The sequence below is a fragment of the Furipterus horrens genome, unplaced genomic scaffold, assembly GCF_987537825.1.
Source record: "Furipterus horrens unplaced genomic scaffold, mFurHor1.1.pri manual_scaffold_2, whole genome shotgun sequence".
Lineage (NCBI taxonomy): Eukaryota > Metazoa > Chordata > Mammalia > Chiroptera > Furipteridae > Furipterus > Furipterus horrens.
The window spans coordinates 64,376,193-64,664,550 of record NW_028327172.1 but is presented as its reverse complement, the minus strand read 5'-3'; the positions used below and the strand labels follow the sequence as shown (position 1 = coordinate 64,664,550).

The 288,358-nt window shown below is 36.9% G+C and overlaps 2 protein-coding genes and 2 pseudogenes across 3 annotated transcripts; 1 reads left to right on the top strand and 3 right to left on the bottom strand.

Moving 5' to 3' along the window:
* Positions 1-170,898: 170,898 nt before the first annotated feature.
* ANGPTL5 (angiopoietin like 5) lies at positions 170,899-193,161 on the bottom strand. Its single transcript, XM_090267324.1, is given in 10 exon segments — positions 170,899-171,242; positions 181,289-181,474; positions 183,497-183,568; positions 183,571-183,616; positions 185,157-185,257; positions 187,403-187,496; positions 188,371-188,474; positions 190,463-190,579; positions 190,984-191,038; positions 193,081-193,161. Coding segments are annotated over 10 exon segments (1,176 nt in total). The 3' UTR covers positions 170,899-170,922.
* Positions 172,717-176,006, bottom strand: LOC150018729 (FACT complex subunit SPT16 pseudogene; annotated as a pseudogene).
* Positions 193,162-202,061: 8,900 nt separating the features above from the next.
* CEP126 (centrosomal protein 126) lies at positions 202,062-288,042 on the top strand. 2 transcript variants are annotated; one of them, XM_090267827.1, is made up of 11 exons: positions 202,062-202,427; positions 207,291-207,410; positions 224,653-224,798; positions 232,990-233,086; positions 250,992-251,190; positions 254,792-256,937; positions 263,968-264,080; positions 276,454-276,529; positions 278,322-278,531; positions 283,827-283,891; positions 287,711-288,042. In XM_090267827.1, exons 1-11 carry the CDS (start codon positions 202,300-202,302, stop codon positions 287,771-287,773), a joined length of 3,363 nt encoding a protein of 1,120 aa, XP_090123953.1. In that variant the 5' UTR covers positions 202,062-202,299; the 3' UTR covers positions 287,774-288,042. The 2 variants fall into 2 exon arrangements, with proteins under 2 accessions (XP_090123953.1, XP_090123952.1); XM_090267826.1 differs by having other exon boundaries at positions 232,975-233,086.
* LOC150018727 (U6 spliceosomal RNA) lies at positions 219,931-220,031 on the bottom strand (annotated as a pseudogene).
* Positions 288,043-288,358: the final 316 nt, after the last annotated feature.

Sequence of the window (288,358 nt, the reverse complement as noted above, 5' to 3'; positions counted from 1 at the left end):
TTAGGCTAGGGATGGCAAGCAGAAAATCACCTGCTTGGTTGCCCATCCAATGGCAATGCTAGTGGGAAGCTGCCTGCTACATGCTGCTGATGCTCATTGGAAAACCACCCTGTGAACGTCACACATTCTACTGAATGCCTCATGCTGCAGAAGCCAGAATTTATCAATAATAATAACAACAACAACAATAATAATAATAGCAGCACACCAGGACCAGGAGGAGAAGCTCCTTCCTCTTGTACTGCCGTAATTAGTACTTTCTATTAACAAAACCTAACTTTGCCAGTGGGCAAAAAAAAAAAAAAAATGTTTATAGGCTCTAGCTCCAGTATCACAAAGCAAGGCAAATAAAGGTAGAGTTGGAGTTAAGAAACAAATTGATAACCGCCAATTTGAACACAGTTAAAAATGATGCTTTAAAATTCTTGTCTGCTAGGTCCAACATCTATGTCATCTTAGGTTTGATTTCTTTGACTCATTTATCTCTTAACTATGAGTCACATTTTCCTGTTTCTTTGAATTCCTACCAATTTTTAATCTGTGCTAGATGTTGTGGATGATATACTGCAGAGACTAAATTCTGTTATCATCCTCTGGAATGTGTTGATTTTTGTTCTGACAAGCAGTTTAATTATTGATTATCACATTGAAATTGTAGGGGCTTGAACTTTTTGGAGAGGGTTTCATGGGTGGTTTATGCTTAGACTTGGGATGAATCCTTTAAATATGGGAGATAGTCTTTACACCTACAGCATGAAACTTCTAGAGTTTCCATGAATAGAGTTTACAAACAATATTGAAATTCCAAACTCTATTTTCCTTATGGAGGGCAACAACTGAAATCTCTTTCAACCTTTCAGCTGTTGCATTCTGCTGGGCTCCTTGGAGTCTCCACCATGTGTATGCACATCAGAGGTTAACCAAGGATTTAATGGGAATTAATACACAGATTTTTAAGTTTCTTCCTTCTGTGGCTACTTTCTTACCAGGATTTCTCCACTCAATTTCCAGACCTCCCGACAGCCCTCAACTCTCTCCTCTGACATCTCAAGTCAGTAACACAACAGTTTTCAGCTATTTCCAGCTACTCTAGCTTTACAACAGAATTCCTTCAGAGAAAATACCACATTAAAGTATATCCCATCCATTGAAGTTTTCCTTCTTTAAGGATCATATCCTTTCCAGTCTCTACAATGCCTTTTGTGACTTTCAAGTTCCTGAGATAAACTACTCTGCCAGTACTGGAATCAATACTCGTCGTCGTCGTCGGCAGCCGTCCGTCTGGAGAGACGATGGTGTAGCTTCTTAAGAGTCTATCTGCACCGCCGAGAATGGCAGTGCAGTCCAACTCGGGAGTGACACGGTATCTGTCTCCTCCCGTGTTGAATCGACATCTTGTGATGACGCTGGAGTGTCCTCTCCAGTGAAGCTGAAGCTACAGAGCCTGGGCAGGGTGATATGGAGGGTCTGCTGTTGCCCATGCAGCAGACCCCCCCCCCTCTTCGCAGCTGAAGGGTCCAAGGGAAAGACGGAGTCAATACAGCTTGGCTTCAGGTGCGCTGCAGGAGTTGCCGGTGTTGACTACAACGTCGAACCGCCTTAGGGACTCCGGCTCCGGATTTTCTGTCGGGGTTTACTCCCTTAGCCTTTCCCCTGAAGAGGTATGCCGCAAGGCAGCGGAGGTTTTTTGGAGTCAGAGTTTTCCTTCTCTGGAATCAATACTAGACAAGTGATTTCTAGGGACATTTTTACTCTAAGGACTTTGAATCCAACTTCAAGCAATAAGTAAATACCAAAACACATAGAAAAAAATTTTTGTGCTTATTGAAAGAGTTATAAATTTTTATTTTAGTGCAATGTGTATTGTACTTCAATATATACTGATTGCAGGCCTAAACCTGATATTAATTATCCAGGGTTATAATAAAATAGAAATTAGGATGTATGTGACTATAAATAATTCAACTGATTTCCTTTTTCAGAATCAGTATTGAGTGCTATATCTTCATATTAAATAACTTTGTTCAGTCAATTGAGTATACTTATAATACATGTATGTACACAAAAATAGATCAGCCTGTCATAAGGCTTCATATTGTTTTTGAACTTTCCTAATCCTCCTCTTTGGAAACATACAAATGCTTCTGTGTGGGTGAATTATTGCTTCACCACAATCCATTAAACATGGAAGGTCTCTTGGGCAAAGCACCAGTTCACACAGCACAGCTGACAGAAGAGAAGTAATTGGGGGAAAAAATTATAGCTCAGTGACAAGCAGACATCTTCAGGGGCCTGTTTCTTTCTTCTCTCATTAGCTTGTCTGAAGTTCAATTTCCCTGAAACTGTAAGCTGCACATTGCTCCACACTGTAAAAAATTCCAGAACACTCATAAAGAGCAAAGTTTTACAGATCACCCTTAACCTCATTACTCAGTTACTCTAAGCATTTTTCTGTGTAACCTTATACACACATTCAAACATACATTCAGTTCTTTACCAAAATATACATCATAATTAGCTTTATGGACAGCATATTGCATGGAAGTATTAAACATTATGCTTTCAATTCTCTAGATATAGGTATTTTTTAGAACCCAGCAAATAGTTTACTTTTTAACTTTAATTTTTTATTAAGGTATAATTGACAAATAAATTATAATATATTTAAAGTGCAAAATATCATGATTTGATATACATATCCATAGTGATGTGATTCTCACAACAAAGCTAATTAATACATCCATTGCCTCATATAGTTACCCTTTTTATGTGTGTGAGATTGTTTAAAATCTACTTTCAGCAAATTTCAAGTATGCAATTCAGTATTATTAACCATGGTCACCACACTATACATTAGTGTCTAAGAATTTATTCTTTTTATAACTATAAGTTTATACTCTTTGAGCAACCTTTTCTTATTTCTACCCTCTCCTTAACCCAGTCCCAGTTCTGGAAATTGCTTTCTTTCACCTTTGCTCTTCTTGATAAGCCTTGCATTAGGTTAGGTTTATCAATTTCACTAATTTAAAAAAATAAATTTTGTTTGTTTTTAATGTTGAAATACATTTTTATTTTCTACTATTATTATTATTTTTCTGTGAGTTTAACTATTTCTTCTTAACACACATATAAACAATACCCTACAGTATTTTACTTTATCTTTCTCTCTCTGGCCTTTTTCATTTAGCATTATGCTCTCCAGGTTAATCCATGTGGTCACATTTGTTGTCCTTTTAAAGCTTGAATAATGTTCCATCATGTATATACCATGTTTTCTTTCTTTATCTGTCCATGGACACTTAGGTTGTTTCCATATCTAGGCTATCGTGAATAATTCCCAGCACATATTTTAATTCTTCAGAGGTCTTTTTTATTAGTTGAACCTAAGTCACTCACAAATACAATTGCTTATTCTAATTCCATAAAGTGTTTTATCATTACTTGATGTTTTTGTGTTTGTTCATCCATGTACATGGTCATTGTCTGTGTCTTTCTCTAAATTCTAAATGACATGAGATTAAGGACATTTTCTTGTCTGGCCCTGTATCACAACACCAAGAACAGTGTCTTACACAAAGAAAGGTTTCATAAATATTAGTACTGTGAATAAAAACTGAGACTATAATGTCCAAATTGTTTTCAGTGAAGAGGGTGAGAATGTTGGCCAGTATACTTGCAACTTCATATTAGGAAGCTAAGGTCAGTGTAGGCCATACATTAACACAGAAAGATGAGCTTGTAGGGTGGGATAGGCTCCAGCAACCATCTAATAAAAGAAGGGTGATTCCAGGGAAATGTATGTGATCTCCAGCAAGTGTAAGAAGAAGGGAGATTTTAGTTGACAATGGCAAGTATAAAGAGGGCAGCAGAAGCCCCAGGCAGCTCAGCAGACTTCTGATCTACCTTTACATCCCCTAACAATCCCAACCTCAGTAGCCATATCACAAGGGGCTCAAAGCCCTAAAAATTTCCCCAAATATTTAACCACTGATTGAGATTCCTACCCAAATTACTTTTGACATTGACAAAGTTAGGCCTCAAGATGATTGTCTGAGACATAAATGGTCTTAGACCTGTATTAGAATTTTCTTTGAGAAGAAAGTAGCATAACTCAAGTATTTAAGGGAGGCTGGCATCAGTAAAATCAACAAACCTTCTCCTAAAATACACACTCATTAAACCCAGTTCAAACATTCACCAAGTACCTATCATGCACCTACACTATTATTGCCAGCTGTTTGACCTCTGGCATGGCCCGAGTAATTGCTGTGGGTGGCAGACTGAGGCTGCAGGTAGATAAAATGTGAACTAGACAATGAGACCAGAAAGGTACTGGGGTCAGCTCCAACTGTAGGTGACAGAACAGCACAGTAACAAGGAGCATGGGTACAGAGAAAAGGACCTGCCCAAATAAAGGGCAGATCTGTGTCTGAAAATGGAGCTAGAGCACAGTGATGGGGATTCCAGAGCAGGCAATAAATCACCATGTACAAGGGTGCAGGTGCTGGGACAGGACTCTGACCCAAGAGTTTGGGGATCTAACTGGTGGAGATGAAGGGTGAATTAGTCAAAACAAGACACATCTCCAATACTGTTGGTTGATTATTCACTGTATATGTTACCAAATTCAGAAACTCTAGCAAGAATGGGAAAATCAACATACGGGACTTTCCACAGGAAAAACATCTGGACCAGTACAAGTAAGTATCAACATATTTTCTTTGTTTAGCGGTGCCCGGGGGCAGGTAAAAGTGTGTGATTTCCATATTAGGTCAGCACTGGACATGAGATTCTACATTTGGTCAGGATAAGTGTGTAAGGAGCCCTCCATGTCAACATGAAAGAAACAGTAAGTTACAACCTGATAGCTATTCTATCCATATTTTAGTAAAAGAACCCTAATTTTATTTGGGTCAAAAATAGCTCCAGTCAAAAACAACATTTCTCAACCTCACCTTCAGTTATGTGTAAATAAGTTGTATGTATCCCTCAGCTATATGTAAGACTTGGCCAAACTGATGAAGTGGTCTGTGGATATCTAGGAAAAGTATGGGAGCTGCTTCAACTGACTGGAAATTTGATTCTGTCTACCTTTTCTCCTTTGTGTTGGAGATGGTTGTAAGTATTAACTGCCTTTGGACCATGAGATAATCTTGAAACTAGAAACTGTGACTAGAAGACATGCTAAGAATTGCACAGAATGAAGAGAGGGAGTTTAGGCCCCAGGTGAACAGGTGGATCTACCATACCAATCATGATGTGCCTTCCTCTGGACTTACCTTCTTCTTTTTACATGAAAGAGAAATAAAGTTCTGTTATTGCTTTAATCACTGGTAACATGGCTTTTCCATTATATGTAGGTTTCCTTAACCTCAATCAATATACAGGTTAAGGAGTAGTGTGAGCAGACTCTAGGGTGGCCCTCATGATCTCCACTTTCTACTGCCTTTCCTTGAGTGTGGGCAAAACCTGTCACTTGCTTCTATCTAATAGAAAATGGCAAAGGTGTTTATGTTACATTTATAAAACTAAGTCTTGCTAGCAGAGCCATACTACAGACCATGTCTCCCTAGCTAACTTTGAAGAAGTGGCCATGTTGGAAGGCACAGCTGGCAAGGAGCTGAAGGTGGTCTCTAGGATCTGAAAGTGGTCTCCATCCAACAGCTCGCAATAAGCTGAGGTCCTCATTACTACAACCAAAGATAATGAATTCTGCTGACAACCTGACTATGCTTACAAGTGAATTCTTCCCCAGTCAGGATCCAGATGTGAACACAGCACAGCTAACATGTTGATTGCAGTTTCTTTGAGATAGTAAAAAGAGAACTCAGTTAAGCTGTGCCCAGACTTCAGGCCTCCAGAAACTGTGAGATAATAAATATGTGCCATTTTAAGGGCCTGAGTTTGTGGCAATTTGTTATGCAGTAGTAGATCGCTAGCACAAGAAATCTAGACTTAATTTGTGGTTTTCAAAGTTTTTTTATGAATGTAATTCACTTTAGCCTAAAATTTTATTGTTCTGTTATCCTGTAGAATGAGTACATGTGGAGTTCACAGTTACGTGGCCTCACCTATAATGTGAAAAATATTAAATAAATATGAAAAAGTAAAGGTGTGATCTTTACCCTCAAAAAAGTCTGTGAAATGCTTTTGCATTCTTACTAATGCCTTGTCTTGTACCTTCATCAAATGTAGGCAGGAAAGTAGTTAAGTCCCATTCAAGCTCCTTGAGAACAACAGCCAAATGAGACCCTCCTTTGATTTGCCACACAAATTCAATGGTGGACAAAAGTAGGTAGTTTGAACTAATGCACTTTTATAGTTAAAAAAAGAAGGAGAAAAAAATCACAGATTCACATCACCCAGAAGATATGATTATATTAAGTAAACATTGAGATTCTCAGACAAAAGGGTGCCATGAAACTGAAAAACATTTTCATTAATTAACATAGTTGTAAAATTTCAGGTTCCAAGGATAGAAAAATCTTGGAAGCAATTATGAAAGTCATTGTATAATATTTAAATTAAAGAAATACTTCTCTTAAGACAAATAAAACATTAAGTATATCTTTTGATTTTTCCAAATTTGAGTAATCCAATTCACTAGCCCTCACCTATTAGTGGTATTCAAAAAATTGCAGATGACTTAAGAAACATAGATAGCTTCTAACAATGTCACTCCAACCAAATGCATTCTCTTATATCAAATATAATTGTTCTATATGTCATAATAATTGGATAACATAAATGTCATAGAAAGAGAGGCAAAGGAGATGCATTCATGTCCTGTTGAGTTAATAAACAGTGAATAAATTCTAGATGATAAAACAATTTGTGAGCCAGTGTTTTCCTATAATGAATATTTGAGGGGGTGGAGCATGAATGAGAATGATGAGTACATGTATTTAATTTTTTTAATTTTAAAAAGTAAAAGTTCTAAGTATGTCAACTTCTCCTCCTATATCCCACCTAGAGACAAAATATGTGAAGCACTAGTTCAGTCCAATACTTACAACTAAAATAAGCCTTTTGACATGTAACTTAATTATCTGGATTTAAAATATTTTTCCAACTAGGAATTTTATTAACTACAAGCTTGCCTCCAATACTTGACATATAATAGTCTTAGCTCTTTCTTCATCCCCCACCATACCAAAATATTCATCCCCACCCTACTGAAATAAAATATTGAATGGAAAAATTCTGTTCCATAAGCCTTGTGGTTAGTGAAAAATTTCTCCATATTCTAGCAATGAGTTAACCATCATTCTTAGTTGTCAGTGATGGTATGAGTTGTTAACATTTTATATCTTTGTAGAAAATTATGTAATAAGAAGTGGAAGGGAAATAACATGGCAGACTGAATCACGTGTTGTTTACCTCACACCAACATGCCAGTGGGAGGTTAGATTAATAGTATTAATACCAAAACTAAATTTCCACATGCTTCTGAATTTCTTATAAATCAAAACATATAATTCCTATGTATTTTATGCAGATTACTCCTATTTCCTAAGTGATCAATTCGGGGACGATTGTTTATATTAAGTAATTATCAATGTTAATGATAATAATAAGTTATTTCCATAATCAATAAAGAATTTTTTCTTTAAAAAATGTCATGCTGACTCTTCTAGAATAAGTAGAATTGCTCAGGAATTCCAAAGTGACAAAAATGAAAACATGTCAAAAAAAATTCAAAAATGTAGGTTTAAGGGCATGTCCTAATGAGAGAGAAAAGGAGATTAGCTAAGTGGAAGCTGGGGATCAAAAGGGATATTCATGTGGCATACTCATCACATAGATTACCCTGAAGTTGTACACTTTCCATGAAAACCTTTTCTGAAAATTCAGGTAACTTTGATCTGTATATTATTTGATAATTCATATCATTATCTTACATTTGAACATCATTATATTGCTGTGAAGCTGACATTAATTATTCCTAACATAGAGAAGTTTATGGTCATACACTCATAAATGCCCACAAAGAAACTTAAAGCCAAGTGTTCTATTTTACAAAATTGAGTGCTTTTTATTTTGTGCAAATGATACCTTGATAAAATTTATTTTAAAATGCAAAATCATGGAATATTTTTAATGCCATTTTTTAATTGTTTTTGAGGGTGTCCTCTAACATTGTATTTATTTTTACATGTTTCTGGTAGATCTTTTCTCCAGTTATTCTGCAGAGATCCTTAAAAAAAGATACTATGTTATTTATCTTTGAATCTCCCGTAACATTTAACACATAGCATGGCATAGTTAAGGTAATCTATACTATTGCTATTATTTTTTAATTTTTTTTTGTTTTAATTATAGTTGACATACCACATTGTATTAGTTTCAGGTGTACACCCCAGTGATTAGACATTATAAAACACACTAAGTGATAATCCAAATAAATCTTGTACCCATTTGACACCATACATAGTTATTAGAATATTATTGATTATGTCCCTTTGAGGACAATAGAGTCTATCAGGCTCCCTAACACTGGATGCCCAAGCATGGGCTGCTTAGAGATAATAATTAGATTCGCATGTTCAGTGCACTCACAGTTATATAAGCATTGATGCCATATTTTGCCTAGTAGCTGACTTTGTCTATGCATAATATATAAGGGGCAGGAACCCCTACAGCAGGGCAGTGGTGAGCCATGAGGGTTGCAGGGCAAGCAGCAGGAGCGTGGTTGGCGGCCCGCTGGTGGTCCAGCACACACCTATGGTGGGTGCACGAGTGGATGCTGTAATAATATATGCAATAGACTTCCAACCAAAATAGAAGCCTAGACATACACACTGCATCTCCCTCCACAACTAAGAATGAATACAACTACCTCAAAACTAGAGACAACCAGAAGTTCCAGAAAATTTAGCTGCATGGAAGTCCAACAAACAAAGATATAAAGAAGAAATACTCATCCAGACAGGTAGGAGGGGCAGAGCCGGGGCAGGGAGGACTCGGTGTGGTGGTGGCAGCAGAGGAGGCAGTGGTAGGCTGGTGGAAAGCACAGTCACGTATTTTAAAAAGTCAGGAAGGACACCAGGGGAGCCATCCCAGCACCAGACCAGACCGCACAGCTCACGGTCCCAATACATGGGAAAATGAAACCTAATTGCTTTCTACTGTGAAAACCAGTCTGGTCTCTCAGTAAATTCCACTTGTTTAAAGGGCCCCCACAGTCCTATAACATCAGCATACCCACCCACTGGGGGAACGATGGCCAGGGCAGGAGCTAATGAGGCACCAGTCCCATGTGGAAGTGAAAGAAGTGCCTGGAAAAAGGGTGAGTGTAAGCAAGCAGCATTGTTCCCTCTCAGACCCCTTTTCCACATACACGGGTCACCTTGTACTGACAAATACCTAAGGCTCCACCCCTTACAATGTCACAGGTACAACAGCTCTAGCTAAGACACAGAGGCTAACAAACACAGGAGCCTGTCAAGATGCAGAGATAAAGAAGTATGGCCCAAAAGGGAAAATGGATCAAGGTTCCAGTGGGAGAACTAACTGATGAGGAGATAGCTAACCTAACAAATGAGGAGATAGCCAGCCTAACAGACTCAGAGTTCAAAACACTGGTGATAAAGATGCTCACAGACTTGACAGATATGCTTAAATATGGCAAACACATAAGGGAAGAAGTGAAGGCTATACTAAATAAAATGAAGGAAAATTCACACAAAACCATTGGTGAAGGGAAGGAAGCCGTGTTTCAAATCAATGATTTGGAACATAAGGAAGAAAAAAAGTCAACCACTACAGAATGAGGAAGCAAGAATTTTAAAAAAAAGATAGATAGAAGAGGCTTAGGAACCTCTAGAACAACTTTAAACATGTCAACGTCCAAACCATAGGGGTGCCAGAAAGAGAAGAGAAAAAGCAAGAAATCAAAAACTTATGTGAAAAAGTTTAACTCCCCAAATTTGGTGAAGGAAATAGACATACAAGTCCAGGAAGCACAGAGAGTCCCAAACAAGCTAGACCCAAAGAGGACCATGCCAAGACCCATCATCATTAAAATGCAAAAGTTTCAAAATAAACAGAGAATCTTAAAAGCAGCAACAGGAAAGAAGAGAGTCACCTACAAAAGAGTTCCCATAAGACTATCAGCTGATTTCTCAAAAGAAACTTTGCAGGCAAGAAGGGGCTGGCAAGAAGTATTCAGTGGTGGTGAAAAGCAAGGACTTACAACCAAGATTACTTTATCCGGCAAAGCTATTATTTAGAATGGAAGGGCAGAGAAAGTGCTTCACGGACAAGGTAAAGCTAAAGGAGTTCATTATCACCAAGCCATTATTATATAAAATGTCAAAGAGACTTATTTAAGATAAAGAAGATCAAAATTATGAACATTAAAAAGACAACAAACTTATAACTATCAACAACTGAATCTAAAAAATAAAAACAAAATCCAGCTAAGTAAACCAGAATAAGAACAGAATCATAGGTATGGGGGTCACTTGGAGGGTTATCAGCTGGGAGGGGAAATGGGGGGAAATGGAAAAATGGTGCAGGGATTAAGCAGCATAATTGGTTGGTACAAAATAGGGGGAATTTAAGAATAATATAAAAAGGGGTGAAGCCAAAGATTTCTATGCACGACCCATGGACATGAACTAAGAGGAGTGGGATTGCTGGAAGGAGGGGCATACTTGGCAGAGGAGAGCAAAGGGAAAAAATAGGACTATTGTAACAACATAATCAATAAAATATATTTAAAAATAAAACAATAATATCTGCAATAAAGGAATGTCAGAGATTCCAGTTTTACCTCACATATACTTCTGATTGCTGGACAAAAAAGAACCTGCCTTGGGGATTCAACAGTCCCTTATGCTGTACTTCACCACCCTATGACTATTTTGTAACAACCAATTTGTACTTCTGAATCCTTTCACCTTTTCCAACCATCCCCCACCACCAAATCCCACTTCTCATTTTGCAACCATCAAAATGTTCTCTGTATCTATTATTCTCTTCCTGTTATTCTTGTTTGTTTATTTTGTTTTTTATATTCAATTGTTGATAGATATGTATTTCTTCCCAATTTTTTCTTCTCTTCCTCTTTCTCCTCCTTCTCCTTCTCCTCCTCTTCCTCCTCTTCTTCCTCCTCCTCCTCCTCCTCCTCCTCCTCCTCCTTCTTCTTCTTCATTGTCTTCAAGAAGACCCTTTAACATTTCATGCAATGTTAGTTTCATAGTGATGTACTCCTTAACTTTTTTTTTGGTCTGGGAAGCTCTTTATCTGTACTTTGATTCCAAATGATAGCTTTTCTGGGTAGAGAAATCTTGATTGTAGGACCTTGACATTGCTTATCTCCATTTTCTTTAGTTCTTTTTCTAGAGGTTTATTGTTCTTTCATTTGAGATATGTTTCTTTGTTCCCTCATTTTGGCAGCCCCCCTGTGTATGTTTCTACATAATAGACAAAGCTGCTACATCGCCCAGGCTTGGTAGAGTGGCCTAATGTTGTAGATGTCCTATGAGGTCCAGTGGCACAGCTACCCCACTCACCCAAGCTGGAGACTCCAGGTGTGCCCTCCTGTGTGAGATGTGTATACCCTCCTATTGTAATTGAGCCTTGATAGCTGTTGGCACATCAAAGGGAAGAATTTACCCCCAGACTGATTGGCTGCAAGGACTGGCTATGACCACCATGCAGGATAAGCTCTTCAGGGGCCCACCCCATAGAGGAGGACTTACTTCCGTGGGGCTCTGGTCCTTGCTGAGTTCACCTCTAGAGTGTCTTGCTTGGGTATTGCTTTGACATGGTCTGAAGCTGTCCACTGGGTGTGCTGGGTCTGGGGCCTAAGAGGAGGTTTAGGCCAAGGTCAGCTTCTGCCTGTGTTGTGCCCAGGGTCACCTGGCATGAACTGCAAAGCCTTCTGCAGATGGCTGCCTCTTGTGTAGGGCTTTGAGGTACCCAGAAGAAGCCAAGTTGTGAACTAAAGCCAGCTAATGCTAGTTTTGGGCCTGGGGCCACATAGAGAGAGGTACAGGGCACACTGAGGCCAGACGCTACTTGTTTAAGAGATTTTAGGAAAGTCTGGAGCATGAATGAAGACAGGCCATTTGTATGGAAGGGCCACTGGAAACAGCTTGGATAGGTCCACAAGTTGGTAGGATGAGGTCTTAGGGAATCACCAGAGTGAATAGTGTGAGCCAACTTGATGGAGACTCAGATATGGTTCCCATTGCTGGGTCTGTGTGGAAAGGGCTCAGAAAAGAAATAATGACTTCTGCCAGCACTTCTATCTGGGAGAAAGCTGTCCCTCAGCTCTCACCCTCATGTCAAATACTTAAGTTTCTTTTCATATATTCCTGGTGTCTTCTGAGATGCTGCCCCAGCACTGGAGCTCAGAGAAGTGAGTCTGAGTAAGCCTGTGTGTGAGCTTTTTAAGAGGAATGCCTGGGACTCCAGAAGCTCTCCATCTCACTCAGCCACAATCTCCCCTGGTTTTTATAGCCAGAACTGATGAGGATTACTTTTTCTGTCACTAGAACCCTTGACTTGGTGCCTGGCCTAGGGCTGGGACCCTCATTCCTTATTGGGGACCTCCACAGCTGAGACAGCCTTCACATGGGACCAGCCTGCTCTGTATCTTTACCCCTTCTATGAAACTCACGGGGCTTCTTCTTTATATCCATAGTTGTAGGACTTCTGTTCAGCTAGATTTCAGGAGGTTCTGAATGATGATTGTTCTGTAGCTTAGTTGTATTTTTATATCTCTATACTATTGCTTTTAGAAGTGGGACAAAGGGTCCAGAAAATATAGATATACCTCCGTGTGTCTGCGCACATGCATACACATGTGCACATACACATAAAGAGTGAGTGTGAGACTGGGACTGGTCAGCTGCTCCCCCAGTTCTCCCCTTGGGGCCACTGCACCAAACTCTCCAGGAGTGTCTCCAGTCCCCTCTGCCTTCTCTCTGATTGAGCCCAGGAGAGAGAGAAAAATAGAGAAAGAGAGAAGAGCATCAATGTGAGAGAAAAACATGGATGCATTGCCTCCCACGTGTGCCCCGACCAGCGATCAAAGCTGCAACCTACCATTTTCATGGACCAAGTGTTTATGCTTTGCCTGGATTCTCCCTCTATGAATTGTTCAGAATTCAGAAGGTCCCCTTAACATGTTTTCTGGAATTCGAATCATTTCCTCCACATTCTAGACTTCAGAAGGAAGAAAAGTTGGGGATAATGTTACTCTTAAGGAGTTTTCCAAAGATGGAAGTTCCATGTATTTTCCACTAATTTTGGAGAACAGTGTGTGGCATAATGGAAAAAGAACATGTCTGACAAGCTGTGTAACTTAGACAAATGAATACCTGTTGTTTAAGAATATACAGAACATCCTTGGTGGGAAGGTGGAGGTGGATAAAGCAGTTGTTTTCTGAAGCTTCCCATGCAGGTCTTTTGCAAAACATCATAATACAATGCAAAACAGAGCCAAGAAATTCCGGCCAAGATGGAGGCTTAGACGGACACGCTAGAGCTAGGTCTCCCTCTACAACTAGAGAGGAATACAACTACTTCAAAACAAAGGATAACTAGAAATTCCAGAAAATAAAACTACACGGAAGCCCAACATATGAAGTTATAAACCAGCGGTGCCATTTGGGCAGGTAAGAGTTAAAGAGGGCAGCGCTGTTTGTGGTGGCACCTGGGACAGCGGCGGGGCGGCGAAAAATCCCGGCTGCAGTCAAGCCCCTGGCGGTGCGCGACCCCAGCGCTGGGGAAAGCAGCCCCCGCATCGCCTTGAACAGTGAGACCCAGGGGGGCGGGAGGACGGATCCCGGTCTCCTAGCTGAATAACTGTGTGAATCCATATTGGACCCCCGCCCCCAAAGAAAGCACCACAGGGCTGCGAAATAGGTCGCGGACAGGCGCCGGTCGCTGACTTGTGACACGTACACAGGCACTGCCCCCTACAGCCGGCCCAAGAAAACAAAACGCATCTGTCAAAATGAGGCAGACAACTATAGAAATCCCGGTGGCACAGCTCACCAGGCAACAGATAGAGAACCTGACAGATGAACAGATAAGAAACCTGTCAGAGGCTCAGTTCTGGGCCATTGTTATCAGGTGGCTTACAGAATTCACAAAAGAGCAGGAAAAAGATAAGAAAGAAGTGAAAAACTTTCATAACGAAAGGAACAAAACCGCATACGAGACAGAAGGTGAGGAAAACAAATCCAGAGTTCATTTCAACAAACTGGAATATGGAGAAGGAACAAGCAGTCAACCAATGCAGAGAGAGGAAATGGGAAGCAACAATGAGAGGATCAGAAACCTCTGGGACAGCTATAAAAGGCCCAACATAAGAATCATTGGTTTGCCAGAGAGTGAGGAAGATGAACTAGAACTTGAAAAATTGAGTGAAAATATAATAAAGGAGAACTTCCCAGACTTGGGGAAGGGAATAGACTTGCAGGTCCAGGAAGCAAGGAGAGTTCCCAAGAGACTGGACCCAGGGAGAACCACTCCAAGACACATTATAATCAAAATGTCAAAAATTAAAGATAAAGAGAGAATCTTAAAAGCAGCAAGAGAGAAGAAAAGAATTATGTACAAAGGGGTCCCAATTAGACTATCAGCTGACTTCTCAAGGGAGACCCTACAGGCAAGAAGGGACTGGCAAGAAATATTCAAAGTAATGAAAATCCAAAACCTACAACCATGAATACTCTATCCAGCGAAATTGTCATTCAGAATAGAAGGACAGAGAAAGTGTTTCCAGGACAAAATAAAACTGAAAGAGTTCATTAGATCCAAACCACTGTTATATGAGATGTTAAAGGGACTGGTTTAAAAAACAGAAGCTAGGGAGATGAAACAAAGGCAAACTAAACAGGCAATGAGAGTGGAAAAGGAACTGTGGGTACGGGAAGCATATTGGGGGGAGGTCAACAGGGAGGGGGAGTGGGGAGAGGGAGGGAGATGATATAGGAATTGGGGATCATGGTAGGAGGGAATGGAATAGACGGAGAGAGGTTGGGAGGAACTGTATGCAGAACTAATGGACATAATCTAAAAGGGGGGGACAACTGGAGGGAGGGGGGCCACCGGGTGGAGGGGAGCAGAGGGAAGGGAAATTGGCACAAATGTAATATTTTAATCAATAAAACACATTAAATCTGGAAAAAAAAAGATAACTAGAAATTCCAGAAAATAAAACTACACAAAAGCCCAACATACAAAGTTATAAACCAGCGGCACTTGTTGGACAGGGAGGAAGAGAGAAAGTGGGCGGTGCTATTTGCGGTAGCACCAGGGACAGCAGCAGGGAGAGCGATCCCCACTGTAGTCAAGCCCCAGCAGCTCCCGAACCCAAAGCTGGGAAAAGCAGCCACTGCATTGCCTCAAACAATGAGGCCCAGAGGGCAGAAGGATGGATCCTGGTCTCCCAGTGGAGAATAACAGCAGGTATCCATCTTGGACCCCCGCCCCCACACAAAGCGCCACAGCACCACGAAATAGGTTGTGGATCGCCACCGGTCACCAGTTAGTGAAAACCAAGCACCACAGCATGGCGAAAAAGGTTGCAGATCACTGCCGGTAGCCAGGTTGTGACGAGTACACAGGCTCCGCCCCCTACAGCCTGCCCCAGAAGCAAAGCAAAATGCAAATCTGTCAAAATGAGGCAGACAACTATAGAAATCCCGGTGATGCAGTTCACCAGGCAACAGATGAAGAATCTGACAGATGAACAAATAAGAAACGTATCAGAGGCTCAATTCAGAGCTATAGTCATTAGGTTGCTTGCAGAATTAACATAAGATTTGGAACAAGATGAGAAAGAATTGAAAGCCACTCATACTGAAAAGAACAAAAACACATATGAGACAAGTGGTGAGGAAATAAAATCCAGAGATCAAATCAACAAACCAGAACATAGGGAAGAAACAGTCAACTAGTGCGGAAAGAGGAAACAGAAAGCAAGGAAAGTGAGAAGAGAATCAGAAACCTCTGGAACCGCTATAAGCAATCGAACATACAGATTATAGGATTGCCAATGGGTGAAGAAGAAGAACTAGAAATTGAAAAATTAAGTGAAAATATAATAAAGCAGAACTTCCCAAACTTGGAGAAGGAAATAGACTTACAGGTCCAGGAAGCACAGAGAGTTCCAGAAAAACTGGATCCAGGGAGAACCACTCCAAGTCATATTATAGTCAAATTGTCAAAAATTAAAGAAAAAGAGAGAATCTTAAAAGCAGCAAGAAAGAAGAAAAGAATTATGTACAAAGGGGTCCCAATAAGACTATCAGCTGACTTCTCAAGGGAGACCCTACAGGCAAGAAGGGACTGGCAAGAAATATTCAAAGGAATGAAAAGCAAAAACCTACAGCCATGAATACTCTATCCAGCAAAATTGTCATTCAGAATAGAAGGGCAGAGAAAGTGTTTCAAGGACAAAATAAAACTAAAAGAGTTCATTAGATCTAAACAACTATTATATGAAATATTAAAGGGACTGGTTTAGAAAAAGGAGGATCAAAACTATGAACATTAAAATGAAAACTGCATCACAAGAATGGAGCAGACAGGAAGAGGTTGAGAAGAACTATATGCACAACCAATGGACATGGACTAAAAGGTGAGGGCAACTGGAGGGAGGGGGGCCACCGGGTGGAGGGGAGCAGAGGGAAGGGAAATTGGGACAACTGTAACAGTATAATCAATAAAATATATTTTTTTAAAAAAGAAGTGAGCATGAGGCAAAATATAAAATTCAACAAAGGCACCTCTGCATTATTACCAACCTCATTAGCACATCAACATTCATGATCATCCAAGTTAATATATTAAGAAATATAGGAAGGGCTTAGAGAATTCAGAGTTTCACAATTTGGGAGATAAAATGTTATAAACTAAACATGTTAGAAATAAACAATTAGCATATCCTAATCCAAATGTTCTAGAGTGGTGCTTCTCAAAGTTTAATTGAATATTTGTTAAAATGCAGATTCTAGTTGAGTAGGTATAGGGTGTGTCCTGAGAGCCAGTGTTTATAACAAGCTGCCACATGGTGCTGATATTGCTGGTTCATGTGGATCACACTTTCAACAGCAAAGTTTTAGACTATATACAGTGCTCTTTCCATTACATTATACACTTCTCACTCCTGTTCCATAGCTATTGACATTGGTACCAAATATTTTATCATTTAAAGATGTCATGTTCTGTGTGCAAAAATTTCTTATATTTTCTCATATATAAATATATCACTCTTTAACAAAGTACCTGGTAAAGTTTGTTGGATAAATAAGCAAACTATATACTAAGAATCTGAAGGGCATAGTCTACATGATATGAGCATTTGATTTGTCAAATATCTGGGAAAACAGAATACATTGAATCTGAATTTGTAATAAAATTTTTTTTAATTAAAAAGATGAATTTAAAATTGAGGTAATCACTTTGGCTATCCAGACAAAACAATGGATACCTATTCTTCACCATAGTGAAGAAATAAAATGGATTTCAGGGAAATAGAGTCCTGGTCTGAGAAGAGGCTAAGGTTTGAGGTTCAGAGATGTCTAAGCCAAACTCAAGATTCACAAGTCATGTGACGCTGAAACTATCATTCATCAAGCACATGCTATAGTTTGTCACCTTTAATAGTTCTGACAGCTGCAGTAAAGCAGTGAAATAGAAATGTTAACATCAAGGTTTCCATAGGAAACCATGATACACTAAAAGCTACTCGCCTAAGTGAGGAGCCAAAGCACAACAGTTTCCTTACCCCTGACATCTTCACCCAGGGTTCCTGACACCACTTCAAGGTTCCAGAGAAATATGAGGCCTGCCTGAGACAATGATTTCACCAAAGACCAAGAGTAAAATTCACTCTGCTGTCCAGTCATCAGACTAAATAATGAGAGACACAAATAAAATGTTCTTTGCTGTAACCTGTCACTCACATTTGTTTAAGATACCCTTCATGTAGTCTGGTAGTTTGGGTTGACTTTGAGGGCACATTGAACTACTCACAGTGAGGACCAACTGGAAATAAAGTGTGGGACTGTGATGTCACAATCACGGGCACAGAATTTCCTTAGTGAAATCAGGAACCCAGTTCGCACTGCCATCACGTCCCACCACAGGTGTGGAGAACTGGTACAGGAGCCTGTAGCTCTTGCCTCCTGAGACTGAGCTAACACTAATCAGAATTTTGATTTAAAAAACTGTTCTAGGATGTAATAATTTTAAAATTTTTAACACATTTTTCTACTTAGAGTGGAAATCTTACTTGTTTCTGTTATGGAGTAAGTGCGAGAACCAAACGGTTGGAGACAATCAAATTAGAATTTAAAGAGCCTTTATTAGCTGGCCAGCAACTGCCCACCTGTCCACAAGCCGGACTTACGTGGACAGCCCCGACTTTAGGGATTGGGGGGTTTATAAAGCATTTCAGGTGCATTCATGTTCCTGCAGGTGCAAACACTTGGACAGAAATACAGCTTGTATAAGCAAAAAAAAAATTTCCCACTATTCCCCAGGTCATTGCTCAAAGGAATAGGTCACTGCTCAAAGGAGGAACAGTTAGGTCAAGTTCCTTGTTCTGCTTGGTTTAAGCATACAGCCGCGGGGGTCTGGTTCCCGGGACCCAAGTTCAGCTGATTATCCTACTGGCTAGACATCTAAGAAATACCCTTTAACAGTTTCAAGTGAACGTACCCTTCAACTAACAAGATAAATTAGTCTTAGGAAGCTATGTTGCCTAAAATGGAGAAATGCTAAAAATGTTTACATTTTATGCTTCTCTCATCTATTAGGTCCATTGTACAGATAGGCATTTCAAAATATCTTCAAAGAAAAACAATGACAAGTAGTTATTTAATAAGACAATATTGAAAAAAATAAATGAGTCCTTTGTTTCAGATTTTTTTGGACAAACCCAATTGTTCCTTTAAGTGGTTCCAAGGCGCTGCTTGAAATATTTATATATTTATCAACTTGGACTTAGAATTAAATCCAAGTTGATAAATTTTCTCTTAAGCTTCTACTTTAATACAAATGTAACAAAAATGTAAGCATTCAAGCCAAGAAATATGACTTGCCTAAAGAGGATTTCTCCCCTATATTTAAGGTAGCAGCAAAATGATTAAATATAACTAATCAAAATTTCACACTTTAGGTGAAAACTTGACCATTATCAATATTTTTTATAATAGGGAAATTAACTAGAAATAACACTTTTGCTAGTTTTTAATTAGTTGAAATAGTACTATAGTATAAAGAGGTTTCATTGTATGCAATGTTTTATGAATAAGATCAGATAATTGAAGACAACTCTTGTGGATAGTTTTATTTGAAATTGTCTCCTTATGAAATAAAAAGCAAGTTATGTGAGATTTTATTTAACTTTTTTCTTGAAGTTGTTCTTTTGATAAAATTTTAATTCATTTTAGTTAAAATAAGAACTTGTAAATTTACTTATGTCATACACTGCTAGATATTATCAGGCATTCATAAAAAGCATTTGACATATTGATATCAAGATAACTATCTAGAAGAGAAATAAGATTAACATAAGAAACTACAAGCCAAATGCTGACATCCATAATGTAGATTCAATAATTACAGTAATATGGAAAACAAGAAAGAAGAAATACTAGTGTGGGCTGGTTTGATCAAAAAGAACATCCTTACAGACTAGTGCCCAAATCACTGAATTTTTCTACCTCTGATCTGTTCTTTTTAAGCCCCGGCTGGTTTGGCTCAGTGGATTGAGCGTCGGCCTGTGAGCTAAGTGTCGCTGGTTCGATCTTCCAGTCAGGGCACATCAGAGAAGGAAAACTCTGACTCCAAAAAACCTCCGCTGCCTTGCGGCATACCTCTTCAGGGGAAAGGCTAAGGGAGTAAACCCCGACAGAAAATCCAGAGCCGGAGTCCCTAAGGCGGTTGACGTTGTAGTCAACACCAGCAACTCCTGCGGCGCACCTGAAGCCAAGCTGTATTGACTCCGTCTTTCCCTTGGACCCTTCAGCTGCGAAGAGAGGGGGGGTCTGCTGCATGGGCAACAGCAGACCCTCCATATCACCCTGCCCAGGCTCTGTAGCTTCAGCTTCACTGGAGAGGACACCCCAGCGTCATCGCAAGATGTCAATTCAACACGGGAGGAGACAGATACCGTGTCACTCCTGAGTCGGACTGCACAGCCATTCTCGGCGGTGCAGATAGACTCTTAAGAAGCTACACCATCGTCTCTCGAGACGGACGGCTGCCGACGACGACGGATCTGTTCTTTTTAAAGATATGAATAATATATTAAACCTACATTAACTTAACATTATCTTTCAGAACTAAAGCTATTCTACCTTGATCAAAATCATAAAACTGTACAAAGTGAATCTTTTGTACAGGCACTACCTACTTATGCCATACTGCTTTAGAGAGCTTAGACTTAATTAAATTACAGATACCTCTCCAGATGTAGCTCTTCTAATGTATTAATTCAAGCTTCAATATGAGAAAGAAAATTCTGTATTTTATCATCCATTTTAATTTATTTTTTACTTGCTGCTGAGAAATGCAATAAAAGAAAATGTTTATGAAAGAAACATAGAGAACTTCTTGGGTACCACACTTGGCAAAAAACATTTTCAGTCTCCTGACTCAAGTCTCACCAGTTCCTTAATTGTTATCCTTACATTATATTATTAATACCTTCCTACCTTCATTCATTCCTTCTTACTTCCCTTTCTCTTTTTCTTTTGTTCTTCCTTTTCTTCCTTCCTTCCTTCCTTCTTTCCAAATCAAATATATGACTGAACACTTTCAGAAACTTGGTTTTTGAAGTTGGAAGGCAAAGACAAACTCTTATTAAAAAAAATAATTGGATTTGAAAATCAAAAGTAGATACCATTTGCTTCTACCACTTACTAGCTGTGTGACTCTGCCTGGACCTCTGTTTCCTCATCAGTAAAATGAAAAGGATAACTTTTTATAGGCTTGATGTGAATATTAAATGATAAAATGTACCCTCTTCAAACTTTGAAATTTTATGTAAATTAAGGAATTGTTATAAATTGAATATGTCCCCAAATCAGATATTAATTGGTCCTAAATGACTATACTTTTTTTTAGGATGCAGCATTTGCTCAGCAAAATGCCTGGAGTTACTCTTAATGTTTATTTTTAAGTGAAAGCTAGAGGGGAAAATGTTTTTTAAGATTCATAATTAACTCAAATATTTTTAACAATGTTGTCTAGAAAGGTTAACTTATTCACTTACATAATAGAACTATTTTTTTATCAATTTAGAATAAAAAGCAGGACTCTGAAGGCCTAAAATGAAAGCAGGTAAATGTTGATGGAAAAGTGGGATGGATGGAAAAGATAAGTGAGAGAAATTAAACCAAGGAGAGAAAACTGAGAACCATGAGAAGACTCAAGATTAAGGAAACCTGAGGAAGAAAGGGTCCCAAAGACCCAGGCTTTGGGTACATGCCACCTACCACAGTGTTGTGATTTCTTGCTCACTTATCTGTCTCCCTAATTAAAATATAAGCACCTCGCTTTCCAGAACTGTATTTTCTAGCCTTGTTTTACTGTATATAATTAGTGAGGAACAACTGAGTAAATCTGTGAAAAATCTGTTTCAATTTTTTTGACACCTATCCTTTTATCCATCTTTTCATTGTTTCATCCTTCTTCCCTTGTCACCTTGAAGCACTTATTGAGTAAATATTGACAGAAGGCACTACAGGCAGTGCTGTCAATTAAGGGGAAAAGAAAGGCAGTCCTGTATAAATTTGAAATTTCCAAATATCAGATAACACCATTTTATATAAATGTTATTGAACTTGCTAATATGAAATACACTGAGGAATTGTTACCCATTATGTAAAGTTGAAGCTATAGCACACAAGAAAAAATCACTCCCACAAGTCAAATGATTATAGATTAACAGTGAAGATGTTTTGAGAGATGCAGTTTTCTTTTCCAGTTAACAGTTTCAACAGCACTCATCCCAGAGATTACTTCATGAAGCCACTGAGGTGTGTGTTACATTTTGCTTTCTTAGTAGAAGGGGGAGTTGATACATTTGGCTATTTAGTACAGCTCTTTATATGGTTATTTAAGTGTGGTTAGTAGCCTTTTACAGTGAAATTCATTTCCAGTGACTATAATAGATGTGAAAAATGTTCATAGCTTGAACAAATGCCAACAGAGTGTCTTTCCTGGGGACAGCAATGAATGACTCTGGCTCTCACTCAGCCTAACTGGTATGCCTGGGAAAATATGATAAAATCAATTTGCAAAATTTTCTAGAGAACATGGGTCTGTGAAGAACAAAGCCTAGGAAAATTAATCTCTTAAGCCAAAATTCAATGACATGGGTTTAGTAGATTAAGAGGAAGTGTTGAAGTTTAACTTTATAAGAATTTTGATCCTTCCTTTATGAAAAATAAACAACCTACTGGAAAAATAATGGAGGTGAGCCAGGGAAACAAAGGTTTGCCTTCCTACACAGGGCACCAGTGATATAATGCTGTGAACTCACCTAAAACCACATATGGGACATCTTGTAATAAGGAGAATTAGTCCTAATCAGTCCTGACTCTATTGTTGCAGAGGATGCACTAGACTAAAAAGCTACCATCTTAAAGTTAAAAGCCTTCCCTTGACTCCACTTCCTTCTCTGATTGTATTTTCTGATCTAATTTATATAAAATTTCTTGAAAGAATTGTCCATAGTCCCTGACTCCAATTCCTCTTCTTCCATTATAGAACTAATTACATAATTGGCTGGGCCTAGTGCAAAGTAAAAATGTGAGACCCTTTCTCAAAATTATTAATAATTTCATAACAATGATAGCAGAGTGTCTATCCAAGTGTGGGGCTTTTGTAAAAGTGGGGCATTTTGTGACCTGTACAGATCATACACCCCTGAAGCTGACCCCACTCCATTGTCATATGAGCCTACTCATCTGGCTTTCATGCTCCACCAATTCAACAAACACAGTTCTTGTCAATGTCAGCAATGATTTCCATTATCTTAGATCTAACAGTCAATTCTCACCTTCATCTTACTGGATCCGTGAATGGAACTTAACAGAGTGAACACTCCCTTCTTCTTAAAGCACTTGTCATCACCTGGTTCCAGAACACACTTTCTCCATTCACTGTCTACATCACTGGATGTTGATTTTTTTAGTATTATCTTCTGGTTTCTTCTTGTGGTAGACTGAAATTGGTCCCCCAAATGTATCCATGCTACAATAGTGTGAACCTATGACTATATTAGCTTACATTGTAAAAGAGCTTTGTAGATATGATTCAGTAAAGATATGTTGACCATCTTGCCCACTCAAGACAGTCCAATGTAATAACATGGATCCTTATAAGAGGGAGGCAGGAGAATCAGAATCAATAGTAAATGATGTGATGATGGAAGCAAGAGGTTGGAGTAATATGAGGAAGGGGCACGAGCCAAGGAAAACAGGAAACCTCTATAGGATAAAAAAAAAAAAAGAGGAAACAGACCCTTTCCTGAAGCCTCCAAAAGGAACACCATTCTAAAGCTCTGACAGGAACTTGATTTTAGACTTTGACCTCCAGAACTGTAAAAGAATAAATTGGTGTTGTTTTAAGCCACTCGGCGGCGGTGGCAGCCGTCCGTCTCGAGAGACAATGGTGTAGCTTCTCAAGAGTCTATCTGCACCGCCGAGAATGGCTGTGCAGTCCGACTCGGGAGTGACATGGTATCTGTCTCCTCCCGTGTTGAATCGACATCTTGTGATGACGCTGAAGCTACAGAGCCTGGGCAGGGTGATATGGAGGGTCTGCTGTTGCCCATGCAGCAGACCCCCCCTCTCTTCGCAGCTGAAGGGTCCAAGGGAAAGACGGAGTCAATACAGCTTGGCTTCAAGTGCGCCGCAGGAGTTGCCGGTGTTGACTACAACGTCAAACCGCCTTAGGGACTCTGGCTCCAGATTTTCTGTCGGGGTTTACTCCCTTAGCCTTTCCCCTGAAGAGGTATGCCGCAAGGCAGCGGAGGTTTTTTGGAGTCAGAGTTTTCCTTCTCTGATGTGCCCTGACTGGAAGATCGAACGAGCGACACTTAGCTCGCAGGCTACAAGAACTAGACGGAGAACAACAAGCAAAGCCCAGAGCGAGTAGAAGGAAGAAAATTATCAAGATCACAGCAAAATTAAATGACATAGAGAATAAACAAACAATTCAAAAGATCAACAAAAATAGAAGCTGGATCATTGAAAAGATAAACAAAACTGACAAGGCTTTACCAGACTCATCAAGAAAAAAATAGAGGAACCAAATAAACAAAATCAGGAAAGAAAGAGAAAAAAATCAAACCCGATATCACAGAAATACAAAGGATTGTTAAAAATTACTACAAACAACTATATGGCAGGTAAGTTGACAACCTAGATGAAAGGGATAAATTTCTAGATATTTATATTCTTCCAACTGAACCAAAAAAAGCAGAAAGCCTGAACAGACTGATAACAAAGAGTGAAATTGAAACAGTAATCAAAAACTCCTGGCACACAAAAGCCCTGGTCCTGATGACTTCACGAGTAAATTTTACAAAACATTTAGGGAAGAACTAATGCCTACCCTTCTCAAACTTTTCAAAAAAATTCAAGAAGGGGAAAGACTCCCAAATTTGTTCTATGAAGCCAGTATAATCCTAATTCCAAAACTAGTCAAGACACAACAAAGAAAACTACAGGCCAAAATTGCTAATGAACACAGATGCTAAAATCCTCAACAGAATATTGGCAAACCAGATCCAGCAACACATTAAAAAGATCATACACCACTATTAAGTGGGATTCATCCCACGGATGCAAAGATGGTTTAATATTTGCAAATCAATAAATGTAATACACCACATAAACAAAATGAAAGACAAAAATCACATGATCATATCAACAGATGCAGAAAAAGCATTTGATAAAGTTCAACACCCATTTCTGATGAAAACACTCAGCAAAATGGGAATAGAGAGAGCATACATCAACATAATAAAGGCCATATATGAGAAACCTGAAGCCAACATCATACTCAATGGGCAAAAACTGAAAATATTCCCCCTGAGGTCAGAAACAAGACAAAGATGTCCACTCTCTCCACTCCTTTTCAACATAGTCTTGGAAGTTCTAGTCACAGCAATCAGACAAGAAAGAGAAATAAAAAACATCCAATTGGAAAGGAGGAAGAAAAGTGTCATTATTTGCAGATGACATGATAGTGTACATAGAAAACCCTATAGACTCCACAAAAAAAACTACTTGACCTAATAACTGGATTTGGCAAAATAGCAGGGTACAAAGCCAATATTCAGAAGTCAAGGCATTTCTGTACACCAACAATAAAATATCAGAGAGAGAAACTAGGAAAAAAATCCCATTTACCATAGCAACAAGAAAAATAAAGTACCTAGGAATAAACTTAACCAAGGAGGTAAAGACCTATACTCAGAAAACTACATAACACTTAAGAAAGAAATTAAGGAAGATACAAATAAATGGGAGCAGATACCATGCTCATGATGGGAAGAATGACATCCTTAAAATGTCCAGATGACCCAGAAAAATTTATAGATACAATGCAATTCCTGTTAATATACCAACAACATATTTCACAGACCTAGAACAAGTACTTCAAAAATTCATATGGAACCAAGAAAACCCCAAATAGCCACAGAAATCTTGAGGAAGAAGAATACAGTAGGAGGAATCACGACACCTGATACCAAACTATACTACAAGGCCACGGTAACCAAAAGAGTCTGGTACTGGCATAAGAACAGACATATAGATCAAAGGAACAGAATAGAGAGCCCAGAAATAAACCCAGTTCTTTATGGTCAACTAATACTTGACAAAGAGAGAAGGAACGTAAAATGGAGTGAGAAGAGCCTCTTCAACAAATGGTGTTGGGAGAGCTGGACAGGTTCATGCAAAAAAATGAAACTAGAACACCAACTTACACCACACACGAGAATAAACTCAAGGTGGATCAAAGACTTAAATGTAAGCTGTGACATCCTAAAAGTCCTAGAGAAAAACATAGGCAGGAATATTTCAGATATCCCACATAGCAATATTTTCACCAATACATCTCCTAAGGCAAGGGAAATTAAGGAAAAAAAAAATGGGACTACATCAAACTAAAAAGTTTCTGCTCAGCAAAAGAAAACATCAGCTAGATGAAAAGGGAACCAAACTATGGAAAAATATATTTGCCAATGATACCTCAGACAAGGGATTGATCTCCAAAATATATAAAGAACTTATATGACTCAACATCAAGAAGACAGACAACCCAATTTAAAAATGGGCAAAGGACCTGAACAAACATTTCTCCAAAGAGGACATACAGAGGGTCCAAAGGCATATGGAAAAATGCTCAACATCACTAGCCATCAGAGAATGCAAATAAAAACCAAAATGAGATACCACCTCACAACAGTCAGAATGGCATCATCAACAGTTCAACAAACAACAAGTGCTGGCGAGGATGAGGAGAAAAGAAAACCCTAGTGCGCTGTTGGTAGAATGCAGACTGGTGCAGCCACTACTAAAAACAGTATGGAATTTCCTCAAAAAACTAAAAATAAAACTGCCTTTTGGTTCAGCAATTTCATTGCTAGGATTACAGTTGTCCCTCTCTACATTGCGGATCACTTATCGCAGCCTCACTATATCGCGGGATTTTTAAAAAATATTATATTTAATTATTTATCGCGGATTTTTTGCTATACCGCAGGATTTTGTGATACTGTATATGTGTGTTGTTAAAGTTATGTAGGTTTAAGAGTGTAGAATAAATGTAAGGTTCCCACTTCACGGAGCAGGGCCTAGAACATAATACCCGTGATAAGTGAGGAAATAGTGTATATTCGAAGAATCCTGAAACACCAATTTAAAAGAACCTATGCACCCATATTTTCATAGCATCACTATTTACAATAGCCAAGTGCTGGAAACAACCTAAGTGCCCACCTATAGATGCTTGGATCAAAAAACTGTGGTACATTTACACAATGGAGTACTATGTAGCAGAAAGAAAGAAGGAACTTCTACCATTTGCAACACATGGATGGAACTAAGAGAGAATTATGCTTAGTGAATTAAACCAGGCAATGAAAGAAAAATACCATATGATATCACCTAATACAGAAGACTAATGAAAAACACAAACAAACGAGCAAAATTGAACCAGAGGCATGTAAACAAGTAGTAGACTAACAGCGACAAGTGGTGGGGGAGGAGAAGGGAGTAAGAAGGGGAAGTGTCTAGTCAAAGAACATGTATAAATGACCTATGGACATGAACAACAGGTGGGAACTGACTGTGAGAGAAGGGATGGGCAGGGTGCGGGGAAGTAATAGGGAAAAAAGTGGGACAACTGTAATTGAAAAACAGAAATTTTTACTGGGGGAAAAAAATGAAAGCAAAATAAATTAATAAATGAGCCAGCAAATCTCCACACCCTAAAAAGAAAAAGAAAAAAACCTCACATGTAGGAAAGTGAACAAAAGAAAATGTAAAGTATGGAAATGCAATTTTAGTGAATATTAAAAGGACAAGGATTTCCCTTCATACTGTATATTTTTCTCCCTATCTGATCCCTTCAGAATTTGGCATTCTGAAGAAGTAAGTAATGACATAATGTTCTTTGTATAAAACTAGTAAGACTAGTTGTGAATAGAAGTTTTGTTAATCATGGCTTTGACTAGAAGGTCATCCCTAAAGGAGACATGCTTGGGCTCTGGTTGTTACCAAAATGCCCTGAGGAACTGGATTGACTTTCAAAGGTAATAAAAGTCCATGAGAAAAAAGGCCTGGTACCTTGGTTAGTTGTGCAGTCCATGGCAATCTCCAGGTAAGAAATGATGGTTGCTTTCCAGCAAGATTGCTAGAAGGGACCTTGAGGCACAATGGAAAACCCAAAGGACTTGGAAAAGATGGTGTTTACAGGCAAGGCTGAATGGCAGGTATGTTGTTCAGCTCCTGTGCCTTGAAGGACAGACTGAAAATCATCCTAAAGTTTCCCTGTGTAAGTTCCAGCAAAACAGACATAAAGATCATATGATCATTTGTTGCTCTTGTTGTGTTTATGCAAACAAAAAAAATAAATTAAAACTGGACTTAATGCAATCCCTTTAATGACAAGGAGGGTAATCTTAAGGAGAAAAATTGTGATTCAAGGGAAATCACAATGCTCAGTGGTAGACTATAAAGTAGTGCAGCTGTCTTTAAAGTTTATTTTCATTATAAGTTTGTTTTCATTTGAAAGTTAAACTAGGTCTGTGACATCATCATATTTGCTTAATTTACAGGCAAGAAGAATGTCAAATGCCTTACAACTGGATGTCTTTCCAATAATGACAGTCTTGCAGATATAGAGACTGGTTTATGGGTTATGTTGCATAAATTAACATGTGTGTTCTGTTTTCATAGGGCATAAGCCTATGATCTCATTACCTGAGTGATTATATGTATAGGCCTCACTTAATCCTGTCTGCATTGCTGTCTCCTGAGACGCAACGATTTGGCTGAATTAAGTGACTGGGTTGATAAAGTATGGGGTGATTTGTAGGTCTCACTTTAAAATGGTTTCTCTTTTCTATCCTAATGGCTTGGACAGAAAGGGCCCAGAGGTCTGAGATGGGGGGCACTTAAAATATTCCCCTCAGCCCAAACTAATCTAGTGGGCAAAAGCATTTTGGACATGTGTGATGTGCTTTGCACACCTCCCTCCAAAGAACCTTTTTTTTCCCCTAATGTGGGACATTGAAAAATTAATCCCTGCCTTTTGTCATCTAGTGGTTATGGATTGAAAGATGCCTTTTAACTCTGTTGCCAAATCTGTTGTCCCCAGGATACAACAAGAATGCCAGCCTGTTAAACCGAGCATGCCATGGTCCGGGGACCGCCAGCTGACCTGGAGTCTGCACGATCCTTCCCCATGTGGGAAGGCCACCCTCTCCTCCACACCCTCACTCTTGTTAGGGATTTCTGGACCCAAGGGTAGGTAAGATGATGACTATGTCCAGCTTGAAGCAGCTAGAAGAGTATGAGTCCCTCAGACATTGTCCTTTATAAGATTATAAAGAGTCTTAAGTCTGAGAGGGGGGAATTGTTATTTTTTATCGTTATAAAAATTAATTAATTGAATAAAAAAAGAAGATAGGAAAGAGTGAAGCCAAAGAACTTGTATGCACAACTCATGGACATGAATTAAGGGGGGTGGTTCTGCTAGCCTGTTAAACCAAGAAGGCCATTGTCTGGGGACAGACAACTGACCTGGAGTCTGCAAGATCCTTCCCCATGTGGGAAGGCCACCTTCCTCTCTACACCCTCACTCTTATTAGGGATTTCTGGATCCAAGGGTGGGTAGGACGACTACCATGTGCAGCCTGAAGCAGCTAGAGGAGCATGAGACCTTTGCCTATTGTCCTTTATAAGATTATAAAGGGTCTTAAGTCTGAGAGGAGGGGATTTTCCCAGAGTGGGGATCCCCCCAAAAATAAATAATTTTTTTTTAAAGAACATGTGTAAATGACCATGGACATGGACAACCATGTGGGGAATGATGTGGGAGTGAAAAGTGGGCTGGGCTGAAGAAGGCGGGGGGTGGAAATGGGACAAATGTAATATAAAAACAATAAAAAATTTTAAATGCCAAAAACAAAAAACCAAAAACCACCAAACTTCAAAAATAAATATAAAAGAAACTGTGGTACATTTACACAATGGAATACTGCACAGCAGAAAGGAAGAAGGAACTTCTACCTTTTGCAACAGCATAGGTAGACTGGAGAATATTATGCTAAGTGAAATAAGCCAGGTGACAAAAGACAAATACCATGTGATCTCACTATAAGAGTACCCTAATGAACAAAACAAACAAACAAGCAAAGTAGAAACAGAGGCATAGAAACAAGGAATAGCCCTGGCTGCTGTGGCTCAGTGGATTGAGTGTCGGCCTGCAAGCCAACTGTCACTGGTTCGATTCCCAGTCAGGGCACATGACTAGGTTGCACATCAGGTCCCCAGTTGGGAGCATGAGTGAGAGGCAACCACACAGTGATATTTCTCTCCCTCTCTTTCTCCTTTCCCCTGTCTCTAAAAATAAAATAAATAAACAAACAAGTAAATTATTAAAAAAAAAAAAAGAAAGAAAGAAACAAGGAATAGACTGACAATGACCAGAGGAAAAGGGGGCAGGTGATAAGGGTGGAAGGAAGGGGAAACGACTAATCAAGGAAACTGTATGAACAACCCATGGACATGGACTACTGGGTAGGGATTGACTGTGGGAGTGGAGGGATGAGCAGGGCATTGGAGAGCAATGGGGGAAAATTGGAGCAACTGTAATAGAACAACAATAAGATATTCAGTTTAAAAAAAGAGAGAGATGATCATTAAGAGGATCTGAGATTGAAAGCCAGGCAGAATATCCAACCAAGTTGTTGATCTGAAGGGGCTCAACAGAAAGAGCAAATAGGGCAAAAGCTGGAGAAATAAGTGGAAATAACCAATACTGGAGAACATCTTTGACCAGGAGTCCATGATTTTTTAAAATTTTTATTGAATTTATTAGGGTGACATTGGTTAATAAAATTATATAGGTCTCAGGTGTACAATTCTATAATACATCACCCATATATTGCATTGTGTGTTCACCACCCAAAGTCAAGTCTCCTTCCATCACCACTTATCCTCCATTTACTTTCTTCTAACTTCCTCACTCCCCTTTTCCCTCTGGTAATCACCACACTGTTATCTGTGTCTGTGAGGCTTTTTTCTTAATCTCCCCCTTTTTTTTGCTACAGGAAGTGAGGACGTGATTGTCAGAGACCACCTAAAGCTCACATAAGCTGCTTTCTCACTCATCTATCCCACACAAGAATCCTTAGGGAAAAACATTCCTCTTCAAGTCTTGAGACTCTCACACTCCCCAAAACAGGAAAAATAGAAAGTCAGATTTTTTTTCTGTTTGGCTGCCCTACAGGGAAAAGGTAAAAATTATAGCCTGAGAAATGAGGGAGAGTGATTCTCTCAAGATTATTTACTAGAAATATTTAAGGGAACAGCTTGTGAACTCAGCAACACAAGTAATACAGCTATTACTCCTGGGTAAATTTCATGCCCTAAATCTGTCCTCATAACTCCTCACATATTATATCCTTCTCCCTAGTAAACCTGAACTCATCAAGAATGAACTCAAATATTTTGAAGACAATAAACAATTTTATTTGCAATGGTCAATTGGCAGAAGACTTTATTGCATGGCCACCATTCAATTCCAATTTGGGTATTATTGGCCTGAGACCAGCTTCAATTCAAAACAATTTTTGAAACTAGGTCAGATGAGATTTTGTGGTGGTGGGGTTGGTCTCTGCCTGTCTTTTTTAGGTTTTGTGACAAGTTGGTACATGTTTTATGTCTAGTGTATCTGACAGTCACCCTGTTCCTCAATCAGAACAACATGGCACTGTCTTTGTGCTATGCAAGTTACACAACCATTAATATTTTATTTTATTTTATTTTATAAATAAAAATTGTGCTAACATTCCAAGTCAATAAACACATCCATACCCAGTACAAAGAAAATAAAATGTGATGCTATATAGTAGGATTGGAAAAACTTTGATATTGTTTCTCAAGCAAAATCTTTGCCAGCATAGCAATGAATAAAGTTCATAGAATTTGAGTGCTTTTGCCAGGGATGAGAGTTGACAGGTTTAAGAAAATGAAAAGGTAAAACTAAACTGAGAACTTACTATGGCCAGAATTCTATAAATCTTTTTGTTTTATGGTTGTTGTTACTACTCTCATTTAACAATTTCAATAACCTTAAAAGATAGTTAAATTTATAGCTAGTTTAAATATTTAAAAAACGTAACCTAGGAAAAGTTGAGGGTTTTGATCAAAGTCACCTGGAGAGAGCAAAGTTTATATCCAGATCTGCTTGACTCCAAAGCCCAGCGCTTGTTTATGCATGACAAAATGTTACATAGTAACATAGCAGGCACTACTGGTTGCCTACCCAGCATACATCTTCTTTTCTTCTTAATAAAATCCAAATATCATTAAGGTGTCTACCCTCCCCCACATAACCATGCAGTTCATAGACAAACCTCATCCCCCACTCTAGGGATGCCTGATTGAATGGTCATCACTATTCCCCTGGCAATGCCTACGTGTGAGCTGAGACTACAATTCAATTCTGGCCCATGGCACAATTGAGGAAATATCCTGGTAGAAAGGAGATGTTTTGGGAAAAGAAAATTTCATTGCTTTATAGCAAACTAAATAAGAGACAATTGTCTCCATCTTTGAATATGGTTGTGTCTGGAAATGATTACTGGAGTTGCTTCCAATGCTTCACACCAACCTGGGGAAAAGCCTCTGCCAAAGAAGGCAGAGCAGAAGAACAAAGAACCTTGGAACTGGTAGATTAAGTAACCCTAGAGTCTGCTGTATCCCTGGACTTCCCCTTATGACATAAAACATGCTTGCATTTTCCGCAGTTTAAATTCAGTTTCCGTTAATTGGAGACTAAAGCGCCCTAACAAAATAACCGGATGACAAGACTGCATGTAGGAAGAATTGACTCACTCCTTGTAGATTTCCAGGCAAGTGTAACAGCCAGTCCCAAACTGAAAAAATTCATCCAAGTAGGGCAGATGAAGAGGTGTGAGTGTCACTTGGACTTCAGAGGCAGGACCACTTGCAGGAATGAAACCTAGGACTCCTGGCAAAGCAATCTGGCTGGTTTTCATAAGCTGAAGCTGGGCACTGTAACATACATACAGAACAGGTGGTCCGGTCCTGTCAAGCTGAGGTTATTTATGAGGGAAGTAGAAAGAAATTGCCTGGCAAGAGCCAAGTTAATTAAATTGATCTCCTAAGAATTTCTTCTGGGCAGCTATTTTTCCATCTAAATAAAAACTTTGAAAACTAATGACTCCTACAATTACTTTCAATTTATTGACTTAGGGAATTAAATTTAATGTATTAAAATTTGTGAATACTTAAAACATAATAAATTAGCAAAAGTTTTAATATATCTAATAGCTCAATGAATATTCCAAGTATATAAGCTATTTAAGTTCTTAACACAGTATCTGTATTTATCCAAGAGGGTTGAGGAGAGAGCTATTGAGAGAACAGAGAAAAACAGGCTAAAAAATTCTGTGCCTGGGTTATCTTTCTTGTTATTAGTCATATTCCTTGTTTCCTCCTAGTATACATAACAAAGAAAGACACTTGCTGCAACTTCTGAAACTTGTTAGCATTAATGAAAATGTGTCCCAAAGAACCACCTACAAAAGCTGTGAAATAGCTTTCCTAGAGAAATTGAGGATACTAACCACTTATGTATAGAATTACACAAACTAATGAGCACAAAATTACCTCTTTTCTTCCATATTCCTGTTCTGTTTTTCTACTTTTTTTATTTGAGATACAATTGACACAACATGAAACTCACCACGTTAGCCATTTAAAAGTGTATGATACAGTAGTTTTCAGCATATGTGCAATGTTTTGCAACCATCACCACTATCATTTTCCAGAACGTGTGTATCACTCCCAAAAGAACCCCTGTATACTTTAGCAGGTATTCCCAAATCCCTGCCCCCACCATTCCTTATAAAAAATTAATGCACCATCTATCTTTATGAATTTGCATATCTTTGACATTTTATGCAAATAAAATAAGAAATTTTCTGTTTGGATTCTTTGGTGTGATATTTCAAGTTTAGTCCATGTTTACGTGTTTCAATACTTCACTCTTTTTATGAATGCATGATATTATCTTATATGGATATATCAATGTTGTGTATCTATTCAGCAGTTGATGTGGGTATTTGTATTGTTTCCACTTTGGGCTGTTATGTTTTGTTTTGTTTTTTTCCAGTGGAATTGACCATAAAAACAGGCCAGCTTCACAGCAGAACGAAGAGTAATGGGCAGGATGTTCCATCCTGGTGTAAGGCAGTCATCTGACCAAATGTGATTTCCTATTATTTTTAGACATAAAAAAAGTCACACAAATAAATATATTTTACTTCAACATTTCATCAGGTAGTGGACACTGCAGAGGTAGTGGGGTTTCCAACTAATTAAAAAGGTAAAGTCAGGAAGCTTTCACCTGTGCTCTTCTAGAAATCTCATAAACTCAGTAATAAAATTCCTGGTTAAATAAGAAAAGAGGGAAAAAAGAGAAAACAAATAAATAAAACAATGATAGAGGGAAACAGTTGTTTGATAATAAGGTACCAACACAATTATACCATCCATTGTGCTGGATATTGTTTTTAACATATTGTACCTGAAAATTCTTTTTAATAGGACAATTTGACTCAGAGGCAGTGGAAGCTGTTGTGGCTTTGAACTGTGTCAAGTGAGTTGAGTTGAACCATGTTTTCCAGAATTCTTTTCTTTGTTGGGTTCCAGATCAGGATTAGCTTCAAGAGAAATGTTCATGAGATTTGAAAGAAAAAAGTGAAAAAGCAGTGGTTCTGTGCTCTAAAAGTTGGTCTAGGGCCAGGCATGTTGCTGCTCAAATACGTGTTTCTCATCTGTTGGCTCACCGGTTGGCACGGGGCAGCACCTGGGAGCACAGCTTCTCCACATTCCACCAGATTTTCTTTTTCTGTCCAGAGAATGCACAGTCTACCAAAGCAATAAAGAATGCACTAGTGAGCCCTGGCTGCTGTGGCTCAGTGGATTGAGCATCGGCCTGCAAGCCAAGTGTCGCTGGTTCAATTCCCAGTCAGGGCACATGACTAGGTTGCACATCAGGTCCCCATTTGGGGGGCAAGTGAGAGGCAACCACACAGTAATGTTTCTCTCCCTCTCTTTCTCCTTTCCCCTCTCTAAAAATAAATAAATAAACAAACAAATAAATACATTATTTAAAAAAACAAAAGAATGCACTAGTGAGAAGGGCACCAGCATCATAAGAAGTTCAGTGATTGCTCTTCTCTATAGGGCAGGGCTGATGATAGAAAAAGGCCATTAGAGATATAAGCTCACTGATAGCAATGGGGATGATATGATCCAAGACAACAATCACTAGACGATAACACTTAATAAGATAGGCAGATGCAATTATCCTAATGAATGGCAAAGTTAGAAGGGGCATTTAGGGGTGACTGAGCTACAGAGAATTATAGGTGCAGCTAATAAAATATAACATTCCTATGGACAAAATATGCAGCCAAGAAGGGTGATACTTATCTGTAAAATAAAATAAGTTATCAGAATGCTGAGGGAACTCATCACAATTAAAAGTCACATAGCTTCCAGAGCTGAGCTATTTTTTCAGAATCAAAACCTATTGACTGAAAGACAGTCTGCATCTCCAAAAGGAATGATCCATTAATACTATGGCAAGTGTGCAGTTATGTTCCTCACAGTTCTCCCCAAGATATATACAGCCATTTACTTGGGTAACTGTACTTTAAGCCTATTGGAAAGAAAAGGCATTATCCTAAGTCCCACTGTTAGAGTGGCAGCATTTGGTGACAGATAATAAAACAGACCAGATAATAAAACCTCTGGATCTAGGAACCCATACAGTGGTTAGCTGACTGATTACCAAATATATATTGTAATTAAAGCAGTCATACTTGGCAATTGGCACAAACCCTACATTAGTTCCTTGACCTATGTGGTGAGAACTATAAGAAATAGCCAATTAGAAGTTTCTAAAACTACTAGTCCCTCCTCATCCAAGGTAATAAACCATACTTAAAGGTAAGCAATGGTATCCTGGCATGCCTGCAAGCTTCAGAGTACAGGGAAGTTAAATCTTTTAATAATGAGTGAAAGCTTAGATTGTGAATGTTAACATTCCCTTCTTTTCTAATAGAAACACCTAGGCTATAAATTTACTTCTAGGGTGGGTCAAGGATTCAAACTTAGAACAGCTTCAACACCACAAAATAAAACACTTTTCATAAGAAGCATTAATTTAAGACACATTCATGCTAAGAAATCAATAATTACATGACAATTCACTTTCAGATTTCACTTCTATAAAGGCTTATTGACTACCTGCCAAGTGCCAGTACTATGGTAGGTACTAGGTATATAATAACAAGCTACATTAAGCTGATTAAACTTTCAATCTAAGGAAACGCAGTAAGGTATACAGACGAGGGAGCATACAGCTACAATCCAGCAGAATGTGCTATGATGGAGCTCCCAGGGACACGAGCCCCAGAAGTGGATGGAGTAGGAAGTTCACAGTGGGGCCTCAGAGGAAAATTAAGTAGTAGATGTCCCAGAAAAGAAGGCAGAAAAACAAAAAACAGTTACAGGACACAGAGGTAAGAAACAGTGTGGTGGATTCTAGGAACAATTAGAGGCAACTATTTTCCTGTCCTCAAGACTCTGTCTCTTTCTCTCTCTCTCTCTCTCTCTCTCTCTCTCTCTCTCTCTCTCTCTCTCTCTCTCTCTCTCTCTCTCTCTCTCGTGTCTGTCTGTCTATCTCTCTGCCTTTCTCTCTCTCTTTCTCCATATCACCCTCCTTTCAGGAAGGGTTGTCTGCCTTATCTCTGTAGTAAACAAATTAGATCTCAGGCAGGCTTTTTAGAGACAGGTTTAAAGGCTGTCTCTCCCTCTCTCTTTCTGAAAACTGTATCTACTTGCAACCTTAACTCTCCATCAAGTTGGTAATCTCAAAACCAAAACTTGTGTGGAGAAGGTTTTAAGAAGTCTAACAGGGCTTTGATGATGCACTATCTAATCTTGTTTTTTCTAAAATCAAAGAAAATACTTTAATCTATCTCAAACCTTTGTGTTGGTTTTTTTTAACTGAGACTTCACAATGGTGAAAAGGAGTTAAAACTTGGTTAACTGTAACTTCTGCAAAACTTTTTAGGTATCAGTAGAGTGTGAACTCTGAGGGGAGAGTTTTGAGAAATGATATTGCCAAGGTCAGATAGAAACCTGCCTTCACAGATACTAAGAGAATTATTGTTGCCCACTGAGAGGAATAGCTTTAGTCACAGAGTCCTGGCCCCTCATGATAGCCTATGTCTGTTTCACTAACATTGAAATTATCAAATTCTCAGATCCCAACTGATGCTAACTACCTGGTACAGTTTTTTCAAGGTTCCCACTCTCACCTTTGCACAGCTCTCTTCCCAGCACTTTCAAATCCTCCATATTTAGAAAAGTTGATGGTATATCTAAAATATGACCAAAATGGTGACATAGGAAACCCCATCCACATCCCTCCACAAACATCAAACAATTAGACAGAAATTCATGAATAAAACAGCTCTGGTAGAACTCTGAAGTCCACTTAAGAAACTTCAGCAGTGCAGTGAGACAAACGACTTGAGAATAACCACACAGGAAGAAAAGGAAGACAGCTGCCATTTGCCCACATCATCCCAGCACCATTGCTCAGCACAGAGAAGGCAGTCCCCTGGTAGAAAGAGTTCCCCACACCAGCAAAGAGTAGGATAAGTGACCAGCTTCCCCAGCCTTTCAGGGCACCACACAAAAGTCTTGCTTCAGTTTTGGCCCAGAAAAGCAAAGGTGAAACACAGAGAGAAAACTGGGAACAAGAAAGAAAAGCAGAAGCTACCATAGCAAGCACACAGCAGGAACAACAGTGGTTCACAGTGACCTGCAATGCAAAACCAACGGACAGCACAGCCACTCCGTAGTACTGGAAATGCTAACTAGACCATCAAGGCAAAAAAAAAAAAAAAAGGCATCCACATAATAAAATTATCTCTGATGGCAGATGACCTGATTTTACAAATATATATAGCAAATCCTATAGCAAATCCTAAATACGACACCAAAACACTGTTGGAACTGATCAATAAATTCAGTAAAGTTGAAGGATACAAAATCACATACAGAAATCAGTTGCATTTTTATACACTAACAATGAAATAGCTAAAAAAAGAAATAAAGAAAACGATTCCATTCACAATAGCATTAAAAACAATAAAATATATAGGAATACGTTTAACTAAGGAAGCAAAATATATCTACAATGAAAATATAAGACTGATGAAAGAAATGGAAAATAAACACAAGAAAATTGAAAGATATTTCATGTTCATGAACAGAAAGAATAAATACTGTGTGACCCTAGGCCTGAAGCTGGAAGGGAAAGAAATGCCAAGCTCTCTTATAAGACTAACATATGTCCTATTGTTTCTACTTTAAAATCTGTAATTGGTTTCTTTTATTTCCTTTTTTCTTTTTCTCTGTGTACAAACTAATCTGTCACTTATTGAGCTCTAATGTTTATTCTCTTCTCCTCCTGCATTTAATGCTTTTCCATTTCCCTGAGCTTCTTGGGTATGATTTCTGATCTTTCTATTCTCTTAAATTCTTACTAATTTTTTATAACTAAGGGAAAGCATATGACAAATTCATTATAGTTCAGGTCTGCCTAAATATTGAAATAGATATCTTTAAATATATAATAGTCATAAATATAAAATTTTCATTTCAGGACTAAAGATTTTATTTACTATAAAAGAGAGTACTGACATGACAGTGTTCAGATTAAGTGTTATGATCTATCAACAGGTAAATACAATGTGGCTAAAAGATTATGAGGTGATTATGAAAATGTACACAACTTTCAATTACCTAGGAAAATGAACTCCATATAGGCAGGGGTGTCCTATTAAATTTGCCTGGTTTGAACATTTATTTCTTCTGTTTTTTGATGTCTTGTTAGTTCACATACAATTGAAATAACCAATTTTGTTAAATAGGCCATAAAACCAACAAATTAACTAAGAAACTCTTGCCCTGGCTGGTATGGCTCAGTGGATTGAGTGCCAACCTGTGAACCAAAATGTTGCCAGTTCAATTCCCAGTTAGGGTGTATGCCTGGGTTGTAGGCCAGGCACTCAGTTGGAGGCATGTGAGAGGCAACCAGTCAATGTATCTCTCACATATCTATATTTCTCTCCCTTTCTTTCTCCCTCCCTTCCCCTCTCTCTAAAAATAAATAAATAAAATCTTTTTTTACAAAAGAAACTCTTAAAAACTAAGAACAGAGTTCAACAGCTTACAATTTAGCAAATTAGAATTTACTAGTAAAAAACATTTTAACAATAATCATAAGAATATTATACTGACTGAGAACTAACTGTAAGAAGAAATATACATCACCCTTAACAAAGAAATTTAATGTAGTAACCTAAAACAAAACCTAAACAGATGAAAAGATAACATATTCCTTAATGACAAAACTCAACATAGTACATCTGACATTATATTATATCCTGTCAAATAGTATGTTGTTTATATATATAATATGTTGGGCACTTGCTCTATGTGCCATATTATATAATTAGTAGGTGCTGACTATAAAGCCCATGTTTTTTTCACTCTAGTATATTACCTCTCCTTTAAAAGTAAAGGCTTAGAAATCATTTAATACACAATAATGTTTAAGCAGGTAAATAATGTTAGTGAATTCACAATGTGAAATCATTAAAAATGTACAACTTGAAAAATATTTACTGTGAACAATACCCATAGTGTAAATCACTTATAAAAAAATACAAACAGGAAACCATACATCCAGTATGATCCCAAGTCTATAAATAAAAATGTGTATGACCCAAAAAAAGGCTAAAAAGAAGAAAAAGAGAAAGAGAATAGGGAGTAGAGGGAAGGAAGGAATGAAGGAAGGAAGGGAGGGAGGGAAGGAGAAAGAAAGGAAGAAAAGAAATAAGGAAGGAAAAAATTGCCTAAATGTTTGGGAATAACAATTTTTTTTTAATAGGGAGAAAGAAAAATAAAAAAATCTGGAAATACTTAGCACTCAGATTGCTTTGCAAGTATATTTAAGTTCTCTAATGGTTTGAAGAAACAAGAAAGAATAAATGTTGTACTAATAGTGTCATTTATACAGGAAAACCAATAGTAACCAAACCTATCATCCCATACCAAGAGCTATAACCAGAGGCCTGTATCAAAAGATTGATGAGGAATACATATTTAGGGTGTTAATTTAAAATAAAATGTTGAAAATCTATGCATGGATTTGTTTATGAACCTCCTCAGCCAAGTTTTTCATGAATACTGATAGAGTAATAAGACTCTGCCCATGTTGAGTTGTGAAAGTTTTAAATTTAATCTGCATTAGGGCAGAGGGGAAAAAATACACGATGGAGTCTTGTGATCTGGGTTATAATCCTAATTCTGTTGCCAACAAGCTATGGACTTTTGAGTGCGGAGCACATCTCTTAACCACTCAACCCTAGTTTCCTTATTTGTAAATGAAAAGGTCTGGCTAGAAAATGAACTCAAAAATTATTTGTACTTTTTATAACAATTTTATTATTTGTAAGTAAACATTTATAAAGTAACCACTAAGTTTATAACAGTAGAAAAGCAATATATTTCAATGGAATTAGAATTTTTGAGAATATAGGAAAGGAAGTTTAGCTACATCACAATATTTTTTGCAGAGAAGTAGAAAAACACTTTATAAACTTGAATAAATGTAATAAATTCATACATCCAATATTTAAAACAGTTGTTTTGGGAAATGTATCATTTTTATTTTCTAAGTTAAACCTGGCATGAAACTATTTTATTGTTAAAGGGTTTAACATTACTGAACTTTGAATCCAGACACATTACTGAATTGTTCTGGTAGACTAGAAAAGTGCCCATAACATAACTTGCCAAGAAAACAACTACTTTTCATTTAGTCTCCTCCCAACCCTACACCAGATTATATGAATAACTGAAGAGCTTGTAGGAACATGTTCCATAAATTAACAATTAATCATGATAAACCTGGCAAGGAAGCAATAATGCCTGATGTGACCTCTCTGTTCACAGGCCCACTGACCACAAGTGGCCCAGGGGACTGCAATTAAAATTCCCAATTTCCTTTAAAAGTCTCTAGATCCTGCTGAATTGCAGATTCACAACAGAGGATTAAAAAACACTCACCCAAGACTAGTTCCCATCTTCTGAGAAAAATAATGTCTCAAATAACCCTATCACCCAGTCATGCTTTATATAAAAATCCAATCAAAAAGAAGTCAGTCAACCAGATGATTAGTAACTCTATTGAGAGCTAAATTTAGACTTAAAATGGAGGGCACAGAAAAACACGTCACAAGTAAAATCAGCTCCAAACACTTTCCATAATTTCAGCTTATCCAAATTCTTAAAGTAGAAACCAATGAATGAAAGTATTGCATGGGAAGGAGGCACAAAATCACATATATTTAACGTTTTACTTTTTGATCCTCATATAGCATATGTCTTTTTAATTATCTTTCATACTCTGAATTTTGAGAGATGGCAGCTACAATGCAAAGAACCTAGGAATCTAAAGTGAGGGTTTGAGACGAGTGGCTTACTTTTTGGTTGTGTTATTTTGGAAAAGTCACTTAACCTATCAGAATTTCAATTGCTTATCAAGAAAATTAGTGTTATAGTATATATTTTGCCTGCATTACAGCATGAGTAGAGGGTGTGATATGAGATAATATATGTAAAAGTGCTTTGTAAACTCTAAATTTTACTTGATTTTTTACTTAAGAATTAATAAGTATTCAGCTATGTATAATTTGTGTATATTTCTTATTTTCTTTACAAATTTGTAACCTCCATATCTTACAATATATCTATTTGCTTGTTTATTTATTAACATAATGGGTACCATAGACACCATCCAATAGAACTGAAGCATAAACAATTACTCAATCTATCTCTTCTCCCTCCCCACTCAAGCTTACCACTTTCCTGAAACTGAGGATATCCATTCCTTCTTTCTATTCTTAATATCTCATTATCATATACATATTTCTTAAGAGTATATTGTTTAAGTTGCCTTTAATTTTTTAAAGTACATCTTGCCTGTAATATGTAATCTTTTGGATCTTGCTCAAAAAGTAAAAGGACTCGTTTCAATGCTATGGTGACTAAAACAGCACAGGGATAGGGAAATTGACCGATATAGTGGAATAAAAATCTTTCAGCAGATCTATGTAAAATAAAACTTAGTTTCTTCATTTATAAGAGTTCTTAGCAGGGTGATCTCTGATTTCCCAACATATGAAGTGATTAGCCAAGGTTACACAAATACTGGATAGATAGTTCATTTATGAGATTCATGCTTTACATTTACAATTTTCCTAATAAAAATATATCTTTTCCAAAGTCTATTTTGTTGTGGCAATGTGGTTGTTTTAACATCTTCATTGACATACAATTTACATATCATAAAATATACTCATTATAAATTTAGAGCTTAGTAATTTTTAGTAAATTCACAGAATTGCGCAACCCACAATATTGTTTTATTTTATTTTCTTGTTTATTCTACTACAGATGTCCCAATCTTTCCTGCTTTGACGTACTCTGCCCAGCTCACCCACACACACTCCCACAGTCAATCCCCACAACGGGGTCCATGGGTCATTCATACATGTTCTTTTACTAATCCCTTCCCCCTCCTTCCATCATTCACCCCACACCCCCTTTCCTCTGGCAGCTGTCAGTCTGTTCCCTGTTGCCACGTCCCTGGTTCTGTTTCACTCATCAGTTTATTTTGTTCATTATTTTCCTCTTATAAGTGACATCGTATGGTATTTGTCTTTCAATGACTGGGTATCTTACTTAGCATAATATTCTCTAGTTCCATCCTTGCTGTGTCAAAGGGTAATTTCTTCTTCCTTCTTTCTGCCCCATAGTATTCCATTGTGTAAATGTAGCACAGTTTTTTAATCCATTCATCGACTGATGGACACTAGGTTGTTTCCAGCACTTGTTTATTGTAAATAATGCTGCTATGAACATAGGGTTGCATAAGTTCTATTGAACTGATGTTTCGGGATCTTAGGGTCTATTCCTAGCAATGAAATCACTGGGTCAAAAGGGAGTTCCATTTTTATTTTTTTGAGGAAATTCCATACTGTTTTTCACAGTGGCTGCATCAGTCTTCATTCCCACCAACAGTGCACTAGGGTTTCCTTTTCTCCACATCCTCACCAGCACTATTTGTTTATTGGTTTATTCATGATGGCCATTCTGACAGGTGTGAGGTTGTATCTCATTGTGGTTTTAATTTGCATTTCTCTGATAGCTAGTGATGTTGAGCATTTTTTATATATCTATTGTCATCTGCATGTCCTCCTTAGAGAAGTGTCCATTCAGGTCCTTTGTCCATTTTTTAATTGGGTTGTTTGTCTTCCTAGTGTTGAGTTGTATGAGTTTTTCATATATTTTGGAGATCAAACCCCTGTGCTATGTATCATTGGCAAGTATGTTCTCTCATATAATCAGTACCCTTTTTATTTTGTTGATGGTTTCTTTAGCCATGCAGAAGCTTTTTAATTTGATATAGTCCCATTTGTCTTTTTTTCCCTTTATTTCTCTTGCCCTAGGAGATATATCAGCAAAAATACTGCTGTGTAGGATACCTGAAATTTTACTGTCCATGTTTTTCTTCTAAGATTTTTATGGTGTCATGGCTTGTATTTAAATCTTTTATCCATCTTGAGTTTACTCTGGTGTATGGTATAAGTTGGTGGTCTAGTTTCATTTTTTTGCATGTTCCTGTCCAGTTTTCCCAGTGCCATTTATTGAAGAGGCTATCTTTACTCCATTTTATGCTTGTGCCTCCTTTGTCAAAAATTAATTCACCATAGAGACATGGGTTTACTTCTGGGGTATATTTTTCCATTGATCTATGTGTCTGTTCTTATGCCAGTGCTGGACTGTTCTGATTACAGTGGCCTTGTAGTATAGTTTAATATCAGGTATTGTGATCCATCCTACTTTGTTCTTCTCTCTCAAGATTGCTCTGTCTATTTAGGGTTTTGTTTTGTTTTGTTTGTTCATTTGTTTGTTTTTGGTTCCATATAAATTTTTTGAAGTATTTGTTCTAGATCTGTGAGACATGCCATTGGTATTTTAATAAGAATTGTATTGAAACCATAGATTGCTTTGGGTAGTATGGACATTTTAATGATCTTAATTCTAATCCATGAACAGAGTATATACTTCCATTATTTGTATCTTCCTTAATTTCTTTCTTCAGCATTCTGTAGTTTTCCAAATACAAGTTTTTTACCTCCTTAGTTAAATTTATTCCTAGGTGCTTTATTTTTGTTGTTAGTGTTATTGTTGCTACAGTAAATGGGATTTTTTTTTCTTAGTTTATCTTTCTGATATTTCATTGTTGGTTTACAAAAATGTCATTGACTTCTGAATATTGACTTTATATCCCACTACTTTGCCTAATTCACTTATCAGATCAAGTAGTTTTTTGGTGGAACCTATAGGGTTTTCTATATACACTAACATGTCCTTGGCAAATAATGATAGTTTTCCTCCTTTCCAATTTGGAAGCCTTTTATTTCTTCTTCTTGTATGATCACAAGAGTGGTGAAAGTTGGCATCCGTGTCTTGTTCCTGATCTTAGGGGAAACGGTTTTAGTTTGTGCTCATTGAGTATGATGTTGGCAGTAGGTTTTTCACATATGGCCTTTATTATGTTGAGGTATGCTCCCTCTATTCCCACTTTGCTGAGTGTTTTTATCATAAATGGGTGCTGGATATTATCAAATGCTTTTTCTGCATCTACTGATATGATCATGTGACTTTTGTCTTTCATTTTGTTTATGTGATATATCACATCTACTGATATGCAAATATGATCATGGTGTATTAAAGAGAAGCATGGATTGGTTGCCCCTGTCATGTATGTGCCCCAGCCAGGGATTAAACATGCAACCAAACTGTGTGCTGTGACCAGGGAACAGCCTACAACCTTTTCGCGTATAAGGCGAACCAACCGAGTCACCCAACCAAAGTGATCCTTGAAATTTTTGCCAAAGCAAATAAGAAAGTTAAAAAATAAAAAGTACTTCCAGCCAAGATGGAGGTGTAGACAAACATGTTGCATCTCCCTCCACAACTAAGAAGGAATACAACTACCTCTAAATTAGAAACAACGAGAAGTTTCAGAAAACCAAACTGCATGGAAGTCCAGCAAACAAAGATATAAAGAAGAAATACTCATCCAGACAGGTAGGAGGTGCGGAGCCAGAGCAGAGAGGACACAGTGTGGAAGTAACAGCAGGTGGCGGCAACAGGCCATCGGAAAGCACAGTCACACATTTTAAACAGTCAGGAGGGATACCTCGGGAGCTTTCCCAGCTCTTCACTGGACCTTGAAGCTCATGGTCCCAGAACTGGGGAAAATCAAGCCTCATTGCTTCTGACTGTGCAGACCTGTGGGTGTTGGGGTGGAGGCAGAAACTGCTGGTGTCTCAGCAGAGTCTGCTTGTTTAAAGGGTCCCCATGGTCCTAGAACATCCACAGACCCACCTACTCTGGGAACGATAGCCAGGGCAGCAGCTAGAGGGGTGCCAGTCCAGTGCAGAAGTGGGAGAATTGTCTAGAAAAGGGGCGAGTGCTGGGCAGGCAGCATTGTTCCCTCTCAGACCCTTCCCCTACATACAGCGCCACAACGTGGTGAAACAAGTCACCCTCTACTGACGAATGCCTAAGGCTCCACCTCTTACAACATAACAGGAGCGACAGTTCTACATGGGACATGGAGGCAAACAAACACAGGAGCCTGTCAGAATGAGGAGACAGAGAAGTATGGCCCAAAACAGGGAACAGATCAAGATTCTAGAGGGAGATCTAAGTGACAAGGAGATAGCCAACCTAAGAGATGAGGAGATAGCCAACCTCACAGATGAGGAGATAGACAACCTAACAGATGCAGAATTCAAAACACTGGTGACAAAGATGCTCACAGACTTGACAGATATGCTTGAGTATGGCAAACACATAAGAGAAGAAGTAAAGGCTACGCTAAGTGAAACGAAGGAAAATCCACACAAAACCAATTGTGAAGGGAAAGAAACTGGGGTTCAAATTAATGATCTGGAACATAAGGAAGAAAAAAAGTCAACCAGTGCAGAATGAGGAAGCAAGAATTGAAAAAAAATGAGGAAAACTCCCAAAATTTTGTCAAGGAGATGGACATACAGGTCCGGGAAGCACGGAGGGTCCCGGGCGAGCTGGACCCAGAGGGGACCACACCAGGACACATCATGATTAAGATGCCAAAGGTGAAAGATAAAGAGAGAGTCCTAGGGGCAGCAAGAGAGGCAGAGAGTTGCCTACAGGGGAGTGCCTATAGGAATATCAGCTAATTTCTCAGAGGACACTTTGCAGGCAGGAAGAGACTGGCAAGCAGTATTCAGTGTGATGAAAGGTAACCTGCAACCAGGATTACTCTATCCAGCAAAGCTATCATTTGGAATGGAAGGGCAGATGAAGTGCTTCCTAGACAAGGTAAAGCTAAAGGAGTTCATCATCACCAAGTCATTAGTATATGAAATGTCAAAGGGACTTCCTTAAGAAAAAGAAGATCAAAACTATGAACAGTAAAATGACAACAAACTCACAACTATCAACAACTGAATCTAAAAAATAAAAAGAAAATTCAACTAAGCAAACCAGAATAGGAACAGAATCATAGGTATGGGGATCATTTGGAGGGTTATCAGCTGGGAGGGGAAGGGGGAGAAATGAAGAAACAGTGCAGGGATTAAGAAGCATAATTGGTTGGTACAAAATAGACAGTGGAAAGTTAAGAATAATTAGGAAAAGGTGAAGTCAAAGAACTTATATGCATGACCCATAGACATGAACTAAGGGGGGGATGGAATTGCTGGAGGGTATGGGGATACTGGGTGGAGGGGAGCAAAGGGGAAAAAATTGGAACTACTATAAAAATATAATCAGTAAAATATACTAAAAAATAAAAATAAGTAAAATAGAACTTGTAAATATTGAAAAGTAGAAGAAAATAATTTCTGATGTTAATATTACTTGGAAAAAATCAATAAATTTACTTTAAAATAGTTAGAAGTAAAATATTTTTCATTAAATTGGTTAGTTAGAAAATATATAAGCAAACTCTAAATTCCTCACATATTTTCAGTAGCTATATGAAAATTATAAAAAAAATTTAGCCCATTAATAATACCAAAACAACAGTGGGAAAATACATGCATTTCTGCATATATATGTTAACAATTAGAAAGAAAGCTTAGCAAGACACATTTAGAATCTTTATAAAAAATTATAATACTTCACTAAAAGAATAAAGTAGTAAATGTTCAAGAAATGAATAGAAAGTGTGATAAGGAACAAATTACCATATCAGATGTCAAAATTCATGTAAATCTTATGTGATTTATTACTAGGCCACATTTAGTATTTCATTTACTTATTTGAATATAACTAAGACAGAAGTCGTCGTCGTCGGCAGCCATCCATCTCGAGAGACGATGGTGTAGCTTCTCAAGAGTCTATCTGCACCGCCGAGAATGGCTGTGCAGTCCGACTCGGGAGTGACATGGTATCTGTCTCCTCCCGTGTTGAATCGACATCTTGTGATGACGCTGAAGCTACAGAGCCTGGGCAGGGTGATATGGAGGGTCTGCTGTTGCCCATGCAGCAGATCCCCCCTCTCTTCGCAGCTGAAGGGTCCAAGGGAAAGATGGAGTCGATACAGCTTGGGTTCAGGTGCGCCGCAGGAGTTGCCGGTGTTGACTACAACGTCAAACCGCCTTAGGGACTCTGGCTCCGGATTTTCTGTCGGGGTTTACTCCCTTAGCCTTTCCCCTGAAGAGGTATGCCGCAAGGCAGCGGAGGTTTTTTGGAATCAGAGTTTTCCTTCTCTGATGTACCCTGACTGGAAGATCGAACCAGCGACACTTAGCTCGCAGGCCGAAGCTCAATCCACTGAGCTAAACCAGCCAGGGCCACAGCTACATATATATGTAAATTAAATATGTGAAAAAGCTAGTAATCTTAGTAAAGTAAAAATAGATTCTTTATAAATATTGTTGAGCGTCTCTATTTTGACCTTCATATCTCAAAATTCAAATCCTTTGAGACATGAACAGATGCTGCACACAAGAGAAAAAATACTTTTATCAAAATGTATATAGTAAAATATTTTTATGAGTTAACAAAACATGAATTAATAATAAGATACTACTTATCAACTATCAATTTTGCAAAATTAAATACTGTACATGCACAAGCATGTCTGTGTATAAAATATGATAATTGGAGGGAATTAAACATTATACACCCAGTGACTCTTAAATTTTTAAAACTTATTTGAAAAGCAATTTATTTATCAACAATCATTTTAGAAATATCACTAATTGAGAAAACAGGTTATTTATTCTGAACACTGCATGTAGTGTTTTTTTAACAATCACATATTAGAAAATAATATCTAAATTTTTTAAGTTCATGATAGCAACAAACTGCCTAGTTTAGTGCTATATCCTCAACACATTATGAGCGTTTAATAAATATTTGTAAATTAATACAATAAATGATTCATATCTCTTCAATAAAATATTACACATATGTATGGCAATAATTGAAAAACCTAAATAAGAACATGAATGTATATTGTAGTAAGTAAACAGGATGCAAACTTTCATGCAGCTTTTATACATATTATGGTTGCACTAAGTAAAAATATATACACATAGAAGTATTGGAGGAAACAATATTAAGATAAGTTCAACCATAAAAAGAATATGGGAAGTTATTAATAATGAAACCCTGGGGAAGTCATAACCAAACTGAACCTATTTCCTTATTTGTTACACTTGTATGACTTTATAATCATATAGGGAGAAGTGAATGAGAAAATATATATATAAATCATTTCATAAATTACAAAGACCTCTGCAAAGTTATGTAGAAATTTTCATGATTCACCATGAGTTTTGATCTCCACTAATTACTGGAATTTATGTGTTGTGAGTGAGTGACTATTTCTTCTATGGCTTAATGACTTTCCTGGAAAACTATGAACCAACATTTCTAAGTAAAGAAAGATGATAAATAGATAGAGAGATTTATTTATCTTCTCATTTACCACCTTCTATCTTGCTCTTTTTTATTGAGGTATAATTGACATAAAACATTGTAACTGACATATAACATTATATTGATTTTAAGTATATATCACTCAATATTTCTATACATTGAAAAATGAACACCACAGTAAGTCTAGTTAACATCCATCACCACACAGTTATAATTTTTTTCTTGTGATGAGATTTTTTAAAATCTGTCTTAGCAACTTTCAAAAATGCAACACAGTATCATTAATTATACTCACTATGCTATAAATTAGATCCTCATGACATTTATTTTATAACTGGAAATTTCTACCTTTTGACCCCCTTCACCCATATCACCCACACCCTATTTTGCTCTTTTAAGAAATTTAGAATATATTAGGCATGAATGTATACAACAATTAATTTTAAATCTGAGTCAAAGTTTAATCATAACCTTGCTACCAAGTGGAAATATAGCAAATTGTTTTAAGGAAAACCCAATAATAACTCAAATGAACCAATCCAGTGTCATAATCTGCATGTCATTAGATTCTTATCTCCAATATTATTTAGATCCCATAGTTTACAATAAAATATCTTGAGCATGGTTATGTAAAGATATTGTTAAAGGTATTAGACTCTGTCAGCTAAACTCTTGATGATGACATAAGCAATGTTTTTAGACATTAGTTAAGATTATCTCATTTAGTTTGGGCACTAGATATTGACTCTCTTGTATTGGGTTAATATATTTTACAACTGTTTTTATAGCTATTGTTTTTAATAATGGTAGTTCATAGAATTAATATTTTTTAGTTCCATTTTTAATATCTTTTTTACTGTTGTTCTATTACAGTTGTCCCAATTTTCTCCCATTGCTCTCCATTGCCTGACCACCCCCAACAGGGTGGGCATAGAATTAATATTAACTGGGCAGTTACTGTGTGCTTAACACTAAGCAACAAGGAAAAGGTATAAAACAAACAAACAAAAATAAAAATAAAAATAAAACAAACAAACAAAAATGTTTCTACTAATGACAGACCTACATAGGAATAGATTTAATTTTAGCAAATCTAACTCTTCATAACAAGAAACTGCAAAATGAAAGAAGTCATTGAATCTTCTATTTACACTTATAAATACAGAAATAAGTTATTCAACAGATAGCTCTCTCTCCCCCAAATTATTACAGTTTTCACTTAGTGTTTAATGTTCTACCCTATAGAGTTCATTATTTATTGCAATATAAATTTCATCCTCTGCTCCACAGGACAGAGTCAGGCTACATTCCCTTTTGCTAGCTCCTATACTGTCTGGCGCAGAACATGACACATTGGTATGTGCTCCATAACATTACTTTGCAAAATAGATTAATTCTCATTTATTTAGCCCTCTTGCCTTTTTTAAGTAAAGAGGATATAAAACTTAATGACAATTTTGAGTAAAAGGCAATGATTACATCAATTCAAAAGCATAGACACAACACCTCAGGTAGTAATTAATCTCTGCAAATAACCTGTGGTTTCTTACAAAGTAGGTCTATTTTCTAGTAACAGTTACACCATGTTGCTTTTTTGTATGTAAATATGAGCAGTATAGCCAATTTAAGAATCTGGATTACAAATGGAACCCATTAGAAAATAATCTGCCAAATAAATCAGAATACTTTTAGGTCCAATAAAATCTTAGTTAAAATGCATGGATTCTTCTCTAGTCAGAAATTTCAAATATGTAGCAGGTGTATATATTATGTAATTAACTGTATGAATACATTTTTCTTACAGTACATGTGGATAAATACTCTTTTGGTAATCAATTTTCCTAAACTGAGATTTCTTTTACGTTTTCTACAATATAATTATAGAATTACCTACCATTTGAGAAAGATAATTTTTTTTTAATCCTTAGAAATAACTAAATACATTTGATCCATCCTGTATCAAGGTGTTTTCCGTATGAGCAAGAGTGGAACTACTATTGCCATTTTATTTTCTCAGAATACTGCTTCTGCTCTCAAGGGCAATGAAGAGTAGCTTCTCAGGAATTACAAAATCTTTTGGACTATTCTAATTCTAACATTCTATATTTTTGCAACCACCACAGATTTTAGACTTTTAGTTTACAGAGACCTCACTCAAAGACACTACCAAATAAGTATCTTTGGTAGACAGTATACTGTCATTGGAAACACTCAATTCTGAACAGTAAGATATTGTCTTAACTAGAACTTGCTCTTTAACCAGATATATGGGTTTCTGAGACATAACTCTAAATAGAAAATCAGGGGAGTAGTTTGAAATTAATTTTGAATTCTCAGTTATGGTCACCCAAGAAAATAAGGTAATGACCTTCTTACATCATTTGGTGTTATTGTGTAACATTGAACAATCACGGTAATTCATCCCAGTAATTCTAATTATAGGTATATGTCTGAAGGAAATTCTAGCCCTTGTGCAAAAAGACATGTTCAAGAATGTTAATGGCATCACTTTTATTACTAGCAAAAGATGAAAAACCAAACCGCAAAAGTCCATTGACAAGAGAAGAAATAAGTTGTGCTTGGTTTGCACAATGAAATATTATATAGCAGTAAAAATGAATGAAATGCAACTACATGCAGCAACACAGATGAATCTTAGAAGCATAATGTTAGGTGCGGGGGACGCACAATTCTGCAGGCTTCCTGTAAAATGATACTATATTTTATGAAGCTCAAAAACAAGTCAACCAAACAGTATATTCTTTAGGTAATATGTTTGTAATAAAAATAAAAGAATAAAAGTGATGAAATGATAAACCAAAATTTTATTTACAGTCATTATTTATAATGGGGCTAAATGAAGGGAGGAACATATAGGTAGATAAGAGTTACTGATAATGACCTAGGATATAATTGGAATCAAGTGCTGTGATTAGTAATTTTTCAGGCTTTATTTTGTTTTTTCAGTATATATCAAATATTGTATTTTTAAAAACAAAATATAAATATTTTTAAAATATCACTTAAAAATGACTAAATACTAGAGGAGCTTGAGACCTTCGCCCATTGTCCTTTACAAGATTACAAAGGGTCCTAATATTTGAGAGGGGGGGGATAGTTAATTTTTATGAACCAGGGGTATGGACTTGGGGGGAATTGCTGGGGGAGGGGGGTGCTGGGTGGAGGGGAGCAAGGGGGAGAAAATTGGAACTGTTGTAACAATATAATCAATAATAAAAAAAAGAAAAAAATGACTAAGTACTATGAATGAGACAGTAAATATTACTTCCCTCCAACATTTTAAGTAAAGAAAGTATTTACTAAACTTCCGGCCAAGGTGGAGGCTTAGACTGACACGCTCAGTCTCCCTCCACAACTAAGTAGGAATGCAACTACCTCAAAACCAAAGATAACCAGAAATTTCAGAAAATAAAACTACATGGAAGTCCAACGTATGAAGTTATAAACCAGCGGTGTTCATCTGGACAGGTAGGAGGGGTGAAAATTGGAGCTGAAGGCTCAGGCAGTGCTGTCTATGGTGGCAGTGGGGATAGCAGTGGGACTGCGAGAGGTGCCAGAGGAGCAATCCCAGCTGTAGTCGAGACCCGTCAGCTCTCGATTGCAACGCTGGGGAAGGCAGACTCCCATTGCCTCAGATGATGAGGTCCAGAGGGCATGGGGATGAAGGAAGAGAATCCCAGTCTCTCAGCACAGAATAATGGCAGGAATTCATCTTGGACACCCGCCCCCACACAAAGCGCCACAGTTTAGTGGAAAAGGTCACAATCGCCTCCGGTCACCAGGTAGTAAAGCAAGGTAAACAGAAAACTCAGGATGAAGCAGACCACAATTGAAATCCCGGTGACACATCTCACCAGGCAGCAGATGTGGGACATGACCGATGAACAAATAGGAAATCTTTCTGAGGCTCAGTTCAGAGCTCTAGTCATAAGGTTGCTTTTAGAATTAACAAAAGATTTGGAACAAGATGGGTAAGGAATGAAAGCTAGTCATACTGAAATGAACAAAAACGTACAAGACAAGTTGTGAGGAAATGAAAACCAGAGATCAAATCAACAAATCGGAACATAGGGAAGGAACAAACAGTCAACTGGTGCAGAAAGAGGAATCAAAAAGTAAGGAATGTGAGGAGAGGCTCAGAAACCTCTGGGACAGCTATAAGCAAACATTCAAATTATAGGATTGCCAGAGGGCGAAGAAGAAGAACTAATAATTGAAAATTTATGTGAAAAAATAATAAAACAGAACTTCCCAAACTTGGGGAAGGAAATAGACTTACAGGTCCAGGAAGCACAGAGAGTTCCAGAAAAACTGGACCCAGGGAGAACCACTCCAAGACACATTATAATCAAATTGTCAAAAATTGAAGATAAAGAGAGAATCTTAAAAGCAGGAAGAGAGAAGAAAAGAATTATGTACAAAGGGGTCCCAATTAGACTATCAGCTGATTTCTCATAAGAAACTCTGCAAGCAAGAAGGGACTGGCAAGAAATATTCAAAGGAATAAAAAGCAAAAAATTACAGCCATGAATACTCTATCCAGCGAAGCTGTCATTCAGAATAAAAGGGCAGAGAAAGTGCTTCCAGGACAAAGTAAAACTGAAGGAGTTCATTATATCTAAACCACTGTTACATGAGATGTTCAAGGGACTTGTTTAGAATAAGGAGGATCAAAACTATGAACATTAAAATGAAAACTGTATCACAAGAACCAACAACAGAAGCTAGGGGATTGAAACAAAGGCAAACTAAGTAGGCAACAAGAGTGGAAAAAGAACTATAGGTATGGGGAACATATTAAAGGGAGGTCAGCAGGGAGGGGTAAGGGGGAAAGGGAGGGAGATGGTACAGGAATTAAGAAGCATAGTAGGAGGGAATGGAGTAGACAGGAAGAGGTTGAGAAGAACTATATGCACAACCAATGGACATGAACTAAAAGGGGGGACAACTGGAGGAAGGAGGGTCACCAGGTGGAGGGAAGCAAAGGAAAAAGAAATTGGGACAACTGTAACAGCATAATCGATAAAACATATTTAAAAAAAGAAGTTATTTACTTACTTCTTTATTCTCCATTTACTGAAGAAATACAAGAGTCAGGCATTATACTAGTTACTAGGAATTCAGTGTCCTTGAAGATCTTACAATCTGGTAAAAGAACTTTAACAACATGATTGCAGTTCTCCATGAATAGGAAGGATAAAGAAAATGTTGTATAAAAATGCCTAGTACATAGTAAGTGCTTAAAACTATTAACTATAACTATTATCTATTACTATTACTATTGTTATTTGACCTAGAAAAAAATAGCCTTCAGGACATGGACTCTGAGCACTTGATATTCTTCAAGAGGTACATTTTCTTTCTTACTATTCCAACATGTACACAATCATGGATGTTTCTGTTTCATATGGCGCCTCAGAGTAAACAGAATTTGAAAGGTAAGAGACAAAGCAAACCAAATATTATTTAATCTAAGCTCTATGCTACAATGCTTGTTCCTTTAATATTTACTGTCTTTATAAATGTTTACCCTTAGCTTTAGTCTAATAATTTCAAGAATACAATTTCCTCACAGAGTTCTAGTTATCTTTAGAAAATCAAAAGTAGGAATAATTTATTTGCCAAAAAGGAGAACTAAAAAGCAATACATAATAGACTTGCTTCTTACTGAGTCAAATGGCTTTGAAATCTAGCAGCCCACCTCTGAAAGCATTTAGGGTTGAGTGAATTTTGTCAGATGGAGGGACTCATACACATATCAACTGATGATGCTTCAGTTGGGATTAAAACAGGAAGTATAAGTACATTCTATAAACTCGGGAGTATTAAAGTGAACAATAAATTAAATGTTTTGGTACATTCTTCATCAGAATAATCACTATAATTTTAGAGACAAACTTGAAAGTAACTCATGGAATCTTTATTCATGGCCAAAATTATTTTATTCAGCTCTCAGTGGGCAACAACACACAAAGCCTAAAACTGTATAAAACCAGGATCTTAAATGCTAGATGTACCACACAAGTCACATGGGTTTCAAATCAAATTTTAAATCTGATAGTGTTCACCACTGGAAATTCCAAAAATGCCTCCACAGAATGGGTAATTAGAGAAGAGAAACAAACATAGCCGATGGCATAGTCTCCTCATAAACAGAGCTTTGCGGACACACTCCTCCACACCAGGCCATCTGGAGTTTCATGATGGTAAGTGAAAAGCCAGTTGAAACAATGACTAATTTCACTACCAGAGCCAACACATTATTCAAAGCTCCCTCACAGAATAATGTTCTCGTTGAATTAGTGTGCTCTATATTTTGTTGCATTAGAGTCAGGGGAAAGAATGGGCTCCTATTTAATCATTCTAATTTTTTGGTTTTACTTTCTACAATTACCCAAAAACAAAAGTGAAATAATCCTCTTAAAGGTGAAATCAGACCAAGAGCAAAGCACATGCCAAGATGGCCCAGCTAGAGTTGCCTGATTTTGATTTGGAAAGGGTGGAAAACATTCAGAACTGTGAGAAAGACGGACAGAAAATTCACACCAGTATTTGTAGTCCTCAAATAAAATACAGATGTCTGGTCTAGTTTGAAATAATGAGTATCTTTTAGTATAAGTATCACCCATGCAATATTTGGGATATACTCTTACTAACATATTAGTTGTTATTTATCTAAAATTGAAGTTTAACTGGGTATCCTGTATTTTTATCTGCTAAATCTGGCAACATTACAATTAATGGAGTGCAACAATTATGGCAGTAGGGTCTGACTGAGCTCAAAATTAGAAATTCCATGATCACCACATAATACATGACATTGTATTCACTGAAAAATGGTACAATACATGGTATGCAATAAATATGGCCACACTGACATAATCAAAATTCATAGACTATTAGAATTAATTTAGTTTTAAAATATTCTGAAACTTAGAAGTTTACAAAATAGGGTTGTATACTGAAATCTCATCATTTCTATTGCTAAAATATTTAAATTGACTTTTTTTGTTAAAATTTTTATTTTGCAAAGTTAACAGAAAACTACATGTACATTATTGGAAAAGGAAGATATAAAGCAATAGCAACAACAATCCTAGTGTTATTTAGAGATGAGCAGGACCTTTCTAGGAGAGTTGACCAACTTGACTGAAACTGGGGGAAACAAGTAATACTCACACTATTGAAAACCTGGGCCATCTTAACAAGTTTTGTCTAATGATTTCTTCTAAGCAGAAGTAAAATATGTACCAACTACTGACAAAGAGAATAAATGGGCTACAAATTTTCACACAGAGTCATGAGACTTTCTCAACTAAAAACAAAACAAAACATCTTCTGTTTATTCATATTCACATAAATATTTTTTGACACTTCTCATCATGGGAAAGTCTTGGTTATTGTCATCAGTCATGGTAGTAGTGATGTGTTGAAATTTGCATACTAGAGCTCAGATGTTTAATAAAAGCAAGTGTCTTCATTTATCTACAAAGGTGCTAAGGTTCCTGCCAACCACTATTCTGGCATATGGCTGGGGGTTGGATGGGAGAAGAGCATTAAAATGCCAGTTAGAGGTGAATCATTCCTTTCTGGTATAAAACAATCTTTGTTATTTAAAAATCCCTTTCAGGAAAATATTCAGCTAATTCAAAGTCCAAACTACCCATCAGGCTGTCATTGCTCTCTCAGAGGCACTGTCTCTATTCCTCCTTCACAAGACAGCTTCTGGGAACAGAGCAAAGCTCATGTGTGCCCAGAACGTTTGAGGGTTGGGGGCTCTGATCAATCTCTGGTTGAGGTCCAGATGGAGAGGAGGTGTAGAATATAAACCACAGCAACTTAATCTCACCAGGTCTGTCAGCTTCTGTCATTAATACATATGTTTCAAAAATGTTCAGCTTGTGTAACTTGTGGCCTATTCTTTCAGCATCTTAGGTGCTTCACGAACTTTTCCCCCAAATCTCCCAACCTCAGCTGCTGCAGGTGCTTCTGACCTCTAGATCTCTTCTGCTTTCTCGATCTGGCCTCTTCCTCAGCTGGCCATGCTGTGGCCTTTGCTATTTGGCAAACAGTCATTACCACAGCAACGTCATTGATTCTTGATCAGCTACCTTCTGAGTCCTCCATAAGGGCACATGAAAAATACTGGGCCTTCCTCCATGCCACCCAGCTAAGGCAGTTTTTAAGAGGTAGAAGCAATCCCCAGCACTCTGCCTGTCCCAACATGCCCAATCATCACTTCTCCTCTGTTGTGGCCACTCTATGTTGGTCTTGGGGCAATCTCCTTCTTAATGGGAAATGAGAGTTCAAGTTCTCTCTCACATCTTTCCTCAATCCATTTGAGATTTCTCCCATTCTTTAATAATCTCTTCCAGAGCTTTAGTGTGATATAATTTACATGCCATAAACTTAGCCATTTTAAGTGTACAGATCAATGCATTCTAGTAAATGTATAGTTTTATAACCATTGCCAAAATGCAATTTTAGAACACCTGTACTACCCTAAAATATTCCCTTATATAAAATTAGCATTTATAATCAATCCTGGGTTTCAGCAACCACTAGTCTCTTTTCTGTTCTGAAAGAAAGGACTTACACTTCTAGTATGCTGGACCACATAACTAAGACCAACTTTACTGGAAACAGCTAAAAATCAACTTATGTGTATTATGTATGACTTACATATAAACAACAATTTATATGAAATTTACTATATTAAAATGTTAGAAAATGTAGGAACCCAATAAAATAAGAACAGTTCACAAAATTGCTTTTACCCTGAGGGCATTTGCTCATAAAAAAGCTGTGAATAGAACTGGAGTTTTAGTGACCTCTAGAATGAGGATAACAAGAGCAAAAGTCTACCTAAGTAGGAAGCCTGACAAATGCCACCATCCACTCTTTAAAACAGGACCCTCAAGAGAAAGAGTAAGCTGTGAATAAGCTAACACTTTTTCAGATTTCCAGCCTAAGTATTACAAGGAAGCTTAATCTTTGAACTTGGATAACCAGACATATAAGATCACCAACATACAAGGAAATGACAATATAAGCAAAAAACAAGAGGAAAAAAAGACAATTGAAGCACACTCATAAAGACTTTATACATGGAATTATCATACATATACTATGAAACTATGCTAAGTATTTTTAAAGAAATTCTTTATGTTTTGAAAATACTACCAGAAAGAAATTGAAAACTATAAAAAGTGATAAAATAAATTGTAAACAGAACTAGCTAGCACTTCTAGACCTGAAAAGCAGTAACTGAAATTTAAATCCCTATTATTCATTTTATCCACTGTTTTTGGCAACCTTTCAAAAATTCTTATTTTTTCTTTCTCTTTGTTATTCTATCCACTAATTTCTCCCCAACTTGCTAGACTATGAAATCTAGAAACAAAATTAACAGAGTGTTGATATTTCATCAGTAAATTTGTCTGCACATAGCTCTTTGTTCAGTGCTTTGTTAATGCCCTTCTTAGAAATTTACATCCAAATTCTTTATTGGAAAAAATAAATTAACCTACATCAAAACTGGGCAGGGATTCTGCATTCATTAGGATACTTTCTGTTAAATGCCACACAAACACACACACACACACACACACACACAATCTTGAGCTACCTTAACCATAAAAGAAAATCATGCTGATAACACTATGTTATGGACTCCAAGCACAGAATTAGTACATGACTTCTACAACAACACTTGAAAAATTGACTCAAATATTATTCCTTCTCTAAAACTCCCTTCTTACTCACTCATGTTTCTTTCACTCAGCTTCTTAGCTTCACTTTCAGCCACACAGAGAGAATGACCTCATATTCTCCTATTTCAGATCTTATCATCCTTATCCTCAGTGTCCAGAAGGAGGGGACTTTGCTATTCCCAGGAATCATGAGAGTTGGGAAAACAAAATATTAACTAATATCCACTACTGAGACAACAGTGTGTACACTCATATAAGTTTCATCTGTAGGTTCTGTAGGTCTGACAAGAGACAAGATGTATGAATAAAATTGTAATCAGTTCTACAGAAATACATAAAATTATGCAAAAAAAAGTTAGAAAACATTTCTGGTTCTACCTAACTAGCTGATTTGGATTAACCCTTACACTTCAGAAAACTAAAAAAAGCAGGAAGAAATATTTTTAATATTAAAAGACATGTTTTGACCAGAGTAGATAAATGATAGTTTAATAATAGCTTGATATGAATATTTCTATGTGTGATTATAGCATACAACAAGAGGGAAGTTTGAAATATCAAAACAATAAATCAGTCCCTTAATATATAAAGAATTATTATAAAGAACTTCTAAAAATATAAAAATAAATAAAATAAACGATAAATTTTAACAGTAACATGACAGAAGAGAAACAAAGTCAATAAACAGATGAGAGATATTGGAAGCTGGCGGAGAAGTGAGAGGAGGCTGTGCTTTCTGGCTCCCGAGACCTGTCTATAGTTTGGACTGATTGTAGACAGAACATCTCAGTTAACATCTGGACACTGGCAGGAGATGAGCCTTGGCACTGCTGGATCAGAAAAGACCATCTGGGAGCAACCTGTTTGGTGAGGAGAGCGGAGGAGAAAAGGATGAGACGGGATTTCTTACTGGGTTGGCTTCCCCAGCTGCAGCTGAAATTACACAAAGACTTTTCAGTGACCACAGGCTTCCCCAGAGATAAATCAGAAGGAGAGCAAATCTCTGCCCACTGGCAGAGACAGGACTGGACCAGGTGGCATGGGCGCTGAAAGACAAAAAACAGCGCACTGCGGTACATGTGAGAACATGATTTTCCTTTAAATTTTTCTCTTGTGAACTGCGGAGAGGGAAGGAAAGGTTGGGGGTAATAGGATATTCTTGAAGAGCGCAGGCACAGAAGTGCACTTGCCCACTCCTCAACCCTCCCCTTGGGTTGGGCAGGCGCGCACAGGAAAGTGCCCTCATTCACTGGCCCAGGTGCCTGGGGCCTCATGTCCAGGTGCCCCTCGGAAACACCACAACAGACATAAGATCAGTGCCCCAACAGGCGCAGGGAGGGCCTGCTGGGAACACAAAAGACCATGCACAGACACCCCTGGCCAGCCCCAGTGGGCGCCAGGCCAGAGCAAAGACCAGTTGCTCAGGCTCTACTCCTGCCCGCCCAGGCGGGTGTGGGAACAGCGGGCAGCTGCTGTGTGGGAACAGCAGGCAGCAGTGACTCACAGATGCTCACTTCCACCATGTACAAGTGTCCAGGGCCCTGCCACTAGGAGCAAGAGACCAACTCCCCGGGGCGCAGCTCGGCAGACCTGAGGCTAGCGCGCACACAAGATCCCCGGCCGGCTCCAAACAGACGCCAAACGTGCAAAGATCTGGAACCTCTGGCCCACCTCATTAGACCAGCTATGGATCCAGAAAAAAAAGATGACACACAAAGGCTAAACTGAGTAAAAACTTTCCTTTTGTATATATATATTTTTAAATTTTTATTTCTATTTTAGTTTTTTATTTATATTTTATTTTATTTTAATTTTTTAATTTCTTATTTTTTATTTTAATTTTAATTTTTACTTTTATTTTTAAAAAAATTTTTAAACTAATTCTTTAATTTGTTTCATATCATCTCTCCTTCTCATCCTTCCTCTTTAATTTTTGTTTGTTTTGTTTAGCCTCCCTTTCACACTAAATAAATAGAATATAACTACTATATAAATTTAATACTATACAATTCCACTTTCTTACTATATTCTGCATTCTTCCCTCTTTCTCTTTTATTATTTGTAACATACAATGTAAATATTACCTACTGGCTTGCATAGTCTCGACACCACTTGCTACTATTGCTAATCTATCATCCCCTTTCTCAAAATATCATATTATTCCTCTTAAAAACAACTCTTATCTATTCTTCCTATAGTATAAAAGCCCTAACCTCTCTACATTTATATTAATACTGGCTCATTTGCTGACGATAGTGGGAGAGAGGGTGGCGGGTATTTTTGAGGGTGTGGGTTTCCTGTCTGGGCTGTGTGTTTATGTTTTTAACAGCATCTCCACAAAAGAACTCAAGACAAAGTAGACAGACCGACTCTCAATTAACTACCCAGAGGGAAGATCCCACAAAAGACCATCTGAAATATACCCAGATAGCAGAAACAAATGACATAAAAGGTAACCCAAGAACATCAGGCTCAGGATATCAAAGAGACTGCACCACTGACACCCCCAGATCTCCTAGAAAGAATCTTATACCAAAAAGGTGGGAAGTCAAAACAGACAAACCCAAAAAACAAAAACAAACAAGAAGCGTCCAACATGGTAAGACACAGAAACAACCTCTCAATGAAAAGAAAAGAGGAATCCCCAGAAAGAGAGGTAGATGGAATAGACATAGCCCAAATGTCAGACATGGAATTCAAAACAATGATGGTGAAGAAGCTCAATATATTCGACAACCTCAAAAACAACTACGAAAACCTCCAAGGAAGTTACCAACAGCTTCAAGAATATTAAAGGGAACTTACAGAGAACTACACCAGCATAAAAAAGGACATAGAAACTATTAACAAGAACCAGGAATTAATGAAGAATACAATCTCTGAATGGAAAAACACAAGAGAATCAAAAGCAGACTAAACGAAGCAGAGGATTGAATCAGTGAGTTAGAGGACAATGTAGAAATAAATTCCCAGACAATACAACAAAATGAAAAAAGATTGAAAAAGAATGAAGAAGATGTAAGGGAATTACAGGATAGCATGAGAAAGAACAACATCCGAGTCATCGGAATTAAAGAGAAAGAAGAAGAGAAACAAAAAATAGAAAAGCTGATAGGAGAAATAATTACAGAAAGTTTTCCCAACCTGATGAGAGAAAAAGTTATGCAAGTTCAGGAAGCATAGAGAGTGCCAATGAAGAGGAACCCCAAAAAACTACTCCAAAGCACATCATAATTAAAATGGCAAAATTCAAAGATAAAGAGAGAATCCTAAAAGCAGCAAGAGAAATACAGCAAATAACATACAAGGGAGCTTCGATAAGGCTATTAACTGATTTCTCAACAAAAATACTACAAGCCAGAAGGGAATGGTCAAAAATATTTCAAGCAATGAAAAACAAAGGCCTACAACCAAGAATACTCTACTCAACAATGCTCTCATTCAAAATGGAGGGTGAAATAAGGACTTTCTCAGACAAAAGAAGACTAAAAGAATACATCTCCACCAAACCAGCATTGCAAGAGATGCTAAAGGGAATATTTTAAGAAAAAGAAGAAAAAAGAGAGGAGAGAAATACAGGTACAAAGAAAAATAAATAAATACATGTTAATAATAACCTTAAATGTAAATGGATTAAATGCTCCAATTAAAAGACATAGGGTAACGGAATGGATAAGAAAACAGGACCCACATATTTGCTGCCTATAAGAAACACACCTCAAAACAAAAGATTTACACAGACTGAAAGTAAAGTGATACAAAAAAGTATTCCAAGCAAACGGACATGAAAAAAAAGCTGGGGTAGCAGTAATCATATCAGACAAAACGGATTTCAAAGCAAGAGCAATAAAAAGAGACAAAGAAGGACATTTCATAATACTCAAGGGAAAAATCCATCAAGAAGATATAACACTGATAAACATATATGCACCCAACATAGGAGCACCCAAATACATAAAGAAAATACTAGAAGACCACAAGAAGAATATTAACAGTAACACACTCATAGTAGGGGACTTTAACACTCCATTATCAACAATAGACAGATCTTTGAAGCAAAGAAACACCAAGGATATACAGGCATTGAACAACACACTAAATCACATGGACTTAACTGATATATATAGAACTTTTCATGCCAAAGAAGCAAAATATTCATTCTTTTCAAATGCACATGGGACATTTTCAAAGATAGACCACATGATAGGACACAAAACAAGCCTCAACTAATTCAAGAAAATTGAAATCGTATCAAGCATCTTTTCAGACCACAATGCCTTGAAACTAAAAATCAACCTCAGAGAAAACAAATTAAAGACATCCAACTCATGGAGAATGAATAACATGTTATTAAATAATGAATGGGTTAACAATGACATCAAAGAAGAAATCAAGAAATTTCTGGAAACTAACAATAATGAACACACAACAGCCCAAAACCTATGGGACACAGCAAAAGCAGTCCTAAGAGGAGAGGGAAGTTCATAGCAATACAGGCATACCTGAAAAGGATAGAAGAATCTCAAATAAAAAATATAACCCTACAGCTACAAGAACCAGACCAACAACAACAAACAAAGCCTATGGCAAGAAGGAAGGGAATCATCAAGATCAGAGCAGAATTAAATGGCATAGAGACCAAACAAACAATTCAAAAGATCAACAAAACTAGGAGCTGGTTCTTTGAAAAAATAAACAAAATCGACAAGCCTTTAGCCAGGCTCATCAAGAAAAAAAGAGAGAAGACCTAAATAAACAAAATCAGATACGAAAGAGGAGAAATCACAACTGATACAACGGAAATACAAAGGATTGTAAGAAATTACTACAAACAACTGTATGGCAAGAAATTTGACAACCTCGAAGAAATGGACAAATTTCTAGAAACATATAATCTTCCAGACTGAATCAAGAAGTAGAAAGTCTCCTTCGTCCATTGTCCTTTATAAGATTGTAAAGGGTCTTAAGTCTGAGAGGGAGGGATTGTTATTTTTTTATTGTTAAAATATTTAACTAATTAATTAATTATTTTTAAAAAAAGAAGAAGAATATATGAAAGGGTGAGCCATGGGCATGAACTTGGAGAGTGGATTGTCAGGGAAGGGGTGCTGGGCAGAGGGGAGCAAAAGGGAAAAAATTGGAACTATTGTAACAATATAATCAATAAAATATACATTAAAAAAAAGAAGTAGAAAGTCTCAACAGATCAATAACAAAGAAGGAAATTGAAACAGTAATCAAAAATCTCCCAGCACACAAAAGTCCTGGACTGGATGGCTTCACAGATGAGTTTTACAAAACATTTAGGGAAGAACTAACTCCTACCCTCCTCAAACTATTCCAAAAAATCCAAGAAGAGGGAAGACTCCCAAACTCTTTCTATGAAGCCGGTATTACCCTAATTCCAAAACCAGGTCAAGACACAACAAAGAAAGAAAACTACAGGCCAATATCACTGATGAACATAGATGCTAAAATCCTCAACAAAATAATGGCAAACAGGATCCAGCAATACATCAAAAAGATTATACACCATGATCAAGAGGAATTCATCCCAGGGATGCAAGGATAGTTTAATATTCACAAATCAATAAATATAATACATCACCTAAACAAAATGAAAGATAAAAATCATATGATCATATCAATAGATGCAGAAAAAGCATTTGATAAAGTTCAACACCCATTTATGATGGAAACACTCAGCAAAATGGGAATAGAGGGAGCATACCTTAACATAATTGAGGCTATATATGAGAAACCTGAAGCCAACATCATACTCAATGGACAAAAACTGAAAGCATTCCCCCTGAAATTAGAAACAAGACAAGGCTGCCCACTCTCTCCACTCCTATTCAACATAGTGTTGGAAGTCCTAGCCACAGCAATCGGACAAGAAAAAGAAATAAAAGGCATCCATATTGGGAAAGAAGAAGTAAAACTATCATTATATGCAGATGACATGATAGTATACATAGAAAACCCTATAAATTCCACTAAAAGACTACTCGATATAATAAGTGAATTTGGCAAAATAGCAGGGTACAAAATAAATATACAGAAATCTAAGGCATTTCTGTATACCAACAATAAAATATCAGAGACAGAGACAAAAAAGAAAATACCATTTACTATAGCAACAAGAAAAATAAAGTACCTAGGAATAAACTTAACGAAAGAGATAAAAGACCTATACTCTGAAAATTACGTTAACACTGAGGAAAGAAATTAAAAAAGACACAAATAAACGGAAGCAAATACCATGTTCTTGAATGGGAAGAATCAACATCATCAAAATGGCCATACTGCCCAAAGCAATTTACAGATTCAATGCAATCCCTATTAAAATACCAATGACATATTTCACTGACCTAAAACAAATACTCCAAAAATTCATATGGAACCAAAAAAGACCCTGAATAGTAAAAGCAATCTTGAGACAGAAGGACACAGCAGGAGGAATCACAATACCAGACATCAAACAATACTATAAAGTCACTGTGATCAAAATAGTCTGGTACTGGCATAAGAACAGACATATAGATCAGTGGAACAGAATAGAGGGCCCAGAAATAAATCCAGAAATCTATAGTCAACTAATATTTGATAAAGGAGGAAGAGACATAAAATGGAGTGAGAAGAGCCTCCTTAACAAATGGTGCTGTGAGAAATGGACAGGGACGTGCAAAAAAATAAAACTAGACCACGATCTTACACCACACACGAGAATAAACTCAAGATGGATCAAAGACTTAAATGTAAGCTGTGACACCATAAAAGTCCTAGAGGAAAACATAGGCAGGAAAATTTCAGATATCCCACGTAATGATATTTTCATGGATACATCTCTTAAGGCAAGAGAAATAAAGGAAAGAATAAACAAATGGGACTACATCAAACTAAAGAGTTTCTTCTCAGCAAAAGAAAGCATCAGCAAGATGAAAAGGGAACCAAGCATATGGGAAAACATATTTGCCAATGATATCTCAGATAGGGGACTGATCTCCAAAATATATAAAGAGCTTATACGACTCAACATCAAGAAAACAGACAACCCAATTAAAAAGTGGGCAAAGGGACTGAACAAACACTTCTCCGAAGAGGACATTCAGAAGGTCCATAGACACATGAAAACTGCTCAACATCACTAGCCATCAGAGAGATGCAAATAAAAACCACAATGAGATACCACTTTACACCAGTCAGATTGGCCATCATCAATAAATCAACAAACAACAAGTGCTGGCAACGATGTAGAGAAATGGGAACCCTACTGCACTGTTGGTACGAATACAGACTGGTGCAGCCACTATGGAAAACAGTATGGAATTTCCTCAAAAAACTAAAAATGATACTACCTTTTGAACCAGTGATTTCACTACTAGGATTATACCCAAAGAATCTTAAAATCCTAATTCAAAAGAACTTATGCACCCCTATATTCATAGCAGTGCTGTTTACAATAGCCAAGTGCTGGAAACAACCCAAGTGCCCATCTGTAGATGAGTGGATTAAAAAATGTGGTACATTTACACAATGGAATACTATGTAGCAGAGAGAAAGAAGGAACTCCTGCCATTTGTGACAACATAGATGGAACTAGAGAGAATTATGCTTAGCAAAATAAGCCAGGCAATGAAAGAAAAATACCATATGCTATCACCCAATACAGAAGACTAATGAACAACACAAATAAATGAACAAAATTGAACAAGAAACAGAGTAACAGTTTTCAGGGCGGAGGGGAGAGGGAGGGAAGGTGCTAAGTAGGGGAAAGGTTTAACAAAGAAACTAATATAAATAAGCCATGAATGTGGACTACAGGGTTGGGATGGACCATGGTAGAAGATGTGGGCTGGGTCGGGGGTAGCAATGAGGGAAAAAGTAGGACAATTCTAACAGAAAAACAATAAAAATAAAAAATAAATAAATAAAAAACAGATGAAAATATGATCACTTTCACTAATAATCAAAAGACGCAGTTTTTAAAGAGGGTTTTTTTTCCATCACCCAACTTGTAAAAATTAAGAAGACTGATTATATCCAGGGTTGATAAAGATGTTTGAAAACAGACACTCTTAAATAAGGTCGGTAGAATATAAACTAATATAGCCATATTAGTGGACAATTTGGCAGTATTCATTTAAAGTAATTATTATTAAAATTTCAAAAGTATGTACTCTTTGATCCAACAATTCAAACTCATGTCTCCATTTCATAGTATTATATTTTCAACACATGAGCAAAAATGTATGTTTAAGGATTTTTCACTACAGCATTGCTTGTGCTAACAATAAATAGAAACCTGCTATTTATCCACCAGTGGAAGAATAGGTAAATAAATTTTATACCATACTGTGAGACTACTCTGAAGCCATTCAAAATAATGAAATACATTTATATGCATCAGCTGAAAAGTTCAAGAAATCATACTGTTAGGTGTAAAACAAATTGCCAAACAATTTACTTTTCTATTTTTATTGAAAACCAAAACTATATTAAGATAAGACAAGCAGAAAGGGACCCATGAAACAAGAGTTATACTTATCTGATAGTGGGGTATGTGATAAGGTTCTGGGCAAGTATAAGAATTAGCAATATCTCAGTGAGCCACAACCTGTAAAAAGCCAAAAATCAGGAAGCAATTAGAACAAGTCAGTACTGATGGGGTCAGTGGTTGACCATTATCAAGGATATATTGAAGGTCTAGAGCCCAGATAACACAATTAGGAGCATGAAGCTGAGAAAACTAATTGCATCTGAAACTGCATTTGAGGCTGGAGCTCAGAAATAGAAAGCTAAGTCTTGCACAGAAATTTGCAGAAGTTTTTCTAACTGAAGGACTTAGTAATACATTTGTGCTTTGATCCTAGTGAAAACAGGAAAAGGAGAGTAAATACAAAAACAAAAACACTTATTCAAGTGTATTCATGATAAAACAATGCAACTCAACTACATGGGATAATAATATGCTATGTTGTGCTATCTCTCGGACCTCTCATGGAAGACTAAACTCTGAGTTTTGGGCTTTCTCCTGGCTGACCATAATTGCACATGAGGAAAAAAAAAAGTTTTAGTAACCAAATGCCTCAATTTTAAACTTTGAGAAATAAAAGGACTTTCAAAACATACTTAATTCAATGGCTACATCCTCAGAAATCAGATGAAACAGTAACTAAAATGTCCAACAAAAACTGATGTAACAATTTTACTTGAAATAAAGAAAAAAGAATATAGTTCTCACTCCACTTAATCACCATTGCTTTCTCACGTTAGCTGAGTTAGTTATGAATTTTAACTCATCAATGCCAATATCTTATCAACCTATAAAATTGAATCTTTTAGATATTGTGACATAATAGAAAACACATATTGGTCTCTGCTCATAAATCTCTTGTAACTACCTAAGTGATAAAGACACTAGGAGCATCTTTTTTCTAATATTGGTAATGTGCCCTTGTAATTTCCTGGGACTGAGCCCTTAACCTGTGGAACTGAAGCTGTCTACAGGTAGGTTGTGTCAGGATTGAGTTAAGGTGTAGAACACTCAGCTGTGTTACAGAGAATTACTTGGCAAGGGGAAAAACATCCACATATTTGGTGACCAGAAGTAAAGTGTTCTGTGTGAGAAACAAAAGAGACTCACAGGATCAAGACCCACGGTAGGAAAGAACTAGGTTCTCCCCTATACAGAAAAAGGAAAAAATAAAGAAAAGCCTGAGACTTTTCCCTCACATATATAAGAATGTAAGCTATATCAAAATAAAAAATATGAGGAGCCACCTGTAAAATAGTAATTATATTTTTTCACCATTGCATTTTGGTGCAAATGTGCAGAAAAAATATTCTTTTCATTTTTACTAAAAGAATAAATTGCTTCTACCCATGTATCGATGATGCAAAGAACCATCACAGATCTCAATATATTTAAGTGGGTCGTTAAATCCATATAATTACCTATTATTTCTCTATTTTCTTTTTCATTCCCATCTCCTGACACTGAAACCTGGGACAGGGCACTTTTGAAACTATAAGGCAAAAAAAAAATTTATTTTGCACTCTCTCTTGTCTATCCCTGCTCCACCTTCCCATCCTCACCTTCTCTTTAAATAAAAAAATAAAATTCTGCCTGATGAAATTGAGAAGTGCTATTTACAAAATCGTTATATTAGTAGAATGATATTACAAATTATGTAAATATAGAAGTGAGTGTGGTAAGTGTAGCATAACAAACATTGTGTTACAGAAAAAAAAATAGATAAAAATAAGCTCATCGGTAATCTTCATGCCCAAAAACATTGCTATTTTTATTTCATGATATTTTTATCTTTTGTAATTTTCACATATAAAGTGGAAGTGTACTGTAAACATTTTTTAAGCTTTCTATCCTGTAAGACCTGTAAAAGTACACTATTTTAGTCTACTAATTGAAAATATGGCATATTTCATCATATAGATATATCATAATTTTATCAGTACCCTGTTATTGGATTCCAAATTACTTCAATTATATTATATAATAAGTAATGCTAAAGTAAACTCTATTTTAACTAATATTGTATATATTTCTGATTATTTCTTAAACACAGCTTCCTAAAATGAAATTACTATATCAAAGTTATGAATATTTTTAAGATTTTTGAAACTTGTCACCCTATTGCCCTATAGAAGTCATGAAATAATATAAACTGACCCAAACAATTCATAGACTACAAACCTTACTTTATCATCCCAGCACTGGGCATTATAATATTTAAACTTTATACCAATTCAGTTTTTAAAATTTGATGACATTATTTAAAAGTATTGTAGCTTTAATAATTAGTAAATTAGAATTATATTTTTGAATGCTTTTATAGTGAGATGTCAAGGATATTTTTCTTTTTAAGAATATATTATGTATTTGCCTTACTTTTTGTTGTAATTTGTTACTTTCCTAATTGGTGGTTTATATTTTGATTGAACACAGTGTTTTTTATGTACAGAAATATTTAATTTTATGTAGTCAAAAAATGTTTTTAATGTTTTTCTGTTATCTCGAGACCTTCCCCAGCCCATATCAAATTAATATACACTATTATGCAACTTGTATTATTTTAAGCATATGTTAATAATTTTCTTATTTCTCTAAAACCCATAAGAAATGTATTTAGATCAAATGACTTTGGTCCAACTATTACTTGGGCAAAGCCTAAATGGTTTACTGTATCATTTTAATTTCCTTTTAAATAAAATTTTTTATTTATTTTGAATTACACATTGTAGAAAATTTGAAGAAGTACCATTTAGAAAACACAATTATATTCTATCTCAAAAATTGCAGTAAGGTTACTTAAGAGCTTTAGAAAATTTTAGTTATCTCAAAATTTAGCAACTAAGCACTCATCAGTAAAGGAGTGGATAAAAAAACTGATACATTTACACAGTGAAATACTATGCAGCACAAAGAAAGAAGAAATCTCTCCCTTTCAGGACAGCATGGATGGAACTGGAGAAAATCATGCTAAGTAAAATAAGTCAGTCAGTGAAAGACGAAAACCCTATGATCTCACCTTTAAGTGGAACCTAATGAACAAAAGAAACAAGCAAAATAGAACCAGAGGCATGGGAACAAGGAACAGACTGACAGTGACCAGAGGACAGTGGGGAGGGAAATAAGGGGGGAAAGAAGGAGCAGGGTCTAGTCAAGGTACAAGTATGAAGGACCCATGGACATGGACAACAGGGTGGAGATTGACTGTGGGGGCAGGGGCTTGGTAGAGCAGGGGAGTTCAAAGGGGAAAAAAACTGGGACAACTATAACTGAACAATGATAAAATGAAAAAAATAAAAATAAAAAATAAATTAGCAGCATTAAACTCAACTCTTTATCCTTACCAACTACAACTGCCATTTTGTAAGGAGAAACAGTTACAATCAAGTTAATATTAAGAATATTTTATTGTCTGATGATTGCTGGGTATAGACAATGTCAATGAAATATCAGCGAGAAAATATATTTTTACACTGACATTGACAAAGAAGCTCTAAGTGTTACAGAACCCCTGGGCTGTTCCACTTGAAAACAAACCCACGGGCTCTTTAGTTAGGGGTCCGATTGCCCGCCGCCAGAATTATAACTCCGAATATTATAGTTGAGTGAAAAGAAAATTGTTTATTTAACAGTTACACATATCCTTGCCTCCCCTCTACCAAACTTAGCCAGTTTTAGGGAGGTCAGAAACACCGTTTCCCTACTTCCTAGGCACAGTTCAGCTTTACCAGCGGCTGCCAATCACTCAATCTGATTGGGGAGGTCCTTTCTGTGCTGTGGTGCCCTCCAGCTCTCAATGCAGGACCACCTGGATTCTCAGCCTCCTTGCAAATTGTCTTCTTTCTGTAAACCGCGTGGATCTCCTCTCCTTCTCCAGAGCACCTCTGCGAACACCCACCAGCGAGGGAGACAGCCCCAGAGCACGCCCGCCCTAAAGTGTTTGTAGCTGCCTATATATCCCTGACTGCGTCCTCTGACGCAGTGGGTGTTGCCAATAGTTCTGACCATTCACAGAACCCCACGTAGGCTCTGTGTGCTTTCCATACCATCACCTGGTTCAAGACTCCTCCCATCCACCTGAGGCCTTGGACGCATCCAAGCAATTTTACATAATGAAAGACACCAGCCATCAGCCTCAGGCATGTGGAGGCATTCTGAAAGCTGCTTCCTTCTCCCCACCCCCCAGCCTCAAACTTCAGGGATTTTTGGACTCCTCTGTTTCTCTAACATAAGGAGAAATATTCTGGAAAACATTTGAAGAAAAGGCTGAAGCAAAATACAATTACTTTTATTTAATGGAAACTGATATATAAATATCAAGGTCTTCTGGCCAAGATGGAGGCCTAGACAGACACACTGCATCTCCCTCCTCAACTAAGAAGAAATACAACTACCTTAAAACTAGAGACAACCAGAAGTTACAGAAAATCAAGCTGCATGAAAGTCCAAGAAACAAAAATATAAAGAAGAAATACTCATCCAGAAATGTAGGAGGGGCGGAGAGGATGCAGTGTGGTGGCAGTGGCAGCAGCAGCAGCAGCAGCAGCAGCAGTGGCATGACAGTGGAAAGCACAGTCACACGTTTGAAAAAGTCAGGAGAGACACCTGGGGAGTACTCCCAGCACTACACCAGACCTTGCAGCTCATGATCCCAGTGCCAGAAGAAATAAAGCCTCATTGCTTCTGACTATGCAAACCAGTGGGGTTGGAGTGGAGGAAGAAACTGCCAGTCTCTCAGTAGAGTCAGCTTTTTTAAAGGGCCCTCATGGTCCTAGAACATCTGCAGACCCACCCACTCTGGGAACTATGGCCAAGGCAACAGCTAGAGAGGCGCCAGTCCCATACAGGAAGTGGGAGAAGTGCCTGGAAAAGGGGCAAGCGTTGAGCAAGTGGTATTGTTTCCTCTCAGACCCTCCCCCCACATACAGCAACACAACATGGTGAAATGGGTTGCCTGTACTGATGAATACCTAAGGCTCTGCCCCTTACAATGTAACAAGTGTGACAGCTCTATATAAGACACAGAGGCAAACAAACACAGGAGCTTGTCAAGATGAGGAGACTGAGAAGTATGGCCCAAAAGAGGGAGCAGATCAAGGTTCCAGTGGGAGAACTAAGTGACAAGGAGATAACCAACCTAACAGACAAAGAGATAGTCAACCTAAAAGATGTAGAGTTCAAAAGACTGGTGATAAAGATGCTCACAGGCTTGACAGATATGCTTAAGTATGGCAAATATATAATGGAAGTGAAATCTATGCTATGTGAAATGAAGGAAAATCCACACAAAACCAATGATGAAGGGAAAGAAACCGGGGTTCAAATCAATAATTTGGAACATAAGGAAAGAAAAATACAGTCAACTAGTACAGAATGAGGAAACAAGAATTGAAAAAAAATAAGGAGAGGCATAAGAACCTCTGGGACAATTTTAAACATGCTAACATTCGAACCATAGGAGTGCCAGAAAGAGAAGCAGAAGAGCAAGAAATTGAAAGCGTATGTGAAAAAATAATGAAGAAAAACTCCTCAAAATTTGGCAAAAGAAATTGACATAAAAGTCCAGGAAGTACAGAGAGTCCCAAACAAGCTAGACCCAGAAGAGACCACAACCAAGACACATCATAATTAAAATGCCAAATGTTAAAGACAAAGAGAGAATCTTAAAAGCAGAAGAGGAAAACAGAGAGTTACCTACAAATGGGGTGCCTATAGGACTATTAGTTGATTTCTCAAAAGAAACTTTGTAAGCAAGAAGGGACAGGCAAGAGGTATTCAATGTGATGAAAAGCAAGGACCTACAACCACGATTACTCTATCCAGCAAAGCTATCATTTAGAATGGAAGGGCAGAGAAAGTGCTTCCCAGAAAAGGTTAAGTTAAAGGAGGTTATTATCACCAAGACATTATATGAAATGCTAAAGGGACTTACTTAAGAAAAAGAAGATCAAAACTATGAACAGTAAAATGACAACAAACTCACAACTATCAACAACTGCATCTAAAAAATAAAAACAAAATCCATCTAAGCAAACCAGAATAGGAACAGAATCATAGATATGAGGATTATTTGGAGGGTTATCAGCTGGGAGGGGGAAGGGGTAGAAATGTGGAAATGGGGAAATGATACAGGGATTAAGAAGCGTAATTGATTGGTACAAAATAAGGCAGGAGGAAGTTAAGAACAATATAGGAAAGAGTGAAGCCAAAGAACTTATATGCACAACCCATGGACATGAACTAAGGGGAGGGGGATTGCTGGAGGGAAGGGGGGTACTGGGAAGAGGGTAGCAAAGGGGGAAAAAATTGGGACAACTGTAACAACATAATCAATAAAATAAACTTTAAGTAAGTAAATAAATAAATAAATACATATCAAAATATTTACTTTTATTTAATGGAAATATATTCTAGTTATACATCTGCCTCATTCTCATTTTTTATGTTCCTAAAAAATTATCAGGCCAGTTTCCCCAATTGGTGAACAAGATACACCGGCAAACTTTTCCACAATACAACAAAATCCCTGCTGCGCTGGGTGAATTACAACAACATCCTTTAGGATGCATTGCTGAGATCATAAGAAAGTAAGTAAATCTCCAATGGCAAGAGAGAAAAACAAAATAAAAGCGAGATGAAACCCAAAAAACTTACAGGCAATTCTGCATTTTCCTGGACAAATGACAAGTATGAGTATGATCTGTGACCTAAATAGCTCAGTCCCCAAACCAAACACTCCCAAATACGCCCAGGACCCTGCAAAACTCTGCAAAACCCTGCAAGGAGTAAAACAGGTCTCTAGTCAATAGCAGCCCCTGGCTACTGATAACCCAAATACACATTTCACTCTGCTGCCTTTGCCTCGCCTCTCACCGACTCTGGCTTAGACTGCAGGTTTGCAGGGGTTTTTTGTTTTGGTTTGGTTTGGTTTGGTTTTTGGTTTGGGGGTTTTGTTTGTTTCTTCTGGAGTTTTGTTTTGGGTTTTTTTGCCATTTAGAATGAAGACTGGGAAATATTCATGCTTGTCCAGAAGGTTCTGGACATGCCCTTTAAATTCTGTTTCTCATCTTTCAAAATACAGTCCACTTAACCACCAAAGTCTAACTCTTTTCACTGAAATAATTCCATGTTTTGGGGGTATACTTTCGAGTCAGTAGAGCTCCTTGAATAATTTTTCTTTTTTCATCAAACATTTTTTTACTTACTTCATACCCTATTAACCATGATATACCTGAAAGTATTGTTCAGCCTACAGGTGGGAGCACAGCACACAGGACTCTTATTTACATGGAACCTAGTTGTTTTATGATAAGATGCCAAGATTGCACAGCTGTTGAAGGTCAGAAAACTGATACTATGTAATATTTCTTGGAGTTCTTTTAAAAATTGAATAAGTATTTACTGAGCACCTAAAATAAAGTGACATATTCAAAAAATAGGAACATTCAGATGGAAACCAATATAGTCAATCATTAAAATTATGTCTTTACATACTGAAACATCTGTATGGCTGATGTTATGATTTTGTTCTAAATGTTTAGTACTGCACAAAAGTAGCCACATTTCATGTTTATATTCACTTTACATTTTCTGCAAGAGAAGGCCATGTAGTAGTCTATAATTCAGTTTGTATAAGCTTTTTTAATCAATTTCTACTCAACTGCCTCACTGGACTAACCAAAAGTTTGCCTTCCTGCTTTAGAACTAATTGATGCCAGCTGTGATGGTAAGCATTTCCTGACGTGTGCCTTCTCCTTCATCCCACTCAAGCTATATGCCAAACAATAATAAATTGTGTTTTTTCCTAAAACTGTTTATGCCAGTTGTATTTGTTACAATTTGATTAAATATTATGTAAACTGAAGAAATATCAGTGTGAAAAATTATTTCTCTAAACACCTCATTGACTATTTTGGAAAAACATTATAAAACCGAGTATAAAATTGCTCTTGATTTGGTCATGGAAAGACAACTTTAAAAGACGGGGAAAAAGTCATAAAAACCTCAGAAAATTTAGCCTTCAAAATGCATCGCTAAATGTTTACTTCACTGATATGAAAGCAGAAACAGGAGATGCAACTACTTATCTCATGACGGGTAGGATTTGTGCAAGAAATTGCAGAGAGAACTTCAGTCAGCTAAAAACTTGTGTAGTCTCTTCCACTGGACCCGGGAAGAAGCTGGCAACCTTCTCATCACCTCTCCATCATACCAGTAAACTGAAATTCATTACTATCCTTAGGCCATTTTGCCTATCAGAAGGCAACATTAGGCATCCCTAAATGACTACTCCGCTTCTCTGTTGGAAGAATACTGTTAAACATAGAAAGGAAAGGAGGAATAAGAAGCCAAAATTAACTTTCTTTTCTTTTTTGAAAATGAGTGAAGTGTCAGACACTAAATTTTTGGCATCTTTATTCCCATTTAATCCTCACAAGAGTTCTAGCACAGGAGAATTATCCTCATTGTACAAGCAATTAAAAACAAAAAAACAAAACAAAAAAAAAAAACAGGCCAAACAAAGATACATATCATAGGCAAGGATCTCTGGCTAAGAAGTGGCAGGGTCTGGATTTCAGCTTGTGTTTTTCTGACTCCAGAGCCTGTCTCTTTCTATTCTCCCATTTCTTTAACAATTAAAGACTAACTTCTATTACAATATACAAATTTAGAGAAATTTGATTTCTCTCAAACTCAATCCTTGAGTGTGGTATAATGAATTTTATGTAAGTTGATTAGTTCATAAAACATAATAAGAGGTTATAAATCAATTGAAAGGAGTACTTAATAGCATACATGTTCAAAACATCTGTATTTTAAATCTTCAAAATTCACAAGGGTAGTCTTATAAACTACATTTTTACTTTTAAAATTTTAAAGATAAAGATTTTAAATAATACAGACAATAATTTTCATAACTAAAATCTTTTTCAATATCCCATTCCAATAAAAAGACAGCTTTTTAAAAATTCTGTATGCTATATAGTGAATGCACAGCATCACTATAGTTTGTGACTTTCTTCTCCAAATAAGTATACATTTAGGAGGGTCTTCAAAATACCTGACCAAAGGAACATCTGCTCTAGAACTTATGTTTTGCTTTTAAATTTGTCAACATGGACCTTAAATTCACACTGTGGACTTAAGTGCTTGCTACTCCCTGCTTGACATGATTTTTCCTACTATACTAACATGGATTTATTGATTGATTCACTCATTCACACACTCATTAATGCATTAAAGCATTCATTCAGCAAATATTTACTAAGTTCTTACTATATGACTATCACTGTTCTAGTCATTGAAAATGTAGTGCAAGTAAGCCACAGTCTATGCTTTCTTGGGCAGTGTACTTATCTGTATTTTCCAGCTCCCTCCAAATTGCAAGATAGAGGGTGGGTATATATCCAAAGGACAATAAGGCCAAAATATATTTTTCAGTTCAATCTAGCTCCTCTTGAGTTCCTGAACAAAGCTTATTTGTTAAACATGGAGTATTCTAGGTACAGGCTTTGAAATTGTCAACTTAGACTTTGACATGTTTCATTTTATTATTTCTCAACCAAAAAGTTAACATATTTTCTTTAAAATAATGATCCCCATTCTCTTTATCTGTCCATTAAAGAAACATTACTTTCCTCTGGGTGAAGATACATTTTGGGTCACTAAAACCTAAAGCCATAATTAGAGAGAATGTAATTAACTATAGTCACATCTAACTGGAGACCAAATAGCTGAGTGACTCTTGAACCTGTAAACAAGACACATAAATCCCAGAAGTTAGCAAACCCCTTCAATGGCCCTGAATGCAGATAATTACACTTGAGCAAACTAGGTTAGCACTGACTAGAACTATCAACTTTTTTAAATTTTATTTTTTAATTACAGTTTACATTCAATATTATTTTGAATTAATTTTAGATGTACAGCATAGTGGTTAGACAATCATATACTTTACAAAGTGTTCCCCTGGTATTTCCAGTACTACCTAACACTATACATAGTTATTACAATATTATGAACTATATTTCCTATGTTGTACTTTACGTATACATGACTATTTTGTAAATACCAATTTGTACTTCTTCACCCTTTACCTTTTCACCCAATCCCTCAACCCTCTCCCCTCTGGCAACCATCAGTTCTCTGTTCTCTGTATCTATGAGTCTATTTCAAATTGTTCTATCTATGAGTCTGTTTCAATTTTGTTTGTTTGTTTATTCTGTAGAACTATCAATTTAAATAAGAGTAGTACAGAGTATGATTCCTATAGTATACATTTTGCAAATGTCTATTCCAAGTTATATTTCTTGATGTGGAACTTTTGTGCCAAAGGGCCTATATTTTTCTAAAAATGTCAAAATGCCATTAAGAAAAGTAATCCAATTTAAGCTCCAACCAATAGTATGCAAAAGGGGTAGTTTATATAAGCCTTCTCCAATGTTAAGTATTTTGATTTCCTCCTTACCTTTAACAAGATACTGAGTACCATACTATCTAATTTAGGCTTTATTCCAATGATTTTGAGTAGTTTTATAGCCCTGTTATTTTTGTACATTGTGTGTGTGTCTGTACATAAATTGGTGAGAGGTTTCTGTATATAGTATTAAGCTAACAGATGTTATTCATAATATGAGTATTTTCTAAACTTTTCCATTTGCCTTTGAAAATTTTTTATATTGTTGCATACCAAAGATATACAATAATAGAGTCAAGTATATCCACTTTAAAATAATTTTTCAAATTAGTATGTGTTTGAAAATGGGTTCTATTTTATGATTTTAAGTTCAAAAACCCTTCCATCTGTATATCAGAAATACATACTTAGGTTTTATTCTAGATTTTAATGCTTTACATATAATACCTTAGTATGTATAGAACTTATTTTAATATATAGATATGATATTTCAAATTGTTATTCAATTGCCCCTAAAACAGTAGTTTACTCCCTCTTTCTCCCAGCTGCTTGCAATGTATTACTTAATAAAGTCAAATATATGTACATAGGATACTTTTGTAGGTTACTTTTTTTAATTCATCTCTAAATCCTATGTTAATATCACATTGTTTTATTAAATATCTGATTTATTAAAAATTCCCACATTTAGACCCATTTATAAAAGTTTATTAGCTATCTTATTTGCTTATTTTTCAAATGAACTTCAAATTTTTATTAGCTCTTCTTAAATTTAAAGAGAGCTTTAAATTATTACCAGGTTCCAAAAATATTCTAATGAGATTTCTAAGTGTTGCATTATAAATTATTTTTAAATTTATTTTATAAATAATAGTCTTTTTATTCAGTAATGTGGATGCAGCATAATTTAAGTTTCTCATTTTTATGACCCATAATATATTTTTAAATAGATCTTGCTAATATAATATTAAGAAATATAATATAGAAAGCCAATGTACAAGAGCAAATAGGTATGCATAAAAATACACACATAATACACAACATACACACTCCTACATAATAATAAAGATATGCTCATGTATGAAAGATGTCTTTCTGTACCACTTGCTAGTCATTCCTGATATATTGCGAACCTCTTGGTTGATGTATATTTATTTATAACCAGTTTCAATAACTGGGATCATGGCAGAAAAAGATGATGCATTCAAATGAATAACTGATAAGAATTTCAAGAAGTTTATTGACAGAGCCATGAGCAGGGTTAGGAATCCATCAAGGGGTAATGAAGCACCAGGAACTGGCAACGATGTGAAGTTGTTACTTTCCCCAGCCCGCAGGGACAAGGGAAGGGTGTGAGAGCTATAGCTAAGGACCACCTGAACAAATCCATGGCCTAACAGGAAGTAAACAGTAAATCAATACCATGATATCATTCTGCTTCTACACATTGCTCTTCAGTTGGTGCCTCCTATTTGCTGAATCCAACCAAAATGCATAGAGCAGAGGAACTCAATCTCTCTACCAAGAAGAAAGTACAGAAAGGACAAAGAAGAGTTATCAAGAATCAAATAGGTAAGGGGAATAGACAAAGCATGATTTTTTTTATTGATTTAAGAGAAAGAGAGAGAAACATCTATTAGTTGTTCCACTTATTCATGCACTCATTTGTTACTCTTTGTATATGCCTTGACTGGGGATTGAACCCACAACCTTAGCACATCAGGACAACGCTCCAACTAACTGAGCTACCCAACCAAAGAAAAGCATGACTTTTTAGTAGAATTGAAAACTTTGCATCAGTAAAAAGGAAAGATTTACACATGTTGACAAGGATAAATACTGACAATATTGAGTGACTAAAAACAGATTAAAATATACAAGATCAGGATAATTCAAGTCACATATATTTATTGGAAATATACAGCAACAATATGTATTTTATGTACATAAACTGTATTTAAAATAATATCTATCCGTGGCTGCTGCGGGTCAGTGGATTGAGCATTGGCCTGCGAACCAAGTGTCGCTGGATCGATTCCCAGTCAGGGCACATGACTAGGTTGAACGTCAGGTCCCCAGTTGGGGGCACGAGTGAGAGGCAACCACACAGTGATGTTTCTCTCCCTCACTTTCTCCTTTCCCCTCTCTCTAAAAATAAATAAACAAATAAATTATTTTAAAAAATAATAATATCTAGAGTAAAAACATTCAAAGGAAAAATATATACTAATTTCAGAGTTACCTCTGCACAGGAGAATAGTAAAACCTATGGGAATAAGAAGACTTCAACTTCTATTTTATTTTTATTAAATTTAAAAAATGGATACTTCCCAAAATTTAAAGGGTAGGTACATAAATTTCTATTATATTTATTTTTTACTTTTCTATTTGTTTGAAGTATTTTATTTTTTTAAGTATATTTTATTGATTATGTTATTACAGTTGTCCCAGTTTTTTCCCCTTTTCTGCCTTCTGACCGGTATCTTTCTTCACTCCAGCAATCCCCCTCTATCTGAGTTCATGTCCATGGGTCATGCATATAAGTTCTTTGGTTTCCCCATTTCCTATACTATTCTTAATGTCCCCCTGTTTATTGCGTTCCTACCAGTTATGCTTCTTGATCCCTGCACCTTTTCTCCCATCCTTTCCTTTCCCCCTCCCCATTTACAAACCTCCATATGATCCCCATATCTACGGCTCTGTTCCTGTTTAGTTGTTTGCTTTGTTTTGTTTTTAGATTCTGTTGTTGATAATTATGAGTTTGTTGTCATTTTACTGTTCATAGTTTTGATCTTCTTTTTCTTAAGTGTGTCCCTTTAACATTTCATATAATAAGGGCTTGGTGATTATGAACTCCTTTAGCTTTACCTTGTCTGGGAAGCACTTTGTCTGCCAATCCACTCTAAATGATAACTTTGCTACATAGAGTAATCTGGGTTATAGGTCCTTGCTTTTCATCACTTTGTATACTTCTTGCCTACCAAGTTTCTCTTAAGAAGTCAGCTGTCTGATGGGAACTCCTTTGTAGGTAAGTCTCTGCTTTTATCTTGATGTTCTTAAGATTCTTTCTTTATCTTTAACCTCTGGCATTTTAATTATGATGTGTCTTGGTGTGGTCCTCTTTAGGTCTAGCTTGTTTGGTATTCCCTGTGCTTCCTGGACTTGAAGGTCTACTTCCTTCACCAAATTAGGGAAGTTTTCTTTCATTGTTTTCCAACTAAGCTTTCAATTTCTTGCTCTTCCTCTTCTTCTGGCACTCCTATTATTCAGATTTGGTAAGTTTAAAGTTGTCCCAGAGGTTCCTAAGCATTTCCTTTTTTTTTTTTTTTTCAATTATTGTTTCTTCATTCTGTACTGGTTGACTGTTTATTTTTTTCTTTATGTTCCAAATTGTTGACTCGAATCCCAGCTTCCTTCCCTTCACCATTGGTTTCATGTGGATTCTTCTTCGTTTCACTTAGTATAGCCTTCACTTCTCTTATGCATTTGCTGTACTTAGGCATGTCTATCAAGTGTGTGAGCATCATTATCACAAGTGTTTTGAACTCTGCATCTGTTTGGTTGGCTACCTCCTCATCACTTAATTCTCCCAGTGGAGCCTTGATCTCTCATTTTATAATAAAATAAAAAATAAAAATTATATGTTTCCAGTCAGAATGGCAGAGTAGGTAAATGCTTACTTGCATTCTCCCAGGACCTCACGAAATTACTACTAAACTACAGAACAATCATCATTGAGAACCACCTGAAGTCCATCTGAACAGAAGTCCTATAAATAAGAATATACAGAAGAACCCACACTGAAACTGACAGGAGGTTTGGAGATGCATAACAGTCAGTTCCTGTGCCCATGTGGGGCAGTTAAAAATTGGGAGGGATATCTTAGCTACAGAGGAGCCCATGATGAACAAGGGGTCCCAGCCCCACACCAGGCACCCCAGTCCAGAATTCCAGTGCTAGAAATAGAAGTCCCCATAACTTTCAGCTGTGAAAACCAGCAGGACTTGAGGCTGAGTGAGATGGAGGGCTTCTGGAGTCCCAGGAGCAAGTGGTATGTTCCCTCTCTGACTGCTCCCCCACATACAGTGCCACAGACAGTGAAGTAAGTCGCCCCACACTGACAAATACCAAAGGCTCCACCCCTTACTACATATCAGGTGTGGCAGTTCTACCTAGTACACAGAAGCAAACACAGGAATGTTGTCAAACTGAGATAAAGAAGTATGGTCCAAATGAAAGAACAAATCAAAACTCCATAAAAAATAAAAATAAAAAACTAAATGATAAGGAGATAGTCAATCTGTCAGATGCAGAGTTCAAAACACTGGTGGTAAGGATGCTCAGAGAAGTGATTGAGTATGTCAAATGCATGAGAAAAGGCGAAGTAAAGAAAAATCCACAGGAAACCAACAGTAATGGAAAGGAAGCTGGGATTCAAATCAATAATTTGAAGCATAAGGAAGAAATAAACACTAAACAAGAACAAAATGAAGAAACAAGACTTTAAAAGAACAAGGAAAGTTTAAGAAGACTCTGAGACATCTCCAAAAGTGCCAATATCAGAATCATAGGGCTGCCAGAAGGAGAAGAGGGAGAGCAAGAAATTAAAAACTTAGTTGAAAAAATAATTAAAGAGAGCTTCCTTAATTTGTCAAAGGAAATAGATATACAGGTCCAGGAAGCACAGAGAGTCCCAAGCAAGTTGGACACAAAAAGGACCACAGGAAGACACATCATGATTAAAATTCCAAATGTTAAAAATAAAGAAAGAATCTTAAAAGCATCAAGAGAAAGAAAGAGAGTTACCTACAAAGGAGTTCTCATAAGACTATCAGCTGATTTCTCAATAGAAGCTTTACAGGCAAGAAAAGCCTAGCAAGAAGTATTCAAAGTGATGAAAAGCAAGGGCCTACAACCAAGATTACTCTATCCAGTAAAGCTATCACTTAGAATGGAAGGGCAGATAAAGTGCTTCCCAGACAAGGTAAAGCTAAAAGGAGCTCATCATCACCAAGTCATTATTATATGAAATGTTAAAGGGACACTTAATAAAAATAAAAAAAAATCAAAACTATGAACAGTAAAATGACAACAAACTCACAACTATCAACAACAGAATCTAACAAAAACAAAATCAAGCTAAACAAACAAATAGAACAGAAAGAGAATCATAGATACAGAGATAATGTGGGGTTATCAGTGGGGAGGAAGAAGGAGAATAATGGGGAAAAAGGTACAGGGATTAAGAAGCATAAATTGTAGGTACAAAATAGACAGAAGAATGTTAATAATAGTAAAGGAAATGGAGAAGCCAAAGAACTTATATGCGCCTGATACCAATCAAAACAAACAGCTGTGTTCAAGGTATACTAAAAATTTAGAAGTATAGAGCATTGCATACTTAGAAGTAGACTATAGGAAAAGAATTTTGAGAAAGGCCATATCTTATAATGCAATACGTTTACTGCTAATTAGAATAATTTTGACATAACACTTATTTCTCTTTATGGATCAATAATAAGATATAAGTGTTATTCTATAAATCATGCATTATGAAGTTTATAAATTATGTTTTACATAAAGTATATTCTGTCCATTGACATGCCTTTCCCACTGAAGGCATTCTAATTATTACCCTTTACTTGCTTTTATTTCGGTTTCCTCAATTTCCTAAATTTGAAACTGACAGAAAACTTGATAAAAATAATACTTGTGTAACCTTTGCCTAGATAAAGGCTTTTTTATTTTAGTTACAAATTTTACTTGCAAGAGAGTTCAGCATGATAACAAGTTACATAATTAAATCTACAAAATTAATGGGTGTCTTATTTCAAAAAGCTTATAAAGAAAACCCCTATTCTCAGTAAAATAGAAAAAAATACATCTAGATGGAAATAGATGAAATTTAGAAGCTATTTTTATGAAATACACTATAAAATGATACTGCAGGGCATAAACAGAGAAGATTATACGTGGAGACATATTAATCAATGTCATTGAAAAGAAAAACTAAATATTGTAATAGATAATTTTCTTCTCAAATTAATTTAATCAAATTTATTCATTCAAGTCAAAACCAATTTAAAAGGGAATAAATTTTAAAGAATAATTTTAAAACTTTTTATTAACTAAGTTATTTTTAATTAATTAATTCATTTACTTGGGGAGGATACCTCTGCTCTGTAATAATTCCCCCCTGTCAGACTTAAGACCCTTTATAATCTTACAAAGGACAATGGGTGAAGGTCTCATGTTCCACTAGCTGCTTCAAGCTGGACATGGTCATTGTCCTACCTACCCTCAGATCCAGAAATTCCTAATAAGAGTGGGGGTTGGAGGGGAGGGTAGCCTTCCAACATGGGGAAGGATCTTCCAGAATCCAAGTCAGCTGGCTGTCCCTGGATAACAGTATGCTTGGTTTAGCAGTTGGGTATCGTCATTGTATTCTGGGCGGTAACATATTTAGCAAAAAGGTTAAAAGACATCATTCAATCCATAACCACTAGATGACAAAAGGCAGAGATTAATTTTTCAATGTCTCACATTAGGGAAAAAAAAAAGGCTTCTTTGGAGGAAGATGTGCAAGGCACGTCACACCTGTCCAAAACCCTTTTGCCTTCTCAGACCTCTGGGCCCTTTCTGTCCAAGCCTTTAGGACAGAAAAGATAAACCAGTTTTAAAGTGAAGCCCACAGACAACCACATACTTCACCAACCCAGCCACTTAATTCAGCCAAACCATTGAGTCTCAGAAGGCAGCAATGCAGACAGGATTAAGTGAGGCCTATATGTACAGACAATCACTCAGGTAATGGGATCATAGGCTTATGCCCTATGAAAACAACACACATGTTAATTTACTCAACATAACCCACAAACCACTCTCTAGATCTGCAAGACTGTCTTATTGGAAAGATATCCAGCTGCAAGGCATTTGACATTCTTCTAGCCTGTAAATTAAGCATCTTTGATGATATCACAGACCTAGTTTAACTTTCAGATGAAAATAAACTTTAAATGAAAATAAACTTTAAAGACAGTTAGCTGCACTACTTTATAGTCTACCACTGAGCATTGTGATTTTCCTTGAATCGCAATTTTTCTCCTTAAGGTTACCCTCTTTGTCATTAAAGGGACTGCATTAAGTCAAGTTTTAATTTATTCTGTTCATTTGAATAAACACAAGAGCTTCAAATGATCACATTGGATCTTTACATCTGCTTTGCTGGAACTGACACAAAGAACCTTTAGGGTGACTTTCAGTCTGCCCTTCAGGGCACAGAAGCTGAGCCACATACCTGCCATTCAGCCTTGCCTCTAAACACCTGTATTTTCCAAGTTCTTCTGGTTTTCCATTGTGCCTTAAGGTCCCTTCTAGCCATCTTTCAGGAAAGCAACCTTCATTACTTCCCTGAAAGATAGCCATGACCGCACAACCAACCAAGGTACCAGGCCTTTTTTCTTGTGGGCTTTTATTCCCTTTGAAAGTCAATCCCAGTTCCTCAGGGGGTTTTGGTAACAACCAGAGCCCAAGCATGCCTTCTTTAGGCATGACATTCCAGTCAAAGTCTTGGTTAATGAAAATCTATTAACAACTGGACTTATTAGTTTTATGCAAAGAAGGTCACGACATTACTTTCTTCTCAGAATGCCAAATTCTAAAAGGTTCAGATAGGGAGAAAAATAGTGTGAAGGAAAATCCTCGTCCTTCTAATATTTATTAAAATTGCATTTCCATACTTTACACTTTCTTTTGTTCACTTTCCTACATGTGAGGTTTTGTTTTGGGGGTGGGGATTTGCTGGCTTATTTATTAATTTATTTTGTTTTAATTTTCCCCCTCACTAAAAATTTTTTTGTTTGGTTTTATATTAGAGTTGTCCCACATTTCTCTTCATTGCATCCATGACCCTGTCCATCCCTACTCCCACAGTCAGTCCCCACACAGTTGTTCATGTCCATTGGTCATTTATGCATGTTCTTTGACTAGACTTCCCTTTCTTACTTTCCTTCTCTCCCTCTCCCCTCTCTCCTTGTTAGTCTACCCCTTGTTTACATGCCTCTGGTTCAATTTTACTCATTACTTGTGTTGTTCATTAGTCTCCTATATTTGGTGATATCATATGGTATTTAACTTTTATTGCCTGGCTTATTTCGCTAAGCATAATTCTCTCCAGTTCCATCCATGTTGTCACAAATGATAGAAGTTCCTTCTTTCTTTCTGCTACATAGTACTCCATTGTGTAAATGTACCACAATTTTTTGATCCAATCATCTACTGGTGGGCATTTAGGTTGTTTCCAGCACTTGGCTATTGTAAATAATGCTGCTATGAACATAGTGGTGAATAAGTTCTTTTGAATTGGGATTTCAAGATTCTTCATCTATAATCCTAGCAATGGAATTGCTGTTTAAAGGCAATTCCATTTTCAGCTTTTTGAGGAAATTCCATACTGTTTTCCATAGTGGCTGCACCAGTCTGCATTCCCACCATCAGTGCACTAGGGTTCCTTTTTTCTCTGCATCATCACCAGCACATGTTGTTTGTTGTTTTGTTGATGTGGCCATTCTGACTGATGTGAGGCAATATCTCAATGTGGTTTTTCTTTGCATTTCTCTGATGGCTAGTGATGTTGAGCATTCTCTCATATGCCTATGGATCCTCTGTATGTCCTCTTTGAAGAGGTGTTTGTTCAGGTCCTTTGCCCATTTTTTAATTGGGTTGTCTGTCTTTTTGGTGTTGAGTTGTACAAGTTCTTCATATTTTGAAGATCAAACCCTTGTCTGAAGTATCATTGGCAAATATAGTTTCCCTTATGGTTGCTTCACTTTTCATCTTGCTGATGTTTTCTTTTGCTGAGCAGAAACTCTTTACTTTGATGTAGTCCCATTTGTGTATACTTTCCTTTATTTCCCTTGCCTTAGGAGATATATCAGTGAAAATTTTGTTACATGGAATATCTGATATTTTCCTGCCTATATCTTCCTCTAGGACTTTTATGAAATCATGACTTACATTTAAGTCTTTGATCCATCTTGCATTTATTCTGGTGTGTGGTATAAGTTGGTGGTCTAGTTTCACTTTTTTTGCATAACCCTGTCCAGTTCTCCCACACCATTTGTTTAAGAGGCTCTTCTCACTCCATTTTGTGTTCCTTCACCCTTTGTCAAATATTAGTTGACCATATAGACCTGGGTTTATTTCTTGGCTCTCTGTTCTGTTCCATTGATCTACATGTAGTTCTTATGCCAGTACCAGGCCGTTTTGATTACCATGGCCTTGTAGTATACTTTGGTATCAGATATTGTGATTCCTCCGAATGTGTTCTTCTGTCTCAAGATTGTGGGGTCTTTTTTGGTTCCATATAAATTTTTGAAGTATTTGTTCTAAGTCTGTTAAATATGTCATTGGTATTTTAATAACAATTGTATTGAATCTATAAATTTCTTTGGATGGTATGGACATTTTAATGTTGTTGATTCTTCCCATCCGTGAACATGGTATATGCTTCCATTTATTTGTATCTTCCTTAATTTCTTTCTTCAGGGTTATGTAGTTTTCTGAGTACATGTCTTTTACCTCCTTGGTTAAGTTTATTCCTAAGTATTTTATTTTTCTTGTTGATATAGTAAATGGGATTTTTTCCCCTAGTTTCTATCTCCGATATTTTATTGTTGGTATACAGAAATGCCTTCAATTTTTTTAATGTGTTTTATTGATTACAGTGTTACATTTGTTCCAATTTCCCTTCCTTCTGCTCCCCTCCACCCGGTTGACCCCCTCCCTCCTCTTGTCCCCCCCCCTTTTAGTCCATGTCCATTGGTTGTGCATATAGTTCTTCTCAACCTCTCTCTGTCTATTCCATTCCCTCCTACGATGTTCCTTAATTCTTATACCATCTCCCTCAATTTTGAATATGGACTTTGTACCCTCCTATTTTACCAAATTCACTTATTAAGTTGAGTAGTTTTTTCATGGAGTCTATAGAGGTTTCTATGTACACTATCATGTCATCTATAAACAATGACAGTTTTCTTCCTCTTTTCCAATTTGGATGCCTTTTATTTCTCTTTCTTATCTGATTGCTGTGGCTAGAACTTCCAAGACTATGTTGAATAGGAGCGGAGAGAGTGGACATCAGTTTTTGCCAATTGAGTATGATGTTGGCCTCAGGTTTCTCGAACATGGCCTTTATCATGTTGCTGAGAGTTTTCATCATAAATGGATGTTGTAATTTATCAAATGCTTTTTCAGCTTCTATTGATATGATCATGTGATTTTTGTCTTTCATTTTGTTTAGGTGGTGTATTATGTTTATTGATTTGCTAATATTAAACCAACCTTACATCCCTGAGATGAATCCCACTTAATCATGGTGTATGATCTTTATAATGTGTTTCTGTATCCAGTTTGCCAATATTTTGTTGAGGATTTTAGCATCTGTGTTCATCAGCAATATTGGCCTGTAGTTTTCTCTGTTGTGTCTTTACTGATTTTGAAATTATTGTAATATTAGCTTCATAGAAGGAATTTGGGAGTCTTCCCCCTTCCTGAACTTTTTGGAATAGTTTGAGAAGTGTAGGCATTAGTTCTTTCCTAAATGTTTTGTAAAATTCACTTGTGAAGCCATCCGGTCCAGGGCTTTTGTGTGCCAGGAGGTTTTGATTACTGTTTCAATTTCACTCTTTCTAATCGGCCTGTTCAGGCTTTCTGCTTCTTCTTGATTCAGTTTTGGAAGAATATATGTTTCCAGAAATTTATTCATTTCATCCAGGTTGTCAAGTTTCTTGCCATACAGTTGCTTGTAGTAATTTTTTACAATTCTTTGTAATTCTGTGTTATTGGTTTTGATTTCTCATATTTCTTTTCTGATTTTGTTTTTCTGGTCCTGTACTCTCTCTTTTTTTCTTGATGATCCTCGTAAAGCCCTATTTTGTTTATCTTTTCAAAGGACCAGCTCCTACTTTTGTTGATCTTTTGAATTGTTTGTTTAGTCTCTATGTCATTTAATTTCGCTGTAATCTTGATGATTTTCTTCCTTTTACTTGCTCTGGTCTTTGCTTCTTGTTCTTCCTCTAGTTCTTGTAGCTGCACAGTTATATCTTTTTATTTGAGATTCTTCTGTTCTTTTTTAGATAGGCCTGTTTGCTATTAATTTTTCTCTCAGGACTGCTTTCACTGTATCACACAGGTTTTGGGTTGCTTTGTGTTTATTATCATGTTTCCAGAAACTTTTTGATTTCTTCCTTGATGTCATTGCTAACCCATTCATTATTTAATAACATGTTATTCATTCTCTATGAGTTTGAATGCTTTTGAGCTTTTTCCTTGAGGTTGATTTCCAGGTCAATCCATGGTAATTTGAGATGATGCTTAATATAATTTCAATTTCCTTGAATTTTTTGAGGCTTGTTTTGTGTCCCACCATATGGTCTATCTTTGAGAATGTTCCATGTGCACTTGAAAAGAATGTATATTTTGCTTCTTTGGGGTGAAAAGTTCTATATATATCAACTAAGTCCATTTGATCTAGAATGTTGTTCAGTGCCTCAATATTCTTGGTGTTTCTTTGCTTTGAAGATCTGTTCATTGTTGAAAATGGGTTGTTAGGGTCCCCTACTGTGAGTGTGTTGCTTTTTATATCTTTCCTGAAGTCTTTCAAAATTTTACCTACATATTTCGGTGCTCCTATGTTGGGTGCATATATGTTTACAAGGGTCATATCTTCTTGATGGATTGTTCCCTTAAGTATTATGAAATGTCCTTCTTTGTCTTTTTTTATGGCTTTTCCTGTGAAATCTGTTTTGTCTGATATAAGTATTGCTATCCATCTTTATTTTTTCATGTTCATTTGCTTGAAATATTTTTTCCATCCCTTCACTTTCAACCTGTGTAGATCTTTTATTCTAAGGTGGGTCTCTTGTAGACAGCATATATGTGAGTTATGCTTTCTAATCTATTCAGCTACCTTATGTCGTTTCATTGGAGCATTTAACTCATTTACATTTAAGGTTATTATTGATAGGTACTTATTCATTGTCATTTTTTCCTTTTGTACTTCTGTTCCTCTCTGTCTCTCTCTCTGTTTCTTCATCTTCTTAAAGCAGACCCTTTAGCATTCTTTGCAATGCTGGTTGGGTAGAGATGTATTCTTTTAGCCTTCTTTTGTCTTGGAAACTCCTTATTTCACCTTCCATTTTGAATGAGAGTCTTGCTGGGCAGAGTATTCTTGGTTGTAGGCCTTTGTTTTTCATTGCTTGGAATATTTTTTGCCATTCCCTTCTGGCTTGTAGTGTTTCAGTTGAGAAACCTGATGATAGCCTTATTGGAGCTACCTTGTATGTTATTAGCTGTTTCTCTCTTGCTGCTTTTAGGATTCTCTCTTTGTCTTTGAATGTTGCCGTTTTAATTATGATGTGTCTTGAAGTGGGCCTGTTGGTGTTCATCTTCATTGGGACCCTCTGTGCTTTCGGGACTTGTGCGACTTTTCTCCATCAAGTTAGGGAAGTTTCTTCTCATTACTTATTCAAACAGATTTTCTCTCCCTTGCTTCTCTTCTCCTTCTGGTATTCCTATGATACAAATATTATTACATTTCATGTTGTCCTGCAGCTCTCTTAAAACCTCTTCATTCTTGTTCAATCTTCTTTCATTTTGTTGCACGGTCTGAGAATTTTTTCTACATTGTCCTCCAACTCGCTGATTCAATTTTTGCTTCCTGCTTCCTCTAGCCTGCTTTTAATTCCTTCTACTGTGTTCCCCAATTCAGAGATTGTATTCTTCATTTCCTCCTGGCTCTTATTGATAGCTTCTATGTCCTTTTTCATGCTGGTGTAATTCTCAGTAAGTTCCTTGTAGTTTCCCTGGAGTTCTTTGTACTTTTCTTTGATCTCGCTGAGCTCATTGAGCTTCTCTATAATCCATGTTTTGAATTCCATGTATGGTAGTTTGCTTTCCTCTATTTCACTTAGCACTCTTTCTGGGGATTCCTCCTTTCCTTTCGATGGAGGATTGTTTCTCTGTCTCCCCATTTTTGTGACTCTTATTGTTTGTTGCTGCTTCTTAGATTTATCTGTACTTCCTGGATCTGTCCCTAGTGATGTAAGATCGAGTACCAGTTCTGGGCTTAGACAGCCTGCTGGAGACTACCAGAGAGCTACTGCCTTTGTCTATCTCCTTTAGTTGTTAATTTATTCAATCTGTGATCAGCCATCAGGTTTAAGCTCTGAGGGTGGGCAGATTAAGTCTTGCAAGTCGAACTTTTGCTTCCCCTCAGGCTGATGCCACTTGGAGGGGAACAGTCTGCCTGCAGGATGAGGAATGAGTCAACATTGGACCTGGTCAGTTTCTTCCTCAGTTCTCTCCTCAAAGTCACCACCCCAAATTCTCCCCAAGCCATCTCTAGTCCTCTCTGCCCTCCCTCTGCTTGAACCCAGGATAAGTGGGTGCCAAAATATTTTTATAATGATCCATTTAAGAGCTCTTTGTCTCCAGTAAAAACCTGGTTGCTTTTCACTTTTCACAGATGGATGCTAACTTACTTTCTGCTCTGTTGCTATATGCTGGGAAGCCCAGCTGAGGGTTTAGACCCTGCCCTTCTCAGGGGGAACCCCCAGCTGCTGAGCTGTTCTTCAGTCCCTGCAGCTGCCACTTGTTGGAGCCCAGCCAGCCCTTTCGTCTCTACACTTCCTACCAATCACGTTGTGATGAAGTGGCCTTTTCTGTCTCTCTATGGTTATAAGACTTCTCTTCAGCTAGTGTTCACTTGGTTATTCCAGATGATTTCTCCACCATTAAGTTGTAATTCCAGATTGGTCCTGGGGGGTTGTTAGTGTAGCTTCCACTTACTCTTCCATCATCTTGGATTTCTCTTAAGCTGTCTGTGCAAAGTGAGGACTGGAATTACTTCTGGAAATGGAATCTCCAACCCAAATGTAATCGGTTCGCCAATATCAGAGGATGCCTTGTATCCTGCACAGAGGTCTGCCAAAGTATATACTCAATAAATGTTTAACACATTAATGAATGAACCAGATTAGGAAACTTCAGTTAATGGTACAAGGGCAAACTTGCCTCTCAGTGAGGGGGACTTCTGGCCCTTTTATACTTCACTGAGTGAAACTGTTCCAGGGTCATCTCCCATTTTGCAATAGGACATCAGATAAAAACTCTTTATAGTTATTTTTCCCTATTCAGGATTCAATCAATGAATCCTGTATTGTATTTGGTTTTCAAGTCCCTTTAGTCTTCTTTAATCTAGAAGTGACTCCCTTCTCAGCACACTTTTTTTGTGCTTCACGACATCAGCATTTTTGAAGAGTCCAGGTGATTTGTCTTGTAAAATATATCTCCATCTGGTTTGTCAGATGGCTTCCTCACTTTTAAATGCATTTTTTGCAAAAACACTACTTAGGTGGTGTTGTGTGTCCCAAAATATGTGCGCATCACTGCAGAAAGTATATACTGTCAATTTGTTCCAATATTAATGATGCTAAAGTTGATCACTTGGTTAAGGTCAAATTACCAAATCACTCCTATAAAGATATTGTTTTCTCTTTATAATTAAAAAATAATTTAAGAGATGATGTTGAGATTAAATATCCTATTATCCCAATGAACTTAGTATGCATTGATAAATCTTGCTTCAATCATTAAACAGATTTTATAAAATAATGATGCTCTAGCATTCATTCTACATTAGCTGACATCCTTTTGTAAAGAAGAGTTTTCCGCATCACCTGAAAATAGAGTATGTGGACTTTCAGCCAAGATGGAGGCCTAGACAGACATGCTGTGTCTCCTTCCACAACTAAGAAGCTTCAGAAAATCAAGCTGCATTGAAGTCCAACAAACAAAGATATAAAGAAGAAATACTCATCCAGATGGGTAGGCCAGGTAGGAGGGGCAGAGAGGATGCGGTGTGGTGGCAGCATCAATGGTGGCAGCAGCAGGCTGCAGGAAAGCAGAGTCACACATTTTAAAAAGTCAGGAGGGACTCCTGGAAAGCACTCCCAGCACCAGACCAGAGCACACAGCTCATGGTCCAAGCACCGGAGGAAATAAAGCCGCATTGCTTCTGACTGTGCTAACTAGAGAGGATTGGGGCAGAGGAAGAAACTGCCGGTTTCTCAGCAGAGTCCACTTCTTTAAAGGGCCCCCACAGTCCTAGAACTTCTGCAGATCCACCCACTCTGGGAACGACAGCCAGGGCAACAGCTAGAGAGACGCCAGTCCCATACAAAGTGGGAGAGGTGCCTGGAAGAGGGGTGAGTGCTGAGCAAGGGACAGTGTTCCCTCTCAGACCCCTCCCCCACATACAGCACCACAATGTGGTGAAACAGGTCCCCCTCTACTGACAAGAAACCTAAGGCTCTGCCCCTTGCAATATAACAAGAGCAAAAGCTCTACCTAAGACACAGAGGCAAACAACAAAGGAGCCTATCAAGATGAGGAGATAGAGAAGTATGGCCCAAAAAGGGGAATGGATCAAGGATCCAGTGAGAGAACTAAGTGACAAGGAGATAGCCAACATAACAAAAGAGGAGATAGACAACCTTACAAGTGCAGAGTTCAAAACACTGGTGATAAAGATGCTCTCAGGCTTGAGAAATATGCTTAAGTATGGCAAATGTATAAGGAAAGAATTGAAGGCTGTGCTAAATGAAATGAAGGAAAATCCACACAAAACCAATGGTGAATGGAAGGAAACCGGGTTCAAATCAATCATTTGGAACATAAGGAGGAAAAAAACAGTCAGCCAGTACAGAATGAGGAAACAAGAGTTGAAAAAAATGAGAAGAGGCATGGGAACTTCTAGAACAACTTTAAATATGTCAACATCCAAACCATAGGAGTGCCAGAAGGAGAAGAGGAAGAGCAAGAAATTGAAAACTTATGTGAGAAAAATAATGAAGGAAAACTCCTCATATTCGGTGAAGAAAATAGACATACAAGTCCAGGAAGCACAGAGAGTCCCAAACAAGCTATACCCAAAAAGGACCACACCAAGACACATCATAATTAAAATTCCAAAGGTTAAAGATAAAGAGAGAATCTTAAAAGCAGCAAGAGAAAAGCAGAGAATTACCTATAAAGAAGTGCCTATAAGACTATCAGCTGATTTCTCAAAAGAAACTTTGCAGGCAAGAAGGAACTGGCGAGAAGTACTCAAGGTGATGAAAAGCAAGAACTTACAACCAAGATTACTCTATCCAGCAAAACTATCATTTAGAATGGAAAGCAGATAAAGTGTTTCCCAGACAAGGTAAAACTAAAGGAGCTCATCATCACCAAGCCATTATTATATGAAATGTCAAAGGGACTTACTTAAGAAAAAGAAAATCAAAATTATGAACATTAAAATGACAACAAACTCACAACTATCAACAATCTAAAAGATAAGAACAAAATACAACTAAGCAAACCAGAATAGGAACAGAATCATAGGTATGGGGATCACTTGGAGGGTTATCAGCTGGGAAGGGGGAGTGGAAAGAATGGGGAAATGGTGCAGAGATTAAGAAGCATAATTGATTGGTACAAAATAGACAAGGGGAAGTTAATAACAATATAGGAAAGGGTGAAGCCAAAGGGCCTATATGCACGACCCATGGATGTGAACGAAGGATGGTGGGATTGCTGGAGGGCAGAGGGTTACTGTGAAGAGGGGAGCAAAGGGGGAAAAAATTGAAACTACTGTAACAACATAATCAATAAAATATACTTAAAAAAATACAAAGAATAGTTTTCCCTCCACAAATACCTTTATTTTATCACATATACTCACAGATTCTATTTTTGTCTTCGTTGTATTATAATCCATTACCATTATTATTCTTTTGATGCTCAAACTGTCCTTTTTTGGTGTCTGATGAATCATTTTAATGTACATCCTCCATTATTTTTGAGTACTTCTTTGCTTTTTCATCCATCAATATATCACAGGCTCTTCATTTATTTTCCTTTTTCCAGATATGGAAACAGCCTTTACTCTAAAGACTGTGACAGTTTTTACTGGCAATGATGCTCAGATCCTAAGACATGAGTGCAACAGATGTTCTCATTGCTACTGAGCTGTAGTCTAAATAGGTCTCTGACTCATCTCCACTGCCTTCCCTTTAGCACACTGCAATAACCTCCAGTTGGTCTTCTGACAGGCAATTTGTCTTTTCTTCAACCAGTTCTTCCCACTGCAATTAGAGTGATCTTTCTAAAATCTGTCATGCTCAGGGTAAAAAGCACGTGTGTACATTTACACATTCATGCAGTTAATGGCATGCTTAAAAATATTTCGTAGCTGCCCTTTGACTGTAGGATAAACACCAAAATCATTAGTATGATCAAAAAGACTTTACATGGCTTGTAATCTCCCTAGACCCTAATCACATTTTACCCCATCCCCAAAACAATATGACTAATAAGAAGAAATTTAGACACATGCATGTACAGAGGAAAGATAATTTGAAAACAAGTGAGAAGATGACCATGTATAAGTCAAGGAGTAAATTCTAGAGCAGATTCTTCCCTCACAGCCTTCAGAAGAAACCCTGCTGATACTGTGATCCCAGATTTCCAGCCTCCAGAACTGTGAGAAAATAAAGTCCTATTGTTTAAGCCACCTGGTCTGTGGTACTTAGTTACAGCAGCTGTAGCAGACTGGTACACTATCTTTCTGTCTTTTTAGCTCACTAGCATTTAGCACACAGAACTGCACATCACAGATACTCAATAAATGTTTTTGTCATGTGAATTGAATTAATCATTGTAATATAGTGTATGTCCTCCCAACTAGAATGTAAATAACTTCGTCTTTGGAATCAGTACGGAATTCAAATTCTACTGCCTTCTTAGTTGAGTGATTCTGGCAGAAAAAAGAAAACCTTTGATTAAAGATGGGGAAATACTAATCTAACTCCTGGGAGTAGTTTCATCATTAAATGAAACATCTGGCATAAAACACTCAACATAGTACCTGTAAAAATAGTAAGCTCTCAATAAATATTAACCATTATTGCTGCTATAATTGCTGTGTTATGTGTGTAATAAAAATATATAATGAGACAGGATGGAGAAACATACAGAAGTACACTTTAGTGATCCAGTGTAGGGTAGATAACTTAGATACACTGCACACTTCCTTAAGCATCTTAATTATAAGTGAACTGAAGAAAATACTAAGTTCCTCAAAAGAAGAATACCTCCCTTCACTGTGTACAAAAATACTTCGAGGGCATATTCCTGCTTTTTTGCTTTCACAACCAAGAATCATTACAAAGAGAGACAGCCCCAGCATGAGACAAGCCCAATTGCCCAGGCAGTTCCCCAGAAGGACAGGCTACTAAGTTCCAGCTTCAGAAGGAAGTTTATCCAGGGACAGGGCTCTGAGAGACTAACACAGTCCCAGGTAACATTAAGAATGGGATAGGGTTAAAGAAAAGTAGATCTAAGCTCATGAACAACATTGTTACTTCCTTGTAAAGAATGGCATTTTCACACCTGGATCATTTTAGTGTTTGGATATAAAAATGTACACAAAATAAAAGCAATGAAATATGCATGTTAGGATGAGAACATTCAATCAAGAAGAAGATACCGTGGGCTGTTGTTTTTATTGAACATACACATGACAAATCAGGACTCCTCATCTCTTGGACTAAAACAAGAGAATGTAGACTATGTCAGGTAACATGTGAAATCAATAAACCTTACATAAGCAAAGAATCAACAGAGAGGAAAAGCAGGACAAGGAAGGGCCAAGTGTAAACTGAGGTAATGAAGAGAGACTCACTAGCCTCAGCCATGTTCTGTGGCAAGCTAAGATTGAATTTCAAGTTGAAGAAGCACAATCTGTCCTCTTAGCAAATTTCAAGCATACAATACAGTATTGTTAACTAGCTCATCACCATACTGTGCATTAAATGTCCAGAACTCATTTATTTTATATAACTGAAACTCTGTACCCTCTGACCATCTCATCATTCCACTCTTTCCCACCTCTCCACTCCTAGCAACCACCATTCTACTCTCGACTTCTACGGTTTGACTATTTTAGATTTCACACAGAAGTAAAATCATCTCAGTAAAGTTGCTTTTAAAAAAAAGAGGCACAATCTGATCTTATCATCTCGGTTTGAGAAAGCAGACATTGGTAATTGATCATCTCTTTTTCTTTATCCTTTAAGGAAGTATTAGGATGCTTCAGTGTTCCTATGACTCCACCTGGTCCTAACCAGCCAAGTTTTTAATAATTAATCAAGAAAATTTTCTAAATTCAATTAGAATAATATGCATTGTCAAGCTGCTCTCACAACATTCCTGGAGGGATAAGCTCTACTTGAAATACTACAAATAAAAATTATTCTTACTTTTAGAAGTAAGACATGTCCTCATTTCAAGGTAGTCTTCCAGCCTGTATAGTCTATAGGTACAAAATCTGCAGAGACTCCCCAAATCAGCCTCCCAAATTACTTTACTCTCTCAAGATTGCCACATCCTATCCCCAAATTACCTTCATGATTTTTATCCCCAACTAAGACAAGTCCCCACCCACCCCTGTAACCCATGATACATTTACCCCCAGGTGAACCACCCCATGCCTTCCCCCATTATTTCCAATGAAGCTTCTCTGAAACTTGGAAGATTGCAAAAAAGAATGAGAGAGATATTCAGGTTTCTTTCTACTGAAAATTTTATTACTTTCTACTTGTCATATTCAGAGGACAGTATACTGTGATTAAAAATAAATGAAATATGGCTAATGTTTTAAAAATAAAGACAATTTTACATCTGCACTAATGTGCTCTTTGGTGAAGTTGTACATTCATTTTCTCTTAGTAACTCCACATCTTATGGCTGATTTCTGAGAAAATGCTGTATTACAAATGCCAGGTGGGTCACAGGCCCACTAATGATATCAGAGAACAAACCAGTCATAAGCATTCCATTAAAATTTAAGCAATCACAATACCCACTACTGATATTCTGAAAAAAACAAATTTTTTCTAGAGAAGCAAAGACCATTTATAGAAATGTTTGTATTGTTGTTCAGTAAACACAGACACTTGAGAACAGTCAGCCAGAAACAGAAAAGCTGGAGTATGAAAGAGTGGGTAGAAAAGAACAGCAAGTAACAGAAGTTTTTTAACCTAAGGGTAAACAGTTTATATACATTGTGTCTATTAACATAAATATTTCTACAATCCATTGAGGCAATCTCATTTCTGAAAATGAACACTGACTTGTAGATATTTAATGACTCAGTTTGTAATAGCTATAATTGTGCAAATGCACAATTTATGGCATTTCCTTTGATCATCATTTAAAATTTTTTACTAAATTAAAAATTATATTCATTGGGTATAGCAAATACTTTTGCTTGCCTGCCTTTTATCCTCACAGTCCACATCTGCTTCCAGCTTCATTTGTGATGGACTGGTCTGTGCAAGCTGCCAACATCCCATCTTAAGTATGTACATTTCTAACCACGCCTTTTTCAAAGCCAAGGAACTTGTTCAGCCTTGCAAATGTGCAGCCCAAGAGTGTGGGGGGAGTTAAAAGCCCAGAGGCACACAATCAGTGGGGCAAGGGAGCTGGCAGAGGAGTGCCCTGACCTCCTGTCCCTTGGATCAATAGTTCTAAGAGACATTCTGATGTTTCTCAGAGGTTCTTGCAAAATTTCACCAGCCTTAACTTCAATGATTCATCGTAACATGGGTTCATTTTTCCTCAGTCATTCCCTGTGCTCCTTCATTACTTCTTGCTGTGCTCCCACCTTCTAATCTGAGGTTTTGCTTTTAGGAAAACTCAAAGATATAAAATTGCTTAAAATCTAGTGAAACCTAGACAGTGGAAATTTATCCAGCAGTGAGAGCAATTTAGGAAAAGTATTATCTAATCATTAAACAAATACCTATTTAGCAATTGCTAAGTGTCAAGCACTGTTCAAGGCACTGGCTATTAAAAATAGCAATTTACTAAGTTAATATTTGTAATTCAGTCAGGCAAGTGCCTGATATATGTTAAGTGGTGTGTGTACATTAAATAAATAGAAAATACATAAATTTATTAAATCCTAAGTGTCTAGTGATTATATCTCAACATTTAAACCATCTCTCAGTTTTGCAATAAAACCTGATCATTTTTTAATTAAATGTTCTATTTTGAGATAAGTATAGATACAATGCAGTTGTAAGAAATTATAACAGAAAGATCCCATGTACCCTTCATCTGAGTATCTTAATTTTAATTCTAGTGCTAATTAAAATAATTCAAATCAATTTTGATTTTTTTTTTTTACCTATAAAACAGTGTCTAGTGCTTTTTTATTGAGGTGAAACTTTTATAATGTAAAATTAAGAATTTTAAAGTGCACAATAAATGGCCTTTCAGATATTCATAGTATCATATCAAGCTCCAAAACATTTTATTAACCCAAAAGGAAACCCCATACCCATTAAGCAGGCACTCCTCATCTTCCCTTCTTCAATCTAAACATTCTCTATCTCTATGGATTTACCTATCCTGGATATTTCATATAAATGGAATCATACATTATATTACCTTTTATTTCTGCCTTCTTTCACTTAGCAGAACATTTTTGAGATTCATTCATATTTTAGTAGATATAGATACTTCATTCCTCTTTATTGCTGAATAATAATACATTGGATGCATAAACCACATTTGGTTATCCATTCACCCATTAATGGACATTTTGATTGTTTCCACCTTTCAGCTATTGTGAATAGTACTGTGTAAAGATTCCTGTACACATTTGTTTGAGTATTTGTTTTCTATTTTAGGAGGAGTGAGTGGCTATACCTAAGAATGGAATTGCTGGGTCATATGGTAATTCTATTTTTAACTTTTTGAGGAACCACCGAATGATTTTCTACAGTGGCTATACCATGTTACATTCCTATTTGCAATATATAGGGGTTTCAATTTCTCCACATCCTTGTCAACATTTACTAATTTCATTTTTGTGTTATTATTATAGCCATCCTAGTGGGTGCGAAGTGGTATCTAATTATGGTTTTGTTTTGCATTTACCTAGTGATGTTAAGCATATTATCATATGCTGGTTGGCCATTTTATATCTTTTTAGAGATATGTTTACTCAAGTCCTTTGCCCATTTTAAAATTTGTTTGTCTGGGCCTTTTTTCATTGTTGAGTTGTAAGGGCTCTTTATATACTCTGGATAATAGATCCTTATCAGACATATAATTTTCAAATGTTTTCTCACATTCAATAGGTTGTCTTTTCACTTTTTTGATAATGTTCTTTGATGCATAAAAGTTTTTAATTTGGGGGAGGATGACTTTCCATTTATTTGTATCTTTTTTCATTTCTTTTTTAAAAATTATTGTTCTATTACAGTTGTCCCACTTTTTCCCTATTGCTCTCCCCTGTCCTACCCACCCCCCTCCACAGTCAATCCCCACCCTGTTGTCCATGTCCATGGGTCATTTATACTGGTTCTTTAACTAGATCATTCCCCTTCTTCCCTGTTTCTCCTCCTTCCTCCTCCCTTCTGGTCACTGTCAGTCTGTTCCTTGTTCTCATGCCTCTGGTTCTATTTTGCTCATTTCTTTGTTTTATTCATTAGGTTCCTGTATTAGGTGAAATCATATGGTATTTGTCTTTCACCACCTGGCTTATTTCACTAAGCATAATACTCTCTGGTTCCATCCATGCAGTCGCAAAAGGTACAAGGTCTTTCTTTCTTTCTGCTGCATAGTATTCCATTGTGTAAATGTACCACAGTTTTTTTTATTCATTCATCCACTGATGGGCAGCTAGGCTGTTTCCAGCATTTGGCTATTGTAAATAGTGCTGCTATGAACATAGGGGTGCATAGGTTCTTTTGAATTGATGTTTCAGGATTCTTCATATATAATCCCAGTAGTGGAATCACTGGATCAAAAGGCAGTTCCATTTTTAGTTTTTGAGAAAATTCCATACTGTTTTCCACAGCAGCTGCACCAGTTTGCCTTCCCACCAATAGTGCACTAGGGTTCCCTTTACTCCAGATCCTCACCAGCACTTGTTTGTGGATGTGTTAATGGTGGCCATTCTGACTGGTATGAGGTGATATCTCTTTGTGATATTAATTTGTATATCTGATGACTACTGATGTTGGGCATCCTTTCATATGCCTATGAGCCCTCTGTATGTCCTCCTTGGAGAAATGTTTGTTCAGGTCCTTTGCCCATTTATTAATTGGATTGTTTGTCTTGCTGGTGTTGAGTCCAATGAGTTGTTTATATATTTTGGAGATCAAACCCTTGTCTGAGGTATCATTGGCAAATATGTTTCCCATACAGGTGGTTCCCTTTTCATTTTGATGATGTTTCCTTTAGTCATGCAGAATCTTTTTAATTTGATGTAGTCTTATTTTATTCTTTCATTTATTTCTCTTGTCCTAGAGGAAATATTGACAGAAATATTGCTGCATAGGATATCTGAAATTTTACTGCCTATGTTTTCCTCTAGGACATGTGGCCTTTAAAATGACTCACTCACTTGGGTCTGAAAGGGAGAGCAAAGTATAGAACTTACATTTTAGATCAACTATTGTCAAAAGCGTGTGAACCAGATGGCTTTTAACTTCTCACACTTGCTTCTCTAAATAAAACATAATGGAAGTACCAAGGACAAAACAAAAATGAGTTGACATTCTGAAGTATAAAGATTACAGGAGGAATCCTCATGATGTTAATTATTCTTGCCACATTTCAGACTGGATGATAATGCTTCATTCTTGGCCTTGGACCCAGTGCTTAAATATCTACTTGCATTTATTGCAGCAAATAAGAGGAGCTACGCATGATGAAGAACTGTCAATTTGCAAATTTTTGAAATTGAACCAACAGAAGAAAGTGTGAAAATAGGCAGAAGTTCCCAAAGCTAAGAGGCAGAAAATAAGATGTATGGTCATTGTGAACAGTTAGCAATTATAGATGAAAAATGAGAGGGAAACATTTATGTGATGAGCTTGCACTGCTATAAATAACTTTTAGACTTTAAGATAAGGATTTCAGTAAGTAAGAATTAAAATGTCATTGAAAGAGGGTTCATTATCTAAACTTTTTAGTAGCCCCATCACATGTAGACTACTTATGCATTTATATTAATATTAGTTGAATTTCAGTTCTTCAAACTCTCATTTAGTCCCTTTTTTATATCCAGATTTTTGTTGCCTTATCCATCCCAATTTGACTATATTATCAGTTTGCTTTTAAATAATTGTAAACTCCTAAAATAGCACACTCACTTGCCATATAGTTTATCACATCTCATACCTACCAATAGGAAAGACACTTATTGTGGCGTATGGCAGGCAATCAGCAATCTATTATTTTTTAAAGGTCTTTTTCATCTATTTTCCAGAAAATTACCATTATTTTTTATTCAAGAGGGTTGGAGGTATTAAAGCCCTTGAGGCTCTATACTGCAAGCACTTTTACTAGATATAAAAATAAAACATCATTTATCTTTCAGTTTGTGGTTTTAAATCACAGTTTTTATGAGAATCATACATGTATTCTGTGAAACTGGTTCTACCTGTTTTCCTGGATTGTCACCTTCTCCCATTTTGTTGGTTATTTTCTATAAATATAGAATGCTTAAGAATACAATTTCTTAAAACCCCTATATGCATGCACTTGTGCACACACATGCACGCACCTCCCTTGACCCAATTACCAAATTAAAATTGTTTAGGTCATAACTTTTGGGACTTTACAACTTGGCCCAAGTCTGTGTGTGCTCTTTGATTTTGTTTACAAAAGAATCCCAAAGTCCTAACCTTTTCTACATATTAATTTTTTACATATTAATATAAAGAATGTTATAAAATCAAACCGACAAGAATGCATACAAAGAATAGATTGAAGAACTGAAAGGCAATGTAGGACATAAAAGTAACAAGGCTATTGTTTGCAAGCCATTTTAGCTCAACATCATATGTATCCCACAGTCAAACATTAATTGTCTTCAGAAATATTCTGCACAGTTCATAAAATTCAGGAACTAATTTGCCAAATGTATTTTCTCAAAATTATTTATAAACAAGACACAAAGAGTACAAAATAACATATGTTGTGGCATTCTTGGTGTGAAGCTATTGAATACAAAATAATTAAACAGTTGTAAATAATGATATATAATATATTGATGTGTTATATTAATAAATATAACGTTAATCAAAATAATAGACAAAACATAAATCAATTTTAATTAAATCATAAGTCAAATTTCTATTTATTCTAGGACAATCAACTACTACTATATCAAATAGCATTACAAATAGGTAAAAAAATAGTAGGTCTGTTCAGAAAAAGTCCAGTCATTGTTAATATAACAAGAATGGCTTGCACAACATCAATGTAACCTAGCAGCCAAGGAGAGTGGACTGGAATGCACATGCATGAACAATGATGACTTCATTGTACTAGTCAGTGGGGGTGGTAGATGCCATTGAGTCTGCATGTGTCCCATGTGGCCATTGCATTCAAAATGTGATGTAGAGCAACAAATCTGCATCAAATTTTGCACTAAGTTTGAACATTTCTCTGTGATTCAGAAGGTTTTCAGGGACAATGCAATGAGTGATTGGCAGCTTAATCATGACAACATGCCTGCTCATGCATCATGTCTTCTGCAGAGTTTTTGGTAAAACATCAAATCACCCAGGTGACTCAGCCCCCATACAGCCCAGATTTGGTGCCCTGTGACTTACAGCTTTTCCCAAAACTAAACTCACCTTTGAAAGAGAAGAGATTTCAGATCATCGATGAGATTCAGGAAAATAGAATAAGACAGCTGATGATGATTCTAACAAAGTATTTTTCAGAGCATTTTGAACAGTGGAAGAGATGCTGGGAGAACTGTGTGAGGTCCCAAGGTGCCTAATTTGAAGGGGACTGAGGTGTCATTGTCTTATATACAATGTTTCTTGTGTCTTGTATCTTATTTAATAAATGTCTCTATTTTTTATAGTACATGGCTGGATACCTTCGGGACAGACCTCATATATATCACATAATTATTATATAATTTGTAAGCTGCACTACTTATTATTTAATCTCTCTATTCCTTAGTTTTCTCATCTGTGAAACAGGAATAATCATACTACTCTATTCATAGGCTTATGTTTAGGATTCACTGAGTAACATATGTGAACCTCTAAGGACAGCAGCTACCACAAAAGAAGTACACAATAAATGTTAGCTATTATTATTGTTTTCTTGCTAAAAGTAAAGACACATTCAGAGATGCTTGAGGGAAGAGTTGTGACAATTCATCTTCAACATAATATTGTATGTCTCATGGAGAAGCTATGATTTGCCAATAACTAATGTGACTATCATAACTGATTCCTTAAAATAAAACAGTGTCTATGTTTCTGTATTTGTTCTCATGGAAAAAAAGTATGATAAAAAATTCTTCAATCACATTTTTAGTATGATTAGATAAATTTTAGAATAGAGTATTAAATCTTCCAGAATCTTATTACCATTTTAAATTATTTCCTTTTTCTGTTCCCCTTACAGCTACCCAGTTATGAATACCATCTCATCATGAAATCATGAACTCAGATTTTAGAGTTGAAAAGGGCATTCATGGTCATTTATTTCAAGTTCCATTCAGGGCATAATTAACTCTACATTATAGAGTCCATAATATCTATGGCAGGTTCAGCTTTGATTTAAATACCTCCCTTATGATGAACATTTGTTATTTCACCTGCTGAGCATCTATCTTCCCTTGTCTGGCAACAGTACTATCCCAGGGGTTGCATAAATAATTCAGGACTAGCTCATCTGGATTTCAAATACCCCTAGCCACAGTAACAGTAACTGACTTGTTTAGGAATACTGGGAAGAGAGTGCCCTTTTCTATCAACTTTATCTGGAAGGATATAGATCTGGGATGCTGGGGGCTATTTTGTAGCCTTCTTTATATACTATGGAACAAAGAATAAAGCCAATAAATTAAAAAGCAGAAATGACAGAGAAAAACAGATTTTTCAAGGACTTAATTTGAACCCTTGAATTATGCTTTACAGAATTTTAAATTAAATGAGTCCATAAATTTTCTATATTTAATTGTGGTTTTGTTTTTGTTTTGGCTTTAGTCAGTGAGTTTTGGGTTTTCTGTAACTTGTAAATAGACATAAGCTAACTGACATATCAGTCAGATGCCTTTATAAGAGATCCTTACTCTTAGGGAGCCATTGACATGAAGGAAGAACTTTCTATCAATCTCTCTGTATTCTGCACCCATCAACTCATCTTGAAGTTGGGGCAGATTTTACTGTCTATGCTAAATTAACATGATCTCTCTGCTATGCTTAGCACACAGAGAACACTCAGTGAAACTTGATTGATATATTATACACAAAAAGTCATATGTACAAGGTTATATGGATGTTAAAATTAATAATCAGTCAGGAGAAGATGGTGGAGGAGTGAGGGGAGGCTGTGCTTTCTGGCTCCCAAGACCCGTCTGTAGTTTGGACTGATTGCAGACAGAACATCTCGGTGAGCAGCTGGACACTGGCAGGAGTTGAGCCTTGGCAATGCTGGATTAGAGAAAACCATCTAGGAGTGACCTGTTTGGTGAGGATAGTGGAGAAAAAAGGGATGAGATGGGATTTCTGTCTGGGGTGGCTCCCTGAGCTGCAGTTGGAAGTACACAAAGACTTTTTAGTGACCAAATATGAGAAACCTGAAGCCAACATCATACTCAATGGACAAAAACTGAAAGCATTCCCCCTGAACTCAGGAACTAGACAAGGTTGTCCACTCTCTCCACTCCTTTTCAACATAGTGTTGGAAGTCCTAGCCACAGCAATCAGACAAGAAAAAGAAATAAAAGGCATCCAAATCGGGAAAGGAGAAGTAAAACTGTCATTTTATGCAGATGACATGATAGTATGCATAGAAAACCCTATAAATTCCACTAAAAGACTACTCAATATAATAAGTGAATTTGGCAAAATAGCAGGGTACAAAATAAATATACAGAAATCTAAGGCATTTCTGTACACCAACAATAAAATATCAGAGACAGAGACAAAAAAGAAAATACCATTTACTATAGCAACAAGAAAAATAAAGTACCTAGGAATAAACTTAACCAAAGAGATAAAAGACCTGTACTCTGAAAATTACATAGCATTGAAGAAAGAAATTAGGGAAGATACAAATAAATGGAAGCAAATACCATGTTCTTGAATAGGAAGAATCAACATCATCAAAATGGCCATACTACCCAAAGCAATTTACAGATTCAATGCCATCCCTATTAAAATACCAATGACATATTTCACAGACCTAGAAAAAACACTCCAAAAATTCATATGGAATCAAAAGAGACCCTGAATAGCAAAAGCAATCTTGAGACAGAAGAACACAACAGGAGGAATCACAATCAAGCAATACTACAAAGCCACTGTGATCAAAACAGTCTGGTATTGGCATAAGAACAGACATATAGATCAATGGAACAGAATAGAGAGTCCAGAAATTAATCCAGGAATATACGGTCAACTAATATTTGATAAAAGAGTAAGGAACATAAAATGGAGTGAAAAGAGCCTCTTTAACAAATGGTGCTGGGAGAAATGGACAGGGACGTGCAAAAAAATGAAACTAGACCACCAACTTACACCACACATGAGAATAAACTCAAGATGGATCAAATACTTAAATGTAAGTCGTGATACCATAAAAGTCCTAGAGAAAAACATAGGCAGGAAAATTTCAGATATCCCACGTAACAATATTTTCACAGATACCTCTCCTAAGGCACGGGAAATAAAAGAAAAAATAAACAAATGTGACTACATCAAACTAAAGGGTTTCTGCTCAGCAAAAGAAAATATCAGCAAGATGAAAAAGAAACCGACCATGTGGGAAAACATATTTGCCAATGATACTTCAGACAGGGGACTGATCTCCAAAATATATAAAGAGCTTATACAACTCAACAACGAGAAAACAAACAACCCAATTAAAAAATGGGCAAAAGACCTGAACAAACACTTCTCCAAGGAGGACATACAGAAGGTCCGTAGACACATGAAAAACTGCTCAACATCACTAGCCATCAGAGAGACTCAAATAAAAACCACAATGAGATACCAACCACTTCACATCGGTCAGAATGCCCATCATCAACAAATCAACATGTGCTGGCGAGGATGCGAAGAAAAGGGAACCCTGGTGCACTGCTGGTGGGAATGCAGACTGGTGCAGCTGCTATGGAAAACAGTATGGAATTTCCTCAAAAAACTAAAAATAGAACTGCCTTTTGAACCAGTGACTCCACTGTTAGGATTACACCCGAAAAATCCTAAAACCCCAATTCAAAAGAACTTATGCACCCCTATGTTCACAGCAGCACTATTTACAAGAGCCAAGTGCTGGAAACAACCTAAGTGCCCATCTGTAGATGAGTGGATCAAAAAACTGTGGTACATTTACACAATGGAATACTATGCAGCAGAGAGAAATAAGGAACTCCTGCCATTTGGGACAACATGGATGGAACTAGAGAGAATTATGCTTAGTGAAATAAGCCAGGCAAAGAAAGAAAAATACCATATGACATCACCTAATACAGGAAACTAAAGAACACAAACAAAGGAACTAAATAGAACAAAGAGCAGAATAGCAGTCAATAGGGGGGAGGGGAGAGGGAGAGAAGGGGGATAAGTAAGGGAAGGGTCTAGTCAAGGAACGTGTATAAATGACTCATGGACATGGACAACGGGGAGGGATATGATTGTGGGAGAGGGGGTGGGTTGGGTGGGGGAGAGAAATTGGGGGAAAATGGGACAACTGTAATTGAAAAACCAAAAATAAAAAATAATAAAAATAAAAAATAATAAAAAATAAAAAAATTAAAAAAAGAATAATATTATCATCACTAAACATCTATATATGCTTACTAGGCTGTAGGCAGTACGCTAAGTGCTTTACATGCATTACTTTATTTGAGTCTCCTGACAACCTACAGGGTAGATACCAAAAATGATCTCTCTGAGCCTCAATTCCTTCATCTGTAGAATAGAGATAAGCAATTTTCTAAGAGCACATAAGCAATAAATGTTGAAAACCAAGCAGACTGATCTCAAAGTCCATGCTCTTCATCTGAAGCTATTATCAATAAGCCTATAAAATGCAGGCAACTGGCTGGTTTGGCTCAGTGAATTGAGCGTCGGTCTGCGAGCTAAGTGTCGCTGGTTCAATCTTCCAGTCAGGGCACATCAGAGAAGGAAAACTCTGATTCCAAAAAACCTCCGCTGCCTTGCGGCATACCTCTTCAGGGGAAAGGCTAAGGGAGTAAACCCCGGCAGAAAATCCGGAGCCGGAGTCCCTAAGGCGGTTTGACGTTGTAGTCAACACCGGCAACTCCTGCGGCGCACCTGAAGCCAAGCTGTATTGACTCCGTCTTTCCCTTGGACCCTTCAGCTGCGAAGAGAGGGGGTGTCTGCTGCATGGGCAACAGCAGACCCTCCATATCACCCTGCCCAGGCTCTGTAGCTTCAGCTTCACTGGAGAGGACACTCCAGCGTCATCGCAAGATGTCGATTCAACACGGGAGGAGACAGATACCGTGTCACTCCCGAGTCGGACTGCGCAGCCATTCTCGGCGGTGCAGATAGACTCTTAAGAAGCTACACCATCGTCTCTCGAGACGGACGGCTGCCGACAACATTCTCATTTTGCCCAGACATTCAGCTTCCCTTAGAGATATTCGAGTACATTTTCATCCCACAAATATTTTCATGCTCTCTTCAATGCTTAGCATCACTTTAACGTATCATAATGAATACTAAAAGATGTCAAAAAATACTAGAGAGTCCCTCAAAGGTCAAAATAATACAGCAAGAAGCCATGGGAAAAGAATGTTTCTAATGAGTCACCCAACTTTTAACAAACTATTTTAGATTTCTTAGTAAAGCGTGGGTATATTTATATATAGATTTTCTAGCAATGATGACAAATTTAAAAATTTTAATTTATCTTCCCTACAAGAAAAGTTAACCATAATATATGCTTTAAAGTGATAAGTAATGTAAGAAAGGAAGCCTGGACATAGATGTGAGGAATTAGAGTAGACACAGGAATCAAATCATAACTTTTCTTATAGAAAAATAAGAGCTTATGTTTAAAAATTAATGACTTCTATTTTTCTCTCTGAACATCAAGATGTTTTATATTGGGATAGTGAAGAATTTTCTGGCTTCCCTCCATAGGTGTTTCTGTCAGTGCACACCATCCATCAATCCCTAGGGCACAGCTGCTGCCATTAGTGAGTTATCTACTTACACCAGCTTCTGGTGACAGTACCTTCAAATAACTATTCTTGATAATAGGCAGTCTGACAGGGGTCAGGTATATCTCACTGTGGTTTTAGAGATATGGAGGGGAAAACCCTTAGGCATAGTTGGTGGGAGTGTAGCTTGGTGCAGCCTCTATGGAAGATAGTATGGAGGTTCCTCAAAAAACTAAAAACAGAACTGCCTAATGACCCAGCTTTCCACTTCTGGGTCTATAGGCAAAGAAACCCAAAACACTAATCAGAAAAGATATATTCACCACTATGTTTATTGAATGTTGTTTACAATAGCCAAGATATGGAAGCAACCCAAGTACCCATTAAATAGGTATGTTAACAAGTTGTGGAACATATCGTCGGCAGCCGTCCGTCTCGAAAGACGATGGTGTAGCTTCTTAAGAGTCTATCTGCACCGCCGAGAATGGCTGTGCAGTCCGACTCGGGAGTGACATGGTATCTGTCTCCTCCCATGTTGAATCGACATCTTGTGATGACGCTGAAGCTACAGAGCCTGGGCAGGGTAATATGGAGGGTCTGCTGTTGCCCATGCAGCAGACCCTCCCTCTCTTCGCAGCTGAAGGGTCCAAGGGAAAGACGGAGTCGATACAGCTTGGGTTCAGGTGCGCCGCAGGAGTTGCCGGTGTTGACTACAACGTCAAACCACCTTAGGGACTCCGGCTCTGGATTTTCTGTCGGGGTTTACTCCCTTAGCCTTTCCCCTGAAGAGGTATGCCGCAAGGCAGCGGAGGTTTTTTGGAGTCAGAGTTTTCCTTCTCTGATGTGGAACATATATACAATAGAATATTACTTAGCCATAAAAAAAAAGAATGACATCTTAATTTGGCAACAATGTGCCTGAAACTAGAGTAATAGTCTACGTGGCAACATAGATGGAGTTAGAGGGCATTATGCTGAGTGAAATAAGTCAGAGAAAGACAAATACTGCATGAGTTGACTTATATGTAGACTATAAAGAACAAAATAAATGAACAAACAAAACAAAAACAGACTCATAGATACAGAGAACATTTTGATGGTCGCCAGAAGGGAGGGGGTTGTGAAATGGGTGAAAATGTGAAGGAACTGGTAGTTTCAAGGTAGTCATGGGATATAAAGTTCGGCATCAAGGATATAGCCAATAATATTGTAATAACTATGTATGGTGCAAGATGGATACTTGAATTATTAGGGGATCACTTTTTAAATTATATAATTGTCTAACCCTATGCTGTATGCATGAAACTAATATAAAATAAAATTGCATCTCAAAAAATAGCTATTGTTGAAGAGTTTATCCATGATGACAGGAATTTTCATCTTGTTACAGAACCCCTAGGCTGCTCCAATTGAAAACAAACCCACGGGCTCTTTAGTTAGGGGCCCGATTGCCCGCCGCCAAAATCATAACTCTTAATACCAGAGTTTGGTGAAAAGAAAAAGAATAGTTTATTTAACAGTTATATAGATTTAGTTATTTGCGGATTTCTGTTGTTAAGTCTTATGTTCTTTAAAACACCCATAAACACATATCCTTGCCTCCCCCCTACCAAACCAGGCTGGTTTTAGAAAAGTCAGAGAAACCCTTTCCCTACTTTCCAAACACAGTTCAGCTTTACCAGTAGCTACCAATCATTCAATTCTGATTGGGGAGACCTCGTCTGTGTTATGGGGTCCACCAGCTTTTAATTGAGAACCTCGTGGATTCTCAGCCTCCTTGTAAACTGTATAGTTAGTCCTTTTGTAATCCGCACAGTTAGCCTCAGCCTCAGCCTCAGCCTCAGCCTTAATTAAATCCATAGAGTCAAGGCTAAAATGTCTGCCGCTTATTTTTAAATCCCTGACTACATCCTCTGATGCAGTGGGTGCGGTAACCAGTTCTGACCATTCACAGAACCTCACGCAGGCTTTGTGTGCTTTCTCCATAGCATCCCCTGGTCCAAGTCCCCTCCCATCTACCTGAGGCTTTGGATGCCTTAAAGCCATTTTGCATAAAAAAAAGACACTATCCACCAGCCTCAGGCATGTGGAGGCATTCTAAAAGCTGCTTCCTTTTCCCCATCCCCCAGCCACAAACTCTGGAGTTTTTTGGAACACCCCTGTTTCTGTAACAATCTCTCCTTTCCTTGCTTGAATTCTTGTGTCTAAACATTGGCTGGCACAGAGCAGGATTTCAATAAATAGCTTTTGAATAAATTAAATAGCTAGACCTTAGCAACTTGCTATGACTATTTGGCAGCAGTGACTAATGAAAATTACCTTTGGCATCGGCTTGATTCAATCTCTTAAATTTTAGGTATTTCTTGCAGATTTCCAGTAATTGGTTAGCTCCAGGGTAATTTCTGAGCACTATGTACTTCTGTTGAGCAATTCAAGAAATAGTTTCTATTGAGCCCTCAAGGTAAAATCCTGCACAGCTCTTTTAAACAGCTATCATAAGGAACGGATCCAAAGCTCTTCAGAGTTGTAATCTGAGCACAAATCCAACAAACAGTCACAGTCACACAGCTGTCAGTTTCTTTTTCCTGTGTGTCAACTCAGAGCACAATTCCTTTGACTCTCTAAGAAAACCGTTTTAATAATTGAAGTTATCAATAATTCAGTTAATTAAATATGTTCTCAGTACCTACTATGAGGCAAGCACTCTTCCAGATACTTAACATATGACTCATAAATTCCTCCTAAGAACTTCAAATGTGGAAATTAGCCAGATTCCCTGACACATATGGTTTGACTTTATACACTTAGATAGCACTTGATAATGCAAAAAAAACCCTTTACATATATTTCCTAACTTAAAGTTTCTCACAACTTTGTCAGGTATGCATAAAATATTTCCACTTAACAGATGAAAAAATTTAGGCCTAGTGGGAATAAGCATGTTGCCTAAGGTCATTTGTAGCCAGAAAACATTCAAGATTGTTCTCTTACCCAAGTCAGGGACACTTTCTACCGGATCTCTATCTACTCTGAGTAATTCTAAGATTTTTTGCTGTTATTATTCAATGAAGCTATTTATTGATATATTTATGTATTATATTTTTTAAGCACCTCATCTATTCAAGGTACTAAAAATACAGTGTATACAGCACCTTTTCTCAAGGCTGTTTTACATTCTAATAGGAGAAATAAAACACATATAGGTATATAGAAGCTAAAACGAGATGTGAGTTATGCCATAAAAGATCAAAAAAATAAAAGTATATGAAAGATCACTTCCAGCTGGGGAAAGAACAAATTAGATTTTCTGCAAACAAGACATTAGTAATATATGAATAAAATACTTAAAACTTCAAGTTAATGACCTTTTCAAAACATCCCATTATTTTAGTAAATTATCAGCTAAGGAAAAGATGAAATTAAACTGTGCCCATTTAAAGTTCATGACATTATTCTTGCATCACAAAAAATTGAACAACAAATACATATGCATAAATCCCCATGCTAACAAATTGTTGAATGCTGTTGATAAAGGATCACCACCTACCTAACCCCAATGCACTTGCCATTGGAAAAAGTTTAGTCTACACTGATAAAAAATTATAAGCTTTCCACTTTAACTGACTGAAAACCCATCAGAGATAAATCTTAGTGCTGGCAGAATCATCTCCCTCCTGGTAAAACTGCACGTTAATTGGATTTTATATTTTGTTCATTCAGTTAATTATACATAACACAAAAAATGTGATGCAGTCATGTACAATCTAAATTTGAATTGACTATCTGTCAAGGTGAGGAGGGCAGAAGGATATAAGGGGTTTAAATGGTAATGGAATAAAAATATAATTTTTAAAAAATCAATTAAAGTTCCAAAAAGAAAAAAATTAAAATTATTTTAAAAGTTGGAAATGTTTGGGTTTCTGTAGGACAAAAAGGAACTTAAAGCTGGTTTAGGGATATTTTATGACCAAATTGAATAATAAAATAAGGTCTGTTTTCTTAATAGCTAACAATAATGAGGGTTTATTATTAACAAGACACTGTACTAAGCACTTTAAGCACAATACATCACTGAATCTTCACAACTTATGAAGCAGGTACTATTGTGATCTCCGTCTTATAGATGAAGAAATAAAGAAGCAGAGAAGTTGAGGAATTTTCCCAAAGTCATAAAGCTGAAAAGGGGCAGAGGCGGGACTTGCATGCGGGAAGCCACAGTCCAGAGACTAGTCTTTACCACCATACTGCCTCTACTAGCTACTAGTTATTAAATCCAAACTATGTGAAAATGTTGAGTCATTTTGTTACACACAATACTTATTATTCCTGAGTCCTACAACAGATATAATCCTCATATTACACACCTTATACATGAAAAACCGAATTTTAAAGAATAAGTACTAAATAAATAACACCTAAGAATGAACTTCTGTCAAATCAAAAGAGGAACAGTAGAAAATCACCTCACAGGAGCCAAGAAAAGGAGCCTCTTATGAAAGAGAAAGGGAAGTTGGGCATGAAAAGAAACCACTCACCCAGTAAAATAAGATATTCAAATAAAATAAGATATTTATTTAAAAGTTTATCAGTGACTTGGCAAGAGTCTTTTCAGTTAAGCCATTTTGGGGAGGGGAAAGAAATTAGATTCCAATGGGTTAATGAATGAATGTGAGGTGAGGAAGAGTTAAATATAGTGTAAAGGAAAAATAAGAGGGCAGTAGCTAGAAGGGAACATAAGTCAAGAGATTATTTCTAACAGAGACATTTGAGTATGTTTAAATGGAGATAGATGGCAGAGTTTCTATGCAGAGAGAGATTTAAGATACAAAAGGAGGACAAGGTAATCAAAGAAACTAAATTCCTGAAAGGGGAAAGAAAGATGGAATTCACAGTACCCATGGGGGTATTTTCCTTAGACAGGAGGAGGCCACTCATTTCAAGACATCTGCTGTGTCAAGAGGAGAATTGAAGAAGTGGAATGAAATGCAAAATGCTAAAATATTAGTTTATTTTGATAGGTGAAGAGAAGGAATGATGAGTGGTAGAGAGTCATCTGAGCATGCAAGGTCATGGGAAGAATTCGAAGTTCAAAGGATGAGAAAATCTCAACAAAAAACAGATCAAAGCTTAACTTTCAGAACTCTGGGTGTATGTAATAGAATTAGTACTAGTTTTTCATTTGGGGAAGTACAACATGTAAACATTGCCCAATTCCACAAAACATTCATGTATTTTGGGAAATGATTTTATTAATTTTCACCATGTTATTTTAGGAAAGGCAAAATTATTGTGAGTCATTGGTTATGTGGAACTGCTCCCACCGTGAAATTTTAATATTTGTTTCCAAATTGACTTTTCTGCAAATATGCCCTGCCTGGCTTTGTGCTTAGGATTCTTGCCAGTCCAGTTCCATATCCTAGGCAGTCCAGAAAGTCCTGCTGGTCAACTTAGAGGCAGCTCCCAGTGGGTCCACTTAGACCCGTCTTGCCAGGACCGATTTCTCTACTCAGTCCTCTCAGGCTGTAACTCCTCACTACTCAAAGGGTAGTCTGCAAACCAGAAGCTGAGGCAATATCTGGGAGAGTCTCGGATCTTCCCAGACTTAACCAGTCAGAATCTGCATTGTATCATGATCCCCAGGCTAACTGTGTACACATTAGGATTTGAGAAGCAACAGTTTAGACTTTTCTTCACAACGTGTCTTTAAGTTTGCTTGTTTATTTTATCTCTTTCAATTTCCAAAAGAAAAGAGGTAATTTCTTATTCTTGTTTTCTATAGCACGTTTTCATCAGAATATAGTTCCAAACTCCTTTTACTCAATGTAGGCAATTTTTGAATTCTCTTTCAGGTTTATCTTCTGCTGTTAACAATCCTCTCAACCCAAACTACTTTGTTCTACCCACACTTATGCACCTTCCCACCAAAGCAAGCCATGTGCTATCATGCTATTATGATTTTTGTCATACTGTTCCTTTGATTCCTTCCAAATCCTTTTCCTTTTGATGAATCATCCTAAAAGCCAATTGTCACCTGACCTAGAAAGTCTTGTTTTACTGTGTCATATATAAACACTATAATATATATGTATGTGTGTGTATATATATACATATATATGTACTTCACCAAATAAAATATTAACTGCATAAGGGAAAAGAAATAACTATATTTCATTCATTTTATATCCTTAGCATAATTTCTAGCACCTATTCAAGACATTATTATAATTGAGATATAGATATAGTTATAATTATGGACATAGATATTGATATCGTTTACTTTTATATTATATATTTCACTTACTGAGGTATGTTACAGTGTATAGTATAATTCTAAATATTTAATATATGTAGTGTATATTTAGTTTATATATTTAGAATATATAGTTAATTTGTATATCTAGTTTTATATCTAGTTTGTAAATATATTTAACTTATACTTGTGTGTTTGTGTATGTGTGTCTCTAGGGTATGTTGATTCATTTTCTTGGTAGAAAATATGAAGAGAAGATCGTGAGCCTATATTAAAGATAGAGGGGTTGGGGAAAACATTTTATTCCCACAGCCCCCAAAATGACTAATATAACTGCAAAAGTCCCATGAGCTTATGGAATTTGTTTTTGGCCAAAGCCTCAGATGCTGAATAAGTTATCCAAATATCTAAACCATCTAAGTTGCCAAAACTAGACTTGCAATCATTATACTTTAGGTTCTGCATGACTTCAGGCTCTTATGATTCTTTTTTGGACAACTTATAATGCAAAACTCTTTAACAGTTTTGCAATCAATAACAAGTTTTCACAGAATCTCCAAAATGTACAAAAGCAGAGTCCTAGAAGGAGTGGTAAATGTCCCAAGGGAAAGGAAGGAGAGATGTGAGAAAGGAAGAATTCATTGAGCCTCTATTGTATGACAGGCATTATTCTAGACATTTTATATATATACCTTCTCCCTTTTAACCTCATGACAAGTCTAAAAGCAACTTGTGTTATTATCCTCCAAGAATTTTTTTAGTCTATATATTCAAAAATTATTAATTATTTAATAGAAATTGCTGCATCTCAGAAGCACTGAAACCAAAAATGTTCATCTTCATACATATCTTTCAGAAGAAATAACAATTCCCAAATTACTTTAAACAAACAATTTTAATGCATTCTACAAGGCAACTTTCTATACCACCAATAGACATTGACAATACTGGTTTAAGAGCTAAATGTGGTGGAAAAACTTGTTGGGAGGCTTTTTTCTTTTCAATAAATATTCATTTTCTTTCTTTACTCTGGTAAGCTAAATCCCAATAGCTAATTACCCAAATCAATCACAGAGTTTTATATAACTATTACAGATTCTTATTCAGAAAGAATAATATAAAAGGATCAAGCTCTATTTGCATATTTTTACCCTAAAAAATACAAAAGTAAGCAATTTTCCAACAAACAGAAACTATTTAATAAACTAACTGAAAATTTCTAAATTAATTTCACCCAGTCAGTCCCAGTATCAGTGTATCAAGGTCTAGTTTGAGCATTATCTTTAATGTCCTCTCAGAAATATGATTTTTCTCTTAATATCATTTTCAAATATGGTTTTCTATTCTCTTAAGTGTAATGCTTAATGTATCCTTTTCATTATCTGATTTCTGTGAGATTATATCAATGACTTTCCATAATGCAGATTATGCTTAAAATGAAATTCAGTGGTAGCTGCAAGTCAAGTGCTCTTCATGAACTAACTTTACTCGGGACCCTTTACAGTTAGTGGTTTATTACAGTGCAGGTGATTTATGTAACTTGTTTTCAGTCCTTTCCTAACTGGTAAAATGGACTACAAGTTTGGAATTCATAATTTAAGGAAACAGTTGATCTTTCTCTTTTTTCTGTAGCACAAGTAAACAGTGTAAAGAACCCTTAGTTTTAAATTCAGTTCTTTCTCTCTGCATGTTCATGCTCATTATATTCTTTTTGACTGTCAATACATGGCTTCACACTATTGATCTAATTGTAAAAATCAGCTCTAATAATAGAACCCATGCTTGACTCTGATACATTAAATATAAGACAATCTATACTTTTTATGTTTTATTTTCCAAAAGCTTATTGTAGGAGTCCTTTTTAAATAGAATGGATATGATTCCTTATCTAGTTGTTTTCAACTACAATCTAATATGCAATGGGTCCTGTATACAACTCCACCATTTCTATGCTTTCTTTTTGTACACATTTCTCAGAAATTTGTTTTCCTTATTTAAATCTAACATACCCTCTATAATAATTGAGAGGTTATGATAATATTTTTATATAGTTTAAATTATTCTTTACTTGCTTTAAACCAATTCTGACCTTTGGGTATTTGGGCATAGATCATGAGTGAATTTTGCTTGAGAATATTATGCATATATATGAAGAGACAATATACTCACTCATGAGAAAAGTAAAATGATAATGTAATCAATTAAATGGAGTCATTTTATATTTCTCTTCATTCACTTAGAGTTGGTAATCTTAATTATAAGCAACAGAGAAACAGGACATAAGCAGTAAAATACATTTTCTGCATCTCTCAACTTTTCTTTCCTGTGTTCCATTCCCCCTTCCTCTAACAACCATGATCCCTCTTGTTCTTACAAGTTTAGGGAACAGTAGCTCTGACAACACCCAGGAGAACTGCAGAGTATCAAGGCAGCTTGTCAGAACAGTCCCGAAAAACAGTGACGTTCAAGCAACAAGCTGTCTCTCCGACCTTCCTCATTTTAAATGCCTTCATGCACCTGCTGCCTGAAGTCTACACCCTCCCATGTTTTCCTCTGTGGTTATCCTTGGAAAATCCTGATTAGGGAAATTGAACAATGAAGGAGGTTCTTGTCCTCACTGCACATTTGATTTTTCCTGGGACCCCTTCACCTGGTTCAAGAGTAAGGAGCAGAAGCCATATACATTTTATGTTTATATACTTTAACTTTTTTACTTTTACAATATATAAGCTACATAGCAGTAATTTTACTTTTCCAAGAGATTTTTAAAAATTTAAAATATTTAGTAATTCTTGTGTTTCTTACTTAACCCAAGCAAAGATTCTCTCTCTAAAAAAAAAAAAAAATAGACATTGCATTGTCTTACTTGGATAATACTCATGATACTGTATATTTTTGCAAATAAAATCACTTGAATTAATGATGATATTTTTACTCATAGCAACAAAAAATCTGATAGGGAGGTTATATCTAAACCCTTGGGAAAATAAGGACAACTAGCAGGAACCATCTTCCAGCTGTACTCAGCTAAATGAGGAATATCACATCAAAATGTTCCTAAGAAACATGACTTTCCAGACTCAGTAATTTTAAAATGAACAATTTTCCTATTATTTTCCAGGATAAGTGGTTTATCTACATGTAGCTTAAAGTTATCTTTTCAGGTTTTGTATACCAGAACTATAATTCAAATACAGGTTGGTGCAAAAGTAATGTCTGACTTTTTTTTTTAAGTTTTTAATAGTATTTATTAAATTTGTGCCTCCTCTCATAATTTTTTGATGTCACAGTGAATAATTTATACCTTATTTTTTCAGATTATCAAAGTATTGTTCAAAATCATCAGCAATATTTGCACCTATATTTGTCCCATCTAAAGACATTAGAAATGTTTTACTCTATGAGTTTCATAAAGGTGCCAATGCAAGTACAGCAGCAAAGTCTATTCAGAGCTCTTGATACAGTGACTGAAAGAAGTTGCAGGAGGTGGTTTTCCCATTTTTGAAGTGGGGAATTCAGTTTGAAAAACGAACCAAAAGAGGGTTATCCAAAAAAACTTGATTCCGAAGCATTGGAAGCTGTTGTCACAGAAAACCCCACCATTACCTCTAGGGAACTTGCAGAACAATTTAAAGTAGCCCATACAACCATGCTATGCCAACTGAAAAGGATTGCAAAGCTTTCAATAGTTGGAAAATGGGTAGTACATGAATTGTCTCCAGAGAATCTGCAACAGCATGTCGCTTGTTGTGAATCATTGCTTTCGCGAGACCTTCAGACATCATTTTTAGGTAGGCTTGTTACAGGTGCTGAGAAGTGGATCCTTTACCATAACATTAAACACCGCCAATCACAGATTAGTTGAGGAGGAATAGGAGTTCAAGAACCAAGAGGAGGACATCATCCAAAGCTCATGTTGAGTGTATGGTGGGATATGGAAGAAATTGTCCATTGCAAACAGTTAGACAACAAACAATTACTGCTAATCTTTACTGTGAACAACTTCATCATTTGAAAGCATCTTTGAACCAAAAGCGACCCTCCTTAGTCAACAGAAAGGGTGTCATCTTCCATCACAATATTGCTTGGCCTCACATAGCTCGACTCACCAAAAATTTCTTGAAAGACCTTGGTTGGTAAATATTGCTTCATCCTCCATATTCTCCTGACATTGTTCCTTCTGGTTTTTACTTGTTTCAGGGACTACAGAACCATTTTGATGGTCTTAGGTTGGCATCAAGAGAAGAGGCTGAAAATGAGCTGGATTCATATTTTGCTTCAAAACCTAAAGAATTTTACAAGTGTGGCATTCATAAGCTAGTTGACAGATGGAATAAGGTACTAGAAAGCAAAGAGGTTATGTTAATGAATAAATATTTTCATAATCATGGGCTTTTTCATTTTTAAAATAGACCTCAAAATCGGACATTATTTTTGCACCAACATTATACATGGAGAGATGAGGAAGAGGTATTTCCTACTATTAAATTATATTCTTCCAAAATCACCTTGACTTAACAAAGTCACCTGTAAACTCCCAAATGTTGTCTTAGATCAGTGGTTCTCCATCTTTAGCATGCATCAGATTCACCCAGAGAGCTTGTTAAAATGTGGTGTTGGGCCCTACACCCAGAGTTTCTGATTCCATCAGAGGGCAATGGGACCAGAGAATTGACATCCCTAACAAGTGCCCAAGTGACCAGATACTGCTGATTCAAGTATCACACTCTGAGATTATAGGAGGCTTAAGTAATAAGCGACTATATTTATGACATTACTCTCTAAAATTAATAATTTTTTGTCATAAGAAGTTAACAGTTAAGCAGAGAAGAGAAATAGCTCTTATTATGTCCTGATATGGTAAGAAAAAAATTGAATTAGGTTATTTAAAAATTAGTTCTCTGAAAATAGAAGATGATGTCAGAACTCCTATACTTGGTCAGCTAATTGGATAGTGTGATAAAATGTACCATACCAGGTCAGCTTTCAGTGTCCCTGGCCTATCACTTGAACTAGGGCATGAGGTTCATGGTGGACAGATCCATGTTGGACAGCCAGCCAAATGTCACTGGTGGCATTTCCAAGGAAAGAATATCTGAATAAGAGTGACTGGGAGTACAAATTGAAGAAAAGTGGGGGGAAATGAGGACTATTAGAGAATGAGACTTTGAAAAGGCAAAGTCTGTTATTATGACAATTTGCCTAGTTTGCTTAGGAGAATTTATTCCAAACAGTAAGAATAGATCTTGGCTTGATATTGAAAATATTTACTCTTTGCTCTTTGCTCGGTGACCAGTCTTATTCTTTCCAATTCCTGTTAGTGGACAGCTCATGTTGGTGTTTTTAATTAAACAAGACCCCCACCCAGGCCACAAAAATGTTATATCTTTCATATGGTTTTACTTAAAAAGAATTCATGTTATAACATTTCCAGAGTGCAATTTGGTTGTATAAACCAAAAGCTTTCTAAAAAGTATATTGTTTTTGACCCAGCAAATCCATGTCTTAGAATTTATCCTGAGAGAAATCACCATAAATGCATCTTCAAACATTTAGCAACATGTCTATATGTCAGAGCAATATTTATTTTTAAAATACAGAAAAAACCTAAGTGCCTAATAATGTAGAAAAATATTGTAGAAAAAATGTTAATTGGCATAGAAAGATATTCAAAATATAGTATTACATTTTTTTAAAAGTCCAAACAGAATTTTCTAAATTATTATTTTGGAAAAATGTGTATAAGAACATGTGAAAGGCCAGAAATAAACAATTAAATATTAAACTATAATTTCACTATCTAGGAACTAATAATTATTTAATATTTTTTACTTATCCAGATTTTGTATAACTTGTATAAATTTTATAAAACAAAATTTAAATAATTTCAAATTTTTAAATAGTTATAATTTTTTATTTCATAAAATAAAGACATTTGATAACTTAATAAAAGTTCATTTTAACATATAAATAAATTTTTTAGGCCAGATAATCTCAGGATGATAAGATCTCACTCAGTCTATGAACAATAAAAAAAAAATTATCTCAATTGATTGGTAGAAATATTCAACAAAATAATTTAACTCCAGTTCACAAAAAAAATTTTTTCCATGAAAATAACCTATGGTGAAGAGGAACTGACCAATCTGTAAGGAGAGTCACATTATTTCATTGAATGAAACTCTTTGGCTATTAGGGTGCTACTGGATACAATACTTGCTTACTAAAATAAATCAAAAAAAGTATGGGATTTTGTTTGTTTTTATTTGGTACCTAGTAGACAATGCTTCTGTTCATGAAAAGGCCAATATTCCAATACCACTCATTAAAGAATATACATTTAATTCCTTTTAATTACTGTGTCCTAAAAAGTTCTGCATCAAAATATGGCTAGTGCAAATTTTTATAGCATGGAAACTGCAACCTGCTCAGGAACATAAAGATATTTATGGTGACTTTTTATTTTCTTCCTGCTAAAAAATAAGTGGTTAGCTTGCTACACCATGTCAAATTCTGACAGTGCTCTAAATACTAATTGTAGATTCTTCTTGATTTAAAGACTGCCTTAGAACTGGATCCTGCTAGGTGAGTTTGAGTTCCAAATTTTTTACTAGCTGTGGATATGTAATTGTGGTTTAATTACTCAAACAATCCTAGATTCTCAGATACCTCAGCTATTGTTTGAAAAGGGTGATTCAAAAAGAGGTTCAAAAAAGATCTCTAAGGCACAAGATTATTTCTGGCTCTACCATTTTTATTCTAGGTACTTCCTAATCATTAAATATCCATCACTTTGCACAAACTCCAAAGACATAAAATAATTATACAAATAATTCACATTATTCTAGCTGACCCTTTTTAAAATATAAACTGGAAACAATTATAAAGCTATTTACAAAGACTTGCCATTAGAAATGGAATTTTCTATTTGCAGTCAGCAATGAAAGGCAACTTCCTATTGAGAAATCAAAAACTAAGTAAACGGTTACAAAAATGCCCACAGGCATAAGTCACAATTTTTCATCTATTTTTAAATTAAAGTTCATTAGTAACCTGTTTTAAATATTTGATTATAAATTGTATTTAAGTTTTATGTTTGTATGTAATTGAATTTAATTGTCCCTTTTGAGCACTCAAATTACGTTGTATTTTTTACTTGATTTTTTTATAAAGGGGCAGGACATATTTCTGAAAGTTTCTGTGTTCTACTTTTTTAGCTATTTCCTTGAGTGGTTGATATTTGTTCAGCTTTTTTAAGTTTCATAATCCATCCACATAATTTATTATTGTGAGCAAAAAAAACATACTGTTGCACAGACAAAACATTATTTTTATTTTGAAGTAGAAGAATGGAGAAAGAAATTAATATTATAGTTGAGCACCTATTAGTCACTGAGCTTTATTTTAAAAAGTAAAAGTTTTTGTGTGTGTGTGAAATTTAAAACATCCTTTATTCATTTTTTTATTATTAATTATGCTGTTATAGTTGTCCCAATTTTCCTTCCCCCCCTGCTCCCCACCTCCCTCCAGTTGTCTCCCCCCTAGTCCATGCCCACTGGTCCAGCATATAGTTCTTTTCAATATCTTCCTGTCCACTCCACTCCCTCCCACTATGCTTCCCAATTCCTGCACCATCTCCCTCGCTCTCCCCTTCCCCCCTCCCCGCTGACCTCCCCCCAGTATGCTCCCCTTACCTATAATTCTTTTTCCTTTCTCATTGCCTACTTAGTTTGCCCTTGCCTCAGTTCCCTAGCTTCTGATGTTGGTTGTTGCGATGCAGTTTTCATTTTAATGTTCATTGTCCTCATCCTCCTTGTTCTAAACAAGTCCCTTTAACATCTTATATAACAGTGGTTTGTACCTAACAAACTCCTTCAGTCTTACTTTGTCCTGGAAACATTTTCTCTGCCCTTCTATCCTGAAAGAGAGCTTCGCTGGATGGAGTAATTGTGGTTGTAGGTTTTTGATTTTCATTACTTTGAATATTTCTTGCCAGTCCCTTCTTGCCTGTAAAGTCTTTGAGAAATCCGCTGATAGTCTAATTGGGACCCCTTGGTACATGGTTCTTCTTTTCTCTCCTGCTGCTTTTAAGATTTTCTCTTTATCTTTAATTTTTGACATTTTGATGATAATGTGTCTTGGTGTGGTCCTCCCTGGGCCCAGCCTATCCGGAACTCTCTGTGCTTCTTGGACCTGTAAGTTCACCTCCTTCCCCAAGTTAGGGAAGTTCTGCTTCATTATTTTTTCACATACTTTTTCAATTTCTAATTCTTCTTCTTCACCCTCTGGCAATCTGATAACCCGAATGCTCATTCTCTTATAGCTGTCCCAGAGGTTTCTGAGCCTCTTGTCATATTTCTCACTCTTCGTTTCCTCTTTCTGCACCGGTTGACTGTTTGTTCCCTCCCTATGTTCTGATTTGTTATTTGATCCATGGCTTTTCCTTTCATCACCATTTGTCTTGTATGTATTTTTGTTCATTTCAGCAGGGCTAGACTTCATTCCTTCCCAGTCTTGATTCAGCCCTGCTGTTAGGTCTGTAAGCTGTTTTATGACTATGGCTCTAAACTGAGCTTCCGAAAGATTCGCTATTTGTTCCTCGGTCAAGGCTTTTATTTGTTTTTTCATTAGCTGTGTGATTGGTATTTCAATCATTAATTCTGCCATTCTGATCATTTTGTTTATCTTTCCTTCTTGGGCGGGGCACTGTCACACTTCCTACACCTCCTACGCTGTATTGGGTGGAGCCCCGTGTGCTCGTCACAACCTGGTGACCTTTCTCACCACCCTGTGGCACTTTGCATGGGGGCAGGGGGAGGGGGTCCAAGGTGGATTCCCGCTGTTACTCTCTGCTGGCGAACAGGGTCGCCTCCCAACAGGGTCCGCCCCCTCCTCTGTTGTAATCATGAGCTGAAGGATTCGGTCTGCAGCTGGGGCCGGCCCTCAGGCACCTCTCTCCTCCCCCCCCCCGGAACACAGGCATCTGCTCACCAGGTCCTGCCATTCACCGCTGTGGCTGCCGCCTCCAACACAGTTTGATCTTTCTCAGCGGAAGGCTTGCACTTTCTACCCGTCCGGATGAGTACCACTTTTTTAAGACTGCATACATTGGACTTCCATGTAGCTTTATTTTCAGGAACTTATTATTTTTAGTTTTGCATTAGCTGTAATTCTTCTTAGTTGTAGAGGGAGACAAAGTGTGTCAGTCTATGCCTCCATCTTGGCTGGAAGTAAAAGTTCTTATTTAAACCTCACAATGAGTGGAATATATAAATATTCTCTAGGTGAGGGAATGGAGCTCAAGAATATTTAAAAGTTGTTCAAGACAAAACAATAGTGGGTTTGGGGTAATAATTGTTTAAATATATTAAAATGTCTACAATTTATTACTCCATTTATTTGGGTGTTTTCAAATTTCAAGGAAAAAGGTATTATAACTCCTTATTTTAGACATACTTTCCACTTAATATTCTGAAAATAAACATTCTTCTCCTTAAGGTAATTCAAGTATATCTCTGTACTTTGCAACTAAGGAGTCTTAAATAATTTAATACTCATTTAGTCAAAATAAAAAACTGCAATAAGCAAAACATCATATATTGATATATGTATTGAAATAAGGGTCTCCAAAAGTTAATTTTGCTAAGCACATTGTTTTTTCTGTCTCACCTTTCATATTTTTTATTTAGTTATTCATCAATCCTTCCCTGTCTCCACACTACAGGCTGTGACCAAACCAGATGCTGAGATAACTAAGACACTCCCTGTCCCCAGGGGCTCACACATAGGTAGAAAATATTCAGAGAAAAATACCATAACTGAAAAGAAGTATTGGAGAAAGAAAAGACTATAGACATTTATTTATATTTTAAATGTACTTTTGCTAGTCCTTTGTCACTTTTAAATTTGAAGTAATGTTTAAAAGTCTGGACAAAGCACCAACATTTCAATCATGTATTTCAAATAGACAATGCAGTTGTTTTTAGTGTTTTACATAAGTAGACTTTATGTAATATTGTTAAAATGTTTATATGAAGTCATACAATAAATAGAATTAATTAGTATTAAAAATAATATAGTCACACGAAATTTACCCAAATAGGAAACCCAAGGTGATGCAATTTTTCATAACCAATGTTAGAACCAGATACAAGAATGGAATGTTTGCCACAAAAAGTCAAAAATTACACGATATTTTGTGTGACTTGGGCAAGGCACATCATTTTAAGAAAAAGAAAAACATGTTGTGGGCATTGGGCTTTCCAATTTTATATGCTTGTAGAGTTTTTGAGTCACAAGGAGCCTTAATGACACCACCCTCCTCCACTAGTTGTCCACAAAAGTTGGGGACTTAGGTGGAGTCAAAAGAGCATAGAATTTTGAGACTCAAGTTGGAAGTTGCAATGCTAGAGGGAGAAAAGGGAAAATATCAGCATATTGTTGGATATTAGAGAGAGCTCAGATCTAAACAATGTTGGATGACTTAAATTAATGCAGCTCCTATGAGAGAAAACTAAATGGCAGAAAGAAGACTCTTAAGTATCCATTGTTATACTGCCTACATTCATGTAACAGTCTAAGTTCCTTGTGAAATCTGCCCACTATCTTGAGTCACCTGAAAAGTCCCCTATCCCTCACAATCTCTTCTTTTCTGAAGGGTAGCTCAAGTATCAGCACCAGCAAAGAGCTGTGGCAGCCACCTCTGCTCACACTGATCTTGTTTTTAAGAATCAAAGTTGTATTATGGTGAAGAGCACAGACACTAAAGCCCAGCTACCTGAATTCACACCCAGTTCAACCATTTATGAGTTTCATGAGCTCAGAACAAAACACGGTCTGCCTTTATGAGGCAATTCATATACTCACACAATTTAACAAATCAGTACTTTCCACATTACTACATGTGTTAATTTAATCCCCTTAGTTAATGATAGATTCTACATATGACAAAATTCTGGATTAGATTATCCTTTTATGTTATTGAAAAATCCATATGTAAATGAATATTTGAGGTTTCAAAGATATTTTTATGTAATAACATGAAGTCTCCAGTTATGAGTACTTGAACTTGATTTTTTAACATGTCTTCTAGCTTCACAAACCTTTCAATTTACTGACAAGAAATCAAGGCTCAGAAGGGATGATAAGATTTAAAAAAAATAGTTATTTGCAGAATCAATGTATTCTTTCTTCTTTTATTGTATTCTTTCTCTTATACTGCATTGGTAAAGGTTAAAATTTTTTTGAATGGTTCAGGGACAGGCCTCCCTGTATGTTAATGAATTGCTTCTTAAAAACCTTTCAAGTACTATTTTCCAAAATCAAAAATATGTCAGATAGTCTTAAAACTCAAAAAGGGAGACCTATAAATAAAGTTTAGCTATCTGTAAGGTGGCTAAAAGAAATAGATACAAATCCACACACAGCAAAAATGTGAACATATGCATTTTGTCCTGGAGAATAAGATTTTAAATTTTAAGATACACACAATAACCCATAATTCTAAAAAGAGTAAGAACCATTGATATAAATGATCTATTGAGCTCCCTTCATTCTAAAATTTTAGGACTCTATCATTAAATCTGCTAATGTGAATAGCTAGATATTTGTGGTAAATATTTCATAATTAGCATGAATTGAATTGTAATACATTCTGTTTTAAATTTCAAAAAAAATGAGATTAACTTCTATTTTTAAGATAATACTAAAATAAATATTTTCATCCTTTCTAGCTTTATGGCACTGCATTTTGGATCTCAAAAAATGAATAAGCTTTATACTACAACAGGGGGCAGTGCAGCACAGACTACAGATGTGCTTGCATCTTCATCACAGTAAAACACTGTTTTCCAATCATGGGTATCGCAAACTGTGCACCATCATTTACAGAAAAATTATATAAATGACTTAGTTTATACTAGGTCATTTTTATTTTAGAAAACATAAATAAATAAAATTCAAATAGAATAAATTCAATATAAGAACAAGACACAAATCATGAAATATCAAGAGGTATCTCTATCTTCTTTGGGAAAATTGCTTAACCTTGTCCAGGTCTCAATCTCTTATGTTATAAAAATAAGAAAATAAGAAATCAAATCTTCTTTTTCATCCATGTGCCAAAACCTTAGCCTAGAGATGGATTAAGGAAAGTCCCATATCTAAGCAGGAAAAAAAATATAAATGCAAGGAAAGGGAATAAAAGGCACTCAAATTAAAAAGGAAGAAGTAAAACTGTCTCTCTTTCCAGATGACATGTATTATATATAGAAAACCCTAAAGACAATTTAAAAACTATTAGATCTATTAAGGAAATTCAATAAAGTTGCAGCATACAAAATCAACATACAAAAATCTGTTTTATTGCCATACAATAATAACAAGCTATCAGAAAGAGGACAAAATGGTAATGAATAAAAACACAATAAAAATTAAAAAACAAAGGGAAAAAATTAAAACAATCTCATTAATAATTGCATCAAATATGAATAAAATACCTCATATTAACCAAAGAGGTAGAATCCTTACACTCTTAAAACAAGAAGACATTGATAAAAGAAACTAAAGAAGTCACAAATAAATGGAAAGATATTTTGTGCTCTTGGATTAGAACAATTAATATTGTCAAAATGTTTATAATGACCCAAAGCCATTTATAGATTCAGTGCAATCATTATCAAAATTCCAATGCTATTTTTCACAGAAATGGAACAAATAATTCTTAAACTTGTATAGTACCACAAAATACCACCGAATTGTCAAAGCAGTCTTGAAAAAGAACAAAACTAGAGGCATAACACTTTCTGATTTTAAATTATATTACAGAGCTATAGTAATCAAAACAGTAAGAAATTGGCATAAAACAGGCAAGTAGATCAAGGGAACAAAATATAGAGCCCAGAAATAGATGCACAAATATATGAACAATTAATTTAAGACAAAGAAGCCAAGAATATACAATGGGGAAAGGACAATCTCTTCAATGAATCATTTTGGAAAAACTGAACAGCCACATGCCATAGACAGATACTAGACGACTCTATATATCATACACAAAAATTAACTCAAAATGGATTAAAGGTTTGAGAGTGACTAGTTTAAAATCTGAAACCATAAAACTCCTAAAAGAAAACAGTCAGTAAGCATCAGTGTTCATGATGATTTTTTGGATTTTATACCAAAATCAAAGGCAGCAAAAACAAAAATATGCAGCAGGACCTACATTAAACTAAAAAGCTTCTGTACAACAAAGAACACCATAAACAAAATAAAAAGGTAATCTACGGAATAAGAGAAAATACTTGCAAATCCTATGTCTGATAAGGATTTACTTTCCAAAATATATAAAGAAAGCATGCAACTCAATAACAAAAATATTAATTTTAGAGATCCAAGATGGCGGAGGAGTAAGTGGAAGCTACCTCCTCCAAGGACCAGTCTGGATTTACAACTTAATTTTGGAGAAATCATCTGGAATAACCAACTGAACACTAGCTGAAGAGAAGTCTTATAACCACGGACAGACAGAAAGGGCCGCTACACCACGAAGTGACCAGTAGGGAGTGCGGGAACGAGAAAGAGCTGGCCGGGCTCCTATGGGTGGCAGCTGAAGGGACTGAGAAACAGCTCAGAAGCCGGGGGTTCCCTCTGAGAAGGGTAGAGTCTAAACCCCCAACTGGGTTTCCCATCTGGGCTTCCCAGCCTACAGCAACAAAGTGGAAAGTAAAATAGTATCCAGCTGTGAAAACCGAAAAACCACAGGGTTTCTTGCTAGCTGGAAAGAAACAGCTGGAGAAAAAGAGCACTTAAGCAGATCACACACAAAAATATTTTGACCCCCACTTACCCTGGGCTCAAGCAGAGGGAGGGGAGAGAGGACTAGAGATGCTTGGGTAGGGTTTGGTGTGGTTGCATTGAGGGGAGAACTGGGGAGGCGGCCGACCAGGTCCCAGTGCTGACTCATCCCCAGTACTGCAGGCAGACCATTCCCCCACTCCAAGTGGTATCAGCCGGAGGGGAAGCAAAAGCCCTGCCTACAGAAATTAAGCTGCCACACCCATGGACCTTAAGCCTGATGGCAAATCAAAGATTGAATAGATAAACAACTAAAGAAGTCAGACAAAGGCAGAAGATCCCTGGAAGTCTGCAACAGGCCGCCTAGGCCCAGACTGGTACAGGATCTGATGCCACCAGGGGCAGATCCAGGAAGTGCAGATCATTCTAAGAAGCACCAACAAACAATAGGAGTCACAAAAATGGGGAGACAGAGAAACAACCCCCCATTGAAAGGAAAGGTAGAATCCCCAGAAAGAGTGCTAAATGAAATAGAGGGGAGCAAACTATCCAATATGGAATTCAACCCATGGATTATGGGGAAACTCAATGATCTCAGCGAGCTCAATGAAAATTATAAAGAACTCCAGAGAAATTACAAGGAACTTCAGGGAAACTATAAGAAACTTACTGAGAATTACACCAGCATAAAAAAGGACATAGAAGCTATCAATAAAAGCCAGGAGGAAATGAAAAATACAATCTCTGAATTGAAGAACACAGTAAAAGAAATTAAAAGCAGACTAGAGGAAGCAGAAGATTGAATCAGTGAGCTGGAAGACAATGTATACAAAAACTCCCAGACAGTGCAACAAAATGAAAAAGACTGAACAAGAATGAAGAGGTCTTAAGACAGCTGCAGGACTACATGAAACATAATAATATCTGTATCATAGCAATTCCAGAAGGAGAAGAGGAGGAGCAAGGGATAAAAAACCTCTTTGAAAAACTAATGACAGAAAACTTTCCTATCAAGATGAGAGAAAGAGTCACGCAAGTCCAGGAAACACAGAGGGTCCCAATGAGGATGAACCCCAACAGACCCACTTCAAGACACATCATAATTAAAATGGCAACATTCAAAGACAAAGAGAGAATCCTAAAAGCAGCAAGAGAGAAACAACTAATAACATACAAGGGAGCTCCAATAAGGCTATCATCATATTTCTGAACAAAAACACTACAAACCAGATGAAATGGCAAGTAAAATTTCAAGCAATGAAAAACAAAGGCCTACAACCAAGAATACTCTACCCAGAAAGGCTCTCATTCAAAATGGAAGGTGAAATAAGGAGTTTCCAAGACAAAAGAAGGCTAAATGAATACATCTCACCAAATCAGCATTGCAAGAGATGCTAATGGGTCTGCTTTAAGAAGATGAAGAAACAGAGAGAGTCAGAGAGAACACAAGTAAAAAGGGGAAAAATGACAATGAATAAGTACCTATCGATAACAACCTTAAATGTAATGGATTAAATGCTCCAATCAAAAGACATAGAGTAACCGAATGGATTAGAGAGCATGACCCACACATGTGCTGTCTACAAGAGACCCATCTTAGAACAAAAGGTCTACACAGGGTGAAAGTGAAGGGATGGAAAAAGTATTTCCAGCAAATGGACATTTAAAAAAAAAGCAAGGGTAGCAATACTTATATCAGACAAAACAGATTTCACAGCAAAGGCCATAAAAAAGACAAAGAAGGACATTTCATAATACTTAAGGGAAAAATCCATCAAAAAGATATAAACCTGGTAAACATATATGCACCAAACTTAGGAACACTCAAATATGTAAGGAAAATTTTGAAAGACTTCAGGAAAGATATAGACAACAACACACTCATAGTAGGGGACCTAACAACCCATTATCAACAATGAACAAATCTCCAAAGCAAAGAAACACGAAGGATATTGAGGCACTGAACAACACTCTAGTTCAAATGAACTTACTTGATATATATAGAACTTTTCACCCCAAAGAAGCAAAATATACATTCTTTTCAAGTGCACCTGAACATTTTCAAAGATAGACAACATGATAGGACAGAAAACAAGCCTCAACGAATTCAAGAAAATTGAAATTATGTCAAGCATCTTCTCAGATCACAATGGCTTAAAACTGGAAATCAACCTCAAGGAAAAAACTCAAAAGCATTCAAACTCATGGAGAATGAATAACATGGTATTAAATAATGAATGGGTTAACAATGACATCAAGGGAGAAATCAAAAAGTTTCTGTAAATGAATGAATATTAACACACAACAACCCAAACCTTTGAGATACAGTGAAAGCAGCCCTAAGAGGAAAGTTCATAGCAATACAGGCCTACCTAAATAAGATAGAAGAACCTCTAATAAAAAATTTAACCCTACAGCTACAAGAACTAGAGGAAGAAAAACAAACAAAGCCCAGAGCGAGTAGAGGGAAGGAAATCATCAAGATCAGAACAGAATTAAATGACATAGAGACTAAACAAACAATTCAGAAGATCAAAAAAGTAGGAGCTAGTTCTTTGAAAAGATAAACGAAATTGACAAACCTTTAACCAAGTTCATCAAGAAAAAAAGAAAGATGACCCAAATAAATAAAATCAGAATCGAAAGAGGAGAGATCACAACTGATACCACAGAAATACAAATAATTATAAGAAATTATTATGAACAACTCTATGGCAAGAAACTTGACAACCTAGAAGGAATGGACAAATTTCTGGAAACATATAATCTTCCAAAACTGAATCAAGAAGAGGCAGAAACCCTGAACAGACCAATAACAACTAGTGAAATTGAAGCAATAATAAAAAATAAAAAAAACCTGATACACAAAAGCCCTGGATCGGATGGCTTCATAAGTGAATTTTACAAAACATTTAGGGAAGAACTAACTCCGATTTCCTCAGACTATTCCAAAAAATCCAAGAAGAGGGAAGACTCCCAAACTCATTTTATGAAGCTAGTATTACCCTAATTCCAAAACCAGGTCAAGGCACAACAAAGAAAGAAAACTACAGGCCAATATCACTGATGAACATAGATGCTAAAATCCTCAAAAAAATATTGGTAAACCAGATGAAGGAACACATTAGAAAGATTATATACCATAATCAAGTGGGATTCATCCCAGGGATGCAAGGATGGTTTAATATTTGCAAATCAATAAATGTAATACAGCACATAAACAAAATGAAAGACAAGAATCATATGATCATATCAATAGATGCAGAAAAACCACTTGATAAAGTACAACACTCATTTATGATGAAAACTCTCAGCAAAATGGGAATAGAGGGAGAATACCTCAACATAATAAAGGCCATATATGAGAAACCTGAAGCCAACATCATACTCAGTGTGCAAAAAATAAGAGCTTTCCCCCTGAAGTCAGGAACAAGGCAAGGATGTCCACTCTTTCCACTCCTATTCAACATAGTCTTGAAAGGTCTAGCCAAAGCAATCAGAAAACAAAGAGAAATAAAAGGCATCCAAATTGGAAAACAGGAAGTAAGACTGTCATTATTTGCAGATGACATGATAGTGTACATAGAAAACCTTAAAGACTCCACAAAAAAACTACTCGACCTAATAAGTGAATTTGGTAAAATATCAGAGTACAAATTCAATATCCAGAAATCGAAGGCATTTCTGTAAACCACAATAAAATTTCAGAGATAGAAACTACCATAGCAACAAGAAAAATAAAGTACTTAGGAATAACCTTAACCAAAGAGATAAAAGACCTGTACTCAGAAAACTACATAACACTGAAGAAAGAAATTAAGGAAGATACAAATAAATGGAAGCATATATCATGTTCTTGGATGGGAAGAATCAACATCATTAAAATGTCCATACTACCCAAAGCATTTTATAGATTCAATGCAATCCCTATTAAAATACCAATAACATATTTCACACACCTAGAACAAATACTTCAAAAATTTATATGGAACCAAAAAGAGCCTGAATAGCCACAGCAATCTTGAGGAAGAAGAACACAGTAGGAGGAATCATGATACCAGACATCAAACAATACTACAAAGCCACTGTGATCAAAATAGTCTGGTACGGGCAAAAGAACAAACATATAAATCAATGGAACAGAATAGAGAGCCCAGAAATAAACCCAGGTCTATATGGTCAACTAATATTTGACAAAGGGGGAAGGAACATAAAATGGAGTAAGAAGAGCCTCTTCAACAAATTGTGTTGGGAAAATGGACAGGGTCATGCAAAAAAAGTGAAAATAGACCACCAACTTAAACTGTACACCAGAATTAACTCAAGCTGGATCAAAGACTTAAATGTAAGCTGTGGCACCATAAAAGTCCTAGAGGAAAACATAGGCAGGAAAATTTCAGATATCCCATGTAACAACATTTTCACTGATATATCTCCTAAGGCAAGGGAAATAAAGGAAATAATAAACAAATGGGACTACATCAAACTAAAGAGTTTCTGCTCAGCAAAAGAAAACATCAGCAAGATGAAAAGGGAATCAAACATATGGGAAAACATATTTGCCAATGATACCTTAGACAAGGATTGATCTCCAGAGTATATAAAGAACTTATATGTCTCAACACCAAGAAGACAGACAACCCAATTAAAAATGGGCAAAGGACCTGAACAAACACTTCTCCAAAAAGGACATACAGAGGGTCCAAAGACACATGAAAGAATGCTCAACATCACTAGCCATCAGAGAGATGCAAATAAAAACCACAATGAGATACCACTTCACACTGGTCACAACGGCCATCATCAATAAATCAACAAACAACAAGTGCTGGCGAGGATGCGGAGAAAAGAAAACCCTGCTGCACTGTTGGTGGGAATGCAGACTGGTGCAGCCACTATGGAAAACAGTTTGGAATTTTCTCAAAAAACTAAAAATGGAACTGCCTTTTGAACCAGCGATTCCATTGCTAGGATTATATTCGAAAAATCCTGAAACACCAATTCAAAAGAATCTGTGTACCCCTATATTCATAGCAGCACTATGTACAATAGCCAAGTGCTGGAAAAACCTAAGTGCCTGTCTGTAGATGAGTGGATCAAAAAACTGTGGTACATCTACACAATGGAGTATTATGTGACAGAAAGGAAGAAGGAACTTCTACCACTTGCAACAACATGCATGGATCTAGAGAGAATTATGCTTAGTGAAATAAGCCAGGCAACGAAAGAAAGATACCTTATGCTATCACCTATTGCAAGAAACTAATGAACAACACAAACAAATGAGCGAAATTGAACGAGAGGTATGTAAACAAGAAATAAACTAACAGTAACAAGAGGGGAGGGTGGAGGGAGAGAAGTGGGTAAGAAGGGGAAGAGTCTAGTCAAAGAACATGTATAAATGACCCACAGACATGAAAAACTGGGTGTGGACTGACTGGGAGATGGGGTAGGCAGGGTGCTGGGAAGCAAGAGGGAAAAAAAGTGAGACTACTGTAATGGAAAAACAAACAAAAAACTTTTAGTGGTGGAAAAAATGAAAATATAAAGAATGGAAATGCAATTTCTGTGAATATTAGAAGGACAATAATTTTCCTTCACATTGTATATTTTTCTCCCTATCTGATCCCTTCAGAATTTGGCATTCTGAAGAAGTAAGTAATGACATAAGGTTCTTTGCATAAAACTAATAAGACCAGTTGTTGATAGAGGTTTTGCTGACCATAGCTTTGGTTGGAATGTCATGCCTAAAGGAGACATGCTTGGGCTCTGCTTGTTACCAAAAAGCCCTGACGAACTAAGATTGACTTTTGAAGGTAATAAAAGTCCATGAGATAAAAGGCCTGGTACCTTGGTTGGGTGTGCGGTCCATGGTGATCTTTCCAGGGAACAAACGAAAGTTGCTTTCTTGAAAGATGGATAGAAGGGACCTTAAGGCACAATTGAAAACCTGAAGGACTTGGAAAAGACAGGTGTTTACAGGCAAGGCTGAATGCCAGGTATGTGGCTCAGCTTCTGTGCCTTGAAGGGCAGACTGAAGGTCACCCTAAATGTTCCTTGCGTAAGTTCCAGCAAAGCAGAACTAAAGATCATAAGTGATCATTTGCTGCTCTTGTTATGTTTATGCAAATGACCAGGATAAATTAAAAACAGACTTAATGCAGACCCTTTAATGACAAGGAGGGTAATCTTAAGGAGAAAAATTGTGATCCAAGGAAAAGCGCAATGCTCAGTGGTAGACTATAAGTTAGTGCAGCTAACCGTCTTTAAAGTTTCTTGATATTTAAAATTTGTTTTCATTTGAAAGTTAAACTATGTCTGTGGTATCATCAAAGATGTTTAATTTATAGGCAAGAAAAATGTCAAATGCCTAGCAACTGGACATCTTTCCAATAGACAGTCTTACAGATTTAGAAACTTCTTTGTGGGTTATGTTACATAAATTAACATGTTTTTTCTGTTTGCAAAGGGCATAGGCCTATGATCTCATTACCTGAGTGATTGTCTGTACGTATAGGCCTCACTTAATCCTGTCTGCCTCGCTGTCTCCTGAGACTCAATGGTTTTGCTGAACTAAGTGGCTGGGTTGGTGAAGAACGGGGTGGTCAGTGGGCTTCACTTTAAAACAAGTTTCTCTTTTCTATCCTAATGGCTTGGACAGAAAGGACCCAGAGGTCTGAAAGGGGGGGGGGGGGAACCAAAAATATTTCCCTCAGCCTAAACTAAGTATAGTGGGCAAAAGGGTTTTAGACAGGTGAGATGTGCCTGGCACACCTTCCTCCAAAGAAGCCCCTTTTTTCCCTACTGTGGGACATTGAAAAATTAATACCTGCCTTTTGTCATCTAGTTGTTATGGATTGAATGATGTCTTTTAACCCTGTTGCCAAATCTGTTGCCCCCAGAATACAACAAGGATGTCAGCCTGTTAAACCAAGCACACTGACCTGGGGTCTGCAAGATCCTTCACCATCCTCTCCCCCACACCCCCACTGTTATTAGGGATTTCAGGGCCCAAGGGTAGGTAGGATGACGACCATGTCCAGCTTGAAGCAGCTAGAGGAGCGCGAAACCTTTGCCCATTGTCCTTTATAAGATTATAAAGGGTCTTAAGTCCGAGAGGGGGAGATTGTTATTTTTTAATGTTAAAAAAAACAATTAATTAATTAATTTTTAAAAAGAATAATATAGGAAAGGGTGAAGCCAGAGAACTTGTATGTATGACCCATGGGCATGGACTGGGTGGGGGGGGGTATTTCTGGGGGAGGGGTGGTGCTGGGCAGAGGGGAGCAGAGGGGAAAAAATTGGAACTATTTTAACAATATAATCAATAAAATATACTTAAAACAAAAAACATTTAAAAACAATTTTACAGAACAATATCCCTCATTAAGATATAAGCAAAAATCTTTAATAAAATATGACCAAACCAATTCCAGCAATACATATAAAGGATAATGTATCAAAATAAAATGGCATATATATTAGGAACACAAGGCTGGTTTAACATTCAGAAACTATTCAATGTAACTTACCATATTAAGAAAATAAAGGAGAAAAAAACATATAGAATGATAATTTCAACAGATTCAGACAATAAAACCTTCATGATAAAAACTCAGCTCAGCATAATTAAAGGCCTCTATGAAAACCTATAACTAACATCATACTTAAAGGTAAAATATTGAATGTAGTTCCCCAACAATCAGGAACAATACAAGAATGCCTGCTATTACCATTTCTATCCAATACTGTATAGAAGTCCTAGCTGATGCAATAAGGCAGAAGAAAGAAATATAGAAATAAATATTGGAAAAAAAAGTTAAACTCTAATTATTTGTAAAAGATATCATTATTTATGTAATAAATCTAAGGAAACAACAACAAAACCCTGCTAAACTAATGAGTGAATTAAGCGATTTTTTAGGTGTAAGATCAACAAGCAAAAATCAGTTGCATTTCTATATATGTACTAGCAAAAACACTGAAAAATAAATGTAAAACAACACAATTTATAACACATCAAAAAGCATGATGTAGCCCTGGCTGCTGTGGCTCAGTGGATTGAGCGTCAGCCTGCGAGCCAAGTGTCACTGATTCAATTCCCAGTCAGGGCACATGACTAGGTTGCACATCAGGTCCCCAGTTGGGAGCACGAGTGAGAGGCAACCACACAGTGATAAATTAATTACTTTTTTTAAAAGCATGATGTGTATAAAATTTAATGTAACCCCAAAGATGTGCAAAACATCTACTCTAAACCTAGAAACCATTGCAGATAGAAATTAAAGAGAATCTTAAGAAATTAGAGAGTCAAAATAATCTTTAAAAAGAACAAACCTGAGGAGACTTTCAGCCAAGATGGAGGCATAGACAGACACGCTGAGTCTCCCTCCACAACTAAGAAGGAATACAACTACTTACCTCAAAACTAGAAACAACCAGAAGTCCAGCTGCATGGAAGTCCAGCAAACGAAGATATAAAGAAGAAATACTCATCCAGACAGGTAGGAGGGGCAGAGCCGGGGCAGAGAGGACGCGGTGTGGTGGAGGCAGCAGTGGCGGCAGTGGCAGGCCAGCAGAAAGTGCAGTCACGTGTTTTAAAAAGTCAGGAGGGACACCTGGGGAGCTTTCCCAGCTCCTCACTGGACCTCACAGCTCATGGTCCCAGCACCAGGGAAAATCAAACCTCATTGTTTCTGACTGTGCAGTCCAGTGGGGGGTTGGGGTGAGGGCAGAAACTACCAGTCTCTCTGCAGAGTCCACTTGTTTAAAGGGCCCCCACAGTCCTAGAAGGTTCGCACACCCACCCACTCTGGGAATGATGGCCAGGGCAGCAACTAAAGGGGTGCTGCTCCAGTGTGGAGGTGGGAGAGTTGCCTAAAAAGGGGGTGAGTGCTGGGCAAGTGGCATTGTCCCCTCTTGGACCCCTCCTTCACATATAACACCACAAAGCGGTGAAACAGGTCACCCTGTATTGATGAATCCCTAAGGCTCCACCCCTTACAACATAATAGGAACAACAGCTCTACCTGGGATGTGGAGGCAAATAAACACAGGAGCCTGTCAGAATGAGGAGACAGAGAAGTATGGCCCAAAAGGGGAAATGGATCAAGGTTCCAGTGGGAGAACTAAGCAACTAGGAGATAGCCAACCTAACAGATGAGGAGATAGACAACCTAACAGATGCAGAATTCAAAACACTGGTGATAAAGATGCTCACAGGCTTGACAGATATGCTTGAGTACAGCAAACGCATAAGAGAAGAAGTGAAGGCTATGCTAAGTGAAACGAAGGAAAATCCACAAAAAACCAATGGTGAAGGGAAGAAAACCAAGGTTCAGCTCAATTATTTGGAACATAAAGAAGAAAAAAAAACAGTAAACCAGTACAGAATGACAAAGCAAGAATTGGAAAAAAATGAGGAAAACTCCTGAAATTTTGTGAAGGAGATGGACATACAGGTCTGGGAAGAATGGAGGGTCCTGGGCAAGCTGGACCCAGAGGGGACCACACTGGGATGCATCATAATTGAGATGCCAAAAATGAAAGATAAAGAGAGAATCCTGCGGGTAGCAAGAGAGAGTCAGAGAGTTCCCTACAGGAGAGTGTCTATAGGACTATCAGCTGATTTCTCAGAGGACACTTTGCAGGCAGGAAGGGACTGGCAAACAGTATTCAGTGTGATGAAAGGCAACCTGCAACCATGTTTACTCTATCCAGCAAAGCTATCATTTGGAATGGAAGGGCAGATGAAGTGCTTCCCAGACAAGGTAAAGCTAAAGGAATTCATCACCACCAAGTCATTATTATATGAAATGTCAAAAGGACTTACTTAAGAAAAAGATCAAAATTATGAACACTAAAATGACAACAAACTCACAACTATCAACAACTGAATCTAAAAAATGAAAACAAATCCAAATAAGCAAACCAGAATAGAAACAGAATCATAGGTATGAGGATCATTCGGAGGGTTATCTGCTGGGAGGGGGAAGGGGGACAAATAGGGATATGGTGCAGGGATTAAGAAGTATAATCGATTGGTACAAAATAGATAGGGGGAAGTTAAGAATAATATAGTAAAGGGTGAAGCCAAAGAACTTATATGCACCACTCATGGACATGAACTAAAGGGGGTGGGATTGCTGGAGGGAAGGGGAGTACGGGGCAGAGAGGAGCAAAGGGGAAAAAAACTGGAACTACTTTAACAACATCATCAGTGAAATACACACACACAAAAAGAACAAAACTGAAAGACACTACCTGATTTCAAGACTGATTTAAAAACTACAATAATTAAAATAGTGTAGTATTGTCACAAGGATAAAAAGTCTAGAAATAGAATAATCTATATACACTTAATTGGCTTTTTGAAATCTTTTTAACAAATGGTGCTAAAATAGGTGATTATTAATATAAAGAAAGTGAGCCTTAATCCAGGTCTCACACCATATAAAATTAATTTGAGATAAATCATAAAATCTAAATTGAGAGACAGACCCATAAACCTTCTAGAAGAAAACAAAGGGACATATCTTTCCAATCTTGAGAAAGGCATAAAAATCATTAAGCATAAAAGAAAAAAGTGAAAAAATTAGAAATACATCAGCTTTTACAAGAAACCATTAAGAAAACAAAAGCAAAATTATACATATCATATATATATATATGTGTGTATATATATATATCGTCGTCGGCAGCCGTCCGTCTCAAGAGACGATGGTGTAGCTTCTTAAGAGTCTATCTGCACCACCGAGAATGGCTGTGCAGTCCGACTCGGGAGTGACACGGTATCTGTCTCCTCCTGTGTTGAATCGACATCTTGCGATGTCGCTGGAGTGTCCTCTCCAGTGAAGCTGAAGCTACAGAGCCTGGGCAGGGTGATATGGAGGGTCTGCTGCTGCCCATGCAGCAGACCCCCCCTCTCTTCGCAGCTGAAGGGTCCAAGGGAAAGACGGAGTCAATACAGCTTGGCTTCAGGTGCGCCGCAGGAGTTGCCGGTGTTGACTACAACGTCAAACCGCCTTAGGGACTCCGGCTCCGGATTTTCTGTCGGGGTTTACTCCCTTAGCCTTTCCCCTGAAGAGGTATGCCGCAAGGCAGCGGAGGTTTTTGGAATCAGAGTTTTCCTTCTCTGATGTGCCCTGACTGGAAGATCGAACCAGCGACACTTAGCTCGCAGGCCGACGCTCAATCCACTGAGCCAAACCAGCCAGGGTTATATATATATATATATATATATATATATATATATATATATATATATATATATATATATATATATGTGTGTGTGTGTGTATATATATATATATATGTGTGTGTATATATATATATATACATAATACAGCATAAAGTACTTGAATTGACTTTGGTTCTAAATACCAGATTAAAGAAATATTTAAACATGGGCACCATACTTACACAGAAACTTTGCAAAAGAAGATATATGAATAATCAATAAATAAATGATCAACATCAGGAAACACATCTTTAAAACAACCATAAAATAAAATTTCAAATTCATGGGTAAAGTCAAAAGACTAATAGTGTTGATAAGACTGTAGAACAACTAAAACTCAGCCCTGACTGCTGTGACTCAGTGGACTGAGTGTCGGCCTGCAAACCAAGTGTCGCTGGTTCAATTCCCAGTCAGGGCACATGACTTGATTGCACATCAGATCTCCAGTTGGGGGCGTGAGTGAGAGGCATCCACACAGTGATGTTTCTCTCCCTCTCTTTCTCCTTTCCCCTCTCTCTAAAAATAAATAAACAAATAAATAAATAAATTATTTAAAAAAACAAAAACTAGAACTCTTCTACATTGCTGGAAAGAATATCAACTAATACAACAAGCTGAAAACAATTTAGCAATTTCTTTATAAGCTTAAAAATACATTTACCAAATAACACAACATTCCACTCCTAAAAATTTAGCCAATAGAAATAAACATGTACGAGGTTTGTCCAGAAAAGTCCAACCATTGTTAACATAAGGAGAATGGTTTGTGTGACATCGATGGAAACTGGCAGCCAAGGAGAGTAGACTGGAATGCACATGTATGAACAATGATAACTTCACTGTACTAGTCAGTGGGGGTGGTAGACACCAGTTGAGAGAGCATGTGTACTGTGTGGCTATCACATTCAAAATGCCTGAACGAGTAAAGCAACGAATCTGCCATCAAATTTTGAGTTAAGCTTGAACATTCCTCTGTGGAAACTACTGGATGACTCAGAAGGCCGCAGCTATGGGCAACTGGTGATTGGCAGCTTCATCATGACAATGTGCCCGCTCATGCATCACATCTGCTGAGCTGATTAGTGAAATGTCAAATCACTCAGGTGACTCAGCTGCCCTGCAGCTCAGAGTTGGTGCCCTGAGACTTCTGGCTTTTCCCAAAACTAAAATCACCTTTGAAAGGGAAGAGATTTCAGACCATCAGAGGGATTCAGGAAACTATGACGGGGCAGCTGATGGCAATTAGGAGAATTGTGTGAGGTCCCAAGGTGCCTACTTCTTTGAAGGGGACTGAGGTTTCATTGTCCTATGTAAAATGTTTCTTGTATCTTGTATATTCTTCAATAAATGTCTATTTTTTCATATTACATGACTGGATACTTTCTGTACAGACCTTGTATACACGTGCTCACCAGTTCTGTAATAGAGTACATGATATTAAGTATCGTAATTGATAATCTGTAGGAAAGGAGTCATGCTAAAATGGATATGTTTTGTAAGGCTAGAGGACCCAACAGGGAACTATGTTATTTCAATGGAGGACCCATGGGTTGCATTCACCATAAGGAAGGCTTTTCTTCAGGCCAAGGTTGACAGTAGAAAAGTGGTTATACAGCTGGCTTGTTACTTGCAATGGGCCGATGGAGCTACAAAGCAATAGAAGTCAGTGATGCTTAACTTCCAGAAGCCAGGTGGTTACAATTACTGTGAGGGTCAGATAGGTTGGAAAGGCAATAATCAAAGTGGTTTGACCTTGAGGGAATTATGGTACATCTTAAAAGTAGCCCTAGCAGGTGTGGCTCAGTGGATTGAGTGCTGCTTGTGAACCAAAGGGTTGCCAACTTGATTCCCAGTTAGGGCACATGCCTGGTTTGTGGGCCAGGTCCCTGAGTTGGGGTTGTGTGAGAGACAATAAATGTTTCCCTGGTACATTGATGTTTCTCTCTCTCTCTTTCTTCCTCCCTTCCTCTCTCCCTAAAAGTAAATAAATAAAGTTCTTTTTTTGTTTTTTGTAAAACACTGCATTTAATAGGTTTAGAAGAAATGGGGGTGTCATGAGAGATGACTTCTGCACCTACCTCGCACACCAAATATCACCAAAAGGTATTTTTTCCAGCCACTCGTCTTTATTTTGTATGTAAAAGTTACCAGAAAACTGCACTAAGAAAACTAGAAAAAGAACAAGAAGGCCTGGGCTAGAATCATATATAATCACTAACTTCTCTGTGTTTCTCCTGGATCATTCCTTCTAGCAGTTTGTAATCAAGATCTCAAGCAGTCAAACCTTAACACATCAGCCTTCACTGCATAATGACAGTTGTTATCACAGCTGACACCAAGGTACAAACAATTATTTCTTCCAACCTCATCCTGATTTTTAGAAGCCTAAATCAGTAATCCCAGTGAGCCAATTCTCCCCAAAATAAGTGTCTCCAGAACCTGCCCTCTTTGTTCCATCCCTGTCATTAATATTACTGCAGTGTAAGATTTTGGAGCTAGTCTTAGGTTCAAGTTCTAGTTTTCTTGTGTGACGTTGACAAGTTACTTAACCATTTTGAGCCTAGGTTTCATCATCTATAAAATGACAATATCTACTATATGGCATATTTATAAAGATAAAAGATTAGTATAGTAAATACTTTGGAGGACTTCCGGCCAAGATGGAGGCTTAGACGGACACGCTAGGTCTCCCTCTACAACTAGAGAGGAATACAACCACTTCAAAACAAAGGATAACTAGAAATTCCAGAAAATAAAACTACACGGAAGCCCAACATTTGAAGTTATAAACCAGCGGTGCCATTTGGGCAGGTAAGAGTTAAAGAGGACAGAGCTGTTTGCGATCGCACCTGAGACCCGGCGGGGCGGCAAGAAATCCCGGCTGCGGGCGGGCCCCTGGCGGTGCGCGACTCCAGCGCTGGGGAGAGCGGCCACCGCATCGCCTTGAACAGTGAGGCCCAGGGGGGCGGGAGGACGGATCCCGGTCTCCTAGCTGAATAACTGTGTGAATCCATCTTGGACCCCCGCCCCCAAAGAAAGAAAGCGCCACAGGGCTGTGAAATAGGTCGCAGGCAGGCGCCGGTCGCTGATTTGTGACGCCAAACCGGCGCCGGTCGCTGGGTCATTACGAGTACACAGGCACTGCCCCCTACAGCCGGCCCAAGAAAACAAAACGCATCTGTCAAAATGAGGCAGACAACTATAGAAATCCCGGTGGCACAGCTCACCAGGCAACAGATAGAGAACCTGAGAGATGAACAGATAAGAAACCTGTCAGAGGCTCAGTTCTGGGCCATTGTTATCAGGTGGCTTACAGAATTCACAAAAGAGCAGGAAAAAGATAAGAAAGAAGTGAAAAACTTTCATAACGAAAGGAACAAAACCGCATACGAGACAGAAGGTGAGGAAAACAAATCCAGAGTTCATTTCAACAAACTGGAATATGGAGAAGGAACAAGCAGTCAACCAATGCAGCGAGAGGAAATAGGAAGCAACAATGAGAGGATCAGAAACCTCTGGGACAGCTATAAAAGGCCCAACATAAGAATCATTGGTTTGCCAGAGAGTGAGGAGGATGAACTAGAACTTGAAAAATTGAGTGAAAATATAATAAAGGAGAACTTCCCAGACTTGGGGAAGGGAATAGACTTGCAGGTCCAGGAAGCAAGGAGAGTTCCCAAGAGACTGGACCCAGGGAGAACCACTCCAAGACACATTATAATCAAAATGTCAAAAATTAAGGATAAAGAGAGAATCTTAAAAGCAGCAACAGAGAAGAAAAGAATTATGTACAAAGGGGTCCCAATTAGACTATCAGCTGACTTCTCAAGGGAAACCCTACAGGCAAGAAGGGACTGGCAAGAAATATTCAAAGTAATGAAAATCCAAAACCTACAACCACGAATACTCTATCCAGCGAAATTGTCATTCAGAATAGAAGGACAGAGAAAGTGTTTCCAGGACAAAATAAAACTGAAAGAGTTCATTAGATCCAAACCACTGTTATATGAGATGTTAAAGGGACTGGTTTAAAAAACAGAAGCTAGGGAGATGAAACAAAGGCAAACTAAACAGGCAATGAGAGTGGAAAAGGAACTGTGGGTACGGGAAGCATGTTGGGGGGAGGTCAACAGGGAGGGGGAGTGGGGAGAGGGAGGGAGGTGATATAGGAATTGGGGATCAGGGTAGGAGGGAATGGAATAGACGGAGAGAGGTTGGGAGGAACTGTATGCACAACTAATGGACATAATCTAAAAGGGGGGGGAACAACTGGAGGGAGGGGGGCCACCGGGTGGAGGGGAGCAGAGGGAAGGGAAATTGGCACAAATGTAATATTTTAATCAATAAAACACATTAAATCTGAAAAATAAAATAAAATAAATACTTTGCATTAAAAGTAGTACAAAGTAGCTGCTCAAAAATGGAGGTTAACTGTGTGTCTTATTTAAAGTCTAATCTAAACATAATTATATGACATCCTCCTAATGGGACTCTCCACCTTCTGTCACTTCCCTCTTTAGTCCATCTTCCCTGTTTTCATGAAAGCTCCCGTATTCTTAAAAACTAATCACATAATTTCCCTATTGAAACATATCACTATGCTTATAAGATCAACTCTCAAATCCTTGTCTCACCATAAAATGCCTCTGTGACTTGACTCTCATTTCTTTCCACTCCTCTCATTCATTGAGCCAAAGACAGCATTTGAATATTCACTATGTGCCATGTATAGTAGATGTGGTAGTAAGCAAGACTAACATCACCCATATTTACGCAGCATATGTAACAAGCTGCAGTCACTATCAAGCATTAATTCTCTCCTGGACAGAATGTTTATTCATTCCGTCTCTTTACCCCACTTATGGAAGTATAAATAGTCATACCTTTAAGTGAGGCCTACAGTAGAGACAAAGATAAAGAGAACAATTGAATCTTATTAAGGGAGCTTTCAAAGGAAAGTTGGCAAACTCATCCTCTGGTTTTAGTTTTAACACTAGCAGGAGAGGAAAAGTGCTACAGGAGCCACTGGGGGTATGTACTACAGAAGAGCTCAAATACTTTTGAGTTAGTCGTCAGAGACACTTCCAAGACAAAATATCACTAGTGCAAGGCCTTAAAGGTATATTGAATTTCTACAACTAGAGAAGCAGAAGGACATTCCAGACAGTGGAAGAGTGTCAAACAAGGCCAATCACCTTGCCAGCCAACTTTAAAGTAGCTATCAGAGAAACAATTGATCAAATGGTGATCTTTAGGATTGCTCAGCTACAGGAATTCTGTATGTCTGTTTTATTTTTAAAGTATATTTTATTGATTATTTGTTACAGTAGCCCCAACTTATTTCCTTTGTTCCCCTCTGCCCAGTACCCCTTTCCCTCCAGCAATCCTACCTCCTTAGTTCATGTCCATGGGTCGTGCATATAAGTTCTTTGGCTTCACCTTCTCCTATATTATTTTTAACCTCCCCCTGTCTATTTTGTACCAACCAATTATGTTTCTTAATCTCTGTAGCATTTCCCCATTTCTCCCCCTTCCCACTCCCAGCTGATAACTTTACAAATGATCTCCATACCTATGATTCTATTCCTATTCTGGTTTGCTTAGTTGAATTTTGTTTTTATTTTTTAGGTTCAGCGGCTGATAGTTCTGAGTATATTGTCATTTTAATGTTCATAATTTTGATTTTATTTTTCTTAAGTAAGTCCCTTTGACATTTCATATAATAATGGCTTGATGATGATGAACTCCTTTAGCTTTACCTTGTCTGGGAAGCACTTCATCTGCCCTTTCATTCTAAATGATAGCTTTGCTGGATAGAGTAATCTTGGTTGTAGGTCCTTTCTTTTCATCACATTAAATACTTCTTGCCAGTCCCTTCTTGCCTGCAAAGTTTCTTTTGAGAAATCAGCTGATAGTCTTATAGGCACCCCTTTGTAGGTGACTCTGCTTGTCTCTTGCTGCTTTCAAGATTCTCCCTTTATCTTGTACCTTTGGCATATTAATTATGATGTGTCTTGGTGTGGTCCTCCTTGAGTCTAACTTGTTTGGGACTCTCTGTGCTTCCTGAACTGGTGTGTCTATTTCCTTCACCAAATTTGGGAAGTTTTCCTTCATTGTTTTTCACTTAGGCTTTCAATGTCTTGCTCTTCCTCTTCTCCTCTTGGTACTCCTATGATTTGGACATCGGTATGTTTAAAGTTGTCCCAGAGGTTCCCGTGCCTCTCCTCATTGTTTTCAATTCTTGTTTCCTCATTCTGTACTGATTGACTTTTTTTCTTCCTTATGCTCCAAATTATTGATTTGAACCCCAGTTTCCTTCCCTTCACCATTGGTTTTGTGTGAATTTTCCTTCGTTTCATTTAGCATAGTCTTCACTTCTTCCCTTATGTGTTTGCCATACTTAAGCATATCTGTCAAGCCTGTGAGCATCTTTATCACCAGTATTTTGAACTCTGCATATGTTAGGTGGCTATCTCCTCATCACTTAGTTTTCCCACTAGAACCTTGATCCATCCCCTTTTTTGGGCCATACCTCTCTGTCTCCTCATCTTGACAGGCTCCTGTGTTTGTTTGCCTCTGTGCCTTAGATAGAGCTGTCACACATGTTACGTTGTAAGGGGCAGAGCCTTAGGTATTCATCAGTACAGTGTGACTTGTTTCACCACATTCTGTCGCTGTGTGTTGGGGAGGGATCTGAGAGGGAACAATGCCACTTGCTCAGCACTAGCCCCTTTTCTAGGAACTTCTCCCACTTCTGTATGGGACTGGTGCCCCTCTAACTGTTGCCCTGGCCATGGTTCCCAGAGTGGGTGGATCTGCGGACATTCTAGGACTGTGGGGGCCCTTTAAACAAGCAGACTCTGCTGAGAGACCGGCAGTTTCTTTCTCCACCCCAGCCCCCACTGGTTTGCACAGTCAGAAGCAATGAGTCTTTATTTTCCCTGGTGCTGGGAATGTGAGCTGTCCGGTCTGGTCTGGTGCTGGGAGCGCTCCCCAGGTGTCCCACCCTACTTTTTAAAATGTGTGACTGCGCTTTTGCGCCATCCTGCTGCTGCTGCTGCTGCTGTCACCACCATACCGCATCCTCTCTGCCCAGGATTCATCCCTCTACCTCTCTGGATGAGTATTTCTTCTTTATATCTTTGTTTGTTGGCCTTCCATGCAGCTCAATTTTCTGGAACCTCTGGTTGTCTCTAGTTTTGAGGTAGTTGTAGTCCTTCTCAGTTGTGGAGGGAGATGCAGCATCAGAGTTCTGTATGTCTTAAAATAACCATTCTCAAATTTTGGTGTGAGTTAGCATTACCTGGAGAATTAATAATATATACTATGTCCTGGGCACATTGAAGCTTACTAAATCTCTCAGGTAATTATGATACACACTAAATATTGAGAACTACTGCCTTAAAAGAGCTAAGCCAATTGCTTTCAAAGTGTGGTTCATAACCACCCACATCAGCACCTGGGAGCTGGGTCTAAATGCAGGAAATCAGAACCCACACCATATCTATCGAATGAAAATCTTTATATTAATAACATGCCCATGTGATTCATATGGACACTTAATTTTAAGAAAAGCAGATATAAACCAGTTCCTCTTAACCCTACTTTCACATCGAAATCACACTAGGAACTTTAAATATTACTGATACCTAGATCTCAACCTTGGATTCTTATCTAATTTGTATGGTGTGTCCTGGATGTGGAAGTTTTAAACGCTTCCTAGGTAATTATAATATGCAGTAAAGCTTGCAAGTCACTGTTCTAAGCAAATTCCAGGTGTTCCTGATATACCAAAGTAATATTGGCTCCTTGATCATTTTCAATCATACCCAAATTTCTTAAATTCAACTGAAGAAATTTGAGTTAAGGGATATTACAGTAATCTTTTCCCTAATTTACTTCATTTTACATACGTATGCACATGTTTGGTTTATAATATATATTATAAAAAAGGCAATAGAATTTAACAATGTATCATATGTGCAAACTCTTCAAGCAAAAGTGTCCAGATCCAAAATTTAGCAGCTGATTACAGAAGTTTCTGTTGCATAATGACTTAGGGAAAGCATCTGATTTCAGATAGACTTCCCCTAACCAATAAACTCCTGACCCTTAAAAACAGGGTACTTGAACCTTATAAATCAATACCTGCCTACAGACCATATCTGTAGTGCCATAAATTCAAAGCTAGCCTATATAATTTAGTTTGATTTTGTATTCTAATGACAATATATGTTTTATTTTTCTCTTATTTCACAAAGATTTATTGAGTACCTACTATCTGTGAGGCAATGACCTAGATGACGGGCAAACAGTGGTGAATAAGGCCTTGTAATCTTGAAGAGTTTACAATCTAGGAATATTAACACTTGTGCTGTCCAATATGGTAGGCATTTGCTACACATGGTTAGTGCCGAGCAACTGAATTTTTAATTTTATTTAATTTTAATGAATTTAAATATAAGCTTACAAACTGAGATCAGTTTAGTTATTAGAAAACTAATGTTTCTCATTAAGAGTTACATCTGGAACAACTTGAATATGTGAATCTACATTTTCAACTGTACATTTTATGAACTCTAAATATAATAAAATATTTCATTTTCTTAAAAAGTTTTAAAATTAACAACTTGTATATCTTTTAAATTGATAGTAAAAGAAAGGATATAAAAGTCTTGGTGTAGAAAAATTATATGAGTGAAATTGATTTGTATTGATTAGTTTAATATGCTATTTCCATCTTCTGTAAATTGATCTCCTATTACCAGTAATATTTAAGATTATATTGCCACCTGCTGGTGGATATTTTAAGGTTATGATATAATGATGTGATGCTTATTTTGTTTTAAATTATACTTTTATTTTTGTTATTGTTTTCAATGGATGTATGTTTCATGTTAAATTTTTATTTATATTAAAAATTTTAAACTAATAAGAGAAAAACATCGCATCATCATATAAATCTGAAACACAGTTAAGGCATATTACAAAATATTCTTTGGGAAAGTACCCAAATTGAAGAGTTTTGTGATCTATTCATTTAAATACAGCATTTGACGCATTGTTCTCCTCAGTTCTAAGACTACAGGATATTTACCCATGTCACTAAAGCTAAGGTTGTCAGCAGCCACATATAGCAGTATTCTTTGGCAAAGGTATTGAAGAAGAGGAATCAGGCAAGTCAAGGTTTCTTGGGAATCATGCGAATATAATGTTCACATAAAAACAACTAGTAACAGAAAGAAAGAAAGAAAGAAAGAAAGAAAGAAAGAAAGAAAGAAAGAAAGAAAGAAAGAAAGAAAGAAAGAAAGAAAGAAAGAAGGAAAGAGACAAAGAAAGAAACAAAGAAAGAAACAAACAAAGAAAGAAACAAAAAAAGAACAAAGAAAGAAATTTAGTTTATATATATGGTCCACTTGAATGTGGAAGAGAAGACTCGCGCTGCCCGGGAAGGGGACCCGCGAGATAACCACCTGCGGGGACCCGGAGGCCCTCTAGGTGGGCTGGGTGGTGGAATGAGATGCCCTCCCCGTGGATGCATGGTGCAGAAACCAGGATTTGGAGTGGGAAGGGGCATTGCTCCAAGGCAGTGAATTGCTCTTCATTGATTTTCACACAGCAGTACAAACCCCTGTTCCTGCAGAATGGTGAATTTCTTCAACAATCCTTGGTATCTTGCAGTATGACCCTGATCTCTTATAAACTGCTTAATTTTGTACAATTTTACTTTTTGTGTTATGGTGTGTGTACCCTCTCCTCCCTTACCCTCTCTTCACCTTTTAGTTCATCATTTCTAATTTTGTGGAATGATATTTTAGGAAAAATGGATTCTAAAAGAAGAAAAAAAAATACTAAATTCCCTTGCTTTACTTTGCATATATAGACTGGTTTTGTTTTTTTTTTTTAACAGCCATATCCCCAAAGTAATGTGTCTTTCTTATTACTGATATTTTGTATGTTTTATTCATTGGGGTATTTCTTATTTTCTATGTGTTTGAAAGCCTTTGAGAAACACAAGATTTGATAAACATTTTGAAGGCAGGAAAACCCCAGATTGTTCCTTTTTTGGAGAGTCATGACTACCTTCTGGCGTGGAGAAACTGCCTGCAATTGGGAAAATTGACAATTCTGATTTTTGCTGGTATGGTTGAACACTGAATAAAAGGTGTTAGTGAAGTTTTTTTCTTTTGACCTGTGATCACAGAACAATTCTAAAATCCACTGTTTTTACCTTGAAATTTACATTGAAATAGGTTTTAAATGTCTAGAATGTAACTGATATGCTTTTCTTGAATTGTTAGTTTTTTTTAAATAGTTTTTTTCATGTTTAATTTGTATTTGTAAAAACAAGCAAGCAAGCAAATACCAAAACCACCCTCACAATCTGAATAACACAAAACCAGAGCAAAACTGTTGTGCCTTTTGTTTATCTTGATTCCAGCCTTGGCAAGTGTTTAAAGAAAAATAAATAAAAAGTCTAGATTTGATTTTTTTTCCAGGAAAAAATAAAGTCATATGTATATGACTTTATACATATATATATGATTTGTTTCTCTTTGCCTTTCTTTCTGTTTATATAAAAATATAAATATAAATGTGTGTGTACATATATGAAGCTTAGGACCTGTATAGAAAAAGGTAAATCATTATACCGCTCTGGATGTGGTTGGACTCCTGTTCCTAAGGAAATAATTATGTGGAACCCATAGAAGGGGCAGACGTGTGTCCCAGCTTTCAAAAAGTGAGACCACTCTCTTAGAATTCTGACAAGGCACTTAACAGCATTGCTACTGACGCAGAGGTACGCAGACTAGATCACATATTGAATGCCACCAGTATAACTTTATGAGTCATTTATTATCCTTAGAAATAAAGCATGGACAGCTGCTAGTGTTTATGGCCAGCTATTAGGCACATGTTCAGTGATAAAGTTCACAAATATTGATTGATACAAATAGGGGTACTTAATATTTATAAATATTAATGTAAATTAGATAAATACAAAGTCTAAATAAACTTTGAGCTGAGAATACTCTTATTTCATAAACTCTGGATTAGGTTTTATTTTTATGTTTGTAGTAACCACTGTTATCCCATAGAGGAAACTTATTAATACATGTGTGATCAGACTGCAATGGCCAAGCCTTTATACCCTGCCCCATGCAGTTAATGAGTGTGAGTTTCCCCAACAAGGGACTGACCTTGAGTGAAGAATGACCCAAGGAGTGACTTGGGGCACCACTGAGGCAAACACTGAAGGAGCTGGCAGCTAGAAGCTTTCTGTGCGTGGCTGTCCCCACCACTTCCTTACATAAAGAGTGATGGGGGGCAGGGGAGCACAGCTCCATGTTTATCACGTGCTGGCAGTAGAGGAAGAACTGGACTGAGATCAAAGGAAGACTCAGCCGAACAATTGAAGGATATTTCTAGTTGAAGTTGGAAAAATAAGGAAAACATGTATAAGATTGGATTGAAAAATGTGCGGCTACTAGACCAAACAAGTACTAATTTTTATTTCAGGTTTTATGTAGTGATATGGGTATAATTACCAGGTTATGGATTCAACTATAAAAGCCAAAGCAACTAGGCATTGCTTTCTTGTTTCTCAGCTAACTGATACAAATTTGAACTCCAAGATGGCCCCATCTCAGTTCAGGCATCTATGTTATAAACAAAAATGTATTTTAATTAAAGAACTTCTGGGTGGATATATAACAGAAATTAGTGAGTGGATATATAACAGGAATTAGTGATCACTACCTACCCTCAATTATATTCTATTAAAGGATGCAGAAGGCATACTCTCTCCATCAGGACATAGAGGATAAATGTGCCACACTTTTAAAGTACTGGAGTAGTGATTCTCTTTAGATCAGATATGCTGGTTTTAGGTCGTTAAAACAAAATGGCCTCTAGATCCCATGTTTGAATAGGAGTTTCTTACACAGGCCTCTGTCCCTGCCCACAGCTAGAGAAACTGCCTCTTTGTAGAGCTTTTGGCCTGGAGAAGATCAGAGCAACAGGGCACCTGGTGGCTCACAAAAGCTATAATTGACCACTGATCTGCCCACCCTGGATAAGTCATTTCCTTAGAACAAGAGGCAGATATGGCCAAGGTATCTTGACCATCCAGGAGAAGACTACTCATATAAACCACTCTAATGGAAATGCAAGAAGAGTAATAAAGGACATAAAGGAAGGGGAACCTAAGGAGACCTAAAAATAACTGGGGGTCAGAAATATTTTCCCCATCACACCCACACTACAGTACCAGAATATTACTTCAATACAATGAGGCATAGGCTCCAGAGCTCACAAATGTTTAGTGCTTTGTTCTTTAAAAAATTAGATTAAGGTAATGAGACACATGCCAACCATGAGGGAGAAACATGGATTCTGATTTAAACAAGGTTTATAAGTCCCAGGGAAGCTTTTTATTTTTTACATTATTTTTATTGTATTTTTCCATTACCATTTATTCCCCCTATACCCTCTTCCACCTCTCAACACATGGGAAGTTCAAGCAGATGACCGCCTAGCCTGGAGGCTCGCGGTCAGGCAAGGTACGGCACGCGCAGAGGCTGCGCGCAACGAGGAGGTGGTCCAGAAAAGATCGAGGCGGAAGCAGCGTCAACAGCAGCAACAACAGCCATCTGCCTTCACCTGTAACAAGTGCGGCAGGGATTGTCACTCCCGAGTCGGACTGCACAGCCATTCTCGGCGGTGCAGATAGACTCTCAAGAAGCTACGCCATCGTCTCTCGAGACGGACAGCTGCCGATGACCCTCTTCCACCTCCACCCACCCCACTCCCTCCCACAATCCCAGGGAACCTTTTGAAATCAATAATCAATGGCTAAGAATAGCTATTATCAAAAAGATAACAAGTGCTAGAGAAAATGTAGAGAAAGGGGAACCTTTTTGTTAGTGGAAATGTAAATTGGTACAGTCACTATGGAGGTTCCTTAAAAAATTAAAAATAGAACTACCACATGATCCAGCAATCCCAATTTTGGATATATATCTGAAGAGAATGATATCACTATCTCAAAGAGATATCTGTATTTCCATGTTCATTGCAGCAATGTAAGTTCATAAACAGATGACTAGATAAAGAAATTATTATATACAAGGAAGAAGATCCTGCCATTTTCTGAATGAATCTTTTTTTAATATGCTTTATTGATTATGCTGTTACAGTTGTCCCAATTTTTTTCCCTTTGTTCCCCTCCACCCAGTGACCCCCCTCCCTCCAGTTGCCTCCTCTTACTCCGTGCCCATTGGTTGTGCATATAGTTCTTCTCAACATCTTCCTGTCTATTCCACTCCCTCCTACTATGCTTCTTAATTCCTGTACCATCTCCCTCCCTTTCCCCCTCCCCCAATATGTTCCCCATACCTATAATTCTTTTGCCACTCTTGTTGCCTACTTAGTTTGCCTTTGTTTCGATTCCCTAGCTTCTGTTGTTGGTTGTTGTGAGGCAGTTTTCATTTTAATGTTCGTAGTTTTGCTCCTCTTTCTCCTAAACAAGTCGCCTTAACATTTCATATAACAGTGGTTTGGATCTGATGAACTCCTTCAGTTTTACTTGGTCCTGAAAGCACTTTCTCTGCCCTTCTATTGTGAATGATAGCTTTGCTGGGTAGAGTAATCATGGTGTAGGTTTTTGAATATTCTTTTGAATATTTCTTGCCAGTCCCTTCTTGCCTGCAGAGTTTTTTTTTGAGAAGTCAGCTGATAGTCTTATTGGAACCCCTTTGTATGTAATTCTCTTCTCTCTTGCTGATTTTAAGATTCTCTCTTTATTGTTAATTTTTGACATTTTGATTATAATGTGTCTTGGTGTGGTTCTCCCTGGGTCCAGTTGTTTTGGAACTCTCTGTTCTTCCTGGACCTGTAAGTCTATTTCCTTCCCCAAGTTAGGGAAGTTCTGCTTCATTATTTTTTCACATACTTTTTCAATTTCTAGTTCTTCTTCTTCACCTTCTGGCAACCCTATGATTCAGGTGTTGACCCACTTATAGCTGTCCCATAGGTTTCTGAGCCTCTCCTCATTTTCCTCACTTTTTGTTTCCTCTTTCTTCACTGGTTGACTGTTTTTTCCTTCCCTATGTTCTGATTTGTTGATTTGATCCCTGGTTTTCTTTCCCTCACCACTAGTTTCATATGTGTTTTTGTTCATTTCAGCAGGACTAGCCTTCATTCCTTCCCTGTCTTGTTTAAGATCTACTGTTAGGTCTGTAAGCATTTTTATTACCAAAGCTTTGAACTGAGCCTCAGAAAGATTTCCTATCTGCTGCTTCGTTAGATTAGATATTGGCTGTTTTTTCAGCTGCATCACTGGGATCTCTATCATGAACTGTGCCATCCTGACAGTTTTGTGTTTACCTTTGCTTCCTGGGCAGGGCTGTCACACCTCCTATGCTATAGGGGGCGGAGCCCCATACACTCATCACAACCGGGCAACCCTTCTCACCACACTGTGGCATTTTCTGTGGTGGTGGGGGTCCAAAATGAACTCCTGCCGTTCACTCTCCACTGAGAGACTGGGAGCCTCCTCCTCCATCCCCACCTGCTCTGGACCTCACAGTCCAAGGCAATGGGGATCTGCCTTCCCCAGCATTGGAATTGCAAGCTGATGGGTCTGGTCTGGAGATGCTCTCCAGGTGCTTCTTGCCTTTCCTTAAATATGAGTGTCTGTGCTTACCTCTGTCCTGCTTCTATTGCCACTGCTGCCACCGCCAGCACAGCTTGACTTCTCTGCCCCAGCTTCGCCCCTCCTACTCATCCAGACAAGCACCACTTCTTTATAACTTCATACATTGGATTTCCATTTATTTTCTGGAATTTCTGGTTATTTCTTGGTTTGTGGTAGTTGTATTCCTTCTTGGTTGTGGAGGGCCATCTTGGCCAGAAGTCTCAGAATGAATCTCGAAGGCATTATGCTGAGTGAAATAAGAGAGATAAGGATGAATACTGAATGATCTCAATTATATTTGGAATCTAAAGAAAGATCAAACTCATAGAACAGATTATAGCTATATGGTTACCAGGGACTGGGGAGCATGAGAAATGAGGAGATGTTGGTCAAAGTTTCAAACTTCTAGTTATAAATGGAATAAGTTCTGGGGATCTAGTATACAGCATGATGACTACGCTTAACAATACTATATTATGTACTTGAAAGTTGATAAGTGATTAGATCTTAAATGTTCTCACCACAACAACAAAATAAAAAGGTAATTATATAAGGTGAAAAATGTGTTAACTAATCTCACATTGGTAATCAATTCACAATATATATGCATATCAAATTATCACATTGTACACCTTTAATTTACACAGTGTTATACCTCCCAAAATAGCTGGAATTATCTTATGGAGGACAGGCCCCTTGTAGTACAAACTTCCCCAATGAGGTGAGTGTTCTAGGAACCCATCTGTATCAGTGTACCAGTTAGCATTGTTGTGAGAAGCTGTATTTGGCTTCAGTGAGTTTTGTTGGGTTTTTTTTTTTTGAAGACTCAACATGTCTGCCCATTTCATGATGGGTGATCTACAAGCACACCTGCCCACACCGCACTAAGTGTTTAGCAGTTTTTGACCAAAAATGGTATGACCCTCATACCCTACCCTTCCTATTCATCTAATCTTGCCCTGAGCAACTATTTTTTGTTTCCCTGGATGAAAAAAGTCCTCAAAGAGGATTGTTTTGCTTATGTGGAAGAGAGGAAACAATGAAGGCCAGAAACATTAAAAGACATCAAAATCGACACATTCAAAAACTTTTGTGCAGTGGGAAAAAAAGTCTTGATAGGTGTATTGTATCAAATGGAGAGTGCTTTGAAGGTGACTGAAGTTTAATCATGTAAAAATAAATACACAATTTTTAATAAATAAATTCCAGGTTTTTCATGGTCCATTGCAACACTAGTCAGAAAAGCTGGAGTAGCCACCATAATATCTGACAAAGTACCCTTTAGAGAAAAAAAAAAAGTATTTTTCAGAAATAAAGAAAGTAATTTTCTTATAATAAAGTAGTTAACTTATCAATTAATATTCTAGTCATAAATTTTCTCAGCAAAATAGGAAATACTGAAACTTCTTCAACCTTATAAAGGGCATCCACAAAAACGTACAGCAAACATCATACTTAATGGTGAAAGTATTCCATGCATTCCCTGAGATTGAATGTTCCTATGATCAAAAACAAGATAAGGGTGTCTCCTCTTACCACTTCTATTCAATATCATAACAGAGGTTTTTTCCAGTACAATAAGGCAGGAAAAAATAAAAGACTCCAAAATGGAAGAAATAAACTGTCTTTATTCATAAACAATGAAATAATCTATGTAGAAAATTGAATCAAATCTATTTTAAAAGTTACTAGAATTAATAAGTGAGTGTATCAAAGTTAAAGAACATAAAATCATTATACAAAAATCGGTTTTAGAATGGTAAAAAAAAAATGATGGTAGATCCAACCATGAAATACCACTCAACAAAAAAGAGTAAAATATGACTGACACAAACACAATTTGGATGAAACTCAAGGAAATCATGCTGTTTAAAAAGCCAGACAAATTCCTATGATTTAATTTATATAACATTTATTAAATAATATAAGTATAGCTATGGAGGGTAGACCAGTTGTTGAAAAAAGAAAGAGAGAAAAATGGAGAGAGAGAGACAGACTGCTTCAAAGGAGTACAGTCAGTAAACCAACATCCTCCACTGCCAAGGATGGATCCCTCAGTGTTTAAGGCCACACTCTTCTTCAGCAGCTCCAGTCAGTGACTGATCATAGGGGAGATAATAAGACCTGGCCATTGCTGCCCAACATCAGAGAATCCTTGCTCTGGAGCTCCCTAATAAGGTAGCTAATCCTTTCTCAAACTTGTACCACAATCTGAAGCTCTTCTTATCTAAGCTTTCTCTTCTTTTTTTCATTCATAAATGTCAGACTTCTCTCAAATTAATACTCCATTTCTATCCCTACTCTGCTCCCACTCCCTTTACCTTTCACAAGTATTGCCTCAATGAATCTATTACAGAAGATCCCTTTCAGAGGTGATAAATGGGGACTATTGCCCATCAAATGGCAAAAAAAAAAAGGACTGTTCAATAACAGAGCCACAGATTACTGTAAAACTATTAACTTATGTGTTGACTTATAAAGAAATGTATCTAAATATGATAGATAAGTGTATGTTCAATTTGTCATTGTGTCACATGCCCTAATGCCTATAGATGATGTTTTTGTACATGGAGGCCTATAATCAAGGTAAATACTACTAAGCAAATAAATCAATGTCAGTTGAGATGACTTGGTGGGCTTAAAAGCCTACTACTCATACCCCATTTGCCAAGAGCATCTCGGGAAGCTCTTGGAATATTCAAACTATATTTTGGGTCACTGCTACCCATATAGCATTATTCTACAGAACTCAACAGACTGGGGTCCAAACATATATTTAAAACTACCCAAGCACTAAGTACTCTATAAAAACAATTCCTTGGTTGAATAAACTAATATTGGTCAAAACACCTTAGAAGAGCTCTAGGTGAAAATGGCAAAGGTCTGGCCCTGGTCAGTGTGGCTCAATTTGTTGGAGCATTGTCCTGTATTCAAAAGATTGTAGGTTTGATTCCCGGTCCATTCACATACCTAGGTTGTGGGTTCAGTCCTCAGTCCCGACATATGCAACACCCAGTCAGGGTGCATACAGGAAGCAACCAACTGATGTGTCTCTTGCTCCCTTCCTCTCTCTAAAAAACAATGAAAATATTTCCTCAGGTAAGGATTTAAAAAATTAAAAAAAAAAAGAAAGAAAATGACAATGGTCTGGGAGTTCTAGAACAAGCCAAAATTGTCTTTAAAGAGGAGAAGCATACTGAAAAAAATAAAAAACATATTGGCCCATGTTGGATGTTTAGCAAAGATGTTACTCCAGGAGAAAGAGAAAAAGTATCAAGCAGCTTGGACAGAGTGTGTAATCTTGGAGAAGTGAATAAAAGGACTTGAGATAACTAGATACACTGCTAAGGATCAACTGTTCTGATATGGACCAGTAAACATGTTCCTCCAGAACATTTTTAAGGAAATAGTTTAAGGTAAATGGCCTGGGATCTTGGTAGTGGAAGTACATGAAATGAACTTATAAATTTGTGGTTCCCCTAGTCTATGGGAATTCATGAGAGAATAACTTTCATAGATCCTTACTAATTGCAGACACCATGCAGAAACAAAAACTAGATGTGCCAATTTTGTAGTTAGTCAGAATAGGAAGCCTATTAAACTTGGCTAGAATTTTAACATTTAGGAAAAGATGATGATTGCATAAAGATAAAGCCCACCAAAATCTCATGTCAATATAACCTTTAGTATGAAGCACAGCATATGTGTATGCCCACAAAATTTGTAATCCAGAATTATAATAAGACTTGGCCTTTGATTTATTCTCCAATCTGAAACAATATTTAGTATATAGGCAAGGGCCGCTTTTAGTAAAAAATACTAATGTAATTACAATTAGTTAATTTTGTAATGATTTTATTCTAACTCATAATGTAACCATTTGGTTATAATTAACAAGATTTATTCTAATTTTTAGCAAAGTCTGTAATACTAATAATATCAACAATAAAATATACTGAGAGACTTAATTAAAGACATCTACAATGTGTACTTCCATTTGAATCTGATTTTTTCCAAATCAGATTCCTCTCCATAATCTTCCAAAAATCCATGAAAGCAATGAGAACACTGGAGAAAACAATTGTAGAATCTTCTGTTGCAGAACTCTAGAAATTAATCAAAGGCTGACAACAATCTGGGAATAATTTACTTAAGAAAAACTGGTGAATCTTTATAAGAACAGTGAGCTTGTGATTTTATAATTTTATTCATCCCTGCCTCTCACCCTGGGATCAACAATAGCTTTGAAAGCCAATAACCTGCAACACTGTGAAAACTAGCACTCTGAAACACTTGAGCCAGGGTAGAATGGGCCCAGGTATCTACCATGATCTTGCTGAAGTCCTGAGATTTAGGGGCACCCAACTCCACCGTCAACCAGAGTTGGCAGTCTGGTCTTGTAGACCATTTACTTCCTCCTCATGGTTCTCCATGAAGAGCAGCTCCTCCTTGACAGCCTCCATCTCTGTCTCCAGCTGCAGCTGAGTGGTACTGGTGTCATCAATGATTTTTCAGAACGAACTGATGTCACTGTCCACAGACTAAAGCATGGCCAGTTCTATCTCATACTTGACACTGAAGTCATCAGCAGAAAGACAGGCATTGTCCACAAAATTTGCAAAGATCTGAGCCCTCAGGTCCTCAATGGTTTTGGAATAATGCCCCCTGCCTCTGACCTGGGATCCTTCTTCTCCAGGTGTTCCTGGATTTTGCTCTCCAGTCTCCGATTATCAGCCTCCAGGCTTCTCACCCTCTCTGGGTAAGAGACCAGATGGTCACTCAGGCATTGCTTAGTCTCCTTCTTGCCCTGAATGCCCCCTATGCCTGCCAGCCACCCACCCTCCCAGCCAGGCCTCGACCTCTAGCTGCCCTCCACACTGGTGGAGTGGGATTCAGAGATCTGGGAACCCAGCTCCTGCATAGATGCTGGCCATGCTGCTGGCTGGCTCAGCCATGTTCTGGGCAACTGCACAGAGCCCAGAGTCCAGCAATTGATGGAGAAGCTGGAGTGAGTGCTGAGGCTCACGTAGCTTAGGGAGAAAGGCAAGAGGCCAAGGCTCAGGTTCAAGCTGCCAAAGGTTTTAATTAAAAAATCCAACAGTATATTTGAGAAGGCAGAATAAAGAAATCAGCAAATACGAATATATGTCACTTGAAATTACCCAGTCTGGGAATATAAAGAAAATAGAATAATGAAAAATAAATAGAGCCTCAGAGTCCTGTATAATGGGAGTCCAAGAAGGAAAGGAAAAAAGAGCATTAGAAATATGAAGAAATAAGTCCTGGCTAGTGTGGATCAGTGGATTGAGCACCAGCTTGTGAATCAAAAGGTCACCATTTGGATTCCCAGTCAGGGCACATGCCTGGGTTGTGGGCCAGGTTCCAAGGTGGGGGACATGTGAGAGGCAACCACATATTGATGTTTCTTTCCCTCTTTTTCTCCCTCCCTTCCCCTCTCTCTAAAAATAAATTTAAAAAAATATTTTTAATAATAAAATAAATAAATAAATAAAATTTGAAGAAATAATAATCAAAACTTCCCAAATTTGATGAAAAGTATTAATCTACACATCCAAGAAGCTCAAAAACTTTAAATAAAACATATTCAAAGATGGGATCAAAATATTCTAAAATCTATTGTGTTGATGATTGCAGAGCTCTGAATACACTAAACACTATTGAACTGTACTCTTTAAATGTGAGTTGTATAGTATGTGAGTTTAAAGCTGTTTTTTAAAAAGGAGGGAATGAGATACTGATACATGCTACAACATGGAAGAAACTTGAAGACATTATGCTAAGTGCAAGAAGACTGCCGCAAAAAGGAATATATTGTATGAGTCTATTCATATGAAGTGTTCATAATTGGCAGTTCTATACAGACAGAAAGACTTGTGGTTGCAGAAGCTAGAGGGAAAGGCAAATGGGGAATGACTGCTAATGGGTATGGGGTTTCTTTGGGGGATAATGAAACTTTTCTGCAATTACATAATGATAATGGTTATACAATCTTGTGAATATATTGAAAATTACTGAGCTGTATACTTTTAAAGAGTAACTTACGTGGTTTGTAAGTTATATCTCAATTCTTCAAAAAGTAATCCCCTCTTCCACACCCCCCAAATTTTCAGTGGTGGAAGGAGATAAACTATTGTTAAGCTTGTACATGATTAAGAGCATTCTTGTGCTGGAAATTTAGTAAATTGAGTGGTTTAAAAACAATACCTTTTTAAAACAGTACTTAACTAGAAGATAGTTATTACTTTGAAAAATGTTATTTTATTTTGTCTGTTCTATAAATAGCCAAAATTTGGGGGTAAAAAATAATATGAAATATGTAATTAAAAAGACATGACCAAGTGTCAAAGGAAGATGGTACAGGACAATTATCTTGCAGCTGGACCAGGACAGCTTTATGCTTATCTCTGAGAATGCCTGGGATTCTGGGCACTGGCTTTTCACCAAGATAAGGGCAGTGAGCTAATGATTTATAATACGGTGTTTAAAGTTCAAGCTCTCCTGTTGTCAGCCAGGACTAGATTGTTTATTGGTGGCTTATACCTAGTATAACCAGTTGGATAGCCTGGGTTGGCTATGTGAGCAAGAGAGACATAAATGGCCCTGATGGAAACTTTTAAGAACCTCTCCCAAGATAAAGATCTATCATCTCACAATTCTTGGCAATTCAATCTGGAGACAAAGTACATCCTTATATAAATAGGAAAGACACTGGGGAGCTACACTGGAAAGTTTCTTGGGCTCCAGATGCTTCCTTGCACTCTCCTTCTCCTGGTGTGCTATATTCTTTGCATTTATTGATCATGCTCTGTGATGTCTTTTAATTATCCAACCTAATGTACTCTTTGTCCTACTAATACATTCCATGCTGCAAACAATATTTTTAAAATAAAAGTTAAAAAAGGAGCAACCTCAAAAACTTTATCACAGTGAGGATCTCAAAACCCCATGATCAAATATAAGCAGAGGGTAGTCCCATCCCTGGGGCAGTTCGAATGTACCCAGCAGTTGTTCACAAAAAAGAGATGCCAAAGAGAATGTTACCCACCCCAAACCTTGAAACTCAAAGCTGGTTTCCCAATTCAAACCACCAAAATTGGTGCAAGAGTTATAGTTGTGGAAGAGAAACTTATACTGACCAAGAGTTCCTCAGTGAGCCCAGAGAGTAAGGGTCATGCAACAAACCCTTGAATTTAAAAATCTACTGTTATGTACCAACTCACCCCAAATCATCTAGCATCTAGACCACAGAGATCTGCATAATCTTCTATGGCATTTCAGCAAATTTATCATAAATACCCTTTGATTAGGTTTGGATATAGAAAGGTTTGGAGTTTAACTTTATCAGAACAATCCTGGAGCCTGAATATCCAGATCGGAAGGATAAGATTCCCCAAAACCCCCTATTCCCACAACTCACTATCAGGTCCTCCAGAGCCACCGGAGCCTTCCAGACCTACTGCTTTGAAGTAGGTCTTCGATGCTTTCGTCTGTTTTTCCTGAGCTCACATTATCAATAAGATACCCAGAGGAAGACACAATTCCCTGAATGCAATTACTAAATTCACCCCTCCTGCTGGCTATTTAACCATTGTCATTGATTCTATCATAATCACCTACCTGAATATCATCCTTTCCACACATAGTGTAGCCAGTAGACAGCCTGACTTGCCGCCATCCTACAGGATTTAAACAATAGCCTGGTTTTCAGTATACTGGTTTGTATTTGTCACTTACTCTATGGCCATACCCAAACCTCACCATCTGGAATCCTATGGCTCTAAGGTCTTGAGATCCATACATTCAGACAGCACCCTGGCCCCAGCAGCTAGTTTTTCCCCCTTGCTTAAGTGATAAAAAGGACTTCTGTGGCCTGCTGGAGCCCTAATGCAGGGATTCCTCCCAGGGAACACTCAGAGCCAATACAAATCCCATCTGAGCTAAGGGTTTGCTTTTCCTCTTCAAAATACCTTTGAGCGTTTCTCTGAAAGCTCAAGGGAAGAACCAGATTCTCTGAACTTTCAATTCTGTTTGTTAATTTTTGGGTGGAAGGGAAGGCAGTTGATTTTTCTTCATGATCAGCTGTTTCCTAGGGGACTAGGGGAGAGAATGAAAGCTGAGGAACGATTCTCCAAAGACTCTCTCTTCACCCTCACAAAAAAAAAAAAAAAAAAAAAAAAAAAAATGGCTCTGGTCTTAGTCCTAGTCCCCAGGAAGATTACCTGCCTAGGTAAATTGAAGTGAAGCAGGTTAAACATGCATACACACACACAATAAATAAGGTGACTTCATTATTCCTCACACCATTGTTCAGGGCAGACATAAATCCTTTTTCTGCCCAGACTTCTTCCATTTTAAGCTCAGTGTCAGCTGTGTTAGGCCAGTACCTCTCCACCTGAGCACCTACGAGAACAATGCAGCCTAAACCATGATGTCATCTGGCCATTCTTGTAGATGTCTGTTCTCAGTGCCCAGAAACTTGTGAACACCCAGGAGACACAGACACTTAGCAGGAAAATGACTGAATTGAGAACATTTAAACTAAGACAAGACAGTGGTTTGCATATACCACAATTGCATTATAGAGTTATATATATATATGTACATATATATATTCACATATGTTTACATGCATATTCATTTAGAATTAAAAGTTTAATTCACTCACTGTTATCCAGTTGGTAAAAGACTTAATAAAGTATTTAATTTTCAGATTAGCAGCTGCCTTGATATTTTTGATATATGATATTAACTGTTTATTTCCTGTATATCCGGCAGGTTTTAGACATCTTATCTTAAGATACTTATGGCGTTTTACCCAAAGCTTACATCCAAGTGTGAAATTACACTAATGCTAAAGATTTAAATGAAATATTTTCAAGTACATTTTTTGAAATTGTATAATGGACTACATCAAACTAAAGAGTTTCTGCTCAGCAAAAGAAAACATCAGCAAGATTAAAAGGAAATCAACATATGAGAAAACTATTTGCCAATGATACTTCAGACAAGGGATTGATTTCCAAAATATATGAAGAACTTACATGCCTCAACACCAAGAAAACAGACAATCCAATTAAAAATGGACAAAGGACCTGAACAAACACTTCTCAAAACAGGACCTACAGAGGGTCCATAGGCATATGAAAGAATGCTCAACATCACTAGCCATCAGATACATGAAAAAAAAAAAAAAAAAAAACACAATGAGATACCACTTCACACTGGTCAGAATGCCCATCATCAACAAATCAACAACAAGTGCTGGCGAGGATGCGGAGAAATGGGAACCTTAGTGTACTGCTGGTAGGAATGTAGACTGGTGCAGCCGCTATGGAAAACAGTATGGAATTTCCTCAAAAAACTAAAAATGGAACTGTCTTTTGAACCAGCAATTTCATAGCTAGGATTATACCCAAAGAATCCTGAATCCCCAATTCAAAAGAACCTATGCACCCCTATGTTGATAGCAGTGCTATTTACAATAGCCAAGTGCTGGAAACAGCCTAAGTGCCCATCTGTAGATGAGGGGATCAAAATACTATGATACAGAATGGAATACTGTGCAGCAGAAAGAAAGAAGGAACTCCTACCATTTTCAACAACATGGATGGAACTAAAGAGATTTATGCTTAGTAAAATAAGTCAAGCGATGAAAGACAAATACCACCTAATACAGGAAACTAATGAACAACACAAACAAATGAGCAAAATTGAACCAGAGGCATGTAAACAAGGAGCAGACTAACAGTGACCAGGGGGGAGGGGGAAAGGGGAGAAGAAGAGGTAAGAAGGGGAAGAGTCTAGTTAAGGAACTAATATAAATGACCCATGGACATGGACAACGGGGTGGGGATTGACTGTGGAAGGAAGGGTGGGCGGGGTATGGGGGGAGCAATGGTGGAAAAAGTGGGACAACTGTAATAGAAAAACAATAAATAAATCAAAAAATAAAAATAAGTTGTATGACTTACAGGGAATCAAAGTTTTCATCATATCATTTGCTTTAGTTTCAGAAGACTAGCCTTGTTGAAAGATAAAGTGCTTCAGGCATTAGTGGTAGTGGAAAGTGAAATACCTCAAGTCTTATTACCAGCTGTTTAATGCATTAAATTCTTAAGTGCCATGAAACAAGTATGTGACTTTTTAAACTCTGCTTTTTATAGAAAACAAAAAGCATGAATATACTAAATGTCTAATACTAGGAATGATGAAGTGAAAATAGCCTTTTACATGCTTCAATATTACTAATTTTTCTTGTTTTATTTTTTGAAGCTTTTCTAGTTTTGCTTGTTTATTTGAATTGAAAGCACAGGTCCTGTGATACTCGTATTATTATTTGGATAGTAAGCAACCACTAAGAGCCTGATGGCAATCTTGGTTTGAGCCAGCTTCCACAGACTATAAAGTTTTGTTTTTGTTTTCTCCTACTTACCTTTGTATCTCCTATCATATCAACATATGGCTTTCCAAACTCTTTATCACATCACTGAAAACCTATTTCAAACTAGCAGAAGGATTGACTTGTCTTTATAAGAACATTAACTATACAATAGTGTCATGGAAACAAGAAGTAGATTGGGGAAAAGGCCATAAGTACACCCCTACATTATACACCACCCCCAGCTCTTTCAGCATGCTGGAAGGGATTTAGAAGATTTGTGTTCAAAGTCAGTACATCTACATGTAAGTGGTACAGCTGGGGGGGGGGGGTATAGCGGATTCAGTTGTCTTCACAGTTACATAAGAATAATACCTAACTTGTAGCATTTTGCTAAGTGCTAAATCAGATCCATGAATAAATACTAAATATTAGCTATGCTTGAATATTCATAATTATGTGTGTACAGATATGTTATATAAAATTTGGAGAAGCTGTTTTCTTTGAGCTTTTCCTCAGCTCTAGACAAGTTAGCAAATGGACCCTCCAATGAGCTTATACAAATTTACAGTACAACAAAAAGTATGGATAAGCCCATTTCCCAATTTCTGTACAAACCTGACTTGACAAGTCCAATATTAGGTCTTAATTTTCATGATGATTCATGACATAATTTCATGTTTATTGACTATTTATATGTGGTTTATGTCATTTGCTTATTCTTATACACACACCTTCTCCCTTTAATTCAATTAAACACTACTCTATGTACTGTTTTGAAAAGATTTTGCAGATGTGATTAAGGTCCCATATCAATTAACCTCAAACTAGGGAGATTATTCAGGTGGGCCTGACCTTATCACATGAACTCCTTAAAAGCAGCACATTTGTCAGGCTGGTCTGGCTGGCCACAGAGGAGAAAGCTAGAGAAATGTGGTTAAGTTAGCCTGAAAGAAAGTAATGTTCATCTTATAAAATGCTACATGTCAGTGAACAGCAGGGAGCCTCAAAACGCTGAGGGCAGTGCCAGCTCACAGCTAGATGGACCACAGGGACCTCGATACTACAACCACAAAAATAAATAAATAAATAAATAAAAATAAAATCTGCCAACAACCAATGAGCTTGGAAGAAGTCCTTGAACCCACATGAGAGTTCAACCTGGATGACATTTCTTTTTTATTATTTAAGTATAGTTAGTATACAATAACACATTAGTTATATCAGTTTCAGGTATACAATAGTGATACAACATTTTTATACTTTGATTTAAGCATCATAATATCCTGAGCAGAAAACCCACCCACACCTTGCCAAACAACTGATTTACAGAACTGTGAGCTAATAAACGGTGTCATTTAAAACAACTGAGTTTGTGGTAATCTGTCATAGTAATACTTTTTTTAAAGTTATAAACTTATAATACATTTTCATATCAATGCATTGACCTCATCCATTTTTAAACATATTACTTATTCTCATTTATCACACTTTCAGAAGCACTTCAAATTTCTTCAAAATTCAAAAAAAAGAAAATTGTATTGATTTTTTATGCTATCCTTATTTTTTTTTACTATTCTGCCATTACATTTATTACCTTACCAACACAGAGGCCATTCTCTTCAGTGCAACACCATATAGGTATTATTTTGTATCACCCTGTAAGCATGGTGACTGCACTGTTTGAACTAAAAGCGGGACAAATGATCTGGCAAATCACATGCACTTATGCGGCAAAGAAACAGAAGCTTTGAAATACAAACAGTACCAGGTGATTCAGGGTGGGAAATCACTATATCTATAAGTCCTGTGCTCTGCTCTTTTAATAATAGATTGAGTCCTCAAATAAAAGCATAGCAGGTCTATACAACTGACCTAAAGGACTGATTTTCAGGGGGTCGGATTTTGAATTTATGAGCAAGTAAAGACAAGTGTTTTCCTCCCTGCATCAGATGCATAAATATAGACAACTGCATAAATATGGTGTACTCAGTTATGCTCTTAAAGAACACCGTATTTTCACTTCCCATAACTTATTGTATGTAAGGACAATATCAGGAAAAAAAGACTGTAGCACCTGCGTGGAAGGAACCAGCAGGGAGAGGGGACAGGTTGGGGGCTTGGGAATAGACTTACTGTCATGAAAACCAGAGCCAGAGGGTTCCTGTTGATAAAGCTGGAACCCCTGTTGGCAAGGAAAATTGATTAGAAGGAGCATGGTGTCTAACATCTTCAGTAATTGTATCTGAGGACAGACTTGACAATTGCTTTCAAGTCTGTTAACTGAACTGTTTTTGTTCAGCTTAACTCTTAGAATCTCATCTGCTTAGTGTAACTGTCAATATTTTAAATGTGTATTTACAGAATGTAAGGACCAGGAACTTTTGCAACCCTGTCATTAAAGTAATGAGAGAGGGAGAGAAGGAGGAAGGAAGAGAGAGGGAGTGAGAAATGGGGAGAGACAGAGAGAGAGAGAGATGTCACCGAGGTTTGCCGGAATAAGAAAACAGATCCAACAGGGCCTGGCTGTGACAGAATAGCCTTCTTATAGTCTTTAAAGGGAATTACCATAATAGACACACCCCCTAGACAAATGTAAATAACGTACAGCAATATATTCCAAAGCCAAATACAAATGATTTTTTTAAACAATTGTTTATTTTTTAAAATAATTTGTTTGTTTGTTTGTTTATATATTTTTAGAGAGAGGGGAAAGGAGAAAGAGAGGGAGAGAAACATCACTGTGTGGTTGCCTCTCACTTGCGCCCCCAACTGGGGACCGGACATGCAACCTAGTCATGTGCCCTGACTGGGAATCGAACCAGTCACACTTGGCTCTCAGGCCGACGCTCAGTCCACTGAGCCACAGCAGCCAGGGCATGATTTTCTTTTTAGAAATAGTTTTTATTGGTTTTTTCTATTTTATTTTTTTCTTGTATTTTTCCATTACCATTTATCCCCCCTATACTTTCTTCCTCCTCCATCCCCCACCCCCACAATCATGGTGCCCTTATTTTAAATTTATGGATACTTTTGAGAAAGATTTGAATATTCTAAGGGCTCATTGTCTCCTTCTTTTAGTAGCTTTCAAAGAGCAGGCTCAGTGTAATCTGCAGTGGCTCAATGGAAAGAACAAGTACCAGTCACTGAGTTTCAGTGGACTCCCCTTTCAACCAAGGCTACTTTCTCAACCCTGAAGAAAAATTGTTACAAAATTGACCTCCCAGAACATGAAGATAAGTAGGCTCTTCTATCTACCAGCCTATATATTTTTTCTCAATCAAACCTATGTCATATCTGCCATTGAGGCAGTGTATGTCCATGATCCCCTTGACACAACCAAAGTCCTCCTCACAACATTGTTCCTGCAACTCCAAACTGTTCCTGGTTCTCATACCCACTACTCAGCTTCATACATTGGAGGCCCTTTGCCTTAAGCCTTCTAACTGAAAACCATGATTGTGTTGTTATTTAGAGTTGTTTATGTTTCTTAGTAATGCTTTATAGTTATTTTCAAATAGATTATTACTTGCTTTTGGACTAATAAAACCATAGCTCTCAAAGCTGTTAACTTCTTTCTATTTATAACTAATCTATGATGATATAGAGAAAAACTTTCAGATCTGTATATATTTTTTTTGATTTTTAACTGAACACAGTTGCAATGTTTACTGATAATTAAGGTGTACCTTGATTAAAGAACCAAGTATTTCTATTCTTAAATGGAAACATTTATCTAGGAAAGTCCTCAGATCCTGAAAGAATGAATCTAGAATAATGTCATTCAAACCATAAGCCTTTACTGTGACCAAGGCCTTTAACACCTCCTTCTAAGACATGCGTGCATGCTATGAAGGTAGTAGATAGCAAAACAGGGACCAGTTTTCCTGATCCCTTAACTTCTAAGGGGCAGGTCACTTCATTTTTGGGAGTCTGAAGCTCAGGATTATTACCCAAGATATACCTTCTCCTTAGCAGTAAGTTCCTTAGCAGTAAGTGTTGAGGCCTCTTAATACTTTCACAGCTTTTCACAAGTCATCCCAGAGGTTATTGTCCCTTAGCCATTCAAAATCACATCTTTCCACTACCAAGACTAAAAAAATTAAAATTTCTTGCTGCTCTCTAGCTCTTTCTTTACCTTAACATCCCAACACTTATTTCCATTCTGCTTTTACCTTCAAAGTTTCCATTATCTCCATAGTCCTTATGGTGGAATTAAAAATGTGAAGCCCCTGGACCTTGTAATGCAATAAAGGAGATTTTGTGCCTGTGTAAACTCAGCAAGAATTTCAAGGCCTAGAGTCCACACTTCAGATATAGCTCGCTAAGTAGCAACATGATTTCCTTAATTTTAGTTAGATTTCTCTGATGTTCAAATCACTGTAGGTATAAAAGGCTGTGAACCCACAGTTCTGTGCTCCTCTAACCTGAACCTCAGCTGTGGCTCTATGAGTTGACAGGAGGGCATGGGGAAGCATGTTCATGCCCCTGAAACCTTATCTCATCTAAATTCTGTATATGATTTATTCACTGCTTGGAGAGGAGATCAAAGTGAAAGCAATTTGAACGGTGACCATGTAATTTTGCCCTTTCCTAAACTCAGATCAGATTCTGTATTCTGATCTATATTAATCCTATACCAGCTCAGATCTCACTCTGATATCTATATCCTTATATGTATTTTTAATTCAGTCCTTTTCCCACCTCATCTTTCAACTACTTCTACTCTCCTTGGTACATTGTATAATCCTAATTCTGGACAACGTACTTTTCTGTTTAACACTAATTATAACTTGTTTCCCTCATCTTTCTATCAATAACTGACACTTGGCCCAGCATGTGCCCTGCTGTCGTTTCCCATGGAGTCCTTACCACTCCAACTCCTTCCAACTTAGTGCAAAAAGTGGAGGAGACCAGCTTCCCAAAACCACATGTAGACCACTGATTCATCACTCTTTTCCTTCACTTAAAGTTCATACCATTTTTATTGGCTTAAAAGAGAAAGATGTACGTAAATATGTTTTAGAATGCAACTGATCAGGATACAAATGTACAGTAAATTTGTTACAAACAAGAATAAAAATCATTAATTACAATAAAATGTGAAACAAAAAAGACTTTATTTATGCATCAAAATTTTATTACTTGCAAAATATCATGGAATCACCTGGAAATAGTAAGGCTTTTAAATCATGTGAAGTTTAGATATTAATTAGTACAAAGCTATTCCTTATAATTGTCTTCAATAGAAACTATCTAAAGATTATATAGGCACCATTTAGAATAAATATAGAAATAAGTATAATCTTCTCTTCAGTTTTGCTAATAATTTATGATGGTTTAATGCTTTAAAGAAAATGGGAACATCTTCTAAAAAATATGTACTTCAGAAAGCAAATCATAATTTACTTAAAAGAAATTTTAGCATATATTTATATAGTTAGTAATAAAAGCATACATTGAGCCATGTTTTATTTTATTAAAACTCTACAAAAATTGAAGGTTTCTAATTATACTCTTAACCCCTAGATAATATCTATAGTTAAATTTTGGCTAAAATGTTTGAAACACTCAGCAAAAAGAGAAACGATGTAAAATCATTTATATATTATCAAAAATATCTGTGGAACATGCATTACAATTTAAAATGAAATTACTTAAAATATGGATTGTACGTTCTTCTAATTTTCATTGAAACAGATTTAATCTTGACAGGTAAACTGCTTTTGGTCCATGTGCCCCACTGAATTCCAGTTGCAAGCAATTTTCCAGGGGAATGATGAATGCCATTCAGATTTGCTAGATCACATTGGTTGAACCACCAGCCAGTGTTGTTACTGAAGTGTCTACAGCTCTTCAAAGACTGACCATTATCCACACACAAGGGACAACATCCATCATTCTCAACATCTGCTGTGCTGAACGGCATTGCATTTTGATTATCTTCTTGTCTGTAGCCATGGAAGGCATCACCTGGGTAAAACAGATTTGGTAAATGACTAAGTTTAAAGGCACTTTTTGTAATTTTCAGTTGACTTTTACCAGCCTATTATGCATCTAGAAATAAGATTTAAATTATTTTCTGCCAGCTTTCATATTATAAACCCACCTCCAGATTGCAATATGCAGAAATATGGTGCTGAATTTTTCAATATATTAGGGATATTTCAGTGGACATTTGATATAAAATTATAGTCCAAAATGGAAGTTTGCCTGTGTAGATATAATCAGATAATTTAGACCAGAGATGATCATGTCTAGACCTGCCATTCTTCGCGGAAGAGTAATGTGATGATTGTTAATTTAGGAAAAGAAAATAATTTACACATAATAGGTTTACATATCACTACCATTTAAAAAAAACAGTTTATTTATCTTTCTGTTCTTCTAAAATTGAAAATATCAAGTCCTACCGCTAAGGAGAAAAAAACAAACAAACAAACAAAATCTGAGACCCCTCCCCCCTCCTCTCTTAAAGTCACAGAACACAGAATGAACTGCAGTGGAACAGGTGGGTGCAGAGAACCAGGAGGGGGAGGATAGCAAGATAAACTCCCCAAATACTTAAAAAGCTGCTCAACAGAAACTGTGATAAATACAGGACAATGCAAGACAATTAAAAATAAGAAGCAGCAGTGATGAGAGGTCATGTTGTAGATGAGGCCTCCCTTCCTCTTTTCTTTTCTCATCTGGGTATTCAAGGCCCAACGCATGACTCTTGCCCCTTCCAGATCTAAATGTTGCCTCCTTTGAGCCCCCTTCGAAATTTTACTAGAAGCAGTATATAGCATTCTTACTCAAGTATATTAGAAAATAAACAATGGTAATATTGTTTCTACCAATGTACCATGTGTGAATTTGAAAGGAGGATGAAACTAAGCCAGGGAGTGTTACTGCTTCTTATGTTTTCCAAGGCAGCAAAAATACCCTAGAATCTGCAAGAGACAAGAAAGCAGGAAAACTCAGACAGAGGTACCACCGATCTGCCACTAGCTCAAGTTGTATGATTTATCACAATCATTAGCAAATTTGAAGAACCTGTTCTTGAGTTGTGAAAAGATGGAACTTAAAAGAGATCTGAGGAAGGTCATAGCAGTAGGGTAGGATGGAGGATCTAATCTGATGGTCAAGAACCATGGTACAAGTAGTTAAGTCACCTGGTACCAATATCTTGGAAATACAGCTTTGAGACATCAAAGAACAAGATATCAGAAGCCACTGATGTCCTGGCAGAAGGTGAGAGGAGAGAGAGGAATGACACGGTATTTATTAACAGCGGAAGCCTCTGCCCTTCTTCAAGAACACCTCCTGCCTTGCCATCTGGATGGGGCCATTGGCATGTGTCCTGGTGGGCCTGTAATTCCCCTAGTAGATTGGTCCACACAAAGAGCTCCCTAAACCCATAAACACAAATGGCAAAACTTCAAAAGAAAAAAAAGGAAAAAGTACAGTTTCTGTCATGTAAAATTTTCAGGGGTTGGCTGGAGGAAGAATGGAACCGAGGGCCAAAGTTCATAAGTTACTTCCTCTTTTTCTTAGTGGGTGCAGAGCTCTGTCTGGAACCACGGTTAGGACCACGGCCTGAACTGTGCACAGATACCTTCCTCTTCTGGCTCATACTTTGACTCTGTTCTTCTTCTTCCTCATAATGACTTTCACGGTCCGCTTTTTGGGCTTCTTCCTCTTGTTCATCCCAATCCTTTCCACTCTCTTCTTCACTGCCCAATGATTCCTTGGAATAGTCTGATTCTTCAGCTTCTGATGAATAATCTTCATCACTGTCCTCTTCTTCTTCTTCTTCATAGTCATCCTCTGAAGGATTAAAAGTCTCATCTTCAATTTCAGACTCTGAATCCCCTTCCTCAGCATCACTACCCTCACCCTCAGGTTCCAGGAAAGACCAGCCACCTTGTTCAAAGAAGCCCTCGGGGTCATCAACAATAGTCTTCATTATTTTAGTCCATTTGAGGGACTGTACTCCTTCCGTATACTTTATATCACAGGAATTCAACCATTCCTTGATGGGGTCAAGAGAGGCTATAGGAATGGCATTGATCATTGTCACTTTCTTGCTGTAGTCCTTGTAGACAATTACCATATCAAAGTTCTTCAGGTGAAACTGAACCCGCTCGAAGTGTATGAGCTCCACTTCATCCAATGTCACCACAAAGGGTGGCCATTCTCTAGTATTTACTAGCGCACTACTAGTGGGCTGAAGGAGGCAGGTACTCCTATAGGGAGCTCCATTAAATCCCAAGTCCCTAAAAGGCACTTCGAATTCCAGTTCTTCCTTAGTTAGAGCCTCTACTTTCTCAATGAAATTTTTAAAGGCAGTTTTCAGTTTGTGCCTCATTTCTCATTCCACCTGCTCAGCGTAGAGGTCATCTCGGTCATGCATATGCTGATGTCTCTCCAAGTCTGTGGTGATCTCTCCCACTTCTGTGTAAAACTGTACATCTGTGTGCCACTTCTTCCCAAACATGATAGCATTCTTGAGGTGAAAGCGCAAGACAATAATCATCTCTCCGTCACAGGGCTGGAACAATGCATGCTTGATGTTATTGTACAGAATATCCACTTTGTCTCCTCTAACAGAGGTGAAGCGGAAACCATTGACATGGGCCTCCAGGGAGCCTTGCATCCTCTTTTGGGCAATGTTTGGGTGAATGTATAAGTCTTTCAGTTTGGGGTTACTCCGATTTAAGTTGATCACCAGGGAGTCTTGTTTCACAGTGTCCTCCTTCTCTTTCTCTTCTGCTTCTCGAGTCTTATAACACTTCTGTACTTCTTTTACAATTCGGAAAGCATTCTGAAGGTTCAAGGCTGGTACTGTCTGTTCTCCAGGTGCCTTCATACTTGAAGCTCGGTATGTAATTTCCTTGACAAAAGTGGCTTCTGGGTTAGGGAAAATGTTGCCCTCATTCCTGCCTAGAGCACTGCCTGGGCAATAGAAGTTAATTCTCAAGTAAGTATAATCTCCTTCCACCGACATACTTATATTCTTGATTGTGGCAGTGTGAAAGGGTGTTGCTATTGCAAACACAGGCATTATTACAGTCTCATATTTCTTATCAATATAGATTTTCATTTCCCAAATATGTGGTTCCTTAGGCATCAAAGATGGGTTTTTATAGGACACATTAGATTTGCGAGCTTTCTGAATCTGCTGTTCTCCTTTCTGTTTAGTCAATCGCCTCTTTGCTTCCTCATTGAGTTGAGCTGCTAGTTCTTTTTGATGTGCTCTTCGCTTCTCTTCTGCAGTCATCTCATTTCATGTTCTTTCTGTAAGTAATGCTGCCCGAAAACCTCTTTCCAATAGGTCCTCAGCCTCATCTTTCTCCTCTTCCTCTTCTTCTTCATCCTCATTCTTTAGAAAAATGCCCACATTCTTTATTTTCTTCTTCACAGAAGTGAGAACAGTAGCTGGGCCATCCTCATCCACAAGTACTGTGTCACCAATGAATAGGGCATAGGTTTTCTCTTCTGGTTTCTTCCCTTACTTGTTAGTCAAGTCTGAGAATCCCAAATTGATGCTGAAAACCATTCATTTCTTCAGTTTGTACTGATTCTTACTATTAACTACTAAAGAGCCTCACAGAATTCAGTTCCCATTCCAAACCCTAGGTTTTTGGTAATTTTGTTCAGCAGTTCAGGCTTCTGCTTTTTAACCACGTCCATGACAGCATTATACACATCACGTATCTTCACACCATGTCTTAATTTCTTTAGAAGCTCCTCTTGAAGCTGGAGCAAAAAGTTATACTTTTCTTGAGCTTCCTGAGAAGGGTCAACCATCAAAGTGCGAACAAGGTTGGAGCAGTAAGATTTGAAGCGAACACCCATGGCACAAGTGATGGACCCAAAATGCATGTGATCCTTGTCACTCACCACACTGAACTTAAGATTATAGTTGCCACCACTCTGAATGATGGACTCAAAATGCATGTGATTCTTGTCACTCACCACACTGAATTCAAGATTATAGTTGCCACCACTCTGAATGATAGGATAACACATTTCCACAGTAGAGGGGTCTGCCCCAACTAGGTATTTTTTCTCCTCAATGGCTTTTTCCACAGACTCAGCCAGTTTGCTGTGACGAACTTTCTCATCTGCATCAACTATTTCCATTACTCTTTCCTTGAAGAATTTGTTGAAGACCTCAGAGGTGATGCTGGCTGCTTTCTTCATTATGTTGAACTCCCCGTCCTCCTTTACAGCAATGGTATAGGCCACAACTGCACTGATATCTATTTTGTCAAAGCCCTCTTTGTTGAGGCAGTCATTCCAGCTCTTTATGAACTCTCCAGGGAATTTGTCTTTGCTGAACACTCCAATCTTCTTGCCATTCTTGCTTTCTTTAATGGCTTCAATCATTTTGTCAAAGCTGCTCTTATTGCTTTCATTCTTTTCTCGTATCAGCAGTGTGATGGCAGGGGCTTCATTAGCATTCTCATTGCCCTTAGTGTTGGCAATCTGTTTTAAGAACTCCACTTTTTTCTTCCTGGCCATAAAAATGATTTTGTCATCACAGAAGAACATGATAGTATCAGTAAGTTCATCACCAAAGAGCCACGTCTGTAAGGCAGTTGACTTGGCATAGACAATTTCTTCATCAACACCCACTGATACAACAATGGCATCAACGTTAGCATACTCATCTTCTCCTTTCCACCAATTGCTGTACAGTCTCTTCGCTCACCAGTAATAAGCATCTTTGTCCAGAGTCACAGCCATAGCCACAGACACCGCTCCGCCTCGGGTCCCAAGAATCACATGAGGTCCCGGCTCCACCACCCGCTCTGGGCCCCGGAATCCCGCACTCTTCCCCACTACCATTTTACAGCCTTCTAGATAGAAAGAATGAATGTGAAGCATCTGCATTTAAAATTTTTAGGTTTATAACTAAAAATTGTTTGGTTTTATTTATAGGCTACCAAGTTTATATGAAATGCTCCATGCCCTCAAGAAAAAAAAATTAGGTACACTACTGAAATGTGCCTCTTTTTCATGGCTCTCCAGATAATATTTGAATTAACTGGAGAATAGTTAAAAGAATACAATTTTTAAAGGGCTTACATTAGACATTCTATATACAATATCCCTACAGCCCCTGGCTGGTTTGGCTCAGTGGATTGAGCGTCGGCCTGCGAGCTAAGTGTCGCTGGTTCGATCTTCCAGTCAGGGCACATCAGAGAAGGAAAACTCTGACTCCAAAAAACCTCCGCTGCCTTGCGGCATACCTCTTCAGGGGAAAGGCTAAGGGAGTAAACCCCGACAGAAAATCCGGAGCCGGAGTCCCTAAGGCGGTTTGACGTTGTAGTCAACACCGGCAACTCCTGCGGCGCACCTGAAGCCAAGCTGTATTGACTCCGTCTTTCCCTTGGACCCTTCAGCTGCGAAGAGAGGGGGGGTCTGCTGCATGGGCAACAGCAGACCCTCCATATCACCCTGCCCAGGCTCTGTAGCTTCAGCTTCACTGGAGAGGACACTCCAGCGTCATCACAAGATGTCGATTCAACACGGGAGGAGACAGATACCGTGTCACTCCCGAGTCGGACTGCACAGCCATTCTCGGCGGTGCAGATAGACTCTTAAGAAGCTACACCATCGTCTCTCGAGACGGACGGCTGCCGACGATACAATATCCCTGATATTCCCAATGATCTTCAAAAATTAAGTATCTTGGCCAAGGCAAACCAATTAACTAAGTGGAAAGAGTAAGAGTCATGTTTTGTTTTATAAAATTTGTATAAATAAAAGATTCTAATTAGTCTCATTCTACCTAGATTTAAATTGTAAGTAAACTTAGCTAATAAGTTTGAACTAAAAGTGAAGCTATGTAAAATCTTTGAAGAATTCAAAGCCTAAATATATTTCATTATGTTTTCATATGTTTAGCATCTCTTAAGATGTCTTTGAGGAGTCAGAGAACTTGATTAGCAGTGGAGGCCTATCCTATGCCTATACCCAGAGCTTTTGTCTCTGTTCTTCATGGGGGAAAATATGTCCACACTGCAAGTATTTGTAGAGAGAATATATTTTCAACACCCATATAGGACAATACCTTTCAGAAGTTCAGATGAGAGAGACAACATTTATGGAGCACTGCCTAAATTAAATGATCCATCCACAGATACAGTACTTTCCCTAGACTAAGTCTAACCAACCATCAGAAGGATCATACAAGGTCAATCCAGAAGGTATCTAGCCATGTAATATGAAAAATAGAGTCATTTATTGAGGAAGAAAAAAGAAACACTGTACATAGGACAATGATGCCTTGGACCCCTTCTTAAGTAGGCACCTTGAAATGTGATACAGTTCTCCCAATCTCCATCAGCTGCCCTGTCATATTTTCCTGAATCTCATCTATGGTCTGAAATCTCTTCCCTTTCAAAGGTGATTTTAGTTTTGGGAAAATCCAGAAGTCACAGGGTGCCAAATCTGGGCTGTAGGGGGCTAAAGTACTTGGGTGATTTGATGTTTCACAAAAGAAAACTCTGCATAAGATGTGATGCATGAGTGGGCATGTTTGTTGTAATGAAACTGCCAATCATCAGTTGCCCATAGCCGCAGCCGTCTAAATCATCCCAACAGTTTCCACAGAGGAATGTTCAAGCTTAGCACAAGATTTGATTGCAGATTCATTGCTGTACTTGTTCAGTAATTTTGAACGACAGTACACATGCTTATTCAATGGCATTATGGTCTCCACTGACTAGTACAGTGAAGTTGTCATTGTTCATACATGCACATTCCAGCCCACCTCCTTCACTGCCAGGCTATATCGATGTCACACAAACCATTCTCATTATATTATCAAGGGTCTGCTGCATGGGCAACAGCAAACCCTCCATATCACCCTGCCCAGGCTCTGTAGCTTCAGCTTCACTGGAGAGGACACTCCAGCATCATCGCAAGATGTCAATTCAACACGGGAGGAGACAGATACCGTGTCACTCCCGAGTCGGACTGCACAGCCATTCTCGGCGGTGCAGATAGACTCTTAAGAAGCTACACCATCGTCTCGAGACGGACGGGCATGGGCAACAGCAGACCCTCCATATTACCCTGCCCAGGCTCTATAGCTTCAGCTTCACTGGAGAGGACACTCCAGCGTCATCACAAGATGTCGATTCAACACGGGAGGAGACAGATACCGTGTCACTCCCGAGTCGGACTGCACAGCCATTCTCGGTGGTGCAGATAGACTCTTAAGAAGCTACACCATCGTCTCTCGAGATGGACGGCTGCCGACGATATATTATCAATGATTGAACTTTTTCCAGACAGACATCATACATCAAATCAGCTCCTTTCTGGATTATATTTAAGAAGTTATTTCAAAAATATAATGCACTTGTCTATTTTTTAAGAAAGAACACATTAAAACTCACCACCATGTTTTCTGTTAGAGTGTAGTTAAAGAACATAGCACAACATGGCACTTTGTTTTCTCTGAGAACCCAGAGAAATTTCTCTTGAGATTTAGAATCAGGAATGTATGTATTTTTTATGGAAAATTTGTTCAAATGTTCAACTTCCATATTTCTATGTTTGCTTTGAACTCAAAGTCAAATTTGTAGCCCACCTCTACCACATTCATGATCACACTCAAGTCCCTGGTTTCTATCTTTATATGCTTTTGATAACCTTTTTCTTTATTTTGGTTACATTTTATGATCAACAATTAAAAGTTACTTAACAACCTTATTGGAAAAATATAAGAGTATGCCAAAATTTGAGATTTATATAATGAAAAACCTTTTTTGCCATTATAAATTTTATTCTCTACTTAGATCCTAATCATCCTTTAGAGAAACCCCACATAAACTTTTCTTAATATAGTATGTTCCATATTCAGATAGTCTGTTACACTTTTCAAGATGCAACATTAAAAATTGTAAGCTTTTATTTTTTTAAGCTTATTTCTAGCTGCTTTACTGGAAAATTATATTTGTGATAGCCACAGCAATAAAAAAGTCATATTGTAATTATTTTGTGTTAGAAAAACATAGTCAAAATAGCCTACACACTCAACTACCAAAATGCCTTCTCAAGTTGCTTCTATATGTGCTTCAAATTCATTCCTCTTCTCTCCTCCAGCCTCTTCATTCCTGAATGATGTCTTCTCAGCACTTTTAATGTATCTTTTCCATTTACATTTAAAATAGCTTATCTTCCCTATCCTGAAGTGAAACACTATCACACAAAACAAAGCAAAACAGAAAAAAAAATCCATGATTCTTCCAGTTCCAGTACGTATCTCGTTCATATCTGTCTTCAAAAATGATGAACCGGAGTATCCTTGACATTTCATACCATGCTAATCAACCATTAATGTTCACTTATTTGACTGATAGCTCTATCTAGGTGATGTCCTTTCCTCTCCAAGGTTTAGTAGCTCTTTAAAATTCTCTGTCTATATCAAGATTTGAAAGATTTCAGAGTTACATCTAATATCCCAAGGCAAAAACCCCCTCAAAGATGTCAAAGATTCCAACCATACCAGACAACTCTTCATATCCAATAATTTCCCTCCCTCTGTACTTTGACTCAAGCCATTATGTTTGCCAGCATTCATTTGCCAGAAGTCTATCCATTCCTGCAAGTACAGAAGAGTGGTTGTCAACTATAAAGGTACCAAAATATCCATCTATGAATGCCAATACCTCGGTCCACATTTACTGATTCAGATTCTGCAGGACTCTCAAAAGCTTCCCAGGTTGAATCTAATATTAACCCCTTGTTCAAACTACTTTTCCATGATAATTTTATGTGTGCAATCAATTAGAATCATTTTCTCCTTTATTTTTTCATGAGCAAAATGATTTATTTTCATCTGCTGATTTCTATGACACCTGAATTGGTACACATATTGATTTATCTGTTTTTCTTACCTAGATATCTATAAAAATCAGATCATCTTTAAATTAAATTTAGATCTATCTTGAGATTAGTATACTGAACATAAATAAATAGCATTTAATCTACTTTTTCAATACATGCATGTAACTTGATGTTTCTTTTAAATAATCAAGTATAGGAACAATAAACCCGAAAATCAGACAGCATTGTGAAAAACACATTATTTCAAGTAAGTATTTCAATTTAATATATAGGATAGTTAACGCATCCAATTTATTTCTATTTTATTGTAATAAAATTAATTTTCAGTAGTATATTTGATATAATATTTTTAGTAGAGCAGAGTGTTCCTTTAGAGAGTTGCTTAATATGTTCTGTTCAACTTGGTTTTTCTTTCAGTGAGTAGTAACACAAAATAGTAATTTTTTCCTTCCTTTTTTAACCTCCAAAGCTTTATCAGTATTCTATTTACAGTTTTATTTATCTACCCCTCTATACTGTGGTCACTTAAAGACTTAGAAATATATATCATTTATTTTTGGATTTCTAACACTAAAAATACATATTGAACAAGTACCATAATGAGCAACTAGAGAGTTAAATTTAGTAGTTCTTATCTCAAATTTAAACTTTTAATATCAAAATATAAATTTAACATCAAACATCATGTATTCTGACGTTCTAAAAAATTAAGTTTATGTGGAAATGAGTAGGTGCACCAAGACACTGAACTAGTTATTCTGTCGCCATCTTGGGCTCTTGCCAGCTCAGATGTGATAAGCTGGGAATCTTATTCTGTTATATTTCTTAATTTGTAAAGTGAGACGAGTAAAGATCGACTCTAGCATTTTATGACTTCTAAATGCCAGGCTCTCGGAACATGAAAATATAAATAATATCTTCCAAGTCTAATCCACAGGCTCTTTATCTAGAGAATCAGCTGAGATGACATATGACAAATAATGATGTGGTACAATAATCATAACACAGTTGTAAAACTCAAGACCTGGCCAGTTTTCTCATTCTTAATCTTTTCTCTTATTAGTTATGCATCATATACCAAGAGAAATGCATCACTTTTATCTTCACCTAATATTGAGTCAGTTATACTTAAAACTTTGAGGTAAGTTTAGAAATTAAAAACTTACCAGCATTTCCTGAATACCGTCCTAAGTGAATTTTAAAAAATCTTGTTTCATCCTCCAGCCAAAAATTATCATATGATGCATAGGCCAACATGTCATCTTCAGATTCCAATGCCACATACAGCATAAAGCTGGTATTTTTCTGACTTACTACATAAAAAACCTTTTTTAGTCCTAGCCAAAACTCACCTGTAAAACAAAAAGAGCTTTTTAAAATATATTTTAATACAAATCAGAATAACCCTTTATTATTGAGTTTTGGGTGTTGTTTAATATTTCTATAATTCTGAAATCACTCACATAACTCTTTGGAGGGACTGGATGGTCCTCATTTAAATTAACAGTGTTTGCCTAATTTGCAAAATTAAAAAAAAAAATCTTCCCACTTCTACTTCTCTAGACTGGGGATAACTAGACTCTGGTTCATTTTTATTTACCCAAATTAAATTCAAAAATTCATTAAATATTAATTAAGTAAAAAGTCAAGTTTTACCTTAAAATATATCAATAAAAAGCCAGTTGAAATATTACAGCAGGTCATAAAATGATGGCCATTGGTAAATATAACAGGTTTAACCTCCAAATCAACACCTCATAGTGATACATTTCCTGACAATGCTCAGTTGAAATTATTTTTTTCTGTCTTTGAAAATAACGCTTTGTGAACAATTATGTCTTTGTTATAAATGCAGCTTGTGAATTACTTATGAATGAAAACATAATGTAACAACACTGGAGTATCCCCACATTTAGGGTCAATATTTCCAAGACAATTGTAGATCTCGGATGAATTATTAACCCCCTAATTCAGACTGCATACCTCTTGTATGTTCTAGCCAATGGGTTTCTACTTCCCCCACCCACCAGGGCATAGCCTTAATGTGTACACTCCTGCTCTACAATATATTTCTCTACATGAATCATGAAATAAGGAAGTAAGGGTCTAGTCAAAATAAACCTCAAAGAGTTGGGAAGACAGTGTGACAAGTTCAAACTTTTAAAGCTATAGCTAAGAAACTAACTCCCCCTCCAGGGCATACAGGAATATTTTAGCTACACACCCATTTAGAATTGAAAATTATCCTGAAGAAGTACTGGAAGAAAAGGGGTACGGGAAGTAATAAAAAAGTAAAGGAAGTAACATGAGTCCCTAAGGGGTCTGTGTACTGTCTCAAAGTCTATGACTGTCCATTTTCAATGTCCCTGCCATCTTTGCCCTTTACCACAACTCCAAATTTAAGACTTAACAATGTATTTAACTTAATGTCAAGTTTTTTTAAACATATATATGGTACAAAGTAGTCTGTTCATGTTTAAGATACTTGCCTGAAGACCTTTTTGTCAAAATTCATACAATTTCCCTGTAGAAATAAGCATAATGTAAGGAAAATGACAATTCAGAGCCTGAATTCAGGAAAGAAGCACTCACTGGAAATTTGGAGGTTAATGTTGAGAAAACATAGATATTTGGCCTTATACATAACATTTTATTACATTTTATATTTCTTCTAAAATTACTGGCATTCAGTCCTAAATGCTTAGGTGACATTTTTATGAGATGCTAAATATTTAAATTATAATAATAGTAATTTAAAATAGCATAACATGATCAAAATCACCTGCAAACATTCCAATTAATGTAAAATATACAGTTATCAGAAATACTGATATTTCTATACTGTTGTGTGGCAATAATGTAAACAAATTTTACAATCAACCTGAAGTTTACATTTTTCAAATTTTGAACATAGTGATTTTAATTGATATTTTTATAAAACACTACTCCCAGTTCACATTATTTAAATTTGTACAGTCAGATTCCTAAATTCTTTATTATTTACTTGTGTAGACAAAACACATATCTGAACATTTTCAAGATTTATGACAACCATGCCCATTCAATCTTTCAGTCTACAGATAGTTGTTGATCACCTATCAAGCTCTGCTGTGTACACAGCAAATGCTTAATAAACACCCAATTTAGAATTTTCACCCAAGTCACATTCCAACAGGTATCTAAAATTAAAGCTTTTCAAATTCCAACTGAAGATCTATTCATTTTAAATAATTTGGTGTATTAAGAGAGAGTGATTTAGTCATATTTTGATATTCACAGGATTTGCTATTTTTACTAACAATTTGACCAAGAGACAGTCTGTAAGTATAATACCAAAAAGAAGAAAAAAAGAGGAGAAATGGATATAATTTGACCTAAAAGGTCGCCAAATCCATCCAGATAATAACCCCACAACCTTTGGAAATCAGTTATCCCATCAATCCTTTCTGTATCACAGTCCATCCACCTCCTCTGTAATCCATGTCACACATTACCTAAAATAGACCCAGAAAAGACAAAAATAACATACAGTGATTTTCATTCTTTCATATAAAACTTATGTTTCACCCTTAAGCCTAGAGAAAGAGAAGATACTTTTACTGACAATATCAATGCACTTGTATGATATTAATATATTCAGATTTTTTTAATTTCTAGAAATAATTTTATCACAAAAAAACTTGTAGTTAACTCAAGTATATCCCCTGTATCAGTCATGTTTAAATATATAGGTGTTTGTAGCATTTTAAGGTTATTCTCTTATTCCTTAACTCTAAACAGTTTTCAACTGAGTAATAACAGTACCGATAAGATATAGCAGAGTGATGTATTTCTTTACAAATTGAAAATGCTGATTTAACTTTTTAAGTGTTAAATATTCCCATGTGCCTATCTTTGTTCTTTTCTCAAAAAGCCTGGAGGGACTGTGTTTAGACTGAATTTTCAGACAGAAAGGCATAATCTGTGTCCCATCTCAGCAGGCACTCATAGGTTTATCTGTTGGTACTGTGTAAAATGCCCCTAAGAGGACCACTGTAGGGAACCCATAGAAGTAACAGAAGGAGGAAATCAGAGCAAAACTCTACATTAGAAACATCCTACTGCACAGAGGAAGGCAGCATGGAGGAAGTTAGGTATCCAATGCTTTCCCATAGATAAGGTAATTATGTATCCCACTCTTCAAAAATTATAAGTCTTCCCTTTCCACATCTATTCAGGCCCATTTTTGAATCTGTAGGTGAAGTAATTTAAGTAATTTAAAAATTATTTCCTACCTAATTCCTAATTTTTTGACATCTTGTCAATAGATGTCAAAAAATAATGTTAGTAACTCTAAGAAAAGAAATTGGTAGTTCTAGTTAGAAAAAAATACTTTATAGTGTAATAAAGACTATCAAAAAAGTATAAATCTGTGTCATTAAACTTAAAAAAGGGACCTGGGAAAAGTATATATGTAATATACATATAATAACACATAATTTTTAGTAGAAACTTCTAGAAATCCCAGCATAGAACTACTAAGAATAGACATTAGTAATTTATTTTATTCAATCAGCTTCTCAATTTGTCTCACTTTAATGGTTTTTTTAATTATTAATTTTTTATACAATCACATAAAATCACTTGTCATACAAAAAAATATAACCATAAGTAAGAAGGAAAGTCAAAAGTATTTTTAGTAAGCTCTAAGGCAAAGCACACTATAATTTTCTAATATCCATAAATTAATTAAAGCAAGTAAGTATTTATATTGCACAGTTCTGCCTACTATAAGTATGATATAAGATCTTACACCAAAAGCATTTACTTTGAAAAGTATAAGCAAGAAAACTCAAAGAGAAAAGTGAAAGATTACCTAGTTCTTTTACACATTTGTGGTTTGGACAAAAAATTCCAAAAAAACAAAATTTTGAATCTGGAACTTTTACTAATTGATTTAAGTTTTTCAAGAAAAATATAAATATTAAAACAATTAAAGTTTAATATTAATTAAATTAGTTGAATACTTATCCTATTATAAGGGGAAAATTTTACCTCAAATGGGTAGCTAGATCCTTCTGGAGAGATTATATATAAACCACTTGGTGTTTTGATAATAGAGCCAACAGTATCTTTAATATCAGTATAATCTAAACCTAGAAAAGTAAAATTAGTTATTCATGATATTTTCAAGAGTACATTTAAGACAATCATATTATTGTAGATAATTAACAGTGCTCTCTGAAATTATTATAATTTCCATTAATGATGTGATGATTTTAACTCTTGGAAGTGGTAAATGATTTCAATTTTAAAATTAAGGAGAAAATGCATTAAAAAACTAGGATTAAAGAATGTATACTGCAATAAACTTAACATCACTATTAGTTATTAGCATTCAATGTTGTTTAAAAGTTTCACTTGGGATTAACTTATTTAACATATTTTATAATTACACATTTTCCTGACCAATAAATAATGCCCTTTCATGAATTTAGGATTATCTTGGGGGCATAATGTGTAAAGGTAATCTATATGTATGAGGAGGAGAAAACCCAAAGGAATTAAGTAGATTAACTACTATAGTCATATTTTTGACTGCTCTATTCAAAACCTCAGAAACTCTGATGTGTTGGGGACCATTCTTACAAGCAGCAAAGGGAGAGAAGGACAAAATCACTTTCTTCACCAAGAAGAAATTATGCTTGAAGCTAGAGCTTATTCTGTTGATAAAAGAATTATAGCACCCTATAATCATTGTCCCCAAGCATTCTACAGTTGCCAGAGAATTGTAACATTATTTATGTGGCTATGGATATTCCATCTTACTCTAAGATACTTTACTCTGTATTATCTTTAATAAATACAATAAAATAAATTCAACTCTTACAAGTGTCAATTACCCAGAAAAACAACTATATAAAAGCCTAGGACTCCAGAGCCAGGAGCCTGGGTTAGAGTTCTAGTTTCACTCCTTACTAATTGAGAACATTACCTAAATTACTTAAACTCTTTTCTTCAATATCTAATTTGTAGTGTTATTCTGATGATTTACATCATAAGGCTTTATGTAAAGGATTTAGCACAGTGCCTAGCACACAGTAAATATTCAAAAAATGTCATCTACAAAAACTTAGCTATGAAATTATTTGCCTTTCCCTTCATTTACAGGAGACATTTATTTGTTGCCTTTGTTCTGAATTACTGAGGCATTCTTATAATAAATTTATGCTCCAGGATATGATAGAAGTTGCCAATGAAAGACTGATCTGGGTTGGATTATCTACTTTGACATCACCATCCAAATAAGTGTGAACAGATTATTTAGATTTTTCTGGGCTGCATATTTCTCATCTAATAATAATCACCATCACAGCAAACCCTTATATTGCCTTCCTATGCATCAGGCAGTATTTTAGGAGTTTTTCGTATATTTACTCAGTTAATCCTCACAATCACCATGTGAAGTAGATATTGTCAGTTACTGATGAGGAAAACTGATATTAAGGAAACAATGGATAAGGGATTTTAAAAAGGCCTTCTGACATCAGACTGCATGCTCTTCATCACCTTGTAACACTACCCACCTACAGTGGTTATTGGAAATAAATGAGATACAATAAAAAAATAACAAAATAACAGGTGAGTGCTTATATTAATACTTGACACATAGGAGATTCTCAATAAATGTTCATACCCTTCCCTTTGTAAAGAATAAAAGGAGGTCATATACTACTAGGCCCTCAATAATATTTTTATCTGCTTGGAACTTTTTGATATTAATTCATATTTATAAGATTTGTGGGCATTTTTCTTGGAAACCCATGCCTCTGGAAATTACTAGACTGTGTTTTAGTATAAAAAGTGCTAAATTCTAGTTTATTTCTGTCTTCTTTCTTTTTCTTTTCAAATTTTAAGTCCCAACTCTAAACATTTTAAACATGTCAAAAATACTTTTTGTACGTGGGAGGAACTCTTAAACTTTCTTCTAATTGAAGATTAATTATTAATAAAATGTAAAGGGAAGCCCAGAATTCAATTACATAAAAGTATGCTATTTTCAAGACTCAAAATATCTGTGTACAGCCATGGCTTTCAAACGGTCAGAAAAGTTTCCCAATTTAGGAAAGTATACATAGTGTGGGTTGATATATGCTTAATGGTAGGTATTATTCCTCCAGTCTGTTAAGATAATGATGAGCTGTATTTTTTAAACAAAACTTCTAAATGTCCCAACCTGTCCAGGAAAACTTTAAGCAATAACAGAAAAGTATGAAAGGCTGAAACACCAAAGTATGTACCATGTGACTGAACTGGTCTGTGAGGAAAAGAATCCAACAGTTTTCTAAAAACTTCAGTAGTCAAAAGGAGAACTCGATTCATGAGCTCATTAACCTAAATATACATGCACACAAGTAAGCAAATTTATATTTGAACATACCTCCATTAGCTGAATTCTATATAACTAACATCGCTACACCTCTTAGAAATAAATACAGCTCTGAAACATACATAATGGCCATTTTCCTACATTGAATCCTTTACTATTTTAACCAAGCAGGAAAAGCGTAGCAAAATAGCAACCATTAAATTCAACACTGTTTACCTCCTGCTCTTGCTTTTATCTGACCATTTCTGCATTTGACTGCTCTTGCAAATCTATTCTTTATATCTTGCTTGAACCATTGTTGTAGTTTCCTATCCTAAATCCCTGCCCCCTTTTTCTGCTCTTAATCAAGTCACCCTTCACACCAGCTGCCAATCTGGTCATTTCATTTCCCTGCTTAGATATTTAGGTGACTCACTGGTGTGGCATGATTTCTTTCTACATCCTTAATTCAGCAACCACTCCATTCCTGCACCAACTCCAAGTATTTCCACAAAATGCAAGACTCCACCCTTCTTACCCAAGCTTAGTGACCTTTGAAACATTTATTCATCTTTCATGACTCAGCTCAGAAACTCTATCATCTGGGACGGTTTCTCACATCTTGGATCTTGGATATCTCTTTTGTGTCATTCTAACAGCATTTGCAACATTTTCAACATATTATTCTGCTCTTCTAGACTGTATAACCCTCAAGCAAAGGCCTTCTTTTTTGTTGTTGTTATTAGTTTCTGTTTGCCTGAGGCTTGCTATGGTGCCTCCAACATAATAGACACTAATAAGATGTGTGGACATGAATGCATTAAACAATTAATGATTGTACCTCTAGCTAACTATATCACTTTGCAAATACAATAACAACACAATACCCAAAATCCATACCTGGTTAGATAAGTAATCCAAGGAAGCTTGCTGCTCCTCCATTATATTTCTTAGTAATTTTTTGGTACTTTGTGTGTAAGAAACAATAGAATTTTGCAAATGTCCTTAAATCATAATAAAAAGTGTTTGCTAAATATTAAGTTGTTATAGAAACCAATCACAGTGAAAAATAATGAATTTCACATAATTTTAGATAAATATGTAAACAATAATATCTATATCTAAATACTCAAAATTGTATATTCTATTTAGTGTACATTCTGAATAACTCAGGATAAACTAAGAACACAACTGTTTAAACACTTCTTGATGAAACTATGCTTCCTAATAATTTAATTAACCTTAATTTAATCTAATTGAAAGACAACATTTTGAATATCAATTCTCACTTTATAAGGTGAGTGGTATAGAAACAGGAGGTCCAAGGCTCATTGATGCCTAGTATATAAGAAAGTAAAAGGCAATAATTCCCTATTATGCAATTTAATTTTAAAATTAACCTTTTTAAAATGTTTATATTAATGCTGTATTTTTATATAAACAAATGAAACACACATACATGTGCACACATCATAAATAGTCAAAATTTTTGGTTGGTTGGTTTCTTATTTAATTTTCACTATATATTTTCCTTTTTAACAATGTTTTTTATTTTTAAACAATCTCACTGATAGGATAGTTGCAAGAAGAGTACAAAGAACTTTTTCCTAAATTATTTGAGAGCATGCTGCCATGATGTCCCTGGATATTTCAGTGTGTATGTCTTACACCCAGACATGCTCTATAACACACTCATCAAAATCAAAATAAACATTGACTACCATGTATTTATGAGACCTCATGCAAGTTTCTCCAATTATACTGATGATGTCCTTTATAACAAAAGAAACCACACATTATTGCATAAATTATTCTTTTAAAATTTGTTTTATTTCTTTTATGTTCACTCAAGCATAGAATCACATTAATAATTCTTGAAATTTTAAAATCTACCTCACCCAGACTTCATCTTCTTTTTTACTTTGTCTCTTAGTTTCTACTACATTTTCCTGATTTTAGACATGTTTTTTCTTTTTAAAGAACATTTTTATTTTTGTTTTTACTGAATTTATTGGATTGACATTGGTTAATAAAATTATATAAGTTTCAGGTGTACAATTCTATAATACATCATCTGGATATTATATTGTGTGTTCTCCATGCAAAGTCAAGTCTCCTTCCATCACCATTATCTCTCCTTTATCTTCTAGTTTCCCTCACCCCTGTTTCCTTCTGGTAATCATAATACTGTTGTCTGTGAGGGTGTTTTGTTCTGTTTTGCTTTTGCCTAATTCCTTCACCTTTTCCACCCAACCCCACATCCTCCCTTCTCTCTGACAGCTGTCAGTCCCTTCTCTATCTATGTATCTATTACTGTTTAGTTTGTTAGTTTATTTTGTTCGTAATACTTAAAGCTCCACTCCCTGGTTTGAGAAGCCTGACACACTTGTGTCATACATAGAATTAAGCATATTAAAGTAAGCTTTTTATACTTTCTAACTTAGGAATTACAGTAAGAACTGAATCAAATCACTACCTCTTCCATTTCTGGTTCCCCTTCTTCATTTAAGCCCTACATATGTATAATACATCATGAAAATTACTGCATTGTTACTAAATAGTTTTAAATAAGAATTGGGATTTCAAAACTTTTTTTTTTGTTACATAAATTGTTGTGAATTTTTATTATACTTTGTAGTATTTATTCAGTATTAATGAATTACCCCCTCAAAGCTAAAGTGAAATTTCCTATTGTCTCAAATGGAAGTAAGAAAATAGCTCTAGGCAAATTGATACAATGCTACTATCAGTGCCCTCTGGCTTGTCCCTGCCTTCAGTGGTCTCATGATGCTAGGGGGTTATATAGAAGGATTTGATCATTTATCAAATATTTACTAAGCCCATACCATGTGTCAAACACATAAAACCTCTGGCCTAGGATGATCAGGATATATATAAAATAACCCAAACAGAAGTTAAGGCATATTTTTTCTATGTCTAGCCTAGCAATAATAAAATCATAAACCATTATAATAATGGTAATTTGTAATACTACACATGATATATTTTTCTTCTCATGTAATTTTAGTTTTAATATCACATGATTCCTCACAGTCTTCCTTATAAACAGTATCATTATCTTTACTTTCATCTTTTGCGTGAGATACATCTTCACATTAAAAAAGATATAAGAAAAATTATATGAAGTACATTATATGGCCTAATATACAATAAACAAACAGATTAAATAGAAACGATGATATTTCATGACCTAACAAGGATGATCATTTGGGGGAAAAATGAATGGGTTAATTCAAACTTGCATAAATAAACCCTACAGGTAGATTTTGGTGTGAATACTAATTATAAGTTAGTACAACACTTCTGTTTTCCTCCTTTCTTCTTAAATTCACAAAGGACTGATAATCATCCCCTGGTATCCACAGAGATTTGTCCCAGGAACCCTGAAGATATCCAAATCCACAGATGCTCAAGTACCTTATGTAAAATGGCATAGTATTTGCATATAACCTACACATTCTTCCTGTGTACTTTAAATCATATCTAGATTACTTGTAATAGCTAGTACAATGTAAATGCTGTGTAAATAGTTGTTAAACCATATCATCTGGGGAATAATGACCAAGAAAAGGTTTGCACCTGTCCAGTACAGATGCAACTATCATAGGCCTGGCTACATGGTAAATGTCAGCAACAACAAAACTTGTTTTCCAAATATTTTTCAATCTGCAGTTAGTTGACTATGGATGCAGAACCTACAGATGCAGAGAGCCAACTGCATTTAGGCTCAGCTTTCTATAACTGTGGCTCTGTGTGGCTTTAATTTTTGCACATTTGCGTGTGTGGTAAAGTGCTAAGCCATACGTCTTCTGGGAATCTTGCAATTTGAAGTCCCTTGAACATGGACTAAGAAGGTTCCCTGAGATACCTACAACATTGCTATGCCAAAGGGACTTCCTGCCACTAATTATTAGAAATTATGTTCAGGGGTGATGGGGGTGGAGAAATGTGTAGTAGAATTGTTACTTTTGTAGAAGCTAAAGTATTTAGAGATTTAAAAGTAAATTACTCATAGGTTCGAAAGGCATCAGTAATAACAAGGAAAAAAGCATGGAATTTTTCTTTGCAAAATCAATAACAGATGGCATTTTTTACAAAGCCAGCTACAGTTGTTATTCCAACAGTATCTATTCTTGGTGCTACAGTTTCTTCAATGTTAAAATATTCTTTAATAGAAGTTATGTTGATCTAAATAACTCTTATTTTAAAAAATAATAATAACAAGCTTTGTCCTCCCTTGACCTGGATATTGAGAGAAAGGTAAAGAGCTAATCATTTATAAAAGATATCTGACCCAAGAAGATAAATATTTTATTAGATAGATCTACTTTTCACTTCTTGCTCTTTTTCTTCTACTCCTATAATAATTGACATACTAGATGTTTTCAAAAACCTAGGTTACAAGTATATTTTTTCATATTTAAATAAAACTTAAATATTTAGTATTTTAGAGAATTAAGTTATTAATATTTCTTTAGCTTTGCTAGTATTTATTCTTCCTTAACTTTGGAACTTCAGAATTTGGTATCCATACAGTGGTAAATATTTAAATATCGTCGTCGGCAGCCGTCCGTCTCGAGAGACGATGGTGTAGCTTCTTAAGAGTCTATCTGCACCGCCGAGAATGGTTGTGCAGTCCGACTCGGGAGTGACCCGGTATTTGTCTCCTCCCGTGTTGAATCGACATCTTGCGATGACGCTGGAATGTACTCTCCAGTGAAGCTGAAGCTACAGAGCCTGGGCAGGGTGATATGGAGGGTCTGCTGTTGCCCATGCAGCAGACACCCCCTCTCTTCGCAGCTGAAGGGTCCAAGGGAAAGACGGAGTCAATACAGCTTGGTTTCAGGTGCGCCGCAGGAGTTGCCAGTGTTGACTACAACGTCAAACCGCCTTAGGGACTCCGGCTCCGGATTTTCTGTCGGGGTTTACTCCCTTAGCCTTTCCCCTGAAGAGGTATGCCACAAGGCAGCGGAGGTTTTTTGGAGTCAGAGTTTTCCTTCTCTGATGTGCCCTGACTGGAAGATCGAACCAGCAACACTTAGCTCGCAGGCCGACGCTCAATCCACTGAGCCAAACCAGCCAGGACCAAATATTTAAATATATAGCATACAAATCCCCATATACTCATAGCATTGTATACAATATGTTAGCTATTACTCTGACATTGTTTTAAATAAAATTTTCTAATGTCTTAGGTAATCATTCACAAGACTATATTTGAAATATAAAAGTTTATAAGATAGTTTTTTTAAGTGAAGTGATTTTTTAATAACCTAACAGATAATTCATTATCAAAATTAATCAAAGAGTTGCTAGTTATTTTTTAAACTAAACCTGCAATTTCTTTAAAATATTTTCACAAGAAATATATCAAGAGTCAATCCTCAGTTTATGGTTTTCTAAATTTAAAAATAACATCATTTAAGCAAAGTTTCAGCATTTCTAAATAAAAACTTTAATTTTTTCATAAATTATATTGGGTAGTATAATTAATATTTTTAAACATCTAATATAAATCCTTAAAACCATATAATCATGTTTTCCTAGGTAAAATAATATTGCTGAAATGCTTAATAAAGATTGATGTACACAGTTATCTTGTATAGTTTCTCCAAAAATAATAATACATATATTTGTGAACAAGAGTGAGACTTGGGAAAGATACATCATATTTTTCTTGGAGAAATAAAAACTTCTTCAAATATCAGTCAGCTGTCTGTGGAAAGATCTACAGTGCATAGAGTCTTCAATCAAAAACTTCCGGAAGGTGTACAACAAAAACAGAAGCCAATACTTACTGGTTTCCATGCCCTCGTTTGAAACAACACCCTTAATATGAAAAACAAGGTAGCCTCTAGAGATCCTGTCATTTGAAGTTATAAAAAAACCCTCTTTTTACCACTACATGCATTCATTATAAATCCATGCTTTTGGAATATGAGCAATAAATAGTTAGATCATGAATTTATAAATCCATCTAATTTTTATGAGTCAGAATTTTTTGCATTAGAATAATGACTTAGATAAGATGTTTCTCAATAATTATGAACTAGTTTGAATAAAAATAATAAGAAAGTAGAAATAAGAGATGGCATGGGAATAGTATTACATTGGAACTATTTCTACAAAATGCTAAGTAAAAATTTAATGAATGTGGACTTCCACAGCAAATAATTCAGAGTTAAAATATGCTTCAAACTGAATTTAGCTGTCAATGATGGTCATATTAAGCTCATAAACATCAAATTTCTAGTACTCTGATGTATGTTTTATATCTATATTGTTAAAAGTTAATAATTTTTAAACACAAGAGAACTATTGTTATTGAAAATTCTATGAAAGCTGATAGATCAATGTTTGTAACAGGTCTTCATTCTCTGATACAATGGCTCCTTTTCTTCATTATAAATATGCCTAAGTCTTTACTATCTTAAAATTAAGAGGCAAAGCTTTCTGTTCAAGGTATTTTCTCTATTTTCTTTTCTAGTCTGAGAACAACAAGTCAGAGACCATAGTTTTTATGTCTCTAGCATAGTGATTGGTATACAATAGGCACTCAAATATAAATTAGTAAAGTAATATCCTAAGTATTCTCTGACATTATTTCCTCACTGTCTATTATTTAAACCCAAACAACTCTTATCTCTTAACCTAGTGAAACTTATTCAGTTTCTCCAGTGAGGCAGTATGGGGTGATTAGGAATGCTAGCTCTGGGACCAGTTGCATGGGTTTGAGTCTTGATTCCCCCCTCCCTTGCTCTGGAAACTTGGGAAAAGGTACCTAATATCACAGTAGCTTAATTACTTTCTTTGCAGAATGGGGATGATTGTGTGGATTCAATGATTTAATACATGTAAGCACTTAGCATAGTACATGAAAAATAAAAAGCAAATGTTAGATGGTGTCATTATTATTTTACTTGTCTATAATACGACTCTAACATATGACTTTAAAAACTATACTAGTAGATGAGTATATACCTTAATTTTAAATATCTAGTTTAAGTCTTATGAAATTCAAATGAAGATGGCAGATCTTGAGCAATTTTTAACCAGCCAGACATTAAAATTCTTTGTTCTTTCATAGCTTGCCAAGAGACAAATTCAGAAAACTTTTACTTGAGGAAAAACAAAAACTTCAGCAGAAGGTGGAAAAAATAGCCTTAGCCAAGATGAAAGTGAAACTTCAATAAATTGTTCATCACAGGATGCCTTGCGATATAACTCACAAGGTTATAGCAGTATTAAAATTAGATTAAGTTATGGAACTATGCATTGTAACCATAAAGTGGTTATTACTAGTTTCTATTAAATAGAACATATTTAACAATTTATGAGAGCATGCTAATAAAGTTAAGTGTCTGACTTCTGGCCAAGGTGGAGGCATAGGTAGACATGCTACATCTCCCTCACAACTAAGAAGGAATTTACAGCTACCTCAAAAAAAAAAAAAAAAAAAAAACCAGAAGATTCAGAAAATCTAACTACATGGAAGTTCAACAAATGAAGAAATACTCAGCCAGACAGGTAGGGGGGGCGGAGTTGGGGTGGAGAGAACATGGTGTGGTGGCGGCAGTAGCTGTGGCAGCAGCGCAGGGGCTGTAGCAATGGTGAAAAATACAGTCATACATTTTAAAAGTAGGGAAGAAACCTGGGAAGTGATCCCAGCCCCAGACCAGACCATGCAGCTCAAGGTTCCAGAACCGGGAAAAATAGAGCCACATTGCTTCTGACTGTGAAAACCAGTGAGGGTTGGGACAGAGAAAGAAACTGCTGGTCTCTCAGCAGAGTCTGCTTGTTTAGTATGGAAAGTGGAAGAAGTGCCTGAAAAAGAGGCAAGTGCTGAGCAAGCGGCATTGTTCCCTCAGACCCCTCCCTACATACAGTGCCACAATGTGGTAAAAATGGGTTGCCCACACTGACAAGTATTTAAGGTTCCATCCCTTACAACATAACAGGTGAAACAGCTCCACCTAAGGCACAGAGGAAAACAGAGAAAGCTGTCAAGTTGAGGAGACAGAGAAGTATAGCCCAAAAGGGGGGGGAGGGGAATCAAGGTTCCAGTGGGAGAACTCAGCAATGAGGAGGTAGCCAACCAAACATACTCATAGTTCAAAACACTAGCGATAATGGTGCTCACAGACTTGACAAACAAAGGTAAGCATAACAAAGGCATAAGGGAAGAAATGAAGGCTATGCTGAATGAAACAAGGGAACCCACATGAAACCAGTGGTGAAGGGAAGGAAACCAGGATTCAAATCAACAAATTGGAACATAAGGGAGAAATAAATAGTCAACCAGTACAGAAGGAGGAAACAAGAATTTTTTTTTTAAGGAGAGGCTTAGGAACCTCTGTGACAACTTTAAACGTGCCAATATCCAAATCATAGGAGTGCCAGAAGGAGAAGAGGAAGAGCAAGAAACTGAAAACTTATGTGAAAAAATAATGAAGGAAACTTCCCTAATTTGTCAAAGGAAATATACATACAAGTCCAGGAGGCACAGAGAGTCCCAAACAAGCTATACCCAAGGAGGACCACACCAAGACACATCATAATTAAAATGCTAAAAGTTAAAAATAGAGAATTGTAAAAGCAGCAAGAGAAAAGTAGAGAGTTACCTACAAAGGGGTGCCTATAAGAATATCAGCTGAACCATGGGTATGAACTTGGGGGGGATTGCTGGGGGAGGGAGATGCTGGGTGGAGGGTAGTAAAGGGGAGAAAATTGGAACTATTGTAACAATATAATCAATAAAATACATTTTTTAAAAAAAGAATATCAGCTGATTTCTCAAAAGGAACTTTGCAGGCAAGAAGTATTCAAAGTGTTGAAAAGCAAGGACCTACAACCTAGATTATTCTATCCAGCAAAGCTATCATTTAGAACGCAAGGGTAGGTAAAGTGCTTCCCAGACAAGGTCAAGCTAAAGGAGCTCATCATCACCAAACCATTATATATGAAATGTTAAAGGGACTTACTTAAGAAAAAGAAATATCAAAACTGTGAACACTAAAATGACAACAAAATAACAACTATAAACAACAGAATCTAAAAAACCAAAACAAACTAAGCAACCAAAGTGGGAACAGAATCATAGATATGGGGAGCATGTGGAGGAATGTCAGCTGGGAGGGGGAAGGGAGAGAAGGGGGAAATGGTGCAGGGATTAAGAAGCATAGTAGGAGGGTGCAGAATAGATGGGGGGGTGTTAAAAATAGTACAGGAAAGGGCAAAGCTAAAGAACTTATATGCACAATCCACAGACATGAACTAAGTGGGGTGGGATTGCTGGAGAGAGGGGGGACAGTGGGTGGAGGGGGGACAGTGGATGGAGGGGAGCAAAGGGAAAAGAAATTGGGACAACTGTAACAGCTTAATCAATAAAATATACTTTAAAATAAATAAATGGAGACTTCTGGCCAAGATGGAGGCTTAGACTGACACGCTCGGTCTCCCTCTACAACTAGAAAGGAATACAACTACCTCAAAACAAAAGATAACTAGAAATTCCAGAAAATAAAACTACACGGAAGCCCAACATACAAAGTTATAAACCAGCGGTGCTCGTCGAACGGGTAGGAGGGACGAAATCGGGCACTGCTGTTTGCAGTAGCAGCGGGGACAGCAACAGGGGGAGCAATCCCAGCTGCAGTCGAGCCCAGACAGCTCAAAACCCCAACACTTGGAAAGGCAGTCCCCCCATTGCCTCAGACAGTGAGCCGCAGAGGGTGGGAGGACGGATCCCAGTCTCTCAGCGGAGAATAATGGCAGGAATCGATCTTGGACCCCAGCCCCCACTCAAAGTGCCACAGCACAGCAAAAAAGGTTGTGGATCACCGCCGGTAGCCGGGTAGTGATGAGTACACGGGGCTCCGCCCCCTACAGCCTACCGAGAAAGCGAGGCAAAACACAAATCTGTCAAAATGAGGCAGACAACTATAGAAATCCTGATGACGCAGCTCACCAGGCAGCAGATGAAGAATCTGACAGACGAACAAATAAGAAACCTTTCAGAGGCTCAATTCAAAGCTATAGTTAATTGGTGGCTTACAGAATTAACAAAAGATTTGGAACAAGACAAAAAAGGATTGAAAGCCACTCATACTGAAACGAACAAAAACACATACGAGACAAGTGGTGAGGAAATAAAATCCAGAGATCAAATCAAAAAACCAGAACATAGGGAAGAAACAGTCAACTATTGCGGAAAGAGGAAACAGAAAGTAAGGAAAGTGAGGAGAGGCTCAGAAACCTCTGGGACAGCTATAAGAGATTGAACATACGGATTATAGGATTGCCAGAGGGCAAAGAAGAAGAACTAGAAGTTGAAAAATTATGTGAAAATATAATAAAGCAGAACTTCCTGAACTTGGGGAAGGAAATAGACTTACAGATCCAGGAAGCACAGAGAGTTCCAGAAAAACTGGACCCAGGAAAAACCATTCCAAGACACATTATAATCAAATGGTCAAAAATAAAAGATAAAGAGAGAATCTTAAAAGCAGCAAGAGAGAAGAAAAGAATCATGTACAAAAGGGGTCCCAATTAGACTATCAGCTGACTTCTCAAGGGAGACCCTGCAGGCAAGAAGGGACTGGCAAAAAATATTCAAAGTAATGAAAATCCAAAACCTACAACCACGAATACTCTATCCAGCGAAGCTGTCATTCAGAATACAAGGGCAGAGAAAGTGCTTCCAGGACAAAGTGAAACTGAAGGAGTTCATTAGATCCAAACCACTGTTACATGAAATGTTAAAGGGACTTGTTTAGGAGAAAGAGGATCAAAACTATGAACATTAAAATGAAAACTGCATCACAAGAACCAACAACAGAAGCTAGGGAATCGAAACAAAGGCAAACTAAATAGGCAACGAGAGTGGAAAAAGAACTATAGGTATGGGGAACATATTGGGGGGAGGTCAGCAGGGAGGGGGAAGGGGGAAAGGGAGGGAGATGGTACAGGAATTAAGAAGCATAGTAGGAGGGACTGGAATAGACAGGAAGAGGTTGAGAAGAACTATATGCACAACCAATGGACATGGACTAAAAGGGGGGACAACTGGAGGGAGGGGGGCCACCGGCTGGAGGGGAGCAGATGGAAGGGAAATTGGGACAACTGTAACAGTATAATCATAAAACATATTAAAAAAAAGAAAAAATAAAATAAAATAAATAAATGAAGTTGAGTGTTCTAATAAGCATCTCACATTTTGCATTTGAAGCCTAAATCTTATTCCTTCTCCCACCTTCAGCTTAACCCTCCCTATCTTAGTGAAAGGCAATACCTTTTATCCGCTTGTTCCAGTTCCAAATCTGAGTCACATTTGACTTTTATTTCCCTCTCACTTACCACAACCATTCATTAACACATCTTACTGGCTCAAGGTTAAAATTTTGAACACTTCTTGCCACTCCCATTACTACCATAATCTCTCATCTAGCCAACTATAAAAACATTCAAACTAGCCTCGTTATGTCTAGTCTTATCAACTATAGTCTAAATTTCCCCATAGCAGCTAGAGTGATCCTTCTTAAAGGTTAAATTAGATCATACTACTCTCCTACTGAAAATTCTTCAATGGCATTCCCCCCATTGGAAGTTGATTTTATATTAATTTCTTGCATACCCTATACATCCCCACCAAATCTGAAATACATCCCCCATGCACTTCTCCAATCTCATATACTAGTACAATATGCCTACCTTACTCTGTTCTAGATACAGTGGTCTTATTGCTGTTCTTTAAACACATCATTAAAACACTGCCCTCAAAGCCTTTTGCATTTACAGCACCCTATGCCTATAATATTCTTCATTCAGATATTTGAATGGCAACCTCCTTTCTTCATTTAGACCTCTGTCCTAATTTCCCTTTCTCAGAGGACGTCCCTGAGCACACTACCTAAAATAGAAGTGACATCCATCTCTGTCTCCTTACACTACTCCATTTTTCCTGATAATACTTTTCCCTACATGAGTGGAAGGAAATATAAATAAAAGCTTCATGAGCATAGAGACTTGGAAGTTTTGTTCACTACTGTATCCCCAGCACCAAGAAAGTGCTTGGCACATACTTAGGGTGTATTTCCTTAATTAAAGAAACGAATTAATTTATGGTTTTGGAGTGTGAGAGAATTAAGCATTCTATTTAATAGGAACACCTGGCTGGTTTGGCTCAGTGGATTGAGCGTCGGCCTGCGAGCTAAGTGTCGCTGGTTCGATCTTCCAGTCAGGGCACATCAGAGAAGGAAAACTCTGACTCCAAAAAACCTCCGCTGCCTTGCGGCATACCTCTTCAGGGGAAAGGCTAAGGGAGTAAACCCCGACAGAAAATCCGGAGCCGGAGTCCCTAAGGCGGTTTGACGTTGTAGTCAACACCGGCAACTCCTGCGGCGCACCTGAAGCCAAGCTGTATTGACTCCGTCTTTCCCTTGGACCCTTCAGCTGCGAAGAGAGGGGGGGTCTGCTGCATGGGCAACAGCAGACCCTCCATATCACCCTGCCCAGGCTCTGTAGCTTCAGCTTCACTGGAGAGGACACTCCAGCGTCATCGCAAGATGTCGATTCAACACGGGAGGAGACAGATACCGTGTCACTCCCGAGTCGGACTGCACAGCCATTCTCAGCGGTGCAGATAGACTCTTAAGAAGCTACACCATCGTCTCTCGAGATGGACGGCTGCCGATACGACTTAATAGGAATGTCTCTTCTAAGAAAACATAAAGATTTTAGTATATTTTTTATGTTTTAATCATATTTGCCTTTCCTGTCAAGAGATAAATTTATAAATAATTCAAATTATCTTTTTATTATACATGTATCTAATCTTAAAGCCTTTTTTAGAATCTAGGACTATATAACTTAAATAAAATGTGGAAAACCTGCTTAATATTTTGAATAAAGAAATAAGTTAAAGGTCAAAAATCAGTTTCTGTATTTTATTTTAAAAAGTTGGCAACACTGTGTTTAAAATTTATGTTCTTGGTTATTGTAAGGTAACATATGAATGAAGAATGTTTATATGAGGAAATATTTGTAGGCAACCAAATCATGCCTCTTAATGCTAATCTACCATGCAACAAAGCAGTAAGGTTCCTAGGAGTTATGAGATATAAACTAATAATAAAGTAAAAGCTAGGTTTTCAGGAAGGCCAAACATGCATGCCTAAATACTCCAAACAGCAACCACAACCTTCTTTCCTTTTATTTTCACCTTGTTCTCTTTCTCTCTCTCCCTCCGTCCTCTCTCTTTCTCTCTCTCCCTCCATCCTCTCTCTCTCTCTCTCTCTCGCTCTAATTGGCCATAGAGAGACAGACTTGTGATAATACCAATGGGAATAGAATCAAGGTCAATGCCTGTGGCCAGGCCAGGTAAAAACTTGCCAAGGTAGTTAATTCTCCAAGTGTACACATTTAGCCTTTTTTTGCAAAAATTAAATATTATATGCTCTTGGCATTGCTCTGAAGGGGCCTTATGTGTTTTAAATCAAAACTGGATTTGTTCTTGCACTTTAAAATTTCAGTCACCGGAACACATTTCAATTTGGTCATTGCATCCAACTTTGCAAAAACTCCATTTTAAATAGTTTCAACTGGAAAAGTTTATTATTTGAACTCTAAAAATGAACAAATTGGTTCACAAAGGCAGAAACATTTGAATGATGGGTGAATGACCTTTTCTGTACATTCTGCTTCCAATCTGGGAATTTTTTCAACAAAACAAACAAAAACCCCTGGTTGAAATAGTCAGAATTTATATGTACTTTTACAATGGGCTCCAAACGAAAATTTTAGCCTTTTTTTCAAATTTTCACTTACATTGTCATTAAACTGATGGCTCGAAAATCCATTCAATTTTCCATACCCTCTGCAACAATTTCAATATGATCTCTTTTGGCATATCTTCCCCGGAGATTGCTGTGTTAAATCTGGACTTCTTTCCAGGCCACCGATACTGTGATGGTCTATTTCCAGAATCTGGCAGACACCACTAAGAGTCTTTGAAATATAAGACTTTTAAATCGGGGAAATGTCCTGGAAGACGACTGCAGAGGAAATGGTAGAAGTATCATGGAGTCGGTGAGAGAATGCAGAAAGGAAATTTCCACTTCAGAAGCTTTTTTAAAAGAGAAGAGTGATGTCCCAGAAAGACTCACAACTCAGACCCCACAACAGGATTCGGTAAACAACAAATCCTACCCTGAATTGTGCCCAAGACAATCACTTCAGAAACCCCACGTGGGTGTCTCTGAGGATTTCGCAACTCGCTGTTTTTCATCACTCTCAATACGCCCACGAAAACATCCTCATAAAAAGGGAAGTAGGACTGAGTCGGGTTCTAACGCACAACTGAAGTCTCCACTCCTGCAAAGACTCAGGTACCTGGACACGCCAGGGTTCCCACCCGCCGCCAGGAGGGCGCTTGGAGCCAGCAGGGCTGCCGGAGCCTCCAATTGGAGGCCCCGCCCCTCCAGCTCCGCCCTCCCAGCCCAGCCCCGCCCCTCCTCCCTGGTTTCTGTCGCGAAGGACGCGCCGTTGGTTGGTTGTCAAGATGGCGGTGGCAGCGTTGCTGCCGCCACCTGTCCCATTGCCAGGCGAGTACGCGGCCGCAGCTGCCGTTGCCATCCTAGCCGCTAGCGCCGCTGAGTGCGAATCCGAGCTGCCGCGGTCATTCCTTCCGCGCCCGTGAGTGAGGGCGTGAGGGACGGAGTGTAGGGAGGGACAGAGGAGGAAGAGGAGGAAGCAGGAGCTGCTATGAGGGAGGCGCTAGGGGAGAGCCCGGAGGCGGCGCTGAAGTGAAGGATGCTGACAGGGAGGGCCGGAGCCCGGAGCGCTGTCGCGGGACTGGGCACCGACTCCTCGGACACCCGCGACCAAGCCCCCCTCAACCCTCGTTTGAGCGGGAGGCGTCACCGACCTGGCGCTTACCTGTATCCTTCCTTCGCAGCGTGGCTCCCGGGGCAGCGTGTTGGAAGCAGGGCCCATCTTTTTTTTTTTCGTTAGATTCCCTTTACCACGGACGGAAGGTAATAGAAACTAACCGGTCATCTTAGTGCGGGTATTTGCTTTAGCACTGTCGTTGCTCGTCCTTAGAAATGAAGTTACTCCATTTTATCGTATGACCGCTTCCCTCGCCACTTTGTTATCCCACACCCATTCTTCAACTTCGATGTAAATTTTTTGCGAATTTTAAAATACGTAAACTGTGTGTTCTATGGAGATTGTTGTATTGCCTTCGAGAATTATGTCATATGTCCTTTAATTCATGATTGATCATGCTTGGAGAGAAGTCCACAAATAAGTAAAACGTTTATCTTGAAAAAGTACGTTTTAACAGTTAACCTAACACATCGCTAATTCATTTACCAGAACTGCTAAAGCCGTGCACAGTTGAGTATTTTGTTTTGTTTTCCATGCTTTGCCCAGTCTGTTGCCAAAGAGACAGCAGAGAGAAAATGAGAAGCCAAGGGCCTGGCTGCTTCACGCCGGATTCTCTCTGACCTTTCCCACCTTGGATGCAGCTGTTGGTTACATTGTAGAAAATTGAACGACTGGGGGTTTTTATTTTCAAAATTTGTAAATCATGTTTATTCCTCCAGAGAATGTGATTATAATTAGCATTTAACCTTTCTATTCTCAAAGGGCTGGGTTAGCAGGGATGGTGTTGTATAATCACCTTCTTTCATCTTGTCATGCAATGGAGTTATCTTCCTAAGTTAACCCCATTTTATCCACATTTTCTCCGACTTCTTCTGGGACGTTGCAATTTTAAGAGCAAGTTAACAATTTTAATTTAGTGCCTGCTCTTTGGCAGACTCAGTTCTAGGTACTAGGGATAAAAATCTCAGAAGACATATGTACAGAGCTACATATCTTAAAATATTCCTCCTCCGATCATTCTTTCTTCAAGCATCTAGCCCTTCTGTGTTTTCTCTCTATGGCTAAGTTCTCAAAATAGCAGCCTGCAACAGCATCTCTAGTTCTTCTTATCTATTCACTATTAACCCACTCACTTTGGCTTTTGCCTTTGCTTCTTCCCAGAACCAGCCCTCTCAAAGATGTATTCTGAAATAAGCAACATTGTTCTCTGTATGCATCTGATTTTGTCCCCTTGACATTGTATTTTCTTGGATACTAAACTTCTATTACAGTGACCCTGATTTACTGTATCTCTAAATTAGAAAATAGAAAAGCATGTAAATGGCTCACTAACAAAGTGTATATTCCATCATTTTCACTAATGAAATGGTTGTAGACTGAATTCTTTTAGTTTTATGTGGCATAAATGTTGATACAGACATCAAAGAAATTCAGCAGTACCTTGAATGTGCCCAACAAGACAATTCCAGAATTGTAATAATGGCTCCCTATAAAGATGTAAATTACTAAAAATATGATTAAAATTTAAAAAAGCTGTAATTAACCATTTCAATAGATGCCCAAGAGGCTTTGAGAAAATCCAGCAACCTTTGCTAGTATGTGTGTGTATGAAATATCTACATGTATATTTTTGCTAGTATACATAAAATATATAGAGTATATATATTTATATTAGAATAAAGGAATACAGACATTAAATCAAGAAAACCATGTTACAAGTTGAAGAAACATATAAGCACCTTTTATAAATATTAATTTGGACTTTCTTAGTGTCTGTAATGCTTCCCATTGAATACCTGGTACAAAGTAGGTGCTCAAATTTATTTGAATGAATGACTAAATGAGAAAAAAAATGAAAGATCTGTAGTCTTTTTTTAAAAAAAGTCAATTGGCCCTGGCCAGGTAGCTCAGTTGGTTAGAGTGTCGCCTGATATGCCAAGGTTGGGGGTTCTATCCCCAGCTAGGGCACATATAAGAATTAAGCAATGAATGCATAAATAGGTTGAACAACAAATGTCTCTCTCTCTCTCTCTCTCTCTCTCTCTCTCTCTCTCTCTCTCTCTCTCTCTCTCTCTCTCTCTCTCTCTCTCTCTTTCCCCCTCCCTTCTTCCCTCCCTTCCTCCCTCTAAAAACATTTTAAAAATTCAAGTGACTTGGTAAAATTTCTACATGTGACTTTCAAGTATTAATTCAATACTGAGAGACATCCAGTTTTCTATTTCAGTCAGAATTTCTTGACTCTGCTCTAAAAGAACAAAATTTTATAATGTTCACCTAATTAAAATTAGCTAAAGTGAATTGTCTGGTGGCACCCTCACACTATGCCTCTTTTTTCTCATAAATATCTCCAGTCTTTTCCCCTTCCATTTTTATCCCAGCACTCATTTTGTCTCTCTTTCCTACCCAGTTTATAGCCTATTCTTGGTTACCTTCACATATTCCCTCACTAACATTATTGGTCTTTACACTCAAAAAGGATGAGCAGAGTTAGCCAAGCATGTACCAAGAAATAATAGCATGTTCTGTTAATAAATATCTTACTGTGATGGTATAGGATTCATGCAGGGAAATGTTGAGAAATTATGTTGAAAATTATAGAAAGTATTATATTCCAAGAAATTTGGAATTTATCATAAAGATGATAGGAGCTTTTGGAGAACTACAAAGAATGAGAAAACCAATCAGATTTGCAATTAGCTGACTTTATGGAGTTTCAAAGAGGATGACAAGTTTAGAAGTAAAGAGATGAGACTACTGAGGTAGCCCAGGCAAAAGATTTAGAATGCCTGAGCCAAGGCCATGGAACAGGTTACAGAGAAGAAAATCAGGATAGCTCTAATAAATTTGGCATGAATATAGGTTGTATGATACATAATTGTTTGTTATAGTAACATATTTAAAACAACCTAAGTGAGCTCCAATTGGAGAATGACTAAATTGGGAGAGGGAGTGATAAGGACGAGGTGGAATAGATAAGACTATGCTTTTAAATTATAATCATTATGTGCTACTTAATCCTACAACCCATAGTATTCTTGGGTTTGTTTTTTTTATGTTAATTATATAAAAATTACCTTTTTAAATAGGTATTTAACAATGATTCTTATGGAAATATCTTCTACGGTACAGCTTATAGGAAAAAAAATTTAACCAACTATCTAACATTTTTTATACTTGAAGATCATACTTTGAAAAGATGCAAAGGCAGCAGCATTCTTTATAATTCAGCAGGCAAAAGTTGTGTATAATACACATTTTCATATTTGTATATAAACAAATATATATCAGTCAGTCGCCAGTCGGCAGCCGTCCGTCTCGAGAGACGATGGTGTAGCTTCTTAAGAGTCTATCTGCACCGCTGAGAATGGCTGTGCAGTCCGACTCGGGAGTGACATGGTATCTGTCTCCTCCCGTGTTGAATCGACATCTTGCGATGACGCTGGAGTGTCCTCTCCAGTGGAGCTGAAGCTACAGAGCCTGGGCAGGGTGATATGGAGGGTCTGCTGTTGCCCATGCAGCAGACCCCCCCTCTCTTCGCAGCTGAAGGGTCCAAGGGAAAGACGGAGTCAATACAGCTTGGCTTCAGGTACGCCGCAGGAGTTGCCGGTGTTGACTACAACGTCAAACCGCCTTAGGGACTCCGGCTCCGGATTTTCTGTCGGGGTTTACTCCCTTAGCCTTTCCCCTGAAGAGGTATGCCGCAAGGCAGCGGAGGTTTTTTGGAGTCAGAGTTTTCCTTCTCTGATGTGCCCTGACTGGAAGATCGAACCAGCGACACTTAGCTCGCAGGCCGACGCTCAATCCACTGAGCCAAACCAGCCAGGGGTATAAACAAATATATATATACATGTATATATGGAGTGATTCATTTGATTAAATTTTAGACTAATTGTCAGAACATTACGAACACTACATTTGTGATTTTCTTTATGCTCTTATGCTGAGAACTCAAAACTTGTTGAACAGAGAACAACAGAATTGACTCCAGCTGCATCATAGTCCTGTATGCTTCTCAGCTGAACCAAAGCAACTTCTCTCCCTAACGTTCCCCACCCTGCGCCTGTCAGTGTTGCTCTTGTGTGCCCTGAAAGGAGCTAGCACTTAACTCCAACTGCCATGTTGTGATTTTTAGTAGCCAGCCGGCTTGCTGAAGTTTGACTCTTTCTGTATAGTACTATATTAGACAAGAACAGGAAAAGTCTTTAGCTATTTATGTGCTAGCAAAGAACAAGAATTCCTTCCCTTTTTGTTACATTTTTATAAATCCTTCAAAAGAAACTTTAAGTAAAAACATCTGTGTAACTGTGTGTAGGTGTGTTTGTGTTGAGGTACAAAACTTTATAAATGAAGATAAAATAAATTATAGTCAATGATATAAAGATAGTTAAATAACAATATAATTGAAAATGAATAAGCTCCCATTAGAAAAGTTTCAAACACCCAAAAGTTCAAATAAACATGATTGTTTTGAAATATATGATAAAAGCTATTTTATAATATTGATACTGAAAGGATCCTGAAATCTACTGAAAAGTGTAATTCATCTACTATTAGTGAACTATAACCTTCATTTTCCTATATATAGGCCTAAGATAGTAACTTGTTCATCAATACTTAAATATCTGTGCAATGAATGAAATGATATGCAGTCTGCTTATCTGGGCTCATGATGTCTAAAAGTAATTTATTTTTGTCTAGGGAACATGCGATATATCTTTAGTTCTAATACCAAGTCAGAAATTTTTTTACGTAAAACATATGCTGGTCAGGTACTAATACTACTGTTTACACATACTAATTGTTCCACAAAAATTATGTCATTAGTATGAGGATGTAATTTTATTTATCATATAGCACTAACACTCATCCACTAAAGACATAAACCATTGTCCTTAACTTTATGCTATCATTAGAGATATGAAAATCCATCTAGAGAAAAATTTAGAAGAAGAGCGCCAAATATTACTGCAACAACAAAAAATATGTCGAAATCGAGCACGTAAATATTTTGTGGAGTCAAACCAGAGAAAAAAGTAAGTAACTGAATTTTCTTGGAGTGTAGAAATTCAAGGTAAATATAAATTAATAGTTTCTTTACTTTGTAGTATTTTATAAACCTAAGTCATGACAACAGTTTATCTGGTCAAGATTTATGTGACTTTGTACATTTTATAACTTTTTTCTTACTAAAGCACAAATGTAGTAGTGTAGTATCTAGATTATTAACTGTGATCATAATTATCTTTTCATAGAACTTCTGATTACAGTGTCATATACACTTATTAAAATGACTATTAAATGTATTATCTTCTTTATTTTTTTATCATTTCATGATAAATTAAAAGATTACCAATTAGTATTTAGTCTCTAATGGAATATAATTTGATTTTAATTTATTATTCATTTCTCTGTACTTTTCCTGATGTGCTATTCTCATTTATCCAGTCAGAAAAATGGAGGGAAATGTGAATAATGGAAAGAATTTTATAAATGACTGCCATAAAAAAAATATTTTCTAGTATAAGCTGGGAAGTAAAGTAAAAATGCAAACCATCTAATTACTGCTTAACATTTTTCAAGATTTGTTTGAATTATTAGATTTTTTTGTTAAACACAGAGTAGTTCCGCCATTTTTTTATTGTTGTTTTTATCTACCTTGTCCATATTCCTACAACATGCAAATGGCAGAAAAGCCCTAGAGTTTATTAAGTACATCATTAGGCATATGTTGCAAATCCCATTTAGGGAATACAAAATTGTTTGCCTATAATTTTTTTTCTGGCATTATTTTTTGTTTTAGATTAACTCTCCCACTGTCTGGTGTACTTGAAATTGTTTAATAAAACTTGTTTTGTTTTGTATTTGTGAGCTTCTGTTTTTCTCCTACCTTTTGGCTCCTGAAACCTATAGAAGGCAGACAATAAATGTTCAATAAAGAAAAATAATCATATGTTGAAAGAGTTGTTGGCTTGGGGTCAGAGATCTAGGTTAAAGTCCTAGCCTCATGAGTCAGAGCAAGTTATTTAGTCTATTTGAGTCTCAGCTTCTCTCTTATGATTTGAATTAATACTGTCTATTTTATAGGATTGTTATATAGAACAAAAAGTAATTTTAGAGAGGGATAGATGAGAACGTATATAAAAATAATTATTATGGTATTTGTCACATAGTACTTCTCTCCTATTTAGCTTATTTATTTTTTGTTTAATAAATTATTATTTGTCCATTGTGTTTTCTAATAATTGGTAACGGGCTGTATATATGGATTTGACATTTAAATTCCTTACCTGTCTTATCTCATCAATCACTTATATGAACTTTGATGTAAGAAATATAAAAGGGAACTTTTGGTTTAAAATTCTAAAATTCTAAATTGTATTTCTCAATACAATTTCATTTGTTGTATTTTTCTGTTATCCTATAATGCTATGTAAAGACATAAAAATTTCTTTTTTAAACAATCATTTGTCTCTATTTCACCTTTTATTAAGGGGGTCATTACATTACATATACATTAATGAATTTTAAAATATGTATTATTATGGTCTTTTTGGCCTTAGTATACCTATTTATGCTTTACATCAAAGTTTATACTACCTACTCACATTATTGTCATAGATTTCTTGAATTTTTTAAAGTATTTTTTCCTAGAAACATTGTTAGTGATGTCTCTGGTAGTACTCAAAGTGCTTTGTTTACTTCCATTAATTACTGAAAACCACATTTTTATTTTTATTTTTTACTTCTTTTTTGCTTTTCTGTTTGCCAGTATTTTTCTATTATTTTTTACCACATTCTAAAGTGTTCCACATTATGAGTGTTCTCTCATTCAGTGTCTATACAAGGGAGTCCCCTTTGCCTCCAAGACCTCTTCCCTTCATCGGTAGGTACTTGTTACCTTTTAGGCCTAATGCACATTGGCATTCTGGGACTTGCCTCTACTGCTCTTAGGAGTTGGAGCCACAGTTTCTTGCCTCCCATAGCATTCCGTTTTTCATTTTGTCTTATACCATTTGCCAGAGCACATCCTCAAGTAACTTGTCTAATATACTGCTTTGTAGACCATTAATTTTAAGATTCACACACATAAAAGAAATAAACTATTGTATTTCCTACATGTTTTTCAATTTTAGAATTATCTTTTGATAAATAAGTGAACAGGCATTTGTTCATTCAACAAGCATAGTTGATTACCAATGATTAAACACTCTCAGCAGAAAAAAATTATATCATTTTACCATTAAACTTTAGATGTGGTAATAGGTTAAATGTGACTTTATGAAGAAAATAAATTGAAATAAATTTTAAGAGGTAAAAAAATCCCAAAAGGAGCCTTTAGATACTTTTTAAACAATATGATGTAAACATATAGAGATGATTACACAAAATTTCTGTTAAACTAACTTACAGAATAACAGAGAGTAAAGGACAGAATAGGGAAAATTGCCCAAATAAAGATAAGAGGAAACATTACCAAATAACATGAGGGACAAGCACTTTGGAAGAATCACTAAAATCTATAATAAAAGTGACTCCTTTAAATGTTCTAAAGGCAGAAAAAAGTTACCCAGAGAATCATGGGATGAATTATTTGGCGAACATGAAATAGAGGGTAGCTACATTATCTATTAGAATGATAGAGTTTGGAGTTACCCATAAAGCAGAAAAAAAATGTACACTTAGAATAAATAAGAAGGAGTTATACTTTAACCAATGTCATATTTATCAAACCTTCATATATGGAGATATGGTATAAGCTAAAAAATATAAATAGGTACAAATAAATAAATAAATATCAGTATGTTTAAATGTCCATGAGTATATTATCCACAATATTCATATTAGAGGAAAATTAAAGAAATTTAGGATATTTGGAAGTTCTCTTTGACCAGTTAAAGTATTTATTTACTCAACTTTTACTGGGTTTATTTACTATACTGGAGAATAAAAATAAAATGCATGATTTCTGCCTTCACTACTACTAGTGAAGTACTAAAAGGTGGCACTGGTATGCAACAAATACTATGATTGAGGTACCCCCAAGGTACTATGGAATCATATTTTATACACCACAGGACGAGGAAGCATAAAGGTTGTTAGATAACCAAGAGTTAGCCAGGGAACATGAAGAGTAAATGAGTTTTAAGCAAAGGGAAGAATATGTTACGAAATATAAGAGGAAAGTTTCTGTGATTTAGGGACAAAAAAAAATGTAGAAGAGCATCAGGAAGTGAAGCTATAGAGTTGGTAGGAGACATTTCATAAAATAGCTTTTCTGCCAATCTAAACAAATTAAACTCTATCCTTAGGACTCTGAGATACTGTTGTAAAAGTAAAATCATAGAGTGTGATAAGGTTTATATTTTAGCTTATAGCAACGAGGTAGAGGATGAAGTGAAGCACAGGCTGGAGGTAAAGAGAACAGGTAAAAAGCTGTTACACTGATTTGAGGTAGAGTTGGGTTTGAGTAGGTGGGGTCAGTAGGAGTCAAAGATCAATTATGGGTGGTGTGGGAAAAGCATGATCCTAAATGGAATACTTACAGATTATGCAAACTTTATTTCAACATTTTAATATGAATCTTTCTAAATACAATATACAGTCCTATAATCTTTCATACAGATTATGATAAATATAGTTTGATCTTTTCTTCATATCTTAGAATCTTTACTGTGGGAATCAAAAACCCTGATATATTACTTTCTTGCTCTTGAGCTATTAAGCTTACTTAGTTTATAATAGCCTCAGACAGGTAAGATTGGTGAATTCTATTAAAAGTTTTCTTTCACCCTGGCCAGGTAGTTCAGTTGGTGGAGCATAGTTCCCTGCACCAGTAGATTATGGGTTTGATCCCAGGTTGGGACGCGTAGGGCAGGTAACCAATTGATGTGTCTCTCTCACGTTAATTCTCTCTCTCTCTCTCTCTCTCTCTCTCTCCCTCTCCCCCCCCTCCAGCTCTCCAACGCATCTCTCAATCTCTCTAAATATCAATAAATATATCCTCAAGTGAGGATTTTTTTTTAGAAGTATTCTCCCTCGCTGTTAGCTGTTAGCTGTAATTTCTCCTTTTTAAATTAAACTATTTTGAGACAGTTGTAGGTTCACTGCAGTTGTAAAAAATAATATGGTTGGATCTCATAATATACTTTATTCAGTTTTTCAGAGTGGCAGCATCTTCCAGAACTATAATTCAATCTCACAACCAGGATGATGACATTAATACATAGTTAAGATACGGAACATTTCCATCACCACTAAGATTCCTCACGTTGTCCCTTTATAGCCAAACCTACTTCCTTCCACAACCACTCTCCTGGAAATCACTAATCTGTTCTCATTTCTATAATTTTTTTTTTATTTCTAGAGTATTATATAAATGGAATTATACTGTATGTAACCTTTCAGAATTGGATTTCTTCACTCAACACAATTCCCTGGGATTCAGCCAGGTTGTTGTTTGCTACCGTAGTTCATTAATTTTTTATTGTTGAGTTTCATTCCATGATATAGATGCACCAGAGTTTGTTTAACCATTTATCCATGAAGGACATCTGGGTAATTGCCAGTTTGGGATAACTATGAATAAAGCTGCTGTAAATAGTCATGTATAGGTTTTTGTGTGTACATAGTTTTTACTTCTCTGGGATAAATGACCAGGAATACAATTGCTGGGTCATACAGTGGTTATATGTTTACTGTTGTAAGAAAATGTCTAACTGTTCTTCAGTGTGACCAAACCCACCAGCAGTATAAGAGTGATCCAGTTTTCTAGTGTTCACTAGCATCGGTGTCATCACTATTTTTTTATTTTAATCATTCTTATAAGTGTGCAGTAATATTTCATTTTGGTTTTAATGTTCATTTCTGAATGATTAATGAAGCAGAATATCTTTTCATGTACTTATTTGTCATATGCCTATCATCTTTTAATGAAATTTCGTTTAATGTCTTTAATCTATTTTCTACTCAGAGTTCTTGCTTTTTTACTATTGAGTTTTGATAGCTCTATATATTCTAGATACTAGTCCTTTGTCAGATATGTGGTTTGCAGATATTTCTCCTACTCTCGAGCTTATCTTTTCATCTTCTTAATTTGGTCTTTCCCAGAGCAAAAGTTTTTAATTTTTAGGAAGTCATTTATCAATTTTCCTTTTAATGGGTTGTACTTTTGGTGTTAAGTCGAAGAGCTCTTTGGTTAGCTCTGGATACTGAAGATTTTCTCCTATGATTTTTCCTAAAATTTTATAGTTCTGTAAACTTTTTATAGCTAGCTTGTAGGTTTATAAACCATTTAAGTTTATAGTTTTATAGTGATACATTTTAAGTTAACTTTTGTATAAGATATTAGACTTAGGTCAAGGTTTTTTCTTTTTTCTTTTTATCCCTTTGCCTGTGGATATTCAGTTAGTCCAGCATTATGTTTCCTCCATGAATTGTTTTTGCGCCTTTTCAAAAATCAGTTGAGCATATTTATGTGGGTCTGATTCTGGATTCTCTGTTCTATCAATCTTTATGTTGCTCCCTGCACCAGTACTACACAACTTTGATTACACAGATACATAATAAATCTTCAAATACAATAGACTAATTCCTTGAACTTTATTTCTCTTTTTGGAAATTGATTTAGGTATTCTAATTTGTTTTCCTTTACATATAAAATTTAGAATTATCTTACCTGTATTTGCAAAAAGTATTACCTGGATGTTTATAGGAATTCCATTATTACCTGTATATCTTTGTGGAATAGGGAGGACTGACATCTTTTCTGTGTTGTCTCCTAATAAATCTACTGAGTTTTTAATGCCAATCGTATTTTTTAGTTCTAGAATTTCCATTTGAATCTCCTTTATATATGCTACTTATTTTTTAGGACTATTTTTTCATTTTCAAACATGTCCACAGTTGCTTATTGAAGCATTTTTATCATGGCTGCTTTAAAATCCCTGCCAGGTAATTCCAACATCTCTGTCATCTTGGTGTTGGCCTCTTTGGATTATTTTTTCATTCAGTTTCAAATCTTCCTGGTTCTTGGAATAACAGTGATTTTCTTTTGAAATCTGGACACTTTCATATTATGTTATAAGACTCTGAAGCTTATTTCAATCTTCAGCTTTAGATGGCTCTGGCATTGTCAACAGGAGAAGGGGTTATGAGGCTCCACCTCATTACTGACAGATGGAGGCAGAAGTCTAGGTTAACTACTCAGCATCTGTTGACATCGTGTTGGGGGAGGGGCTCTTTATTACTGTTAGTCAGTATTAGGAGTTCCAGCTCTTCACATGGTCTGCATTGACACCCTGGTGGGAGTAGCCTCATTTAAAAATATTATATTTTGGACTTCCGGCCAAGATGGAGGCTTAGACGGACACGCTAGGTCTCCCTCTACAACTAGAGAGGAATACAACTACTTCAAAACAAAGGATAACTAGAAATTCCAGAAAATAAAACTACACGGAAGCCCAACATATGAAGTTATAAACCAGCGGTGCCATTTGGGCAGGTAAGAGTTAAAGAGGGCAGTGCTGTTTGCGGGCGCACCTGAGACAGCGGCGGGGCGGCGAAAAATCCGGCGGCAGTCAAGCCCCTGGCAGTGCGCGACCCCAGCACTGGGGAAAGCAGCCACCGCATCGCCTTGAACAGTGAGGCCCAGGGGGGCGGGAGGACGGATCCCGGTCTCCTAGCTGAATAACTGTGTGAATCCATCTTGGACCCCCGCCCCCAAAGAAAGCACCACAGGGCTGCGAAATAGGTCGCAGACAGGCGCCGGTCGCTGATTTGTGATGCGTACGCAGGCACTGCCCCCTATAGCCAGCCCAAGAAAACAAAACGCATCTGTCAAAATGAGGCAGACAACTATAGAAATCCCGGTGACACAGCTCACCAGGCAACAGATAGAGAACCTGACAGATGAACAGATAAGAAACCTGTCAGAGGCTCAGTTCTGGGCCATTGTTATCAGGTGGCTTACAGAATTCACAAAAGAGCAGGAAAAAGATAAGAAAGAAGCGAAAAACATTCATAACGAAAGGAACAAAACCACATACGAGACAGATGGTGAGGAAAAAAAATCCAGAGTTCATTTCAACAAACTGGAATATGGAGAAGGAACAAGCAGTCAACCAATGCAGCGAGAGGAAATGGGAAGCAACAATGAGAGGATCAGAAACCTCTGGGACAGCTATAAAAGGCCCAACATAAGAATCATTGGTTTGCCAGAGAGTGAGGAAGATGAACTAGAACTTGAAAAATTGAGTGAAAATATAATAAAGGAGAACTTCCCAGACTTGGGGAAGGGAATAGACTTGCAGGTCCAGGAAGCAAGGAGAGTTCCCAAGAGACTGGACCCAGGGAGAACCACTCCAAGACACATTATAATCAAAATGTCAAAAATTAAAGATAAAGAGAGAATCTTAAAAGCAGCAAGAGAGAAGAAAAGAATTATGTACAAAGGGGTCCCAATTAGACTATCAGCTGACTTCTCAAGGGAGACCCTACAGGCAAGAAGAGACTGGCAAGAAATATTCAAAGTAATGAAAATCCAAAACCTACAACCACGAATACTCTATCCAGCGAAATTGTCATTCAGAATAGAAGGACAGAGAAAGTGTTTCCAGGACAAAATAAAACTGAAAGAGTTCATTAGATCCAAACCACTGTTATATGAGATGTTAAAGGGACTGGTTTAAAAAACAGAAGCTAGGGAGATGAAACAAAGGCAAACTAAACAGGCAACGAGAGTGGAAAAGGAACTGTGGGTATGGGAAGCATATTGGGGGGAGGTCAACAGGGAGGGGGAGTGGGGAGAGGGAGAGAGATGATATAGGAAATGGGGATCATGGTAGGAGGGAATGGAATAGACGGAGAGAGGTTGGGAGGAACTGTATGCACAACTAATGGACATAATCTAAAAGGGGGGGACAACTGGAGGGAGGGGGGCCACCGGGTGGAGGGGAGCAGAGGGAAGGGAAATTGGCACAAATGTAATATTTTAATCAATAAAACACATTAAATCTGAAAAAATAAATAAATAAAATAAAAATATTATATTTTATTCTAAAAAACATTTTTCTTCAATTGAATTTTTAATTTGAAAGAGTAATAGTTTATTGTATTTTTAAATTTATTTAACTTCTAAGTATCTCAAAAAAATTTTAATTTTAAACTTAAATATGATCATATGGCCAAAAAGTTGTAACTACTTAAATCTGAAATGTGATTCCATCCACAAAAAAGAAATGCATCACAAAAGGCCAGTTTTCCAGTTCTGCCTGTGTCTCCTGTGACCTCGGATACTCTTAATTCTACTGCTTGCACTCTATTGTTAAAGAAGGTTGTGGCCCTGACGGTTATGTTTGTTCACTTCTTAGGGGTATTTCCAACAGAAGAAAATGATACTCCATAGTTATGGATTCCTGGGAAAACAGAACAAACGCTTTGGCAAGTGACCATTGTTTGATGAGGTGATTTACTTGGAGCCAAGGTGGTTTACATGTTTCATGAGGCAGAATTCAACATGTTAAACAGACCCTTCAAAAGTTGCTAAGGCACATTATTCACAGTACCCAAGATATGTATACAATCTAAATGTCCACAGATGAATAAAGAAAATATAATATATTTAATGGAATATTATTCAGCATTTAAAAAGAAGGAAATCCACCCTGTTTGGTGTGGCTTAGTTGGTTGGAGTGTTATCCCATAAACCAGAATGTCACAGGTTTGATTCCCAGTCAGGGAACATGCCTAAATGGCAGGTTCATCACCAGGCAGGGAGCACATACAGGAGGCAACCAGTCAATGTTTCTCTCCCATCAATGGTTTCTCTCTCTCTCTCTGTCTCTCTGTCTCTCTGTCTCTCTGTCTCTCTCTCTCTCTCTCTCTCTCTCTGGAATAAAAAAAAGGGAAGGAAATCCCTCCATTTGCAACAGCAGGGATGACCCTGGAGGACATTGCACTAGGTGAAAAAAACCAGTCACACAAAGACAAATATCACATGATCTCACTTATACGTGAAACCTAAAAAATAAAAATAAAAACTTATAGTAACAGAGTAAGAACGGTGGTTACCCAGTGGTTACCAGAGGCTGGTGAGGAAAGGATGGGAGAAAAGGAGAGATATTGATCAAAGGGGATAAACTCGATTATAAGATAAGTTCTGGAAACCTAACATACAGCATGGCATAATAATGTTTTATACACTGGAAACTGGCTAAGAAGGTAGAGCCCAGGTATTCTCATCACACACACAAAAAAATAGTAACTGTGGGAGGTGATAGATATGTTAACTAGTTTGGGGTATTCATTTCACAATGTATACAGATATCAAAATAATGTACACCTTAAGTATATACAATTTTTATTTATCAAAATAATTTTTTTTAATTTAAGTTGCTAAGGCAGGCCATGTTTCTTCTAGGAAAAAGACTAATTCCAGGGCTAATGGAAAGCAGCAAAATATTCTTCCAACTCTGATTTCTACACTCACAGAGAAGCTTTCTCATTTTCTCATCGGAACCTTCTATTCCTACAGCACTTACCATAGTGCCTGGCACATAATAGTAACTGATCATTAAGTGAATAAACAAAGAACTATGTTAATCATCACTACAATCACTTATTAAAACTTCTATTGTTGGCCCATCATTGAGATTCAGAGTGAAACTTCTGTTTGTTGGTCACATTCCATCCCTGGCTTAATTTAATTCAATCTAGCACAGGCTTTATTTTTTATGGTCCTGAAAAGTTCTGTGTGAAATTATTGTTACTACTGCATACATTTTAGCCCAGAGAACAGGACCACTATGGAACAATATTAAATACTAGTGATGGTAATTCTGATTATATTGAGGAACATACTACCTTCTAGCATTGGCAATTCATCATTCCTCCTTGGCAAACTTTGCTGAACTGGTGGTATTTTCTCAATTTCTCAAACACACTAATCTTTTTTTCCCCAGCTCAGGGCTTTTGCATGCTGCTTCTCCTGCCTAGAGCACTTCCTCCTCTCCCCTCCATTTTTTTCATGACTGGTCTTCCTATTCTGAAAATGTTAGCTTAAATATTATGTGTCCAGAGAAATAGTCCCTGTTTACTGTTTTTAATGTCAGTTCCCTTGGTTCTCTATCTCAGACTAGAGTTTCTTTACTTCATAAAACTTATGACAATTAGAGATTCCTTGTTTACTTGGTTTTGTTAGCTTGCCTCACTAGGTTATAAATAACTGCATGGACATACCTATTTTATTTATTGTTACAGTGCCAGTAGATAAAGTATTATTTATTCAAAGTAATAGAAAACTACTTTTAAAAGTGCTCTGATCTATTTGAAGTTGACATGTGGTCAAGAATCTATTCAACTGTGGTTTATTAAGCTTCTCTCAGGTGCCAGGCTTTGAGTTAGGCCTAGGAATTCCACAAATTAAAAGTCCCTGCACTCAATGAACTTAAAGTCTGTTGAGGAAGGAGACAGTTAAAATACAATTAATTCTTTCATTCAGCAATTCTGTGGAGTGCCTACTGTGCTCCAAGCACTGTGCTATGTGCTGACACAGACACTGTCCTTCTTATAATACTTAGAGTCTAATAAACAATACAGAAAAGTAAATATATAATTACAATTTAGTGAAATAAGTATTATGATAAAATTAAGTTTATAATAATAAGGTTCCATGGAAGACAAATTTTGTTATGTGTGAATGTTGGGGATAGAAGTGCTTTGTAAAGGAAGAGAAAAATTACAAAAAGGCTGTTACATAGTGTATAGTATAGTGGTTAAAAACCTGGAGGAATCATACTTCCTAGTTTAGATTCCCAGTTCTTCCACTTAGCAGTAAGGAGAGGCAGTGGTGAGTGGTATAAGTGGATGGCATGTGCTTTAATCACAATGAAATATCACCTCACACCTGTCAGAATGGCCATCACCAATAAATTAACAAACACCAAGTGTTGGCAAGGATGTGGAAAAAGGGGAACCCTTTGGCACTGTTAGTGGGAATGCAGACTGGTGGAGCCACTGTGAAAAACAGTATGGAGATAACCTCAAAAAATTAAAAATAGAACTGCCTTATGAACCAGTGCTTCCACTTCTGGGGATTTATCTGAAGAAACCTGAAACATTAATTCAAAAGAACATAAGCACCCCTAAGTTCATTGCAGTGTTATTTACAATCACCAAGATATGGAAGCAGCCCAAGTGTCCATCAGTAGATGAGTGGATAAAACAACTATGGGACATTCACACAATGGAATACTAAAATGGAAAAGAAAAAGAAAGTTTTACCCTTTGCGATAGCATGAGTGGACATGGAGAACACTGGGCTAAGTGAAAAAAGCCAGTCGGAGAAAGACAAATACCATGTGATTTCACTCATATGTGGAATCTAATGAACAAACTGAACCAACAAGTCTTTACTGCCTCTGAAAAGTTTTGTTATGTCATCGTATTGTCAGTCTCATTTGTCTCTAGGTATCTTTTGATCCCACTGTTGTTTTTGTTTATTTTTGGCCCAGTCATTTATTAGTAGAATATTGTTTAATCTCCACATATTTGTGTTTTTTCCTCTTCTTCTTTGCCAGTGATTTCTAATTTCGAAGTGTTGTTGTTGGAAAAATATAAGGCTGATACTTTTTAGTTGATTTTCTGTTTGGATAATCTATCCATAGCTGTCATTGGGGTATTTAGGTCACAGCTATGATTGTGTTTTTGTCCGTTTCTCTCTTTAATTCTGTTAGTAGTTGCTTTATGTTTTTTAGTACTCCCTGATTGGGTGCATATATATTGAGAACTGTTATCTCTTCTTGATGTAATGTCCCCTTTATCATTATAAAATGTCCATCTTTGTCTCTTGTTACCCTTTTAATCTGGAAATCTATTTTGTCAGATATTTGGTGTGGCTACACATGCTTTTCTACTCATGCCATTTGCTTGGAAAATCGTTTTCCACTCACTTTGAGTCTGTCTTTGTCTTTGCAGCTGAGATGTTTCTTCTGAAGGCAGCATGTTGGTTGGGTTTTGTTTTTGATTCAACTTGCTACACTGTGCTTTTTTTTATTGGTGAGTTCAGTTCATTTCCATTTAAGGTGATTGTTGATATATGAGGATTTTCTATAGCCATTTTATTTTTTATTTTCTAATATCTCTGTGTCTTCATTGTTTCTTTTCCCTTGTGTTTCTGTCTGTTGTTTTAGTTTAGGGGGTATTCTATATTTTTTTCTTCTGTTTCTTAAGTTAGGTGTCTTAATTTTGGATCTTTTTGTGTGTAGATACCATTAGTTTTAAGCAAAAGGAAGTTACATATATACAGTAGCCCGTTTTGTTCTGAATGTATCTTATCTGCATACCCCTTTGCAAATTTAGACCTTTACCTCTACATATTTTCTGTTTTTGTTTTCACAAGTTATTCTTATGCTGTTAGTTCATTTCCAAATTACAGTAGCTATTGGCTTCTTCCTCTCTCTTCTTTAATATATTTACCTCCTTTAACCATTATGTGATATTTAAGTGTATAGTAAGTACTCTATTCTGAAAAGGGATTATAATATCCTGCTTCTGAAAAATAATATGGAACGCTTCAGAAGTATGTGTGTCATTGTGGGGGCCGTGCTAATATTCTCTCTGTCATTCCAATTTTAGTATATGTGCTGCGGAACAAGCACAGACCTTTTTGAGTTGACTATCAGCTTCTGCCAAACAAGATGTCTCCCTCCTCCTAACAGACTGGAGAATATTCTGTTAATGCCTCCATTTAACTGCCTCTGTTTTTTTAATTTTTATCTCTTCAAAGGCTGAATTATTTTTTTTAAAGGAAAAAACTAATCTGCCTTATACTTTTCTTCCCCTCAACTCCCAGTTCTCTCTTTATAACTATGCCTAATTTGGGTGTCTTAAGATTCACATGCACCTTGAACCTGTGCATTCTTTTTCCTCAAAGGTTACCTTCCTCTAATCTAGTAGAAATTGGGGATGGAGTAGGGAAGTGTTTCTCTTACCTCCCATCCTAATTGTTCACCTAGTGTTATTTCTCAACTAACCCTAGCCATCCCCAATTCTGGGGGGGCTCACTGCTGGTTGTTTTCAAGAATTTCTGTACCTAGTCCCCTCAATAAAATGCTGTTTAGTCTGCATGTGTGGCAGCAGAAGTATTAATGTCTGGCCGGTACACCATTCTCCAGGATTCCATCACACAAGGCTGTCAGGGGATGTAATACTTTATTGAAAGATTTTTCAGTGTGTAAGCCTTTAGTATTTGGAATAGAATAAATCTTTTTTGAATGGATTTGTTCCATGCATTATATGGCATTTAGTGTCCCTGGTCCTAGGGAACTAAAATCTGGTAGTCCACCCAATTATTGTGAAAATCAAACTCCTCCACCAATTCCCAGCTTCCCTAGGGAAGGAGAAATGTCCCAGGTTGAGAACTACTGGATTAGACTCATAAAAGGAAACTATTTAAAAGCAGAAAAGTTTTATAAAATTAAATAACAACTATGTGCTTCCCTATGGTCTAAAGGAAAACTTACAAAGTTGAATGAATCCCTTTAAAGACCTTCCTAGTTTCTGACCTGGCCTTTTTGTCCTCAAGTCTTTGGCTGTGTATAAAACTCTTTCCTCCAGAGAACCACACCACCCTACCAGAAGAGGTTTCAGCCTATTAAGATAGCCACTAGTCTCATGTGTTTATTGAGCATTGAAAATGTGACTAGTCTAAATTAAGATGTATAAATACATTAGTACAAAAAAATATAAAATATTATAAAATTTTAATATTAATACATGTTGAAATTTTTGATATATTGGGTTATTGAAATTAATTTCTGTTTTTTAATGTGGCTATTATAATATTTAAAATTACATATATAGCTTATCTTTTATTTCTAGTGGACAGTACTGATAAATTATGTCTTAGGGGTTCAGTCCTAGGGATTTAGGAAGCTTAAAACTACATTTGCATTCTACGTTACATAAGATAGGGGAAACATCCTCAAAATCAAAGACCTGGGGGGATTCTTATTATTTTTATTTTGGTAAAATATACATAATATAAAATTTACCATTTTAAGCATTTTTAAGTGTATAGCTGTAGCATTAAGTATATTCATATTATTATTCAGTCGTATCCAGAACTTCCCCAATGGAAATTTTGTACCCATTAAACACTAAATCCCTCTACCCTCACTCACTCCAGCACATGGCAACCACCATTGTACTTTCTGTTTTTATGAATTTGACTACTCCAGAAACCTCCTATAAGTGTAATCATACAATATTTCTCCTTTTGTGATTGACTGATGTTACTAAGCAGAATCTCTTCAAGGTTCATCCGTATCAGAGCATGTGTTAGAATTTCCTTTTTAAGGCTGGATAATATTCTATTGTATGTATATGCCAAATTTTGTTTACCCATTCATCTGTAAACACTTGAGTTGCTTCCACGTTTTAGCTATCATGAACAATATTGCTATGAACATGAATATAGAAACATTTGAGCCTTGCTGTACCTTCTTTTGAGCATATTCCCAGAAGTGGAACTGCTGGCTCATATGGTAAATTCTAAGTAATTTTTAGTAGAATCACCATACCATACCATTTTCTACAGTAACTGCCCGTTTTTCATTCCTACCGGCAATGTATAAGGATTCCAGTAGTTTTCACATTCATTCCAAGTTCTAATTTTCTGTTGTTTTTGTTTCCTTGTTTATTTGTTTTTATAATAGCAATTCTGATGAGTGTGAGTGGTATTTCATTGTGGTTTTGACTCTCATTTGCCTAATGTTTAGTGATGTTGAGCATCTTTTCATGTGCTTGTTGGCATTTGTGTATCTTCTTTGGAGTAATATCTATTTAAGTCCTTTGCCCATTGCTTAATCAGATTATTTTGTTGTAGTTGAATTGTAGGAGTACTTTATATATTCTTGATATCAGTTGCTTACCAGATAATATTGTATGCTTTGAAAATATTTTCTTTTATTCCCTGGGTTGCTTTTCACTGTTGAGAGTGTTCTTTAATGCATAAAACCTCTTAATTTTGATGAAAAGTACAATTTATTCTTTCTTTTGTTGCCTGTGCTTTTGGTGGCATATCCAAGTAATTGTTGCCAAATCCATGGAATCTGTTCTTATACGTTTCTTCTAGCTTTTCCATTTAAATATCTGATCCATTTTGAGTTAATTTTGTATATGCTCTAAGATAAGTGTCCAACTTCATTCTTTTGCATGTGGATACCCAATTTTTCCAACATTATTAGCTGAAAAGATTATTTTTTTCCTCATTGAATGGTTTTGGCACCCTTGTGGAAAATCATTTGACCTTGCAAGGGTTTATTTCTGGACTCTATACTCCAGTGGTCTATGCATCTGTCTTTATGCCAGTACTACATTGTTTTGATTATCATAGATTTTAGTAATTTTTAAATCAGGAAGTATGAGGCTTTTGCCATTGTTATTTTTCAATAATGCTTTTGTTATTTGGGGTCCCTTAAGATTACATACAAATTTTAGGATGGATCTTTCTGTTTCTGAAAAAAAAAATTATTGGGATTTTGATAAGAATCGTCACTTTGGGTAGTACTGACATCTTAACAATATTAACTCTGCCAGTCCATTAACATGGGATGTCTTTTCATTTATTTATTTGTGTGTGTGTGTGTGTGTGTGTGTGTGTGTGTGTGTATGTTTATTTCCTCCAGAAATCTGTTTTAGTTTCAGTGTACAAGTCTTTCACCTCCTTGGTTAAGTTTGTTCCTAAATATTTTATTCTTTTTGATGCTATCGTAAATGGAATTCTTTTTAATTGTCTTTCCAGATTGTTTGCTATTAGTGTACAGACACAACTGATTTTTGTGTTGATTTTGTATTCTGCTGAGTTTTTTATTAATTTGAACATTGTTTATGTGGAATCTTCCAGTACTATGTTGAATCAAGTGGTGAAAGTAAGCTTCTTTGTCTTGACATGTGGGGGATTCTTGAAGGAGTTTGTTTGGCAAGGTAGAAATCTTCTCTCCCATCTATGGCACTACGTTACTTCCCACAGGCATTTGACCATTTGAAGATCTATAGCCCTACTGACCAAATGTATTGTTCTCCAAATCTCAGTTATTTAAACTGGAACAATATCCCAACCAGTGGATATCTTTGAAAAGATAGTGAATAGTAACCTATGACACTAAAAATTTTAAAGAATTCCTACCAACCACACCCAATGCCATGCATTCCAAAGAGATCACTTGGAGATTTTTCCACCAGTGAGTTGCAGGCTTGCTTTTTTATTTTTCTAATTGTCCAGAAATAATTATTGAAACACATGTATTTTCCACAGATAAAATCAATTCTTTGAAACAGTTTAAACTGGTTTAAACTAGATAACATATGCTCAGATGCCTAGGACAATCAGAAAACAATGAAATGGGAATGTTAAGAAAAATAGGGAACAGTAAGTATTACTACAGGTGTTTATAGCCATAAGTGGATAAGAGTCCAGGGTTGTAGAGTCTTCCCCATTTTCCAAAGAGGTTGGAAATCAAGGTTTTTATGTAAATTGTCTGGATTTTTAGCACAATTCAGACTTAAATGACAGCCAATTAAAAATTTTTGGTCTAAAAGAAAAATATACCGTATTTTCTTGATTGGCTTATAATTTGCAAGACTGCTTCTTTCACCAATGAATTAGTTCTTCACATTACAGAAAATAAGGTGGCTTTTTAGAAAAGAATTCTTCCACAGCGGGCTTGGGAGATGGGAAATTAGAGAGAGCCTCATTTCAAAGACTTTTCTTTGACCTGGATAAAGTTCTGAAATTACCACTTATAAAACTGTTAAAGTTTTTTTTTTCTTTTTTTGCAAAGAGCTTTTTTAAATTTAAAATGTGTTATTTCCCCCTGACCAGGTGTCTTAGTTGGTTGGAGTGTCATTCCATACGCCAAAATGTTGTGGGTTTGATCCCCAGTCGGGGCACATATGAGAGACGATGATTGATGTTTCTCTAACATCAATGTTTCTCTTTCTTTATCTCTCTCTCTCCTCCTGTTTCCCCCATCTCTCTCCTTCTCTCTCTCTCCTTCCTCTCTCTAAAATCAGTAAACACAAAAAGAAAAAAAAAAAAGTAAAATCAGTAAACATATCCTTGTGTGAGGGTTAAAATTAATAAATAAATAAATAAGATGTGTCGTTTCTAAGTAAATTTTTAAAATATATAATGAATTGTTTTGAAATTGTCTTCTGTGTTGAGATTTTAAAAACTTATTGCCTAATCCTGTTATCTTCTTTATGTTTTAAATATAGAGCTTTTGAAGAGAAAAGAAAAGAACAAGAAGAAAGAGAACACCAAATTAGAGAACAAATACTTCAACAAAGAAAACAGAAGTTTGAAGAAGTTACTGAAAAATTCCAGCGTGCCCATATTCCTCTTTCACAGAGGAGGAGAGCAGGTATCTTAATTTCTAGAACAATATGGGAACAAAAATGAAAGTTATAACCACATTTAACTTGAGTAGACAATAAAATAATAAATTAAGAAACAAAGTAGAAATTTAAACAAAAAAGACTAGTATCCCTTTTAAAGTAATAGGACTTTAACCAAATGAAAAATCGCAATTTAATTTAGGTTTAATTTGGATAATATCTTTTTGGCTGTATCAGTAAATTTTGAATTTTTACAAGTTTGATTCTACTTTATACTGGCTTACAATGTTTTGTTATTTTTAAATTAATCTAATAAGTAACTTAATAAAAGGAAAACATTTTGGTTTAGTAAATCAGTGTCACATTTATTCTTGCACTTATTCACATTTTACTTCAAATTCTTATTTGAGAAACTAGCAAAATAAAAAGAGAGTCTATAGAGTTATATAATCCAACAATCTAAGACCTTGAACCAATTAAAATTTAAATATGATTATGGTTGATTCTTTGGTATCCATCTACATTTTTTTATAACTTAAAATAGTAACAGAGTTAACAATAAATGTCAAAGCTTCAGAAAGAAAAGGAACAGGGACTACCTTTATTTATTCAACAAACATATTTTGTACTAGGCTATACTTAGCCCTGGGCTATGCAGAGATACAGAGAAATCTAATTGTACTCTACCATTAAAGATTTCATAGCTTATTTAGGAGATAGGATTGATATAAACAATTAATGTCAATAAATATAGTGGTGAATATAGTGGTAGCAGAATGTATAAAGTACTGTGAGAACACAGAGTAATGAACACTAAACCTATACAGAAACACCAAGGATGTCATCCCTGGAAAAATAGCTTAATATCAATCTTGAAGAATGAGCATTTTGCCAGGCAAAGAGAAAGAGAAGAAAAAAAACCTTCCTAGACAGAAGGAATAGTTTTTGCAAATAAATTATGTGTCTCTGTATATCTGGGGCATAAGATTGGGCAAAAAGGAAGAAAAGTGGATTTGAGGCTAGAAAAATAAGTTGGAACCAATTCTCAAAGAGCATTGTATGCCATGTAGGAATTCCATCTTTATCCAAAAAGCAATCAACCTAAAGTTTTTAAACTGGAACACAAGCCATTATTGTATCTGTAAGAAATTACTGTCAGCTACTATTACTATTAAAAATAATAATAGCTTAAATATGATAGAGGCTTATTTTTCTCTTGTATAATATGAAATCCTGAGGTAGGCAGTCAAAAGCCAGTTTGATGACTATGCAGTAGTAACCCAGACTTCAGTCCCTCAATTCAGCCATCCTTAGTATGTAGGTTATAGGTTCACCCTCATGGTTACACAGTAGCTGCTGAAGTTCCAGCCAATGTTGTAGGCAAGGAAGAAGGAAGAAATGTAATGGACAAAAGGCTATACCTCTGAGCTACATTTAAATTGTATGTATCTATCTATTTATATCTAATTGACAGCTATATGTGCAAGAAAGACTGAAAAAAATGTTTATGTGGTTATATCACCATCCCAAACAATATAGAATCTGTTGCTAAGGGATAAAGGAAAAATAAGTATTAGGTAGAAAACTGGTGGTCCCTGCTATAATTAGATTTATTTGTTAGAAAGATAATTATAGTTACTACATGGAGGATGGATTGAAGTAGAGACATACTAAAGTAGTAGGATAGTAGGAGATTATTTTAGTATTTAAGGCAAGCGGTGTTAAGCTGCTAAATTAAAGCAGTTCACTAGATATGATGATAAGAGGTAGTATATTCAGGAAATAGAATTCAGTACTAATTAACAGAGCAGTGGAAGAAAGGCTAGGACAGTGTACCTAGTACTTAATACGGAGCCTCACACATTTCTAGCACTCAGTAAATACTTTTTGAATGAATTAATTATTTTGGTGGATGATAATATTAAGTTTACAAGTACAGGAGAATTGCATTAAAAATGTGAAAGATTATTCATTAAATTTTAAGTGCATTAAATTTGAGCCTCCTATGACTCATCCAAATGGGGAAATCAAATCAGCAACTATAAATATTGGCCTGAAATTTAAGAAAAAGATATGGAACAGAAATTATACTTGATAGTCACTAATTAATAGATATATAGTTGGTAAATGAAGCCATAGGAAAGAGAAGCAAAATAGCAGAGCATAGCTCAAAGACTGAAAATAGGGCCTAAAATAAAACATTTAGGCACACTAGTATTTACTGTAGATAGAGCAAGAAAAACGAAAAATTAATTTTTGAGAAGTAGTTTTCAAGAAAGCATGTGGGAATCAACAGCAAATCAAGAATATAATGTATACAAAAGCAAAAGAGAGGGTCGTTTTAGGAAAGAGGATGTGGTTATTTGTGTTAAGTGCCTCAGAGAAGTAGTTGCCATTCATGAATATTATTTGCCCCCAAAAAGGTACTATCAAAGGGTCTTAAGTACAAAAAGTCAAGAGGTTTAGCAAAAACAAATGACATATGCCCTGGCTGGTGTGGCTCAGTGGATTGAGTGCCAGCCTGTTAACCAAAAGGTTGCTGGTTTGATTCCAGGTCACGGTACATGCCTGGGTTGTGGGCCAGGTCCCCTGTTGGGGGCATGCGAGAGGCGAACGATTGTTTCTCTTGCACATTGATGTTCCTCTCCCTCTCTTTCTCCCTCCTTTCCCCTCTTTCTAAAAATAAATAAATATGTATTTTTTAAAAAACAAAAAACAGATGACATACAAATTCACACAATAGAATATTATGCAGCTAAAAAAATAATAATGGGAAAAGTCTCTATGGGCTGATAAAGAACTATTTTTAGCAGAGACAGATTTACCATGAAGATAAGAAAATTTGAGTTTCAGGAGCCCTTACTGTCATGGCCCCTAAATATAATTTTATATTAGTAATTTTATATTTTATTTTCTTATTGAGGACCTCCAAATTGTATAAGTCTTATACTTTAATAACACTTGGATCTGTCCCTGATTTCCAGGACATTTTAAGTATAAAATCAAGGTCCAGATCAGTATACATAATATTCTGTCTTCTGTGTGAGAAGAGGGGAAAACTACAATATGGATTTATATTTGCATGAAGAAACAGTGGAAGAATATATGAATGACCAATGAGAGCAAGATTGCCAAATGTTTATTCAATATCATATTTTTATTTCTGAATATGAATATATTACCTATACAAAATGTTAAATAATTTAAGAAAATTTAGTATGATTTCAGAAAATTCAGTACTATCAGTGAAGAGCAAGAACAAACCTATGTAAGACAACTATTCATCTATTAGTATAGTTTATTTTCAAATTAGGATTTTGAGTTAAACTAAAGATTCACCATGAGTGCATGATAGCTCTCTCTTCCCCTTGCTACAAAGAAGGGCAAAAGATTGAGGGTTCCAATGGGGCCAGAAAATTGCTAGTGATAATATTAGAGTAAAAGAATGAGAAGGATTGGAGCTAGTGGATTAAATGAAATAATAAAGCCCTAATGCATAGTACTCAAAAATGTAGGCTTAAATTGTTAGTGAATGAGAGGCAGTTACTAAGAACTCATAAGATAACATCAACAAGAAATAGTAACCATGGTTGTAAATGGACCTAAGTTAGTTTTTAAGTTCTCTTTGATAGGTGGTAGAAGTTAATAAAAGCAAATATCAGACTATAATATAGCATGACTAGATATTCATTAGCAAAGCATATATAAAACAATTCATCCAACTTGTTCAGTAAGCTCAAGGAAGTCCTGGTTCTCTGTCCTTTTAGGTTCTCTACACCTTAAATGAAAGGTCCACTCAGGCATACACAATCACATTCCAGAGACAGAATTCTGTGCCTTCTTATATTGGACAATCAGAAATGTTCCTATATTAATGGCTGAACACCAGACTAGTTAGAGATCAAACCTCAGATGCCATTCCTAAGCGTAAAAAGTATAGACCTTCCTAAATTTTTTGTTCATGCAAGGGTTTTGAGTGATTAAAATATGTTTAGGCAAATCCACTTGTTTTGAATACCTTTAATAATTTCAACAAAGTCTATACTTAATATTCACTGGACTACTCAACAGGCTATTATGTTCACCAATAAAAACCCATTTTTGACATTGAGTGTGCTAATTAGAAAACAGTCCAAATCTATAGCTTGATAGTATCTGCCTCAAGAGGATTGATCCTTTATGATTAGAATATCCAGCAAAACCGCCCCATAATTGTGTATTGCTCACTAGTAAATTATGCTGTTACACCTTGATTAGGGAAATGAACTATCTCTAGAGTTCACTTTTGAAGTAACCCACACACAATAATATACTGGATTCACTGAAACAGTTCAGGGTAGATAACAAACATTTTCATGGGTTTTTTAAATTTTTTATATTTTATTGATTGTGCTATTACAGTTTTCCAAATTCTCCCCCTTTGTCCCCCCCACCCAATACCCCCCACTCCCTCTGACAATCCCCACATCATTGTTCCTGTCCATGGGTCCTGTGTATAAGTTTTTTGGCTACTCCATTTCCTATACTGTACTTCACATCCCTCCCCTGGCTGGTTTGGCTCAGTGGATTGAGCGTCGGCCTGCGAGCTGTGTCGCTGGTTCGATCTTCCAGTCAGGGCACATCAGAGAAGAAAAACTCTGACTCCAAAAAACCTTCGCTGCCTTGCGGCATACCACTTCAGGGGAAAGGCTAAGGGAGTAAACCCTGACAGAAAATCCAGAGCCGGAGTCCCTAAGGCGGTTCGACGTTGTAGTCAACACCGGCAACTCCTGCGGCGCACCTGAAGCCAAGCTGTATTGACTCCGTCTTTCCCTTGGACCCTTCAGCTGCGAAGAGAGGGGGGTCTGCTGCATGGGCAACAGCAGACCCTCCATATCACCCTGCCCAGGCTCTGTAGCTTCAGCTTCACTGGAGAGGACACTCCAGCGTCATCACAAGATGTCGATTCAACACGGGAGGAGACAGATACCGTGTCACTCCCGAGTTGGACGGCACAGCCATTCTCGGTGGTGCAGATAGACTCTTAAGAAGCTACACCATCGTCTCTCGAGACGGACGGCTGCCGACGACGACTTCACATCCCCATGGCAATTCTGTAACTACCTATCAGTACTTCTTAATCCCCTCACCACTTCACCTATTCTCCACACCCACTTTCTATCTGGCAACCATGGAAACACTCTCCATACCCTTGATTGTGTCTCTGTTCTTCTTATTTAGTTTGTTTTTTAGATTCAATTGTTGACAGGTATATATATATTTATTGCCATTTTATTGTTCACAGTTTTGATCTTCTTTTCTTAAATAAGTCCCTTGAACATTTCCTATAAGAATGGTTTGGTCATGATGAACTCCTTTAGTTTTTTTCTTGTCTGGGAAGCTCTTTATCTGCCCTTTGATTCTAAATTATATCTTGGCTGGGTAGAGCAATCTTGGCTATAAGGTCCTTGCTTTTCATGATTTTAAATATTTCTTGCCAGCCCCTTCTAGCCTGCAAAGTTTCTTTTGAGAAATCAGCTTACAGTCTTCTGGGAACGCCTTTGTAGGTAATTATCTGCTTTTCTCTTGCTGCTTTGAAGGTTCTTTATCTTTAACGTTTGGCATTTTAATTGTGAGTTGTCTGTCTTGGAGTGGGCCTCTTAGCATTCATCTTGTTTGGGACTCTCTGTGCTTCCTGGAATTAAATGTCTAGTTCCTTCATCTAGTTAGGGAGATTTTCTTACATTATTTTTAAAATAGATTTCCAATTTCTTGCTCTTTCTCTTCTCCTTCTGGCACCCCTATGATGCAAATGTTGGAATGCTTGAAGTTGTCCTAGAGGCTGCTTATACTGTCCTCTTTTAGGTTTTTTTTGGATTCTTTTTGTTGTTGTTGTTCTGATTGGTTGTTTGTTGCTTCTTTATGTTCCAAATCATTGATTTGATTCTCAGTTTTATTCACTTTACTGTTGTTTCCCTGTAAATTATTCTTTATTTCAATTAGTGTATCCTTTGTTTCTGACTGGATCTTTTTATGCTCTTGAGGTACTCACTAAGTTCCTTGAGCATCCTTATAACCACTGTTTTGAACTCTTCCTCTGATAGGTTGCTTGTCTTTGTTTTATTTAATTCCTTTTCTGGAGTTTTGATCTTTTCTTTCATTTGGGCCATGTTTCTTTGTTTCTTCATTTTGGCAGTATCCCTGTGTTTCTTTCCATCTATCAAATAGAGCTGCTATGACTCCCTGCCTTAATAACATGGCCTAATATAGTAAGTGACCTGTAGAGTCCAGTGGCACAGCCTCCCCTATCACCCAAGCTGGGTACTTGAGGTGCACCCTTTATATGGGCTGAGTATACCCTCCTCTTGTAGTTGAGCCTTGGTTGCTGTTGGCAGGTCAATGGGAGGGATTTATCCAGGCCGGTCAGTTGCAAGGATTGGCTGTGATGACTGACCACCAACCTTCATTCTCCGTGGAGATCAGCTGTGAAGGAGCAGGATGGTGGTGCTCCAACATTGTCTGTAGCTGGCACAGGCCATGGAGTTTCCCAGGTTGTGCAGGCCAAGGTAAGCCCCCACCTGTGTTTTGACTGGGGCCACCCTGCCTGAACTATAGAGCAATGTGAAATGTCTACTCCTTGTTCTGGATTTGGAAGTTGCCAGATGAAGCCAAGATTGAATCTAGGCTGGCTACTCCTAGTGCTATACCTGGGGCCACTTAGCAAGGGGGAGGGGGAGGGGGCTGGGGGCTCACTGTTGCTTATTTAAAAGGAGTTAGGAAGTTGTGAAGCTTAAGCCAAGACCAGCCATTCATATTGAAAAGCTACTGTTAAAAGCTGTAAATTGGATGAGACAGAGCCTCAGGGATCTCCAGGGCAGGGCAAACAGTGTTAGCCAGTTTGATGGAGTCTCAGACATGGCACCTGCTGGTTCTGTGGCTCTTCCTGCCTTTCTGTCTGGGAGAAAGCTGTCCACCAGCTCTTGCCTTGATGCCAGACTCATCAGTTCCTCCCTGTAGGCCATGGGTACCTTACAAGCTGCTACCTTGGTGCTAGAGTTCAGAGGGAGTGAACCTGAGGAAGTTCATGTGTAGGTCTTTAAGAGGAACTGCTTGGAACTCCAGAAGTTTCTTCCACCAAGTTAATACCTGCTGGGTTTTGCAGCCAGGAGTTATGGGGACTTATATTCCTGGCACTCATACCCTGGGCTGGGGGGGCCTCGTGTGAGGCTGGGCCTTCTTACTCCCAAGATATCTCTCCCAGACTTTTATACACCACACACATACATCCATTCTGCATTTCCCCTCTTCTCCTACCAGACTGGATGGATGGGGTTTCTTTAATTCTGTAGTTGTCAGACTTCCATTCAACTTGATTTCTGCCTCTTCTGAGTGATGGTTGTTCTATAATTTAATTTTAATTTTGATGTGGTTGTGCAAGGAGGCAAGCTGTGTTTACCTATGCCACCATCTTAACCAGAAGTCTGTAATAGGGGGGTTTTAAAGGAGAAAGGAGGAAAGATAGCTTGGAGGTATCAGGCCTTGAATTATGAGTAGTATGTAATCGGAGGAAAATCATGTCTCCACATCAGAGGGCTTCAGGAGAAACAATATCCTTAAAAGACATCTGTGTTTCAACTCAAACAAGAAGAGAGAGGTGCAAAGTAGTATGTGGATGAACGTGTATATAATGAATGACTTTGAACAAATCACTTTCCTTTTATATGCCCCCGTTTCCTCAGTTGCAAAATGGAGATTCAAATAGCATCTGCCTCATAGGCCATAGTGAGTATTAAATTAGACAATACTTAGAAAGTTCTTAAATATAATGTCTCTAACAGTAACTGCTCAATACATATTAGTTGGTGCTTTCATAGCTTTCACTTTTCTTCATAAGAATATTTATAAATTTGTCAGAAATTCATGGAACTCTGAGATGAAATACAATGAGTTTGCATGCCAGAACAAAGAATCTGGACATTTCTCAAAGTTTCTTTTTTTCCAGATAAATATTCTTAAAATTGGTGATAAGAATTTTGAAGTAACAATTTCTCTTTGGGGATTAGATGTCTAAATTTAAACTATTTAGACTATTCTAAAAAATATTTTCTTTTTACCAATGTCTTAAAGTAGTAATTTACCACTGACCAATTGAATTATATATAAAGTGCTCATTGAAGTTGAAGTGATTCTGTACTATTTGATCTTTCTTTATTATTCCCTTAGTTTTTCACAAACCAGTGCCTCCATTAGAAGAGGCCCTCAAACAAATTCAAGAATCCAACTTAAAATCAAAAGTGAACTTTTCTTCTTCCCATAGACCAACAGTAAACCGGAGGTAAGTAATTTATGATTATGTGTAATTATTAGTAGCTTTTTAATTGCTGAGTTTGTAGGCTTTTTCATCAGTTACTCCTTACTCCTGTTTTAGTTACTATTTTACTTTTTACAGATTAAATTCAGCTAGAGTAGAATAAAAATTGCTTCAAGAATAAGGCAAAATTTCAACCTCTTTTCTTCAGTATTACAATGCTGCTTATATTGAATATCTATGGAAACTATCATCAAAACCATTTTGAAATATTTATATTGTTATTCATTTTTACCAAGATAAAAAATTGTGTTGAATTGTAGTGATACAATTTTAAGTCAATGGAGTAACTCTATGTTAGAAATGGGTTTTTTCCACTGAAAGTCTTCTCTTGGTATCTTGAAAAGGCTACAGTGTCTCCAGCTTCCTCTTCAGATTAGCTAAATGAGTCATGTAGAAGCAGTAGGATGGACATAACAACTACAGAGTACACTCTGACTTCCTGTATTTTCCATTTATTTACTATAAATGTTTATTGATACTACTACATGCATAGCACTAGACTGAGCATTAGAAAGGGGATATGGAGAAGTTGGAGGCAGCCGTCCGTCTCGAGAGACGATGGTGTAGCTTCTTAAGAGTCTATCTGCACCGCCGAGAATGGCTGTGCAGTCTGACTCGGGAGTGACACGGTATCTGTCTCCTCCCATGTTGAATCGACATCTTGCGATGACGCTGGAGTGTCCTCTCCAGTGAAGCTGAAGCTACAGAGCCTGGGCAGGGTGATATGGAGGGTCTGCTGTTGCCCATGCAGCAGACCCCCCCTCTCTTCGCAGCTGAAGGGTCCAAGGGAAAGACGGAGTCAATACAGCTTGGCTTCAGGTGCGCTGCAGGAGTTGCCGGTGTTGACTACAACGTCAAACCGCCTTAGGGACTCCGGCTCCGGATTTTCTGTCGGGGTTTACTCCCTTAGCCTTTCCCCTGAAGAGGTATGCCGCAAGGCAGCGGAGGTTTTTTGGAATCAGAGTTTTCCTTCTCTGATGTGCCCTGACTGGAAGATCGAACCAGCGACACTTAGCTCGCAGGCCGACGCTCAATCCACTGAGCCAAACCAGCCAGGGCTATATGGAGAAGTATAACTCTGTAAAATACAATACCTATTATATGATCTAGAGGGAAAGTGAGAAAATGCTTCAGAAATATAGAATAGTATTTAATATTTATTTATATAAAAACAGCTATAATTCAGATATAAATTATGTTAATATTTTACCTTTACATGTTATTTACTAAAGTACGTACATTTTTAGAATACCTGTGGCCAATAGTTACTTTGGTCAGAGTTAAGAAAAATTAAATTCATCCTTTCAGTCTTCATTATAGTTCAGGAAAGATCTCATGGAATAGGAGGAGACTATTCAGCAAAACTTTGAAGAAAACAGGAGTTAATCATGAAGCAAGTGGGTAGGTGGCATTGCAGACAGAGGGATGAGCATGTGCAAAGGCCAAGAGTAATAGAAGGAAAGATGTGTTCTAGGAGTAAGAGTATGGCTGGATGATAGAGTTCAAAATACCAATAGCTTGGCTAGATATGAGATTGGTGAGGTAAATACATCTGTTTACTTAGAGGTATAATCTTCATCCTGAGAGTTTAAGAGATGCCAATGTAATATTTTAAGCCAATGGGTGATAAGATCATCTTTTCTTTCTTAACATATCATTCCAATTTATTGTGAACATGTGTGGATAATAGATTGAAGAGAACAAAATAAGCTATTTCATCATATGTAATTAAAATTATATGGGATATGGGTCTTGAGCTAAATAGAAAACCTAAGCTTAAGATATTTGAAACTAATACAATATATGAGATCAACCATGAGAATTATGTGATGTGATGACAAGACTAGGATAGAACACTGAACAAGAGCAACATTTAAGAAGTAAAAAAAAATTTTTTTAAAGATAAGCCTGCAAATAGGAATAGAATGGTTAATATAGGACTTGAAGAAGGTGGTATCATGGAAACTAAAGAAGGGTAGAGTTTCATGGGGGGAGGGGGTACAATTTATAGAGATCAAATGACTTCTAGGGAGACAATAATAATGTTATATCCAGCAGGATCCTGGCAGGAAACAAGTAGCCCAATTAAAAGGGGTAACTAAAAAGAGGTTAATAAAAGGACTGGGAAGACAACTAAGGTTGGTGAAGTACTGCTAGAACTGACAACAAAGTCAGTATTACCACCACAGACCTGAAATGAGAAGATCCGTATCTATAGAAGAGGGCTGCCAGACAAGATCTGTGGTCCTAGGTAAAGAAACATTCCCACTGCTAAACCAAGCCCTGCAGAGAGGAAGCCAGAGGAATAATTATCAAAACCCTCTTTTTTCTCTCACTCTCCCATTTCTTGCTAATGCCTTCCTTTAACCAAACTCAGCCATAAAATAAAAACCCAGGGATCATTCAATCTCTCCTTAGCAGAGACAAATGGGGAAGTGAAACTGTAAGGGCAAAGAGAGAAGATCCAGCATAAAAGCAATGTGTCACTATACTCCACAACAAAAAAGTCACTCTGGCAACTTTTGTGAGAGCAACATTATTGGAGGAATGGGGACAGAATAGAAATTACAATGAGTTGCAAAGAAATAGAGCAAGAAAGTAAAAATAACAAGTATAGCTTGGCTGTGAAATGAAAAGAGTGATCAAAAAAAAAAAAAAAAAAAAAGCCAGACAGAATAGAAATGTGAATAAGGTATGGTTCAATCTCCAAGAAAGTTTTGCAGTTAAATTATAATATTGTGTAATGATAGTTAATTATAATACACATGTAATACCTGTAAAGGGGGCTGCTTTAGAAACATTAGCATAAAGATAAAGAAGTATAAAATTTAAAGTTGGGAAGAAGAATTAAAGGAGGAATATGAATTGTCTAATAAGGAAGCATATGTTGAGACTTCCTGCCAAGATGGAGGTGTAAATGAGCATACTGCATCTCCTCACAACTAAGAAGGAATTTACAACCACTTCAAAACTGGAAGAAAAAAGAATCTAGAAAGTCGAAATCGCAGAGAGGTTCAGCAAAGAAATAAAGAGGAAACAATCAGCCAGAAAGGTAGGAGGGGTGGAGCTGTGACAGAGAGAAAGAGGAGCGGAACAGCGGATCCAGGGGTGGTGGTTGGCAGGCAGCACAGCCAGGGACAGCAGCAACGGGTAGGAGGCGGGCCGGTAGCACAGCTAGCAGTACAGCAACTGTAGCCATGGTGAAAAAACCCAGTCATATCATTTAAACCCAAGAAGCAATCCCAACCCCAAACCAGATGGATCCCAATCCCAGATCAGATGGCAGGGCTTGAGGTTCCAGCACCGGGGAAAGTGGAGCTTCATTGCTTCTGACTGTGAAGGCCAGTGGGGGTTGGGGCAGAGGAAGAGGCTCTCAGTCTCGAAAAGGAGGCAGCTTGCTTAGTACAGGAAGGGAGAGAAGCACCTGGAAAAGCAGCAGCAACCGGCACTGTTCCCTCTCAGACCCTCCCCCACATACAGTGCCAAAACATGGTGAAACAGGCATCAGCACTAATGAAAACCTAAGATTCCACCCCTATAACGTAACAGGTGTGATAGCCCTACCCAAATTACAGAGACAAACACAGAAAGCTGTCAAGAAGAGTAGACAGAGAAGTACAGCCCAGAAGCAGGGACAGATCAAGGTCCCAGGGACACAACTAAGCAATGAGCAGATAGTGCACCTAACAGATGAGGAGATAGTGAACTTAACAGATATACAGTTTAAGACATTGGTGATAAAGATGCTCACAGACTTGACAAAAATTAAACAGGACGGGGAAAGAATGAAGGCCATCCGGGCTGAAATAAAGGAAAATCCACACAAAACAAGTGGTTAAGGAAAGGAAACCAGGGTTCAAATCAACCAATTGGAACACAAAGAAGAAACAAACAGTCAACTGGTACAGAAGGAGGAAATGAGAATTGAAAAAAACAAGGAGAAGCTTAGAAACTTCTGGGATAGCTTTAAACGTGCCAACATCTGAATCATAGAGTTGCCAGAAAATGAAGAGGGAGAGCAAGAAATTGAAAAATTATGTGAAAAAATAACGAAGGAAAACTTCCCTCATTTGGGGAAGGAAATGGACATATGGGTCCAGGAAGCACAGAGAGTCCCAAACAAACTAGACCCAGGAAGGAACACACCAAGACACATCATAATCAAAACGACAAAGGTTAAGGATAAAGAGAGAATCTTAAAAGTAGCAAGAGAGAAAAGGAGAATTACCTACAAAGGGTTACCTATAAGACTGTCAGCTGATTTCTCAAAAGAAACTTTGCAGGCAAAAAGGGACTGGCAGGAAATGTTTGCAGTGATGAGAGGCAGAAACTTACAACCTAGATTACTCTATCCAGCAAACCTATCATTTAGAATGGAAGGGCAGAGAAAGTACTTCTCAAACAAGGTAAAGCTAAAGGAGTTCATCATCACCAAGCTATTATTATATGAAATGTTAAAGGGACTTATTTAAGAAAAAGAAAATCAAAACTATGAACATTAAAGTGAAAACAGAATCACAACTATCAACAATAGAAGCTAGGGAATGGAAACAAAGGTAAACTAAGTAGACAACCAGAGTGGGAACAGAATCATAGTTATGGAGAGCATGTGGGGGGAGGTCAGCAGTGAGAGGTAAGTGGGTAGAGGGAGGGAAATGGTGCAGGAATTAAGAAGCATAGTAAGAGAATGCAGAATGGACAGGGGGATGTTGAGAAGAGCTTTATGCATGACCCATGGGCATGGACTAAGTGGTGGTGGAGGGACTGCTGGAGGGAGGAGGGTTGCTGGGTGGAGGGGAGCAAAGGGAAAAGAAATTGGGATAACTGTAACAGCATAATCAATAAAACATACAATAAAAAATTAAAATTAAAAAAAAGCATATGTTGAGTTTAGGCATGTTTAGGTCTGTAGTGTTGTAAAAGGCACAGACCCCTAAGGAAGTAGAACTTGTTCAGAGTGGAAGGACTATAAGATACGTTGCTGATAGGACAGGAAATAATGTAGGATAAAGACTGGAATTAGACTTGAAATGCTTGTGTGTCTAGCTATAAAGCTTGAACTTTATCTTATAACTAATAGAGAATCTGGAGATTTTTAAGCAGGGAGTGTTATAAGACTATTATTTTAGAAAGATAATTGGTGTGAATGTTGGAGAATGAAAAGAATGGAGAGGAATTGGAGGCAAGAAGATCAGAAAAAATAGTGGGATAATCCAAGGGAGAGGTTATTACTGGTTAAACTAGAATAGTACTATTTTGTGTAGTGAACAAAGGACATCTGATAAAGAATAAAAATATTTTGAATAGTTAGAAGAAAAGGATGAGAAATAAGAAAGAATGAAAATGCCTTTTACAATGCCAGAGAGGTAACATAAAGAAATAAGAATTTTAAAATGTTTATCAAGTGGAAGTATAAGAATTGAGTATAAAGAGAATAGTGGCATAAAAATCAGAAGGATCCAACTCTGAATTTAAAAGGACTAATGTTAAAAGGGTTATAGTGAAGTAGAAAAGAAAAACAAAAAGAAAGAATAGATTATGACTTTGATATATGATGGAAAAAATAAAATTGAAAAAGCAAAAAACAAAACAAAAAATAAAGAACCTGGAATGTTGATTGCAGGAATTTGATGACTTTAAAAGTAAAAAGGAACATAATGAAAAAGAACAGGTTTGGTAAGATATTGTTAAGTTTTATTTGAGCCTTCTGAATTGAGATAAACATCTAAGTAGAAACGTATAAAAACAATTTGACCTGAGATGAAATGAGAGGTCAAGGCTATAGAAACAGATTTGAAAGCCAAGATTATATATGTTGTTGCTTAACTTTTATATGTACTTATATCTCCCCAACCAGACTGTAATATTTCTGAGGACAGTAGCTAAATCTTATACCTATAGTGCTTAGCATGTTGGAGATAGTTGATAAATACTTTGGAGAAAAATTACTGACATAAGTGAACACTTCTCTGAAGGTATAAACTTGACCTGAACTTTAACAGATTAAGAGGATATTCATCAGAAACAAACACTGAGAACTCCAGACAGGAAGTAAGTAGTATGTAAAAAGGCAGTAAGGCATGAAAGGACTTGTTGTGTTAAGGTGGATGAAAGTAGTTCAATATGGATAGCAGGTACTTTGAGAAGACAGGTTGGCTGAAAAGAAAGATATGAGTCAAATTATAAACAGCCTTATTATAGAGTTTGTCCTAAAACAGTTACTGAAAATTTTGAAGCAAGCATACATTTATATTTTAGAAATATTGCCAGAATGAGAAAGAGTAGGTAGGGTAAGACTAAAAAGTGGGAAAAATCAGATAAAGTGGTACTTTATGAACACAAACGATGACTTCTTGAGAGCTATTAGGAGGTTGAATCAATATGGTTTGATAACTGATGAAGGACTGTAAGGTGACTGAGAAGAGTCAAGGATGACTCTGGAGATTAGGTATGGTTAATTAATAAGTAATGAAACCATTTATCAAAATGAGGGCTATTAGAGAAGAAGCTGTTTAAAGGAGGGAGTAACTGGAAGAAAATAGTAAATTTGGGTTTGAGGCACTTACAGGATATTCCATAATCAGTTTCTCATGGCACAAAATCTGGGCCATAAATATAGATATGATAGTTAGTTGCCTATTAATAGATGAATCTAAAGCCATAGTTCATTAGCCACCAGTGGTAATCTTGAGTTCAGCTAAACAAACTCCCATGACTACAATAAGCAGGGTTTGACTTCAAACAGAGGACAGAAAAAAACCTCATGTCAGCACTCAACATTCTTCAATAGGGGGACTCTTCGTGGCAGGCTACAAAGCAGTCAAGAGCTAGTTTTGTTTTGTTTTTTTTTCTTTAGATTATTATTTTATTTTTCAATTACAATTGACATTATATTAGTTTCAGGTGTACACCCCATTGATTAGACATTACATAACTTACTAAGTGATCATCTCAATAAATCTTGCACCCATCTGACACCATACACAATTATTAGGATATTATTGACTATATTCCCTATACTGTACTTGACATTTCATGACTATTCTGAAACTACCAATTTGTACTTCTTAATCCTTTTACCTTTATCACTCATCCCCTAACCCCCTCCCATCTGGCAACTCTCAAAATGTTCTCTGTATCTATGAGTCTGTTTCTATTCTGCTTATTCACTTATTTTCTTTTTTAGACTTGATTATTAATAGTTATGTATTTATTGCCATTTGTTGTTCATGTTTTTTATCTTTTATTTTTTCTTCTTCTTAAAGAAGATCCTTTAACATTTCATATAATAGTGGTTGGGTGGTGATGAACTCTTTTATCTTTTTCTTGTCTGGAAAACTCTTTATTTGTCCTTCAATTCTAAATGGTAATCTTGGTTGTAGGTCCTTGCTTTTCATCACTTTGGATATTTCTTGCCAGTCCCTTCTGGCCTGCAAAATTTCTTTTGAGAAATCAGCTGACAGTTTTATGGGAACTAACTGCCTTTCTCTTGCTACTTCTAAGATTCTTTCTCTGTCCTTAACCTTTGGCATTTTAATCTTATGTGTCTTGGTGTGGGCCTTTTTGGGTTCATATTGTTTGGGACTCTGGTGGGAACTCCCCTGTAGGTAACCACTAACTTCTTTTCTCCTGTTGCTTTTAAGATTCTCTCTTTATCTTTAACCTTTGGCATTTTAATTATGATGTGTCTTAGAGTAGGCCTTGTTGCATCCATTTTGTTTGGGACTCTCTGTGCTTCCTGGACTAGCATGTCTATTTCCTTCACCAAATTAGGGAAATTTTATTTCATTATTTTTTCAAATAGATTTTCATTTTTTTTGCTCTTTCTCTTCTCCTGGCATCCCATGATGCGAATGTTGGAACGCTTGAAGTTGTCCCAGAGGTTGCTTACGCTACCCTCATTTTTTTGGATTCAGTTTTCTTCTATTTTTAAAACTGTATTTTATTGATTGAGCGTCGGCCTGCGAGCTAAGTGTCGCTGGTTCGATCTTCCAGTCAGGGCACATCAGAGAAGGAAAACTCTGATTCCAAAAAACCTCCGCTGCCTTGCGGCATACCTCTTCAGGGGAAAGGCTAAGGGAGTAAACCCCGACAGAAAATCCGGAGCCGGAGTCCCTAAGGCGGTTTGACGTTGTAGTCAACACCGGCAACTCCTGCGGCGCACCTGAAGCCAAGCTGTATTGACTCCGTCTTTCCCTTGGATCCTTCAGCTGCGAAGGGAGGGGGGGTCTGCTGCATGGGCAACAGCAGACCGTCCATATCACCCTGCCCAGGCTCTGTAGCTTCAGCTCCACTGGAGAGGACACTCCAGCGTCATCGCAAGATGTCGATTTAACACGGGAGGAGACAGATACCGTGTCACTCCCGAGTTGGACTGCACAACCATTCTCGGCGGTGCAGATAGACTCTTAAGAAGCTACACCATCATCTCTCGAGACGGACGGCTGCCGATTGTTTGGGACTCTTCACTTCTTGGATTTGTATGTCTATTTCCTTCACCAAGTTAGGGAACATTTTTGTCATTATTTTTTTCAAATAGGTTTTCAATTTCTTTCTCTCTCTCTTCCCTTCCAGCACCCCAGTGATGGGAATGTTGGTAGACTTGAGGTTGTCCCAGAGGCTCATTAAACTATCCTGGGATTCTTTTTTCTTTTTGCTGTTTTGATTGGGAGTTTTCTACTTCCTTATTTTCCAGATCTCTGATTTGATCCTCTGTTTCATTTACCCCACTGTTGATTCCCTCTAATGTATTCTTCATTTCTGACTGGTTCTTTTTTATGTGTTTCTGTCTCTGTTTTTATGTTTTCTATCTCTTTGTTGAAGTTCTCATTAACTTTGTCTACTCTTCCTCTAAGTTTATTGAGCATTCTTAGAACCAGTGTTTTAAAGTCTGCATCTAGTAGATTGCTTGTCTCCATTTTGTTTAGTTCTTTTTCTGGAGTTTTTCACTTGGGACATGTTTCTTTGTCTCTTCCTTTTGGCCATCCCCCTGTGCTTGTTTCTATGTATTGGGTAGAGCTGCTATATCTTCCAGGCTTGGTAGAGTGGCCTAATGTAGTAGGTGTTCTGTAGGGTCGAGTGGCACAGCCTCACGAGTCACCCAAGCTGGTATTCAAGGTGCAACCCCATGTGGGCTGTGTACACCCTCCTTTTGTAATTGAGAGTTGGTTGTTGTTAGCATATCAATAGAAGGGATTTACCCCCAGGATGATCAGGTGCAAGGACAGGCTGCAACACCAACCTCCAACCACCATTAAGAATCAGCACTGCTGGGGCCCACTCCACAGAGCAGGAGTAACTTCAGCAGGGCTCTGGTTCCCCGAGTTTACCCCTTGAGTGTGTCGTTTCTTGGGGTTGTTGGGTGGTGGTACTTTGATATGGTCTGAAGCTGTCCACTGGGTGTGCTGGCTCTGGGGCTCCCCAGGATGTGCAGGCCAAGGTCAGCTGCCACCTTTGTTCTGCCTAGGGCTACCTGGGTTGAGCTACAAAGCTACTTGTGCTGTACTTGGAAGTGCCCAGGCAAGGCCAAGCTGTGAACCAAGGCCAGCTTCTTCTAGTGCCAGGCCTGGGACCACTTAAGGAGTGCTTGTTTGAGAGATTTTAGGAAAATCTGAAACATAAGTCAAGACAGGCCATTACAGCTCTATGGCAAAACTACTGGAAACAGCTTGGCCCTGACTGGTATAGCTCAGTGAGTTGAGCGTCATCCTGCAGACTGAAAGGTCACTGGTTCAATTCCCAGTCAGAGCATGAGCCAGGGTTGTATCCCAGGTCCCCCAGTTGGGGATGTGCAAGAGGCAACCGATTGATGTTTCTCTCACACATGAATGTTTTCTCCCTCTCTCCTTCCTTTCCCCTCTCTCCAAAAAATAAGTAAACAAAATCTTTAAGAAAAAAAAAAAAAAGAAAGAAAGAAAAAGAAAAGAAAAAAGGAAAGAAAGAACCAGCTTGGATGGGACCAAAAGTTAGTGGGGCAGAACCTCAGGGAATCACCCAGGTGGGGCAAACAGTGTGAGCCAGGTTGACGGAATCTCAGATATGGCACCTGCCTGCCAGCTCTGTGGGGGGAGGGCTCAGCAAAGAAACAATGGCCTCCACCAGCCCAGCTCTCACCCTGATGGCAGACAATCTCTGTATGCCCCTGGTACTTTTCAAGCTGCTGCCCCAGTGCTGGAGCTCAGAGGAAGTGAGTCCCGATTTGGGCACTTTAAGAACAGCTGCTTGGAACTCCAGCCACCCTTCATTTCCCTCAGCCTCAATTTCCACTAGTTTTTACAGCCAGAAATTATGGGGACTTCTCTTCCTGGCACTGGAACCCTGGGGTGGGCAGCCTGTTGTGGGGCTGGGACTTTTCACTCCTCAGGGGGATCTCTGAATTCTTATTTGCCACACATGGGCATGGAATTAGCCCGTTCTGTGTCTCTACTCCTCCTACCAGTCTGATGTGGCTTCTTCTTAAAATCCCTAGTTGTAGGACTTCCATTCCATTCAGGTGGTTCTGAATGATGGTTGTTCTGTAGTTGTGGGAGGAGATGAGTACTGCATTTACCTGTGCTGCCATTTTGACTGGATGTCTCAAAAGAGTTATTCTTTACTATGCCCTTCTCATCACAAAGGACAGCTCAACTGTAAGGAAAAGAGATCACAATGTGTGGGCACATAGCCACTCTGGGTTAGAAATCCCATATTTCAAACTAAACCAATATTTCTTGTAATGACTCCATATAAATAGCTTCCAGGTCCATGCAAGAGTTATAAGAACTACCACTCTCAGAGAAATCCAAAGCTATAGCTTCCTACCAGATCTGTGGTTTACTAATAGTCCTCTCAGTCCAGATGCAGTTTACCAATGAAGGATCATTTTTAACATAATCTATGTGCCTTAAGATACAGTTTAAATCCTACTAATAATCCAGGGGAACAGATTTTGTTAACTCTACTCACAGACAGATATAGATAAGATCACATAGACAGTATAAATAAGATTACACAGAAAGTATATATGAATACATAGGCAAAGAAGAGGGCCACATATCTCTCAAAAATTCTAGCTTATAAAGGACAAGCAAAGAAAGACCCTGAGAAGGAGCAACCAGAGAAGTAGGAAAATAATCAGAAAAGCATGATAATATGAAAACAAAGGGAATTAAAGTCAGGAAAGATAGCAGTCAAAAGTAGCTATTTTTGCAATTATTAGGTTAGTTAATCATTAGCAAAATCAGTACATTGAAGTGGTAGAGATAGAAGCTAGATAGCAGTGTGTTAAGGAACACATAAAAAGTTGAGGCAGCAAAGGCAATATACTTATAGAGCACTTATGGAAAAACTTCTCTAAAAGGGAATATGGCAGACAATTAAAGGGGGTTTTTAGGGTCCAGGGGAAAGTTAGACTGATAAAAACTCGAAACTATTTAGTGTAGAAGTAATGTGCATTTTTGTCTACAGTTTTTTCACTCTTAGGTTTCTTTTTCTGTGTATCAGTTGTTATCCTTTGTGTTATTGGATATTTTTAATAAAAGCTCTTTGTACTGTGAATGAAAGGATAGAATTTTTTGCTTAACAGTGTACAGTTTCTTAAAGTCTTAGAAGAGGTATAATATCAGAACAACTTTGATTTCCCTGTAGCAAATAAACATATAGTTATCATTACACCAAATTTGTACTAGAACCATTAAATAACATATATCATCTTTGTTTTATGATAAATTATCTCCATTCTAAATTAGAATATATAGTTTTCATATTATTATTGTAATATATCCTATTGTAATAAACTGTTATGACTGACTTCATGATATCTCTATATACACACATATACACATATAAATATTATCAGCAATATTTGGAAAACAACATATGTATACAATTTGTAGAGAAAACACTATGGTTTGCTTATTTAAAAGTTCAACTTTCTTCACAGACAACTAGCAATATTAAATAATTGTGAAAATGCTTGTAAATTATAAAATGCTATACAAATACGAGATATTGAAATATTAATGATCAGGAGTAAGGTTAATAGAAATATATGTACTATTTATCACAAATATAATTAAGCTGCAAATATTGATGAGCTGTTGTTACATTAAAAATATTTTTTCTTAAGAATATAAACCTAAAATTCACTGAGAAATAAAGTACAGTCATGCACCAGTTAATGACCAAGATGCATTCTGAGAAATGTGTAGTTAGGCTATTTTGTCTTTTTACAAACATCATAATGTTCATACACAAACCTACATGCTATAGCCTACTACACACCTAGGTTATATGGTACAGCCTATTACTCCTAGGCTATAAGCCTATATCTATGGCATGTTACTATACAAAACGTGATATTAAATCAAGCACAAGTAAAAAGGATACAATCAATAGACACAGTAAAAACAAGATGTATGAGGCTGCTGCCATTGTACCATGCCACATGTTTTACAGTAACATTTTTTATAAGTAAAAAGAGCATACTCTAAAATAACAATTAAGCTCTCCCCCAGAGACTTCAGGATGGAGGTATAGGTAGACACAGCCCACATCCTCACACAACCACAGCAAACATTACAAATAAACTACAAAACTATCACCCAGAATTGTAAGGAAAAGAACTGTATGGAAATCCAACAACCAAGGAATTTAAAAAGTTACATTTATTCAGATGGGTTGGAGCGGCAGTCCCACACCTACATGTGGTAGATAAAAATCAGGATGGATATCTTGGGAGTGAAGGATCTCAGCCCCACATCAGACCACCCAGCCCAGGGTTCCAGTGCCAGGAAGAAGTGTCTCCATAACTTCTGGCTGCAAAAACCAGTGGGAATCAGGACGGCAGAAGCAACTGGGGGATTATCAGGCATCTCCTCCTAAAGGGCCCTCAACAGACTTAGGTCGTAAGCCGACTCCCTCCCTTTAGGCTTCAGCACTGGGACAGCAGCTTGAAGGGTACCAGTGTCATATGGAGAGAAACTGAAGTGTCTGGTATTAGGGCGAGTGCCAGGGGACAGCTGCCTCCCAGACAAAACTTTAGAGGACAGGCAGAGGCCATTGTCCCTTTTCTGATCCCTTTACCATGCAGACCCATATATCTTAGACTCCCTCAGCCTGGTTCACGGGATTGCCCCACTCAGGCAATTACCTAAGGCTCCACCTCAACCAAGTTGCATGCTCCCTCTTCTACATTAGGCCATGCTACTAAGACAGGGAGTCAAAGCAGCTCTACTTAATCCATAGAAACAAACACAGTGAGGCTGCCAAAATGAGGAGGCAAAGAAATATGGCCCAAATGAAAAAAAATAATAATAACAGGAAAAAACTCCAGAAAAAGAACTAAACAAAATGGAGATAAGCAATCTATCAGATGCAGAGTTCCAAACACTGGTTATTAGGATATTCAAGGAACTCACTGGGTACATATAAAAGACCCAGGCAGAAATAAAAGTTACACTAAGTGAAATAAAAACTTACAGGGAATCAACAGTGGAGTAGATAAAACCAAGAATCAAATCGGTGTATTGGAACACAAGGAAGAAAAAAAAATCAACCAGAAGAGCAAGAAGAAAACAGAATTTAAAAGGGTGAGGATAGGGTAAGGAACCTATAGGACAACTTTAAACATACCACCATTCAAATCATAAGGGTGCTGAAAGAAGAGAAAGAGAAAGAAATTGAAAACTTATTTGAAAAAATAATGAAAGAAAACTTCCCTAATTTGGGGAAGTAAATAGACATACAAGTCCAGGAGGCACAGGGATTCCCAAACAAGATGGATGCAAATACATCATAATTAAAATGCCAAAGGTTAAAGGTAAGGAAAGAATCTTAAAAAGCAGAGAGTAACCTACACAGGAGTTACCAGAAGACTGTCAGCTGATTTCTCAAAAGAAACTTTGCAGGCTAGAAGGGACTGGCAAGAAGTATTCAATGATGAAAAGCAGGGATGTACAGCCAAGATTACTTTATCCAGAAAAGCTATCATTTAGAATGGAAGGACAGATAAAGTGCTTCCCAAACAAGGTAAAGATAAAGGAGTTCATCATCACCAAGCCATTATTATAGAAAACGTTAAAGGGGTTTACTTAAGAAAAGAAGATCAAAACTATGAACAATTAAAATGGCAATAAATTCACAACTATCAATAACTGAACCTAAAAAACAAACAAAGCAAGCAAGCAGAACAGAAACAGAATCATAGATATGGAGATCATTTGGAGGGTTACCAGTTGGAATGGAGAAGTACAAATTGGTAGGTACAGAATAGGCAGGAAGATGTTAAGGACAGTATAGGAAATGAAGTAGCCAAAGAACTTACATGCACAGGATTGGCAGAGGGAATGGGGGTGGGGGGGTACCTGGTAGATGGGGGCAAGGAGGGAAAAATTGGGACAACTGTAATAGCATAATCAATAAAATATATTTAAAAATAAAAATAAAATAAAAGAATGATTAAAAGTATAGTATAGTAAATACATACATAGTCATTTGTTATCATTATCAAGGATGCTGCACTATACATAATTGTATGTACTATACTTTTATATGACTGGCAGTGTGGTAGGTTTGTTTACACCAGCATCATGACAAACACATGAGGAATGTGTTGGGCTAAGATGATACAATGGCTATGACATCCCTAGATAATAGAGATTTTTTATTTCCATAATACTCTTACAGGACTACAGGCATATATGTGGTCTGTTGTTGACCAGAACATCATTATGCAGCAATAACTATAATACCAAGAAACAGGGAACTCCAAAGAAATGCAGATATATCAGTATTTATAAACAGTTGCTTTAATATGAAAACTATTAATAAATGATAAAAATAATTTAAGATGTTAGTAATGTGGTTATTTTTTTAAACCACATGAAAAAATGGAAGGCATTCAAGGTTTAAGCCTCAAGAAAAAGCAGAGAATGTATTCATATGAAAATCAAAGTTGCCTCAGGAAATAATGATAAAAGAATGATAATTAGGGACCTATATTAAACATGTAAGTAATCAGTTTTCCACCCCATGCAAATCTTTATCACAAGGATAGTATATTTAACCCTTCTGGTAGATGTAGGGTAAAATAAGCTATATTTATTCTCATGTTAAATTTTTTATTCTTTAAATGATGTTAGATATCTATCTCCAATATCCATGTATTTGTGGTGAGACCATAAATTCTAATATGCATGTTACACTGAGAAATCTGTGTAAAAACAAACTAAATCTGGCCAGACCTGTGAAGTAGTCTATTTGACCTCTATTTTTCCTTTGTACTAGTACTTTAAACCAGATTATCTAGCCTGTATTCATTATCCATGTGACTATCAGACTTCTGAGAGGTGAAAATATTCTAAGAACAAGGAATGAGAAAAGGGGAACCTGAATAAGCTACGTACCTTTCTTAGCCTGTGTGAGAGCACTCTGGTTGAACAAAGATCATGCATGGACTCCTAAAGACAAAAAATAATATTAATTAAAAGCCTAGAGGCAACCCAATATACCAGAAAACCATCTTAATAAGGCTGTCTCTCTACCTGCCTGCCACATGCTTTTCCACCTGTGCAGATTCATTCCTGACCGTCCAGCTGTCTCCACATCTGATCCCTACTTACTTGATCAGCCGTCTCCTTCATGGGCCCCATTGCTATCCCACCATTCCCAAATTCTTCCAAGCTATCCAGCTGTTTCTCCCACCCGGCAGCCCTATCCCTTGCCTGTCCATCCACCTGTCCCCTCTACTCTTCCAAAGACATTTTTACCATCTCCATTATTGTCCTACCCAATTAAATATCTTCCTCGCCCTCCAGCCCCAGTTACTCCCAGCTTTTCTAGCAGTTTCCCTTTCCTACCAGCCCCAATTCCTTCTGGCCCACCTGACCATTTACCACAGCCACCCCTAAGTTCCGCAACCATTCCTGATTCTGACTCACAGAGCAAATTATTTTACAAAACTTTCAGGCGCAAACATTTCCTTCCAGTACAACATTGTACACCAGCCACTCTAATGCCTACCCTTGTTCACCGCTCCCTTCCAGCTCAACTGGTTGTTTCCCCTACCCCTTTGGATGCTCTCCCAGCATTGAAGCCTTCCAGTTTATTCAGTCATCCCCCTCAACAACTGGTCCCCACTCTTTCTGATAACGCTTCGTTGACTGAACATCCTGCTAGCTTAGGTCCTTTTCAGTCAGTCCAGCAATCTTTTCCACAGACCACATTGTCAAATCTGCCCCAGGCCTCTGCAGACCACCCGCCTACCTCAGTTCTCTCCCATCCACCGCCCTGTCATTCTCCATCCTCTTCTTTGTCTTCATCTCCTTCTCCTTCTACATCCTCTTCGTCACCATCTGTACAGTGCTCTTCTTCATCCATTCCTGCTCCTCTTTCACCCTCTTCCTCTACGTCTCCATCCTTACCTCCCACATCTGTCCCTCTTTTTTCCTCACCTTTGCATTCAACTCCCTCTCCATGTTTGCTTCCAACTTATTTAGATTTTCCCTCTCCAGTTTCTCCTGTGTCTTCTTCCTTTTTGATTTCTTCTTCTTTTCCCGCAATGCTTCACTCTCCATCTCTTTCTACCTCCCCATCTCCTTTTATTCCTATCCATCCCTTGAATCCTCCTCACTGGGGGAAGAAAGTAGAGAAGAGAAGAGAAGCAAGTGGAGTAGTGAAGATGAAATAGAGAAGAAAAAGTTGAGAGGCAACAACTTTAAAGGTAAATAAATTGAGTTTATTAGATATTTTGTAGATTTAGCAATATTTTGTTTGGGAAGGGTGACTGAAGGAAGAACTATGTAAGACTAGAAAGGCCTAAAAGGAAGAGACAGAAACATACTTTCAGTGTTCAGAAGTTTGTGTTAAATAACTTCTTGCTCTCCTTGATTTCCCTGTGGTCACAAAAAGGTAGTCAGGAATCTAGTAGTCATTGACTCAGATTATTTCAGTTTGTCCAAATAAAGATATATATGGGTATTGGAGATAGATATATGTCATATACCTAACCTTCAAAACATTTTTATCTTTATTGACTTGAGTAATTAAATTCAAATGAATTAGGAACAAATGCCCTTGGGAGTCACACTAATGGCCCCAGTGCAGCAGCAGTCATCATTTTTTATATACCTCATCCCCATCCCACCCTTACCCTAATTCTCCCCTTTGGTCTTTGTTTTTCACTCTGTACATATGCTGAAATGTAATACGCTGTAAGTTTCTAGAAGATGCATATTTCTAATAGAAGATGATATCATCCCCTGATGATTTTTTGGTGGCATTTTGGCACACTAAAAGTAGACTCTACACTAAAAATACCATTCTGTGGCATAAAAAACATGCTTATATATATATGATACAACTGAAAAAAAATATATGCATGTTCCTCAATGGAGTAAGATCCAAGCATCCAAACCTAGTATACTAAAATGGAAATTCCTGCCTGCCCTTACAAGCAATTTTTATATTTTCTATCTGCCTGAATCTTCAACTAACTTTATTAGAGTTATAGGAATACGTACCAGCCATGACATCAACTCAGAGCTAAAGGTAATGCAATTATTATTATCCAGATAGGAAAGCTCTTAAAGAACTGAGGACTGCCTACACATTTACAGGAATTCCTTCTATATCTGTCCTAATAAAGCCATGAATAATTGGGCATTCCTACATGAAGGTGGAGTGCTTTATTAGAACTATAATCCCACAACCATTTTTATTCTACTATTGACTGCCTTCAATTCCCATTCTAATATGTCTATATATTTCTCCAATATCCTTATATGTGGTTATCTGGGCACGCATACACACTACATGAATGTGTCATTTATGTGTATATAAAAAAGTTAACTTTATTTAAATGTGCTAAGTATTTTTTATGTATGGTTCACAGAGCTATAGATAATACCTTACCTTCATCACTATCAAAAAATGATCAGAAGCATCAGAAACATCTCATATCCAAAATCAATTGTGATAAAGAAATGAAGGAAAACAGCAGGACAGACTTGGCTACTAACAAAGATGCATTCCAGCTTAAACTAGTGGAAGCTCAGCAACTTCTAGAAGATCAGCATCTAAGCAGTTTGCAAGTATGAAACTATAAATATGGTATTAATATTTTAAGATCTAGTAATAATTCTGTCCATTTTTGCAGTGTTCTCCACTAAAGGAATGTATGCTATTTGCCAATTTTAGGCCATGAAAGAGAATGTGGATGAATCAGTACATATTCATCACGGGTACCAGAAAAATAATTTTTAGTTTTTTCCCTTACCTTTTATTCATTTTTTTTCTCTGCTTCCTCAATTCTTTTTCTGATCTCACATTTCAAAAAATATGCTTTATGAATGTTATTTTCTGACAAACATGAAAGCTATTTGAAAATATAGTGTAATACATGTTACTGTTTGAGATTAACTTATAAAATGCAGCCTGAAAATTATAACACATGTGGACATTAGGTCCTTAATGAAAATAGGGTACAATTAGCTGGAAATGACATTTATATTCTATCACTTAGGGTATTTACTATGCTATTATGCCACCAATGCATGGGATTTCAGCTGATTTTCCTGAAATTTTCATACATTTTATTTTTCATGAGTAATTACACACATTTATCATATTCTTAGTAGGCTGATATCAAGATTAAGTTCATAACTTTGGCCTGACTCATTTAACAGCTAAGCAACAGTGTCAAAGCTAAAAAAGCAAAGCAGGAAACTTCTTCTGGCTATGATAAAGTGACTTTCTGCCATAAATAACTATGATTCTGAGTAAAATGTGTGAAACAAATGTTTTTAGACATTAAATAATAGGTAGTACAGGATATGATCTTGGAAAGAAGGGGAAAAATGAGATAAGCCCTATGACCATACAGGCTTTTTACCTGTACATATTCTCTGGATAACCTTCAAAAAAATCCATGGGTTATCCAACTTCCTGTCAAAAAAAAAAAAAAAAGAAAGAAATTTAATACTCTCTGAAAGAAGACTGAAATCTAGACACAAACAGAGTGCTCACAATGTCCAACATTCAAACCCAAATTACTAGACCTGTGAAAAAGCAGGAAAATATAGCCCATAAATAAGAAAAAAATTAGTCAATATAATCAGATGCAGAAATAATAAAGATAATGGAATTAACAGGCAGGAATTTAAAATCATTTTTATAACTATTTCAAGGACTTAAAGTAAAAATGAACATAATGAAAAAGGATATTTTAAAGGAACCAAATAGACCTAGATCTGAAAAAGCATAATATTTAAAACGAAAATTTCTCTGGATGGGCTTAACAGTGTAGGCATTACAGACAAAAAGATCAGTGGACTTGAAGACATGAAAGTAAAAATCATCCAATTGAATCACTGAGAGAAAAAGACTGGAAAAAATAAACAGAACATTATTGACCTGTGAGACCATATCAAGCAATATAACATCCATTTAATTACCGGTAACATCCCACAAAGGGGAGAGGGAATATTTAAAGAAATAGTGACTGAAAATGTTTCAAGTTTGATAAAACTATAAATCCACAGATCCAGGAAGCTCAATAAACTCCAAGACACATACATATGTACGTGTGTGAACACACACATAGAAACACACATCAAAGGCGCAGCAAAATCAAATTAATCCAGAAGAGAAAAAGATATGTTACATGGGCGTGAACAAAGATACGGTAGACTACTACCTTCAAACCAAAATACATTGAAACATTTTTTAAGTTCTGAGAGAAGATAAAAATGACCAACCCAGAATCCTTTATCCAACTAAAATATTCTGAAATGAAGGAAAAATAGGCATATTCAAATAAACTGAACACCACTGCACTACACCAGCATCTGCACTACAAGAAATGCTGTAGGAGGTTTTTCAAGCAGAAGGATCTGTAGTGACAGAAAGCAGATTAGTAGTTATTTTGTTGAGTAGGAATTCACTGCAAGAAGTATGAGGGAACTTTTGGCAGATGGAAAAGTTCTATATATTGTTTGGTAGGTGGTTATGGGTGAAAAATTTATCAAAACCCATTGAACTATGCATTTAAAATAGGTACATTTTATTGTAGATAAGCGTCCTCAATAAAATTGATTTTAAAACTAAAACGTTCACAGAAAAAACCTTAAACACAAAGTGTGTTATGTCTAGTACAATTTGTATCAGTAACTTAAAAGCAAAACTTGACGCTGATCGTATTTCATTACTTAGTGGTGAGAAAAATTCTGGGAAAAAACATAGTGTAGTGAAATCAGAAATTACTGAACTTCTTTTGAGGTGCTTTGGGAGATGAGGCCATTACAGACCTATTCAAAGAGAAATTTTAGAGCCATGGACATCACGTTCATTTAGAAGGAACTTCTAAACCCAAATTTCTGAATCTCATTATATGCAGTCTCAGAGGAAGTCCTCCAGGACTTCCAGTTTCCTTAACATTATTAATTTAAAATAACTCAGTTTCAAGAAGAGGCATTGAAGGAGCTGTGCTCTGTTTTGTCCTCCTAATTAGGTTAAGTGACCAACACTTTAAAAAGAGATCACAGTAATGAAGGATGTGATAGGCAGGGGCCAAATGCTAGTAATATCAACCCCCTGTGAATTCATTTTCAAAACTTGTTTCACATTAATATAACAATCAGTAATCATTAACTATGCAAACTAAAATATTTCTATTCTATAACTGATTTTCTTGTTTTCTTAGTTATTTTCTGGGCTAGAAAAATAATGTATTTTGGTTTAATATCAGAATATTTAATTTTAATAAAATTTATGAAAAATCTTAAGGGACACTAATTTTCTTTCTTTGAATCCATTTAACTTTTTTGGCCACATTTACAATTTAAAGTATTCTTGAATTTGTTTCTATGTATGTAATACAGAATTAATGCATTCTAGATATGTGTAAGAAATAAGAAATATTTTAAAATATTTACCATACTTTGAAGTGATAATGAAATTTTCTTAAAGGCTGATAAAGTCCATGAAATTTCAATAAAATAGTTATGAGAATGTCTATGGAATTTATGGAAATTATTACTCTGCTAAATCTCAGAAAAAAAAGAGAGCCATTAGAAATCAAGTTTTCAATCCTAAATCCACATTAGAATTACCTGGAAATTTTTAAAGTAATAATACCAGTATATGGACCCCATCCAAGTATTAAATCGGCAGGACTCAGGCATAGATATTTTTACAAATCTTATGTAATTCAAACATGCAGCCAACTATGTAGACCACGACATTAACTTTTACAAAAAGATGTAGCCTTTCAACAGGAAATTCACATTAGAGTCATAGAGCTTTTAGGAGCTTCATTCAAGTCCAGTGAATGTTTCAGGAAAAAATACCATTTGTAAATAATTTTTTCAGAATGTCACATGCTGTATGAAATCTTCATTCTCTGAAAGGAATAGCAATAGCAAAATTATTTCCTAAGCTATAACTGTAGCTAGAATAATTGGATGGTTACTTTAGGCAAAAAGTTTATTAGAGTCCTTATTTCCCTCTTTTTCACTCTGAGGACTGCTCTAGGGATATAGACTATTTGTATATTACACTGTTAATAATCATTTTACTATATTTTACATGCTAAGGAGAATTGGGCTTAGTAATAACAATGTTGAATGATAAATTTTGACATTTAAAAATGCATAAGCTATAAAACTTCATTCTTTTTATTTTTATTTTTTTCAGAAATTTTCTGATGAAGTTTATCAGATAACAAATTCTGAAACCCTCTCAAGTGTAGACAGTCTTGAAGCTGGAGAGCATGAAGAAATCTATTTAACACTTATTAATAAGGAGCCATCCATGTCAATCCAGCAGAATTCTGCTTTGCTCAAGTCAGCAAATCTACAATCAATTAATCTAAGCTGCTTTGATGAAGATAAACTGTCGTTCTCTAAAACTCAACATATAAATAATTGGCTAATAAATTTAGATGATCCCAATACTCAAAATGTCAAACCTTTCTCAGATATTTTGAGTAAACCTAATGTTCTACCTTCACATGAATGTTTTAATAGTAAAGAACAAAATTCATCTGTTCTCTGTAGAACTGTGGAAAGAGCCACAAATACTACCAGTAATCTAGTAGGCTTTGTATATAGTCCCCCCATATTTGTATACAATAAAGGGAGCAAAAAGACCTATGAAAACAGCACTGTGAGGACAACTGACTCCTCTTCTGGGGCATTCAAAAGGGAGAGATCTTTTGTTACTGGGAGCCCAACATTTAAAGTCAGCAACTCCTGGAACACTCCAGATTCTCCAGCGCAAGAGATGGCTACAATTTCAGAGCAACTGAAATATTCTGAGTTACCTCAAGAAAATAGAGCTACTTCAATTCCTACTTCATTTGTACCTACGGCAACATCTTTATTTTTGCCACCTAATACACAATCAGCTAAACCTTTACCAACCAACAGTATACATATCAAAGAAATCAACCCAGTGCAGTGTTCTGATAAATTAGGAGAATTGAAAGATGCTAAATATGAACAGATAAAATATTTTAATTGTAATAAGGAAGAATTGCCTTTATTTTCAGACAATTTTCCAGCTGCCTACATACCTCACAACTCTGATTCAAAAGATAAAAAACAGAAAATAACTGAAATGTCTACATCATTGTCTAATATAATTTCTAATTATGATTTAGTTGGTCAGCACAAGAAAATGAGATACAATATTCATGAGGGAAGCAGTGTGAGGTTTCTTAAAAGTATTTTAAAAAAAGAATCTAAATATGAACATGATTATTTCAAGGCACTAGTAATAAATCAAGGCTTTAAGTTAGGAAATCAAAAAGCAGGAGCTATCAGAGATAGTATTGAATTAACAAAAGAAAAAGGAAAAAGTGCAGAAATTTCAAAGACTATTAAAAAGTTGAGGTGGTTTGATGAAACTGGAGATACGGGAATAAATGCTGAAGATAATCATTCACTGAAAAATAGAATAGAAATATCTCAACAATGGGCTCAACCACTCCACATGCAAACTAATAGTGATGCTGTCAGCAACATACTTAGTGTTCCTGCTTGTACTGTAAATTCTAATACAGAAAAGCCCAAGGATGATTCTGTCTCTGAAAATGTTGCTGCTTCAGGAGGATCTGGAACTAACCATGCGTCTTTGAACTGTTTTATAGCTTCAGATTTTACCATTGCTAAACAAGCCTGGTCAGCCTCAGGAAAAGAGGAAAGTAAATCTATACATAGTGGTAATTCTAAAATTCAGAAAGCTGATCTACAAAGAGACAGAGCAAAGGTAATTAGAACAAAATCTGCTAAAGTTCAATCAGGGTTTATATATCCGAACAGAAAAAGCACTGTTATTCGAACACAGTCTGCAAGCAAAGCCAACACATTTTTACAAGCTCAGGGTAAATTAATTGTACCTCATCCTCTTAAATCTCCATCAAATATTAGGAGTGACAAAAATATACAGGTATCTCAGTGTCAATCAAAAATGCCTGAAAATTCTCAAAACATTATTACAAATAACTATTTTAATTCAACACATGTGCTTCCAACAGAACACAAGTTGAATCAGTGGAATAAAGAAAGTAATATTCCGCCCTCACATGTTTGTTCTGACTCAGTCACTGTGATGCCATCTCTACCTTATTGTTCTTCTGAGTGCCAAACTTTGGCAAAAATAAATCATTCAAACAGCACTGAAATCATTGCCCAACAAGATGGGACATTATATTGCACCCAAAAGTGTCCTGTTTATGAAGAAAGTCATCACTCTGTGGCTTTTAGACCTATTAAAGAAGAATTTGTTCCCTCATGGAAAAGAGAGCATAATATTCTGGGTCAGAATGAAAAGACTGCTGGTAAGAATAAATTTATATATTTTAATAGAGAAAATGTACAACTTTTAAAATTCATGAGAAATTCTTATTAAGGTATAGCAATATATACCTTTCGGATATTAATATTAAGTAATGACTTTATAGAAACAACTTATCTAACTTGCTATTGTATCCTTGTCTATCTAGTGGCTGAAATTTTTAAGAGAATCACTCAAGCTTTGCTCAACTAAAATTAGAAATTTTTACTAGCCTCCATTTTTTTCCATGACTTTTTTTGTTAGTTTAAAAGTGGGAGGACAAAGAATAGGGTCTAATTCTTATCCCATGTCACTCTGTCATTGCCCCCAATATTATAGTCAAAATGTCTATCAAAATAATTACAGAAAAAATATTCTTTAAATTATTCTGAATAAATGTTATAATATACTTTATTTTTTTAATGTTGAATTCAGTTGTTATAAGCTAATAATAGGTGTGCCAAACCCATCCATCCCCTTTCCAAAAGAGTGGCAGCTCCACTGTTATGTAATGTGTGTTGGTTTTCATATGGAAAAAATTTTTTTCAAAAGTTTTTTTGAAAGTTATTTCTCTACAGAATGTCATTGCCCTTTGTAGCCGGTTGATGCCTCATAAAGCTACTTTCCTCTGAGGGAATGGAGTAGGAACCCATAAATTTTTTTACCAGTGGGAATCAGTTGCCTGTTGAGCAATAGACAGGACTTGGGTGGGCGGCGGCAGGGCAGGTGGGTAGTGGGGAGAGAATCAGAAAAGCAATGCTTTCCTTTTTCCAAAGGTATGAATAAATATTAAGAAGATATAAATTGGGAGTTAATTTAAAACTGAATATTTAAAGTCTTCAATTAGACTGTGAGATTTTAAGAACAAGGAACTTTTTTATAATACATCACTGCATCCACAGGTCTTAACTGTGCCTGGCACTTAATAGACATCCAAACTTTTCTTGAAGTGAATGGACACAAGCCATATTGGCAGATGGAAAACTAAATGCAAAGACTTTAATCTAAAAATCTTCAGTATTTATCTTCAAAGTCATAGATTTTTAAAAAATTATATCTCTCAATAGAGTGGAATCACAAAAGTACTCTTCCACTCTCACATATTTGTTTTGACTCACTGTGAAGCCATCACTTTTTATCCAGCCATTTCACAATGTAACTTCAGTTTTCACACTGCCTCCAAAAGATGAAAGCGTCATACGGATTTGACATAAATTATGATGCTTACCTTTTTTGAGTTCCTTCTCTGCCGGTTACAGTGCCAAGTGCTTTATACTTATTGTCTCATTTATAATCTCATGACAATCCCAAGAAGTATTTTTATAATACCATTTGCAAAGAAGGAAATAGAATTGCTCAATGTCAAGAACTAGTAAATAACAAAATTGGTATTTTAATCCAAATATATGTGACTCCATGTTTTAATGTTTTTCTACTAAAACTATATAATAAATATAGTTATTAAGCTAATATATATCAGAGTCTAAGCTGATCAGGAAAAATATTAGTAACCATAGTTTGCCAATAGCTTAAGCATAAAAGGGTAGCATATTAAAATTACATTCTCATTCTCTGATAAGAGAATATATATGTACATCTGGAGAAACCAGTATTTAATCAAATGAGGTAGTTCTTAGGGATGTTTGTGTAAAGGGCAATGGAAAAGGTAATGAATTTTAACATTTTTTCCAGCCTTGTTTTTAAAGAGATAGAAGTATTCAGACTGTTGTATATGTCTACTTCATAATACAGTGATTATACTTAGAAAATCTAATATTAACAATACTAAATACTTTATAGTTCAGTCACTCAAACTTATTTTTTAAAACAATTTAAAATACTAAACATTGCAAAGGACTCTTTTACTAATACTGGATTATAGTTCAATGAGCATCTGTTCTTTTTTTTTTTTCATACTCTCCTGTTCACTGGGTCATTTTTATTCTCACACTCAATGTATCCAGGGTTGGAAACTATGGAGAGCATCTTCCTCTCCATTAGCATTTCCAGAACTCTCAAGTAAAGCTCTCCAGTAAAAACTTGATTTCTTTGAAGCCCAAGCCATTCAACTATACCACCTCCTAACCTCTCAAGTCATTTCTTCCCTCAAAGATGACTTTGGCATCTGGTTCCAAGTCTTTCTTTCTATGCGGTCTCTGCCAAAATGCTACTGATTCAGCATTCATGTATCTAAACAATCCCACACTGATCTTTCTCAATTCTTTCTTATCTCTAATAATTTTCTGTAACACTCTGCCTCAAGAATCCATTCCCTATGTCATACCTTAGGTCTTGTCATACCATAACTCCTCTACATCTAAAATCAGTAATTCAACTTTCATCCTCCTCTCTGACTACCATATGGTACCATATGCACAAGCATATTTAAACCAATGGAATAGAATACACTCTAGAAACAGACCCACATGCTTGATTTTTGACAAAAGTGGCACTTCATAGCAGGGAAAAAAAGACTTGTCTTTTCATTAAACAGTACTGAGTCATTTAGATGATCATATAGTATTAATAAAACGACCCTTAACTCACACCATATATAAAACTCTATTCCAGGTAAACTGTAGGTAAAAATATAAGAAGTGAAAAAGAAATACTTCTAGAAGATAACATAGACTTTAGGATGGGCAGAGACTTCTTACCCAGACATAATAACACTAACCATTAAGGAGAAAATGGATAAATTGTACATTAAAATTAGAGATGTTTTCATGCAAAAATACCATAAAGATATTGAAAAGGCAAACCACAGAGTGAGAGAAGGCATTTATAATGTAAAATACTGACAAAGAGTTCATACTCTAAATACATAAAGAATTTCTACAATTAATAAGAAGACAACCCAATTATATCAGTCAGGGTTCAACCAGAGAAGCAGAACCAATAAGATATATTAAGATTTATTGCAAGGGATTGATTGGCTTACATGAAAATGGCGCGCTGTCTAGGCAAGTCTGAAATTTTTAGGGCAGGTTAGAAGTAAAGGTGTAGGTCAGAACTCGGAAGGGTAATCTAAAATTGCTATCCACAAACAGAATTTTTTATTCTCTCAAGAAAGCCTCAGTCCATCTTTTAAGGCCTTTGAACTGACTGAATGAGATATACAGGCACGATTATCTAGGGTAATGTTCCTTTCTTAAAGCAAACTGATTATGGATTTGAATAACATCTACAAACACCTTCACAGCAACACCTACATAAGTGTGTGATTGAATAACTGAGGACTGTGGACTAGGTGACACATCCAAAAGACCATCACATTGACTTTTTAAAGCCAAAATATTTGAATGAGTTTTTCACAAAAGAGGATAGCCAAGTGGACGATAAACATGAAAAGATCTCAGCCTCAGTCCTCAGGGAAATGGGCATTAAAACAATTAAGATACAGCTTTATTTTGAGTTGAGAGTAAAACTAACATATCTAGAATTTTTACTGAAGGCTAGAAATTTGGCCAGTGCAAACTATATTATTTTTGCAAAAATACCAAGTTTTTCAGCTTTGTATTAATTAGTAGATAGTATTTAAGTGCATGTATGTGAATGGGATAATACATAAATGGTTTTAAGCATACATTGTATCTGTTCCTGGGTTCAGTAATGTACAATCCCTAAAACTGAACATCTATATAAAGAACAGTAAAGCACAAATAATTATGTTACAAAACAAGGAAGTATAAAAGTATTGGTAGATCTTGCCTCTAGAAGATTTATGAACAGGATGAAGCAAGACAAAAATTCTTGATTTAGCAGTTACATGGCCAAGTTAATTTTCATTTAAGATACTTTTAAAGCTCTTCAAAAATGCAAAGAAAGGGGCTTCACAAAGATGGGGAAGACAATTCCAAGCATAGAAAACAGTCTAGAAACATTATTGCTATCTAGATTATCTCACTAGAAACTATAATATTTAGTATATCTAACACCTATCTTATTTAACATTTAGCATACCCATATGGGCGGGAATAAGCATAATACAGTGCTTTCTAAACTATAGATGATGACTTAGTGGATTGTGAAATCAACCTAATGAGTGGTAACCAGAATTTTTTAATGAAATATAATTTTAGATTCAGAATGTTCTAGAATAGAAATTATCAGAGTGCATCATATAAGGTTAAATATGTTTCACAAAGCTGTATATGCACCCTGGCTCACAATACAAAATATATTTCTTTCTGTAAGCGAGTCAATCAGAATAAACGTTACTAGTATGGAGGGTAAGAGCTAGAATCTTAGATTTTAGAGACTTAACTGCTTGAAACTAAATCCCAGATTTTGTCCTCGACTGGCTCTGTGACCTTAGGCAATTTATTTATCTTCTCTTGTACCTTAATTTATTTGAAACAATAGTGATGATAACAGTGCCTATAACTTTAGAACAGCCTAGGCAGTTATAAATGCTCAACAAATATTAGGTAGAATTACGTTATTACCGTATTTCTTGCTCTAAAATGTCAGATGTTCAGTTACTAGCCAAGTTTCTTAAAAGTTGAAAGCTTTTGTGTCTTGTTATATAGATTAGATTGACATTTAGTTATATATAGTTATAGTTTTATATGTATAGTTATATAATTATAATATAGAAAATATGTATATTAGCTATAATAACAAATTAGATTGAATATTCAAACTCATGTTGTCCTGTACATAATTTCAGAGCTAAAAATACTTCATTTTTATCTCCTACCTGAACTTTTATCCCAAAAGCACACACACACTCCCATAATACTTCCCAAGACATTTGTGTGCTTAACACGTATACCATATTCTGTGCCCCAGACCAGTTGAATTTTCTGCCTTTCAGCCCCTTAAAACTTCTTAACATCTTCATCATTGTTAGTTTGTGCCTTTGCACATAATGTTCTTTTTGACTCAAAAAGTCCTTTTACTTGGGAAACTAGTCCTGCTTTAAGACCAAAGTCAGGCATAACCTTCTCTGTGAAACCATTCTTGATTCTTACAAAGACACTCTGTCTTCTGTACTGTCACTTAATTCTGTTTATAGCTCGACAGTACAGTATTCCCTCACCGCGGGTATTGTGTTCTAGACCCCCGCGCAAAATAGGAACCTTACATTTATTCTACACTCTTAAACCTACGTAACTTTAACAACATACATATACAGTACCGCAAAATCCCATGATATAGTGAAAAATCCACAATAAATAACTAAATATAATAATTTTTAAAATATTATACTGTGGTTCACTTATCGCAGCCTCACTGTGTCACAGGATTTTTTAAAATATTATATTTAGTTATTTATCGCGGGTTTTTCGTTGTATCACAGGATTTTGCAGTACTGTATACGTATGTTGTTAAAGTTACGTAGGTTTAAGAGTGTAGAATATGTTTAAGAACATAAGTAGTGTTTATAAAAGTGTGGAAAATATTAATAAAGGTGTGGCAAAGGTTAATAAGTGACTGGGAATGGTTTATAAGTGTGTGGGAAGGGTTTATAAAGCCTTAAAATATATATAAATACTAAAATAAATGTAAGGTCCCTACTTCGTGGATTTTCACGTATCGCGGGGCAGGGGGGCGGGTCTAGAACGTAATACCCGCAATAAGTGAGGGAATACTGTACATACAATTTATGTGTATCCATTTTACTGTAATAAGCCACTTAAATCCTTCTAAATTAATGAACTCCAAAATTTTTTATTTTACCACTATTAATAAAAATTTTGAGCACACATGTATATGCCATACACATGTATTACTGTATTAATATATACTAAGCACCTTAACCAGAAAGAGAAATTTTTAAACACTGAGGTAAATACTAAGTACAGACTTTTTAAATTATTTTGAAATTTTGTGTTTTATAAATAATACACTTTAATTATAAAACAATTTTATTATATATAAAAATACTACTTCTATCATGCATTGTTAATAATTCTCTGAAAACTTAATTTCAAATATCTTATCAATTTTGATGACTTAATTTCATATACCATCATTAATTAATACCTCCAGACACAATATGCATTTAGGGTGAAGTTTATTATTATAGTTTTGGGGTAATTTTTGATTTGTGATCCTAACTTTGTTATAAATATAATTATACTGACATTATCACTATGTAGCAAAAAGTTGGTAGTGGGAATAAGAAATGTGTCAGCTATGCCTTTCTTATTCACCTGTGTATGCATTATTTCTATTATCTTTGATCTGTGATTTTGCAAAATATATTTTAATTAGTTATACACATAGAAAACTAATACAAGTATTCATATAGCCACCACTGACCTTAAATCATAAAACAATACCTATGTAATGGAAGTCCTACAAAAGTCTCTTTTAGGCTTTTTCTCATTTTGTAAGGACTCATTCAACTACTACAAAATATCCATAATCCACTTATTAGAGCACACATAAAATTTAGCACATTGAAGAAAGCAAAAATGCATTAATGAATGACACTACCAACCTCACACACTTCAGAATTTTTACTCTTCCTCCAAGATAACTTCATTTCAGTGTGCAATATACAACCTTTTATGTTGCATACTAACAAGGGTGCCAGTGTTAACCGTATACAATTTTCCCTTCTGCACTTGGAAATCTGGATGTGCCAAGGGCCAACTTAAATTATACAGAATTTTTGACAGCACGGATAGTCAGCGCCACAAACACCCCGAACCCCGCATATTCAAGGGTCAATTCTATTACCATAGTATAAAGTTTAATGATTAATTTTTAGATCATAAATATAAAGTAAGATTCTAATATGTTCTTCCTGCACAGCAGAGACTTATTTTGGTGTTGCACCATACTTTGGAGGTCACTGCTCTAAGCTGTAAACCCCTCAAAAGCAGAGATTTTGTTTAATTCATCATTATAAATGGGCCATGCATAATACATATTAAGAGTATAATATGTAAAACAATAAAAGTTTGCTGACTGAATGAAACAGTTTTCTGTGATGTTTGAAGGTAATTGAGAAGTTTGTGTTGGATATATACTACCTACTCAACTTGTATAAAGTTGACATTGTGCTGGCATTTTTTAAGATCCTATGGTTATGAGAAGAAAACCAATTGTTGAAAATAAAAAGAGAACTCTTCTAGAGCAGAAAAAGCAAAAGCCTGGATCTCTAGGACAAAAGTGCAGTGAGCAAATGAATGTAAGTACCTTGTTCTTAAAATTTTTCATTGAATGGTGGAAAATTACTTGGAAAACAGAATGTTCTTAAAGGATTGTGCTCTTGCTGTAAACTGTGTACCACAACACAAATATAAGTGTATACAAAGCTATTTTGAAGCAGCCTTGGAATCTATGCTAGGAGCTTGCTGTACTATAATTATTTGCTATATAGTCAACTCTAGAAAAAAAAACTGAGGTTATTCACAATAAGGTTATTTAAATATACATTGAGAAAGAAAAAGGAAAAGCAAATTACATCCATGGTTAGAGGAAGCAAGAATGCTAATCATAAAGACTAATATAGTTCCTTGTGTTTAAATATTCTATTTGGATCTGAGCTTCCTGGAAGACTTGGAAAAAAGGAAAATAAAATGTTATATAGGTCTCAGTGGATAGTAATAATGATTTTGGTTGAGGTATACTATTTAAAAGACATTTCCCATTGAGGACCTTGAAGTTCATAATGGACACAGCCATATTAACAGACAACAATGAATAGGGAGCTTCATATGGCTCTTTGAAATAGAAATCTTTAATAAAAGTCAAAAGTGTAATACTAGTAATTTTTAAATTAGTGGAAGTAATTCTGTGAGAGCTAAGTAACTGTGACCTAAATATGACATTTTCTGGGGCTCTAATTTGATCCGAGAATTGAATTTAAAATATTAAAAAGTCTAGATGGGTGAGTGAGTAGTATTTCACTTGGAATTTCTAGTGTGTATATCACTTCTGGTTTTTTTTTAAGTATATTTTATTGATTATATTGTTACAATAGTTCCAATTTTTTCCCCTTTGCTCCCCTCCACCCAGCACCCCCACTCCCCCAACTATCCACCCCCCCAAGTCTATGCCCATGGGTCGTACATACAAGCTCTTCTGCTCACCCTTTCATATATTATTCTTCTTCTTTTTAAAATAATTCATTAATTAATTATTTTAACAATAAAAAATAACAATCCCTCCCTCTCAGACTTAAGACCCTTTAAAATCTTATAAAGGACAATGGATGAAGGTCTCGAGCTCTTCTAGCTGCTTTAAGCTGGACATGGTTGTCGTCCTACCTACCCTTGGGTCCAGAAATCCCTAATAAGACTGGGGGTGTGGAGGGGAGGGTGGCCTTCCCACATGGGGAAGGATCGTGCAGACTCCAGGTCAGCTGGCTGTCCCCGGACAATGGCATGCTTGATTCAACAGGCTGGGATCCTTGTTGTATTCTGGAGGCAACAGATTTGGCAACAGGGTTAAAAGACATCATTCAATCTCTAACCACTAGATGACAAAAGACAGGTATTAATTTTTCAATGTCCCACATTAGGGAAAAGGAGGGCTTCTTTGGAGGAAGGTGTGCCAGGTACATCTCACCTGTCCAAAACCCTTTTGCCCATTATACTTAGTTTAGGCTGAGGGAAATATTTTAGGTTTTTCCCCCTCTCAGACCTCTGGGCTCTTTCTGTCCAAGCCATTAGGACAGAAAAGAGAAACCAGTTTTAAAGTGAAGCCCAAAGACCACCCCATTCTTCACCAACCCAGCCACTTAGTTGAGGCAAACCATTGAGTCTCAGGAGGCAGCAAAGCAGACAGGATTAAGTGAGGCCTATATGTACAAACAATCACTCAGGTAATGAGATGCTAGGCTTATGCCCTTTGAAAACAGAAAACACATGTTAATTTATGTAACATAACCCACATACAAGTCTAAATCTGTAGGACTGTCTTATTGGAAAGACATCCAGTTGCAAGGCACTTCACATTCTTCTTGCCTATAAATTAAACATCTTTGATAATACCACAGACATAGTTTAACTTTCAAATGAAAACAAATTTTAAATGAAAAGAAATTTTAAAGACGGTTAGCTGCACTACTTTATAGTTACCACTGAGCATTGTGATTTTTCTTGAATCACAATTTTTCTCCCTAAGATTACTCTCCTTGTCATTAAAGGGACTGCATTAAGTCCATTTTTAATTTATCCTGTTCATTTGCATAAACACAACAAGAGCAGAAAATGATCACTTATGATCTTTAGTTCTGCTTTGCTGGAGCTTACGCAAGGAACATTTAGGGTGACCTTCAGTCTGCCCTTCAGGGCACAGAAGCAGAACCACACACCTGGCATTCAGCCTTGCCTGTAAACACCTGTCTTTTCCAAGTCCTTCTGGTTTTCCATTGTGCCTTAAGGTCCCTTCTAGCCATCTTTCAGGAAAGCAACCTTCATTCCTTCCCTGGAAATATTGCCATGGACCGCGCATCCAACCAAGGTACCAGGCCTTTTATCTCATGGGCTTTTATTACCTTTGAAAGTCAATCCCAGTTCCTCAGGGCTTTTTGGTAACAAGCAGAGCCCAAGCATGTCTCCTTTAGGCATGACATTCCAGTCAAAGTCTTAGTAAAAAAAAAAAAATCTCTATTAACAACTGGTCATATTAGTTTTATGCAAAGAAACTTATGTCATTACTTACTTCTTTAGAATGCCAAACTCTAGAGGGATAAGATAGGGAGAAAAATATACAGTGTGAAGGAAACTCTTTGTCTTTCTAATATTCACTGAACTTGCATTTCCATTCTTTATATTTTCATTTTTCCCCCACTAAAAATATTTTTTTCCATTACACTTGTCCCCCTTTTTTCCCCCTCTTGCTTCCCTGCATCCTGCCCCCCCTTCTCCCACATTCAGTCCCCACCCAGTTGTCCATGTCCATGGGTCATTTATATATGTTCTTTGACTAGACCCTTCCCCTTCTTACCCCCTTCTCTCTCTCCCATCTCCCCCTTTGTTACTGTTAGTTTATTCCTTGTTTATATACCTCTGGTTCAGTTTTGCTCATTTGTTTGTGTTGTTCATTAGTTTCCTGTAATAGGTGATAGCATAAGGTATTTTTATTTTATTGCCTGGCTTATTTCGCTAAGCATAATTCTAATTCCATCCATGCTGTTGCAAATGGTAGAAGTTCCTTCTTTCTTTCAGTACTTATTCATTGTCATTTTCCCCCTTGGTACTCGTGTTCCTCTCTTTCTCTGTTTCTTCATCTTCTTAAAGCAGACCCTTTAGCATCTCTTGCAATGCTGGTTTGATGGAGATGTATTCTTTTAGCCTTCTTTTGTCTTGGAAACTCCTTATTTCACCTTCCATTTTGAATGAGAGTCTTACTGGGTAGGGTATTCTTGGTTGTAGGCCTTTGTTTTTCATTGCTTGGAATATTTTCTGCCATTCTCTTCTGGCTTGTAGTATTTCTGCTGAGAAATCTGATGATAGCCTTATTGGAGCTCCCTTGTATGTTATTGGTTGTTTCTCTCTTGCTGCTTTTAGGATTCTCCTTTTGTCTTTGAATGTTGCCATTTTAATTATGATGTGTCTTGAAGTGGGCCTGTTGGGGTTCATCTTCATTGGGACCCTTTGTGCTTCCTGGACTTGCGTGACTCTTTCTTTCCTCATGTTAGGGAAGTTTTCTGTCAATAGTTTTTCAAAGAGGTTTTCTATCCCTTGCTCTTCTTCTTCTCCTTCTGGAATTCCTATGATATGGATATTATTACGTTTCATGTTGTCCTGCAGCTGTCTTAGAGCCTCTTTAGTCTTGTTCAGTCTTTTTTTCATTTTGTTGCACTGTCTGGAAGTTTTTGTCTACATTGTCTTCCAGCTCGCTGATCCAATCTTCTGCTTCCTCTAGCCTGCTTTTAATTCCTTCTACTGTGTTCTTCAATTCAGAGATTGTATTCTTCATTTCCTCCTGGCTCTTATTGATAGCTTCTATGTCCTTTTTCATGCTGGTGTAATTCTCAGTAAGTTCCTTGTAGTTTTCCTGGAGTTCCTTGTAGTTTCTACTGAGCTCATTGAGCTTCTCCATAATCCATGTTTTGGATTCCATATCTGATAGTTTGCTCCCCTCTATTTCATTTAGCACTCTTTCTGGGGACTCTACCTTTCCTTTCGATGGGGGGTTATTTCTCTGTCTCCCCGTTTTTGTGACTCCTATTGTTTGTTGGTGCTTCTTAGAATGATCTGCACTTCCTGGATCTGCCCCTGGTGGCGTCAGATCCTGTACCAGTCTGGGCCTAGGCAGCCTGTTGGAGACTTCCAGGGATCTACTGCCTTTGTCTGTCTTCTTTAGTTGTTAATCTATTCCATCTGTGATTAGCCGTCAGGCTTAAGGACAGTAGGTGTGGCACCTTAATTCCTGTAGGCAGGACTTTTGCTTCCCCTCAGGCTGACGCCACTTGGAGGTGGGGGAATAGTCTGCCCGCAGCACTGGGGATGAGTCAGCACTGGGACCCAATCGGCTGCTCCCTCAGTTCTCCCCTCAATGCAACCACACCAAACCCTCCCCAAGCATCTCTAGTCTTCTCTGCCTTCCCTCTGCTTGAGCCCAGGGTAAGTGGGGGCCAAAATATTTTTGTATATGATCCGCTTAAGAGCTCTTTTTCTCCAGCTGCTTATCTCTAGCTAGCAAGAAACCCTGTGGCTTTTCGGTTTTCTCAGCTGGATACTATTTTACTTTCCACTCTGTTGCTGTAGGCTGGGAAACTCAGCTGGGGGTTTAGACCCTGCCCTTCTCAGGAGGAACCCCCAGCTTCTGGGCTGTTTCTCAGTCCCTTCAGCTGCCACCCGTGTGAGCCCAGCCAGCCCTTCCACGTCTCTGCACTCCCTACCAGTCATGTTGTGATGTAGTGGCCTTTTCTGTCTCTCTGTGGTTATAAGACTTCTCTCCAGCTAGTGTTCGGTTGGTTAGTCCAGATGATTTCTCCAAAATTAAGTTGTAAATCCAGACTAGTTCTGGGAGGAGGTTAGTGTAGCTTCCACTTACTCTTCCACCATCTTGTTTCTCCTTCACTTGTTTTTTTTTTTAATAGAACTGGCATGGTGTCTTATAAAAAATTTATATTCCAAGTTATAGGTTGAGGATCTATTATTTGTGTGTTGTAGAAACTATTGATTTTTATATGAACATGATTATTAATATTGAGAACAATCAACCATGATATACCTTATCAGCAAGACAAAAGTCATTTATTTATGTAAATTAAGTTGTTCTAGTACCAATATATTCTTACTGCTTAATACCAAACATAGTACTTATTATAAACATAATCTCCTCATTACCTTTTTTTAACTTCCATGCTGTTAACATCAAACATCTCAAAATCTATAAAGTGAATTAAATATTTATTTTTTGTTACTATATTTTATATTTAAAAGTAATATATACTTGTTATAATAAAAAAACAAACTAAATATTTTTATTTTTATTCTTTTTACGTAATTATGTACTATATTTTATTACTGTGTCTCTGGTATTTTTTTTCCTTTATTTTTTGGTTTTTCAATTACAGTTGTCCCATTTTTCCCCCATTGCTCTCCCCCACCCAGCCCACCCCTTCTCCCACAATGATATCCCTCCCCATTTTCCATGTACATGAGTCATTTATACACGTTCCTTGACTAGACCCTTCCCTTACTTATCCCCCTTCTCTCCCTCCCCACTCCTCCCTATTGACTACTGTTCTGCTCTTTGTCCTATTTAGTTCGTTTGTTTATGTTGTTCTTTAGTTTCCTGTATTAGGTGATATCATATGGTATTTTTCTTTCTTTGCCTGGCTTATTTCACTAAGCATAGTTCTCTCTAGTTCCATCCATGCTGTTGCAAATGGCAGTAGTTCCTTCTTTCTTTCTGCTACATAGTTTTCCATTGTGTAGATGTACCACAGTTTTTTTATCCACTCATCTACACATGGGCACTTAGGCTGTTTCCAGTACTTAGCTAGTGTAAACAGTGCTGCTATGAACATTGGGTGCATAAGTTCTTTTGAATTAGGGTTTTAGGATTTTTCGGGTATAATCCTAGCAGTGGAATCGCTGGTTCAAAAGGCAGTTCTATTTTTGTTTTTTGAGGAAATCCCATACTGTTTTCTATAGTGGCTGCACCAGTCTGCATTCCCACCAGCAGTGCAGTAGGGTTCCCGTTTCTCCACATCCTCTCCAGCACTTGTTTGTTGATTTGTTGATGATGGCCATTCTGACTGGTGTAAAGTGGTATCTCATTGTGGTTTTTATTTGCAACTCCCTGATGGCTAATGATGTTGAGCATTTTTTCATGTGTCTATGGACCTTCTGTATGTCCTCTTCAGAGAAGTGTTTGTTCAGGTCCTTTGCCCATTTTTTAATTGGGTTTTTGTTTTCTTGATGTTGAGTTGTATAAGCTCTTTATATATTTTGGAGATCAGTTCCCTGTCTGTGATATCATTGGCAAATATGTTTTCCCATATGGTTGGTTTCCTTTTCATCTTGCTGATGTTTTCTTTTGCTGAGAAGAAACTCTTTAGTTTGATGTGATCCCATTTATTTATTTTTTCCTTTATTTCTCTTGCCTTAGGAGATGTCGTCGGCAGCCGTCCGTCTCGAGAGACGATGGCGTAGCTTCTTGAGAGTCTATCTGCACCGCCGAGAATGGCTGTGCAGTCCGATTCGGGAGTGACAATCCCTGCTGCACTTGGTACAGGTGAAGGCAGATGGCCGTTGTTGCTGCTGTTGACGCTGCTTCCGCCTCGATCTTTTCTGGACCGCCTCCTCGTTGCGCGCAACCTCTGCCCGTGACGTACCTTGCCTGACCGCGAGCCTCCAGGCTAGGCGGTCGTCTGCTTGAACTTCCCATGTGTTGAGATTGATGGAGCATTGTGTCATGTCCTTTTTGCAGATGTCTTTGAACCGCAGTTTTGGGCGCCCTGTCATCCTCTGGCCATCTGCTAGCTCGCCGTAGAGGAGGTCTTTGGGGATACGGCCTGCATCCATTCTTTTGACATGGCCGAGCCACCTGAGGCGTCTCTCACTAAGAACTGCATGCAAACTGCTCATATTGGCTCACTTCAGCACCTCAGTGTTGGGGACCTTATCCTGCCAGGCGACATGCAGGACGCGTCGCAGGCACCTCATGTGGAAGCTGTTGAGTTTCCTTTCGTGCCTTGCGTAGGTGGTCCACGTCTCGCTGCCATAGAGGAGAGTGCTGAGTACGCAGGCTTGGTAGATGCGCAGTCTGGTTTTCTCAGTGAGGCTGGAATTGTTCCACGCTCGCCGGTTCAGTCTGGCCATAACTGTGGCTGCCCTGGCGATTCTCCGGTTGACCTCCAAGTCGACTGACAGAGAGCTCGAGATGGTGGACCCGAGGTAAGTGAAGTCGTTGACAACCTCCAGGGTGTATCCGTCGATGGTGATGCATGGGGGAGTCCCCGTGCCTTGAGCCATAACATTCGTCTTCGTCAGGCTGATGGCTAGTCCGAACTCCTTGCATGCGTGGGAAAGGCAAGTGACTAGCTGCTGGAGTCCCTCTTCGGAGTGTGATGTCAAAGCTGCGTCGTCGGCGAAGAGCATCTCACGGATGAGCACCTCTTTGACTTTGGTCTTGGCTCGTAGACGGGCCAGGTTGTAGAGCTTGCCATCGGATCTGGTGTGAATGAAGACACCCTCGCTGCAGTCCTTAAAGGCGTATTGGAGGAGCATGGAGAAGAAGATTCCGAACAGCGTAGGCGCGAGGACGCAGCCCTGCTTTACTCCGCTGCTGACTGGGAAGACCTCAGAGGTTGCGCCGTTGTAGGACACCATGCTGTGCATGTTGTCGTGAAAGGACATGACCACAGCAAGCAGATGTGGTGGACAGCCAATCTTCCGTAGCAAGCTGAAGAGTCCGCTTCGACTGACCAGATCAAACGCCTTCGTGAGGTCAATAAAGGCGAGGTAGAGTGGTTTATGCTGCTCGTGACACTTCTCCTGCAGCTGGCGTAGGGAGAAGATCATGTCCACTGTTGATCGGCCAGCTCTGAAGCCACACTGGGACTCTGGGTAGACGCGGGAAGCAAGGGTCTGCAGGCGGGCAAGAGCGACCCGGGCGAATACTTTGCCGACGACACTGAGGAGAGAGATGCCCCGGTAGTTGTAGCAGTCGCTGCGGTCTCCTTTGTTCTTGTACATGGTGATAATGTTGGCGTCTCTCATATCCTGGGGGATGTAACCCTCCTTCCAGCAGAGACAGAGTAGATGGTGGAGCGGCTGTAGCAGGACTGGTTTCCCGCTCTTTAGGATTTCTGGAGGGATTCCGTCGCTTCCTGGTGCTTTCCCGCAAGCAAGGCGGTCGATGGCTTTGCCGAGCTCTGCCGCAGTAGGTGGGGTGTCTAGCTCCTCCATGACTGGTAGGTCTGGGATGGCTTTAAGAGCAGTGTCTGTTACGGTGTTCTTCGTTGCGTACAGCTCGAGGTAGTGCTCGGTCCACCGCCGCATTTGCTGTTCCTGGTCAGTGATGACCTCACCTGTCTTGGACTTAAGGGGGGCGATCTTGGAGGGGATTGGGCCTGTTGCCTTCTTGATACCCTCATACATTCCTCGTGCGTTGCCTATATCGGCGGCTTCCTGAATGCTTCTGCACAGGTTTAGCCAATAGGTGTTGGCACAGTGGCGGGCGGTCTTCTGGACTTTGTTCCTGGCAGCCCGTAGAGCTTGAAGTGTACTGGGAGTGGGCGTGACCTTGTAAGCCAGTAGGGCCTTCCTCTTAGCCTCGATCAAGGGTTCCATTTCTTCCCAGTGAGCCTCGTACCAGTCAGCGTTCTTCCGCTCTTTCTTCCCGTAAGCAATAATGGCGGAGTTGTATATGGCGTCGCGGAGACGTGGCCAATTGGATTCGATAATGTCATCTGCCGCCACTCCCTCGCCGAGTGCATCTTCCATCTTGTTGATGAATTGCTGGGTATTAACTGGATTGCTGGCACAACTGGTGTTGATGCGTGGGCGACCCTTCATCTTGGAGTGGTGCAACCTCTTCGGCGTTATGCGCACCTTGCTTACCACGAGGGCATGGTCCGTGTCGCAGTCTGCACTGTGGTAGCTGCGGGTGAGGAGGGTGCTGCCAATATCCGTTCTTCTGGTGATGACGAGGTCAAGCTGGTGCCAATGGCGGGAGCGGGGGTGCCTCCATGACACCTGGTGGATCTCTTTGCACTTGAAGAATGTGTTTGTCACGCACAGGCCGTGGTGACACAAAAGCTCAAGCAGTCGCTGACCATTCTCATTGATCTTTCCTCTCCCAAAGTTTCCAAGGCAGGTGGGCCAGGCCATGTGGTCGGCTCCTACTCTTGCGTTGAAGTCTCCAAGGAGATAGAGAGCGTTACTTCTGGGAATCTTGGATAACGCTTCGTCCAGTGCATGGTAGAACTGTTCTTTCTCTTCGGTGGTGGCGCAGAGGGTTGGGGCATACGCGCTAAGAATGCTGACTGGGCCGAAAGTTGTTGACAATCGGAGGGTAAGTAATCTCTCTGTGCCTCCTGTGGGTGGCTCTATGGAGTTAACAAGCGTGTTCTTCACAGCGAACCCAACACCGTGCTGTCTTGGTTGGTCCGGAGACTTCCCTTGCCAGTAGAAGGTGTAGTTGGTTTCTCTGATAGTTCCGTTGTCGGCCAACCGGGTCTCCTGTAGAGCCGCAATGTCGATGTTTAGTCGTGCCAGTTCCCTATCGATGACAGCGATTTTCCTGGCACCCTTGATCCACGGAAGGTCTGCAGTAAGTCCGGGGCACATGGTCCTGATGTTCCAGCTAGCGAGGCGAAGAGCCGGAGGCTTCTTTCTTGTTGTTTGCTTGGAATTAACTGGTGCGGGTGTTTTGTGGCCCACTTTTCGAGAGGCGCCTCTCTGATCCCCACGCACCCAGTGGGGCAGGCGAGCCATGGCGAGACGGTAGCTGTCCAGTGAGGTGCGATGACCTCTCCCACCATCAGAGGAGACCCCTGGCGCTCGTTTCCTTCGCCAATCGGATGAGCTGATAACCGGTATCTGTCTCCTCCCGTGTTGAGTCGACATCTTGCGATGACGCTGGAGTGTCCTCTCAAGTGAAACTGAAGCTACAGAGCCTGGGCAGGGTGATATGGAGGGTCTGCTGTTGCCCATGCAGCAGACCCCCCCTCTCTTCGCAGCTGAAGGGTCCAAGGGAAAGACAAAGTCAATACAGCTTGGCTTCAGGTGCGCCGCAGGAGTTGCCGGTGTTGACTACAATGTCAAACCGCCTTAGGGACTCCGGCTCCGGATTTTCTGTTGGGATTTACTCCCTTAGCCTTTCCCCTGAAGAGGTATGCCGCAAGGCAGCGGAGGTTTTTTGGAGTCAGAGTTTTCCTTCTCTGATTTTAGAGATGTCCTTCCTCTTTCCTCCTTTACAGTCTTGAGGGCAGCATTTACAGGCTAAAATAGAAAACTGGCAGTGTAACCTTCTAAGCAGATACTACCAATACCCTGCTTGGGTATACTCACCCAACAATAAACATCCCTGTCCAGTTCTCCCAGCACCATTTGTTAAAGAGGCTCTTCTCACTCCATTTTATGTTCCTTCCTCCTTTATCAAATATTAGTTGACCATAGAGACCTGGGTTTATTTCTGGGCTCTATTCTGTTCCACTGATCTATATGTCTGTTCTTATGCCAGTACCAGACTGTTTTGATCACAGTGGCTTTGTAGTATTGTTTGATATCTGGTGTTGTGATTCCTCCTTCTGTGTTCTTCTGTCTCAAGATTGCTTTTGCTACTCGGGGTCTTTTTTGGTTCCATATGAATTTTTGGAGTATTTGTTCTAGGTCAGTGAAATATGTCATTGGTATTTTAATAGGGATTGCATTGAATCTGTAAATTGCTTTGGGTAGTATGGCCATTTTGATGATGTTGATTCTTCCCATCCAAGAACATGGTATTTGTTTCCATTTGTTTGTATCTTCCTTAATTTCTTTCTTCAATGTTACGTAATTTTCAGAGTATAGGTCTTTTATCTCTTTGGTTAAGTTTATTCCTAGGTATTTTATTTTTCTTGTTGCTATAGTAAATGGTATTTTCTTTTTTGTCTCTGTCTCTGATATTTTATTGTTGGTGTACAGAAATGCCTTAGATTTCTGTATATTTATTTTGTACCCTGCTATTTTGCCAAATTCACTTATTATATCGAGTAGTCTTTTAGTGGAGTTTATAGGGTTTTCTAGGTATACTATCATGTCATTTGCATATAGTGATAGTTTTACTTCTTTTCCAATTTGGATGCCTTTTATTTCTTTTTCTTGTCTGATTGCTATGGCTAGGACAAACTAAATTTTAAATAGCTGTTATTACTGCCCTCTCTAAATTCATCTTTATTTTTCTGGGCCTTATTCTGTTCTTCTTTGTCTTCCTCCTTTACATTCTATATTATGGTCTTTAGAGATCCATTTTTGTCCTTCTTTCCAGAAGGCATACTTCCACTTTCACATACACATCTTACACTCACACACCCATTTTACAACATGTAACACCCATGTTACAAAGTTAGCTTTAAAATTTTAGTGTTCTTGCATCAAAATCAAGTTTGAAGTTTAATTTTTTTAATTTTATTGTTTTGCTTTGATTTGGGGTTTTGGGTTTTTTGTGGTGTTTTTTGTTTGTTTTGGGGGGGTTGTTTTTACTTGAGCTGTGGGGTTCAGTTACTATACTGCTGGCCTGTCACCTTGTATTAGGAAATATATTTACCATCCCAGAAGTTTCACAGCCCACTAGTTCTGTGTGAAGAGAATCTAAGAAATCAGTGAAAGATAGAAAAAGCACAGTTACCACTTTGTGCCAGGGTCTCAGTCCAAGGTATCTCTTGTCTATAATGGAGATGAAGTGAGGCTACAAGAGCTATTGAAGGAGGGCTGTTGCAGAAACCTGCATCAGTTACTCCAGATCAGACTGAACAAAGGCAAGATATAGGGATAGCCTGGCAATTTTATCTGTGAAAAAGTCACTTCTGAAAGTGGAACAGAATAGGAGTAAGGAAGCAAAGTAGAACACAGCCAGGGAAGGAGAGTTGGTATCCCTCAGAGAGTGTTGAATGGGTATACTAATGTCTAGTACTCTGAGATTGCCCATTTTCCAGTTCAATGCAGCATTGAGGCAGCTATTTCTGATTTGTCTACTAATATACTTGACCTATCCTTGGTATTAGCCATAATCTGAGTCTTTAAGCTAGTAGGCGTGATTCACCTTTACTGTGATAAAACAACTAGGTTATAAACCTTAAGGTAATTTTTTAACTTTTCTTTAATTAGCACTTTTGATTACCACCCAACTTCCCTCTTCCAAATATCCAAGACAACACTGCAAAAAAAGTTTTCAAAATTGAAATAAAACATTTTTGAATATTTAGATACCATAAAAATGCCTTATTTCAGTAACTCTTGATTTTTATTTCAAAAAAAAGAAAATATACAAGTTACATGAACAGTGATAGCTAAAAATATATACAGCAAATAACACTTTTTAAAAAGTCAATGTATATATCATGAATTTTAAATACAAAATTATGTTGATTTAATATTCTATTTTTATAGAATTTTGGACCAAGTGTCCAACTAAGTTCAAGTCAGCCAAAACAAACTACAAGGGGTACTTCTAATACCGAAGAAGGTATGTTTTAGTTTAAACGTTTTCTTCTGACCTTTGTTCTCAGTGATTTTTTTTCGCATATGGGTTTCCCTCAAATATTTACATACTATATAAATGTTAAACCACCATCGGGGACTCAATTCTCCTTATCCTAGACATTTAAGCTGTTGCCAGTCTTTATTTTAAGTAATAATTTATCAAACATCTTTCTACATGAAGCCTTTTCCTGACTTTTCAATGAATTCTGTAAGTTAGATTCCCAAAATTAAAATAACAGTAATTGGCATGTAATTGGCACCTAACAAATACTTATTGAATGAAAATCAGTGTATTAAATTAAGTCTGGATCAAAGTATATAAGCATTTTTATATTTTCTCATACATATTCCTAAAGTATTTTCCTGACTGTGTTATTATTCAAATTTTTTCTGGGGTGTGTGCTAACTTCAGGTAAATCACTTCTATTATTTAGGTATACCACAGGAAAAGAAATGGTGTTCTGTTAGTTTTGATTTGTGTGTCTTTTATTAATATACTTTGTTTTTGTATGTATATTTATTTTGGGTGAATCATTTCTTCATATTCTTTTTCCCTGTTGATATTGGAGTTTGGGTATTTTCTTACTGATATCTGTAAATTCTTTTCTTTCTTTTTATCCTGACTGAGGACATGCTTACTGAGTTTAGAAAAAGATAAAGGAAGGGAGAGAAACATCTACTGGTTGCCTCTTGTCCCTGAAGCTGTCCGGGGACCGTGTCCAAGGACCGAACCTGAAACGGAGGCATGTACCCTGATCAGGATTTGAACCCATGACCTTTCAGTTTACAGGCCAGTGCTCCAACCTACTGAGCCACACCAGACAGGGCTGTAATTTTTTGAATATCAATAATTCTAATTTTTATATTACCTGGAAATATTTTTTACTACTTTATTTTTTGCATTTCATTGCACTTATGTGTTAATTTTACATGTGGAGGTCTTGTGTTTTTTTTTTTTTTAGTTCTTTTCAATCGATAAATTATTTTAGAGCTAATTTCCTGCCTTTACCTAAACATTGGATCTATGTAATGAACGAACATACAAAAATCTTGCCCTTCAAAAATTTAGTCTATTAAGGAAAACTGACTGGCCTTAAATAAACATGTTTTTAGTCTTTTTTTGTGATTTCTCCATTACTTTTAAGCTCAAAAAACTTCTCAATATAGAAGTTTATAAATGTTTCTTTTCATTCTAGATTGCTTTAATAGTTTGACTCATTAAATTTAATTCTTTAATTTCTCTGGAATTTGTTTAAATGGATAGTGTAAACAAATTAATTTATTGCATCATCTTTTTTTCTCTCATCTTTGATCATGTTATATTTTTATATCTAACTTGATCTGTTTCTAGGCTGTCCTTTCCAGCTGATCATCTAATTTTCTAATCTTTCTTTAAATTTGTTTTCTCTTATTCTTTTATTTATAAATCATCTTAATTGCTGTTACAAAGGCAGTCAGTCTACTTTATCTTCTTTATGTACTACCAATGAATGACAAAAACAATAATTTAACAGAATATATTTTTTCTTTACTTCAGGTAACACTCTAGGGATTGTTATTACCTCAGTGCTATCATTTGAATATTTTTTTTTAAATTAGGTTTGGAAAAATGCTAGATATAGAGGATTATGATAAACAAAATGCAAAGTTAAAGAAGATTCACTGGGTTTCTGTTAGTGAAATGAATACATACAGACATGTAGGTTAACTATGTGTAAGTGTTGATCCTAAAGACAAATAGGGATCAAAGAATAGTAAATGTAAAGTTTCTTTAGTTTCAGACAGTACTTCTGAGTTTTTGATGGCTGAAAATCTAGTGAAATCTTCAGTGCCTGAGGATGAAATTCTAACTGTCATGAGTAGCAAGCAGCTGCAGAAACCAGATCTGGCCTTAAATAAAACCCAGCAATTCAACATTTGTGCACTATCAGCTGAAGAACAAAAGATCCTACAGTCCCTTAATCGTCTCAATGAAAGGTTATACTGTAAGTATGGAAGAACACCTTTTGGAAAAAGTGTTATATTTTGTACTTAGACTATTTTAATTTAAAATTAACTTAGAAGTTGAAAATAAGTATATAAAATGTATCCAAATTATCACCTCTTAAGTCAAGTACATAACAAAAATGTATTTGAATATCCCATACTTTTATGCCATATTGATATTCTGTTTATAAATAATATATTTAAACTATAAGAATATAAAAATCTTAAAGGAAAAAAGATGGAAAATATGTAACGAGCAAATTCTAACCAAAGGAAATTGATTTAGATATATTATTATCAGACAAAAAGCAGAAAGCAGAAAGCATTATAATACACACAAAAAAAAAAACTTTGTGATAGTCAAATTCTGGAGAAATATATAAAATATTTTCACTTTGTATGCATTTAAGAACTTAGCTTCAAAATATATAAAAAAATTTTTAGCCATGGTGAGAGACGTTTTTGTACATTGTCAGTAATGGATAGACTAGACCAAAAATTCAAGTAGGCAATATAATAATCAAATATGATTAACAAACTTGATCAAAAGGACATGTTCTCTGCAAGCACACGTACAACATTTATAAAAATGGACCATATGTTATATCAAAACAAGCTTTGACACATTTCAAACGTTTGAGGTCACACACATCCTCTGACAACAATGCAGTTTAACTAAATGCAAATAACAAAATGATAATCATTAAGAAACATGTTTCTAAATGAACCATGGTTCTGAAAAAATGCCATAATAGAAATTTCAAAATATTTTTTAGACATGAACAATAATAACAGTATTTTATGTATGAATGCATTCATCATGGTCTATTAACCTTAACACTGCTGACATTTTGGGCAAGATAATTCTTTGTTATAGGGGGCTGTCCTGTGCATTGTAAGATGTTTAGCAGCATCTCTGACCTCTACCCACTGAACGCTTTAGTACCTCCCTGTCACAAGTGTCTCCGGACATTGCCAAATGTTCCCTGGGTAGCAAAATATCAAGTATGGTTAGAACCACTGGAAAAAAGATTCCAACATATATATACACATACATTTCTATATAATGCATATATGTGTGTGTGTGTGTGTGTGTTTCACTTCTGCTTAAAATGTAAAAAGCTATAATGTGTCAATCCCACCGTAAGACTAAGAAAAAGCAAATAAACAACAAAAGTATCGCTTCCCTTGAATGGATTAGAGAGCTGAAGTCACAGCCCAACCAAGTAACCTGACATCCAAGGAAAGATAGGAATTTCTAGAAACAAGACAGGATTACTGGCTCACCTGTGGCAATGTATGGCAGAAAGAAATGCCAGGTTCCATACAAGCTGATATTAGGAATTCTGCTTTGATTCTGAACAAATTACAAAAAATAAGGGTGAACTATTATGAGAATATAAACTCCTGGGAGTCACAGACACGAGACTACTTCACAGCCACTCACAGTTTGTCTTCCATGAACCTACATTATGCGTCCATGAGAAGATTAGAGAGCAGAGCACAAGATTAGAGAAACCCTTCCTCAGTGGGGCAGCCTGAAGGAGGGGAGCAGCCATTGCTGTAGAAAAAGCATGAAGCCCCATGCAGAAGCTTCTCTCCTACAGAATAAAGGCCAAAAGGTACTGGAACAGAGGCAACAAACTTTGTTATTTGCCCCTAGTGCACAAATAAAGACTTACTAGGGTAGGGAAAAGGTAAAAGAAAAAAAAAAGCCTCTTCCTGTGGGTGAGGGGCAAGAGACAGGCATGGGTCCAGATCATTAGAGGTATCCTGCTACTAGAGGAGGAGCACAAGATGCTCTTGCACAAAACTGGCCAAAGCTACAAGACCAAGTTGGCCACCATAAGAAGGAGCAGGATGACTGAGAAGGTACAGAAGACACTCCTAAGACCAAGTGTGGACCAGGACATCAGAAACCCCCCCAATTCTCCCACTACAAGGACAGCAAGTGCTAACTAACAAGTGAAAGAACTCTCCTGGAAGAGAAACAATAGCATAGAGAGAGCCTCCTTATATTGTGCAGACACACAGAAGGGCCAAAAGCTGAGAGCAGAGCAGGAACATTGAAGAAAAAGAAACCTCCATGACTGCTGCAGAAACACAAAAAACACCAGAAGAATTTGAAAACCAGTGGTGTACTGAAGGTAACCATAGCAACCACAAAACCCAACCCTAACTCAGTTCCTAAGGTGATTAACTACACACACACACACACTCACACACACACACACTCACACAATTGCCTAGCAGAAGAGGCATACCCATTTCCAGGCACAAATGCTACTTACCTGAGTATCTGCTATTCCAAACATGAAGTCCAGCATTCAATCAAAATTATGAGATTTTTTTTTTAAATGAGAAAATACACTATCAAGTGACAGAGCAATCAATAGTTTGAGACACAGGGATGACTCAGATGTTAGAACTATGGGGTGATTTTAAATAACTATGACTCATAACAGGTTATTGTGGAAAAAGTAGACAATATGGCACAGACAACATGTATGAACAGATGGAGAATTTTAGCAGAGAGATAAAAACTAGAAGAGTCAAATAGAAAAGCAAGAATTAAAAACTTACAGCAGTGAAAAATGTTTTCTGTGGGCTAATCAGTCAACTCAACACAGCTGAGGAAAGAATCAAAGAATTTGAAGAAAAGTAATAATTTTCCAAACAAATAAATACTGAGAAAACAAAAAGGGGAAAAACAAGAACAGATTATCTGAGAGGTGTAGAACAATATAAAACTAGTCTAACAAACATATAATTGGAATCCCACTGTGAAAAATTGCAGCTTGTTTTTTTGCTGAAGGAGTTACTGATTTCATAGGAATTGGATTTAAGCACAGCCACTCTCTTATGGGGTGAAAACCTATTCTTGAAGGCTACCTATGAAGAACTTAGGGGTCAAGACAAGCTGTTTGTCACTCCATATTGTAATAATTGGATACCAAATACAAAGAAATTAAATTGAACTCCTACTAAATATCATACATAAAAATAAGTTCCAAGGTGATTAAAGATTAAATGTGAAAGAAAATATATAAAGCTAATTTTAGGGGATAATATAGTATTTTTTTAGCCTCAGGGTAAGGAAGGACTTTTTAAGCAGAGAAAAAGGCACATAATCCATAGATGAAAAAAATTAATAAATTTGATTATGTTAAAATTGCAAGCTTCGGTTCATGTCAAAACATCATGAAAAGAATGAAAAGAATGAAAAAACAGGCCACAAATAAGGGAAACTATCGTCGTCGGCAGCCGTCCGTCTCGAGAGACGATGGTGTAGCTTCTTAAGAGTCTATCTGCACCGCCGAGAATGGCTGTGCAGTCCGACTCGGGAGTGACACGGTATCTGTCTCCTCCCGTGTTGAATCGACATCTTGCGATGACGCTGGAGTGTCCTCTCCAGTGGAGCTGAAGCTACAGAGCCTGGGCAGGGTGATATGGAGGGTCTGCTGTTGCCCATGCAGCAGACCCCCCCTCTCTTCACAGCTGAAGGATCCAAGGGAAAGACGGAGTCAATACAGCTTGGGTTCAGGTGCGCCGCAGGAGTTGCCGGTGTTGACTACAACGTCAAACCGCCTTAGGGACTCTGGCTCCGGATTTTCTGTCGGGGTTTACTCCCTTAGCCTTTCCCCTGAAGAGGTATGCCGCAAGGCAGCGGAGGTTTTTTGGAATCAGAGTTTTCCTTCTCTGATGTGCCCTGACTGGAAGATAGAACCAGCAACACTTAGCTCGCAGGCTGACGCTCAATCCACTGAGCCAAACCAGCCAGGTTCAAGGGAAACTATAATACATTGAATAAAGGACTCATTCAAAATACATAAAGAACTCCTTATAAATCAATAAGAAAAAAAGACAACTCAAAAAAATAGGGCAAAAAAGACTTGAACAGGAAATTCACAACAAAGGAAATGCAAATTAAAACAATGAGATAGAGTTATCCTCATCAGAAAGACCTAAATTTAAAAGCCTTGCAATGCTACGTGTTGGTAAGAATGTACAGCAATTGGAGCTTACTTATAATGCTGGTCAGAGTATAAACTGGAGCAACCTGTTTAGGAAATGTTTTGCCACCACCTAATCAGTTGAACATGAACATACCTTACAACCAGCAATTTCACTTCTAGGTGCATATCCTATATAAAACTCTGCATATGTACATCAGGAGATTTGTATAAATATATAGATATCTTCATTTTTTAAAAGCCAAACTTTGAAAACTTTAAATGTGCTGGAATATTATTCAGGAAGGAAATGAACAAACTACATCTACATACATCATCATGGATAAATCTAAAAATACAGAATTTTGAGCAAAAAAAGGAAAATCACAGGAGAATAAATATGGTACAATTTAATTTACGTGAGTTCAGAAAGAGACCAAATTAAACAAAACTCACTGGGGAATGGAAACGTGTTAAAACTAAAGGAACAAGTATAGTTCTGTTACCTCTGTGAGCAAGGGGAAAACGTGCCATCTAAAGGGCAGTGTGGAGGTGGGGTGCTCCAAGGAGCTTCTAAGGAAGGGATAATGTTCAAATATATTGATCTAGGTAGTTACACAGATATTTACTTTATTATTATTAATTAAACAATGCATAAATGTTTTACATACTCATGTTCTAAAATTAAGTTTCAAAATAATATATTAATAAAAGGGTGCCACAACCACAAAACAAGACAGAACTAAAGTTGTAAGTTTAAGATGTAAAATTATGCAAATAAAGAGAAAAAACCCTCAAGTCAGTTTTTTGGAGGGGGGTTTTTTCCTATCATATACATGTACATATTTAAATGCTTCCTGTAAAAGATCTTGCCTAAATTTTTCTTTCTTTTGCCAAGACTCTTGCTATTATATGAATAAAAGACTAAGCATTGAAAAGGCAAGAGATGACCAAATTACTCAACTTTTTTGTTCCTCAATAGCTAAATACACATCTCCTCCTCTTTTCTGAGTTGCTCCAAGACCAAGATTCATTTCTTTGCTTTTTTTTTTAAAGAAAAAGATACAAAGGAAAGAAAACCTAAGTATTTGAATAAAGATTGTTATGGAATAGTCAAAGTACTAGGAATTCCTTTTTATCAACATAAGTTTTATGTATTGTTTCAAAACAAATTACTTCTATTCCCTAACCTAAGTCCAAAGACTACTGGAAACAACAGAAAAAAGTCTCTTACTCAATTTTGAATGTTTTGACACATCAGAAATTACTATTTGATTTAGTCATTGTTCTCTTTCAATATATATAACTGAATTATTTTTGTATCATGTATAATTATTTCAGATGTACAAGAAACCATTTTCAAAAATCCATCCATCAAAAATACCTTACAAATGATACCATTTCTGGTAAGTGTTTTAAGAAGCTTTTTCCTTTTTAGGAAACCTCATGATTTTATGTATAAGAATCCTGTATTGATATTAATTTTTGAGTTGGTTTTTAAGGAGTTTTTCTCTCCAGTCAACTTTCAATTATAAGATGTTCTGTTCGAATCAAATAAATATCCTCTCATTTTAAAAAATGTAATGTAAGTATTTTTACATTCAGAGTATTTCATTAGCCATGGGAACAGAAACAGGTATCAGTGCACTGCTCTTCAAATAATTTTTTTAAAGTAGCCTAACTGGGAAATTGTTAAGAAATTTACATTGACAATGATCCCATCTTGCCCATATCCCTTCCACATTTTCAGTTTAAAACTAGACATTACTATTTTGAATTTTGGTTTTTGTCTTGGCACTAGATTCTGGTAAAGATACACATATAAATGAAAAACAGTGATTCAGAAATTTTTAGTCTAAAATGGAGAAAGACACACATAGATTGTATACCCAAATAACTAATACAAAGTAAGGTAAGACTGTGATGCACAGTCTTAGGAAATCACAGAAGGAAGAAATCGTGTCCACTAGAGGTGATCAAGAGACAGTCTGGTCTATAGAAAGGGCACATCCAACTCTTTTGGCAATGGTCACCTTGACTCCTGTTTTGGTTTTTTGTTTTTCATGGTTACTTTTTACATGCTAGTTTGGTTTTTTGTTCAAATTTTCATCTCCATCAATTCAGCAATTTAAGTAAATTTGCAGTGATAATTTTTGTGTGTCTGAATTTTAACAGTGAACATTTTCTGTTATTTATGACATTTATGATTCATATTTTAGCGAGCTAAGATGTTCAGTGACTGAGATCACTCTTCTTTCTATACACCTCAGCTCAACTTTGAAACAGTGTACTATTTCATCATGGATTGTAAATACAAAATAGGAAGAGAAAGTTACCTAATCAGCAAATTTTCTCTACTGTACACACTGGTGCACTGTATCATTATATTGCTAGAGTATCTGATGAATAACTGAAAAGTTAATTGTGTGGATTAGGGACCACCGTTAGACTTGAAATCATATTTATCTTACATCTTTTTCACTCTTTATAACATGTGTTAGCCATCAGCTGTACTCTATCTTCAAACATGTTAGCCTTCCCTATTTTAACATCACTAACACAAGTCAGAAATCTTTCCATCTATTTTCATGGAAATGATATAAAATCACAGAATTACTAACTGCCTGTTTAAATGGCTAAGATCAAAATTACCATATCCCCGCACCCCATCAAAACTCATTTGCCACATTCTGCATGGGAATTTGAACATCTTATTCTTGTTTGTCCTTCTTTTCTGATATTTTTATTTTATGTTATTGTACTCTTTACTTGGATTCACCAGTTGTTGACATTTTGCCACACTTGCTTTATCTGATAGATGGATGGATAAATCGATGATGGATGGACTGAAGAATAGAATAGAATAGAATAGAATAGAATAGAATAGAATAGAATAGAATAGAACAGAACAAGAGATACATACATACACACAAACATTTATTTAATGAACTGTTTGAAAGTAAATTACAGACATAATGATATTTCATCTCTAGGTACATAATCATAATACAATCATCCCTTCCAAGAAATTTAATATTGATAAAGTATTATCTGATACACACTTGATATTTAAAGTTCCTTAGTTGTCTGAAAAATAATGTCTTCTGTGGCTATTTTATTTCTCTGATCCAGGATCCAACCCAGGATTATACATTGCATTTGATTGTCATGTCTCTTAACCTAGAAAACTCTCTTTACTCTTTTTTATCTTTCATGCACAATGACACTTTTGTAGAGTCCAGAGCAGTTGTCTTGTTGAATACTCCATAATCTGAATTTGTCTGATTGTTTTTTCATTATTAGATTCAGCTTAACATTTATAGTGGATTTATAGTTTCGAAGTTTATATTTTTACAGCCTTTGTGTTTTCTTTTTATCATCTGGGATTACTTCTACCTCTGTCTTGCCTTCCAGTCTTTTGTTTAGCTGCTTGTAATTTATTTTGAGTCCAGAAAACATATGTCCAAACTTTTGGAGTTATGTTTAAAGCAAGAATACATAGGTACTTAGTGCCTCCTCTGCAAATACACGGGCTTTAAATATATTTTGGTCTTTTAAAAGCTCTCAAAATGTGTTCCTGGATCCCATTACATTTCAAATGAGTATAGTTTTTTCATATATAACTACTCAAAAGGCAAAATATTACCCTAATTCTAAACTTTTTGTATGTATGACACAAGAGACCACCAAAACTGTATGTATTTACCAATTGTGATATAGCCTGGTTCTTCAATAGGGATGTTTCTAAAAAAAGATTTTTATCACTCCATGAAATGGCAGAAATATTTATTTGGGAGCATTTGTTGTTTTGGAGATGTCGCAGGTAAATTTTTTATTAATGTTTTTATTTTCTTTTACTTTTAGCTCCAATTGTTTTGTACCCATCTGAATTTACAAAAAAAATGAACAAACTGGTTTTGAAATTATAATGTGTCATATATGTATAGCTTTACAATTTACATGTATTCTGTAGTTAATTCAGGAACTGAATTTCTCAGCCTAACAACATAACATTCGATTGCTACCATTGAAAAATACTATGCCAGATGGTTTCACACATATTCCGTTGTTTAATCTTCTAAACTAGGGACATCAGGTAATTTTCTCAAATCTTAAAACTGTTCATTGGCAGAGTCAGGATCTACATTTTTTCCTCTCCGCCCCCCAAACTGTGTTCTACTTTTTATAATTCTTATTTCATTTAGTGATAACATCATCCACCAAGTTTCCCAGACAAAAATTTTTGTCTCATCCAGGCTTCTCATTCTCCTATAGCCCTAGAAAATAAATCCTTCTTATAATACTCACTAAATGCTTCTCAGATACATCCACTCCTCTCCATTCCTACCAATAGTGTCTTAGTTTAAGAATCCATCATGTCTCATCTGAACCATTTCAGCAATCTCCAGGTTTGCTCTCTCCAGTGCATCTTTCATGCAATTACTGCCAGAGTAATTCTTTCTAAAACACAAATATGAATGTATCATGAAACTTGACTTTATATCATCCCTCTAGAAAAGCTTATTCAGCCCAGGCTTTGATTTAGTGTGTCCTCTTTTGGCAACCATAGCAGCCTGATTTTTTTGTAGAAGTTATCATATTGGTCTCTTCATTGAACAGTAGTTGCCTAAATCTTACCATGTGCCGGGCACTCTGCTAGGGCTGGGACCAGGAAGAGGAAAACACTTTCCTGTCCTCAAGTAGCTTACATTCTAGTAGAGATAATATGCAAACAGTATAATATAATAGGGTTGCTACAGGACATCCTCAAGACACCTGCCATGATTTTTTTAATGCTAAAACTATGACTCTTAGAAGCAGAATTTTCATTTGGAATATTTTACTTACTTTTTTAAATAGGATAAATTTAATGGATTTTTAACAATTACCCTTCCAAGCAACAACTTTGGCCCAATATGTGTTGTTAAACTACTCCTAGGATGTTATGAGTTCCAAGTGCTTCCTGTAGAAAATAAAATTATTAAATTTCAATGGTTTAAAAACCTCAAGCACATGTTAACAATAGCAAAGAATGAGGATTATAAATTGTTATAACTAGTCAATGCCTTACATAAAGTGGTACTCATTATGTTGAGATTGCTCCATATGTAACATTTGAGAACTTGAATTATGAATTTAATCTTATTAAAATCTGTAATCTATAAGGAGGTCCACCTTAAGTCTATAATACAGCATTAAAAGAATATTCTGAAATTATGTTACAGAACACCCAGCCAAGGACCAGTCAATCTCCTGATGTTGGATCTAGATTGCAGAGAAAATATTGATGTAATACTATTACAGTAACTATTAAATGGAATCATTAGAATCTCCTGTAACTATATCATATATTTTTGCAATTTGTTAATGATTAAAACACTATAACTGTAAAGGTAAATTATAACATAGGTAATGGAAATAAATTAACTAGTTTACATTTATGCTACAAATGATACTTTATTATGTATTTTATTGATAAGTACATTTTTAATGAATGGAAATAATTTATTACTTCTAATGAGCATGCTACTGGAAATAAATTCATTGTATTTAAAAAGAAAATGAAGGCTATTTTGTTATTCAAATTATGTATTAGCTACTGTTGAGAAGCTTTGTTTTCCTGAAATTCCTAATAAAATCTATTAAATTTTCATACAGTGGTGTAAAAAGTTTATGAAGGATCTCCATACTTTGGAGATGTTACCAAGGGTCTTGTTCTCAATTCTGAATGTTCGTAAATTAAAGTTATCACTCTGTGGAGGGTGATTGGTCTCTAAAGAACTGACTGCACTAGCAAAGCTCACAAGGTAAATGGTAAATATTAAAAACTGCAATCCCCACTGGATTACTTGAATTGCCTGGTCAGTCTCTTC

Coding starts and splice junctions, on each gene's coding strand:
- CEP126 (XM_090267826.1), top strand. CDS start 202,300: ATGCTGACAGGGAGGGCCGGAGCCCGGAGCGCTGTCGCGGGACTGGGC. Junction 233,087..250,991: donor AGACCAACAGTAAACCGGAG/GTAAGTAATTTA, acceptor TATGGTTCACAG/AGCTATAGATAATACCTTAC. Junction 278,532..283,826: donor TCTCAATGAAAGGTTATACT/GTAAGTATGGAA, acceptor TAATTATTTCAG/ATGTACAAGAAACCATTTTC.